A 250,815-nucleotide genomic window follows, 5' to 3' on the forward strand; every position below is an offset into this window, starting at 1 on the left:
CCACCTAGAGGTAAGAAAGGCTATAAACCAACTTGAAGACAGGGGTTACCTCTGAGGAGGGAGAGGAGACAGGGGATGGACGGGACACACAGAAGTATCTACACAGTCTCTACAGGATTTTTAGTCCTTTAGGCAAAATATTCACATTTGTTGGATGTTATTGGTTGAGCACAAGGAGATATTTTACAGTACTTGCTGTTCTCTGTGTTTGAAATGTTTCATTTCAGCTTGTACATTTGAGGAAAAGGGGGAAAAATGGAAAGTTCTGAGCGAAGCATCGCTTTCTCTCCGCTTCATTGTGAAGTCTGACACCGAGAAGAATGTTTTTCTGATCTCTGAGTGAGTCCAGGCAACTTCTTCGACGAGAGTATATCAAAGCACGGAGGGGCCTAATGAGACACCAAGCGTGTCGGGTCAACCCTAAGTCTCATTTTCCCGAAACTTTGGCAACATTCTAAAGCACTGTGATTTCACACTCCTCGAACTTCAATATATAGATCGTAGCTTCAAAGCCTAAACATGATTTCAGCCCCCAAAATATCTAACCTGAAGATCATGAAGAAATATCTGCACACAGCTAATAAAATTCCTTCAGCAGATATGGGTTTTGAAAGTACAAATTTCATATATGCTAATAGAGTCACACATTTCCGTTTCCACCAATGCTTGAAAATGTATGTAGAGACTTTAAAACACCATGTAAGGTCAAGCTACTAAGGGAGACTCTTCCTACTTTCTTTCTTCCTTTCCTTCCTTCTTCCTTCCTTCTTTTTATTTTTAAATAATTGTAACATCTTCGAGCGAAGCACAAAACCTCTTTTTTTCCCCTCTGAACTGAGAGTAAATTGTTGACATGATGCCCTCTCACCCCCTAAATACTCAGTGTGTGTTGCTCACAAACAGGCATATTCTCTTTCTTTACCCAAATGCAGCCACCAAAATCAGAAAGCTAACGCTGAGACATTCCTACCTCCAAGCCACAGATCCCATTCAAGTTTTGCCAATTATCCCAAGAACACCTTTTGCAGAGAAAGGATCCTCTGAATCGTGGGTTGCCTTGAGCTGCTGGGTCTCTTCCATTTCTTTCAGTCCGGCACGCTCCCTCGGCCTTTCCTTGACGTTTATGACCTGGCACTGTTTGAAAATAACAGGTTGGTTATCTTATAGATTGTCCTTCCATTTGAGTCTGTCTGATGGTTCCTTCTGATTAGACTCCAGTTATGTGTTTTTGGTGAGAATTTCCAGGAGTGAGGGTGTTTTTTCATTGCGACCCATCAGATGGTGAACAATGTCAGTCTGTTCCACAGGGTTCTCTCTGATCTCTTGATTAGGGACTGTCTGCCAGATTATTCCACTACAGTTACTCTTTTCTCCTATGTGATTTCGAGAGGAGATAGTTTGAATCTGTGCAAATATTTAATTCTCAAAAAAAAAAAATTTAGGGGCGCCTGGGTGGCGCAGTCGGTTAAGCGTCCGACTTCAGCCAGGTCACCATCTCGCGGTCCGCGAGTTCGAGCCCCGCGTCGGGCTCTGGGCTGATGGCTCGGAGCCTGGAGCCTGTTTCCGATTCTGTGTCTCCCTCTCTCTCTCTGCCCCTCCCCCGTTCATGCTCTGTCTCCCTCTGTCCCAAAAATAAATAAAAAACGTTGAAAAAAAAAATTAAAAAAAAAAATTTTAATTCTTCCTCAAACTTTCCGTTTCTTCATTTTTATAGCTGCCTGAACTTGTGGTTCCCTGTCTTATCTAGTGAGTTATAATCCCTTACTCTGAGTATTTATTTTGCAGCTCAGATTTCCCCTGATTTGGCCGGTGGTAGTTGGCTTTGGTATCCTTTTAAAACACCCTCATCATTTTTTGAAGCTTCCATTGTTTCCTGGCACAAGAATATGGTCCAGGCTCATCTCGTACTTCCTCTACCCCAGCTCAGAATCACCCTTCCAACGAGCATTACTAAACTGTGATATTTAGAAGCCAAGATCTTGGTGCAAAGTGTGCTCGCAGTTAATGTGTATTGCAACTCCGAGGCTCGCTCGGTGGTCAGAGCCAAGACGTGTATGCATGCACGTGCACACACGTATGTAACAGTGGGTTCACACCAGCACCTCTGATTCCAGTCCAAGAGACAGATTTCATCCACGTGTTCTCGCTTTCCATATTTGTAACTCTCTTCTCCTTAGTGACAATCTTAGCCTCCATTATCCTTATTATAGCAGTGTATTTGACCGTTCCTCTTAGCTTCCTGTTGCTGCTGTAACAAATAACCTTTTCTTACCTTTTTAGAGATCGTAAGTCTAAAAGCATTGTGCCAGCGGACGTAAGAATCCCCTTAGGAAGGCTTCAGGGGAGACATGTTCTTGCTTTTTTCCAGCTTCTAAGAGGACACCTGCAGGCCTTGACTTGGCCCCTTTCTCACGTGCTCCGTAATCGTGTTCTGTCCTCACATCTTCTACTCTTGGCTCTGATCCGCCCCCCATATAAGGACCTCGTGGTGACATTGGACCCACGTGGATAGTCCAGATAATCTCCCCATCTCAAGATCCTTACCTCAATCACATCTTGCCATAGAGGTAACCCTCCTAGGTTTGCAGCAACAAAAGATGTGTTTGGGGATCAAAGATGTGGACATCTTTGGGGCGCCTTGTTGTCCCTCTTCCCCCATGTGGATGTCGTCCTCGTTCTTTCTGGTCCCTGACACCCGCCACAGGACTGACCTGTGAGAATGCCCTCCTTATCCCAACCTGAGCCTCCCTGGCTTCCCACCGTGGGCCACACACAATTGCTTTAGGACTGAATTGCTCAGGAAGAAAAAGGACGAAGCAGGGAGCAGCAAGATCTTACTTCCGAAACACACGTTTTCTAAAACTCGCTAACAACAAATTCCCAAAGTGACCATTTCAAATTATATTCGCTTTCTACAGAAACCCTGTATCAAAGACGTGAGAGAATGGTACCCCTGCCTCTTTATTTTTCTCTTTTCATGTTGGGAAAGCTGGAGTTGGCGTTCTTTGTTGATGATCGCCAGAAACCCATCTTGAGCTAGTTTCAGCAAAGAAGATGCACTTATTGGCTTCTATAACCAAACCAAGGCAAAGAGGTACCAGGACTGGCCTCAGGGATGGTGGGCACCAGGGACTCCGATGGCATCAGGCGCTTTCTCTCTGCCGTCTCTGCGTCCGTCTCATCTTAGACCCCTTCTCTCTAGCTAGAGTCAGGGTCGCAGGCAGCCCTTTGCGTTCATAAGGTCTTAGCTTCTCTGTGAACAGAGACTTCTCTTTCCTGCCACCATTTTTGAAAAGTCCCATTTCTGACATTGATCAGGAGTCACCCCGTAGATCAATCACTGTGGCCAAGACAAGGTCAGTTACAAGCGCTCCTATTTTGCCCCATCGGAGCACACTTGGAACGTGTCTGGGGACAGATATTGCCAAGTCTTGCAAAGAGACCCACACACATGGACGTGCATTCATCGCCCTGCTTGGTAGAGTGAAAAGGCTCTGAGCTGTCAGAGAGGTCATCGGGTGTCTGGTTTACAAGAGACAGAAGCGTTGGGGGAAGAAGCAGAGCCGAAGGGCCGAGTTCGTGTATCTGAAGAGCTCCCCTCAAGACAGGTGGCGGGTGTAAGGTAGACGGAAGAGGGCTCGTCCTTCTGGCCGCCGCAGGTCGCGGCTCGCGCCCTGCTGCGGATGCCCCGCAAGTAGGACTAGGATGCAGCAGGGCTTTTAAAGTCCCTTCCGAACTCGACATTCAGCGAAACCCTGCTGTACGCTTACTGACATACTGCCTCTCAGCTACAAATTCACCCTTTTTTTACTGTCTTGTGACAAGGGGCGTGAGCCCCTGGCATGTTTTTACCGGGCCAGTTGGCGTGATGTTTAGTTGTGTCAGTGGAGGGGCCAGAGGGGCATGGCAGAAGGAAGCCTTTTGCTTCCCAGGTTGGCTGTGCCACTTACGGAGTTCCCTGTGTACGTGGAAGCCCACAGCAGCCACCAGCTTCCCCCCGGCCCCCTACCTGGTTTTGTGGCAGAAACTTGGGTGGTTTTTGCGCAAAATCCACATTGCCTCTGATGACACGTTTCACGAACACCTTTCCCCAGTGCTCTAGAGGACGGAGTTCCGGTTAAGTCCTGACCATGAGTCACCATAGCGACACCCCTGGCATCCAGGAAGCCGTGGCCATGCCCTCTGCCACGAGGCCTGGGTCTCGGCCTGGCGGTGATGTCTGCCTCTCTATCTCCCAATCCTCTCTTCCTTAGAGCCCCCTTACTTCTTGCTGGCCATTCCCTCCTTACTCTAACCCGTTGTTAGAGTTAATAATGTTTTACATTAGAACCTCCCTATTCAGGTTACTGTGTGGTTTCTCTCCTGTTAGCCCCTGATGGATGCATCTGCCTTGTTCCTCCCGGTGTCTTCTCTCTCCCTCCCATTCAGAGTGTATCAGACCCTCACGGATCCAGAGACCTTTTCTATAGATCTGTGGGCACAGATTGTAACTCACATTATTTATGTAAAACGCACAAAGGATTAATAACCCCTCAAGGGCAAGGGAAGGTTTCTTAATCACCTATTTTCCCAGAATGGAAGAGAGGAGAAGGGGCAGGTATCAGAATCACCTGGAAGCTTCTCCCAACTGCGCTTTCCTCCTGGAGCGTAAGAACCACTAAAGATTAAGTCCATCTCATGGGGTGCCTGGGTGGCTCGGTCGGTGGAGCGTCCGACTTCAGCTCAGGTTATGATCTCATGGCTTGTGGGTTCGAGCCCCATGTCGGGCTCTGGGCCGACAGCTCAGAGCCCGCTTTGGATTCTGTGTCTCTCTCTGCCCCTAAGCCACTCGTATGCTGCCTCTGTCTCTCTCAAAAAGAAATAAAAAATTTTTAAAAAACCACTCATTTAAAAAGAAAAAAAAAACATGAAGTCCGTCTCAGACCCCCAGCCGTGGCTCCGAGTTGCTCTTTTAGGGCATGGCGTCCTGCCCCTCAGAAACAAAGACACCTTGTGAGCCTCTGTCCTGGACCCTGTCTGGCAACGGGGCAGAGAGCGGGCATGAAGGAATTTTCTGACCAAAGACCTGCACAAATGGAATAGCGATGCAGGAGATTTTTTTGAGACCCTTCCCACCCCTGTGACCGTCACAGGTGCTTACAAACCCGCTGTGAACACAGGCCTCCCGGGGTCCCCACCGTGAGCGACCTGTCCCTCAGCCCTCCGACCATCGTGCCTCACGCACTGGCCACATAAGTACTCACAACCATGCGCACGGGTGAGGGGTCTCCCTATGTCTATCTGAGCCTTAGTTTACTGACCTTACAACTCTGTTCCCAGCAACTGAGCCATATGCCGGCTCAGCCAGTGTGGCCTCCTTGATGGAGACCCTCTGGAAACCATCTTCTCTGTTGTGGCTCATCTTCATCGGCGTCTCAAGGTCTTGGTCTTTTCCACCTCCACAGAGCTCTCTGTAAAGGATCGAAAGCATAAATACGCCCAAATGTCGTCAGCGGCTGTCTTTACGTTGGGGGGGGGGCAAGTGGGGTGCCAAAGACCTTCACCTGCCCTTTAGCTCCAGGCCCCGCCCTCCTCTACCTGCTCCCCACCCGGGAGGCCGAGCCACTGGACGCGTCCACAGGCTCTGGGCACTCTGGTTTCCGGTGGGATTTTGCAGCAAATAGGAGGGGAATGTCACCCTGTTCTCCACCCTCACCCCGGGGTGCCTCACAGAGCCATGAACTCCACGCAACTCTGTCTCCTCTGTAATGGTGGATCCAGGGGCTGTGGGGCTGACACAATTTTGGAGGGGGTCCCCTTTCAGAAAGAGAATACGAGGGGCACCTGCGGGGCTCAGTCGGTTGAGCGTCGGGCTCTCGATTTTGGCTCAGGTCATGATTTCATGGTCTGTGGGTTCAAGCCCCACATCAGTTCGGCACTGACAGCACGGAGGCTGCTTGGGATTCTCTCTCTCCCGCTCTCTGCCCCTCCCCTGCTCACACTCAAGCGCTCACTCTCTCTCTTTCTCAAAAGTAAATAAACATTTTCTTTAAATTTTTTTTTAATGTTTATTTCTGAGACAGAGAGAGAGTGTGAGTGGGGGAGGGGCAGAGAGAGAGGAAGACACAGAGTCCGAAGCAGGCTCCGGGCTCCGAGCTGTCAGCACAGAGCCCGACGCGGGGTTCGAACTCACAGACCGTGAGATCACGACCTGAGCCGAAGTCGGTCGCTCAACCGACTGAGCCCCCCAGGTACCCCTAAATAAACATTTTTTGAGAAGAAAAGGAATAGAACGTTATGAATAGGAAACACTGTGCCCCTGCATCACCCCGCGTGGGGTGGGGGATGGAACGTACCAAAGGGAACTTGAAATCGTAGTGGAAAGAGAAAAGTGTTAATCTGATGGTGCTTAAAATGTGTTACTTCTACAAACGTTCTAAGCAGTGGGGTGCTGTGACCACACCGTGAGAGCCTCTCCTCTCCCCTGGCCTGGGAACGGTCCATGCAGTCTCACTGACTTTATCGTGACCCCCTGCTTCGGGCTCTGGGGGCCACTCAGGCTGCCTGGCCCGTGTCACCCACTACCTTGCTATGTACCCCTTTGTGGGGACACATACTTCAGATCTCCCCGTTCTGATAGTGTCGTCACAGTATCCATCTTCTTCTTTTTTTTTTTCATGTTTATTTATTTTGAGGGAGCGTGAGCATGAGCAGGGGAGGGGCAGACGGAGAGGAAGCGAGAGAATCCCAGGCAGGCTCCCGGCCGTCAGCACAGAGCCCGATGCGGGGCTCGATCCCATGAACCGTGAGGTCATGACCTGAGCAGAAACCAAGAGTCGGTCACCTAACTGACTGAGCCACCCAGATGCCCCTCACAGTATACGTTTCCTTTTCTTTTCTTTTCTTTTTTTTTTTTTTTGACAAGAGCCGACATCTACAATTTTTTTCCAAATAAAATCACCCCTCCACCACCAGAACACAAGTCTTGGGTCACGGCAACTCCCAGCGGTCACCACTGTGTACAGAATAAAACAGAGGAGGAAAAGTCTGGGGAAACACCCCAAAACTCTCAAGGTGGTTTTCTTTGGGGGGGGGTGGGGCCAATGTTGATGTTCCCTTAGGTCTGATTTTACTAATTTCCCCAATTGTTCACCGTGTAAAACAGAAGCAATGTCAATGAACAAGATGGCCAACAGACAGGTGGAGACAGACCCTCCCTCTCCCTGCATTTGCCCCCGTCACCTCCCCCGCACACGCTCAAGGACACGGTCGGTGTCACCTACCAGGAAGCTGTCCCCCCTCCTCCCCCCTCCCCCCTCGGGGTTTCTCTTGCTCTGGGAAATCCCCCTGACTTCCCTACAAAAATGTAAATACTCTGAATCAGGGTATCGGCCAGGAAAACCAGCAGAAAGTCCCACCAGGGGAAAAGACCAGGTTCAGTTACTAACATGGGGACGGAAAGAGGTGCTTGATAACAAGAATCAAGGCCAGAGTCCAGATACTGGTACCCGAGTCCCAGGGCAGGCGGGACCCTCGGCCTCCCAGTTACCGGCCTGGGGGCCCTGCGATGTCGGGACAGGGCTGGCCCAGAGACAGGTGGGAGCCAGCCGGCCTTGGGGCCTCAGCTGCAAGAATCAGAGGGCCCGGGCCACAGGATCCAAGCAGACGGTCTTGAAGGTCTGTGCTCAAATACACTTCAGCGCTCGTGAACTCTGAAGATGAAGGGAAAATAATTTCCGACAGCCCAAAGCGCATTTTCTTGTTTGCAAATATCCCATTTTGCCTTTCAGAAGCCATCATTCTGTGGATTGGGGCCGGGGCGGGGGGGGGGGGGGGGTGGAGGGAGAGCAGGTGAACAGTCCCAATGCAACCTGTTTCGATGTTGGGGTCAGTTAGGACCTGAATCGGCGGGGGCCTGGATCCCGTTGTCCCACAGAGACAGTGCACTTCGGGAGGTAAGCTCACGGGACAGCCCCCTACGATCAGCTCACAACGGGGCACCCTGGCTCCGCGCGCCTCAGAGTTTCACGGGGAAATGCTTTCTGAGTTCCTCCTGGGGTTGGGACGGGTGCAGAAGCACACTTTCCATCCTGCAACCACGAGGCTGGCCTCAGGGGCAGCCAGCTTCAGCTCAAACGTCACCAGCAAGGTCCCCAGATACCTGAGCAAGGGACTTCACCTGGCCAGGCAGGAAGGGCACTAGGGCACTGGGGCACAAGGGGTCAGCATCCTGCCCGGGGCCCCAGGAGGAGGCCTGAGTGCCGGGAAGACGAAGGAGAAGCAGGGAGCTGGTCAGCAACTGTTAGGCGTCATTCAGGCCACAGCCTGGTTAGGGAGGCTGGGTCTCTTGTTGTGGGAGGACCGGCCTCTCCTGGAGCTGGTCTGGGGCTGCGGGCTCCCCCTCAGTCTCCCCCTTAGCAGGTTGCACTCGCCTGAGACATAGCAAAGCAGTCACACTGGCCCGGATTCCCTCAAAAGGTAATGCCATCAGGCAACGCATATTTCACTGCCCGATGACACAGAGAGTGTCGACTCGCCCCTGGAAACTGAGATGCTGTTAACCCGGCTCGGTCGGATGGCTCCCCGGCCGGGCAGGTGCAGGGGCGGCAGTGTGCCCACCCCCGACCCCACCCCCAACGTCTCCTGCCAGGAGCTTGTCTGGCAAAGATGCGTCCTGGCGTTCCGGGGCCACAAGGAGGATGTTATGGATATCTCCCCTCACCCCTCCATCGCTGGGGGAAGGCCAGCCCCTCCGTGACCATGGGGGTGAGAAAAAAACGGGGTATGAAGGAAGAATCCACACCGCTGCGGGTTGGCTCCCTACTGCAAAGCTGGGGCCCTCGTTAGCCACCTTCAAGGAGCACTTGTCGACAGGCCAGTAAGCATCCCCGGTAGCTAGCACTTGGCCTCCAACAGCCAGTCCCCGCCGGCATAGTCACACCTGCAGGAAGGCTAGAGAGGAGGGAGTGTCTCAGTCCCACTGGAGAAATCGGCGATTCACGAACACTACTGACCCACCGATCCTCTGGAAATAAGTGCGTTGAGACCTGCCCCACGGCCCATTTTCTTCGACCGAACACAAGACACGATGTCCATATTCCCGAAGGAAGTCCTGGGGACTATAGTAATTGTACCCGCCATTACATGAGGGCCCCTGAGAGGCGGCCCCCTTGCAGACACAGCAAACATCGGGGGACCACGAACCATGCACCGATCTCCCGGCCCCAGCTTCCACCCTGCTCCTGCTCTCACGTCCAGAAATGCCACCAAGCAGAAGAATGCTGCCATGTTGTACATATTCGTTCCGTTATAATCTAGCTAAACATTACGACACCTGTTGGGGCGCCTGGGTGGCCCAGTTGGTTAAGCATCCAACTTCGGCTCAGGTCACGATCTCACGGTTCGTGGGTTCAAACCCCGTGTCGGGCTCTGTGCTGACAGCTTGGAGCCTGGAGCCTGCTTCGGATTCTGTGCCTCCCTCTCTCTCTGCCCCTCCCTCGCTCATGCTCTGTCTCTCTCTCTCTCTCTCTGTCAAAAATAAATAAACATAAAAAAATTAAAAAAATAAAAGAACTTGGACCTTACACAATAGACGCAAGAAAGAGTACAGAGAACACCTGTATGTTCTGGACTCAGATCCACCTGTTTCTTGTTAGCATTGCTTCATCTGGGCCTCTCTCTGCCCTCCCCACCTCCCCTCTGTACTCATAATATTATTTTTGCCATGAATCATCTGAGACTTGTTGCCTGTATCACCGCCACGTTCCTCCTTCTCACTGAGGAGGAGCACAGGGTACCTGGAGTCATCACCCTCCTGACGAGCACAGGGGACACACTCAGAAGGGTGGCCGAGCGGGGACCCACAAAAAATCAAGGGCAGCCTTCCAGAGACCAAGCAGGGACCGCAAAGCAGGCTGGGGCCAGCAATCGTGGAAGCACCCCCTTTCGTGCAGCCCCTCGAGCCTGAAGAGTCAGGGCAGGGCTGAGAGGAGACCCCGAGCCCAGCAGAGCTAGACCCACAGGACAAACTTCCTCCATGGAAGCTGTGGGCTCAGACAAAGCCCCGTCAGACAGGGAGAGAAGGGGGGCAGAAACGCCTCACCCTCTGAAAACATCTCAGCTCAATCTTGCTGGAAAAGCAAAGAGCTTATCTCATTTTATAGAAACAAAATTTGTCAGTTTGCCGTGGGTTCCTAGTGACTCCCGACAGCAATCTCAAATTCCCCTCAAAGTAGAACTGAGACAACCAAGGCTCTATATTTAAACGACTCTAATTTTTCACCAAGAGATGTTCAACTTGAAGCTTTAAGAATGGCATAAATGTGTGTGCCCTGGTGGTTTGGAAATCTATTTCCAAGCTGCGCAATCGCTCCCGTCCAGAGGTTGGCAATGTCCACTCACATCTGTCCTCTCGCTGGGTTGGCTTGCTCGTGAAAGGTGGGACAAGGGCCAGAGCCGAGAGGTCAGAGCGGAGACCTCCACGCACGATGCCACAGCCTCCACGGGAAGGTGGAGAAGGATGGTGAAGGCTCTCGGTCCTGGTTAAAGGGAGAAAAAAATATTCCCTGACAGTTTATAATAACGGGCCAGACCTTATGCAGGTTTGGGGACTGATTTCGATCCACCTGTGCGGTCCAAAGACATCTTGGTGGAGAATTTGGTAGAAAGTAGACCTTCCTGCAGCAGGCCGACTGAAGCATGTACAAATGCCCGGAAGAATGCACTCCCGACCCAGGGGCTTCCTGAGATGAAGACCGCCATCATGAGTTCACTGTCAAAATAAACTTAGAAAAATCACCAAGCTCATGAGGAAACAAGGCATCGTGAACATTGAGTCAGCAGAAACAACCAATGGCAGATCCAAACCCACAAAGACACAGATATTGGAGCTATTGGATATGGACTAGAAAATCGGGGGTAGAAAACCCCAGACATGGAAAACAGAAATGACAGAGGCACCTGGGTGGCTCAGTCAGTTAAGCATCCAACTTTGGCTCAGGTTATGATCTCGTGGTTCATGAGTTCAAGCCCCGCGTCAGGCTGTGTGCTGACAGCTTGGAGCCTGGAGCCTGCTTCGAATTCTGTGTCTCCCTCTGTCTCTGTCCCTCCCCAACTCGTGCTCTCTCTCTCTCTCAAAAATTAAAAAAAAAACATTTAAAAATTAAAAAAAAAAAGAAAAGAAGAATGACAGATGAAAAAATAGGAGGGCCAGGGGAAGTGTCTGCCATCTAATGGAAAATCCAGGAGAGACAGAGGAAAATAGGGGTGACACGATAATGGAGGGAAACAGTACTGAATTTTCCAGAGCTGATGAAAGACACGAATCCTCAAGGTCAGGAAGCACAACGAACCTCAAGCAGAACACACATTACAAAGCTCAGCACCCGGGTACATTACAAAGAAATTTCAGAGCATGGAAGTCAAAAGTGAGCATGTTCAAGGCAGCCCCAGAGATAAGACAGGTTGCACAAAGAAATGGCAGTCAGACTGAAATCTGACTTTTCAGACGCCAGAAGAATGGCCTCCAGAAGTCAGGGGAATAATATCTTCAACATGATGAAAGAAAAGAGCTCTGAATCTGGAATTGTAAACTCCGGATAATTATCTATTAAGAACGCGTGCAAAATTGGGGCATCTGGGTGGCTCGGTTGGTTGAGCATCTGACTTCAGCTCAGGTCCTGATCTTGTGGTTCGTGAGTTCGAGCCCCGCATCAGGCTCACCACTGTTGGTACGGAGCCCACTCAGGATCCTCTGTCCCTCTCTCTCTTAGCCCTTTTCCCACTTGTGCTCTTTCTCTCAAAAATAAATAAAACATTAAAACATTTTTTTAAGAATGAGTATAAAATAAAGCTTTCTTGAATTACATAAAGTTCATCTATTTACGTATACGGTTCAGTGATCTCTAATGCATTTCTAAAGCTTCAAAACCATCACCAAAATCCAATTTCAGAACATTCCCATCATCCCAAAAGATGCATTGAATTTTAAAAATTGGTTTCAAGTACTCATTTTCCAAAGAGCACTTTGACAATAACATATCACATATACAAACCATCAGAAGAGTCTTTGGAGGGACGCCTGGGTAGCTCAGTCGGTTAAGCGACCAACTTCAGTTCAGGTCATGATCTCGCGCTTCGTGGGTTCAAGCCCCACGTTGGGCTCTGTGCTGTCAGCTCAGAGCCTGGAGCCTGTTTCCGATTCAATGTCTCCCTCTCTCTCTGCCCCTCCCCCACTTGCGCTCTGTCTCTCTCTGTCTCTCAAAAATAAATAAAAACTTCAAAAAAAAAAAAAGAGTCTTTGGAGCCATCAAAAACTGAGTTTCTTTTAAACCAACAAAGCCTTCTTAAAAGACAAAATAAAATTATCCCAGAAAAAAACAAAACAAAACAAAAAGATCTGACCTACAAGAAGAAAGGATGAGCAAAGAACATAATAAACCTGTGGGTAAATCTATTCAAATTCTGATCATGTATTTGTGGAACGTATTCTTCATGCATGAGGAATAGATATTCTTTTGTAGATAAACACAGGGACAAAATGGCTCTCTTCAGAGCACCAGTCATTGAAAGCCAAAACTTTAGTAACTGTGTTTATAGTTTGATAGCCTATGATTTGAAATGTAGTAGAGAGGGAAAAAAAAATAGTATATTGTTAAAGAGTCATTATCTCACTGTGGAGATGCTCTGAGCAATTTTTACTTCCTTATTTACACTTTAATAGTTTTCCCATGTTTTCTAGACTCATCATTGCTGGGGGGTGAAATGATGAAAGGAGACGTCCTTGTCAATGACAGCGCATGTCTGCAGCCGGGGGCAAGGGATTCTCCCCGAGGGAGGGACACCAACATGTCTCTACCAACCGCAGCTTTCAGGCTGCAGAAGCTGCACCCCCAGAACCACCGCAATGGTGGGGGGGGGGGCAGGCTTCTACCTGAAAAGCCAGGGAACTGATGTGGTATTAATTTACAGTGAGAATAACCATTTCCAGGGCCAGAGTGTTTTCTCTCCCTAGAAGCAACTCATGGAGAGAAGCCAAAACATAACGAGGAGGTCTCCTTACTTGGGGGGGGGGGGGATCCAAAACAAAGGGAGGTCAGGCGAGCACACTGCTTTCTTGCTGAAGGCCAACATAGCCTAGGAGTCCTGCTCGCCCCGGGACCAGGCGACCCACAGTGTCCCATCCCAGGCTCCCTATCCCCAGCACAGCGGCTGCACGGCCACTGCGGTTCTGCCCCTGGACCCCCACGCCCCCAGGCTGACCAATGCCTCCCCTCCCTTGAGTGTGGGTCATCCTGACTCAGGAGGGTGGCCGTGCTGGCGGGCCTGGGCGCCCTCTCCAGCGTCAAGGGCGTCTGCCCAACCTTGCCCGTTACAGCTTAGATCTCAAGACACCCTTACTCCCTTAAACCTAGGCTCTCACTGGGACCGCCCAGGACTGACCCATTTTATTACATTTGTAGTGGAAAAGTAGCTGTGTATTAAAGTCACACGTGGAATAGCCCCACCCGGGCGCACAGAGACTAAGAGACACAGAGGAGATCACTGGCCCCTGAAGCCAAGGGGCCTTGGCAGGTGGGCCCTGAGGGGCCATCCTTCCAGAATGAGCCACAGGTGGAGTCCCCTTGTGGGCATATGCCAGTTACCAAAGCGCCCACTTTACCTGCGGCTCAGCAGGAATCGGTCTGCACGTCACCAGTTACCCAGTGTCTCCTGAGACCAGCAAAAATTCTTCTGTGCCAACAAAACGTTTCTGTCGCCTGGAGCTTCACAATTCACAAAGGCCCGCCACCGAATTTTCTCGCGCTTCCTCCAGCCACACACGCAGTGCGCCTCTGAAAAGGAAGCAAAACTCTTGTGGTCAAAGTACAGCTCCCCGCTTTGTAGTCGGGCTGAAAAATAACCCAGAGAACAGCTGTTCCAGAACTTCATTTCCTTTCTCACATGCTCTCAACTTGGGGCTTTTCGGTTCTCCTCACACTGTGAGTTTTAAGGCATGTGAAATTCAACAATGAGAGACTACACCATGCAAATGGCTTCATAAATAAACATGACTTCTCTTTCTAGTAATCTAAAAGTATTTGGCTCGGAAAACACCGTGAACTTATAAAAATACATTCCCAGGGGTTTTAGTTTCCATCCCCCGAGAGAGAGGAGATCCCGGATTACATGCCGTGAAATCTCCCGGTTGTATAACCGAGTTGCAAAGCGGAGCATTAAAAGCTTGCCGTCCTGAGACGCGAGTCCATAGGGAATTTCCCCCCCGTCCCCTGCTCACCGGTGCAGACAAGCACCAAGGAGGAAAGGGAAGTAGGAGACCAGGCCCCGCCGAACTTCCTGACCTTGAATGGTGTTGAACCACACTCCGAAGAGAAATGGATTGTTTCGGTTGGCCAAGTTCTCTCTTATGGACGGACAGCTTGCACGGATTCCACACATTCTGTCCACCCTTACTACCGTATCTTGAACATCGTTCTCAAAGTACTTAGTATATGCCCACAGCACCCCGGCTTCATGATCGTGGGGGGTCAGATGTATTACGTAGCCTCTTCCTCTTTAATTACAGCACTGACGGAAGCTTCCAGGGAGCTACAGACATGCACGAATTGTTAAAGAAATACGACATAGAAACACGGAGTGTCGGCAGGACCTCGAGATGGTCTGTAAAGCGGAAAACGTGGTGGCTGTGTCTCCGGGCAGGGGGACGAAGCGGGGGGCCGTGAACAGCCAGCATGGTGGGCATTCCGGAGCTGGGCGTGATGCTACACAGGAATCCCCAGCATGTGGGGTGGGGGGCAGAGCCCCCGCAGATCAGGGTCTTTCTCTTACATCCTTCAGTTGCAAGAAATGAAGGTGCTCTCCGCCTCGCTTAAGCTCCCATCAATGAAGAACGTATGGAAAAGACCCAGGGCGTCCCGTGGAACTCACAGGAAGCAAAGACGCATCCTGAAGGACGGCAGCGAATAAGGAACGTGGCCCCCCGAGGTGCTGGGCTTCCCAGAGGTCACATGTGTCCCCTCCTCTCAGCTCTGGTGGCCTGCCACCATCTGCACGCCAGACTCCTCTTCTTTGGGGTGAAGACCAGTGGCCCCATTCCCCTGTAAATATGTCCAAATGTCTCCAATTAAAATAAAACAAGATCCACATTGTGTCTCGTAGATGTCTGCCTTGATTCCTAAGGGCCTTAAAACAATGGCCTACGCTCCATGTGCCTTTGCTTGCTCCCAAATCCAGCCCCGGTCTCTCTCTCTCCTGAGCATCGAGCCCACGTTTACCCCTTCCTTGATGTACCTCAGATGCCTGGGTTGAGACAATCATCCTCCACCTAAAATCTGCTCCTCCCCTCTGCTCCCCCCGCTCAGTCGTAAGCCCGTAATTCAGCTATCCTGGTGCACGACCCACATGCTGGGACCACCTTCATCCCGTCTTCTTCACATTCAACGTCTGCACTGACCCTCTTCCCATCCATCCAGCCTTCCCTACGTCTCTCTTATCTACCCTCAGGTCTACACCCCCAGTGGTAGGTCTTCCCCACTCGGGGGCCCTGAAGTTGCCTCCTCACTGGTCTGCCTGCCTCCAGACTTGGCATCCATCGGACAGCCGCCCTGGCAACAAAGGAAGCCATCGAAATGACAGAGCTCCCCTGTGATGGCCCATAGCACACCCGAGCGGCCTCCGTACCCACAGTGAAAACCTCTCTGAATCCTGGGCCCCTCCGTGTCTACATGACACTATAGACCTTTCCCCCAGGAGACCGAAAAATCACACGCAGTCTGTAACCACTGAGTCGAACAAGCACAATTCATGGATAGAGTCACACAGCAATTTTATTTTGGGTGCCACTGTCCCTTCAAATCTACCCTGCCCTTGGATGGAATTCAGGTCATAAAACTTTAGAACAATCACTATTCTGGTCACTTCCAACCAATGAACGTGGCCATACCAGTCTGTAATTAAAATGCCCAGTGCGGCGATCTAACCAAACGTGGGGTTTCGTTGAAAGTTACTCCTTGCCAACCTGCACCTACTACTGGCTGGGCACCTACCCCCCTGAGAGGCTGGGGGCTTCATCGCTTTTTCTACACAGCGTGTATTTACCCACGCAGCCCCCAGTGGTGCGGTTACGACACAACACGTGAATAACCCCAAAGTCGTCTCTCCGTCTCCAACTCCTTTGCTGTAACCTCAGTGCGGCTGAAGAGTTAAGAGAAGCAAGGCAGCTTTCGTCTTCACCCCCCCCCTGCACGCAGGCCTCAAACACCCCTCTCCAAATAAGCCACCCGGGTCATCGTTGAAACTGAAACAAAGTGGTTCCATCCGTCTCTGAGGGTCCGCACCGCAGGAGCCCTGTCTTCCAGATGGGCGCCTGCCCCTGCTCCACGTCTGGAGCCCTGGCAAGATCCCCGAAGGCACGAGGCTGTCCCTGCACACTTTCTCTCCCTCTACCAGAGCTATTCCCTTTCCCGTCTGCCAGGATAACTGCCACCCACCGTTTTGTACGCCCAACAGCAGCTCATGCAGAAAAACGTCCTTTCTCTGTTGCTTCGGTAAAGCATTGCTCACACTAGACTGTCTAATTTCTGTCTCTTCCCCAAAAGTCTTGGACACCAGAGGCCTAGAACCATCTTCTTTGTAGCCTCCACGGTCATCACCGGGTATTAGACAAGCGGGCCCTCGTGGATAACTCGGAAACAGAAACCGTGGCCAAGAGTGCGAAGCGTCACGGCCTGCTCTGAGTTTTTACAGGACTCTCTCAAGATGCGGGGGAAGAAATTCCACGCTGGATTCTCATCCACGAGTGCTGTCCCAGATCAATGCTGGCTTCCTCTCGGGTCTGCACTGTGTCCAGGAAACGTCGCGTACTTGCTCCCTTACGCCTAAACTTGACCCAAGCTGAATGCTACTTCTCTTAAACCACCGCAATGCTGCTCGGGATGGAACCCGGACCACTCCCTCCTGACCCAAACTCGTGTAAATAGGACGACAAGTCTCTCACCGTCGATTTGCTTCCATGGCATCGGAGACCCGAGGGATGGTCCAAACGCTGGGAGGTAATTATTGAGCTACAACAGGATGGGGAGTTTTCCAACACTTTTTTTACAGCGTGCCTCTGCGTAAACAGACTTCGTGATGTTGAAAGTAGGGGGTCCTTACCTTTTGCAATTGCTGGAGTAAATGAATGGTGTGAAGGCGGGCGTGGACGGCGACACACAGCCCGAGGGTGGCCCTGCTGGTCACGCCCACTGATTAGACACCATCTCCAGGGGAGCCCCCTCTGCAGACTGGCTCCAAGATTGTTCTGGGGCTAGTGTAAATTAACCCGGTGCACTCCACGAACACAGTGTGCGCGGGCGACTCTGTAAAGCAGGAAGATCCCCGTCCCTGAGACAACTGCCGGAGGCCATGCGCGCCTCCCCTCACCCCACACGACAGCACGTATGACAACTCAGTCGCTGCCTTGTCTCCCCACCAGCAGGAAGGTTGAACCCAACGATGTGCTCGTCAACGTTCAACAACGTTAGGAAAAGAGTCCTGATTTGTAGCGCTTGCCTGTTTCCAGGGTGCAAATGCCCCCGTCCCTTCCGGACCGCAAGCCGCCAACCCGAGGTCACCGACAGCCGAAAAAAAAAAAAAAAAAAAGGCTGAAAACTGCTGGGATTGACACATAACACCGGCATTTGTCTGTTGTGGTGATGTTTCTGCAGCAAAAGTTAGAGAAGACTGGAAGGTAGGAAGTTAAAAATGCCAAGTAAATTTTACTGGTAAGAACCTTCAACAACTTGTATTTTTGGATCATGTAAAGAGGAAAAGAAAAATTATTGCAGGGAGTAAGGGTAAAGAAGCAAGCATGCTGGAGCGACCCTCCTAAAGACGGACAAAGCCAGCGCTTGGTACGCTACCAGTCCAAGATAAACTCAGGAGACGATGCAGGTTTCGATAAAGGTGTAAACGAAACCACAGATAGACGCCAATAGAGCACTGGGCGAGAGGTTTCTTCCAACCGTCCCGCCTTGGCTTCCCCCAGAAGGCGGAGCCATCCGTGATCAGAACTCAGGCACCGGCGCTCCTAGGACTTACCGTAAAGCTACGGTAATCAGGACAGTGTGGCGTCTGCAAAGACGCAGAATGTGCTAGAAACACACACATGCTCAATTGATTTTCAACCAAGACACCAATGGGATCCACTGGGGAAAGGCAAGTCTTAGTAAAGCATTGGAGAAGAATGGATAATCACACAAGACAGAAGGAGGCTCCCCCCTTACGTTAGACCAGAACACAAAAATTAATTTGAAGCAGGGCATGGGCCTAAACATAAAACCTTTTATTTTATATTATATATTATATATTGTTTTATGTATGCCAAGTGTTACAAGAAAATAAGAAGAAAATTGTGTGACTCTGAATCAGGCACAGATTTCTGAGAACATAAAAACACCATACGTGAAAATAGTCGATAACGTGGACTTAATCGGAAATAGAGCCTCCTGTTTTTCCAGCGACGTCATTGAGGGAATGAAAAGGCGAGCCCTAGATGGGGAGCAAGTACCTGAAAAGGACTTGTGTCCGGAATGTATACATAACAAATAACGCAGTAAGAAGACAAATGTGGGCGAAAGACTCGGACAATTCTTTTAGAGACAGGAATGGCCGGTAAGCACCCGAGAAGATTCTCGACCAAATTATCATCAGAGAATTAGGCACCAGAACCACAATAAAATAGCATCTTACAATTACTAGAAAAACTGACGTTTTAAAAAGACAGTCCCGAGTGTTGGCAAGGATGTGCAACAGGTGCACTTTTCACACGCTGCTGGTGCTGTGGGCTGAGTGTTTGCGTCCACCCTGGGATTCATATGCTCAAGTCCTAACACCCCGCGTGACGGTGCTGGGAGGTGGGGCCTTTGGGAGGTGAGCAGGTCATGAGGGCACAGCCGATGGGGGGTGAGGGAGAGAGGAAAGTGGGTGATGGGCATTGAGGAGGGCACTTGTTGGGATGAGCACGGGGTGTTGTATGGAAACCAATTTGGCAATAAATTTCATATAACAAAGAAGAGTGCTCACAGGGGTGTCTGGGTGGCTCAGTCGGTTAAGCGTCTGACTCTTGATTTCAGCTCAGGTCATAATCTCACGGTCGTGAGATCCAGCCCTGTGTCAGACTCCACACTGGGCTTGGAGCCTCCTTAAGATTCTCTCCCTCTCAGAGGGGCACCTGGGTGGCTTAGTTGGTTAAGCTTCAGGTCATGATCTCACGGTTCATGGGTTCGAGGCCCGCGTCAGTCTCTGTGCTGACAGCTCAGAGCCTGGAGCCTGCTTGGGATCTTGTGTCTCCCTCTCTCTCTCCCCCTCCCCCACTCATTCTCTATTTCTCTCTCTCTCTCAAAAATAAATAAACATTTTTAAAAATTAAAGAAAAAGATTCTGGGGGGTGGGAGGGAAGAGTGGGTGGGTGACGGGCATTGAGGAAGGCACTTGTTGGGATGAGCACTGGGTGTTGTATGGAAACCAACTTGGCAAAAAATTTCATTTAAAAAAAAAAAAAAAAAAAGAGTGCTCACAGGGGCTCCCGGGTGGCTCAGTCTGTTAAGCGTCCAACCTCAGCTCGGGTCATGATCTCGCGGTCCATGAGTTCGAGCCCTGTGTCGGGTTCTGCTGACGGCTCGGAGCCTGGAGCCTGCTTTAGATTCTGTGTCTCCTCTCTCTGCCCCTCCCTCGCTCATTCTCACTCTCTCTCTCTCTCTAAAGTAAATAAGCATTTAAAAAATTGTTTTAACAAAAAATAATATAAATAAATAAATAAAGAGACTTCCCAGAGTTTGCTAGCCCTTTCTGTTCCTTGAGGACACAGAGAAGGACCCGGCTATGAACCGTTACGAGAACACTCGCCAGCATGGACCCATGTTGCTGCCTTCATCTTGGCCTCCCAGCCCCCAGAACTTGGGGGAGGGGAAAAAATCTGTTGTGTATCAACCACCCAGTCTTGAGATCTTGTTACAGAGGCTGAACGGACCAAGGCAGCTGGTCAGAGAATAAAATGGCGCAACCATTCTGGACAACGATTTGGCATCTTCTTACACAGTTAAACATACACTTCGCAGAAGGTCCAGCTTTTCTGCTCCCGGGGTTCTGCCCAAGAGAAATGAGAGTGTGTGTGTCCACAAAAAAAAAAATGTTGCACACCAAAACACACAGGAGCAGCTTTACTCATGATAGATGAAACATGGAAACAAGTCAAGGGTCCTTCTCTCGGAGGGAGAGAAGACATAAAAGAAGAAGTACCGCCCAATTCCATCTACGTGAGGTTCTAAAACCCGAAAGCTTGCTAAAGATTCTTAGAGGCTTGATCAGTCGGGAAAGCCGGCACAGCCTGTCTGGGCCTCCCTGGCCCTGAGCGAGGGTTGCCTGTTCAGCAAGTAAGAATACAGGCCTTAGTCAACCTTCAACTTCAGATAGACCGCAGATAATTGTTTTAGTATAAGTATGTCCCATGCACTGTGTGGGATATACATGGCACACACAGGCCCTGGACATACTTTTTCTAAAAAAGCATGCATTGTTCATCTGCAAAATCCAAATTAGCTAGACATCCTGTTTTATTTGGCAGCTCAACGCTGTCGTTTCCTGTGGCCTTTCTAAGGGCAAGGCCTCTGCTGACCGGAAGGTCCGCAAGGCCTGGTCTTACCCCCAGTCACTTCTCAGAGAAAGGGACAGAAAACGAGTCTGCCCCAGGCCCCTTCCGGCACGCAGGCCCCTGTCACGCTGTACGGGTTTTGACCTTCACTTCTCAAAGGTGCAGGAGTCCGAGCCTTGCAGGGGCTACAAGGTGGGGGGCCCACACCCCAGGGAGGGCACCAAGCTTCTCCCGCGGGGCGGGGCGGGGCCGAGCCCAATCTCCGGCTTGAATGACTCCTTCGGACCACATTTTCATTACTTCAGATTGTGCAAATGTGTCATTACTGTGTGGCCGTTTTATTTCGGTTCTTTGTGTCTTGCTTTTTCCTTTCCGGCCGTGTCTGCAGCTCCTGTTACCTTGCAGAACACGCTCCGTCGCAGCTAATCAAAGAGGGGATTACAGCACACGGGATTTTTAGCCCTTTTCCAAGAAGTCAAATACCAGATGTGACAGCCTGATATTAACAAGCAAAGGGAAGCCCGATCTGTTTACACTGCTTTTCACACCGGTTACAGAAAGAGCTTTTTGAAGGAGAACCTGTTAAGAGTTGTTCGGGGAATTATTTTTTTTAAAGAACCCCCCCCCCTTTTTTTTAGAAAGCCTACTTTGAACATAAACACTTTCTCGATAGGGATTTTTTTTTTTTTTCCTAGCCTGGCAACAAAAAAAGGGTATTAATCTGCAAGAGGTGATTCCCTAAAAGACGTACATTCACTTGCTTGAAAGAACATGAATATATACCAGCGAGAGAAAGTAAATTTGACAAGGAAATTACACCTTTTAGGGAAAGTGCAAAAAACAGTAAAGGTGGTGGAAGGGAACACTTTGATCGAAAAATTAATATGCATTTGCCCTCCTTGCACCTCTCTGTGAAAAATGGCTAACCCTGGCTCATAAATAGTAGCAGGCAAAAAAGAGGAAAACCTGGAATTTGAAAGTAGAACGCATATGCATTAAGAAAGCAAAAGGAGGAATTTAAACTGTCGTAAAGGACGGGTCGGACGAGCCTCGCCGCGTCCGGGGGTGCTCTGGGGGCCCCGGCACCTTCAGAATTTACATCGGGATGGTCCGGCTGAAGTGGTTTTAGGACGTTTGGGTCGTGGACCATTAAGATCCTCATAAAAATTACGAACCCGCTTCCTGCAACATGCACACACCCCCGTGTGCACACAGCTTTGCAGACCACTGCAAAGGGTTCAGACACCGCCCCCGGATTGCCTCGCAGAGCCCAGGTCAGGAGGCCTTGAGCGAAGCCCCACCAGCGTCCTTCACGCTGCCTGCCTCCTGGGACGGGCCTCTCCGGCCCCGCTCTTGGAGCCGAGGCGGGCTGCCGGCCCTGGACCACTGTCGCCTCTGGCCTCCCATGCAGCAGCCAGCAGCTTGGACAGCCCACGGGTTGCTTCTCGTCTGATCACGAACCCTAGGATGCTTGTCACGGTGTCCCATGACACCATGCGGTGAGAGACTGGGGGCAGGAGGCAGAGACTGGAGCGGGGAGGGCCTGGCTGTGCTCTCTGAGCTTCTGGGCCCTCACCCAGATAGTAGCCACGGCCTCAGGGGCTGCAGTGAGGACTCCATATCACCACGCCTACGAAGTGCCTGGCGTGCGGCAGGCACTCCGGAAAACGGAAGAACGTGTCTATTCCAACGGTCAGTCCAGACGCATTGACGCTGGCCGGTGACTCTCAGTGTTTTCTCACATGCGGACGGTGGTTTGTGAAGGGCAAAGCACCTCCACGGGAAACTCATTATTGCGAACTTAGTATTAGCCCACGACGCCCACGAGGTGGTTCGATCAAAGTTATGGTTCCCGTTTCACAGGTGAGAAAACTAAGTCTCAGGTTAAGAGGGCTGTTTTTCTTCATTCCCAAGGCTGGGACATGCCTCCAGAGCCAGACCAGCGAGCAAACACCCGGGACTGAAGGTCACCATGTTCCCCTAGATAAAAAGGCACAGGCCACTCACATGCTACCAATGAACTTCACAGCAGCCCAGGAGGCTTCTCTGTCCTGATAGCAAAGGCATGGCTTGGGGTCAGGCCCTGGAGCTGCATCAAAGGCCCCCCCTGGAGCCCTTCTCACATCCTCCTCACCCACCTTCTACTGGAGCCGTTCTGGCAACAACCGGCCTCCTGCAGGTGCTAGCCGTCAGCGCTTGGCCTCCACGGCCCCAGGCCGCCCTGTGCCGGTGACACCTGCCCGTCACCCATACATAAGGGCTGGAGCGTACAAGGCAGGGATGCCCACACAGTGGCCCCTGACAGTGGAGAACAGGAGCCCCCGGATAACTCCTCCTTCTCCCGTCCTCGGGCAGACCGTCCTTGAAGGCAGACTCTATGCGGCTCCCGAGAGGGTCCAGTGAATGGAATCCCACACCCCACGGTGGCGGCCAGCGTGAGCAAGCACCTTCCGTAACCTTGCCCCCCTTCCCCGTGTTGGTCCCCAGCCCCCAACACTGCCCTTGCTTCTGTTCTGTGCCCACCTCCTTCCGGCAGCCCGGCCTGGGGAGCGTCCTGGCCACCGAGCACACCTGCTCTCACAGAGGCTGCCGTGACTCAGGACTTAGAAGATTTCCCTCCAAAGGGCCTGGATTCCAACACGGAGACCCCAAGACCCCCGACTGCCGGAGATGGCACCCTCAGCCTCCCCTTCCCCCAGATGTCCCAGCTGAGGCCGGGCTTTCCTCGGCCATGGCCAATCCAACGCTGGGGGACAAAAGCACCGCCTCTCAGCCGCATCCCAAGAGCACGCAAGGAGGGGTGCCGGAGAAGCCAGCAGCCTCCGTCAGCTTCTACTGGTGTCCATCTTTCCGTGCCTTGACCATCGGTTGGTCCCCTGACGCTGGTTTGGACTCTGGTCCCCAGCCGGGACTGGAGTCGGGTCTGAGATGGCTGGGTCCTTGGCGACATTGGCATTGGCGACATGGTGCTTCTACGTGCATGGTCCCAGTCACTTTCCCACACCAAGGCTTGCCCGTCCCGGCCGACTGTCCTAACGCCTGGCCTGTCTCTGCACGGACACCTGCTTCACACCCTGTGCCACGTGTGGTCCATGGAACCCCAGCAGTGTGATGAATGAGAACTATGGCGGCCTGGCATAGCTCCCAACGTACTGTGTCACTTTTAACCTCCCCGTTCTGGACACCAACCCAAGTCCCTGCTGAGGCTCTCTTTCCAGCTCCTCCGAGAAGACGTCCAGTCATCAGGAGGACTCGGTGCCATGGAGACGAGGGGCAGGCAAAGGCAGCCATGTCCCTTAAGGTCGTAAGTTCCTGAATACCTTGTGTCTGCTCTGCCATGGTTAGGATGAGGCTCAGCATCACCTCCAAGTGCTCCGGGACTGGAAGAGCCTCCAGGCTTTCCCTGCCAGGTTTTCCGGGAAGGCAGTTTCTATGTGGAAGAAGCAGCTGACTGAGGAAAATGAATTAAGGAAACAGGATATTTTTTTCCAAATTTTTTAATGTTTATTTATTTTTGAGAGAGAGAGAGATAGAGAATGAGTGGGGGAAGGAGCAGAGAGACAGGAAGACACAGAATCCAAAGCAGGCTCCAAACTCCGAGCTGTCAGCACAGAGCCTGATGTGGGACTTGAACCCATGAATGGGGAGATCGTGACCCGAGCCGAAGTCCGACACTCAACCGACTGAACCATCCAGGTGCCCCTGGAAATGGAATCTTTCTGTGGATGAGGGTTGGGGCTCACAGCATGGTTGTCTGGTGAGTTGATAGGTGTAAGGGGCCCCGGGGGTGTCCCCAAGACATCCTGCCAAGAACCCTACTAGACTGGGTGAATGGGTCAATGCCCCAAACCTATAGGTGGCCTTACTTTGCTTTACCGAAGCCAAACCCCGACCTGCCCACAGTCTCCTCGTCTCCCTAGAGCAAGGTCAGCAAAGATGTGCTCAACCACCGATTCGTATACTCACTCACTGATGCAACCTGCTTTCACTGGGCTCCGCTGGGCACAGGTTAGGCACTCGTACACATGACAAGCGATGCCGTCATGAAGCTTACGTGATCTCAAGGAAGTAGACACTAAACCGGTTGAAAACTACACGTGACATCATTTCAGTGGGTGATAATGGCAAAAACGATGAGTTAGGGCAGGTTGGTGGGGATACAGGATAAGTGTCAGTCCTCGATTAGTTTTTAATGGCTCTTCACCTCTCCTGAAGAATACAGCAAAATAGTTCTAAGTATCTTCTCTACCCCAGACCGTTTACATGAGGCAAGAAGAGACATGCCCATGTTACTTTCGCTAAAGAGAATCACTTAAAAGTACACGTCGCCAACGCGTCTTTCAAATTTTATACGGATTTATACTCTGACCACCGAAGTATAACAGAGCTGGTTCTCGAGAATCCTCGCTAGTTCCTGAGTGTTATGTCCTTGCCCTTCACTGAGACTTTGCCGTTGAGAATATTTTTGAAAACAGTAACAGCGGTTTTAATTTGCCTTTCTTCAAAGATGTGCTCCTGCTGGCCCTTTCCCTTTGCAAAGGGGTCTACGCCTTTGTCTTTCACCTGAGATTCACGCTGGTGCTCAAGGAGGCACCCAGGGCTGGGATCATCTCCGAGGAGCCCAGGGGTGTCCCTACCACAGAGGCCTGTCCCCCCGCCCGAGAGATCTCTCTGGGCTCCCAGACTGGGGCAGGCAGTGCCTCGAAGCACGGCCACCGGGAAGAGTACTGGCTTCCCACCCCATGAGCAGGTGGCTCTGGGGTCTTCTGGTGCCCCTCAACCTTAGGGAGACCCCATCGCCACAGTGGAAACCGCTGGAAAATGCGCCTCTGTTGGTTTCTTTCTCTTCTCCATCTCACTTCCAGACGCCCTTATTGGCGCTTTCTGGGATCACCACCCAAATCATCTACTTGTCTCACAGTTGACTTCAGGAACCCAGGCTGAGGCAGAGCATACCAGGAACATCTACTAAATGGACCGTGGGCCCATGTTCCTTCCTAGCGGAGAGAGAAGGGGTAGCACAGAACAGGTGCAGCTCACATAGCACCCGTGGCTGGCCACGGAAGAGGAACGAATAGATTCATGTTCAAAGGGAACCTCAGCGATGGGCGGGTCGACCAGCAGACCCAATACATGGGCTCTGGTCACCTGGGCTGCGACCCCCTGCCCTGGGAGCTGCCTCGGGTCGGATCTGTCTTTGCACAGCCCTACCTATCGGCACAGCGGCGGACATCTGCTGACCTCAGATGCGATGCCTCTGGGGGCTCGGCCTGGGAGGGTGTCGAGTGGGGACGGTGCAAGGCAAGAGCATCGCAACACCCTCAGGAGATGATTTTCCACGTTATCATCTCCTCTGGTTCCAAGAGAACTGTAGCGGCTGCCACAGCCCCTGTCCACAGCTGGAGTCTGGACATCTGGATGAGGCTCTGTAGGGCTTCGGAAGGGGATGGGGAAGTGGGGGACAACTCTTTGACCTCCAAGCAGGGAGACAGCAGCCGTAAAGAAGTGGTTAAGAAGCCACATGTGATCTGGGAGTGGGGACAGGTGACTTGCGATCTCAGCCGGGGACAGCAGCTGTCCCTGCCTTTTGGCTAACGCTCCTCAAGCAGCCGGAGCTGAGGCACAGACACCTGGCCCGAGCAGACAAGAGAGGGGCACATCGGATTGCCCACAAAACCTTTGTTCCCGGCTCCACCCTTCTAAAATGTATGTGAAATTTAAAAAAAAAAAAAAAAAGGTTGGGGGATGCCTGGGTAGCCCAGTTGGTTGAGTGTCTGACTTCAGCTCAGGTCACCATCTCATGGTCTGTGAGTTCAAGCCCTGCGTGGGGCTCTGTGCTGACAGCTCAGAGCCTGGAGCCTGCTTCCGATTCCGTGCCTCCCTCTCTCTCTGCCCCTCCCCACACTTGTGCTCTGTCTCTCTGTCTCTCAAAAATGAACAAACGTTAAAAAAATATTTCTTAAGAAAAATTTTGAGTAACGCAGATGGCAATGTATAAATGCAATTTGGTATGAAGCACTATGTGAAAAATAATTTCGCCTTGTTGAAAAATGGTTAATAATTTCAACTTAACATATAATAATTTCCCTTCCATCAGGTAACGTCGTGTTTTTCTTTAGCGCACAATGTGTTAGAACGTGTACCGTATTTTATCTCGCGCGGATTCACTTGTGGAAAGACTCGAAGTGTGAGAAAAGAACAGAGGGAGGGACAGAACAGATCGGCAAAGGGAAGCATGTCCATGGAGAAACCGAGCTTGATGGGGAATCCAGCGGTCCTTGTTGCTGGCAGTTTTTCTGGAACTCTGGCCCTCGTAAGGCCCAGCTAACTTTGGATTCTGGGGACGTCCCTGAATCTTCTCGACAAATTCCTCTTTCTGTGTAACTCAATTTGAGTGGGATTCTTTTGCTTCTACCGTGGGAAGAAGTGGAAACTGTACAAGGCTTTCTTGACAGATTCAGTGTCTTGACAAAGTTACATGACTTTCATTTTCCTTATTTACACAATAGCAACAATAAAGCTTGCTTCATTATGAGGCCTAAAGTGCAAGTGTGTGTGCACGCGTATGAGTGTAGAGTGCTTACCAAGTATAAAATACTACCAATAGGGGCACCCGGGTGGCTCAGTTGGTTAAGCATCCGACTTCGGGTCATGATCTCGAGGTTCAGGGGTTCGAGGCCCGCGTCGGGTTCTGTGCCGACAGCTCGGACCCTGGAGCCTACTTCGGATTCCCTCTTTCTCTGCCCCTCCCCCACGTGTGCATTCACACGCGCGCTCTCTCTCTGTCTCTCTCAAAAATAAATAAACATTTAAAAAATTTTTAATAAAAAAATAAATAAAGTACTACAAATAGTGTTTTGATGTTATTTTGTCGTCAATACAACTCTGCATGTTTTGTAAGGGAAATACCCCCACAGCTTTTTCCTGGATGAGGACCCGAGTGTCGTGAAGGAGGGAGGCACAGAGCCCAGGCCTCGCTCAGAGCTTGGTCCGCTAAAGGGTGGCCGGGCCCAGGTGCAGGCTATTTCTACAAATACACCCTGGTGGCATTAGAAGGGAAATGGAGACAGTGAGGATGACTGAAGTCATTTGGGGCTTTCCTTTCTGGACAAAATACAAACACAACAGTCGTTCGTAGGCATGGCCCAGGGTCCCTCGTCAGACCCTTCCAGGCAGAGATTCAAGGCACTTCTAGCCTATCTCTGGCCGGGACGTTTAGAACGTTTGCGTCTAGTGCAATCATCAGTATGGTTGGGTTGGCGTCCGCCATCTTGTTCTGTGTTTTCTACGTTCTCCACTTTGTCTCTTTCCCCTTCTCTTCTTGGAGAAGCCTGAACACCAAAAGCAGAATCGCCTCCGATACAGAGGTGCCCCACGAAGAGTCCTCAGAACCTCAGGACTCAAACAAAACACAGAACGCCCACACTTTGCCCTTTGCCGCCCCAACGGAGTTTATCTGATAAAGCTGAAACGAGATACGTTTCACGTTAGTAACAAAGAAAGGTCTCAATTATTCGACTCGTGGCTGTCAGTTCTGTTTTTCTGGTTACATGGGAAACTTGTGATTTCGGCAAAGGCTCTGAACGCGTGTCAGCAAACTAAATATTTATAAAAAGTCAACAAAGTGAATTATTTCTTCCTTGTAAACTGGGAAAAGGCGGGCTGTCCTCACCACGGATCAGGGGCTATCCTGCAAATACGCGAAAACACCACACTTCGCAGGGTTTGAACGGACCCGGCGCCTGGGAATTTGAAAACTCCAGCCCAGCTCGTGTGTGCGCGTTTCAGAGGGTGTATCGTGGTGAGGTCGTCACACTCACGTGCGTTAAGGACACTGTGAGTGTGAACCGGCCGGGAAGGCTCACGGGCAAGAGGTACAAAGCACACGCACTCCCAGTGCGGTTGAGTCAGCTCAGTAAGAGGCTGGAGCCTCTCAACGAAACGCGACGGCACCTTTAAAGTACGGCATGTCCATTAGCCATAAGTTCTAAGCGAAACCAGGGTCACTGTCAGCCACAAGTCCCTGGCGCACGTCCCGGGGCCTGGAGAAACAGGAAAGATTCTCTGGCACCCACACCTTGCACTCACACGCGGGGCAAGATGGGTTCATTTGCGCACAGACCCAGACGAGCAAGAAGAAAGTGGTCCAAAGGAAAATAATGTGGGTCCTAGAGCCCTCTGAATTATCTGAGTTGGGCAGAAACGTGGCTAAGGAAGAGTCTTTCACTGCTCACCACCACGCAGGGACTGAGGACTCGGTCACAGAGGCTGAGGCACCGAGCACGTGGGACGAGAGCAGGAGCACAAACCTGGCGTTGCGTGGCTCTGCGTGAAGTCACCGCTGACCCTGACCTCTCCGGTGTGGGGGCCGATGCGCGTCCCTTTCCGCAAAGCCCATTTGAGTTGGTTTTCGGCCATTCACAACCAAAAACTAAATAAATAAACAGCAGCCCTGCAGGGGGTCAGATGAGGGAGGGGTGGCTGTGACGGGGGCCGGGCGGAGGGGAGGTCTGGGACACCTGTGGGATCCATAGGGTCCCCTATGGAGGAGGTGGATGGAGGGAGGGAGCAGGGAGGGGACAGCAGCTCTCAGCTGTGACGTTACCAGCCACCCAAATGTGCAGTTATAAAATAAGTAAGCCATGGGGATGATGAACTGCAAAGAGAAGATAGCAGCAACGTCACGATAACGTCAGATGGGGACAGAAGGGACCACGCTCACCCTGGGGAGCCCTGAGGAGTGTGCAGGGCACGGTCGAATCAACGCATTGTGCTCCCAGAACTAATCTAAGATTGTACGTCCACTATACTTCGATGAAAAATTTGAAAAGATAGTAAAATAAACCACGAGAAATCATTTAGGACGCTGGTCAGTCCTGTGTCCCTTAGGAAAAGGCAGTTTGCTGAAGAAGAGACAGAACAGGAAATTTTATTTTCTGGGAAGGAGGCGTCAGTGTTGAGAAAGAAAACGTGGTCGTCTTGGTGCATGCACTGGCTAAGCTTTCACGGAGGAGATTCCAGAAAGCCCCAGTCTGATAAACAGCTGGAGGTTCCAAGCCATCCTGCAGGAATTCGTGGTATAAATTGAGTCTTAATCGTTGCATCCAACAAGCCAACCAAGCGGGAATTTTGAGCCTCGGCTGAGACATGGTTGGCGATTGTTATTAGAAGTGCTCCTAGAATGTTTACATTTCAGTAAAAGGTGACTCTCTCTGAGCCTGGAGAATGAGGAAAGCTATCAATCACACCTCTTAACTTGTTACAAGTTCATACCAGGTCAACGTGCCACTAATAATTCCTTCTTCTCCTGATTTATGTTTGCTCCGCCATTCGTGTTTATCGTATGCCGCGAACCGCAAGCCTTCCCGCCACCTCGCTGGGCCAGGGGAGCGACCCCTGGCTCTGCTGATGGGTCTCTGTACCCCACGCCACTTGCTTCTGCCAAAGGATCATTGCACCCCTGGATTTACCGGCAAGCCAGACGCACCTCCGCTTGTGAAGTCAGCAGCTAAGGACCCGTGCGGCTCCCCCTAAAGGTCACTGGTTACTACTGTGAACTTTGAAAGTGTGTCTGATCTCAGCACCTTCCTTTCTTCCGGTAAAGCAAACGTAGTTCAAAGCGGTATTTTGTGCCATTATGAAAACCTCACACACTGCTGCTCAGCACACGTTTGTCTTGTTTTGTTTTAACACAGAAGTGTCTCTGGGAAGGCAGAAACCCCGGAGGGCAGCCCCACTTGAAGGACAGGTTTCCTGGTAGACTGCAGGCACTCAGTTGATGCTCGATCAGGGAATCTGGCCCCATCTGCTTAGGAGGGCTCCCGCCGCACAAAGGCCGCGCTCAGCCTTATGCTGGGTTGCGTTCGTGATGGGTCGTTTTCACTCTATTTTTTGGTGACCCGGAAGTTGAACGCAAAAGTGAGCAAAGGGCAAACAAACTGTCTAGCAGGACGGTTTCCCAACTGGCGGGGAGCCGCTCCAAAGCGCAAAAGAAATTGCGAGGCAGGCTGGAAGGCGTTAACTTCCTAAAAGAGGCAAAGGTGGAAGAATGATGGATTGATCTCTGAGCGAGGAAGAGGGAGGCATCCGATACGGGATATTTTACTGCACGCACGCGTTCACACACTAATTCTCTTGCACTCCCAGAGCAGTGTCAATTCTGCAGAAGCCTTACATGTGCGCGTAAGACTCACGTAACCAATCCTGCAGCAACCCCGGATACGACACAGATTTGGTATCATATCTCCATGTTTGGAGGCTGGGCATTAAGAGACCCACCTCTCAAGTAATGCCTATTGATTATTTCCTCTCTTAGCAGAAATGGGTTTTTTCCTAGCCACCTGACTTCATAACCTGTGGCAGGTAGAATTCTCTAAGAAGGCCCCAGAGATGCCCAACCCTTGGTAGATATGCCTGCATCATCCCCTCCCCTTGAGTGGGGGTGGATCCACACCCGAGATGGGCTAGCGGCTCCCTTGATCAGGTTACAAGCTATCGGCTCTCCCACTGCGGCCCACGAGCGAGTTCTCCGGCTGGCTTTGCAGAGGTGCACTGCAGCGGGCAACGGAGAAAGCCGCAGAGCTGGGCCCTCCGCCCTGCTTCTAGGATCTGAGTCCTGGGGGGCTCAGTCCCACGCCACAGGGAACTGAATTCTGTCAGCGGCCTGAATGAGCTTGCAGGAGGAGGCAGAGTTCCGGAAGGGAATGCGGTCCAGCCAGCATTCAGTTTCAGCTTTGCAAGCCCCTGAGCAGAGAACCCAGCAGCGTTGGGCTGGGATTTCTGACCAACAGAAACTGTGATACTGAGGGGACTGTGCGCTAAGTTTATGATGAGTTTATGATGAGTTACACAATAGAAAATTAATACAGACTCATCTTCTAGGATTTCAAAAAAAAATTTTTAATGTTTATTTATTTTTGAGACAGAGAGAGAGGGAGACACAGAATCCAAAGCAGGCTCCAGGCTCCGAGCTGTCAGCATAGAGCCCAATGAGGGGCTCAAACCCACAAATGGTGAGATCTCGACCTGAGCCGAGGTCGAACGCCACCCAGGCAGCAACTGAGACCCCTCAGTCAGCGCAGAGCCCAACGCGGGGCTCAAACTCATGAACTGGGAGATCGTGACTTGAGCCGAGGTTGGATGCCTAACCGACTGAGCCACCCAGGCACCCCATCATCTTCTAGGACTTTTATCTAATTCTCTTTTTTTGTTCTTTGTTTTTTGTTTTTGTTTCTGTTTCCTTTTCTTCACATCTGACCATTTCTTTTCTCCAGTTACCTCTGCCTGAATTCTGTACCCAGGATATCATTTAATGGTATTACAGCCTACAAGTCACAAAAAAAAAACAAAGAAAAAGGGGGGGGGGGTGAAGAGGACCTTAATTCAGCTTCTTGCCAATTCACCAGGCCTTGAAGCAAGCAGAAATAGAGGTAACCCCACCCCCACTGCTGGTTCTGTGGAAAATAGAACTTCCTCCTCACCAGAGATCCCTGCATTGTTCCGCAGATGAGAGAACGCGATTGGGTTTGGTAGGTGATCGTCCAGGCTGGCACACAGGCCAGCGTGAGAGTGAGGACAAGGCCTTTGTGCTAGACTCTGACCATGAGGGAACCAGAACCACTTTCAGAGTCCCAAGACATTCAGCAGAGAGAGCCGGGTGACAGGCAATTATTTATTAAAATAAAAATCACCCTAGTTCTGTCCAGCCCTGATGAATTAACTGGTACTGTGCCAGCCCTCCTGCCGTGAACAACTACGCAGTCGGGCAAAAGTTGTGTGTTAACATTTTGCAGGCATTTTCAAACAATGCGTGGTACAGCAACCAAGAGAAGACAGAAGCAAAAGTGATGCAATCATTTGCAAGATTAGGTCGAAGAAAGACTTTGGCTGCCGTCCTGCCTACACTCTCTCTCTTGCTCCCTCTGGTGGAGCCGACTTCTGTTCTGTGAGCCGCCCTACAGAGAGGCCCCTATGGGAAGGAGCTGAGGGAGACCTCCAGATGACAGCCAACCCAGAATGGAATTCTCCAGTCCAACAGCTCAGGACAAATTTGGTCCTGCATTTGGTCCTGCCAACAAAGTCCTAAGTAAGCTGGACGCCAACTCCCCCACGGCTGAGCCTTCAGATGAGACCACATCACAGCTTCCCCCGTGAGTATAGCCTGTGAGGAGCCTATGGCTAGAGGCACCACTGTGCTGTGAGCAGATTTTATATCCACACAGATGCTGAGACAACAAATGTATACTGTTCTAAGCCACTAGGTCAGGATAATCTGTTATGCAGCAATATAAAGCTAATATAGAAAACAAATAATAAAGATATATATATTATATTATATTATATTATATTATATTATATTATATTATATTATATTATATTTAGTATATAGATAATTATTAAAACCAAAGTTTGCTTCTTTGGCTGTATTAATAAAAATGATAACCCCTAGCAAGACTCATCAGGGAAAAAGAGAAAACATAAACTGAAACTATTATGAATGGCAAAAGAAATATCATCACCAATCACACAGGTATTAAAAGGATGGTAAAGGAATATCACAACCAACTTACTATCATAAGTTCCACAAGTTACATAAAATGATCAGGTAGCCTGAACCACACAGCTTCCAAAACTAAGAAGAAATGGAAAACCCAGATAGCACTATATCTATTAGAGACATTGAGTTCTTAATTTTAAAAACCTTCTCACAAAGACAACCTCGGGTCCAGATCATGTCCAGCAAACCTTTCAGAAAGAAATAACAACCACCCTATGCAAACTTTTTAAAAAATACAGGAAAAAAAGGGAACATTCCCCAACTTATTTTATGAAGCTAAGATTACCATGAGAGCAAAATCTCACACGGCTGTCAAAGAAAATCACAGACTCCTATCCTTCATGAATGCAGGTGCAAACCTCCTCAACAATATCTTATATATAAAGTGTAGCAGGTGCATGATAAGGACAACCCATCAGGTGGGGTTTCTCCCAGCTATGCATTCAAAACTCAAACAATGTACTTCCCTACATTAACAGAATAAAGGGGAAAATCATATGATCCTATCAAAGACTCCAAAAACATCAGCAAAGTTCAACACCCTTTCAGAAAGACACCCATGCTTATCCAGACACTGGATTCATGAGAAAGGTACCACAGAAGAGCAGGGGGAAAGGTGGTCTTCTTGTGAACAGGGCTGGTAGATTTGGAAGTTCCTACAGGAAAAAAAAAAACAAAAAACAAGATTTAATCTCTATTTCACACTTCATGGAAAAACTAATTCTTTTTTTAAATTTTTTAATGATATATTATATCATTTTTGAGACAGAGACAGAGATAGAGCATGAGTGTGGGAGGGGCAGAGAGAGGGAGACACAGAATCCGAAGCAGGCTCCAGGTTCCGGGCACAGATCCTGACACGGGGCTCAAACCCACGAACCGTGAGATCATGACCTGAGCTGCACTCGGATGCTTAATCAACCGACTGAGCTACCCAGGCGCCCCAAAACACTAATTCTACATAAATTATAGATCTAAATGTGAAAAGTAAGACAGTACAGCTTCGGGAAGACAACACAGAAACACAGAGGAATATTTCATCACCTTGAAGTAGGCAAAAACAAATTCTTAAACAGAACACAAAAAAATCACTAATCATAGAGAAACAGATGGATATGTTAGGCTTTATTAAAATTAGGAGATGCTATTCACCAGAAGACATCATTAAGAGAGAGAAAAAGCAAACCATGTGGTGACAGGAGCTATTCTCAATAAATATATTAAACGTGGGCTGATGTCAGAATGTGCAAATATCTTCTAAAAATGGGTAAGGAAAAGACAGGAATTCTAGTGAAAGTTTGCTCAGTGATTTCCACGGGTGCTTCATGAAAACACAACAGAGGATATCCAAAGGGCCAGACGGGCACGTGAGAAGGTTCTCGGCACCGTGACCCATCCGAGAAATGCCAATCACAAACACAAGGAGATGACAACACCACGATTTCAAAGAAAAAAGACAGGAAATTCCAAGTGTTGGTAAGTGTGTGGAACAACAAAAACTGCCACTCGGAAAACTGGAGATCTCGCTCTCGCTCTCCCTCTCCCTCTCCTCTCTCTCTCTCTTCCTCAGGAGAACTTTACAAAGTCTTCCTTTATAAGGGAGAAGTACTCATTGGGGTCAGTCGGGTAATGCTTGCCTGTGGGGAAACGACACAGGATGCGATTAGGAAGGGCACAGAGCACTTGGGGGATCCTGCTCGTCTGTGTCTCGGTCGATGTACTTATGAGTGTTTGCAGACTGGGAAAACTCCTCGAGCAGTAGGCTGGAGAGCTGCGTCCTCTTCTGCACTGACTGTAATAAAAGGTAATTTTATTTTAAGTTTATCTATTTATTTTGAGAGAGAGAGAGAACAAGCTCGTGAGCAGGCCAGGGGCAGAGAGAGAGGGAGAGAGGGGATCCCAAGCAGGCTCTGCGCTCTCAGCGCAGAGCCCGACGCCGGGCTCGAACCTCGGAACCGCGAGATCGTGACCTGAGCAGAAGTCGGACGCTTCACCGACGGAACCACCCGGGGGGCCCATCAACATAGCTCTTACTATGTTCATCTGCATTTCGTGTGTCAGACAACTAAAAAGTCTGCAATCGTATCCACAGCGTAGAAACGCAGAAGTCAGCAACCCGCTGGGAAGACAGGAGGCAGGCACGTGACCAGGATGGCTTTACCGCTTAAGGCTTAGCCCAGCATCAACAGGCTGCACTGGGTATTTGAACCAGGAAGACGCCCCGTGGGGTCTGCGACGAGCCCATGCCGAGTGCCGTGAGGTCCCTGGCACCCTGCCCTGCTACAGGGCAGCACCGCTTCTCAGAGGTGTGGCATTTGTAGGGAGCAGGGATAAACAAAGGAGCAGCAGAGAAACGGCTGGAAGACAGACGGGGTTCGAACGCGCCCGTGAACGTCTCACTAGGCTTCTGCCTGATTTCTTTAAACAGAGATTCTATTCCTATTAAGTCCGGCCATGGACTACGATAAATGAGCAGATTAAGTATTTTCTCTGCTGTTAAGCTGCATCTTACTGATGCATTCAGGGCCCCTGGCAATTTAAGTCTCGAAACACCTCTCATTAATGTTATCGCTTTTGTTTTATGCGCCATGCGGCTTTTAATTGCAATTAGCTTTCTACCCTGGGTATCAAGAGCTATTGTTTTGCTAGGAACATTGTGAAAATCACACAAGAGGAGGGAAACGGTTTGAGAGTCAAACAGAAACACAACAAAACAAAGCAAATTGGACGGGCACGTGCTAGTTATTCGGAAGTAGGATCAGTCATTTCTGAGGCAGTTTTAAGACTGAATTTATCAATGGCTTGTGGGAATCATGTTCATTTTAAAAGACAGCAGGTGTTAAAACAATGAGGAGTGACCTCCTTTGCACCTGGGTTACAAAAGCTGCCTCAATGTTTGTGGGAAAAAAAAACCCAGGATAATAACAATAATAATAATAAAAAACATCCTGTCTTTGGCTAGTTCCTTTTCATTTTTTTCTCACGCTGGACAGTTTTATTTATAGATAACACAGCAGCTTATAAGAAGCACACACACACACACACACACACACACACACACACACACTCATTTCCCAGGGGAAGTGATGCTTATTTGACGTAAAATAACTTTGCTGTTTGTATCATTAGTCTGAATTCCATCCAGACCATAACGCTCGGATTACTAACATCCATTTTAAATCTGTTTCCTAGCATATGCTCAACAAAATTCATCAAATAAGACTCATTTCCAGTCCGATATCCTTTGATATGTTATTGTGATAGACTGGAGAGAAGCCAAGTTTCACAACCAAATGCTCTGCTGTTCGGGCACGTAGATTTCAGCTGCAGGGTCGAGTGTGTACCTATCACTGGCATTAAGCCAATATCTCTGCGACGCGCACCCCACGGAAAAACCTGCATGCACCAGATCCTTGACATCTGGGATTCCTCCCACGATCACCGCAAACCCCCAAATCAGGAATGCTGCTAATTGAGATGTGGATTTTGAGCGGAAACCTTGGCAACCCCAGCAGCTTAAGGGATTAGCTGCCACGTAACAGCAGGTGGGTCCTAACGTGCGCCAAGTGCCCTGCATCCATTATTCATTGAATTCTTACAATAATCCTTTGAGGTAAGGAGAATTGCCCCTGTTGTAAGTTGTAACACGTCGCTGACATCGGACGTTGGTCAGGAGGAGTCAAGAGTGTAAATGGCGGGTCTTGGGACACCAGGGGTCTGCCAACATTTACTTTCAGAACCATGATCGGAAGAAATGAGTACTCTGTTCCCTTCCAGTTCTGTATGCAAACGTAAAAGGGTCCCTGTGCCACCCATTAGCTTTTGTGCAGACATAACATCAGATGTAAAAGGGGGCATGTCACGGCAGAGGGTTTGGCATCTGACAGGTTAAAATATGCCTCTTAGGAGGAATGACATTTTATGCTTAGAAGCCTAGAAAACGTGTCTTACATTTGAGAGAAGTCCTTCCAATGCACTTTGAACCCTACACCTTTCCATCCTCATCTGTCCTGCCTTCGCCGCCTGCGGACCCGCGGGTCTCCCCAGACACCTACGGGAGCTGACCCAGAGGCCGGCGCTTCCTGTCCCCCAGCCTTGAAGTCGCACCCCGCGTAAACGCATCGTTGGGGGACTCCTCTACCTGAGCCCGTGAGGAAACGACAGCTATCAGCACGCGGCAGCATAAAACCACTCAAGGAGCCACACCACGCTCTGAGGACGTGGGGGGTGTGATGAGCAGCATCCCCAGGCGGGGCGGCCGGGGGACTTTCAGGAAATCTGGAACTGGACCCAGGAGGGTCCCGGGACCCGGGACAACAAGCCTGCACGTCCCGGTGGCCCCTCTGGGGCTGCTGTCCTGCCTCGTCTTCCTCACTAAGCCGTGCCAGCAGTCACCCTTGGCTGCTGCAGCTCATGGTGTCTCGGTGCCCTCTGCTCCCGTCTCGCAGGTGCCCCCCCACGTGAAGCAGCCCAAAGCCGCCTCCCATTCTGCCAGCAGCCCGGCCTCCCTGCCCATCACCGGCACTGGGCCTTCAGGGTCATCTCTGATTTTCCCTCCACGCCACACCACGCCTCCTGTGAATGACACTTTCTCAGCACTTGGTCTCAGTACATGGTCTCCTCCGCTCTCGGCCACCTGCTCAAAACGCCCAGGTCCTAATTCGTGTACACGTGACATAAAACTTGCCGTTTTAAGCGTGCGGTTGGATGCCATGGACCATGTCCACAATGCCGCGGGGCCACCGGCACTATTTCCAAGATTTCCCATCACCCCCACCGGAAGCTCCACACCCATGAGGCACTGACACCCCCACGCCCTCCCTCCCCCGGCCCCTGCTCACCTCGAACCTACCTCTGTCTCTGTAAATTTGCCACAATAGGGATGTCATGCGAAGGGACGCCACGCAGGATCTGTCCTTTGGTACCCGGCCTGTCTCCCTTCGCCTGAGGTCTTCAGGGTTCCTCCACGTGGCTGCGGGTGTTGGCCACTCATGCCTTCGTGTGGCTGAGTGTTACTCCAGAGGACGGACACGCCGCCCAGTCTATTTCTTGGTCTTTCTAATTTGGTTTCTCTGGTGGGTGTTTCTGATTTTCATTTCGTTGCCTTAGCTGTAGAATCCTTCTCTTCTCATTGTGCCATTTCATCATTTCTTTCAGCCCTTATTCTCTTCAGCTAATGGTCATATTAATTTGTTCTAGAACCTGGGACACATGTGACGGATTTTCTTCTCTTTGCTTACATTTTCTTCCGGGCTAGGTTCTTCATCTGTCTCGCCCACACTGTAATTCTTTTTTTATTGCTTCCCCTGTTACGAAAGCCTTCAGCTTGGGTAGTGGACTTACTGCTTCCGTCTTGTTCATGTTAAAATGGATTGCTCTTTGTAAAACCTTCTATTTGTTCAAATATGTGAACGGATTTTCCTCGGCTGCTTTCTCACTGTACCTGAACAAGTTTGAGAGCTGGAAGATTGCATTTTTACCCATGTTTCCATGACCTGTATGTATATACAGTGAGGACTAGGGCTGGCCCCCTGGCTGTGTGCAAGAGTGCGATTCTGCTAAACTCCTGCCCCCACCCTTGTTAGAAGCCTACCCAGTGCCTGTGACAAAAATGTCCTTGGACTTTGAATCTCTGCCTCAACTCGGTGCAAAGGCCTAGAAAGTGGCAAGCCCTAGTGCTTTTTCCCAGCTCTGGTCGGGTCCTGGGGCAGCAGGGGCCGCTTTCTATTCACAATAGTTTTGTCTCCCCTGCGTTTCCCTGGTGGTTTGCTTCTGTGCTCACCCTCCCGCTCGGTGGAGTCACCAAAAATTCGTGGTATTTTGTCTACTTGGTTTCCTTCCCTGGTAGGGATTTGTGCGGAATGGGAATGAGATTCAGATGCCGTGATCGGCAGCGGGCTTCTAGTTCACTGAGTACCGTTTTTGACATTTGTAGCACAAAGCTGTACTTAAGTTTTTAGTTCTTTCTTTCTTTTGCTGATTTATGCGACTCTTTTGTTCACTTCATTAGCGATGGTGGGAGCCAGGTTCTGTGATCCAGACTCAGGCTGTTATTTTTTAGGTGGGTATCTTCTCCAGGCTCTCGGCGCCGCGTTGGTCCTGAATATATTCCTGCAGGGACTGCGGGTTCTAGAATTTGCAAATAAATCTCAATAGTTCCGAAAGAAGAAGGAAGAAGGGCAATGAACGCAGACCCTCATGGCGACTTGCTCTTAACTAACATCCACACAGCATTTTCCATTTACAACACACTAGCTCCTCGCCTCGTTTTCATCCCGTCCCAGAAGGACGGGACTGCTTGTCCTGTATCCCCAGAACCTAAGTCTGCGCTTGGCCCAGAGAAGCCCAGTAAAGGTTGGAACAAATGAACGGCTGTTATCCCATTTTACAGATGGGAGACTGAGGCTACAATCAAGGACCTGGTCCAAGGCCACATATCTGAAGGTGGATGAAAACGGGGCAAACAGGAAAGCGGGAAGACGACGCGGAGGACGACGAGCCGGTGGGAGGCACCCGGGGTGGCCCCCGGGGGCAGGTCCCCAGCGGTGCCCTCCGGGAGCCCCGCCTCCCTAGCGGGCGGCACCTCCCCTCCGCGGGACCAGCGTCCCTCGGCGCCCCTGCGCGGTTGCCACGGAAACCAGGCAGCAGCGCAGGCGCCTGGAGCTCAGGGGGCGGGGCGCGCGCCGGGCCGGAGTGAGCAGGCACTGCGCATGCGCAGCGTCTCGGTTGCTAGGTTCCGCCTCGCGTCGCGTCGAGTGGCTACGGTAAGGTCCCGGAGCCTCGGGGTGGCGACGGGAACGTTCGAATCCCCCTCGGTGCCTGCGCGTATCTGCAGGTTGTCGCCTTTTCCTGCCCAAAGTGAGAGGATCTCTCCGATCGCTGTCCCCCCTGCTCCGGAAGGACCTCTCCGTGGACGCCCCTGGCGGTGTCCCGACCCCTGCTAGCCGGCCGCCCCTCGGAGGGACAAGGAAGAGCTTCCAGGCGGGCGAGGGAAAGAGGGAAAGTAGCCAGCCATGTCGAACGCGTAAGTTATGGGCTGCCGGCTTAGAGGCATGGGGTGGGCTTCTTCAGACGGAAGGATAGCTTGTTCTGCTTCTTTTCTTTTTTTCTTTTCTTCTCTCTCCCACCCTCCTTCTTATATTGCACCAAACATGGGCCCAGTATAGAGTGTCCGCTTCTTGGGGACACGGAAGGCCATCCACTGAGGTGTCCCTCCTCCCGGGCCCACCACCCTCTCCGCCCATGAAGATGCGCCCCCGGAAGCCCGTTGCTCGTGTCTGCTAAGCCCTCGCCGCTGTATTTTCGAGGAAGCAGTACCTTCAGTAGGTTCGGTACTTGGCCTGCTTTTCCCTTGACCTTGCTCAGTAGTAAATGGATTGCTTTGTGAAAACACGCGGGGCCCATATTAAGTCAGGAAAGGAGTTACGGAAGCTTTGTGGTACCACATTGTTCACCACACCCCTACCATGTAGGACTTGTTACTGTTGTTGGTTTTTTGTTTTTTGTTTTTTTCCCGTTTTACAGCTGAAGAAGCAGGCACAAATAGACAAGTAGTTCATACACAGCGCGTCCACGACGCCAGGCCGGGGTCCGTCGCTCAAGCGTGCATGCTTGCTATTTCTTTTTTTTTTTTTTTTAATGTTTATTTTTGAGACAGAGAGAGACAGAGCATGAATGGGGGAGGGTCAGAGAGAGAGGGAGACACAGAATCTGAAACAGGCTCCAGGCTCCGAGCTGTCAGCACAGAGCCCGACGCGGGGCTCGAACTCACGGACCGCGAGATCATAACCTGAGCCGAAGTCGGACGCCCAACCGACTGAGCCACCCAGGCGCCCCAATGCTTGCTATTTCTAACCCTGTTTTTAGGTGAGAAAACCAGAGCAGAGAGGCCAAGGGCCTGCTGAGATGTTGCGGGTGGGGAAGGTCAGGGGCTCTGTCGTGCAGGTGTTGAGTTTGAAGAGCCAGTTGGACACACACAGAGGTCAAGTAGGCCATTGGAGGGTCAAGCCTCGAGTTCAGGAGAGAGGTCTGCGTGTGAAATAGAAGCTCGACAGGTGTTGGTATGTACATGGGCTTTATTAACACGGAATGAGGGTAGACAAAGAGAGAGAGGGGTCTGAGGACGAAGCCTTGAGCTTTGAATCATCGGTGGCAAGAGACTGGGGACCAGATACCAGCAAAGGGATCGAAGGTGTGATCAGTGAGGAAGAAGCAAACTCGCGGGGCCCCGGAAGCCAGGTGAACGAGAAGTAATGTTTCTCCCAGAGCCGGGAGTGACAGACTCAGACACTGCTGAGGACAGTCAGAGGAGAACCGAAAAGGACCATCCATTTAGCAGCGGGGGGTCAGGTGGTACCCTTGACCCTCAGTGGGGATGCGGCAGGGAGGTGGCCGGGAGTGGGAGGGGGAGACATTGTAGACAGTGAGCACCGCCAACTTTTTGAAGGAGTTTTGCTTTAAGGGGCGGCGGGGTGGTTGAGCGTCTGACTTGGGCTCAGGGCATGATCTCGCGGTTCGTGTGTTCGAGCCCTGCGTCGGGCTCTGTGCTGGTAGCTGGGAGCCTGGAGCCTGCATCAGGTTCTGTGTCTCCCTCTCTCTCTCTCTGCCCTTCCCCTGCTCATTCTCTGCCTCTCTCTCTCTCTCTCTTTCTCTCTCTCTCTCTCTCTCTCAAAAACAAATAAACATTTAAAAAAATGTTTTGCTATAAGCTGGTGAAAGGCTGTGGGGCCTGGAGAAGGGAGAAGTGGGGTGATGTTAGTGGGGGGGCATGAGCCCCAGCGGGTGGCCTAAGGTCCTGGCCTCCAGGGACGCGTTGTTACTTATCCCAGGGAAGTGAGGAGGGTAGAGTCTGTCCGCAAATGCTGTTCTCGGGGCAGGCGTCTTGTGGGGGCCTGGAAAAATGGTGTAGGTGGCAGACAGACGATGGAGACACTGAGGGGCCGTGGTAATACCACCTGATGAAATGAGGTTCAAAGCTAGGGAGTGGGGTGGTGGGAGCAACGGGGCGAATGGCCCAGACGTGGCAGTGAGGAGCAGGGACCTTGACCCTGTGTCCCCACTGTGGTTAGAGGAGCCTCTCTTTGTGAAGGCTGCAGGGGAGGACAGCTGAGCCCCCCTTAAGCAAGAAAGCCGAGGGAATGTCCTGGAAAGAGGACAAACAGCTAGAAGAACTTGAAGACTCACCCTGAATAAAATATTTGGGGGAGAACGGCCAATTTTACAAGCTTTAGATTTTCCATGGAAGTACGCGGTAGGTCTGAATGGTCAAGTCTTCCCCTCCCCCACCCACCCAGTCACAGAAAAACTGCCAAAATCTAGAAATAACAATCTGCTCGTTATCAACTGGCGTATCGTGTTCTCCACCCACGATCCTCCTGACCTCAAGATCTGTAATATTTCTTGGTCATACGCTCAACCCTGAAACCAGTCATGTACTTAAAATTCTACGCAGTCTCACGGATAAAATGCCACCTTCTCTTTACAAGGCGCGTGTTAGGCTTTCAAGAACGCTTTCACATCTGTTATCCTGTCCCACAGCAATCCCTGGGGGCATCCAGAGAGGAAGCATTGTTACCCAGATTTGCCACTTGGGAGGTTCAGTGACCAGCCCCAGACCAGCTACCCCAGGAGAAAGATTCTGATTCTAAACATGGGGCGCTTTTACCTTTAAAACCCCCCTTGCCATGACCAAGGAAACTAAAAACACAGGTCCACACAAACACGGGTGCAGGAATGCCCTTAGCGGCATCATCCGCAATAATGAAAAGACAGAAACAGCCCCTGTGTCCCTCCCCTGCAGAATGGGCCAGCAGAGTGGGGTGTGTGTATGCCTGGAACGTATTTGGCAAACAGGAAGGAGGTCTTGATACCACGTGAAAGCACCTGTGAACTTGGCAAACGTTGTGCTGAGTGAAAGGACCCAGTCGGCAAGGGCCCCCTCCTGTGTGGGTCCTTACCTGAAGTGCCCACCGCCATAGGCGAATAGAGACCAAAGCTAGATTAATGGTTGCCCGGGGCTAGGAGGAGGCGGGCTGGGGGTGACAGCGAGTGGGTACGGGGTTCCTCTCGGAGATGCAAATGTTCTCAGGGCACCTGGGTCGCTCTGTCGCTTAAGTGTCTGACTCTTGGTTTCCGCTCAGGTCATGATCTCACGGCTTCGTGGGTTCGAGCCCCATGTTGGGCTCTGTGCTGACGGTGCAGAGCCTGCTCGGGATTCTCCCTCCCCCCTTTCTCTCTCTGCCCCTCCCCTGCTCGCGCTGTCTCTGTCTCTCTCAAAATAAATAAATAGACTTAAAAAAAATGCTCTCAAATTAGAGGTGTTGGTTGTGAATACACAAAAACCACTGATGTGTGCACTTTTAAGGGATAAATTCACAGCACATGAATTGTAGTTCGCTGATGTTGTAATTTAAAAACTCATCTTGGGGCGCCTGGGTGGCTCAGTCGGTTGAGCATCCGACTTTGGCTCAGGTCATGATCTCACGGTCCGTGAGTTCAAGCCCCGCATCGGGCTCTGTGCTGACAGCTCGGAGCCTGGAGCCTGCTTCGGATTCTGTGTCTCCCTCTCTCTCTGCCCCACCCCTGCTCATGCTCTGTCTCTCACTCTCAAAAATAAACATTAAAAAAAGAATTAAAAAACAAAATCATCTTGCCACATCCCTTGTCTCACACGATGTTGCCCGGGCACTGGTTCAGCGGAAGGATGCGGGGACTGGGGCGGCGAGGCGGCATAGGTCTCCAGGGGACGTGGGGGGTCTCCAGGCTGGCCTGGCCAAGGCACCGTGGCCGGGCTGCTGGCAGTCCAGAGAGTGGCCGGGCTGTGACCAGTGGGCACACGTCGAGGAACATCAGGACAGCAGGGAGACTGGAGGGCAGTGAAGCGAAGGTCGGTCTCCAGAGAAAAGGCTGACAGTGCGGAGGTTGGCCTGCTCACACGGCTACTTAATGTTTGCCATCAACCAATGACCTCTGCCTGGTCTTTCTAGCCAAGATCACGCAGCAGGTGAGGGAGGAAGAGGCTGCCGCCCAAAAGGCAGGACTTGAAAGGCTGAAGCCACAAGGAGAATCTGCGGCCCAGAGCTCCAGTGATGGGTCCGCCCAGCCATGGCCTTGGAGGCGTTTCTGCTTCCTTGACCCTGGATGGAAGCCAGTGAGTGAGCTAGGGCAGCGAGGCCTCCCCGGGCTGGGTCTGTCCCAAAGCAGGGTCCAGGCTTTCTTAAATTCTAGTTGTGTTCTGCCATTAATCTGGGCGTCTTACCCCAGTGGAAGTCCCCCCTTCACGTCCCTTGCTCACGACGGGTTGGGTCTTCGTGGGATCCAGGTCACCCCACCTGCACCCCACGGAGGCAGCCTCCCCGGAGCGTTGCACAACCTTGGTGCTGACTGGTGTGGTAAGCGCTTTGAAGTCTGATAAGCGCCCCTTATCTTTTATTGATGACCCCGCCCCCCCCCCCCCCCCCCATTTAGAAATCTCAACTGGCTTCATTTGTAGAGCCTCCAGGATCTTATCCCCAAATTCTTGGTAATATTAAATCTGCTTGTCAGTCTCAGGAGTCTGCTTTCTTTTCGTCCGGTCTCTCCTGCCTTCTGCCCCTTCTGATCCTCTGCAGCTAGCGTTCCAGAATTTTCTTCAGTGACATTGTGGGGCTCCCACCATATTCATTTTTAGATGTTTCATCAGTACTGGGAGCGAGGTCTCGTTTTTCCTGCTTTTCTCCGCATTTAGTTTTTGTGGCTTTCGCCAAAAAGCTTTGCTGTACCAGTTGACTTCTTATATTTGTTACCAACCTCCTTGCATTTTGCAGCTGTGTCATTTACAAGCAGTTTCTTAAATCTTTTGTATTAATTAATCCCTTTTCATTCCGCTTCGTCCTTTTTGACTCCTGCCTTCCAGATTTCTAGTATGTCTCCTGAAAATACTTTTGGTCTCTGGTGTTCAGCGTCTTGAGGGGCTGACAGCATCTGTTCTCTGGGTATGTGGACAGTATTCTGCATCAGGCGTATGCCGTAAATTAAATTTATTGAGCATTTTCTTGGCATCTGTGGAAACAATCTTCGGTCTGTAGTGTTCTGTTGCTGTATTTAGCTCTGCTTCTCTTTATGTGAAATTCTCGCAGATTCCTGGGATGACCCCTCCCTGGTCAGAGGGAACCACTCTTTTGATCTGGCGCTGGCTACATCCTGTTTGCTAACTGGGACTTTAGATCCAGGTTCTAAACAAAATTAGCCTGTAATTGTCTTCTGTATCGTCCTGACAGGTGTAGGCCACAAAACAAACCACGCGGTTTTCTGTTTTATGTGGACACTTTCTCTGCAGCCGGCGTCACCCATCAGGTCAGGGGACGCCGGGGTCTGCCGTCCCCCCTCAGGGTGTCCGAGTCTGGGCTCTGGCGAACTGAGAACGTGCTCGGCCCCCCGACACCCTGCACAGCCCCCCCACCCCCACCCCGGCTCCCCCGGGCACGTACGTGACAAGCTGGCCTGGACGGCTCCACAGCAGCCCCCTTGGTTTCTCCTCCGCCTCCCCTGTCCCGTTTGCCTGTCGTTTAAAGGCCCGGCAGGCAGAGTGGCCCCATGCGCCACGCTGGGACCGGGCAGAAGGTGCTGCTGCTGCCATTACGGGGCAGAGTGTCCAACAAACAGCCGTTTCTTCTGCAAGGAGCGGCAGGTCCTGTGCTGAGCGGAATCTAACTTTCCCCAAAACGTTCTCTCTTCATCGAGTCGTCTGGCAGAGACTTTTCCACTGGCAATGGTTTTTAAAGATGGCCACGTTTGGAGACATGGGACGTTGGCGCCCGCGGATGGCACGCCCGAGGCAGCCTTCAGTATGAACCTCGCTGGAGTGCTGGGGTGGGGCCGTGTGTTTTCAACCGTGAATCTGTGTTTTCTCGTGGCGCCCATCAGAGCTATGCCCTGCGAGGCATCACCCTCGTCTGCTTTCACCCCGAAGACCGGGGAGCCACAAAGCGCTCAGAGTATGGGCGCTGGGGCCAGCCTGCCTGGGCGAGGGCCCTGCGTGCAGATCGCTCTGCTTTGGGCAACTTTGCCGTGTCTCCGTCCGCCCGTCTGCAAACCGCAGCGACGATAGCACCTGCCCCATGGGCTTGTCGGGTTTACAGGAGCACTGAGGACGGTGACCGACGTGACGTCCTGGTGAGCTGTTAACCCTCATCATCACCATCGTCATTGTCATCACCATCATCTGAACCTGAAAGACTTGGCACCAAGGAAAGCTTGTGACTTGTGGCCAGGAAGATGAACGTCTCTTATCTCTGTCCCAGGAACAAACACATAATGGATTAATGGGGTGCCCGGGTGGCGGTTGAGCCTCCGACTTCAGCTCAGGTCATCATCTCACGGTCCGTGGGTTCGAGCCCTGCATCGGGCTCTGTGCTCACAGCTCAGAGCCTGGAGCCTGCTTCGGATTCTGTGTCTCCTGCTCTTTCGCTGTCCCTCCCGGGCTCATGCTCTGTCTCTCTTGCTTTTAAAAATAAACAAAACATTTTCAAAAATTGATTAAAAAATGTTTTGGGGCACCCGGGTGGCTCAGTCAGTTGAGCATCTGACTTCAGATCAGGTCATGATCTTGTGGTCTGTGGGTTCGAGCCCCACATCGGGCTCTGTGCTCACAGCTGGGAGCCTGGAGTCTATTTTGGATTCTGTATCTCCCTCTCTCTCTGCCCCTCCCCCACTTGTGCACGCACTCTCGCTCTCTTTCTCTCTCTCTCTCTCTCTCTCTCTGTCTCATAAATAAACTTTAAAAGTGACCACTTGCCCATATTCTCCCTTTTAAAAAATAAGAAAATAAAAAGTAAAAAATGTTTAATTTTTTTAATGTTTTATTTTTTAAATGTTTATTTTTAAAAATGTTTTCAGTTGTTAAGTTTATACGAACCGATAACATACTGACACGTATTTATTATGCTTAATAGTGTAATATCACATTTTAAAATAAAATGAAAATATTTTAACTTGAAAAATCCAAGAATTGGAATTTTTTAATGCAAGGTGAAAACGTCCGCACCAGGAGCAGAGTGGGAGCGCACAGCAGTGTCTGGGCCCTGGCACAGGGACGGGCTCTGTGCCCTGGGACTGCTGCCCCCATGGGGCCTGGCTGCAAACCGGCCTGCAGGGCTACGGTTGGACCCCCGTGAATCCGGGTGGGATCGCCCTTCCCGGCAGTGCCCTTGCTGGGCTGTGCATGGTGAGACACCAGCTTCTCGGCTGGGAGGCAAGCTGAGGAAGGGGTAGACACTCAGAATGTATAAAGAACCCCCAGAAATTAGTAGAAAAACAATCCGACATAAAAACAAGCAAAGCAGGGGCACCTGGGTGTTTCAGTCAGTTGAGCCTCCGACTTCGGCTCAGGTCATGATCTCATGGCTCGTGGGTTCGAGCCCCACGTCGGGCTCTGTGCTGACAGCTCGGAGCCTGGAGCCTGCTGCCGATTCTGTGTCTTCCTCTCTCTCTGACCTTCCCCCGTTCATGCTCTGTCTCTCTCTGTCTCAAAAATAAATAAACATTAAAAAAAAATTAAAAAAAAAACAAAGCAAAGCAAATGGATAAACAACCTCCAACGACCAGAGTGCGTGGAGATACTCAGTCTCATTTGTCATCAAGTGAACGGACGTTAAAAGGGGGAGGTCCAGTTTGTCACCCACCCCCCTTGGCAAGAGTTAGGAGTGTACTTTTTGGCGGTGGTGGTTCTGTTTTTGGTCAAGGTAGAGGTGGCGGTACCATGTTGAATTGTGGTCTGGAGCTCAGACTCACGCGCACTGGGCTCAGACACCCACCTCCCTGTCAGGAGCAGGCCACCTCCCCCTCCCACCGCACAGAGAGGCACAGGAGCCCTGCTCAGGGAGCGTCCCCTGCAACATCACACATAACACAGGTCACGGCCCGTGGTCACTTCCGGGACCTGATGTTTACGGTTCTCAGAGGACAGGGCTGATGCAAGGAGGAGCAGAGAGTGGGGCCAGAGCAGAAGACCCAGAGGGCGTGCCTGGGAATGACCTTGGGAAGGTCGATGGGGGACTCCCAGGTAAACAAGGTGGACCAAATGAGCATTTCGATCTCCCACTCTTCCTGAATCGCCTCCAAAATGGCAATAGAGGACTTCAAAGGCCATACACGCATGAGGGCCAAGGGAACATTCGAGCATTTGACAGGAGATATCACAAAAACCCAGAAGGAGGGACAACAGATGAGACAAGAGGGAAGAGGCAGGCTAGGGAACGCCAGCAGGGGGGCGGCGAGGGAAAGCCCACCTTCCGGCAGAGCCCTGGGAAGAGAGAGCACAAGGCCTGGTCCTTCTGAGTGCTAGTTGTTCATTCTTGATGACGATTTACAAGAGTCTCTCTGGGGTGTAATTGTTCATTCATAGCATCTGCTCACGTTCAACTTTATAAAATAGTATGGAATGACTTTCCAATGTCATTGTTCCAGTTTATACCCCACCAGCTGTGTATCTGGACAGATCGGTTGAATATTCTCGTTATCAACTTCTTCGTCTATTAAATGAGTATAATGATGCAGGTTTTATGGGCCTAGTGAGGAATCGCTTGATATCATTTAGGTGAAAAGTCTTTTAATCTACGTATTTGATGATAACAGCGTGGTCACATCCAAAAATCACATGCACCTCAAAATGAGACACAAATGGTCTAAAGGGCCTCGTAATTACATGCCGTGTTCTTAGCTCTCATTCGATGCCGCGTTACTGTTTGTTATACCAGATGCCCATTTTGTGTGGCTTATGAAGGAATTTTTGCTTATTCTCTGTCTTCCCTCAGAATGTATAATAAGATATGGCATCAGACCCAAGAAGCCCTCAATTCTCTGCTTGATAAAGAGTCTGAGACTATGATGGAATCACAAAGAAATCAAGGTTTCATCTTCCAAATGTTAGCCACCTTCTACATAAAATATGTGCAGATCTTTAGAAACCTGGAGAATGTCTACGACCAGATTGTCCACCCACAGAAGCGACTGCTGATCCGAAAAATACTGGACGGGGTGATGGGTCGCATCCTGGAGCTGAAGAATGAGATGGTTGAATTGGAATTAACCGAGTTTCATTATTTCGATGATATCCTACAGGACCTAAAGTTGGCTCCTGTAAGTACTCAGCCTCTTTTCTCATCAGTGTCTTGTTTTAAATCGGATATGTAGGTCCGTAACCAATACTCTAGGCTTCCTAGGCACATTTACTGGTTGTTGTATGAAAAGGTGAAGCTTTGCCCTTCGGTTGGGCCATACTGCTATGGACAAGGATTGGGTTCCTGTAGTTGTGGGCACAGACAAATCTTTTCACAGTCCTTGGGTCCAATGTTGTGGTCTTACTTGGTCACCATGGTGTCTGCCCAGGTCTGTTGGATGGAGGAGGCCAACCCTTTCGCAAATATCCTGTGGCACAAACCCTCCCAATTTCCAGTAGCAGTGCCCCTACTTTTGTTGCCCAGGGAGATCTCCTTCTGGCCTTTGTTTACCCCCATTTTCTTCGGGCTGATTGGCTGCTGGTTCCTTATTACCAGGTGGATGTGTCTCCTCCTCTCCTTTGGGTCTTTGGTGACTTGGGGATTTATGGCGATAGGCCTCTGAGGCTCAGACAAGAAAGAAGGGCCTCCTCTCTCTCTCTCTGATGCCCTGGAGCTGAGGACCTTCTGTCTCCCCACCACCGCCCTCCCGACCCCCACTGCCAGACGCCCAGAGTCTCTTCTGACGCTCTGTCTGGCCGAGTCAGCCAGAGGCCAGCGGACAGCTCCTTGCAGTGTCACGGTCCTGTGAGCTCAGTCTTCGTTTCAAAAGGAACATTTCCCTAAAATAAAATTAAAAGGAGACAGTGTTCAATTTTCCACCTGGTGTGTAATGCTCCTTCCTTTCGAAAACATGCGAGATTCTATAAAGGTTGTTTCTTTCCGGAATAGGTTTTTCTAGCATTGTTATTGCACTTTGTTAGAAAGGACTATAAGGGTAACTAAAATGATGGAAAGTGTTGAAGGTCACTCCGAAACTTTCATGTTTGTCGCGTTCACTTACAAGAGCATGGCTTAAAGCCCTGGATTTTTTCGGTCAGGTGTACTTTACTCCACCCGTGTGAAAAGATCAAGAACCCCTGAGGATAAGCGTGAAATCAACAGCCATTAAATCATATCCCTAAATCGAATTAGTGAAGTAGTATTAAATGTATTAATTTAATCCCGAGAATATTAAATAGCCTGCTCAAAGTTGAAGAGTAAGACATCTATGAAATCTGTGTGGCGGGCTCCTTCAGATTTTCCCCTGCTTTTCCTCCTGCTTCAGTCGTCACCCCTCTGGTTGAGCTGGTTCATCTTTTCAAAGTTCATGAGCACTAAAAGGGGCGATGAACGAGTGACATTGTCCAGGAAGCCTTCCCGGTAGGAGACTGTCAACTGTGTGGTCCAGCACTTCTGGGGTGGGCACACTGAGCCACATGACGACACTGGGGTCCAGGCGGGACCAGCAGCGGCACGGACCCCGGGAGCGCTGCCGGGCCAGGGACACGCACACGTACCAGCTCTGGGAAGTCCTGTGGGGCTCAGCCCTGCAGTTCCCAGTGGAAGCCTGACCAGCCAGCACCCCTGAGTCTGGGCCCCTGTGGCCGCCACCCACATGGCACACGGCTCCGCTATTCCATCGGGCCAGCACCCAGCTATCTGTGTGCGGTGTGACCCACACCCCGGCCACAGCTGATCAGACCAGGGATGGGTGCTGGTGGCTGCCCCAGGCGATCCTTCCCCGAGAGATTCTGAAACTGAGACCGAGAGACTGGTTTCTGTCTTCGAGTCAGAACTGTGCTGCCCCAAATTCGCGAGTTCATCAGATGCTCAGAAGAATGGAGAAAGCCGCTCTCCAGAGAACACGAGAGAGGTCCCTTAGAGAATGGGAAACCCCAAAGCATCTGGGTTGGACATAAAGTGGTTTGCGGATGGAGGTCTAGCCGCGAACCCGAGCAACTGTCTTCGGCTTCCCTCCTCTTTCTTCCTCCGCTGCTCCGTTCCCTCACCCTCAGACTCTTCGTTCTCGGACCCTGCGGAGCCGTGTCAATAACACGTTGTCGTCACAGTTGGAAAAGCACAATGCTTTAACACACCTACTAATAAATACAATCTCCACATTAAATAAAAGCGTAATCACTCTCTTCTGACTTTGCTCCATCCCCCAGGCCACAGTCACTCACTGCATCCTGGAAACCCACTTTCAGTTCACCCCAAAATTCCATCCGTCTAAGAAAAGTTTGGCTGTCAAAAGCAGTTGCCGTCTGGTATTGGTACAATCTCACCAAGTCCTAAAAAAGGACACCCCTTTCTGTTACAATGCTTCTTTAAGGGAAGGCCTGTTCAGCAGAATTCCCCGGGTAGGGGAGAGGGTGTGGAGAGTCATGCCAGAATAGGGAAAAGGGGAACTGACCCCGAGGACCAAACCCTTAGCTTTGCCCAGCCGACTGGTCTACCAGGGGGCAGCCAGGAGGGTCTGAAAGAGTGTCTAGCACAGTGTTCCTCATGGGGGTGGCCAAGGGCCACCCCGCACCCCCAGATAGCACTTCTACCCTTCTGATGGTTGAACTTGGGCTCGTAAATATTCGCGTGACCTCCAGCAACTGAACTAGTTGGTAATATGCACAAGTGAAAAACAGAAGTTTATATTTATTGCATAAAAAACAAGTTTCCTAATAAAGCAAATGAACTTTGCCAATAACTTTTGTAATTTGGGGTCGTTTAGGGAAAAGTCCAACCAAAGTATTAGGGGAAAAAAAACCTGTGATCATTTACAGGCAAATAGTTAACGATGCTGATGATAAATCATTAGGTTTATTTCAAAGATCTCTCGGTCGCAATACTTTGCTATCTTAATTTGCATTATTGTTTGAGGTAGGCTGAGATGATACTCTATTTCCTTACAGAAATTCATGAAGTTATCATGAGTTAATTGTGAATTAATTGATGTGAGTTCTTACGTTTTACATAACGATTAAAATAAGGGCCACGGCGATGACTTTTCCTTATGACTTTATTTGCGTTTCCTTAGCGGTAATGAATTGTTTTTATGCCACTGGTGTCATCACCTCTTGAATAAGGATGGGAGGTAAAATGCATCTCTTTGATATACGGTCCTTACTGTATGTTTTAGATGGGTTTGAACTGTGTCCTTAAGTTGTGACAAATGTGCCCTTTTGCTTATTTTTTCTCTTCTCTAGCAACAATTAGATATTCCCATCCCCAAGTATTTTTTGAAGGAGAAGTTGGAAGTAATCAAAGGAAGAGAGAAAATCCTGGCTCAGATATTAGCTGACACTGGATTAGATATGGCTGAAAAGGTTTGTAAACCATTTTAACCACCATCATTCCATAATCTATAAAACCTCCTTTCCCCGTGGCTCCTGACTGTGTGAGAGACAGATTGTCTCCAGGGCGAGGAAAGGAGCACTCGTCCCCCGTGCTGTTCGGTATGTAAGAAGTTGCTTACCTTCAGGATGTGTCTTTGACGATTCATAAGCATTATTTTCAAGAACTTAGAAACAGAGATCAGAACGTAATGCTTTGTTGGCGAATCTCAGTGTCTCTGAGATTAGGCAGATCATTGACTCTGTAATTCTTCAACTCAGGTTCACCTAACCTAAAGTCAGAAGCTGAGTGTTTCACGGGAAATAATTGCTAAGATAACCTACTGGGCAGTCTTTTCATTTCAGACATTTCCACATGGCACTGCCATATCCGCCTTCTGGCCAGTCACGCATTTCGGTGACCCTCGCTGCCTCCCGAATCAGTGCCTCGTGCCCCTGGCCGGTCACGGCCCAAGCAGGGAGGCGGCAGTCGTGTGTCCAAACTGGGACAATTCAGGGTGAAAGGGGCGCTCTCGGTAACTACGCGAGGGGAAACCAGCACGTGCGGGCTTCCCGCAGATAGGCCCCACTGGGTGTTGGGTCACGGCACCGTGGAAAATTCCGAGCACAACCAGAATGGCAGCAGGGAGAGAGAAGGATGCGGCCTGTCTGCCTGCCTGGAGAAGCAGGTGGGCAACACGCACCGTCTGAGGCGTCTCTGCTCTCTGGCATTCATGGCCGTGCTTCAAGCTGTAGGGAGGGCTCGCTCTTTCCCCTACACCTCGGCCTGTCGAAACGGTGCTCGTTCAGCAGAGCCCAGCCTGATGCAGCAACCCTCCGGCACCTGTCCTGACCCCGCTAACTCGAGGCTGTCCCTCCTTCCTCCACCTTGCCCTTAGATGCCCGGCCCTTCCTCTGCACTGCACACTCCCGGAGGCCAGTCCCAGGGCCTTTTAGAGTGGGGGCCATCGAGCCGTCCTTGCACCTGTCCCTGCCTTCAGCCCATGCGTCATTCAGAGGGAAGCCCTCAGCACCATCTGGCGCCCCCCAGAGGAATCCCCAGGCACAGAGCACTGACCAGCAGTGCAGACTTCACTGAGGGCTTTTTACAGGGGACACGAGAAGGGAGGTGACATCACAGATGCTACAGTAGAGCCCTAAAGATCCCTCTCTGCTCCTTGTCCTGCTTACCCTCTCTGCTGTCCCTCTTCACTTGTGCGGGGTCGACGGCAGGGAACTTTCTTTCCCAGCAGCCAGCCCCACTGGATCTGCTACGTAGTCCCGGCCATCTCTGTCCCAGCCCCATCCGAAGACGGGCTGAACGTCCGCGAAACACCGGGCTCCGGGCAGCAGCACGCGACACCTGTGTGACTTTCCCTTGGCCTTCGGTGCCTCACGAGACCCCATTTGCACCTTAAGCTGCCTCTTTCCTAAAGATATACGTACATGCAATATAGATCCCAAGAAGAATTCTGGGAGACAGATGTCACCGTCCGGTCCTCCATTTCTCATGCTTCGTATTTAGTCTTGGGCCCTCCATAAATGTTCAGATATCTTTGTCGTCCTGCATAGACCACGCCAACCCTCAGAAGTATTCAGTAAGGGCTGCAACGATTTTCAGAGTGATGATGTCTGAAGGAAATAAGTACAATGATAGCTCATGTTTGCAGGACACCTGCTCTCTGCTCCAGTGATTGAACAGGCCTCATCCAATTCGGTACCAAAACGGCCTCCGTTCTACTCTGGCGTGCCAAGTGCGTTATTGAAAACGTGTGCTCCCTGCACATCTGAGATGATGAGGTGTCACTGAAAACAAAACTTGGAGGGATTGGTATGTGGAAGAGCTTCCTCAAGGGGAGCCGAGGCTGAGGCACAGTGGGGGCTTGGTCAGGAAGATGGCCAGTCGTGGCTCAAATTGGCTCCACCCGTACTAACCGCGGGGGCTCGTGTGAATTATTTTTCTTCTATCGGGCTCCGTCTTCTTAACTCTTGAGCGGTCACAGCAATACCTGTCTTGGAGGTTGCTTTGTGAACTTGCTGAGGATATCTAAGAAAAGCATCTGGCCTCTCCGGGGTCTGAGTGAATGCCCCTCCCCACCCCTTGCTCCTTCCTGGGCACCGCGGCCCCCGACACACACAGTCATTACGCAGAGAAGAGGCCATCGCGGGAAACAGTGGCCCCGGGGATGAATTGGAGCCCACACTTGGGACCTCAGCGTCTGGCACCGTGTCCTGATAAGGTGGCCACGCTGCCCTCTGAGACCTGAGCAAGGGCTCAGCCCACGACTGGGTGTTTCTCAGATTCAAAAGGCCTCTCCCTTCTGCTTCTGTCCCTGCATGAGGCTCCACCCAAGCCAGGCCACGTGCCCAGCTTCTCCCTCGCCCCAAGGAGAGCAGAGAGCCTCACCCCTGCATCCACTCAGAGCTGACCCGGGGCTCTGGACGCCCCAGCAGCCTTGCCCTGGACCCTCCTCAGGAAATGGCTCAGCCCCTCACCCGGCGGTGCCTCCACAACCCCCACCTGACGTCTCCAAAGGCAGCATTTTCCTGCACGAGCTCTGATTTTTCTCCAGACATAATCTTCCCGTCCCATTTGGATGTTCTGAAATGCAAACACGTAGGTACTAGAAGACATTTCATACATAAATTGAATACTCCTGAAATGATTTTAGCCTTACTCGTATTCACTACATCATCCCGTAATTGATTTTGAAGCCAGCATTTTACTGCCTGTGTATTTTACGTTTCAAGGTCTCGTATTAAAGATGTGTTTTTAATTTATATGTTTCCACTATTAAGTTAATCAAACGCTGATAGCGATTTTGAGTTTTATTGAATCCATTTTATTGGCATTCCTGGTATAATTTTCTGCCAACCTAAAATATTGTGGGACTCATTAGGATTTTGTTCGGAATGATAGAGGAAAGCTTACGGGATCCTTAAATATGGGACCAGAGCACCAGCGTGGCATGTTATCAAAATCCACATAATTAAAGAGTAGGATGATGGAACGAGACAACTCTCAGACTCTTTATCGAACTTTCAGCAAAGTTGTGTTCGAAGTCAGCTTGTGAGGCTCCCAGGATCAACTGATGTAGTAAACATGTTTAAACACTGATTTACCTTGAATGTTTTTGCAGAAATACTCTGTGAAGAGTATCCCCCTAGAAGAGGCCGTGAAACTAATCCAGATCGCTGAGAGGGCGCGGCAGGGTCGTCTAAGAGCCATGTTCATGAAGCAGATCTTTCTTCAAGAGTACAGAGCGAAACAAGCCAAGTTCCTTAGCGAGAAAGTAGCGGATCTGGAGGCCGCAGCGCTGCAGATTCAGAAGGTGCGGGCAGGGTGCCGGTGGAGCGGGGGCAGGTGCCTTGACACAGCTAGAAATGCACACCAGGGTCAGGGTGAGCTCTGGAACCCAAAATTCCAAAATTCTGCCTTTAAGGGAACTGGATTTTAAATGCTGGAAAGATTTATTATCTTACCCTGGGGACAACCCTTAAGTAAGCTTGGTCACGTGTTGTTTTATTTTGTTTTTAATTGTATTATAAATAGGTGTAACATGCAGGGCATTTTATTCAAATATTTTCAAAGATCATTGATAATCGTTGGAAAGAGTGTTGTGAAACATTCAGTGAGGATGTCAATCCCTAGTGAATTTTTAAAAGCGCGTTCAGGGGTGCCTGGGTGGCTCGGTCGGTTGAGCGTCCGACTTCAGCTCAGGTCACGATCTTGCGGTCTGTGAGTTCGAGCCCCGCGTCGGGCTCTGGGCTGATGGCTCAGAGCCTGGAGCCTGCTTCCGATTCTGTGTCCCTCTCTCTCTGCCCTTCCCCCGTTCATGCTCTGTCTCTCTCTGTCTCAAAAATAAATAAACGTTAAAAAAAAATGATAAATTTAAAAAAATAAAAAATAAAAGCGCATTCACACACAGACGTAATCACAGAAGGGGAGCAAAGGTCAACCCCTCTGGCCGGTGACCGGGACATCCTCGTTCCTTTAAATGTTTATTTATTTGTTGTGAGAGAGAGAGAGAGGGAGAGCAGGAGAGGGGCAGAGAGAGGGGGAGAGAATCCCAAGCAGGCTCTGTGCTGTGAGCGCAGAGCCCGATGCAGGACTCAATCCCATGAACCGTGAGACCGTGACCTGAGCTGAAATCAAGAGTCAGACGCTTAACCAACTGAGCCACCCGGGCACCCCAGTGTTCCTTTCTGAAGCGGGCCTGAGGTCCCCCCGCTTTGTTGGATGAGCACCGGGGGTCTGCTCCACACCTTTTTCCAAATGGAGGCCAAGGCTGCTTACGGGAAATTCAGGAGATGGAAACATGAGGCAAATTGGAACCAGATAAGAGAGAAAGAGAGCATGAGGACACAGACCCCAGCGGGAGGGTCAGGACCCCCTCCCTCTGGGTTCTTGATGGGGGCGGGCAGAAGGGTGCAGGGGGACCGCTAACAGACCGTGTTCTTTATGTTCCTGTGATGAAGTTCTAGACAAGCATCTGAGTTCAGAGCTTGAGTCGTATCAATCTTGGACGTGACCGTGTTATATCTCCCCACATTGCGGTGGAAATTTTTCTTTTAAAACTATGAAGTGCCACCCTTAGATCTAGCCCCACGCTTCTGCAATCTGGAAGTTTCTTTTGAAGAAACCTGGGTAGGGGACTCTCACTAATGAGAATTAGAAGCCACTTCTCCTCTCCCACCCCCGGCTTTATTGCGATGCATTTGACATAAAACATTGTGTACGTTTAAGATGTATGATGTCGTGATGTGATATACGTATATATGGCAAAGTGATTGTCACTGTAAGGGTAATTAAAACGTCCATCACCTCACATAACTACCAGTTTTCGATAGTGAGCACCCTTCAGATCAACTCTTTTAAGCAGCTTTCAAGAACACAGCACAGTGTTGTTGAATGAGGCGAACTCATTCATCTGACAACTGGAAGTTGGTGCCTTCTGGCCACTTTCCCCCATTTTCTTCAACTCCCAGCCCCTAGCGATCCCAAACCTACTCAGATACCCAAACTACTAGACATCTATTTCTACAGGGTCAGGGTTTTTAGATTCCACATGCAAGTGAGATCTTAATAGTAGTTGTCCTTCTCTATGTGGCCTTCTTTCGCTTAGCATGCTGCCCTCAAAATTCATGCATGTTGACACAAATATCAGGATTTCCTTTTTTTAAAATTTTTTATATGTTTATTTATCTTGAGAGAGAGAGACAGAGCATGAACAGGGGAGGGGCAGAGAGAGGGGGAGACACAGAATCCGAAGCAGGCTCCAGGCTCCAAGCTGTCAGCACAGAGCCCAACATGGGGCTCGAACTCACAGACCTTGAGACCATGACCTGAGCCAAAGTCGGATGCTCAACCGACTGAGCCACTCAGGTGCTCAGATTTCCTTTCTTTTTTTTTTTTTAGCTGGATAATATTCCATTGTGTGTATATAGTATATACCACCTTTTTTATCCATTCACCCATCCACTGACAGGTGGTTTCCATCGTCGTATCAATCGTAAATAATGCTGCGATGAACATGCATTGAAATAACGTGTACATCTCTCTTCAAGTCAGTGACTTCATTTCCCTCAAATATGTACCCAGACGTGGGATTGCTGGAGTGTAGGGTAGTTCTATTTTTAATTTTTTGAGGAACCCCCATACGGTGTCCCCAGTGGCTGCCCCGGTTCGCACGCCCACCGGCAGTGCGGGAGGTTCCTTTTCCCCTCACCCTCGCCAGCACCTGTTGTTGCTCGTCTTGTGGATGACGGCCGTTCTGGCAGCCGGGAGGATGTCTGGGCCAGCAGGTGGGCTGTGTGGTTGGCAGATTTGCTTCCAGGGTGTTGGGCGAGTGTGGATCCTGTCCAGCCCGTGGGTGAACAGGACGGCGCCCCGCCCCCCTTGTTCAGTAGGGTGGCTCTGGGTCCACAGTTGGGTGCTCAGGCAGCGAATAGGCCATTTGTTCTCTCTTTAAATTTTTTGCCTGTGATCACAGAGGAAAAAATATTCCATGAACACACACACGCGCACAGCCTTGACTGCATAGTCATTGTATCATTTGAAACGGGAGAAAGGGTAGGACAGGGTTTTTGTTTTTGTTTTAATGTATTAGACAAATAACCATTTATTTCTTTTTAGGTCTGGCGAGGTTTCCATCAACATAAGAAAACCGAAAAACTGAGGCAGGAGGAGATGATATTCCTGGGTATGGTAAGTTCTCTTACAGGCAGGACGCGCATGTGGCTTTCTTGGGACTTGTGTCTTAGAGAGTTTTTGTGGGAAGAGAGGAAAGAAAAATAGGTAACCTGTGACTGAAGAGAATGGAGCGGCCCGCACTGCACGGGAGTGTGCCCGGGGGATCTGGACAGAGCAGTCACGTGTCCGTGTACACATCTCCCTTGGAATACGCAGAGCGTTCCGGGCGTGGGAATAAGCTCTGAATTGCTCACAAACCGCCATTCCTGCGTGAGGTCTGCCCTGCCCTCCGTCAGTATTTGTGGTCAAGAGAATGGGTTTGCACTGAGCTAGCTGGCTTTTGGGGGCAGATCTCCGTGGGGATGACTGAATCAGAGCTGAATGGGTGCGTATTAGTTACCTGTTGCCGCGTAACAATATGACCACAACCTAGCAGCTTAAACACACACTCATCAGCTCAGTTTCTGTGGGTCAGGAGTCTGGGCTTAGCTAAGTCTCCTGCTCAGGGTCTCACAAGGCTGCAGGCAGCTGTCATCTGAGGCCCACGTGGGTAAAATCCACTCCCAAACTTGTGCGGTTGGGAGCAGGATGTAGTTCAGTGCCCCATATTTAATGCCGGGATAAAAACATTGATAGATACTGTGGCTGAGGCTTTGAAAATGCTAATCATGTACCAAGCTCGAGTGGGGCTAAAAGAAGAAAAGAAACACAGATAACCACAAATACCAATAAGCTTTAAAAAAAAAAAAAACAAACAAACTATTAAATAGTATCCTGAGTGACTAAGGTAATAAGTTAGAAAATACTGAACAGAGAAGGTGATCTAGGGAAGTACAAAGATCGAAACAGACCAAAGAGGTAAAAAAACAAATACCCAAACAAACTAATCACTGCAGCGAATGCCAAGTGATTTTCCGCATCCCGGCTTTCACTTGGGGCCTGTGAGAAGCAGGTGCCAGGGTGGAGTTGGATGGTCAGAGCATTTACCGGGAGGAGCGGAGGGAGGGAGGGCGGGGAGGCTGGGGGAGCCCCACAGGGAGGCCGGAATGACGGGGCGGTGGGGGGGGGGCGGTGGCAGGAGAGGGGTGGAGAGGAAGAGCCAGCCCGGCAGTGCTCTCGCGCCATGTTTTTTAAATCTCTGCTAAGAAAGGAAAAGAAAGCCAGTAATGGTGATGCCCGGACTGGGCGAGGACCCAGGGGCAGGTGCAGCCCGGGGACAATAACCAGGGTTTAAGTGTGCGCCCACCCTTCTGAGGACAGTTTGTCTCCTTATAAACATTAAAGCACAAGGGAGACCGGGGGGCTCAGTCGGTTAAGCATCTGACTTTGGCTCAGGTCATGATTAGCAATTCGTGAGGTCGAGCCCTGCGTCGGGCTCTGTGCTGACGGCTAGGAGCCTGGAGCCCGCTTCGGATTCTGTGTCTCCTCTCTCTCTGCCCCTCCCATGTTCATGCTCTGTCTCTCTGTCTCTCTCTCAAAAAATAAATAAACATCAAACACATTTAAAAAAAAAAAACACTTAGGCCTGTTTGCTCAGTAATCCTGACCCTTGCAATCTCCATGCTAAAAAAAAAAAATGTGAGCAACATTTACGATATATAATTATTTGTATCAGAGCAGTTTTATACTTGGTAGACAGGTGCCCAGAAACAGTTCACACAGTTAAAACGTGCCATTGTGTGGCTTTAGAAGTGTGTTTAGAGTTTCTGTGTAACGTGCCAAGTGTAAAATGTGAACCCCGTGATCCTATTTTTAATGCTTTCGCTTATTTTTACACTTCTCTACAATAAACGTGTTTTTTATGTCTAAAAAATCACAGATAAAGTACATGTTCAAAATTTTATCCCAGGAGAAAATGGTAGGAATCATGGTTTAGACAATCTGTAGCTTTCTTTTTAACTGAACCTTTAAAACTTTTTTTAACGTTTATTTATTTTTGAGAGAGACAGAGCATGAGCGGGGGAGGGGCAGAGAGAGAGGGAGACACAGAATCCAAAGCCAGCTCCAGGGTCTGAGTTGTCAGCACAGAGCCTGATGTGGGGCTCAAACTCACAAGCCTTGAGCTCATGACCTGAGCTGAAGTCAGGCGCTTAACCGACTACTGAGCCACCCAGGTGCCCCGAAACTTTAAATAATACCGATTCACAATACATTTTCCCACGTCTGTGTACTTCTTACCAAATGTATATCTCAATAGGACAAAAATCAGGATTTATGATTTTTCTTGCTTTCTATTTTTAACAATTAATATACTCAGAGAGGTTATGCATCCAACTTCGGCTCAGGTCGTGATCTCATAGATCGTGGGTTCAAGCCCCACATCGGGTTCTGTGCTGACAGCTCAGAGCCTGGAGCCTGCTTTGCATTCTGTGTCTCTGCCTCTGTCTGCCCCTCCCCCGCTTGCACTCTGTCTCTCTCTCTCTTTCAAAAAATAAACAAACATTAAAAAATTTAAATATATATATATATATATGAACTCAAAGAATAACGTGAGAAGTAAAAAAATAACAAATGTTATTTATACTTTTGTAACCAGTGTAGGAAAGTGGGTTTCATTATATTACTCTTTCCTTTTTGTATTTAAGTTATATTTTCTAAGACTGCATTCCACCTTCTCACTTTTAGAGAAATCAGGTGGTGACCAGTGTGTGGGTGATACGAGCACAGTGAGGCACAATAGCTCTCTCAGTTCTGTGATCCACCTTCGACGTGTTCCTTTCACCCATATTTCTATCAGGTCTTCTCCTATAAAAATATTAGTTTCTTTTTGGGACTTGAGGATTTAAATAAATTATGAGATCGTATCAGCGATATTATTAAATATAGAAAAGCTGTAATTGAGCCCCACATTCGGGCTACTGCTGTATAATTTTCATCCGTGTTATGATGGCACGTTCTAAGTAACCAACGGCGGGGTAAATACACTTGATGTTGGAATATCTTGTATCTCCCTTCGGCCCCGTGTCCTGGACCAACCACTCCACCCTGCCACTATGACCCCTGTGCACCACCTCCGTTATCAGCACAGAATTGAAAATACGAATTATTTTGCTTGTGGAAAGAATTCAGGCCCATCTTCCAGACACTTGGAAGGGTGTAGTCAGCCGGTGGAGGGGTCTGATGCCACTGCACGTGTTTATAAAGCCTAAATGGTGACATCCAGCCTTTATTGTCTTAAAGAATACGATCAGTCATACAGTATGTATGTACGATTTAAGAAATACCTCAATCTTCATCACCTATTTTCTTGATTTCCCTTTGATCTCTGAGTTTAAAAAAAAATGAGTCAACATTTCTCTTTGGTATCGAGACACCTGGGACCCCAGCCCATCTCTTGCTGTGCACCTGCTTGGGTGTGCTGAAAGAGCCACGTGGGTGAGTGGCTCTTTACTATTCCTTCCGTAAAAAGGAAGCCTGTCGCATGCTATAGCACAGGCGAACTTTGAAGACATCGTGTGACGTGAAATAAGCAGTCACGAAAAGATAAAAATACTGCCCGATCCCACTTGTATGAGGCACCCAGAGTCATCAGAAACAGAGACACAGAGAGCAGAATCATGACTGCCAAAGGCTCGGGGGGCGGGGGAGGGGGGCCGGCAGTCATTGCCCAGTGGGTGTGGGGTTGCAGTTTTGCAAAATCAAAAAGTTCTACAGATCTGTTTCACAGCAGTGTGAAGACGCAGAACACTGCTGAGCTGTATCCCTAGAAAGTGCCTCTTATGGGTTTGTTTGTTTGTTTAGCCACAATTAAAAAACCTGTTTTTCAATTCACTGGGACATTGCAGCGTATACTGAAATGATTCTATGAGAATCATGACTATTTGCTAGTGGTCAAAAAACACAAATCAAAAATTAAATGAGATACTGCGTTTCCTTGAATCTGAGATGTCACCAATTATAAGACGCATCGTGGTCTTTACATGCTCTTAAAGAGAATACTGTCAGATAAAACAAAACACCACCTTGATTGTAATCCACATCCATCCCTAATTTTGGACACGTTAACTATGAAAACCATGCATCTTAGAATTAGTGACATATGGGACACCTGGGCGCCTCAGTCGGTTAAATGACCGACTCTCGGTTTCGGCTCAGGTCACGATCTCACAGTTTGTGAGATCGAGCCCCACATTGGGCTCTGTGTTGACAGCGTGGAGCCTGCTTGGGATTCTCTCTCTCTCTCCCTCTCTCTCCCCCCTGCCCCCCTCAAAATAAATAAGTAAACATTAAAAAAAAAGAATTAGTGAAATAAGCTAAGTTGTTTCTATCTTATAAGCAAAAGAAAAAAATTTTTTTCAAGTTGTAATTATTGGCAAGGGTGGGAGGCGACGCCATGAGTTACGTGGACTCTGCCTTTCTAAAAGACGATGAGCAAAGTGCACGATGGTTAAGATGTTTACATCCTGTCCCCACAACGTTCTATCTCTGTCTTGAGGAAACCATCCGAAATAGAGATTTATGCCCGTGGAAGTCTCCTCCAGGGTTCTTTTTGATAATGACAAATCGGGGATAAAGCCGGTTCAGAGTAAGGACGTAGTTAAATAACTTCTAGTGGACCCACATTAATGCAGTCGTATGTCACCTTTGAGAACTATGTTTATGATTAGTTTTTGATGGCATGAAAACGCTCAAAGTAAAAATTCAAGGTTTGGAATTACACATATAATTTGATATGATTTCAACTAAATATATACACACATCTATGCACTTGCAAAAGAAAGAAAAGATACCGTGTACAATAGCATTCATTTTTTTTAATGTGGGGACTTTGGAAGATTGTTTCTCTGTCTGTCATTGTATTTTTCAACATGCTTAAACTTTACTTCATTAACTGGGAAAAAGTACACATTTAAAATGAAAGCAAGTGGGCGTAGAATCATACCAATTTTTTTTCCCCTAAGACCTCCACATCATTTGGTGCATATGGATGGGGAGACAGACAAAGATATAAATCTGTTTCTCTCTCCAGCCCTGAAGAGGCAGACACATGTACGATATCGTGAAAAAAACAATGGTTCACTCCAACTTTGTACTTTCCAAACTTAACTAGCAGTCAAAACATTCAGTCTAAGATCATCTAAGTTTGACATGAAATTTTACATTAGCAGTTTGGTTCAACAATTTCCTTTTAATTTAACTCAGCATGCATGTCCTGGATGTCTATTACGTGTAACACGTAGCCAGAAACTCAGGAAGAGCCTAGCACTCTTTTTCATCCGAGAATCTTAATTGCTTACACTGATAGCACACAAAGACAGAATTACGTGTTTGTTACTGTATTTTTTCTGTTTTACTTTGGAGTTTATATCTTTTCAGCTCAAATCAAAGAAGTCTGTGTTAATTTTTCAGCAGTTCAGGGTTTGGATAACATAAAGAGAGCAACTTGTCTGTTTTGCGTTAAATGTGACTTTCTCTGGTTTGCCTTTTTTTTTTTTTCTTCCAAGTACGTCTCCTGCTGGTAGTGTGTATTCTATTGAAATTTTACACCATCGAGAAATGTATGGATTCAATTTTTAAGAGAATGGTATCTCCTGTCCTCTGGCTGATAACCATAAAAAGCCATTACCCCAAATCCAAGAAATGTTTTCAATTGAATATATTTTCCACTATATCACTAATGAAGATATTGTCCACTCGTTTTAAAATTTCATTTTTCCATAACTTCATTTCGTTCCATCACGCCAGCGAATAAGCCGTTGACTTATCTGATCAAAATAGTATTTGTATGTTTTGGGAAGCTTGGCCTATTTCCAGGTATTTAGTAACTGAAACCAGAATTAGAGCAACAGACATCATTATGCCTTCCTTTCCTGACCAAATGTTTCCTTTACCATTGTCATATAAATTATTTTTTTGATATTGCCATTTTAAATATTTATATTCTAAAATCTACAAAAGAAAATAAATAGCACTCTAAAAATTCATGTGCAGTTACTTTAATTGGCAGAGCCAATGGGGTGAATCGAGCGGAAGGAAAATTAATGAATGTAATATATTTCATTCTGTGGATCCCTTTGAAATAATTTGTCCTATGGTCGTGCCCATCGTATATTTTATGTTACCCTGGAGCTAGCAATGTTTTCATTATAATAACGCTGGGGGACAGTTATTAAAGAGGAAGAGCCGTCGCTTGGAAATGAGTCAACTAAGTCTTCAAAGCACCATAAAACCCTGCTCACCTTCAGATTCTAACATCAAACAAGCTGTATTATAAATTATCTGTTGGTCAATCTGGTCTTCCTTATTAACAAATAACCCCAGGGCACCTGGCTGGCTCAGTCGGTTAAGCGTCTGACTCTTGGTTTTAGCTCTGGTCATGAACTCGCAGTTGGTGAGATCGAGCCCCATGTTGGGCTCTGCGCTGACAGTGCGGAGTCTGCTTGGGATTCTCTGTCTCCCTCTCTCTCTGCCCCTCCCCTGCTCGCTCTCTATGTCTCTCTCTCTCAAAATAAATAAATAAATGATAATAAGAATAATAACCCAAAGTTGGAGCTTGGGCCCCCAGTGAGCTCCTGAAACGCAGCCCCCTCAGAAGCCCCACTTGGGAAGCCTGTATGTATGTCAGGAGCCATCGGTGGTCATGGGCTCTTCCTTGGGAACTGTTCTCAGAGCCAAAAGGAGAGAAGGACCAAGAGGACGTGCTCTTTGTGGTCACGACTTTAGTTCCAACCAAAACCGACATCATCCAGCTTGGTCATATATATTATTCATTACAGTTCAAATGATGTTTGTTTCTGGAAATTTATTCTCAGAAAAAAAAAAAAAACAGATTTGTCATGATTCGTGGGGGTTTTGTGTAGTTTTAGTTTTAGTTTACTTTTTGAAGGCAAAAGAACTGTTTCCTAAGCGTCCCTGGGGGAGGCAGCATCTTCGAAATGAGCGCATGTCTCCAGGCACCAGCTTAAAGAGTCTATTCCGCCATGTTGATGAAGACAGGTTTCTGGGTGGCCCGCTTGTGCACCCACTTCTACACGGGGACCTGTGGGAGGTCTTTGGGTGGCATACCCTCCCTCCCTTGAGCCTCAGTTTCTTCTTCCGTAAGAGCAGGATGCTGCCACCTATTTCGCAGAGAGATTCCAGGTAAAGGGCCTGACCTACAGCTTGGGGTAGGATAGGCCTTCAAGGAGCAGTGGCCAACATGAATCATCTTGGAAAAGCATAGTACGTTGTCGCGATAACTGAATCATGAAGAAGTGTGATAACTTGTCTACGTAATGAAACACAGTATATTCCAAAATAAGTTGTTGCAGAAAATACCCATGCCACTAATTTCAAAATACACACTCTCCTGGCCTTTGTTATTTGCTACTCAGATTAATGAACTTGAAATTAGCCTGTTGAAAGTAGGATCTCAGAAAGTAATGGAGTTGGAGCAGCGCACGTGGTCTGACTCTGATCTGCAACCACCCCATGTAGCTGCGGGGGGAGAATTGTGACAGTCCCCTAAGGCAGCGAGCGCTGCCCCCACAAGCCACACGCACTGTGTGTGATGCACCAGAAAAAAGTTCGCAACCCAGGAAAAGCAGTGACCCTGGGTCAGGTGTACGCGAAAGGCTCTTAGGCTGGGCAGAGAGATCAGAGCTTGAGGGAGGGCACCATTTTCTGTTAAATGGGATTTACAGCCTACCTACTCAGAAACTTTCGTTTGATATTAAGTTATTACTATTTTAATTCTGCTGTATTCTTGTTCCGCGTCCCCAGACCATCAGAAATTACATGACAAAAAGAATTCTCTTCCTTATCCTTCCTTTGTAGCCTGTTCCCAGGATTTTTTTTTTTTTTAACGTTTATTTATTTTTGAGAGAGAGGGGGACACAGCATGAGCGAGGCAGGACAGAGAGAGAGAGAGAGAGAGAGAGAGAGAAAGCACGAGCAGGGGAGGGGCAGAGAGAGGGGGAGACACAGAATCCGAAGCAGGCTCCAGGCTATGAGCTGTCAACACAGAGCCCCACCTGGGGCTTGAACTCACAAACCATGAGATCATGACCTGAGCCGAAGTCAGACACTTAATCAACTGAGCTGCCCAGGCGCCCCTGATCCCAGAATTTCTTAGCCTACATCCAAGGGCAGAACGTTCATCCTCAACTACCTTAGATTTGGGCTTGTTACACAGTCTGTTAATGTAGCAGGTAGAGTGGTGAAGGCCATGAATTCAGGAGCCCGCCCATCCGCGTTCAGATCTGGTTCTACCGTTTCCCAGCTGTGGGGACTTCCGGGAGTGACATGACTTCTGGGTGCCACGATTTCCACATAGGCGGGATGGAGATGGCCATGGCACCGCACTCGTAGATTTCGTGTTAATTTCTAAGGAAACTGCTCTCTGGAAAGCATTTAAGATAGTGTCTCACCTAGAGCACACAGTAAGCACTATGTGAGCACCAGCTGTTCCTTTTCTTCAAATGATTTAATATCGTGGGTTTAGATGTTCACATCCTTCGTGATTCTAAATTGCCTACTAAACTGCCCAACTTTTTTAATCTATTTAAGTATGGAAAGATGGGCTTTGTTGTACACTGTTGTGCGAAGAGTAAATCTTGCAACGTCTTTGCGGGAAAGCATCGGCAGTATCTACCAAAATTACAAATGAACATTTTTTAAAGTATGATCTATCGTACCCATTTAAAAAAATTTTTTTTCAGGGGCACCTGGGTGGCTCAGTCGGTTAAGTGTCTGACTTCGGCTCAGGTCACGATCTTGCAATTTGCGGGTTCGAGCCCCGCGTCAGGCTCTGTGCTGACAGCTCAGAGCCTGGAGCCTGCTTCGGATTCTGTGTCTCCCCCTCTCTCTGCCCCTCCCCTGCTCGTGCTTTCTCTCTCTCTCTCTCTCTCTCTCTCTCTCTCTCTCTCTCTCCGTCTCTCAATAATAAGTAAATGTTAAAAAAAAATTTTTTTTTTAACATTTTCAGACAAAATGGGTTAAGCTGGAAGAAACCTGTCACTGGAGAGACACAGCTGAGCATAGAGGGTGGGAGCAGAGATGCCGGAAATAGACGCCTTGGGCCAAAGCCCCAGACTGCCGCTTCATGGCTGTGTGACCCTGGTCAAGTTCTTGACCTTTCAGTGCCTCAGTTTCCTCCTGTATAAAATGAAGATAATAATGCCACCTACTCATAAGGTTATTAGGAGGAATAAATTAGTATTTGTAAACCACTTACACTAGTGCCTCACAGCCTACAAGTGGCATCGAAGTGTTTATTTTAAAAATATTTAAAGAGGGGCACCTGGGTGGTTCGGTCAGTTGAGCGTCTGACTCTTGATTTCTGCTCAGGTCATGATCCCAGGGTCGTGGGATTGAGCCCTGAGTCGGGCTCTATGCTGAGCATGAAGCCTACTTGAGATTCCCTCTCTTTCTCTCTCTCTGCTCCTCTCCCCAACCTGAGCGTGCGCGCTCTCTCTCTCTCTCTCTCTCAAGAAAAATATATATATATTTCAAAGAAAGTAGGACACAAATGTGGCTGAGTAAGCTTCTATCACTTATCAGTTGTAAACTCAACGTGACTGTCCTAGCCCAGCTCCTAAGGAAGCAAATCTTAAATCTACGAAACAATTTTTAGAAGTTAGGCTTAACGAGCTAGAAAATGTTTTATTATCTAATAGTTTTGCACGCACTAAAATTGCGGCATCCTAAAATAAGGCCTTACCATAACTACTCTGGGCGGAGGGCAGGAGACTACCGTCGGCTATGGGTCTGCTTACAATTTTATTCCACTTCTTCTGCTGGGTTCCTCTTTTTTAAGTAGGTGTATTTGTATAAACACACACATATAAATATAGGTCTGTTACTCTGGAACGAAATGACGGAACAAAATGGCTTGTTTTCATAAACTAAGGAGCATACGCGCACGCGCCCACACCATCTTGAAATGGATCCACCGAAGAGCTGTTTCCTCCACAGCGTGAGGCGGGAGCAGGGAGCCCACTGAGCCCGCCTCTAGATGCTTCCTAATGAAACACCAGCACACGCTGCGATCAGAAGGCTCTGGAGCTAATTAATCTCTGCACTGATGACAGCAAGAGATTTCACGGGATGGTCATTTGCTCAGAGTGGACTCTTTCCCTCCCCCAGACCCGTTTCGGCTTTGCCTTCAGTGACAACAAAGCACCATAAAGACGCAACCCCCCCAAGACAATGAGCTTCTGGAGAAAGTTGCCAGCATTAAATCACTTATCTGCAAGTGTATTTGTGACTGACAAATTGAACAGATTTTCATGTGGACAAATGTCCATTTTATCTGACTAATTTGAACAAGGATTTTTAAAGACAAAGCCCATCAAACATTAGATAAGCATTTTAAGTTAATGGACCGTGGAGTCCTATTTCCCCGCAAACCCGGGAAGCATCATCAGATGTCCTATGTTTACGGCAACATCAATTATTAATATGTATATTTTTGCTGACAGAGGACCTTGCTATAAACGTAGGTTTCGCTATGTGGTTCCGGGTCATTAACTGTGGAAAGCTTGTAAATATAATGGTTTATTCACATGGGAAGCCTTCATTAAGATGCATTATTCTACAGCTGATGTATTTCAATATATACTATATTATCATGTTCTCTATTTTCCCTTTAATATTTGTAATTTATTTTTAAATGAGTTGCTGTTTATGCGGTGAGTTAACAAATTTGAATTCCATATGACCAAAGTTGCTAACGAGGAAAAGATATCTTAGCCCAAAGGAAAAGCTGCTCATTAACATAGGACCTAAATATATTATGACCTTTAAATTCAAAAGCAACTAGAGAAAGAAGCTGCAAATGACCCCAAATGTATTTTTCGTCAGAGAAAGTCTATATCAAGAAACATGCATGAATACACACGTATTAACGGCACAGCATGGTGTCACGGGAGGAACACAGAACGGAAGGAATCGGGAAACCCTACTACCAGCTTCTTCCTTAATGTAGAACGACTTGGGAGAGCCACTTAGGTATGATCCCCAGGGTCCTCGTCTGTTCAGTGGGATAGTCACATCCTCGTATCTGCCTCCAAAATGGACGTGGACGCCAGTCAGGGAACGTAGAGGAAGAACGCTCAGGACAGAGTGCATACCACTGGGGTTGTTGCAAAACTCCAGTGAGAGCTGAGAAATTTCTCTGCTTTGCTCAAAGATCATGCAAGTGTAAGGAAGTTGGCTGAACGCTTCGCAGAGTTCTGGAGCTATTGCCAAGACCCAAATCAGAGTCACCTCCTCAATGTTTCATTTTTAGAGACAAAAGGGAAAAAGACGAGCTAAAAATATATTTTGCATGCGTACATCTATGAAAGAAATCTGCTGCAAATTACCATAAGAACAATGTAAGGGAGGGTAAAGCAAGATCCTATGATTGGCTGATAGAGAATCAGAAAATTAATGCAAGACTTCAAAACGATTTTACACATTCATCGCAGACAAAAAAAATTGGGGTACAGATCTATTTTAACCTCTTCACGGACACAGTGAACTTAAAATAGTCGTTGAAGTGGGGCACCTGGGTGGCTCAGTCGGTTGAGCGTCTGACTTCGGCTCAGCTCATGATCTCACAGCTTGTGAGTTCAAGCCCCACGTCCGGCTCTGTGCTGACAGCTGGAAGCCTGGAGCCTGCTTCGGATTCTGTGTCTCCCTCTCTCTCTGCCCCTAACCCACTCGCATTCTGTCTCTGTCTCTCTCAGAAATAAATAAACATTAAAAAAAATTTTTTTAATAGTCATTGAAGAGATCAGGTAAAAATATGTGAATTGTAAGATTCTACTTCATACGTTGAAAATGTACATACTAGGAATAAAAAATATCACCTGGAAAATACAAGAATTGGGTACTTTTTAAAATGATTAAATAAAGGAAATTTCTATCTGTTTTGGCACAAGATACGGAATATAGAGTGAGGCATTTGAGCACACGCGTAGCAAGGAAACTTAGATCATTTGTTTTTAACGTTGTTCTTTAAAGTGATCCTATGATTTTCATTCCAGATTCACTTATAAAGTGGTTTTGGGTTTGTTTTTTTCCTACCATAAAAGTATGTTTTCATTATACTTAACTCAGACAATTGGATTATTTCCTTAGACTTTTCAATGCATATTTTTAAAGTGTTATATGTGTAATTTTTTTCATCTTTTTTTCACTGACTTTGTGTTGTTGAGTGGGTGCTGTATTCTAACAGCATCTTGATTGTATTTCTAGTTGACAAATCACTCCCAGAGGTTCACAGGTATTTCTCAGAGATTGTGTGTGTGTGTGTGTGTGTGTGTGTGTGTGTGTGCGCGCACACTTATGTGCATACGTGTTACAATTAACTATTTCACCCATTTGGAGCTTATTTTAGTATACAGCATCAATTGAGTGTTTAAGATTATGTTTTTCCAACTAATTAATTTAAGTTTGTAATGTTGTTAATGTCTTTTGTAAACAAGGCAAAATTTTGTTCCATGTTTGAATTTTATCCTGTATTTGTTTTGAAGCTTTTGAAATGAACTTCAATGTTTTTCTCTTACCCCTGAAATTTTCTTTATATGGTAGCCCCCTAGCACTCCTGGGTTTCACACACTTAGACGTCGGTGCACCTGCTGATATGGCGGCGGCCACAGTAAATGCACCGAGGGCTCACGTGATGCCAGGCTCTGTAACAGGATCTCACATAGGGCGCTTCACTCAGTCTTCGCAGTGTGATACTACGCAGTTCCCATTAAAGAGGAGGAAACTAAACCGTAACAGTGTCAATGCCTTTTACAAACTCCTAGAGGTAGCAAATGGCTGAGCCGTAACTTACATCCAGGCTTCTGTCCCAAACCCCATACCATGGCTTTGGGTCAGATAAGCCAGGGATTGATTGTTTCCTACCTCTCCCATTTGCCAGCTGTGTGAATTTGGGAACGTTAATTAGCCTCTGTGGTTCATTTCTCATATGATAAAAATACCCGCCTGGCCGGATTATTGTAAGAGTTGAGGGATTACTTCTGTAGAGTGAGGGTGTACTCATTCGGGAAATGATACGTGCATCATCTTCTGTGATGCTTCTTTTAAACAGCCCTTCCTCCTCCTTCCCCTCCCGGTCCTCCTCCTCCCCCTCCTCCTTCTCTGTCATCATTTTAGGCTTTGCAGGCCAGACAGTCTCTGGCACAAACCATCCAACATTGTCCTTGTAGTACGAAAGCAGCCACAGACAATATGTAAATAAATGGGCTCGGCTGTGATCCAGGATAACTTTACTCACAAAAACATGCATTTGAGCCAGGTTTGACCTGCGGGCTACAGGTTACCAAACCCTGGCCTGGATAGTTATCAGAATCACCTGAGGATTTTCCAAAACTGCTAGTTTCTTGATTCTTCCTCACTCCCAGGATTAAACTGGGAATCTGGTTTTTTTTAAGCTCTCCAGAATTTTGAGGAAAAAAAGAAAATGTGGATAAATAAGTCACCAGTAGATTTGAGGATACGTTGCCTCTAAAAGAACCTCCCCAGGGGCATCTGGGTGGCTCCACCGGTTAAGCATCCAACTTTGGCTAAGGTCATGATCTCAGGGTTCGTGCGTTCAAGCCCCACGTCAGGCTCTGTGCTGACAGCCTGGAGCCTGCTTGGGTTTCTCTCTCTCTCTCTCTCTCTCTCTCTCTCTCTCTCTCTCTCTCCCCCTCCCTCCCTCCCAGGATGCTCTCTCTCTCTAAGTAAACTTTTAAAAAAATTATAAATAAATGCAAATTAATCAATGGACATAACTGAAAATCAAATTAGTTCTGGAAGATAATGTTCAGGAAACCTCCGATAACACAGCGCAAATAGATAAAGGAGAAATGGAACATAGAGGAGAAAAGTTCAGCCTAGCAGAAGATAGATCTGGTGGCCTGGCAATTTTATCTAACATTTATTGCAGAGAGAGAAATGGGGGAAGAGGCAATAATAGCAGGGAAGTGTTCAGAGTCGGAGACGCAATTTTTTATAGTGAATAGACCCACCAAATGGAGAGTGTGATGAATGAGTAAGTGTCCCCGCCTGGACGCATTTTGATAAACGTTCAGAGCTCCAAGGGTAAAGCAGGAGGGAGAAGAACTTATGTACGAGGAACATCCGTGTCCGACAAGCCAGTCACGGGCGGCTCTGCCTGCTGGAAGTTTCCTCCAAGGTCGCTGCCAAAGGTGGGAGGGACGCCAGGAAACACCTCCAAAGTGCAAGTACTTAGCAGATTCACGGCTGCACGTTTCCAGTCTGCAAGTTACGCTCATGGGCGTGTTTCGGCAAAATGAAAACTGAACACAAGAAAAAAGAGTAAACAAAAATCAGAGCAACTTCCGCTTCAACTTCGGGAGCATTTGCTCATTTCCACAGTGTAAATATCCCCATCGCCCATTCGAGCCGCTAACCGATACAGCGCAGTTGGGCAGGTCGGTGCCGTGGCACACTTTATGTGGTATTTTCACCGTGGCGCTAGGGCAGACATGCACAATGCCGAGAGCGCAGATGATACAGTAACACCCAGTCAGACCATTAGGAAGTGATGAGTTTTGAGTATTGAGGGCTTTGTAACGCAATTTTCTTAATTGTAAGTTTATAGAAATTAGCATTCTAAAATGCTCACAATGAACAATGCAGGTAACAGCCAGCTTGCAAACTTCTGGAAAATGGGTCAATTGGCTCTCATGAGCCGTCGCGGGCTGGCTCCCGCAGACCACTGAGTGTGCCCTTTCTCTGCTCTCTGGCCTGGGCTGACTCTCTGAGCTGCTTAGAGCTCAGATCCTCTACCTGTGAAGGAAGCAGAGCTTCAGGGATGTAATTGCAGGTATCACTGCCCTGTGGCGTCTTCCTTCTCCAAGTCCCTTTTTGGTCCGAAACTTCCATCCAAACCCATGTTGCAAAGCGTCGTTAGGGCGGCTGGCGTTGTTCCCTACCATGGCATCCATTACTCCTGTCTTGCCAATTCCGTTTTAGAGGACCCTAAAGAGCAGGGATTATGTCTCAAAATGATTTGGTTTTTTTTTTTACGTAAGTGCTGCACCCAACGGGGAGCTTGAACTCACGACCCTGAGATCAGGAGTCACATCCCCTATGGACTGAGCCAGCCAGGCTCCCCTCAAGGTGATTGTGTATTTTCTCTCACCACCACCCCATAGATGTTGGAGCAGTGCTGAGCATCTGATTGGCACTCCCTAGCCAGACTTCTGTTGACTTGCTAACCAGCAGATTTTAAGGCAGAACATTGTAGCAACAAGATGTACTATCAGGGTGAATGTCCGGAGTCAGCGGAGAACTTCCTCCCTGGGAGGTCTTTAACCACGGAAGGGATGTTTGCAGAGTTGGTTTGGGGGTAGTTTTTCTTGCAATCGGAGCACCCAAACTTTCCACTTGCTTCAAATACTTTCTTCCTCTATAATCTTTGCTGTCCCATTAACCAAGATTTGGAAACATGTGACTTTCCATAGTGTGAACAGTTTTTTGTCGTATTTATTGAATATGCTTTTTTTCCAGCTAACCGCCCCCCAGCTGGCAGATGGTACGGAGTGATCCCCATCTTTCCTCCCCACGGTGGTGAATCACTTCTTAAGACCCGCCCGCCAGCCGTGATTCTTTCGTTCTATGTGCATGTCTTGTATGCCTTGATAAGACGCCACCAGAGACATTGACATATTTCACGAGTGTCTGGTGTTCTTTGGCATGAGAACCTTTATGATCTTGTGTTTTCAGAATCCACCTCCCCTGTTTAATGAAGTCAGTGCCACCATAATCCAGGCTGAAAAGGTGACCTCCCTGAGGAATGAGGTGCAGATGAAGCATGAAGAGAAATACAGAGAAGCCTTGGTCACAATCAAGGATGATCTGAAATTAATAGAAGGTCCAGATATCAAGGAGAACCTTCAAGACCAGATTCGGCATTGGTTCATCGAATGCAGGTAAGCGCGAGCGGCCCGGTGATGTGTCCCGATGGTCTCTTCTGTAGGGGTTGAGGTTCTTGTATGTTTGTAAGCACAGAAGCATGTCCTTGTAGATAGACTCATGGGGTTTTTTTTTAAGTTTATTTATTTTGAGAGACAGAGCAGAGAAGGGGCAGAGAGAGAGGGAGAGAGAAAAATCCCACGCAGGCACTATGCTGTCAGCATGCGGGGCTCGAACCCACAAACCCTGAGATCACGACCTGAGCTGAAACCAACAGTTGGACAGCTTCACCGACTGAGCCTCCCAGGCCCCCCCTGATTCATGGAGTTTTAAGCTTCATTTTAGAAAGCGGAATGTCAGGGCTAAGAATTCAGGAACGAACTTTTTTTTCTTTTAACGAGATTGCTTTTTGTGCTGGTGTTTTGGGTTTTTTTTTTTTTTTAATAAGGTCCATATGGTACTTTTGTGACCACATGGAATTGAACGTCATGGGTAGATGACACAGCCCCACGCTGTGGGGCTTCCTGGGCCACGTGTGGCTGGAAGCCGAGGGATCCAGTCACAAGCAGGTCCTGGGATCTGGCCAGCCCGTCTCCTTGTATGAGCTTGGGATTCTCAGTCACAGCCCTTCTCTGTCAGAATTCTGTGAGGCAACTGCCACATCGGTGACCTGACACCGGGGCCCTGGGCCTCCTTGAAATGCTGGGTGGGTAGCAGCTCTGGGGACCAGGCCCCAGGGTCTGCGTGAAGGGTCCTCTTTAATGCCCTTGCGTGAAACGTTAACTGACTTAAAGCTTGCTTTACGAAAGAGGGTTTTTGAAACGTCTTCGTTTTTAGAGAATCACACGTGGTTAGGACAGACACTTGTGGAGCACAGAAGTTTCCACACAGCGGAACAAACACTTTGCAGGCAGCCTAATTCGAGCAGTTTTAAAATCTGCTTTATTTCAAGGCGGGGGGTGGGGGTGGAGAAAAAGAGGGCAGATTGTAGTGCTCCGTCCCAGGAGCCGCGGAGGCCAGACTTGGCCATCTGTTTCCTTTACGGGGAGCTGTGCCGCATCGTACCGGGTTCAGAGACGCTCAGACACCGACTTTGGTTGGCTTCTCAGAACCGGAGACTTTAACTGTTGACAACAGGGAATCCCGTTAAAAGGTATTTATGTCTCAGCCTCTGAGATGACCTCCAGCGACTTCACCTCTTGTTGCCGTCATGTCCTTCCCTTGACTGTGACGTAGACCTGTAACTCGCTTCTGAAGGAAGAACAGAGCCACAGTGATGGGGTGTCACTGCCTTCCTGCCTGCCTCTCCTGCCCTCTCTCTGGCTCTCTCCCTCGCTGCTCTGAGAGAAGTCAGCGGCCACGTTGTGGGCTAGTCCCACACGGGGAGGAACGGAGGGCCTCGATCCGGCAGTCGGGGAAGAACCAACCTCCATCACAGCCACGTGATGACCTTGCACGTGGATTCTCCCCCAGAGAGCCTTCAGATGAGACCACACCCCTGGTCTGCAGCCTGGTGGCAGACCTGGAGGCAGAGGCACCCAGGGCAGCCACGTCTGGTCCCCTCCCCACAGAAACAGTGGCGACACACACGTGCATCTAAGTTCTGATGTAACGTGTTCTACAGCACCAGATATCACATGTACATCAAGGTTTAGAGGTACGCGGCCGTCGTAAACTACCCGTGTTAAATTTGTATGGCATTCCGATAGTTTCCTCCACACTTAAATTTCATAACAAACTTTCTTCAAAGAAAGCAATTCAGGGGCGCCTGAATGGCTCAGCCAGTTAAGCGTCGGACTCTTGACTTTGGCCCAGGTAACGATCTCCTGATTTGTGAGTTCGAGCCCCGTGTCGAGGTCTGTGCTGACAGTGCGGAGCCTGCTTGGGATCCTCTCCCTCTCCTATCTCTCTGTGCCTCTCTCTCTCTCTCTCGCTCTCGCTCTCTCTCCCTCTCTCTCTCTCAAAATAAATTAAAAAACTTTAAAAAAATTATTTTAAAGAAAGCAATTCAGTGGGGTGCCCGGATGGCTCAGTCACTTAAGCATCTGACTCTTAACTTCAGCTCAGGTCATGATCTCCTGTTTCGTGAGTTCGAGCCCCTCATTGGGCTCTGCACTGACAGCACGGAGCCTGCTTGAGATTCTCCCTCCCTCTCTCTCTCTCTCTCTCTGCCCCTCCCTCCTTCTCTCCCTCCCTAACTCTCTATCTCCCTCGAAATAAATAAATAATTCTTAAAACTATTTTAATGCTCGAGGCGCCTGGGTGGCTCAGTCAGCTGAGTGTCCAACTTCGGCTCAGATCATGGTTGTGCAGTTTGTAAGTTTGAGCCCCACGTCGGGCTCATTGACCTCGGCACGGAGCCCACTTCAGATCCTCTGCCCCTCCCCCACTCGCACTCTGTCCCTCAAAAATAAATAAAGCATTTTTTTATTTTTTATATATTTTTTAAAGTTTATTTATTTTTGACAGAGAGAGAGAGAGAGAGAGAGAGAGACAGAGCATGAGTGGAGGAGGGGCAGAGAGAGAGGGAGACATAGAATCCGAAGCAGGCTCCAGGCTCCGAGCTGTCTGCACAGAGCCTGACCGGGGCTCGAACTCGTGAACCATGAGATCATGACCTGAGCCGAAGTTGGACACTTAACCGACTGAGCCACCCAGGCGCCCCAAGCATTTTTTAAAACAAAGGAAGCAATCAATTGCTTTTGATTGGGAAGCTCTGTCCTTTATTATAGAAATACAATTTGGGGCGCCTGGGTGTCTCAGTCAGTTAAGCAGCCGACTTCAGCTCAGGCCATGATCTCACAGTTCGTGGGTTCGAGCCCCGCGTCAGGCTCTGTGCTGACAGCCCGGAGCCTGGAGCCGGCTTCGGATTCTGTGTCTCCCTCTCTCTCTCTCTCTCTGCCCCTCCCCTGCTCACACTCTGTCTCTCTCTCTCTCTCAAAAATGAAAAGAAATACAATTTGAAAATGCTGATGATTTTTAAAAATTCAAAATTGAATAAATTTGTGAACTTGTCCTTTTATACCTTATTGACCAAGGCTACGTTATAGCAAACTGGGGCGTTTTCAGTGAAAGCATATTTAAAGTGCGGAGTTTGAGGCTGTGTTAATTCTGTGCCGGTAATGATCATAAAGAAGTGAATACCGCTGTTAACAGAGGGTGGTACGTATGTGCACATATGCTCTCCTTTCTTTATCGGGCTCCCTCCTTACGCTCCATTCTGGTGATGGTTCCATGGGCATATATAGAGCCCAGACCTCCCAAACTGTACACATAAGGGACAGTTTGTCATGTATCAATTATACGTCAGTAAAGCTGTTAAAAATGTAACGGCATTCCATCAGCAGAGATACCAGTGTTTTCAGTCCTTAAAAAAGGCACGTTTTTCTGTTCTCCAGATAGCAAAGCCCAGTACTCCTGCCTCTAACCTCGCCCTCGGACCGCCCCGTCTCCTGCACACAGTCTAAGAAAAGCTTAAATTTGCCGGGTGTGGGTGACTCCGAGCCTTCCGGTTTAACAGAGCGTCTTTCGGGCTGTTTTGAGTACATTTGGAGCCCGTCCACATGCCTATCAAGAATGCTTTCCCACTTCTCTTCCCCTTAGGGCACCCGACCACGAAGGGAAGCTCAACCCTCATGCTGACAGTTAGGGGCCGGACGAGTGTGACAGCGTCTGGGCACATGCTGTGGTCAGCGCTGTCACCTGTCCCATAGGCTCACAGCATAGTCACCTGGTCCAACGAGGAATGACCACCCGCTTGGTCCCCGGGACTTCCTTCCGCAGCCTGTGGTTTCCGCCACACGCCCCCGATCGCTGGCCACCTGCAATCCTGGCCTCTCATTTCTGAGCGTGGCCTCTCTGGGATGCCGCTTCTCTTGGGAACTCCGTGTCCCCCCGGAGCACGAGTGGTGTCCTGCCCAAGCCTCAGGGCCCGGGCAGGCTCCTTCGGACCCTCACCCACCGAGGCCCCTCCTCCTCACTGCCCTCCAACCCCCTCCAACCCCCTCCAACCAAGCTGCACGGGAAGGAAGACAGGCACCACGCAGATGTTCCCAGATTCTCTTCAGCCACCTGCTGGGATCTCCACGTGGGCCCCCCTCCTTCATGGAGACCCTTAAAGGGTGAGCCTCAAGGCCTCAGGCGGTGTCCCCACTCACGCACCTTCTCCTGCTTCCTCCCGCCCTTCCCCTCTGCCTCACTAACTTCTCCTTCGGGCCGAGACTCCACGAAACCCTCCCTGAGGGGTCTCCCTTCAAAGTTCCTCCTTGTCTCCCGCTTGAGCTCTGCCCAGCCCCACACCCACCATCCCTGCCCCTGACGGCTGGCAGGACGATTAAGAACACAGACTGGAGATGGCTGTGCAGCCTTGAGTCCTCGTCTCCGTGGGTCAGTTTCCTCATCTGTGATATGAGGACAAGACTCACACCTACCTCGCGGGGCTGTTTAGAGACGCGGGGCGCCGAGACCTGGACGTCAGGTCATTACTGCTTCTCCCGTCCTGTGACCACCTGCTCGCTCACATGCCCCTCCGCCAACCACCGGGCGAGCCCCGTCAGGACCTGCCTGGCGCTGAGAAGGGAGCGGTGTATGAATTCCACGTGGAAGAGGTGAATTGTGCAGGTGATGGGATCGCCGGGTTCCGTGCTTGGCCAATTACACAATTGTGCCCGGAGCGACTACACTTGGGATGATTTTGTGCCGTTGTGCACATTTGGGTAGAAAGGCATAACTTCAAAAGAATTGAGTCTTTGGGTGATATCATGCTGGTTTATATTTAGAATCCTTTTGGGGCACCTGGGTGGCTCAGTCGGTTAAGCTTCCGACTTCGGCTCAGGTCATGATCTCGCGGTCCGTGAGTTCGAGCCCCGCGTCGGGCTCTGTGCTGACAGCTCGGAGCCTGGAGCCTGTTTCAGATTCTGTGTCTCCCTCTCTCTCTGACCCTCCGCCGTTCATGCTCTGTCTCTCTCTGTCTCAAAAATAGATAAACGTTAAAAAAAAATTTAATTAGAATCCTTTTTTTTTTTTTAATAAATAAAGGGGGGAAGGGCCCCTTCCATTGTTCCCGGGGACGTGGCTCCTCTGGAGACCCAGCCCTCGCTGGCCAGTCCTTGAGAGCAGTTCACCCGGGTGTCACTGGCCTGACAGTTTGGAGACCGAGTTAGGGTCCCACGGGTATGGGGAGCATCACTCCCAAAGACATAAAGACCCCTCTTTTTGAAGTAACGTAAGGTCAAGGGCAAATTTATTTTCCTAATTGGATTACATTTAACTGATTGACTTTGATAAAAATCCTTTTCCTTGCTTTTTTAAATCAAAGACAAATAAAAAGCAAATATTGTCTTTTGAAGCATGAAACATGACCCATCCTCAAGCAAAATTCCAACAGGACACAAAATGACAACTTGAAAAATTACCAGAAGTTACAGTTTATATATACGCCCACGATTTGGAATATGTATTCGGAGCTCATTTCATCAATACTTACAGCTGCCAAGTTATACTAGGATCTGTTTTTTCACTCAGTTTTCACATTACTTTAAAGGAATCCTGTTTTTCCAACGTTAAAAGTGACACATGCTCGTGTAGAAAATGTGCGAGGTGGGGAGGGGCTTAAAGAGGAAGATTTAGATTGTTCCTGATCCCGGCTCGCCAAGGTCGCCACTGTAAAAGTTCTCCCTAAATCTCCTTGCGTCTTTTTCCCTCACACGTGTACTTAATTTCAACTTTACGAATCTTTTTAAATTTTTTAAAAGGTAACATTGGGTTTTCCCACGTCCTTAAGATATTTGCCAGACGATGTTTTCAGCGCTTGGTTAGCCTTCTATGAGGTGGGCACACTAGTGAATACATAGATTATTACCTTTTTTAATCTTTTGTCAAATTGAGGAAAGAAAAGTGCTCTTGGTAATCTTTCCATTTGCACCTATGTCATTAATGGGGGTGGGGGGGTGGGGTTGAAAACTGGGGTTTTCTCAGCAGCATCCTCTCTGTGAACCCCCCTGACTTGTATCCGCTTCTCTCTGTGACATCATCTTTTTAAGTGATTTTCTAAAATGTAGTCATGTGTGTTACTGATACTAAAGCTGTTTTGGATACATTATTGCAATAATGACTTCTGAGTTACCATTTGCCTTTGATTTTTTGTAGCTGGCCTGTAAGAAAGCTAGAAAGAGAGGGGAGGAAAGACAGGGAAGGAGAGAAATGATAAATAATGCAGCGTTAAGAACCCACTGCTCATAGGGGCGCCTGAGTGGCTCAGTCGGGGAAGCGTCCGACTTCGGCTCAGGTCATGATCTCGTGGTTCGTGGGTTCGAGTCCCGCGTCGGGCTTTGTGCTGACAGCTCAGAGCCTGGAGCCTGCTTCGGATTCTGCATCTCCCTCTGTCTCTCTGCCCCTCCCCTGCTCGTGTTCTGTCTGTCTCTCAACAAAAAATAAATGTTAAAAAAAAGAAAGAAAAAGAAAAGAAAGAAAGATCCCACTGCTCACTTTCTGTGTCCCGGGTGCCCCTGAGCCCCACCCTGGCCACCTGTACGAGGCGGTCACCACCCCTGCTGCCTGGGGTTGTGGGGGTTAATGAGGCAGCACAGAGGCAATACCGGGGCCCCAGAGTTACGGATTTTTTTTGGTGTTTTTGTATTTCATAAGATTTTCTCCAAGTAGTATTTTCTACTGTTATTAGTTGTATATTTTGCTTACTGATTTATTGTTTTATTACTGAAGTACGGTGGACATAGAACGCTACGTTAGTTTGGTGTGCAACACAGCGATGCCACAAGTCTGTACATTATACAGCCCTCGCCACAGGTGTGGTCCCCATCTGTCACCACCCAGCGTTGTTACAATATTACTCACTGTGTTCTCCGTGCTGTTAGTCGTATATTTTATATAATTTGCGCCATTAGCCGAGTGAACTCTCAGGTTATTTGCAGCAGCCCTTTACTTGACTCTCTTGGATTTTCTCGGATACGGAGTCGTGGGAACAATGTGGCTGCTACTGTCTCCCCCTCCCCCACTTACTCTTCGGGCTCCTTCCCCGACCCGTGAAGCAGGGGGGAGGGTTCACCTTGCCGCCCCCTCCTGTGCTGTGTTTCCCGTCGCTTCACACTTGGGCTCCAGGAGCCGAGAATCTTCTGGAAACTGAGCCACTTGTGTTTATAGTCCTCTGTGCAGGCCGAACCATTCGAAATAGCAGTTTTTGGCAAATACCGCAATCTTGGAAACACGGGCTCAGCTGGCGGGTGCTTTGGTTGTTCATCCAGGGAACACGGCTTCCTCCACCTAACCCTCAGCCCTGCCCCCAGAGCCCTTGCCCTTGCGAGCGCTCCTTGCCCTAACTCACCACTGGCCTCCCTTGCAATTAGAACCGTTTGGTGACTGGGTACCTGAGGTGTGTTATTCATCTGAAATGATAACAACAACAAGCAGAGGCTCCCAGTTATTGAGCGTCCGTTCAGTGCCGGGAATTCTCAGTACTCTACACACTAACGCATGTAACCCTTGCATTAACCTGCCATTGCCTCTGTGGCAAATGATCACAAACACGGTGGCTTAAACCGGTACGAGTTTATTTTCTCCCGCTTCTGGAAATCGGACGTGTGAAATCAAGGGGTCCGCGGTGCGCCATCCGGAAGCCCCAGGGAGAGTCTGTTTCTCAGCCTCTCTTGCTGCCTCTGGAGGCGGCTGGCATTTCTTGGCTTGTGGCTCTGTCCCTTCTCCGCTGTGACCTCTCACCGCCCCCACCTCTCCCCCGGGTGCTTAATCTCCCCGCGCTCCTCTGTCCTGAGAACACCTTTGATTGCGTAACCCGGGATCATCTCCCTGTCTCACATCCTTGATTCAGTGACACTTACGGAGCCCCTTTTTCCCTGTAAGGTAACATTCACAGGCTCCAGGGATCAGGACCCAGTATCTTTGGGAACCGTGACTCAGCCGACCACAGCCCTCAACGGCTGTGAGATAAGCACTCTGCTTTGCGTTCACCGGTGACTTTCGTGATGAAGGACAGAGTGCACCTTGGGTCCCTCGAGACCAGCGCTGTCCCGTCGGCCTTCCTGCAGTGCTGGAGACGGCCTGGATCCGCGCGGTCCCGGGCGGTGGCCGCAAGCCGCATATGAGCTCTCGAGCACGTGCAGGGTCGTGAATTTTCTCATTCTAATAATTTTATTTATTCTAATGCATTCAGATTTGGGGTTTGGCGCTCCACATGTCACGATTATGACAATAATAGGGAATCTAGAAGAGTATAAATTAGGTAGCCTTACCCCACCATTCAAGCCAACACACAATCAGAAGGGATGAGTCAGCGAAGAGGTCTTGGGGGCTTGGGATGATCCCCATCCTCAGCAGGGTGAGCCAGGCCGGGAATGTGGCAGACACAGCCACTACCTTTTGACCTTATTATGTGGCGTTATCGATGATGTACGTTCACATTACCCACGTATGCAGGAGTAGAGGTTAGAGAGCCAAGCAGCATCGGTGCAAATCCCAGCTATGGCACTTACGTGCTGCGTGACCTTGAGCCACTTACTTAACCTCTCTGTGCTTCCGTTTCCTCATCTTAAAATGCTATTCATAGCCCTACCTCACAGGCAGGATAACACGGATGAATACATATGGAATCCTGGCAACATTGTGTGGCACACGCTACCCCCGCCAGAATTACTTCAAGCACAGAGGTAGGCCATCACTTTCCAGACACAGAATTTGCAGCTTTCATCCCGGGGTGTGGGACCTTTGTCGTCACAGCGGGAGGCGTCTTTTCAAGAGTGCTGCATTGGGAAGCTCTAGAAAGAGAGCCTGGCCAGCGGCGGAGCAGGGAGAGGCAGGGCTGCGAGGGCTGGAGTGGGGACGAGGCTAAGAGGGTCATGACAGGGCAGGCAAACACAAGTTAGACCGCGTGGGATGCGTGTCAAGCCTCCAGGGCGCGGGGGTGACATGCCTGCAGAGCCCCAGCAAGTGCGCATTCTTTCTGGAAGAGGTCTTGGGATGCTTCGTTCTGGGGATTGTTTTATTTGTTTGCTTGTTTCCTTTTTAAAATGAAGATACGATTGAAATGCGGTAAAATCCTCCCTTTCGTGTACAGCTCCGCGAGTTAAGCCTGGTCGTTTGAAGGTATGTGGACCCAGAGACACTCTTCTCTCGCCGCCGCCCCCCCCCACCCTGGTTTACGCCAGTCGAGGCTCCGGGAACCCACCCTGGAGGGGACTCTAGGACTGGTGTGACCATACCCTCTGCCCAGCAGAGCCCGAGGCCACGAGCAGAAATTGGGAAAGTGAGTGTCCTGCCCACCCGGAGAGGGCAGTGCGGGTCTCTCCCACTCTGGCCTCCGGTGCCCCCCCACCCCCCCAGATATCCTAAGCTCCTGGGCCCACACCGTCTTCCACCAGGATTGACTCCTTCAGAAGCAGGTCCTCTCTGCTCAGCCCATGTGCCTCTCCACTGTCCCTACAAGAGACACCACACCGGCTGCTTCCCACGGGTGCCCTTCTGAGATCCCAAGCCCTGGAAAGGCAGCAACAGTGGCTCCCTCGGGACCCATGGCTCATGGCGGGAGGAGGGGGGGGTGCTGGAATTCATTCTCAGGTCTCCGAATTCCCAAAGCCATGATGCTCCCACAACACCAAGCACGTCTCCTTGTTCTGAGCATTCCAGAAGCAGAAACCTTGCTCTGTGTCTTGACTGCATCGTGCAGCTAAGTGTCATTTTTGTAGGAAACGACGGAGGTTGTCCGAGGCCGTGTGGCTCATTAGGTCCCACCCGGAAACCCCAGGGCTTTCCTTATTTCTGATTCCTTCTCTTTCTTCTCCTCCGATTCACCTGCACGGTGAGCGCAGTGATGGTTCTGTGTAGGGAGGGGGGAGAAAGAGAGACAGGAACCGTGGGACCCGAGAGCCGTGGCGTCAGAGGGGGCTCAGAGAAGTAGGCTAAAACCTGGGTGTTTGCTGGCAGAACTGAAACCCGGCTGTGTGAAACTTGCAGAAGCGTGAAGACCTTGTAAAAGCAGAGCTGGTTTCAGGGCAGGGGTTCGGAATTGGCGCCTCTGAGGACTTTTAAAGGCGTCCAAAGAGAAACCACGAGAGTGGGCACGGCAGATACGTCTGGGTAGTGGGACCACAGCTTGTTTTTTTCCCTTCACACTCCCAAGTGTCCAACCTGGAGCACACACGCCCTTCAGATTGGAAGAAGTTTCCGGAGGACGGCGAAAGGACGGGTCACACACAGGGGGGTGCGTCAGGGGCTCTTTGTTTGGAATTCTCTCTTCAGCAAATCCTCAGGGGCAGCCGTGGTCCCGAGAGGAGCTGTGAACACGTGTAGGTTACTCATAGCAGGAGGCGAATGACTTTCCTGCCACCTGTTTTGGTGGAAAATATGTTAGGTCGAGCACAGGGCGTGAGAAGAGGTGGGATGAGAAATTGAGCTCCTGGCATTGCCCACCGAGGCCTCGGGGACAGGTGCGCCCCCCATGTGACATCGTGTGTAATATGCCCGTCGTCACGCTAAATCAAGTTAAGGGCACCCAGCAGCCAAGGGCACCCGCGGTCTGTCCAGGTGCTGGGTCATGTTGAAAGACGGGCCCTGAGGCTCTTTGGTGAAGGCGCGGCGGACAGAGTCCCTTTCCGTGGACCACGGACACTCCAGCTTATATTCCCGGCCCCCACTGTGCCTGCCACTGTGCTGTCCTTCTCCGTCTGTCCCGCTAGACCGCAAGCTTTCGGCGGACACGGCCGTGATGTCTTCCTTTGGTCCTCTCCCGACCAAGCACAGGGCCCGGCATTCAGCAGGTGCAATACACCTGCGGAGCTGAGCTGAGCTAATAGGCAGAGAGTGCCTGAAGGTCCAGCTAACTGTCACAATTAAGATCGGGCCGGACCGCACTGCCTCGCAAGCTGGAGCCTGCATCACCACCAGTGGCGAAGTGGAACTGATGGTCTGCATTTTTTTTTTATTTTAGTTACCTCCCACTCTTGCTACTAAATCATTTTGTACGTGTGATAAAACCACTTAAGATGGGATCTACCCCCGTAGCAAATGTTCAAGGATACAATGCAGCGTTTGCAACCACAAGCTGCGGGCTGAACGGCAGGTCTCTGGGGCTTGCTCATCTGCAGAACCGAACTCTGTGCCCTTTGCCCAACCCCACCCCGTTTCTCCCTTACCCCCCGCCCATCCCTGACAACCTCCATTCTTCTCTCTGCTTCTATGAGCTTGACTATCTTAGGTCGCGCATGTAGGTGGAATTGTGTGCTCTTTGACCGTCTGTGCATGGCTCATTTCACTCGGCAGACTGTCTTCCAGGTCCTTCCATGTTGTTGCAAATGGTAGCACTTCCTTCTTCCTTCTGGCCGAATAATATTCTGTTGTATGTATATACCACCAATTCTTTTCTTAAGTTTATTTATTTACTTTTGAGAGAGAGAGAGAGGGAGGGAGCAAGCAGGGGAGGGGGCAGAGAGAGAGGGAGAGAGAGAGGGAGGGAGGGAGCAAACGGGAGGGGGCAGAGAGAGAGGGAGAGAGAGAGGGAGGGAGGGAGCAAGCAGGGGAGGGGGCAGAGAGAGGGAGGGAGGCAGCAAGCAGGGGAGGGGGCAGAGAGAGAGGGAGAGAGAGAATCCTTAGCAGGCTCTGCGCTGTCAGCCCAGAGCCCGAGGTGGGGCTCAAACTCACGAACCGTGAGATCCGGACCGCAGCCGAAATCAAGACTCGGGTGCTCAACCGACTGAGCCGCCCAGGCGCCCCGCCCCCCCTTCTTCATCCACATATCCCTTAACGGATATTTAGTCGGTTTCCGTATCTTGACCTCCGTGAATAATGCTGCAGTGAACACGGGGGTGGGGAAGAAAAAAAAACTCACTTCCTCCTGTGTGCTTCTCCCCTACCACACACTACTATCACCCCCACGAGCATTCGTTCACTGCTGACACCAGGGCTGTGGGTTTTCCACATGTGGAGGAATTTCCTCAGCACCCGCTGGGCGCCCCACGGTTCAGCGCAGTCCCCCGGTCACGGTGCCAGAGCCCGCAGGTTGGGGGCTCAGTCCCACAAGGCTCTTCCCCTGCAGGTGCCAGTCACAGGTCTCTGGTTCTCACCTCTATGTACTTCTGACTGATCAGCTGTAAATTGGGGTTCCGAGGACTCCCCACTGGGTTCCATAATTTGCTAAAATGGCTCACAGAACTCCGGGGAACCCTGAGGTCTACTGGTCTATTGTGAAAGGAGACAGATGAACGTCCAGATGGAAGAGACGTATGGGACAAGGGACCGGGGAAGGGACACCACCGCCCCCAGGACCTCCATGTGTTCACCGGAGGACCTCCAAACCCTGTGCTTTGAGGACTTCTGTGGAGGTTTCATCACACAGGCACGATTGATCATTAACTCAATTTCCATCCTTCTCTGCTTTCTGGAGAATAGACAGCGGGACTGAAAGTCCCGAGCCTCAAATCATGGCTCGGTCTTCCTCCTGACGAGCCCCCATTCAGCAGCCCCCCCCAGACATTGTTTCAGCAGAACAAAAGGCACTCCTGTCACCCAGAGATTTACGAGCCCTGTGCGAGGAACTGGGGTCAAAGACCAAATATTAGAACAAAGGATTCTCTTAGTGCTCTGATCAATTAGGAAATTACGAGGGTTTTACGAGTCCATGCCGGGAACTGAGGGCAGAGAGCAATGCATATACTTTCTATTATTTTCGTGTGCGTATAACCGTGCCGTCCTCAGCTCGTTTCCCAAAAGTGGGAACGTGTTTTCACAATGGCCACGCCAATTTACACTCCCACCAACAATGCACAAGGCCTCCTTTTTCTTGGTATTTTTCATCTCTGAGTCCAGCCGTTCTGACAGGTGCGGGGTGCTATCTCATTGTGGTTCTGATTTGCATTTCCCTGATGATGAGTGATGTTGAGCATTTCTTCATGTACCTATCGCCCATCTGTAGGTCTCTGCTTGAGAAATGTCTGTTCGGTTCCTTCACCCATTTTTTTAAATCAGGGTACATATTTTTTAATATATATTGAGTTGTAGGAACGCCTCATATATTTTAGGTGTTAACCCTTTGTCAGATAGATGACTTGCAAACGTTTTCTCCCATTTTGTTAGGTTGGCTTTCACTCTGTTGATTGTTTCCTTTGCTGCACAAAAGCCTCTTAGCTTAATGTCACCCCCCTTGTCTATTTTTGCTTTTGTTGCCTGCGTTTTTGGTGTAGAGTTTTGAGTTTCTAACAAGCTCCAAACGGATGCTGATGCTTCTGCTCCTGGGACGGTACTTTGAGTGGCTCTGGGCCAAAGTTACTGCCACCCTCTGCCTAGGGAAGGGGGACGTGTAGGGAGCCCCCGTAAGGAGTGGCAGAGCACCACTGAAAAAATTAAAACCAAAATTATCCTGGGAATGTGAAAGCCCTCAGGTCTACTGAGTCTCTATTACCCGGGAAAGTCAGACGACTTTGGGCCGTCTGCTTTATGGTGCGTGTAATACGTCATGACAGAGGACTGACTGTTCTTGGGATACCGAGCCTTTAGGTTTGTTGTAGCCAGCCCTTCATTTCTGTGTCTTACGGTGACATATGTCACCATGTATGTGTTGCTCCGGACAGAAATTATCCTGCCTTCATGCTTCATAAATTTATATTTTCCGTTTGATCCAATAAGGTCAGAGAACCCGCAGAATTAACCTTTGTGCCCTAAAGCTACCCTTTTCTGTAATGCATTCCATTGCTGTGTGTACGTGGTTATTTCTTTTTAAAAGTAACGCATAAGAAATGAGTTTAAACCATGCATTTCTGTTCTGCTAACGTACACTCTTCCTCTTATGACTACTTTCCCAGGCTTTCTGGATTCTTGAAATAGATAAGGGAATGTGGATGAACCATGGTCGGGGTTTTGAACCAGGAGCGTGTGAACAGAAACCGAGGGCTGCCTATCTGAATGCGACATCTCTCCATTCCTTCCTCAAGCGGTCTGCTCTTGCCCAGGTGTTTGTAAATATCCCTTCGCAAATATTTAAGACAGAAAGGTGCAAGGACGCCACGTGGGGTCATTTCCCCAACGGGAGAGTGACCGAAATCAGACTGATCCATCACGTGACCACTAACATGTTGCTTCTTTCGATAAAATACAAATGGGCAGGGGGTTGGGCAGGGAGGCTCCTATAGGATTCAAGCACGAGCGAAGGGATTACTTCCGAACCGGGAAGGAAACTTCCGTCTTGAGTGATAACTGCTTGTAATATCCCACTAACAAGGAGAAACACCAGTGAATAAATCAGATTTCGCGATGTGCCACTGTGCAATTGCACACCACTTTTTTCCCCCTCTCGTTTGAGAAATGGTGAGCCCCTCAGTTTCCCAAGGAGGACCGTGGTAATTAGGCCCATGTGCAGCCAATTGCCTTTATTGAGTGTAAGTGAATTTATAGACAGCGAGTGACATTTTGGAGGCTTCTGTGCAGGGGTACAAGCTGCTTTCTTTAGAACACAGGAGAAATTTATGAGCCTGCTGACATTAATGGAGGCAACTGGATGACTGGGGGGGGGGGGGGAGTACCAGCCGGAAACCCCTCCACCCATATATTTTTCATACTTGATGAAACACAGATAAATCTCTGTCCTGGGAGTCTGAAACGGTGGGACCCATTGAAGCACAGTGTCAGACCTCAAGGGAAATATTTATCATTTTCGTAGTTCTCCTTTCTAAATCACTGCAAACTGTAGCACTGGTCGTTTTCCCGTTCGTGCAAGAATTGTTGACAATATGCATAAATTTTTAATAGGCCCTAACTTTACCAAAGGTTCTGCAAACCCCATTTGCTAGGCACGGGTGTTTTTCTCCTCAAGCTTCCTCAATAAAAGCACATAAAGTCAGATCGCTACGTCAAGTATCTTTTTATAAGAAAGTAACATTAATCACGGAATAGATTCTGTAGGAAACTAGCGTTGCCTTTCGCGGCCAACTCCTGTCACGTATAAATCATAGAGCTTCTAGAGCTGAGACGAACTTTAGAAATGGTCTAAGAGGTGCACCATGCTTGTTTTTAACAACCGAGTGGACAAACCCAGTTCAGCTACACCGTGGGGCAGAGCGAGCGAAACAGGTCCCCATAGTGATGGAGGTTTTGTCTCACGCCACACAGCTAATTAGCGGCTGTGGCCCCGACTTTCGTCACTTCCAGGAAAATACTGTTTTCACGATACATCCAGCCACCAGATGCCTCTTTACTGGGTCCAAAGCTTTATTTTATGTTTTTCTTACTGGGACCTAAACCAACAGTTGCTTCCCGTGACCTCCCAGCTCCGCGTGGCTCGCGCGTGGCTCCCTCAGTGGAGCTGAGCCCGTAGGCTCTGGACCGGATCTGCGTGGACAAGTCACCGAAAGCCTGGGTTTTCTCGTCCGAAAACCACTGACAATAACAGTACCTACCTCGTAAGACTGTTGGATGCGTTAGAAGAGGCAATGATATCAAGTTCTGAGCCCATGAGTGTTAATAGTTCCTTTGGGGCACCTGGATGGTTCAGTCGGTTAAGCATCCAACTCTTGGTTTCAGCTCAGGTCACGATCTCGCGGTCCGTGAGTTCGAGCCCCGCGTCGGGCTCTGTGCTGACAGCTCGGAGCCTGGAGCCTGCTTCGGCTTCTGTGTCTCCCTCTCTCTCTCTGCCCCTCCCCTGCTCATGCTCTGTCTCCCTCTCTCTCTTTTTCTCTCTCTCCCAAAAGTAAATAAACGTTAAAAATTTTAAAAAGAATAATAGTAATTCCACTAGTATGGAAGGTCCATTGCAAATCATCTCGGTACGTTGACTGGATCGGGTTATCCAGAAATTACACTGCATTTTCAGCCACCCTAGTTCGTCACATTCAAGGCGTTCAGGGTACGGGCGAGAAGCAGCAGCCGACGTAGGGAACACACCCGCCTGCCGAGGGCCGGGCAGTCCATCTTTTCCAGCTGGAAAGTCTGTCTGACTTGAAGTCTTCTCTGCTGGTTCCGTGAAATCATCCGCTTTGTCCAACAATCCCCCCTCCCCCCTCTGTGGAGGCTCACTTTGGTCAGGATGAGGTTACATCATACAAGTGGCCGTGCCATCATCTGATAAGAGAGGGAGGGTCCAGGGCTCGAACAGCTGCTAGGAGCCCCCCACGAGCTGCTCTCCCTCCTGTTCTCTCGCACCTCCTCACAAGCGGAGGCCCAGGGCCCAGGCCTGCGTTCCCGTCCCCTCCCTGTGTCCCTGGAACTCTCATCCGGCGTGTGGCTTTCCGTCCCATCCGAGCTGCGTGGACTCCCAAGCGTGAGTCCGCCGCCCGGAGAGACGTGGAGGTCCGGCCCGGTATCAGCTGGCTGGGGGACCTCTCAGGTCCGTGTGCCCAGAGCCTCATCCCCTCAGAGCTGTCCCCACACGGCCTTTCGCACCCCAGCGGATGGAGAACCCCCCCTGCCGGTCCCTGAGGCATAACCCTGACTCCTCTCCTTCTCTGAGCCCATATTCGAGTCCGTCAGAAGATTCCATTGGCTTCACCTTCACAATATGTCCCAAACCCACCACGTCTAGGCCTCCGTCTTTGCTGCCACCGGGCCTGGTCTGAGCCGCGTCAGCCCTAACCTAGACTGCGTGGCCCCCTGACTCATTCCTGCGACCACCCTTGCTCTCCGAATCTGTCTCAACGTGATGACAGTGCATTCGCTCTTTATCGCTGCAGAACCGTATCAGTCTGGCTTACGGGCTTGGTGGCTGGAAACCACAACCACTGAGCGTCTCGCGGCTGCTGTGGATCCGGAGTCTGGGCTTAGCTGCGTCCTCTGCCCTGGGTCCCCTAGGGCTGCAGACGGGGTCACCTCGGCTTCCAAGCTCCAGTGGCAGCTTGCGGCGTGCAGTTCCTGGGGGGCTGCCAGACCGAGGGCCCCAGGGCTTGCTGGCTGTTGGCCAGAGTCGCCCCCCGCTCTGTGGGAGGTGGGCCCCTCGGTCTGGCAACTTGCCTCATCAAAGCCAGCGAGGGAGGGAGTCTACAGACACGTGGGGCACTCACAGAAGTGACATCCCGCCGTCTTGCTTGCTGTGTCCCGTGGGTTACGAGCCAGCGGCCGGTCCGACCCACACTCAAGGGGAGGGAAACACACAAAGGTGTGAACACCGGGAGACAGCGAACACAGGGACTGCATACAGTCTGTCCACCACACAGAGGAAGGGTCGTCCTTTAAAATCTGAAGGCGGAGGGGCGCCTGGGTGGCGCAGTCGGTTAAGCGTCCGACTTCAGCCAGGTCACGATCTCGCGGTCCGTGAGTTCGAGCCCCGCGTCAGGCTCTGGGCTGATGGCTCGGAGCCTGGAGCCTGTTTCCGATTCTGTGTCTCCCTCTCTCTCTGCCCCTCCCCTGTTCATGCTCTGTCTCTCTCTGTCCCAAAAATAAATAAAAAACGTTGAAAAAAAAAATTAAAAAAAAATAAAATCTGAAGGCGGGTCATGACCCTGCAGTGGCTCCTTTGTCACTCTGGGGCTCCCTGGCCCAGGGACCTGTTCCTCCCCAGGGCAGGTGCTGTGACCTCGTGGCAGGAGCCCCCTCCCTGGGAATTTTAGCTCCCAGACCTGCCCCAGGTGTGTGCTCTGTGGGGGCTTCCAGCAGGATCTGGGGGAAGGGAAATTAGGGGCATGCGATTTGGGTGCTGGACCCTTATTCTGGAGGACTTTGGAAAAATTACATGTCGTGGGACGCCTGGGTGGCTCAGTCGGTGAAGCATCTGGTTAAGCTCAGGTCATGATCTCACATCTCCTGAGTTCAAGCCCCACGTCCGGCTCTGTGCTGACAGCTCAGAGCCTGGAGCCTGCTTTGGATTCTGGGTCTCCCTCTCTCTCTGTCCCTCCCCTGCTCACACTCTGTATTGCTGTCTCTCTCTCTCTCTCTCTCTCTCTCTCTCTCTCTCTGAAAAATAAATATTTAAAAAAATTTTTTTGAATTACACGTCGTGATTTTCTTGTCCATCTCCAACCCGTTTGCGTTTTGATTTTTGTCTCTGACTCAGTTGTCATTTCAGACAGTACTTTTTAGATTTCCAAGTGGCTCGAAATCAGACCGCCAGTGTCTAGTCCCAAAAACGTAAATAGTTAAGTGCTAAGAAAATTCAGTGTTGGGTAATACCAATAAAAGCAATGTGATCGTCTCAGCTCATGCAGAAAAATCATTTCATAAAATCAAATACCCCCTTCTTATTTTAAAATTTAAAAATGGAGGGGCACCTGGGTGGCACAGTGGGTTAAGCGTCCGATTTCGGCTCAGGTTATAATCTCATAGTTTGTGGGTTCGAGCCCCACATCAGGCTCTGTGCTGACAGCTCAGAGCCTGGAGCCTGCTTCAGATTCTGTGTCTTAATTAATTCTTAGCATAATAAAATGTAAGCTGAATAAAAGCAAAGACTTTCATATGTTCTGTTTACTGCTTTTTCCCAGTGCCTCAAAGTGTCTGTGGCACATTGTAGATAACTCACTTGAGTAAGTTCTAAATGAGTGCGTGAATGAGTGAAACATCCAGGATTTTTTAAACCAAAAGAAGGCCACGCACTTGAAGAAACGCTGCAGGCCTTCTCAGGAAAGGACAGTATGGATGGCTTTTGCCCCTAATATTACTTAGTTCCATGAGATAAATTATTTTCAGTATGACATTAAAAGGAAATAAGTATTTTAAAGAAAGTGGCACAGCATAGTTTTTAAATCAGCGATAGACTAAATATGAAAGAAAAATATGTGAAAGTCTAAGAAGGCTGTAAATGTTAAAAGGAAGGAATACAAAAAGGCTTGTATAAGCGGGCAGACTCACCATGCTCCTGGTCCAACGGAAAGACGACGTGTCTGCTCCACGTAATTGATAGACTGCAAATTCCAATTAAAATCCCAACAGGATTATTTATTGAACTTGGAAACATAATTATTAAAGTCATTAGGATTAAAACAAGAAGGGAACACCAACAGGGCAGGACAAATGGCACTCTGTTTTCAAGTATATTATTATAAAGAAAAATAAGGTGAATGCATTCTACAAATATAAGAGCAGAAACGTGGATCAACAGAGCAAACTGGAGAGCCCAGGAAGCGACAGACAGAGATGGAAATAGTGTATGATAAATTAAGTGACCAGAAGTAATAAGACTGCAAACGACATAGTTACAAGAACTAGATTGACCTAATTATTAAGGCCAACAGGAAGTAGAAAGCAGAATGGAGAACTTAACTCTCTGAGACACAGGTCACAATTTTCTGACTTCTAGGAACAAAAATATTGTCAAAGAAAATTGGACTGATTCCACGGTAAAATTTACGAAATGTGTATCCTAGTCAAATCCAAAAATAAGACAGAAAGGGAAACCGACCAGGGGTGCCTGGGTGGTTCAGTCGGTTAAGCGCCCGCCTCTTGATTTTGGCTCAGGTGATGATCTCACGGTTTGTGAGTTCAAGCCCCACGTAGGGCTCTGCGCTGACAGCACGGAGCCTGCTTGCTCTCTCTGGTGCTCTCTCTCTCTCTCTCTCTCTCTTTCAAAATAAATAAATAATAGAAAAAAACTTGAAGAAAAAAAAAGGAAACCAGCCAAATACGACCTGTATGTTTAATGTAATTTATTTTACTTTGTTGTTTTATTTAATTACCAACGTAATTCCTATACGCTGTGGCACGGAAAGCAATACTCAAGTGCATACAGAATTTACTGGTCTTCCCCCATCCATTCCCACAGCTGTGCGTGAACCTAGGTGCACACAGGGACACAGCCTGTGTCACTGCTCGCCAGTCTCCACGCACCTGCGGACCGAAACACCCACACCTGAGGCTGTCTGCCTACCCCCTTTTCTTTCTAGAACGCATATCACTTCCCAGCCTGGTCTTCCCCCTTAATATTCTACCATTAACATCTCCGCCATTCCCATAGAGCAGCTGGTCTTTGCGAGAGCTCTGAGTGTGTATAAGGTGCCCGTGGCAAACAGGCAAAGTCGGGCCCAGAAGCAGAGTTCTACCTTGAGGCTTCACCATAATTATATAGCCAATCCCCAGGGGTGCTTATTTGCAGGGTTTGATCGTAGCTTTTGTTATTTACAGTTTTTACTAGTACAGACAGTGCATAGCAGAGTATCTCTGCCTTCACTTCTGCGAGGATTCCTAACAGCGGAACCGTTGGGGGCAGGAGGGTATCCAGGGCAACCGTGGAAGTCTTAGGAATCCATTGTCTAAGGATTCACACAAACACAGCAAGTGGCTGTGATGAGTGGGGACGCCCTGCGCATCCAGACACAGGTTCGAGTTCAAGTCGGAATCCGGGCTCCGGAACCACTTGCCTTAGGCTAAATCGCTTGAACTCTCGCATTTTCAAATTTCCTCCTTCGCCAAGTGGAGGGAAATGCGTATCTCACAGAATTTCTGTAGGGACGAAATGAGAAAGTACTTTGTGAAAGGCAGGTGTGAAAACGCGGTGTAAACCTCCGTGCGACACGCGTCTTGTGAGCTGTTGTCATTTCTGCCACTTACGTGGATCCGAGAAAGGACGAGACGCAGATGCACGGGGCACATGGCAAAGTGTCAGCCTCAGTAGCAGCTGAAGAAATTCAAGTCCACATCTGGCTTCCACTCCTCACCTAAACTGGTCAAAACCCGTAAAGGCAAAATGGTGAAGGCATCGGAGGAAGAGGAGAGCTGACGTGTGGGCGCCACGGGTGAGCGGGTCTCCAGTGCCTCCCACGGGCGGAGCGGCCAGCGTCGGGCTGAGTCTCCTTTCTCGGCTCTTGGCCCAGGGCTTCCTGTCGGCAGTAGGTCTCTGGAGATCTTCCGGAGAACCAGCACATGTCCAGGAGCAGAGTCCTCGCACTGATAAAATACAGCGTGAGGAAATATTTAAAAGAATATTTGTAAGACCTGTAAGTACACACCCTGCAGTTATTTTAAGTCTGGAAAAACCACATCTTCTCAGCAAACAGGGCTCCCGGCTGACAAAAGATCTTTTTCCATTTCCTGCTTCGGGAAAACAGACTGCGAAGGGAAACCGGCACCGCCTGGCGTGTCCGAGCGTGAATTCTCTTCTTTTCGGGAAACGACCGGGTGCTTTTCCCAGCGTGCTGCCATGACCCTGCCTCCCCGGGGGAACAACCGGTTGGGGACACGGGGTCACGGTTGTCACAGATTATAATCCTTCCCGTTGAAGATCAGGAGACACGGGCATCCTGTGTGGAGCCTCTCATTTTCCAGAACGGGTTGGGGCTGTTAGCGGGAGACGCCTGTGAGGTGCGCACTGAGGTGGCCCGAGCTGAGTTGGGTCACAGTGCGTGGCAGCTCTGGACAGGCCACGTCGGGGCCTGGGCGTCCGGGCAAGTTCTCCACCCCAGTTCTGGCCCTGCCGCCACGCCACGGAGCCCAGGTGGGCAAGTATTTCAGGAGCAAGGAGGAAATGGCTGGGACGCCTGGCGGCTCAGTCGGTTGAATGTCCGACTCTTGATTTTGGCTCGGGTCACAATCTCACAGTTCGAGGGTTCAAGCCCCGCGTCGGGCTCTGTGCTGATAGCATGGAGCCTGCTTGAGATTCTCTCTCTCCCTCTAGTCTGCCTCTCACTCTCTCTCCCTCCCCCCCCCTCCCCCTCCCTCTCTTCCTCTCTCAAATAAAGAAGCTTAAAAAAAAAAAAAAAAGGACACGGCAACGCCATTGCCTCAGCCACCCTCATACCAGGCAAACACTATCTGTAGAAAAGAAAATACAGGATACTTCCCACTTGCCCTTGTGGAGGTCAAGAGTGGGCAGGAGCAGCCCCTGACCTCGGGCCAGGCTGGGGGCTTGGGGTCCATGTGTCTCAGGCAGGAGCCTCTGTCTTAGGCTAAGAGAAGCTTGGGCACAGCGTCGGGCCAAAGACAGGATTGTGAGCGAGGATCGTGGACCAAGGATTTGGATGGGGGTGGGGCAGAGTGAGAATTAAGTGTTGGGCCAGGACGAAACAGCGCGATGGCTTTACACATGTGAAGCCCACGTGGGAGCTCGGTTAGGGGAGAGCAGGTGTGATGGGTGCAGGCCTCATCCCCTTAAATAATCCTGATTGTGCAGACAGAGTCAAGAGCAGGACTGGTAGAAGAAGCTGGAAGAAATGTCCAACGACTGCAGATGTCCAACCCCAGAACAACTACAAGACAACATCACGGAGATTAATTCTCTGGCAGGGACGGGGACTTGGTGGCCCCTCCCGCTTCTTTCTTTTGTAATAGTCCAAGAGTAATCGGACTTAGTGATACGCAAGTGTCTCTGGGGCTTGGGACACATCTAGCGATCGCATTCAGATCTTTCTGAATATTTTTAGGCAAAGGGTTAGATGAATAACTTTAAATTCTATCTTTTGGAAATTGTACTTAATTTCATACAAATTATACTTTGTTCCCCAAAGCTGAATTCTTACCTTAAAATGAACGTAGGGGCACCTTGGTGGCTCAGTCGGTTGAGCGTCTGACTTGGGCTCAGGTCATGATCTCACGGTTCGTGGGTTCGAGCCCCGTGTCGGGCTCTGAGCTGACAGCTCGGAGCCTGGAGCCTGCTTCGGCTTCTGTGTCTCCCTCTCTCTCTCTGCCCCTTCCCCGCTCATGCTCTGTCTCTCTCTCAAAAATGAATAAACGTTAAAAAAAATCTTTTTTAAGTGAACATAACCCCCATGGGATATGCCAGCATTTGTTTGCAGGTGACTGAATGGTAAGAGCTCAGAAATACCTGATGAATCCAGTCTCATCAAGCTCCATGTGCCTTTCTCATGCATCGTGTCCTTGGACGGTTTTCTCCTTTCTTGGTGTTCCTTTTCCGTCATGTTCTGTAGACTTGGGCGAAATGAGAGGGCCCTCATCTGTGCGGTTCAGGTGATTTTCCATGCGGCCCCGTGCCATTTTGTACGTCACTCGCCCCATTAGGTGGTCTGACTGCCCAGCTGAGCCACCTGTTCTGGGCTTGCCTGCTGCCCCCATTCGGGGGACAAATAGAAAGTCGGAGGGGGTCCGCGAATGGCGCCGAAGCATGTGCAGCACGGTAACTTTGCAAATCAGCAAAACGATGAAAGATCATCAAATGTCTTTGGAATCAAGATTCAAAGTCTAATTGAGGGAACGCTGTGATCTCAATCATCACGCACAGAGGCAGCGTGTTGAACACGATAACGTTGCAGGGGTGTTTTGTGTGCTACAATCTAAGTGGAGAAGATCCCCGCATCTGTGAAAGGGTTTTCCAAACTGTAAAGAGAAACTGAAGTAATGATCCAAAAATAACTTTCCATCCTGTTCTTCCCTACCCCACCCGTACCTACCTGGGCGGGACCTTCGGCTGTCAGATGAGAGGGAATGTATTTATTTGGCTGAAAAACTTATTTTATACAAGGTGGTCGGGGAAGACCTCTCTGATGCGATGCTGTTTGAGCATGTGCGTTATCTCTGTGGGAGAACCTGTCTCTGAGGAGGGAGAACCCCCAGTAGACGGGGAGCAGCTGGAAGCAGGTGAGCAGGGGGAAGGTGGTGAGGGCCAAGCCAGGGAGGTAGCAGGTGAGTGTCACGAAGGCCACTGCAGGTGGAGGAACCATATAATTAAATGTCCACACCGGGACACTTAAGAGTGAAAGGGGGTGCCGTTATGAATTGCACGTGACAGAACCTGTAAGGAGGGACCTAAGTTAACCTGATCCGAAGGCCATTGGTTTTCACTTTGAGTGAGAGAGTTGGCAAACTTTGAGCAGAGAAGGGGCGTGATGCGATGCGATGCGGCTTCTCTTTTAAAAGGTTCGCTCTGGCTGCTGCAAGGAATGTAGTCAAAGCAGGAGTGGTCGGGGGTGGTGGGGGGGACAGCAGGGCATCCTGTGCCTTGTAGTAACGCACACAGAGTTGACGGTGGCCGGGACCAGCACAGGCAATGACGGGGGGTCGGATGCAGGGTTTGCGGGCGGATTGAACAGAGGCACGAAGGAGGAACGTGCTGGAGGGCGATTCTAGGTTTTTGCCCCTGGAGGCAACTACGAGTGCTTCCATTTTCTGAAATGGGGAAATGCAGGCGGAGGAGGGGGTTTGGGGGACGAGGTGAGGACCGAGGCTGAGTTTGCGACATCTGGGCTTGAGGAACTCGCTGCACTTCGGACGGAGGTGGTGGGCAGGCGTCGAACGTAGGTCTGCAGCCCGGGGGACAGACGAGCCGGAGACACGGCGCTGGGAGGGGTGAAGTGCGCGGTGCTATTTGAAGCCAAGAAACCAGATGAGACCCTGATGCACATGCACAGAGAAGAGCCCAAGAGCAGAGCCCTGGGTCCCCAGCACCTACAGTCCGGGAGCCGAAGAGACCCTGACCCGGAAGGCTGAGCAGGTGGCCATCAGGGGCAGCAGAGCCTAGACGGAACCTTCCTCCTGAAATGAAGGGACAGTCAAGAGCTCAAACGCCGATGATAAGCCTCGCCATCTGAGCTCCTTCTGAGTGAGACAGAGGAGGGCGGCCTAAAAAGATGGAGGAGGGGGGAGAGAGACGAGAGGAAGCCAAGAGAGAGAACCTTCCAGAAAAGAGGACTCGGCCATCTGACAGATCCAGAGAGAGTGGAGGGGAGCGGTAGAACGACCGCGGAAGTCGCCAGCAGCAAACTTGTTGCCAGGCTCGTGGATTAGCTTCCTACGGTGACCGTAACATGTGCCACAGCTGGGTGGCCGAAACAGCCGGAGTTCACTCCCTCACTGTCTGGGGCTCCAGTCCAAGACCACCGTGGCGTCAGCCAGGTTGGTTCCTTGCACAGGCTGTGAGGGAGAAGCTGTTCCAGGCCCCTCCTTGGCGTGTGGATGGCCACCTTCTCCCTGTGTCTTCACATAGTCCGTGTGTGTCTGTCCTGGGGTCCTGGTTGCCCCCTGTTTGTAAGGACACCAGTCACATTAGATCCGGGCCCACCCTGCCCCCTCCAGTATAACCTCCTCTCAACGGCCCTATTTCCAAATGAGGCCACGTTCTCAGGTCCTGGTGGTTAGGATCAGGCCGGCCCGTCTGGGGAGTGGTGGTCCCTTCCACCAGTCAGAAAGGGGACCAGCTGTCTCTGCAGCTCCCCACTCCCCTCCCCGGACACATTCAGGCAACGAGTAGCAAAGTCCCCGGGAGGGATGGGGAGGAGAATCTTCCATGTCGAGACCCCACCATCTTGTAATTCCAGTTATTTGACTACTGCCAGTGTCCACAGCATGTGTCAGCCCTAAGCACAGTGGCGGGTTTTCGGGACAGGAGGCCTGGATAAGGCACCCGTGGTGTTCAGACACCATGGGTGGTGACCAGACAGCACGTCTGTACCCAAGTGAGAGGACAGTGCCTGCCCCTCGGTGATCCTGGGACTGTGGAGAAGGGGCACAGTCCCAGGAAGACAGGAATGAGGTGCCCGTGGGGGGAGCAGAGTCCAGCAGAAACCAGGCGTGTTGTTTCCACCTGTAATCCTTCCTGACACTGTGTCATTGGAATCACTCCCCCAGAAGTCCCCAGATGGGCTTTCACCTGCAGCCGATGCTGTCAGCCCCAGCTGTTTCTGCCAGGAGCACAGTGGGAGCCAAAATCGTATTCTCTTTACTCGTCCCCAAGTCAAGGCCAACGGTCCCTGCAGTTTTCACACCTTGCAGTGTGCTGAGCCCAGAGCGACACCTTACAGCTCGTCACCTTACAGCTTCCTTATGATTAGCGGCAGGAGAGATCAGGTGTGTCCCAGCTTTGAGCACCCTGACTCGGGAGAGGGGAGGCCATGGCCCCACAGCTGAAAATGTGAGGGTGAAACCCAGCAACCAAGGAAACAGAGTAAAATTCAGTATCTGTCAGCATGCTCTAAGTGACTGAGTCACAGGACACACAGGACAGGGCGACAGGGACAGGGAGAATCCCAATCAGTGCACACCCAGGGCGCACTTAGAATATCCCAAAGCTGGTGGGCGCCTGGGTGGCTCAGTCGGCTAAGCGTCCGACTTCGGCTCAGGTCATGATCTCATGGTTTGTGACTTCGAGCCCCACTTCGGGCTCTGTGCTGACAGCTCGGAGCCTGGAGCCTGCTTTGGATTCTGTGTCTCTGTCTCTCTCTCTGACTCTCCCCCATTCATGCTCTGTCTCATTCTGTCTCAAAAATAAATAAACGATAAAAAAAAATTAAAAAGAATATCCCAAAGCTGGGAAACAACCACTCTGGGGCCAGAGGACTCCTTATGAGGGAGGAAGAACGTGGGGATGGTGTGAGCACAGCGTGTGTGTGCGTGTGTGCGTGTGTGCACGATGCAAGTGTGTGCACGTGTGTGCATGGAGGTGAGAAAGAGCTATCAGGCTATGCTGTCACGTCTAGATAAGAATTTTAAAATCTATCTTTTAAATGTGTGCCCTACAACAGTTTGTGCAGTCTCTAAGGCCAAGACATCCAATTTCAGTTTATGGTTAATTACTTAAACTAACGTGACTTAAAAAAAACGAAGTATGTCCTTTTATCTGTTAAAAATAGATATATTCGATCCTGTTTTTGCAAAAAGAACTATGAAAACTATCATACATGCGTTATTAAATCTTACTATGACAATTGATGTGTAACATAATTATGAATTCTATTTTAGAAATGGCACATGTAAATCCTGTTTGTGTTCAGTTTATGTCAGTTTCTAGGTTTGTTCTGAGTCCCCCAAAACAAGTTTTAAAGTGTGGGATTAAAATTAGACAATGGAGCTGCCTATAAAGTGGCCGTCGGAGGGATGGGTGGGTGGGTGCACAGAGCAAGAGTGCTCGAGCTTTTAATCAAAATGTATTCATAGTTTTTTGTTGTTTGGGTTTTTTTTGTTGTTTTTTTTTTATTTTTTTTAACGTTTATTTATTTTTGAGACAGAGAGAGACAGAGCATGAACGGGGGAGGGTCAGAGAGAGAGGGAGACACAGAATCTGAAACAGGCTCCAGGCTCTGAGCAGTCAGCACAGAGCCCGACGCGGGGCTCGAACTCACATACCGCGAGATCGTGACCTGAGCCGAAGTCGGACGCTTAACCGACTGAGCCACCCAGGCGCCCCTAATTTTTTTAATGTTTATTTATTTTTGAGAGAGAGAGAGAGAGAGAGAGACATAGTGTGAGCTGGGAAGGGGCAAAGAGAGGAAACACAGAATCTGCAGCAGGCTCCAGGCTCTGAGCTGTCAGCCCAGAGCCCGACGTGGGGCTTGAACCCACGAAACGTGAGATCATGACCTCAGCTGAAGTCGGACGACTGAGCCACCCAGGTGCCCCAAATGTATTCATACTTTTTAACCTGTCAAGGCCAAGTGAAGCACAGAACAAGATAGAGTGTGGTCAGGCAGTTTAATAAGATTTGAGATTTGAGTCTTGTGAACAAGCAGTGTCTGAAGTCAAATACATCCATCAGCCATGTGATTGTGGAAGGTGAGAGCATCAGGGCAATGGCTGACATTTTAATCTTCGGATCACTGTCTCCCATCACTACATCCAGAATCTCATTGGTACTAATCAGGTGTGTGTTGATTGACCATATGAATAGATGGATGGTTGGATAGATTGGATGGATGGATGGAGGGATGGAGGGATGATGGAGGGATGGATGGATGATGGATAGATGTATGGATGGATGGATGGACGGAGGGACGGATAGATAGATGGGTGGGTGGATGGATGGATGATGGAGGGATGGTGGATAGATGGATGGATGGGTGAATGGATGGATGATGTATGGGTGGAGGGATGGATGGGTGGATGGATGGATGGATGGATGGGTGGATGGATAGATTAGATGGATGGATGGATAGATGGACGGATGGATGGATGGATGGATGGATGGATGGATGGATGGGTAAATGAGTACATGAGTCCACCAAGGTAGCTACAATGACAGAATGTCACTTAGCATGTGACATAGTCTAGTCTATGTCTAGACTAGACGTAGTCTAGTCTAGTGACAATGTCACTAAGCAATGTGACTTAGTGTCAATGTCACTTAGCATATGATCTCCTATCATCATCCTGCCCTTTCATTTGGCCACATATGCCCCATCGTGTTCAGTGCTTTTTAAAGCAAAGCTAAGGAGCTGAGTCATATTCCTATTAAATGAGCCCAAAGAAAAGGCTCAGGAGACCTGAGATATTTTGTGCAGACAATGATGTGACTGCTTTAAATGCTTTAAGAGTAATCCTGTGGAAACACTGGGGCAACAGCCAGCAGGGATGTTGACTCCTAAGCATGAACCAAGCAGCAGCCCCAACTCAGAGTCAGCCCTCACCACCACGCGTGTGCCTTTCAAAAAAAGGTTTCATTTAACAGTATCCTTGAGGACACAGTAAAAAGTAATCGTATTAAGAAGACTTGGCAATTGGGGCGCCTGGGTGGCTCAGTCAGTTAAGTGTCCCACTTCGGCTCAGGGTCATGATCCTGCGGTTTGTGGGTTCGAGACCCACATCGGGCTCTGTGCTGACAGCTCGGAGCCTGGAGCCTTCTTCGGATCCTGTGTCTCCCTCTCTCTGCCCCTCCCCCGCTCACACCGTCTCTCTGTCAAAAATAAATGAATAAACATTAAAAAAAAAAGACTTAACCCTTGACTACACAGCTTTTTAATATTCTGCATGATGAAATCAAAGTGCGCTGAATGCTTTTGGCCGCACGCCGAGTGTGCTGGCTATCTGGACGCACACCTGTGGAGCCGTCTGCTTTCAGCCGAACCAGCCACTTTTCATGGAACATCATTCTTAATTGAGCAAACAACTGCCAGATTCTCAAAAAAGTGAACCAAATGAGCCTGAAGGGAAACCTCTGACATGGCAGAAATTAAATTTTTGGAACTCTTGTGATCACCCCCGTGAGCCTGAGAGCTTCCCATTACTCAGGCTTTTGGTTTTGAGATCGGTGGAATTGTTAATGAATGACGAAATGTGGCGAACGTGAGGACAGGTTTTCTTCCCAAACTTCAACCGAAACAGCGTGTTGCAGCAGAACGAATACGGAAGCAGATAGGAGCGGCCAGCGAACCCCCAAGCCAGGCATTAAAAAGGCTTGAAAGATGCAGAACAGTAACACTCTTCTATTTTTGTTTGTTTGTTTTCGGACATGTACTAAAGATGTTATTTACGTGAACATATAAGGGGTTTGTCAGTGTTGTTATTAAGTGAATTTAAAATGCAAGTTTTAGAAATTTCTCCGTTTTAGTATCTAACACAGTAAATACTTGTAGCTAGAACTCACATAAACAAGAGCTCTTTGAGATGCTCAAAAGTTCTAAGAGTAAAAAGGGCTCCAAAGGGCAAATGTTTGAGAACCACTGTTGTAGACTCATCTTTTGCACGGCTGTCTCCTCTAACCCTTAGTGTCTCTGCCTCAGTAGACCCCCAGGCACATAGAAATAGTAACCACACACACCCCTCGCAAAATTCCTCAATATTCAATTGCAGAGTCTGCGGGGCGCCTGAGTGGCTCAGTCGGTTGAGCGGCCGACTTCGGCTCAGGTCATGATTTTGCGGTCTGTGGGTTCAAGCCCCCCACCGGTCTCTGTGCTGACGGCTCAGAGCCTGGAGCCTGCTTCGGATTCTGTGTCTGCCTCTCTCTCTCTCTCTCTCTTTCTCTCTCTCTCTCTGCTCCTCCCCACTCATGCCCTGTCTCTCTCCGTCTCTCAAAAATGAATAAACGTTAAAAAAAAATTTTTTAATAAATTGCAAACTCTGCTTTTTGAAAGGTAAAAATTACACGGTGACACAAAAAACTATTTGGAGCCCGTACAAAATGGAGCCTTAGCCTTATGGAAACTTAAGAGCTTGTCCACGTATCTCGTGCACTGTTAGTAAATTTGTCATCCGAACAGCTCCATCCTTCTGTTTAGTTTCAAAACCCTGTGTTTATTCTAAATTTTAAACAGGAAGAAATGATTTGTGCTTCTGTCTTCATTCCGAACTTAAGCACAGAGTGTCTCAATCATTTTAAAAATCTGTTTTCAAGAGAGGGGTGTCTGTCTCCAAGTAACAATTACCTGGAGGAAGCAAACCTCTAGGAACGTCTCCCAGGTCTCTCCATGCCTCGGAGGCAGCGTGTCCGGCCGCAACGGGCGGGGAGCTTCCACGCTGACAACCATCACTCATTTATTTTTTTTTTTTAATTTTTTTTTTAACCTTCGTTTGTTTTTGAGAGACAGAGAGAGGCAGAACGTGGGCAGGGAGGGACAGAGAGAGAGGGGGAGACACAGAATCCGAAGCAGGCTCCGGGCTCCGAGCTGTTTGTTAACGCAGAGCCCGACGCGGGGCTCGAACTCACGAACTGCCAGACCATGGCCTGATCTGAAGTCGGACGTTCAACCGACCGAGCCACCCAGGCTCCCCAACCGTCACTCATTTAAATGAGCGTAAGCAGGGGTGCCTGGGTGGCGCAGTCGGTTGAGCGTCCGACTTCAGCCAGGTCACGATCTCGCGGTCCGTGAGTTCGAGCCCCGCGTCAGGCTCTGGGCTGATGGCTCGGAGCCTGGAGCCTGTTTCCGATTCTGTGTCTCCCTCTCTCTCTGCCCCTCCCCCATTCATGCTCTGTCTCTCTCTGTCCCAAAAATAAATAAAAAAAAAAAGTTGAAAAAAAAAAAATAAATAAATACATAAATAAATGAGCATAAGCAGAGCCAGCTAGTGGGAAATATTACAGAGACGAGTTCTGGATTACGTTCTGAATTACGGAGTTCATTTCTACTTAATCTCCCTCTTTTGCTTCCTCAGGAACTTAACAGGCACGTTTCCTGACTACCCTCACGTAGAAGAAGGAGGGTCAGCTATTATCTTCTCCAACAAGACCCCACAACAGGTACGAACACGCTTGAGAAATGAAACATAAATATACTGCAACCGCGTTTCTATTGAAGCATAAGCTGGATGGGTTCGTGGTGTTACTAGGTTTGGGTTATTTCCCTACACGTGTTCACAGGGAACTACTTTTGGGGTTTCACCAACGACGTACTTTTAAATTTATTTCAAAATGAATTCCTCCTTTCTCCCATCTCGCCTTTCAAAGAGACGTGACAACGCGGGGGGCTCACTTCCTTGGTAAATTCTGAGCAGTTTGACGTCAAGCGCCCCTTTATGCTCTGGCCCCTGCTCGCCTCTCAGGGTCGTCTCCCGCCCCCATCTTCCTGCCACGGACTCCGGTGGCCACTCGCCCACCCTCCTCATGCCTCGCGTCACGGCATCCGTGGTGCCTTTGTGTGGGTCGTGCCCTCCTCTCGTCCCAGGGTGGCCTTCTGCCCCTCTTCCCCCACTTAGTTTCTGCTCATCCGTCCGGACTCAGCGCTTTGCATACTGACACTCTTTCAGAGAAACATCTCTATAGATACTCCAGTGCAATTGACTGCTAAAGCTATTTTTATTAATTTATTTATTTTTAAAGTTTATTTCATGCATCGGCCGGGGAGGGGCAGAGAGAGAGAATCCCAAGCAGGCTCCGCGCTGTCAGCACAGAGCACGGCATGGGGCTCAAACTCACGAACTGCAAGATCATGACCTGAGCCAAAAACCAAGGGTCCGATGCTTAACCAGCTGAGCCACCCAGGCACCCTTAGAGCTATTTTTAGAGATGTCTCAATAAACTATAAATAGGAAAAACACTCTTTTCTTTTATATTTATTTATTTTTGAGAGACAGAGGGAGACAGAGCACAAGTGGGGGAGGGGTAAAGAGAGAGAGGGAGACACAGAATCCGAAGCAGGCTCCAGGCTCTGAGCTGTCAGCACAGAGCCCGACACGGGGCTCGAACTCACAGACCGCGAGGTCATGACCTGAGCCGAAGTTAGACGCTTAACCGACTGAGCCACCCAGGCGCCCCAATAGGAAAACCATTCTTAACCTCAGCGTATTTATCATAGATACCAAGAGAAGATTTGCATCATACCCAACAGTAGAGTACTATGAGCATTGCCATTAAAAGTGAAACTCATACTGATACACTCAAGCTGGTTTACTTGACTACATAAAGCTCAAATGGCAAACAAATATATAGCATAATTCAAATTAAAATCATATGATGAACTGGAGAAAATATTTGCGACGTAGGTGACAGTAGCTATCTTTCATACATAAAGAGTTCTTAGAAAATACTAAGAAAAATCTAAACAGCCCAGTAGAAAAGAAGGGGGAACAATGTTACCTTAATTTAAAAAAATTTTAAAACTCACTAGCATCGAGACTTAAATGTAAAATAATGTCACTACATCTCTTTTCACCTATAGGGTTGGTAAAAATTTTAAGTCATGGTAATCACTGGAGTTGGTGAGCATGTAGAGAAAAGCCGCTCTCATCCACTGTGGCTGGATACATAAATGCGTGAATTAGCATGACATGCTTGAGGGACGTGGACCAAGTAAATATGAAATGTTTAATGAGTATACTCTTTGACCCATAAACGCTATTCAAGGAATTTATTCCAAGCACGTGATAAGACAAGTTGCCGTAGATCGGAGCCAACGAGCTTTTTCCATAAGGGGCCAAGTGGTCAGTATTTGAGGCTATGGAACAGCATTCTCTGCCACAGCTGCTCAACTCTGCCATTGTAGCATGAAAGTGAACAGGTAGGTAATGAATGGGCGTGGCTGTGTTCCAATGAAACTTTATTTACCAACTGGGCAGCAGGCCGGATTTGGCCCCTGCGGTGTGATTTGCTGCCCCCTGCCATACACGTGGTTGAACCAGCTGCCCGTGTCTGCCCCATTTGTGGCACTGACGAAGAAAACAGACTAATACTCCTTAGGAGGGACCCAGTTAAGGAACACGAAGCACTACGCAGAGGTAAAAGCCATGCTACAGGTCAGGGTTTCTCACCCTCAGCACTACTGACTTCCCACCCCCCTGTGCTCCCCTGAGTGAGCCCTCGGGGTCAAAGGGAAGCGCTCTTCCCCCACCCCCCGTCAGAAGCTGACCTCAGCTCCCCAGCCTTCGCTCCGCCCTCCGGCAGACTCCTGTCCTCCTCGGAACCCAGCGACCACATAACCTCCCCAGCCCATCAAACCCTGCCTTGAGTGGCTGGCATTTCGACTTGGTGCCATTTCTCGTTTTTACACGGTTAGGTCTTGTCTCTGCAGCTACGTTGTCAGGCACACGCTGTGTCCTGAAAGCCCACGGCCAGGCCCCAAATGCATTTCGTGTTAGTTTAGAAAGGGAGTGATCTCAGGATGAAGAAAGTTGGTGCCGTGTCTAAATCGTGTACAAGAGACGTTCACAAGTAGGGCTGATGTCTACTAAAAACGAAAGAAACTGAGGATCTCCAGTTAATACATTAAAATAAAGCAAAGGAGGCCAGCCGCAAGGCAGCAGGACTTTCTTTTAATGTTTATTTATTTTTGAGAGAGAGCACGAGCATGAGCCCCGGAGGGGCAGAGAGCGCGGGAGAGAGAGAATCCCAAGCAGGCTCCGCGCTGTCAGCACAGAGCCCGACTCAGGGCTCGATCTCATGAACCACGAGATCGTGACCTGAGCTGAAACCAAGAGTCAGATGCTTAACGGACTGAGCCACCCAGGCGCCCCGAGGCAGCGTGACTTTTAAACGTAGGTGAGTGAAGACTGGGGACAGCGTAGTGTTGATGAACCAGAGTCCCAGCACTCGCTACGTCCGCAGACTCCCCTCGCGCCTCATTTTTCTCCTCCGCAAACGGACATCCCAGCGGTGCCTCCTTCCCGGGGCTGATGTGATGGTTAGCTGAGGTGACGTGCATCGTGTACCTCAGGTGGCGCACGTGGAGATCTTGCAGGAGGTCGTAACAGTTGTCGCTAATGGAAGGAGGAGGATGAAGAGACAGGCCAAGCACAAACATGGTAGCATGTACGTGAAGAGTCAACTTTACGTTTGTAAAAAACCGTGCGAACACTTGCTACGAAGTGAGCATAATCCCGTTGCTACCAGCTCCCCAGAAAGACTGAGGACAAATAGAACCGCAGACCAGTCTTCGTTACGAGTTTCAATGCAAAAATTCAAACCGAAATATCAGCACGCCAGAACCACTGACAGCCCAGAGCCTGGAACCCGCTTTCAGATTCTGTGTGTCTTTCTCTCTCTTCCCCTCCCGTGTTCGTGCTGTTTCTCTCTCTCAAAAATAAATAAATGTTAAAATAAATAAATATTAAAAAAAAACAAATTCAACGGCCATTTGTGATATTATGAAACAAAACAAAAAAAATCAGAATATAGGGATACTTCTTTAACGTGACAAAGTATTTCTTGGTTCAAGATCTGATATTGCGCTTAATGAAATTCACAAGCGACAATTCCACCAATGTCATAAAAAATACAAGGGTGGCCGTTGTCACCACTGTTCCCTAGGATCTATCAAGCACGATGGGACACGAGAAAGAACGTAGAGATAGAGAAATTAGAACGGAAGAGGCGAAGCGAACACTTTTTGCAGGTTTGCTCTACACGTAGAAAAGCAATGAGAATAAACTGAACAGCCCCTTCACACACTACGAGAAGGAAGACGGGGAGTTACAGAGAGCAAAAGCGTTCATGTGTGCAAACAGCGGCTGGAAAGAAAGCAGACCAAAACGGCCCGTTTTCAGCAGCAACAGCAATAAAACAATAAAGCATCCAGGAACAAACTTAATAATAAATGTGTGTTCTATGTGAAGAAAAGTTCAAAACACTGTGAGGGATGCAGAGGACAAGAGATAAAAGCACCCTGTGTTCTTAGGCAGGGATACACAGCACCGTGAATACGTCAGCTCTCCCAAACTTCATCTGTACGTGTACTATGATCCAAACAAAAATACCAGTGGCATTATGGTGGAGGTGGGGTGGGCAGGCCTCACAGAATGTGACCAACCTGATTTTCCTGTTTTTTAATTTATATTTATTTTATTTATTTTTGAGAAAAACAGAGAGAGAGAGAGAACAGGCAGGGGAGGGGAAGAAAGAGAGGGAGACACAGAATCCAAAGCAGCCTCCAGGCTCTGAGCTGTCAGCACAGAGCCAGATGTGGGGCTCGAACCCACAAACTGTGAGATCATGACCTAAGCCAAAGTCAGACATTCAACCAACGGAGCCACCCAGATGCCCCATGACCAACCTGATTTTAAACTTTAAATAGAAAGTCAATACCCAAGAATAACCAATAAAATTCCAAAAGCACAAGGTAATGAGAAGAAACTAGCCCTACCCAGTATTGAACCGTGTCATTGAGAGCCCATTGCGGGGGCCTCGGTGGCTCAGTCAGTTAAGCGTCTAACTTCGGCTCAGGTCATGATCTCGCGGTTCGTGAGTTCGAGCCCTGTGTCGGGCTCTGTGCTGACAGCTCTGAGCCTGGAGCCTGCTTCAGATTCTGTGTCTCCCTCTCTCTCTACCCCTCCCCCACTTGTGCTCTGTCTCTCTCTGTCTCTCAAAAATAAGTAAATGTAAAAAAAAAAATTTTTTTTAATTTCTTTTCCTAAGGGCGCCTGGGTGGCTCAGTCGGTTGAAAAGAATTTTTTTTTTTAATTTTTTTTTAACATTTATTTATTTTTGAGACAGAGAGAGAGACAGAGCATGAACGGGGGAGGGGCAGAGAGAGAGGGAGACACAGAATCAGAAGCAGGCTCCAGGCTCTGAGCCATCAGCCCAGAGCCCGACGCGGGGCTCGAACCCACAGACCGCGAGATCGTGACCCGAGCTGAAGTCGGCCGCTCAACCGACTGAGCCACCCAGGCGCCCCGAAAAGAATTTTTTTAAAGAGCCCATTGAAAGAGGCAAATAACTAAAAAGACGCGTCAATGGAAACGAATAGGAAATCAAGAAATATACCCAAATTTACGCAAATTTCGTCCATAATGAAGATGGCATCTCACCTTTCTTGGGTAAGGGGGAGAAAAGACCACTTAATAAATAGTATTAGAATAAGCAGGTCATCATCTGAAAAAAAGAAGAAAATTAAATCCCTGTTTCTTTATAGCTTCTACCAGAATGCCTCCAGATGGATCAAAGATGTAAACGTCAAACAAAACAAAAACACAAAAGAACTAGAAGAAGCCAGAGAAGAAATGTCATAAGCTCAGAGTGAGAAAGACATTTCTACCTCTGCTGCACAACCCAGGAGTCATAGAAGAAAAAAATGAAATTTTAAATGACACACACACAGTTTCTAACCCACGTGGCAAAACCAACCCCAAGTGAAGTCCAATGACCAATGACACAGTAGGATAATTACTTGTAATGAGCATCACACACAGGAGGTCATTGTTTTCATATATAAAGAGCTCCTGCAGGTCTGTAAAAAAAAGATCAGTAACCTGATGTTTTAAAAAGCCAAAGGATATGAACCGGCAGTTCTCAGAAAAGAAAATGTAAATGGGTTTGAAACATAATAAAAGATGTTCAGAATATGAAAAGATTATCAAGCCCATGCCTATAACAGAAACGCAAGCTAGAACTAAACTAACAGACAACATTGCTCAATTGAACCTCATCAAAATTCAAAAATTTTACATCTCAAAAGATGCCATCAAAAAAATGCAAAGACAAAAACAGACTGGGGGAAGATATGTCTTCAGGCATATACCTGGAAAGGGATTTATATCCAGGATAAACAAAGAACTCTAACGTCTCAATAAGAAGCCTATTCAGTCAAAGAACGGGCAAAAGACTTGAAGACAACGCACAATGGATCGTATATGAATAGCTAATTAGCGCAGGAAAAGATGCTTGACACCATTAGTCACTAGGGAGATAAAATTTAAAACTGCTATGAACCCACAATTGTATGGCCAACATACAGTTGCTTCAACAAAGCAGGAAAGAATATCCAGTGGAAAAAAGACAGTCTCTTCAACAAATGGTGCTGGGAAAACTGGACAACAACGTGCAGAATAAAACTGGGCCACTTTCTTATGCCATACACAAAAATAAATTCAAAATGGATGAAAGACCTAAATGTGAGGCAGGAAAAAATCCTAGAAGAGAGCACAGGCAGCAACCTCTTTGACCTCGGCCATAGCAACTTCTTACTAGACATGTCGTCTAAAGTAAGGGAAACAAAAGCAAACATGAACCATTGGGACTTCATCCAGATAAAAAGCTTTTGAAAAGTGAAGGAAACAATCAACAAAACGAAAAGGCAGCCTACGGAATGGGAGAAAATATTTGCAACTGTCATATCTGATAAAGAGTTAGTGTCCAAAATCTATAAAGAACTTATCAGACTCAACACCCAAAAAACAAACAACCCAGCGAAGAAATGAGCAGAAGACACGAATAGACACTTTTGCAAAGAAGACATCCAGATGGCCGACAGACACGTGAAAAGATCCTCAGCATCACTCATCATCAGGGAAACACAAATCAAAACCATGACGAGATACCACCTCACACCTGTCCAAATGCCTAAAATTAACAACGTAAGAAACAACAAGTGTTGGCAAGGATACAGAGAAAGGGGGGCCCTCTTGCACTGCTGGTGGAAATGCAAACTGGTACAGCCACTCTGGAGAACTGTGTGGAGGGTTCTCAGAAAAACTGAAAATAGAACTACCTTATGATCCAGCAATTGCACTATTAGATATTTACCCAAAAGTTACAAAAATACAGATTTGAAGGGATACATGCGCCCCAATGTTTTAGAGCAGCACTATCAACAATAGGCAAACTATGGAGACCGCCCAAATGCCCATCAACTGATGAATGGATAAAGAAGATGTGGCATATAGATATATGCAATGGAATATTACTCAGCCAACAAAAAGAATGAAATCTTGCCATTTGCAGTGACATGGATGGAGCTAGAATGTATTATGCTAAGTGAAATAGGTCAGTCAGAAGTCAGATAAAGACAAGTACCGTATGATTTCACTCATGTGTGGAACTTAAGAAGTAAAACAGATGAGGGGCGCCTGGGTGGTTCAGTCGGTTAAGCGTCCGACTTCGGCTCAGGTCACGATCTCACGGTTCGTGAGTTTGAGCCTTGCATCGGGCTCTGTGCTGACGGCTCGGTGCCTGCAGCCTGCTTCGGATTCTGTGTCTCCCTCTCTCTCTGCCCCTCTCCTGCTCACACTGTGTGTGTCTCTCTCTCTCAAAAATAAATAAACATTAAAAAAAAAAGAGAGAAAGAAAACAGATGAACATATGGGGGGGGGGGAAGAAAAGAGAGGGAAACAAACCACAGAAGACTCAATGATAGAGAACAAACTGAGGATTGATGGACGGAAGTGGGTGGGGGATGGGCTAAATCAGCGATGGGCATTAAGGAAGGCACTTGTAATGACGAGCACTGGGTGTTGTATGTAAGTGATGAGTCACTGAATTCCACTCCTGAAACCAATATTGCCCTGGATGTTAACTAAACTTTAAATAAATAACTAATTAATAAATGAATGAATGAATAAATCCTGCAGTGAGACCGTTTCCTACCCACTAGGATGGTGACAATCAAGAGGACAGACAATAACAAATGTTGCGGGTGCAGAGAAAAGGGAACCCTCCTGTGGTGCTGGTAGGAACAGAAAATGGTGGAGCCACTTTGAGAAAAGTTTGTCAGTTTCTTTAAGGTTAGATATAGGAGCGCTTGGGTGGCTCAGTCTGTTAAGTGTCCAACTCTCGATCTCAGCTCAGATCTTGATCTCAGGATCCTGAGTTCAAGCCCCTCATTGGGCTCCACACTGGGTATGAGGCCTACTTCACTAGTTTTTTTTAAAGGTTTTTTTTTTTTTTATTTATTATTTTTGAGAGAGAGACAGACAGAGCCTGAGCTGGGGAGGAGCAGAGAGAGGGAGACACAGAATCTGAAGGAGGCTCCAGGCTCTGAGCTGTCGGCACAGAGCCCGACACGGGGCTCGAACTCATGAACTGTGAGATCATGACCTGAGCCAAAGTCATACACTTAACTGACTGAGCTGCCCAGGCACCCCTGAAGCCTACTTTAAAAAAAAAAGTTAAATATAAACATGCCAAATGACCCAGCAGCCCACTCTCGGGCCTCTATCCAAGAGAAATGAAAATATGTCCACACAAAAAAGTTTATGTATGAACATTCATGAGACTATTATTCATAATAGCCAAAACTTTGGAACAACTTAAATATCCATCATGCGGTAACTGGATAGGGCAGATGTGGTGCATCCATGCCAAGGAATATTATTTGGCGATAAAAAAGGAAAAATCAATTGAGATACACCCAACATGGGTAGACCTCGAAAACATGATGCAAACGCAAAAGAACCAGACATAAGAGACCACACATTATATGATTCCATTTACAGGAAACATCCAGATAAAGTGACTGTATGGAGGCAGGGAGGAGATTAGCATTTGCCTGTCAAGGGGTGAAGGAAAAGCAAAGGGACTGACCACAGACATGAGGGGCTCACACTGGGGTGACGGAAATGTTCTAAATCAGATTCATGGTGATGGTTGCACAACTTGGTGTATCCACTAAAAACAATTGAATTGTACCCTTGGAATGTGTGAATACATGCTATGTGAAACAGGCCTCAAAAAAATTACATTATGATATATTATATTATTGTGAAAGAAACCAGGTGGTGGGGCCAGATTTGGCCCTCGGGCCCCACAGTTTCCTGAAAACATGGCGGCTGCCTTAGCAAAGGAACAAAGGGTCCTTCTGACTTCGGGAGGTTTTGCTAAAGTTGAAGAGCGTGAGCAAGATAAATTCAGCACTGCTATCGAGAACAACTCGAGTGACATACCATTTTCTCAGCCGTTCGGGTAGCAAACATAAATACACGGGGCCACACCATGTCAGAGCATATAAGGAAAGAAGCACCCCCTTGCACTGCTGGCAGAGTAGAAGCTGGCAGCCCGATGGGGGCAGTGGGACTGCATTACAAATGGACATACCCTTGACCCAGCCTACTAGGAACTCATCCTGCAGATAGGCCCACACACCTGCCAAATGATAGGTGCATGCACTTACTCGTGCAGCGTTGCTAGTGAAAGCAAACAATGGGGAGCAACCTAACTCCATCGGTGGGAGAACAGCCAGATAATCGACACTACACCTATAAAAAACAGAACAAGGAAGCCCTTTATGCACTACGAAGGAAAGACGGCCAGGACATTATCAGGAGAGAAGCTCACAAGGACACTGGGTACGATACACTGACGTTTGTATAGAATGACCAGTCTATGTTTATATTATGTGTTTGTGTGTATACCTGTGTACACATTTGTGTACTTTGGAAGATTTTGCTAGGGTCGAAACTCAAGAGGAGGGGCACCTGGGTGGCTTAGTTGGTTGAGCGCCCAACTCTTGATTCTGGCTCAGGTCATGATCCCAGGCTCAGGGGATCAAGCCTCACGTCGGGCTCTAGGCTGAGCAGGGGGCCTGCTTAAGATTCTCTCTCTCTCTTCTCTCTCTCTCTCTTCTTTCTCTCGCTCTACCCTCTCCCCCTACTCTCAAGCACATACACTGTCTCTCTCACTCAAAAAAAAAAAAAAAAATCTTAAAAAAAAAAAAGAAAAAACCAAGAACAAAATAAATCCAACATTGGCTTAAAAAAAAGACAAACTCCAATCACACACCATTTCACACCATTGGCAAACATAACACAGCAATGTGTGTGTGTGTGCACATATATTTGCATACAGCTATATAAAATGTCTCCAGAAGTATCTCCAAGGAATTGAGGCTGGCTTTAGAAAGCTGACTGGCTCACAGCATGGGAATGGAACATTTCACTACATGCTCTTCTGTCGTTCTTGAATTGTGGGCCATGTGAATGTATTTATTCATCAAATTAATAACTAAGGATATGGAGGAAATAAATAATACAATGGAAAAGGCTTTCAAAGATACACTGAATTGTATGTTCCACAAATAAGGATTTCACCATTTTGTATAGCCGCTCACATTTTATACGTCGGGCTATTTTTTGAAAACTGTCTTTACGTTTCTGAAAGCTTCCAGACTTCCAAGGACCAAAAAAATATTCATGCTCCATAAGTGCTCCAAACGTAAAAGTCCTGAGCGGCCATGATTTGGGTCTCTGAGTTGAGGCGAGCCTGATCCCCAAGGAAAACATTGCTACTTGGACAAGAGACTTTTAATTCCATCCAAAGACACCCTTTTTATTACCATATAATGTGTGCAACACATACGTCACCTCTCACCCTCCCCAGCACCCTTTCTGTGAGCCTCATCCCACCGAGAGCTTCACTAGAGCCTAGGGGACGGGCAGACCTCTGGATAGAGGGAAGTAGGGCACATGACTAATGACCATGGTGGTGGTGTTGTTTTTAAGTCCAGATGGGACCAGAATATCCTGCTTGGTTCACAATAAAGCTGTATCGTTTATATTTTTAAAGGTTTGAACTAAGCTCCTAAAAGCCACGTAGGTATAAATAACAAAAATATAATACTAGAAAGTAAACGTCAGCAGTGTCGTAAATCACTAATAAGGCGTAACAAGCAGCCCTGGTCCCAGGAGGATGATTTAGTACAACGTAGTAGAGGTGAAATGCTACTAGCCTTTTGGTTTAATTGCATACCCTGCCGTCCAGAAGAAACCACTGTCCTCAATTTGGCATTGGGAGTTCCCTCATATGTCTTTTTTGCTTGGACGACATATGTATGGATCCTGAAACTGGAGAGTATTATTTTTTTTTTTTTTATTGAACTATATGCGTTTTGTATGATAGGATAAATCGACATACGCTGGGCACACCTTGCCTCGTTCCTTTCTATGTTGTGAAATTCATCCCGGTTAGTGCCTCTTTGGATCCCAGATCTGCACCCCCCAGCTGTGTGTCCTTGGCCACATGACTGAACTCTTTGTGCCCTGTTCTCTTACCGATAAAACAGGTTGGCGACAGCTCCCATGCCTGGGCTGCATTTAGCAGTAAATGAGTTCGTCTTTGTGCCGCTCTTAGGACCATGCCTGGTTTATCATACATGCAAGGGACGCGAGTACCGACTTCACTTCAGAAAATGAAACTCGGAAACTAGGTCCCAGGGATGTCATGCCACTTGTCTCGGTCACATGACCAGTGATGGGCGGAGCCCCAGGGTCTAACAGGAAATGGGTCCTATCACCGGCACCCTCACATCTCCCAGAATTCATGGCTCTCGGCCACAGCAAATGGGAGCTCAGCAAACATCTGTTGTACAGAAGGGATTGTGTGATTTTTCACAAACCTTTACTAATTCTCCGATGAAGCTAATCTGATGTGAACCAGGTACTTCTTAAAAGATATTGAAAATTTGGGAAGAATAAATGGGGTTTTGTCACTGTAGGAAATAGAAATGAAGTCACAGGTGAAAGAAACCAATCATGAGGGGCGCCTGGGTGGCTCAGCCGGTTAAGTGTCCAACGTTGGTTCAGGTCATGATCTCGTGTTTCGTGAGCTCAAGCCCCCGGTCGGGTTGTATGCTGACAGCTCAGCGCCTGGAGCCTGTCTCACGGTGCATGGGATCAAGCCCTTCATCAGGCTGTGTGCTGATAGTGTAGAGCCTGCTTGGGATTCTCTCTCTCCCTGTCTCTCTGCCCCTCCCCTGCTCGCGCTCTCTCTCCCTCTCTCTCTCTCTCTCTCTCAAAATATTTTTTTTCAAAATTTTTCATAAAAAATTAAAGAAAAAAAAGAAAAGAAAAGTTATTGGAAGGGCGCCTGTCCCATGGAGTCCAGGCAGGAAACCAAGGTAGCCTCAGCTCCACTGGGGAAAGTGTGAGCAGGTCTGGCACTAGGAAGCCGTGAGCTCCCCTGCGTCGGGACTGGGTTCAGAAATGTCCAGCCTCCCTTTCAACCGCCCGCAAGATCCGACGGCTGCCCGATAAATCCAGCCAGAGGCAGCCAGCAGCCAGCGATGTCCCCACGAGGGTCTGCCTTGGACCCCAGAGCAAGGCAGGGAGGGAGGGGTTACTGATCAGCACACATACCTCCTCCAGACGGGAAAACCAGTCCTCATCCCGATGGGGCTCCATTAAAGCACGATGCTCATTTTGTGTTCCTTACCAGGTTACTGAAGATATTCTTGCAAGCCAAGAAGAGGAGGAGAAAAACAAAAAGAATAAAAAGAAGGCAAAGAAACCCAAGAAACCTAAGGAAGATAAGGAAAAGAAAAGCACAAGGGAAAAAAGCAAGGTAAGGAATTTGGAATTTTAGAAATTTTCTTTTAAGTGACTTTTTTTGCTTTGAATCCGCGGCTTGGTCCCCTCCGGAGATGGCAGACATTCGTTTCCTAGGCAACCGTTCTTTCCTACCAACTGTTTTTCCGTATTTTTTCTATGCTTGCTCCATCACCCGTCACCACCCTCTCTGTGACTTGTAGTAAATAAATATTAGGATAAAGAGTGGTTTCAGGGACTCGGACCCTGTACGTATTTATTCGTGCATGGGATACCTTTGAATTTTTTACTCCTCAAACTCAGTGATCCCTCCGGTCTTTCCTCAAAGGTAGGCATCAGGAAAGATGCTGGCGAACCAGATGACCACTGCAAAGTCAAAATAATCTTAACTGCTTTAACCGAAGTGTGTTCGTTCAAATTTATCCCTTCACGTTGACGTGGTGGCTACATTTTAATGGGAGTTTTGCCTTCTTACTATCCAAAGGAAATCAGAGTTCAAACAGTGTCACTTTGGGCCAGGCCTCCCTCCCCTCGTGCAAGGGGGAAGGTGGTGGCCGTGCCTGGATTCACCAGGTGCTGCTATCTTGGGGGGGTAACTGGCGGGGTCTTCACCTTCAAGCACATGGAGAGGTGGGCGCCCAGGGCAGTGTTCTCCCAGCAGAAACTCCTTCTATGGGGGGCGGAGCTCAGGCTGGAAGCTGGCATCATCCTGAAGCGTGATTATGTTCAAAGAAGCATTTCTGTATAGACAGTTCCTTCTTCACAGCTGACCAAAACCCTGATCTCAGTCGACTCAAGAGAACGGATCCTCAAGGGTGATGGTCCGTCTGTGACCCTGTCCAGGGGCAGAGACCCAGCTGTTGCTCAGGTAGCAGCGGCCACACTCCTCCTGTTCCAAAAGGTGGATTCAGGAGAGACACGGGGCAGGCTGCATAGTCCAGGACAAGTGATGGGACCAAGGAGTCAGAAACTATGAGCAGGGGAGAAAGGAGACTGTTGGTGGATGTACAATGACAATACCCAGACTCCACGTAAATGCAAGGCCTGGGTGGTGGTGATGAAGGCCAACCTCTTGTTAAAAATCCCTTGCACGGGGCGCCTGTGTGGCTCAGTCTGTTAAGCATCTGACTCTCGATTTCAGCTCAGGTCACGATCTCATGGTGTGTGGGTTCGAGCCTCACATCGGGCTTTGCGCGGAGGGCACGGAGACTGCTTGGGATTCCCTCTCCCTTTCTCTCTGCCCCTCCCCCACTCAAATAAATAAATAAACTTAAAAAAAATCTCCCTTGCACGATTGCAGCCACCCGGCTGGAGACAATTGCCCCTTCTGCCAGGTTCTTCTCCCCTTCTCCGGCACCGTGGCTGACAGAACCTGCCCCCATCTGTCTTTGTCCCTCTCCTTCACCACGTTGCATTGTGTGCTCTTCTTTTGAAGAGAAGAGAGACCTCTTACAGCTCGCTCTGGGCACAACCCGCTCCACCGCAACCCCAGCTCAGTCCCCAGCTACCCAGCATGTTGTGCTGACCCCTCATCTGATTCCGCCCCAGGAATTGCTGCTGCAAGGCCACGCCACCCAGGGACAGCCAGCCCCCTCCGTGGGGCCATTCTGAAGGGTTGTCCCAGCTCCCAGGCTCCCTGTGGGGTCAGCTGACCGCTCACGTCCAGAGGTAGCACGGCTCAGCTACATCCGGTTCTCTTCCCAGGGCTGCTCCCCTCCCGGTGGGTGGTGTTCCCAGTAGATCACCCCCTCAGCCTCCATCTAAGAGTTTCCAGGGAACCCAACCCACGAGGCCACCTGTTGTCCCTTACTCCTCTGCTTGGGTCCCAAAGCTTCTAACGTGTTGCAGAAGAAAAATTTAAAAAATAAATAAAATGAGAAGAAGAGAGCTTACTTGCTACAGTTAATTTTTAAAGCCCCCCCCTCACACGCTGCAAGATACTTTTCAAGCGGTGCCTGAGAATAAGGACAATTGGAAGGATTCCAATTTTATTCTAAGCATTCTCTTGCTCTAAATATGCATTAGGGAGTTTGACACTTGCAAATTAAAAATTCACTGTTAATGAAGCGTGTTCCATAAAAGAAAAAATCTGAAATTATCAGCTATACAATCTGGTCTTTGTTGAGCGAAGGTATTTTATTAACTGGCAATTAAAGAGTCACTTCATGATGAACAGTTTGGGCCAGGAAGCAAACTCTGAATCCATCAGCATTTATGAAGTGGCTGGAAATGAAGGGAAAAATCCTTCAGAGCTACTTAGAACTGAATCTATTCATGAAAAGTACAGGTCTACCCGGTGACCTTTTGTATTGACTTTTAAGAGTCTTAATTTAGAATCAACCCCGAAGCATCTAAAAGCATTCCTGTGTGTGAGAACTGGCATGTTGACCTGTAGAAACAGACATCTCGCATTCATCCTGGTCCAAGAGTAAGGCAGGGGAGAGGGGAAACTGGTTTGACTTCGCTTGCGTTTGTGCTGACTCACCCCTAACTCTTTCATGGTGGCACAGCTGTGGGCTTATCCCTCAGGTATTTTTGTAAACCTGGTCGTTTCTCTATTGCCAATACATATATATGGTCAGAAAACTTGAGAAAGACCGCATATTAAAAAGAGAAAAACCTGAGGATTATCTGAATATTTCCACTCACCTCTACAAATGGAAAATAGACTCTTGTCAACATATCACACAAGTACAAGCTTCGTCAGTCCATAGAAAGGCTACAAATGAGCATATGTGGCCACAGAGGAGCTGTTGACAAAGGTCTGGAGGTGAGTGAATCAGAAGGCTGCATGGGGGTCAGGGCCTCCAGGCAGGATTCCAGGCCAACGCTGAGCCAAAGAACCAGAGGACAACTTCAGAGCAAGGAAGACAGAGGCCAGGGAGGGTGTGGGGTGTGGGGCTGGGGAAGCCTGGAGCGTGGCCTCCAGGTGCTTGGCGGAACCTTCTGGAGAAGATGAGAGTCACCCCTGGGGTAGTGACTTGAGCAGACCTAAGCTGTGCAAGCTGTGGTCTAAGGTCTGTGGCTCATGACCGTGGTTGGGATGGCCTGTGGGTGGGGAAGTGATCGAGGCAGGGAGGCTGTTAGGTCCAGGCAGGGACTCCCAGGAGACAGGAAGCAGGGTCCGTGCAAGCCCAGGCTCCACCCAAGGGCAAGTGTGGGCCAGGGGCCAGAGCTCCTCTGAAGTTTGCGTCCATCTCCATTGGAGAACCCATTTAAAGTCAGACATCATCCACAAGGCTGTGAGTGAAGTGAGTTCTGTTTGTCTTGTTGATTTTTTGTAAAAATGATGAGGAAGGAAAGGCACATCCAGCTGGTGGTACAAAGATCTGGGCTCATAGTGAGCAGAACGGTGACACCCTGGCCTGGCTCACAAATACCCATGGTCATCCTTTCATGACTGCCTCCCCTCCCTCCTCAGCCCCTTCCTGGGGTCCCCTCCATCTGCATAAGAGTGTCTCAGAGTGCCCTGCCCAAAACACCTCTCCCGCAACCCTAGCGCAGCGGGGCAGAGCTCCCCTTAGACACTCTGTCATTCAGGACTCTGAAGATTAGTGAGTGTCCCTGTGGTATATTGAGATGTTTGAACCTGGAGATGACCGGAAGGAAGTTTAAGGGGTTTGGGTGTCCCTGCTTGGATTTCCAATTTCCTGGAGGGCTGATGGCATGAGAAGAGAGAGTGCCATCAGGGTGGACCTCCATAAATCGTGCACAGCATTTTAGAACAATTGTGGCGGGTGGTCCTACATTCACTTGATCATTTCATCAAGAAACGTCACAGACAAGTTAACACTTAAAGCATGAAAGTTTTCCATTTCTTACCTGGATCCATCTGGAGACCCTCTCTGCTGAGATGCTGAAGGACAGAAGCAAGGAGATTGATTCATGGCTCGTTCACCTTCACCAGTGCGAGTAAAGGGAAAACATAAAAGCACCATAGACACCTTCAAAAATGAGCTTCCAAAAATTAGTCGTTTCATCCCCTAGAGAAGAAAACGAACTTCTATCTTGTACCTTTTCTTATACAAAAATTAACTCAACACGGTTCATGTATTTACATGTAAAACTAAAACCTTTAGGTAAAAAGAGGGAAAACAGATCTTCAGGATCTAGCGCTGGGCAAACAGTTTTTACATTTGACGCCAAAAATATCCACAAAGGGAAAGATTGATAAATTGGACTTTATCAAAATAAAAAATTTGTTTTTAAATATAGGGGCACCTGGGTGGCTGAGGTGGTTAAGCGTCTGACTCTTGATTTCAGCTCGGGTCATGATCTCCCAGTTCATGGCGTCAGGTTCTGCATTGACAGCACAGAGCCTGCTTGGGATTCTCTCCCCCTCTTCTCTCTCTGCCCCTCTCCCACTTGTGCTCGCTCTCTCTCAAAATAAATAAACATTTAAAAAATAGCAATAAAAAAATAAAAAAACTTTTGCTCTGGGAAGAAGACAAGAAACAAGGAGAAAATGGTTGCAGGCTATAGATCTGACAAAAAACTAGCATCTAGAATACATAAAGAATTCTCAAAATTTCAACAGTAAAAAAAAAATTAGTCTTCCTTTCTATCTTTGGTTTGAAAATCATCTCTAAAAGCGTTAAGGATCGCAGACGAGGACATCCCCTGTTAAGAATATGTAATAGAGGACAATGCTAGTCTGGTCGGGAGAACATTCTCTGCAAGCCAACAGCAAGCTTTGCAAACGTGCTTTCGACGTCAGAATCACGCCATTCGCTTGACAGTCGTCCGTGTGGACTTCACGTTGGCTTTAGAAACAAAAACCCAGAGAAGGACCACCATGCGATCCATCCTTACAACCCTTTTCTCTTTGTTATCTTTCAAGCCATATGTTAAGCCATTTGGAACTATCTTAAATGGATTTTACCTGCCCAGACCACACGGTCATGTGATACTAAAGAGTCTTCTCTGCATTCATGTAACTTCGTGCTAAATCCTGGGAAGAGCCTGGTACCCACATGCAGCACCATTAGCTTGAGAAGCTTCTGCTTGTCTGCAGGGCCGCCCAGCCTTTCCGTGACCACAGCGCCTCTTCTCCAACCGCTTGGCCCAAGGAGGTGCTCCACAGTGAACCATGGAGCCAACCACCCTCTTCTATTATGTTACGGTATTTCAAACTAAATTTTGTACTCCTTCACAAGGATGTAAAAGTGAGTGAATTTCCAGAGGCTGGTATCAGGAATAAAGGTGTCATCGTGGAAATGTCTGTATCGAGCATCCTCTGTGTCCACTGAAGGACAGCGAGAGAGGAAGATAAGAAGCCTCAAGCTGTGGGGACAGGAGCCGTAACCCAGGAAACGGAGACCCCAAGGATAGACTCCCTGCAATTGTACGTAAACTTTTACATGAAAGCGTATCACTCCAAGAAGGAGGTGTGTGAGTTTTTTTCATGTTTCCTCCTATCTAAAAAGCTCAAAAATCACCACTTCCAGAAAAGACATCATTGGTTATGCAGAAGGGCCAAGGAAAGCGCCGCTGGTTCAGAAAAGAGCAGGGGTCCACCAGCCCTGGAGACAACGGAGGAGGCTTCCCCGAGAACATGGCCTGTCAGCAGCCTTTCAGGAGCTCACGCTCATAGCCCAGGTCTGCCTGGGTCTCCCCATCCCTGGGGTGGGGGAACCACAACAGCCTCGTGGCCGCCACTGCCTCCTCCCGTCCTGCCGTTCTGCCACCTGTCACCCACCCGAGCAGCCAGCGACCTGATGAAACCAGGACTCCGATCAGCACCCAAACAGTGCTTGGGGCTCAAGAGCTGGGCGGTGGTTCTTTCCAAAGGAATGCTGGATGTTCACCTGAAGGTGCTGGAAGGAGGCAGTGGGGTACAAAGAGGCACCAGATGCTAGAGACATCAAGAAGGGCGACTGGCCTGGGCTCGGTGTTGGAGGACGAGAGGGAGGTCAGGAGTCGAGGTGGACGCCAAGTGTCTTCGCTGAGATGCCACAGAGGATGAGGTACGGAAAGCCAGGAGCTGGCTTCAGAATGACACAGATTGGAGGGTGGGACACCCGCGCGGATGCATCACATGGTTCGTGGAAATTCCAGGCAAACTCTGGCAAGATTCAAGAGGCCCCCCTGCGCAGAAAGCCCCCATCGAGGACAGGAGAATGGATGGGCTGTGGGAAGACCAGCGTGGGGTTAAGCTGGAGAATCTGGATGGCGTCCACAGAGGAGGGCAGGAGGAAGAGGGGAAACCAGTGAGAGAAGGCAGCAGCCTGGGAGGAGGGAGACATTCGGCACTCTGGAGACAGTGAGGCTGCCGTTTCCTTTTCCAACCGTGTGAGTTTCTGGAAGGACGAAAGGAAGGTTCTCCTTCTGTCCCCTCCGCCCGGCTACCGTGAGAAGTGAGAACTAATAATATGACGGAGACAAGTCAGGAGGTTCTTTGAAGGGTGGGAACCACTGTGTGGAATGTTCCAGAAAAGCCAAGGAGGATGCTTGAGGAAAAGGTGCGTTGATGGACGCAGAGCTCCTTCGGCTACAGAGGAGCGCGGGCCAGCAGGTGCAGAAGGCAGATCACCAGCAGCGGACGGACTCGGGCTGAGACCTGAGGGCAGCTCATATACATACTTCTTAAGGAAATTGCCAAATGATCAATAAAGTCGAGAAAGGATTTTACGAAGGGATAGAGCTAAGTGTTCAGGGATGGGGGAAATGCACCCATGGTGTGGGCTGGGGGAGGTCCCAGGGCGGCAGGCAGGGAAGAGATGTTGCCCGATAGAGTAAGGCCAGGGTTCTCTGCAGCAACGAATGCTGGGAGAGAAGCCAGGAGAAGCAAAAGGTTTCAGGGGTGAGGAGAGTGTGAAGGGGAGGAAAACCATTTCACCCAAATGGCCTCCATCAAGAAGGCTTAAAACCCACGTGACTCTGCTCAGCCGGCAGAAGGACAGACAGCCACACAGGGACCGGTGCAGGGTTCGATGGTTACCGCTACCCGCTGAACCAGAAGACGGGACCAGACTGATGCTTGATTGACTGATTGATTGATTGATTGATTGAATCAACCAGAATAATTCAGGTTGAGCATTTTCACTGGACCCTGATTTCCCATAATGCGAGTTTCCAGAAAGATAACGGAGATTCCTTCCATTCAGTGTCAGAAATAAAGACAGGAGAATCCCTGGATAGTCCTTTGCTGGCCCTAGGACTTGGTTTTCCCAGACCCATCCCCCTGAATGCTCATCTAATTACCCCCATCAAGCAATATATAACAATTATCACTCAAGCACCACAAGTTCAGGGTAGAGGAGGAGAAATCGGGTTATTGATTTAAAGAAAAAAAGAGAGAGAAACAAGCAAAGGTCGCGTGGAACCCATCACCCATCATCATTAACATGGTGGTGTACATCCTTCCAGACACTTCTTTAGGCATCGATGTATACTAATTGTTCCTTACGCTGCATGTTTCTAGTGACCATTAATTGTGGCATCCTGAAATGGGATGCTGAAGTCAGGATAAAGGTTAGGGACAAAGAGGAGTATTTAAGTTAACCCTCTGGAGGCTGAGAAAGCTGGGCTTTTCCCTGAGTTAAGTCTTCCTAAAAGGCAAGGAGCTGAGCCGGGTGCACAGAGGTAAGAAGGGCTTCCCGGCAAAGAGGACCCCCGCTGGGAAAGCATCTCTTGTAGGTGTGGAGCCCGGACGGTGGTCAGGGGCCTCGGGGGAGGACATCAGCTGGCGGTTTGGAGGGTCGTTGTGAGAAACGTGGCATATTTCTTACCACCATCATAATGGCCAGGACAATTTTTCTGACAAAAATTAAGCATAGGTGCCACCAGAGAAAATCAGGACCGATGTACTTAGAACACAGCTACCCATTTTTTGACTTCACATTGTGGGTTATCTCAGATGGGCTGAATACCTTCTATGTAAGAAGGAACAGCAGTCTGAAGCCTGAAAAGGCAGGAGTCATTTTGATTCTGAATCTCCATGGAATTGAGAGAACAGTGCGAGCAGAAAAGTAAAATGGCATCCTCAGTTACCTTCAAGCTTGAAAACAGTTATGAGATGCTGAATTTTTTTGCAAAGAGCTCTCATATTATTTTGGTGCCTTTTTATTTTAAAATACGGTTAGTAGCAATGAGAGCTCTTGGGCTGATTTTCAGTTGTGGGTCTAAAATCCGTTGAGTGGGAAATAATCAGTCCAAATGCATACCCCCATTTTTTTAGAGGTGGGGGGAGAGAGGGCATGCATGAGCAGGGTAGAGGGGCAGAGGGAGAGGGAGAGAGAATCCCAAGCAGGCTCCACACTCAGCATGGAGCCCAACACAAGACTCCATCCAATGACCCTGGGATCATGGAACCCAACACAAGGCTCCATCCAATGACCCTGGGATGGGCTCAGTTTCTAGAATCATCCACACCCAGTTCGTGGACATAGCACTGCCTGCTCAGACGGGCCAGCTGGAACACTGCCCAGGTGGGTGGGCAAGGGGCTGGACCTTTGCTCATAACCTAGGAAGGAGCCTGTGTGCCTTATCGTAGCCCAGTCACCAGGATGTGTGCACTTGTATTTCTAGTCTCAACAGATAAAGTGGGGCTGTAATTAACCAAAATACCATTCTTCTTTAACAGGAAGAAGATGAGGGGTGGAAAATGTCACCGAGTGTCTTTCTTCCTACGATGGAGGAAGGAAATAACGTATACAAAGGTTGGTTTAGGAGAATATACGTGTCACCCTGTCCACCCAGCATGACCCCCAGCCCTAGCACCCTGCCTGGGTGGGGAAGAATGAGGTGCTCAGTCATGAGAGGCTGGAAACATGCGGCTCATAGCCCAGATCTTCTGTCTGTCTCTACTGCAAAATTCCTTTGAGTCGCTTAAAAGGCATCGAATCAGTAAAAGAGCCAGATATGAATACCACGAGAACATAATCTCTAAACCTCCATGCTGGTTTTGAACCCCTGGGACTTCAGCTGAACGTCCTCTTGCTGGGAATGAAAGGGATTTGTCCTGGACCGTTTCAATGAAGAAAATCAATACCGTATGTCCAGTAAAATGTTTTAATCCTGTTAGACCAAGACAGGTGCTCCAGAAACCCACACATAATTCTTCTGTCCACTGTTCAGCCTAATTAGCCCAGCGATAATCTGACTAGACCTGCACCTGTATGAATTCGTCTTTCAAGCATTTCTGGTACAATCTACAAGAACAATTACCCAATTCCTTTGGTTCCCCTCCGCCCTCAGGATGAATCCCCAACACAGAATGACCCGTCAGCATGACCCCGGTCATTGGTGCCCTTCGGTAATTCCTGAAAAATGCAGTAAGCTTGTGAAGTCGAGTTTTTGCGAGCATCGGCCATGCCCGTGGTTCCTTCCCACTTCTGGTCTTGTCCGGACAGCACTGGTCCTATTATTTACTTACCATCTTTTTTTCATTGACTTGGGGTTTTTACCCTGCGATAAATTGAGCCTCATCCTGGCCAGCAACCCGAATGTCATTTCGGGTTGGAGATGCTAGTCACATGAAATAAAAACGTCCATGCGCCACCCGAAATTCTCTCACTTACCGCCAGTGGCGAGGGTCCCACGCCGCGTGGGATGCTGAACAAAGGCGGAAGCTTGGGGGGAAAGGTGGCGTCCACAGGATTTGGCATTCACTTTAATCGGGGAGGAAGGAGGTCAAGGCAGTAGCCCATGTTATTAGGTGCCCAAGACACGCGAGGCTTTGTGTTTTCTGTGCCCTTCTCATCTTCTCTTCCCGACAACCAGGGGGAGCAAACAAATCCATCCCCCTGTGAGAAGGAGCCTCTGCCCCTCCCCCCCCAGTTTGAGAAGTCATCAAGTCCTTTACAAACCGCAGTGCAGAGCAATCACCATCAGAAACACCGGGCGTGGTGGAGGTGGATGGGTGGGGACAGTGGCCTAGAGCGAGCGGCTTCCGCAACTTAGGCCAGCAGCAGCAGCATCCAAGGCCTCCCTGGGGACCTAGGAAGCGCGCGCGTCACACTGCTGGGTCACGGGCCAGCTGTGGGTGCCACCAGAACTCGGTGTGTCTGCAACAGCAGCTGCTACTTGGGGACGTTTCTTTTGGCCTTTATGCCACCCCCGCTGGTCCTACTCTGCATGTCTATCCCCAGCCTCCGAGAGCACTGTTCGCAACTTCCAACGCATCAGATAATTTGCCCCCTCGTGTTCTGCTGAAGTCCCCCCTCTTGGAGCCCTGTCACCTGTCATCCTGGGCCTCCCTTCACCTTTCAGGATTGTCACTCTCTCATTTTGGTGGAGCCCGCCCTTCAGGGTGTCTGGAGAAGAAGCTACCGCAGGGCGGCTCTAGGGGCCAATACATCTAAATACGGTCTTACACTTAGGCTCAGCGGGACCATTTCCCTCGGCATTTGGGAGGGCTGGTTCCCTTCTCCTCCGAAATTAACTATCAGGAGAAAATAAGGGGGAAGGAAAGGAAGGTGAGAGATAGCCAACCCCTCATCTGCCATAACAGGAGGTCAGGAGCTCAAGTCTGAAACTAATAAACCAAAAAACAGCAGTATGTGCACATTACAGACACAGAACAACAGAGAAGCAGCTAGATGGTCTCGCACCCTCCTCTCGTGGGCCCTGTGCTCTGCCACCAGCAGGCCAGTCCCTCCCTCCCCAGAGACCTTGTGCTGGGGGTTCCCCTTGCCAGGAATGCTGGTCCCTGCAGGCCTTACTTGAGCCCCATGTCGGGTAACAGTCTCCAGCCTCACCCTGTCCCCAACCTGCTTTCCCTACCTCCATCTGACGTGGATGTGGGTGTTCCTTGTCTCCCCACAGGAGGACGCGGGTCCCAGAAGGCAGGGCCTTCCACCGTCTGCCTAGTCTGATAGCAGAGCCTGCCCCATAATCAGGCTCAGTCAAGTTCTGAATTAAATAACCTACGAGTAAATCACATTTGTGGATAAATCTGAATCTGTTCAACGCATTTTTTATTTTTTATTTTTTTATTTTTTTTTATTTTTTTTTTTTCAACGTTTTTTATTTATTTTTGGGACAGAGAGAGACACAGCATGAGCGGGGGAGGGGCAGAGAGAGAGGGAGACACAGAATTGGAAACAGGCTCCAGGCTCCGAACCATCAGCCCAGAGCCTGACGCGGGGCTCGAACTCACGGACTCACGGACCGCAAGATCGTGACCTGGCTGAAGTCGGACGCTTAACCAACTGCACCACCCAGGCGCCCCTCAATGCATTTTTTAAATGAAGGAATGAATGCCATTGGGCAGTGTCACCGGAAGGCAGGGTCAGACAGCTTTTTGTTTATAATCCTTTCCCTATTCTCCGACTTTGTCTAAAACGATGTGGGCGTATGATTTTGATATAAGCAAACGTTAATATGGGGGAAATCGAACACTGCCGTGGGAAGCCAAGTCTTGGTACCTGCCGACCCACTCAGGAAAGCTCTTGAGACTTTCCACGCCGTTTGTGTGATATCTGTTTCCATGACGCTGTTTGTATAATATCTGTTTCCTCTAAGGCTGGGGGAAAAAAAAAAAAGCCCAAGCCGCGGTCACTTGGGAGAGGAACCGTGAAGTCCCATTTTCCTCTCTGGATTTGTGGCGTTTCCTGTGTCATCTGCCAGGTCTCTGGTAACTGAAAGAAATTCAATGTCTTCATCTTAGAATTCTTTTCTCAAAAATCAAAGGTTTTCCTTTTCAAATAAAACATTAGCATTTTAATCACTGCCCACCCCCATGTGAGAAACTGTACCCGACTGCTTTTCACATTCCCAGGATGAAAGCTCTTGGGGCAGTTGTTGTGCTTTGAGGGCCCTGAATAGCTTCCTGCATTTGTAAATGTCCATGAAATTCTTGAAGGGATTGAGAGTGCCCTGTGCAAAAGTGTCATGAGAAAAGCAAAGTTTCTGCGCAAAACCAGGACCATTCGAATGGCGGTGGAGGTGAACTCGGCACTAAGCGCCCGTTTACTTGCGAACCACGGTGACAAGCCCAGAATGAGAATTTGTTACGAGGTGCCATTGCTTTTCCATAAATAATCACCTCGTGTTCCTCTCTGTTCAATGTTCTGTGTCTCTTTCTTTAGTTAACGCTGCTGCTCCCAGAGTTTAGTAAGCCTGTCTAGTGAAAAACAGCACAGTAGCTTCCTGGCGATAACAAAGCTATTTCGCTTTAAAATGTCTTAATGAAACAGGTGAGTTTTGTTGTTGGAGATTTAATGATCGTGCGAGGGGGACACCCGTGAGACAAGAGTTATCAGTGGTTGGCACGTTTTGACACATTTAAGCCTCTTCTAGGACTTTCAAGGGGGAAAGTTTGCAATTTCAAACACTTAAGAAGAAGCATTTATATATTCTTACATTTTGAAGCTTTAAGCTCATGAACATTTCAGAAAATGCACTGAGAAGGAACAGTTACCTTCAGATGAAGAAGTAGATGTGCCTTGGGCACACACACACACACACACACACACACACACACACGCCAGCCACAAAACCCACCTTGTAGGGAGGTCGGGGGCTAAGAATAAACTTCCAAATTAGGACTGACTGAAAACAACAAAACACGTCAATGGGCTGATTTAGATCACGTATGCAATGCGTATTTTTCATTCCCTAACTGTGAAACGCAGGATGGGCCTCTTGGGCTGGCACTCAGTCACAGGATTGATTATTTAAAACAATAAAAGCTCAGCTCCTAGCTTTCCAGCAACTTCCTGTGTGCCCACTGCTGCCACAAGTGGCCTCCGTCAGTCTGTTTTGGGTCTTCTCCCTCTTGGTCTTCAAAGGAGTGTGAACTCCTGGTCACCTGCCCCGCCCGGGTGATGACATCCCACGATGTCCTCACCTCTGGGGTCACCCTCTGCCGGGCAGGCATCCGGGAGACACATGCCAAACCCATCCCGGACCCATCATTCCTTGCCATCATCTCTGCTCTAAAAGCAGGGCCACCTGTCACACGGCCACCCTGATGGGGAAAGACACCGAGGTGACTCAGCTCTGTGAAAACTGCTCCATCTGTGTGACTTAGTTCTTGTCTATCTCCTGTACGTCTACAGTAGCCACCCCAGAAGAAATTGGGGTCTTATCGTCACCCTCGTTTTCCAAAGTCTGTCCCCCCAAATTTGCAGAACGCGTGGCAGAGACCCTGGCCAGCCAGCGACCGGCAGAGTCGTGCCTGTGCACTCCCCTCGATTCCCAGGTGGGAAGCTGGGAAGGCTAAGAGCCCTCGCTGGACCCGGATTCCAGACAGGCTCTGCTCTGGCCCATGCTCTGTACTCCCACGGTACGGCCAGGGATTGTGGTGGGCCTGCCCAACCTGCTCATGACAACATCTTGCGGTGACCATTTCTGCCTCCAGAAGTGCCCACGCCAACCGCTGGGAGCACCGCAAGGTCTCCAGCCTGGGGCTAACACACTTAGAAAACTGGAGCTGCATTTCCCTGTCCCATCTTCCTGTACACTTTTCCCGTCCGCGGGGTCCCGACTGATCGCTTTGGGAACGTGTTGGAACGTGTTGACGTTCACTGGCCCTCAGGCCTCCATCGCTCCCGCTTAGCTCTGGGCACAGTTGTCCTGCAAGGTCCGTCTCCCCTCAGGAAGTAGGACTTGTCGATAAGGCGGATGAAGAGCCAATGAGTGGTCACGTGGGGGTTCCACTTGACCCGCCACGAGGGCCAGACAGGCACGGGACGGACAAAGCCCTCGGGCAATTTTTTTGCCCCTTGGCCAGATTTGAGTCACGGGCCAATGTGTTCTGGCCCTGCTGTCCTTCTCTTCGGGATCTGCAGCTTTTCCTGGGTCCCACCGCCGTGTCCTTCCTTCGTCTCACCTCTTTGGCCGACCTCAGGCCCCTGTGATTCATTTGACTCCCTTCTCGTTGGTTTGCCCAGGTGTCTCTCCAGGCACCTGCTCTGCCCTCTGTCTTCGAGGTTGACACCTCTTGGTCTTCGCAGCACCCAGACATATGTTCCTGTCTGTGACTGTGACTGTGACTGTCCCTCCCTTCTCAGGCAGCTGCGTCAGGGGGACACCCCCCAGGCAGGCTCAGGATCCCCAGTCTGTGCCCATAGGGGAGACGGAGGTTGGGAAGGTTTCTCAGCCTCTGCCCATTCATTCACACCCTCACCCGCCCACACGGACGCCTTTCTCCCCACATGGAGCCATCACCTGACCCGTGTGGGGAAGCCTCCGTCTGGCCCCCGGGGCCCTCAGCTGACTCCCCAAGTTGAAGGGCATCTCAGGACGAGGTCCTGGCGAAGTGGCCTTGCTGGGTGGTGTTTGCAGGCCGGGTTCTGGCAAGTTTCCATCACATTCTGAACACAGATCCTGGGACGAGACCTCACTTCCCAGACTGACCGTCTCAGCTCCCATGGGGGGAGCCCCCCCCCCACTACCCCAGTGCCAGGATCCAGCTGACCTGCACACCTCCGCACACATCTGGAACTCCCCCTCTGAGAAGTGGGCTTCAGCTCAGCTTATGCCGGTGATACTAAATTATCCTTCTTTCCTCTAAGGTCACATTTCTCCAGTTATCCTTTTGACTCTCAGAACAAGGCAAAAAGGAAACATAAAACACGTATGATTTCCAACACATCCAAAAAGTAATTCAAAATTATAACCCTTCAGGGGACAGTCATGGGTGTTTGTACGTTCAGTGTTGTCTTTTAACAAGGGGCTGGGGTAAATCACTCACGAGTTCAGCTAGCAATAAAATCTTTCGTGTTTTAGGGAATTGTTTGAATAATGAAAGTAATCTAAAACATATTGCAAAAACAGCCATCCCACATTTGCATAATTGTATAATCCCACAATTAATATATTGTTTATTACATGGTTATAATCATTAGGAGAATACCATTTCATCGTACTTTTTTATTTTTTATGTTTTCACATTAGCAGTTTTCTTCTTCCTCTTTTAGGCATCATACGAGCACGTTTTTCCCATTTGGGAAGTGGAAGAAAAGAACACAGAGCCACATCACTCTCCCATCAATAATCTCTTGATTCTTCTATTCGAATTTGTGTTCCACGCAAGAGGATAGAGAATTAAACCTGTGTTTTATATTGCTTTAGCCATTTGTCACCCATCCTCATGTTGAAAAAAAACAAATTCCTTTTCTTTTTCTTTATCCTTCTGGATTGCAGACATGTGGAGGAACAGAGACGAGTCGTGGAATTTCCCCCAGGACCATGACCCGGAACTGATCAAACAGGAGAAACGGAAGGAGCTGGAGTCAGAGATCAGAATACAGGTAACACGGCACTTACGTTGCCAGAAGACAAGTCAGCAGAAGAAAAGCCACAGGGCTTTTTCACAGTTTCCTGTCAATGACCGACCCAGATTTGACGCTATTTTTAAACTACACAAGGCACACAGTCGCTCGAAAGTGGCGTATTCTGTCCTCACCCAGGTGGACGAGCTGATGAGGCAGGAACTGAAAAACTTGAAACTGGCCGTGAACAGAGAAAAGGAGCAACCAGTCAAAGCAGGGAAGAAGAAAGGAGGCAAAAAGGTGAGTAGTAGCGAGCACGGGAGGGCTGAGGCGCATACAGATTCAAACCAGGCCCAGGACGGCTGTCCAGGCGCCCGGTGCTGAGTCCCGGGTGCCACCTGGCACACCGGCCGGGCCCGGGGTTGCCGTGCATGGAAACGCCTTCCTTGGGTGGCTTTGCCTCATTCCACCACGCGGCCCTCGGGGATACGGGCTCTTAAATGGGATAAATCCAACAGTCTGAGAGTGACCCACCCTGCCCCTCCCCGCTGCAGATTCACGTTCCCCAAACCCCACAGATATAATGAGGACGATCAGGGGAGCCAGCGATGGGCCCAGATCTAGGGGAGGCCAGCGGCAATGACCAAGCGCTTTGGGAGCAGGGGGATCGGGTGAATTCAGTGTTAAAGTGCCAGCAGTCCATCTCACAGAGTTTTGTTGGAGTAGCCAGTTAGATCCCTATATTCGACGTTCATTTCCTAGGGCCCTGTGAGATCATAGAAAACATATATATGGGTCCCTACCTCCGGCTCCTGGCACAGAGTTCCTGAAGCCATTGTAAACTCTGAAGTCATGAGAGCACTTAGAACATCTTTTGTTCTATTGAGACAACTCTGGGTGGGCTCCTGGGTGGCCCCTCTCTGGGGGCTGGTCACCGGGAAGACCAAAGCAGGATGAGAAGCTTAGAATTTGCAGCCCCAACCCCCCATCCTCCAGAGAGGGCAGCAGTGCTGGCAGTGGAGTTAATAATGAATCATGCCTGTGTGAGGAAGGCTCCGTGAAATCCCAGTAATGTCAGGAGGGTAAGCACGGGCCCGTACCAGGGGGTTGATGCACCCCGACTCGCTCCTGCACTCAGGACCCTCCCCGACCTCACCCTACGTACCACTTCATCTGGCTGTTGGTCTGTACCCTTTCTCACATCCTCGAATAAGCCGATAAACGTCAAGTGTTTCCCTCAGTGCTTCGAGCCGCTGTAATAAATTAATCAAACCTGAGGAGGGGTCACGGGAACCTCAGATTTATAACCAGTGGGTCGGAAGCACAGGGGACAACCCAGACTTGAGGCCGGCGTCTGCTGCGGGGGTGGGGGAGTGGTCGTGTGAAACCGAAGCCATTTCTCGGTAGATAGTGTCAGACCTGACTCAAATTGTAGGACACCCGGCTGGCGTTGCTTGGTGGGGGAACCCCACACACATGCATCTGGTGTCGGAAGTGTTGTGCATGTGGCAGTCACATGAGAACGAAGGAGACACACAGGAGGGAAGAACTGGCCTTTTCCTCACCTAGACCCCTACTTTGACTTTCATCCCAGATCCAGCCCTGCCACCGGGGCCAGAACCCTCCAGGGGCAGGCCACACTTGGCCTCCCTGGCCATGTCCGCAGGTGCGTAGGCAACCTTTGCCCCCGCGATGGCTTTCTCAGGGTTCTCCGGCTCCTCGGCCCTTCTTGTGATTCACAAACTGTCCTGGAGCTTTTCACACATCCGGCTACACGAGTGGCTACTTCCTCCAGCCCCTTGAGGATGACGCTCTCCTGATCTGTCTTCTGTTGACTTTACAGTTTCACAGTTTAACCTTGACTTTTCGGTGCGACGCCTGAATGTCCTTCGTGGCCCTCTTTGAGGATACATCCCTGAAGCCGGAGAGGTCACTGTCTATAGGTCATGGTCTCATCAGTAGGTGAGGGCACTGACTGAGGAGACCACGGACTCTAGTAATGCCTTGCATACCTGCATGAAAAAGTGATGTTTTAGGGGTGCCTGGGTGGCTCAGTCAGTTAAGCCTCCAACTTTGGCTCAGGTCACGATCTCATGGTTCATGAGTTCAAACCCCACACAGGGCTGTCTGTTGTCAACACAGAGCCCACTTTGGCAACTCTGTCCCCCTCTCTCACTGCCCCTCCCCCGCTGGTTGTTAATTAATTAATTAATTAATTAACTTTGTTAAAAAAAAGAAAAAATTTGATGTTTTAGTGACTGAACGTGGAATTCAAGCCAGACAAAATGGGAAATGAAGACAGGAGGTAGCTGTACACCCTCTGGCTGAAAATAGGTTTTCTCGTTTTACCCAACAAGTACCATTGGCCAAGCCCAAGGCCAATGGGCTTCCTCACCCTCCCGCACGACTGCCCTGTCTCACTGCCTGCAGTCTGGTGGCTGCCCTGTCCATGGAATGACTCACAGTATGTCACAAGGAGGGGCTGCTGCGAATTTCCCTTTTGGGGTTAAATGGGTTGTGTTCAGGGTACCCCAATAGCTTGATGGTAAATCTGTAACTATCGAGTTTTGCATGCCTCAAACTCCAATTCAATGACCTAGGCGTAAACCTCGGAGACATAAATTGAATGTGTGTTTCTTTTCCCATTACATCAAAAAACTTATTGCATCGTGGTTTCAATTTGCTTTTCCCTGATAACTAATGCTGTTGAGCATATTTTTTAATATAATTTATTGTCAGATTCGTTTCCATACAACACCCAGTGCTCATTCCAACAAGTGCCCTCCTCCCTTCCCATCACCCACTATCCCCTCTCCCCCACCCACCATCTACCCCTTAGTTTGTTCCTTAAAAAGGGTTAGTATCAAAAATATGTAAAGAGCTTATCAAACTCAACACCAGAAAAACAAATAATCCAGTGAATAAATGGGCAGAAGACATGAATAGACACTTTTCCAGAGAAGACATCCAGATGGCCAACAGACACATGAAAAGATGTTCAACGTCACTCATCATCAGGGAAACACAAATCAAAGCCACACTGAGATACCACCTCACACCTATCAGAGTGGCTAAATTGAATGTGGTTTTAATTTTGAAAGCTGAAGCTTAATTAACTCTACCAAATCCCATCCTTCAGAAGACCATTAGCAGAAGGGAAATAGTCCACCTCAACCATAGAAAAGAAGGAGGAAAAGGACTCAGAGGGATAGAATTGGGCAGTATTAATCCATCATCATCCAGAGAAAGTGACTTGATCAGAGATCGTACAGCAGCCTGAACAGTCCTTTCAGAATACAAATCTGATGTTATCACTCCATGCTAAAACCCTTCAATGGTATCTTAATCCCCCAAGGATAAAGATGACGATCTTCAGCCAGGCTTACAAGGCCATGTCTGACCTGGCCAGTGCCCTCTTCATGATCTTCAGCATTCTGACCTTCCTCTCTGTCCCCCAAACATACTATGCTCCTTCCCAACACAGGGCCTTTGCACATGCTATTCCCTCTCAAGAACTATCTTCACTCCCTTTCCCCTAATTCCTCGCATAGTTAACCCTACTCATCCCTATGGTCTCAGTGCAAGCCTTTCTTTCTCAAGGAAGCCTTCTGGGCCATCCATAGTAAGTCGTCTTTCTCTGCATACACATAGCACTGTGTACTATATCTTCCTGGTACTCTGTCAGAGTTTTAATATTATATTTACTAGTGAGATCATTTTGTTGGTATCTGCCTTTCTGAATCTATGGAAGAGCTGTGAGTGCAGAAACTGTGTGATTGTCTTTTTTGATTGCTCACCATTGTAACCCTTTCTGGCACAAAGCAAGTCCTCAGCACATATTATCCAATAAATTAATTTGTCAGATCTAGACCCCATGCAGATTGATCCCTGTAAGCTAAATATGTGCTTCAGGATGTCACAGGATAGCATCAGGAGCGATTCACAGCATCCAGCCACCTCCCGTAGTAATGCCATAATCACCAAGCAACCTTCCGATGAGTTATTATAGTTTCATATTGATTTTCCTTAAGTTGGAAGTCTACAGGGTCTGTTTCTCTTGGCAAGTGTGTGTGTCATTCTAAATTAATCTACTTACATTACAGTCTGTTCCACCTTCTCCTGTTATTTGCAGATCCAAAATTAGGCTTGAGGAACAGATTGTCTTTATTAACTGTTTCATTCAATAAGTATTTACGGAGCACTGTATGCCAGGAACATTTCAAGGCATTCGGGGTACAGAAGAGAACAACACACACAAGGCATCTGTGCCGGCAACAGCAGGTTTCTAGGTCTGCAGGACTGGGTCTCTCTGGATGTGCTGTCATCCCCATGATGACACCACTGGGTGAGGTCCTGCCTCTCAGGGGCCCTTTCTCTCCTGAGTTCCTCTCCTGTTGTAATCACAGAAATATTAAGGACATAGGAGTTCCTGGAGAAGCTAAGAAACTCCTTGACAGTAAAATCCTTGGTTGACTCTCTTGCATTTCCCAGAGTGCCAGCGTATATAAGTGGGGGAGGGAGGAATGTCATATACAAAAATAAATTGAGAACCTACTTTTAAAAGAAACAAATGAGGGGTGCCTGGGTGGCTCAGTCGGTTAAGCGGCCGACTTCGGCTCAGGTCACGATCTCACGATCCGTGAGTTCGAGCCCCGCGTCGGGCTCTGTGCTGACAGCTCAGAGCCTGGAGCCCGTTTCAGATTCTGTGTCTCCCTCTCTCTCTGCCCCTCCCCTGTTCATGCTCTGTCTCTCTCTGTCTCAAAAATAAATAAATGTTAAAAAAAAAATTTAAAAGAAACAAATGAACATTCCACACCTGAAAAATGCAGTATCGGAGATTAAAAACTCCTGGAACTGGTCTGACAACAGCATGGACATAGCAGAAGACAGATTGAGCTTTTACCGGACGGTAGGAAATGTAAACTGAAGCACAGAAAGAACAAGAATGTAAAGAACAGAACAGAGAATAAGAGACACTTGAGACACGGTCGAAAGTGGTACCGCATGTGTAACTGGAATCCCCCAAAAAGGAAGGAGAATGGGAAAGAAGCAATACATGAAAAAGTACTGTCCATGAATTTTCCCAACCGGATGAAAGACACGTAGCCGCAAGTTCAGCGACATCACTGAGGTCTGACTGGGATGAAGCAAAGAAAACTACATCTCGACACATAGGAGTCAGAATGCTGAAAGTCGAAGGTAAAAGGCAAAATCTTACTGGATTTTTTTTTAAGATATATTTCCTCCATGGAAACAAGAATAAGGATGCTGACTTTCCCAACAGAAACTATGGAGCCAGAAAGCAATGAATGGCATCTTTAGAGATTCGAAAGAACTAACTGCCAACCTAGAACTCCAGACCCAGTGAAAACATCCTTCAAAAGTGGAAGGAAATAGAGGTGTCCCCAGGCAAACAAAATTTTGGAGATCTTAGCAGCAGCAGACCCACAACGTGAAATACTTTAAAGGATAGTTCTCAGGCGAAAGGGAAAGACTCCCAGTTAGAAACAAAGACACGTAAGAAGAAAAGATCCGCTGTTGAAAATGGAAATATTTTGGTAAATATAAAAGGCCACTTTTAGAATATTTGCTTTTGAAGGCAAGAATCATAACAAAGTCATATGTGTCTATACCACACGGAAATGAAATATATGACAGCCACAACCAATAAGGTAGGCAGGGGTAAGTAGACTTGTAAGGTTATTGCATTGTTCAGGGCACTGTAAAATGCCGGTCTACTGTAATAAGTTAATAATATATTTTGCAATTCTCTAATTGATATTAAAATGTATAACAAGCAATAGTGAAAATAAAGTGGAAAGATGAAAAATACATGATTGATTAGAAAGAATACAGGAAAGGGAAAGGAAAAAAAGAACAGATTGCATAATTAGAAGACAAATATAAAGATAATAGAGTTAAATTTAATTACTGGTAGGGAGTTAGATGCACAGATCAACAGAACAGAATGTGTACTCCCAAAATAGGCCCACAGGAATACTCCAGAGTGATTTTTGACAAAGGTGCAAAAATTCAAGGAATAATAACTTTTACAATATGCGGTGCTGAAACAATTAGATGTCCACAGACAGAAAAAGCGAACCTGGACCTAGGTCTCACACATTGTACAAAAATTAACTCCGACTAGATCATGGGCTTAAATGGAAAATGTACAACTGTAGAACTTTTATTAAAAGAGAGAACATCTTTGGGATCTAAGGCTAGGCAGAGTTCTTAGAATAAACGCCAAAGCAGAATTCATGAAAGGAAAATTTTGGCTTTGTCAAAATGAAGAACGTTTCCTGTGTGAAAGATTTCTATTAACAGCGTGAGAAGACAAAGTACAGACTAGGAGAAAATAACTTGCAAGCCACATATCTGAGGAAAAACTGGTGCATACAGCATACAGAGAACTCTTAAAACTCAACAGTTAAAAACCAAACAACCTAGGGGCACCTGGGTGGCCCAGCTGGTGGAGCGTCCAACTCTTGATTTGGGCTCAGGTCATGATCCCAAGGTCGTTGGATCGAGCCCGTGTCAGGTCCCGTGCTGAAGGTGGAGCCTCCTGAAGATTCTTTCTCTCTCTCCTGCCCCTCTCCCGCTCTCTCTCACACTCTCTTGAAAAGAAGATTTTAAAAAAATTAAAAAAAAAAACCATCAGAAAAAATGGGCCAAAGACGAGAGGCATTTGGCCGATGGGGAGGAAGAAGCATAGGAAAAGACATTCGGTGCCATGAGTCATTAGGGAAATGCAAATTTAAATCACAATGAGAGGTCACCACCCACCCATGGGGTTGGCTCAAATAAAAAATAATGGCAACACCAGTTGCTGGAAAGAATGGGAAGAAACTGGATCACTAATACATAATTGGTGGGAATGTGAAATGGTATAGGCACCCTGAAAGGGAGTTTGCACTTTCTTTGCAAACCAGACTACTCTACAACCCAGCAGTTGCACTCATGGGCATTTATCCCAGAGAAACAAAGACACACACACACACACACACACACGCACACACATTTATGGCATCTTGATTCATAATAACTCAAAACTGAAAGCAGCAATAAAAAAGAATAATCATCGATACGTACAATGACCTGGCCAAATTTCCTGAGAATTATAATGAATGAAAAGCAAAATGATACCCAAAAAAAAAAAAAAAAAAAGTCCAGTCTGTGATTTTGCTGATCCAACATTCTCAAAAGGACAAGATTACAGAAATGGAGGGAGACTCTTGTGGTTTCTAGGGGTTAAGGATGGGGTGCTCGTGGGAGGAAAGTGAGTGGGTCTGGGAGAGGCCATCTGAGGACCCTGGTGGAGACAGAAATGTTCTGTATCTTGACTGTGCCAATGTCAATACCAGCATCTTAGTTGTGACCTTGTAAGATAGTTCTATAAGATGTTACCATTGAGAGAAACCTGGTGAAGAGGACGCAGGACCTCTGTAGTATTTCTTATGACTGCGTGTGAATCCACTGTTTTCTCAAAATAAAAATTCTAATTTAAAAAAACCTGAGAAACATCAAGTGTAACCACATAAGTGAATCTTGCAATCACAGTATTGAATGACATTCAGTTCTCTCTTTGAGAGAAAAAGAACATGAGCAGGAGAGGGGCAGAGAGAGAGAGAGGGAGACACAGAACGCGAAGCGGGCTCCAGGCTCCGAGCAGTCAGCACAGAGCCCGATACGGGGCTCGAACCCACGAGCCGTGAGATCGTGACCTGAGCCGAAGTCGGACGCTTAACCGACCGAGCCACCCGGGCGCCCCTAGACATACAGTTTGTATTGTATGATTACCTGTAGAGGAATAGGCAACATGAGTCCACAGTGACGTCAGAGGAGCGGCTTCCCACAGCAGCTTGAGAGACAGGTCAAGGATAAGAAGATGTTGTAGATGTTGAACGAGGCGGGGTTTGTATGGTTATATGCAAACTTTAAATGCAAAGGTTAGTCAGCCTGGATGTGGGTGATGCTTCACTGCACATAAGTTATATGTGACAAAAATAATGAACGAGTGAATGAGGACGTGGACGTGGAAGAGTGAGATGCTGGGACAGTAAGTGCCCGACGTTCAGTCTGCGTGACAAGGAGTACGGGTGGCCCGAGGAGGCCTGAGATGATAAGGGGAAGGAAGAGAGAGCCAGGCTGGGAGAACGTCATCCGCCGTGCTGGCGAACTTGAACTTCATCCTGTGGGCAAATGGGGCGATACCGATGGATGCTGTAGACAGAGGAGTGAAGCGATCGGCGCTGTTTTGAAAGATCACGTCCCAAGCCCTTCCCTCCAGCTGTCCCAGTGATCAGAACGCAGAGCCCTCTGGGAACCAGATCTTGGGCCGGACGCTAACAGAGCGCGACACCGGGCATTAAGGACGAGCACAACGTGATGGCCTGGGCACGCGGCGCTCTCCTCCTCTGTAGATGAGAGCCAGAGTGTTGGGCGCCTGCTGGGAATCAGGCCCCACGCAAGCTTCACAGTGGTGACCTCACTGTCCACCCGGCCAGGGACATGCCCACACAAGCAAGCTGGGGGTCCCCGGGCCAAACCCTATGTCCAGGAAAATGCTACACCCACACGCTCGGCACGCCACAATTGACACTCTCGTCCCGTTCCCCACCACCACTACCAAAACAACTTCCCTTGCTAACTGCTAGAGATAATTTGCTCGCTTGTCTGTATTAAATTGTTGGCTCTTTTCATTTTTTTTTCCAGAAAAAGAAAGGGAAGACAGGCAAAAAAGGGAAGAAGGATACAGATCTGACAGCTGACAGGTGAGATGTGCACAAGTGTTGCTGTTCTGCACGGCTAGGGGGCCCCCCCAGAGCAGCGCGCCGGTCTCAGCTGAAGTCGGCGGCCCCCGTCCCGGAAAGGCACCCCTCCCTGTACCCCACACCTCCTTCATCCTCCAGGCGCTGGGACCGCTCCTGGCCTCCTACACTGGAAAGATGTCTGCCAAGGTCAGGCCCCATCGCTTCTGAGATCATACGACTTAAGCTTTTAAGATTCGTGGGGTTCTTAGGGCGCCTGGGTGGCTCAGTCGGTTGAGCGTCCGACTTCGGCTCAGGTCATGATCTCACAGTTCGTGAGTTCAGGCCCCGCACCAGGCTCTGTGCTGATACCTTGGAGCTTGGAGCCCGCTTCAGATTCTGTCTCCCTCTCTCTGCCCCTTCCCCGCTCATGCTGTCTCTCTCTGTCTCTCAAAACGGAATAAATGTTAGGGGCACCTGGATGGCTCAGTCGGTTGGGCGTCCGACTTCACCTCAGGTCATGATCTCGCAGTTGGGAGTTCGAGCCCCGCGTCAGGCTCTGTGCTGACAGAGCCTGGAGCCTGCTTTGGATTCTGTGCCTCCTTCTCACTCTACCCCTCCCCGACTTGTGCTCTGTCTCTGTCAAAAATAAATAAATGTAAAAAAAAAAAAAAAGGAATAAATGTTAAAATAAAATAAAACAAAACAAAATAAAATAAAAATTAAAATCGTGAGGTTCTTAAGAATTTGTTTAAGAAATAGCATCCTGATCCAACTTTTGAGGGAATACTTAGACCCCTTCAGGGCAGAGTTCCTGTGACCTGCCCTGTCCTGGGCCCCACCCACTGAGGCACTTCCTAAACGCTCATTGAAGGAAAGGAAGAGGATTTGTCTCATCAAGGGATATTTCCATTTCCTTGAGCTCCACTGGCCAAATGTTGATACTCATGAATCATTTTATTTTTTAAGCTTATTTATTAATTTATTTTGACGGGGGGTGAGAGAATCTGAAGCAGGCGCCGCACCATCAGGGCAGAGCCCAACAGGGGGCTCGATCCCACAAACCGTGAATCATGACCTGAGCTGAAACCCACTGAGCCACCCAGACGCCCCTTCATGATTCATTTTAAATGCTCGTTTTTAAGCTGAAATGGCCCTTCAGTGCTTTAACATTGGAAATAAATAGGACTTAGATTTTCAGATATTTCCAAGGAATGTCGTGGAATCTAAGGAACAAAATAAACAAAACAAATGCAACAGAACAGAAACAGACTATCGATACAGGAAGCAAGCTAGTGGTCACCGGATGGGGGAGGGTTGGGGGTCAGGTAAAATAGGTAACATGGATCCAGAGGTACAAACTTCCAGTTATACATAAGCCACGGGGATGTAACATACAACACAGGGAGTACAGTCAATGATATTGTACTAACTTCGTATGGTGATGGATGGTACCTAGACTTATCATGGCGATCATCTTGTATGTAAATATTCAATCACTATGAAATGCATATGAAACTAGTAGGATATTATATATGTCAATTATACTTCAGTTAAATAAACAAATAAAAGTAAAATTGAATTAAATTAAATACCTAATAACTGAATGTCAGAAATCATTTTGAGGGGCTCCTGGGTGGCTCAGTCGGTTGAGTGTTCGACTACGGCTCAGGTCATGATCTCAAGGTTCGTGAGTTTGAGCCCTACATCAGGCTCTGGGCTGACAGCACGGAGCCTGCTTGGGATCCTCAGTCTCCCTCTCTTTCTGCCCACCCCCCCTCAAAAATAAATAAACATTAAAAGAAAAAGAAATCATTTTGAAGGAAGACCTTTCTTCCCGTGGGTTTAGTCAACGGATACTACGTGTTGCTCCCTGTTTGGGGTGTTTCCTAGTCCTCCCCTGGGTAGCAGGGATACCTTCCCAAACTCTGTTTGAGAGAAGACCCATGAGAAAGGAAGCCCTGAGAACCATCCAGAAGGAAGTGGAGGCCAGAGCTGGTGCACGTGCCTGGAGCCCTGACACGAAAGCACAGAAGGAGCTGGTCGTCTCATTCCTGGAAGATTTTTCACTTCAATTTTGGACAACCCTGTGTCTCTAGACTAGGGCTAATTCTGCCAAGACACAGGAAGACAACTTCTGTTTCTCTCATGAAGTTAATGTAAACCCAAAACCAGTGTTTTTACCATATTTAAGGTAGGTTTAAAGTTGAAAATGTTTTTTTATTCCATAACAGAATTCGTTTCACTGGAAAGATCGAAATACGGGTTTGTGTCCCGGGCTTCTTAATATATTTTGTTCTGATTGTTTTGGAGAATCTTCAATGTTACGTTAAACATTTTATGCATATATTATATGTTTATATCAAATAAGTATTCTAGTTGGAAAACTACAGTTAGTGCCTCCTTGATACAGGTCAGATACTGTTATCCCAAGTACCATTACAACTTAAGCCTTAATTCACAGCAGAATTTTAAACACTTTTCATTTAAACACTATTGTAAATATATTTGAAAGAACAAAATTGCAGTCAGTCAAAGATTGGGGTCATTGAATTAACATGTATCCGAATGGTATTTGGCTTAAATATAACTGAGAATTCTTTATCACCCTAACCTGGATCGTAGAACAAAGAACTGGTTAAATATAGTTATATTTACAATTCCTCATTCTAAAGAAAGACTAGGGTAGAACTAAAGAATAAAGCTTCTAGAAACGAAAAGGGATTAGATGAGACATCTCAAAGGACTGTACTCAATATTTGAGCTTGACCTACCTGAATTCCTATAAGCCAAACCCCAGTTAATTTCACTGGGACGTTCACTTACTAAGTGGGATACTGTCTTGATTTTTTTCTTCAATTAGTCTAAATTACCAGTGCACTGGCTGTATGCCCAAGGCCCTGTTAGAGGAGTGGGTTGACATCTGTAAACACTGTGGAAAAGTATAATATCCTCCTAAAAAAATCATCACCCCCACTGCGTTAGACATTTCATCTTTCGGAATAGAATTAGTTCCCCTCTGAGCCTTTGTTCTTTATAGGTATTTCTTTTGAAGTCTTATGCTATTGGGTTAAAAGGAAACATCAGTTGCACAAAGGATTAATGATCTGCTGTGGCTTGCAGATGCTAACTGAATATATAATCGTGGGCCCATTGCACTGCTATTATAGGGCAATTTCTAATTCATATTTGTGCCGTCCCAAGGATTCATGAAAGGGCAGACTGCAGAAGCTGTAGCTGGTCTCAGATGCCCACAGATATAATTCTTATTAATGGGAAACGTCCGACGTGCATGTGGATGAGCAAAAGTATTGTTTTCGAAGCCTGATGTGTCCCTCAATTGTAGCAATGTTTCCAAACGCCAGCTTAGTTGCATAGACACAAATGTGCATAGGAATAGGTCTGGTGAAAGTTCTCTGCATATGTGATGATTAACAGAAATGCTGACTTTATGTGTCTGCTCATGGAATAGCTCCTCTGCTTTGTCACCAGGACCATTGAGTCTCTGTACAAGGAGCTGGTGGAAGAAGGGTTGCTGATCCGGGCTCTGAACGTTAACCTCTCCGATTACATCGGTAAGGTACACCAAGAATTACGCACGTCTGGGTCGCATGTGTCGCCCCTCGGGTTTTGAGGTCCCAACAGCTGGAATTAGGTTTCCTTGGTGGTTTTTGCCCAAACCAAAACCTGGCCCAAGGCTCGGAGTAGATTTTTGTCTAATGGAATGGATTTGAATTCATTCCGTGCCGTGAGCTGATAGGTCCAGCTCTCCCCCCTCATGTGGTGGAGGGAGGTTTTTGAACCTACTCGCAAAGTTCCTTGCGGCATTCTGTCTGGAATAAGCTATATTGAGGAAATGAAGACTTGTTCGTATTTTCATGTTGAAACAAAATGCCCCAGGGGGCAGCACCTGGAACTTGAACACACAATTCTTACGGGAGGAATTCCTTCCAGAAGGGGCCGCCACACAGGTCACTGGAAGGAAGGAGGAGGGACATTTGCTGACACCATCTTCAACTAAGTTTTCTCTTAATTTTTAAAAAACAACACGATGACCTGAAAACACACTTAAAGCTTAAAACTATTTGAAATGCCAGCACCCTAACGCAGGTATGATTTTCACTTTCTCGCACATGCCATGAACTAGGACATTCTCCCACATAACCACAAAAGGATAATCACACTCAGACAACTTGGCATCACTGAGATGTGATGCCTTCATAAGTTTTCGTCTTTCTGAATCCAACATCCGGTCAAGGACTGTGGATGCGGTGTTCATATCTTTGCCCCTTTAATTTGGAACACCTTCCAACCTGACGTCTTTCACGCCGCTGACCCTGTCAGAGTCTGGGCTGTTTTACAGACTGTTTTTCAACAGAGGTGGTTTGATGGGTTTCCTCATGACTTGATTCGGGGGAGACTGTTTTTGGTAGGAAGGCTTCATAGGTGATATTGTGTCCTCAGAGTTGCACGATGAGGGCCCGTCGTGTCCCATCTCTGGGGGCGTTACATTTCATCACTGGCCAAAGTGCTGTTGCCCAGATTTCTCCACTGTCAAGCTTCATGTTCCCCCTGGTAGTTAATGAACAGCCTGTAGGGGGGAGTCTTTGAGGCTCTGGAGATTCTGTCCCCAACTGGTTTAAAGGTTTTATCAACCACTGATGAGTTTTGCCTACGTCGATAGCTGCAGCTATCGATAGGGTAGCTGTAAAATGGGGATGTTCTATTTCTGTCTTCTGCTCTATGTTTAGAAGGTGCCATTCCTCTAGGAAGAAATTTCCTTCCTACCCCTTTTTGAAATTGTTGTGCTGTCAGTGTAGAAACGTGGATTCTCTCTTTTTTATTGTATTATAATCAATTTCCATCTTATTCATTCTGATGTTATACACTGACCTACGTTTGGCCCGTAGGAACAAGGAGATTGATATTTCCCTCTGATCAAAAAGTGATTAATGTGATCCCTTTGAAATAAAGCCACATGGGGCCCCTAGGTGGCTTAGTCGGCTAAGCATCCGACTCTTGATTTTTACTCCAGTCATGATCTCACACTTGGTGGGTTTGAGCCCTGCATTGGTCTCTACACTGACAATGCAGACCCTGCTTGGGATTCTCTCTCTATCTTCCTCCCGCCCCCCCCCCCCCCCCGCCCCACTCTCTACCCCTCAGTGCACTCTCTTTCTCAAGATAAATAGAAAGAAAGAAAGAAAGAAAGAAAGAAAGAAAGAAAGAAAGAAAGAAAAAGAAAGAAAGAAGAAAGAAAGAAAAAGAAAGACAGAAAGAAGGAAGGAAGACAGAAAGGAGGAAGGAAGGAAGGAAGGAAGGAAGGAGAAAGAAAGAAAGAAAGAAAGAAAGAAAGAAAGAAAGAAAGAAAGAAAAAGAAAGGAGGAAGGAAGGAAGGAAGACAGAAAGGAGGAAGGAAGGAAGGAAGACAGAAAGGAGGAAGTAAGAAAGGAAGGAATGAAGGAAGGAAAAGAAAAGAAAGAAAGAAAGAAAGAAAGAAAGAAAGAAAGAAAGAAAGAAAGAAACAGAAAGGAGGAAGGAAGGAAGGAAGGCAGAAAGGAGGAGGAAAGAAAGAAAAAGAAAGAAAGAAAGAAAGAAAGAAAGAAAGAAAGAAAGAAAAAAAAAAGAAAGGGAAGGAGGGAGGGAGGGAGAAGGAAGGAAAGGAAGGAAAGAAAAGAAAGAGGGCTTGGGGGGGGGGCATTTGTATTTCCTAATAGTATAAGAATTTTACCAGAATATATACTGAAATGTGTATTGGGTTTCTGTTTATTTTGTGTATTTCTTGTTCGATTACCAAAGGGTCTTCTCCTAGATTCCCTTGATTGTGTTCTGTTAATTCCATTAATACAAAAAAATGACGTTTTTAACATAACCCTGCCTCTTTACTTATTGTTGAGATCTCTGACTTCTTGTCTGCTTTCTCCTGTGACATTGTGTCTTTCTGTTCAGCACTGAATTTCCAGAGTTTAGACAGTGGCACAAGGCAGAGTCTCCAAGAATAAATTAAGGGAAATATTTCTCCTCTTCTTGATGATTTCCTATCCGTCTTTACAATGATCTCTCTGTCAGTTTCCGGGCAGCATCTTTATGACGCCTAAGGCCAAAGTGAATGCAGTCAGACACTTAAGAGTGACCTCAAATGACGGTGACACAGTCTAACAAAATCAGTCAAATGCCACAAGGGCTTTTTCCATGTTTTCCTTATTTTTTCCCAGTTGCGATCTTTAGCTTGAAAGATGGCAGCGGATGGTCCCAAATCCCCACATAAAAATAGCAGCCAGGGAGCAAAAACAAAAACCCACAGACATTTACATCAAAACTAAGTGATGAGGTCTCCCCTCCACCCCCAAAGTACAAGCCGCCGGGGACACAGAAGAGACGAATGCCAAAATAAGCCGCGGGCACTCACGGGGATGCACAGGGGGCCAAGCCGGCAACCACAGCCGGAGCCAGTTTGCCAACCTCAAAACAAGCACACCATGTCACAGAGGGGGCTCTGTGACATTTCAAAAGCTATCCTGAGCCAAACTTGCCTCTAAAAGTATGGAAATGTTTACTCACATAAATGTCAGGAATGGAAACGTCCAAGGTGAAAGCCCATGCAAAGTTTCTAGCAAAAAGAAAGAATAAGGAACAAATGAACATCACAAAAAGACATGCCTGGGCTTGTGAGTGGCTCCATTGGTTGAGCGTCCGACTTCGGCTCAGGTCATGATCTCACAGTTCGTGGGTTCGAGCCTCGCATCAGGCTCTGTATTGACAGCCTAGAGCCTGGAGCCTGCTTTGGATTCTGTGTCTCCCTCTCTCTGTATCTCTCCCCTACTTGCACTCTGTCTCTCTCTGTCCCTCAAAAATGAATAAACGTTAAAAAAAAATTTTGTTAAAAAATAATTTTTTTTTGTTTAAAGACATGCCCCGTAAAGCAGGCGTAAATGGAGCCCACTCTTTCAAGCAAGCTAATGTACATTAAGAACTTGGGATGAGCACTGGGTGTTGTATGGAAACCAATTTGACAATAAATTATATTTTTTATTAAAAAAAAAAAATTACAGACGAAATGTAAGAATACATAACATGGAATTAGAAAAACTCAGAAACGAGATGACAAAACTCAAGGAATAGTAGAAATAAAAAAAATCATTTTAGAAAATAAATTATAATGATGCAAGAATGAATAAAGTCAACACAGAAGGGGCGCCTGGGTGGCTCAGTCGGTTGAGTGTCCAACTCTTAATATCAGCTCAGGTCATGATCTTGGAGTCGTGGGATCAAGGGAATCTGCTTGGGATCCTCCCTCTCCCTCTCTCTCTGGCCCTCCCCCGTAGCCGCACGTGTAGGCATGCCCTTTCTCACTCTGTCTCTCAAAATAAGTAAATAACATTTTTAAAACAGCACATGTGGCTTTAAGAGAAAAAAAATGTGAAAGACAGAAACATCTCCTCCCCCACCCCTCACCTTCTGAAGGATACGTGTCCTTTCTGTAATCTTTCTGTGCCTCAGTTTCCACAATTGTGGGAACATTAACAGCTCCAACCCCATCAAATCACTGTGAGTGTTTAAGGAATTGGGTGATGGCATTTGGGGCCATGCTTGGCACAGAGTGAGAGTGTCCTGCTGTTGGTGGTGGTGGCATTCTCGCCCCGTCTCTGGCACGCTCGGGGGTTGCCATTCGGAGGGCTGATGACTTCATGGTGTCTTTGTGGCCCTCCCCCCACCAGTGCACGTCACAGAAGCACAGAGCACCGAAAGGGTGGCCACTGCTTAAGGGCCAAATACAGGAAGAACAAATGCAAATTAATGTTCCCCTAAGTTAAGTTTTCCTGTCCCGTCCTGGTTCGATAACTGCATTTGGGGAAAACATTGACCCAGAGTCAGAGTTAGTGTTTCTTAAACTCTCCTTGGAGTTCAGAGCCTGCCCTACAGATGAGAACGCCCAGCAGGCTCTCCACGTCCCATCTTGGAAGGTATGACTTAAATATTTACATATGAAACGCCGCCCCCCCCCAAAGCTTCAGGCAGGTGATAACCCAGCAGGTGCACCGTCTTGGCCGGCCTGTCGCAACACAAAGTCAACCTGGAGCAGTCTGTCTGCTGACCTCGTTCCGGAAGCTGGGTGGCCCGCGCCCAACGTAACGTTCATAAACAAGTCAGCACCGCTGAATTTTAACCGCGTAGCCCGTGTCCCCATCCTTGTCGTTGGGAGACGGTGCCGTGTGCGGCCCTGACAGAGTCGGGGTGGGGGTGGCAGGATGTCCTTGTGCTCGGGGCTTGGGGGGAGCCCCAAACACCGGCCAGCAGCGTCTGTTCCAGGCCTCCACTCCTTGTCCCTGAGGAACACATTTAGGAAGCTAGTACTTGCTATAAATTGCTCTGTTCTTGTTCTTCCTACTCTTTTTTTTTTAGTTTATTTACTTATTTTGAGAGGGAGAGAGAGAGCACGTGCTCGAGAACAGGGGAGGGACACAGAGAGAGCAAGGATCCCAAGCAGGCTCCACACTGTCAGCACAGAGCCCAATACGGGGCTCGAACTCAAAAACCATGAGATCACGACCCGAGCCCAAACCAAGAGTCGGACACTTAACCGACTGAGCCACCCAGACGCCCCTTTCATACTCTTTTTAATGCTGTGTGGGGTAAAGTGGAAATTTTAGAGGCCGATCCACCGTAAATATTTTCTTGTTTCTCATGATTTTCTTTTACCGCTATTATGCCCATTTTCTCTCCCATTATTTTGCTCCTTCCACACTGGTTTGCTGCGGCTGCTATAACAGCTGTCACAAGCCGAGGGGCTCAACAGCAGACACGTATCCGCTCCAGTCTGGAGGCCACAAGTGCCAGATCAGGATGTCATAGGGGCTGTCTCCTCCCGAGGACGCGAGAAGCTGGCGCTCTGCTGGGGCCTCCGCGCGCCCACCCCTCCCCAGCCCCGCGTCGGCCCTGCTCCTGACTGCCAGCCCTCCCGCCTGGCTGCCACACTGCCGTCCCGTCCCCGCGACCATCTTCACGCGCCCTGAGTGTGCGTCCGCGTGCGCATTTCCCCAGTTTATAAAGGACACCCGCCATATGGGCCTGGGATCCGCCCTACGACCTCCCCTTCGCTCGTTCTCTCTGCATCGGCCCTATTTCCAAACGGGGTCACATTCGGAGATGTTGGAGATCTGGATTTCAACATAGGAATTTTAAGGACACCCTTTCCCTGTGTCTTCTCCATCCACTGGTGTAGGTTTTTTGCCCTCGTGCATGCCTTGTACCTAACACACCTTTTCATCCACCATTTCCTTCCTCCCTCTCTGGCAGAAGACCTGCTATCTGTGCAGGGAAATCCTGAAGTTTCCAAGTTCTGCCTGAATAGATGGGGAGCGTTTATGGCTTCCACACTGGGCAACAGCAAAACTCAGCGACACACTTTCGAGCTGAGTCTCAACACCTGGCAGGCAGCCGGGGCTAGTGTGTCCTTCTCTCCATCAGAACCAACACTCACTAATTCAATTCAAAATTCTTTTTAATGTTTATTTATTTGTGAGACAGAGACAGAGCACGAGTGGGGGGGGGGGGGGGGGGACACAGACTCCAAAGCAGGCTCCGGGCTCCGAGCTGTCAGCACAGAGCCCGACGCGGGGCTCGAACTCACGAACCGTGAGATCATGACCTGAGCCGAAGTCGGTCGCTCAACCGACTGAGCCGCCCAGGCGCCCCTCACTAATTCAATTTAATATGATGTGTCTGAATAAAGTCTGTGAGGTTCTAGAAAATGTGGTGCATCTGGATATTAATGTGGATTTATTTAAGCAGGAAAATTGGGGTCACTTTCAGATCACCTCTGATGTCATGTTTATAGCAATAAGCACTGGGTTTAATGGTGGCTACAGGATCTCTTCCTGCTCTAGTGAAGGCGAAATTAACCACTCTTCTATTTATTACCTGCTCATTAAAAAGCATGGGGATCGGACGCCGCAGTAGAAGCTTTCATTATCGCTCACTCTCTCCACCAATACCCACTGTCCTTGCCAAGGACTTTTTGTCACATGGAAGCTTTGAAAGCCTGCCCTCCACAACAAAACAGCCATCATTAGCTGGGTTTTAATTCTAATTTTCTTAGCATTCGAAAATGCTTGTCTAAAGCTTCTCTTCCTTCACACACATGAAAACGCATTATATTTGACACACGCATATCACATGCAGAGCTCTGCAAGATCCTTACTTCTTATCGAAAGCAAATATCAGAGACAAAAACGATCGAGACACTGTGACTCATGCACTGAAAATTTTTCCTTCAGACTCTGGTACACATCAAGAGAGAACCGCACAAGCATGTAAAGGTCCCTCCTCATGACAAATGGAGACGGGCAAACTAATTTTCTTGGTGACCTTATCCAAATTAGTTAGAAGATAACACTTCAGATTTACGACGAGTTACAATTAAGACCTTTGATGCCTTCTAATTAAACCTGTAAAGATTTATTTCTATTATTATTCCTTTGGTAATCCTTTGCAAATGATAAAAATGTAAATGAATATTACCCTCCAAAGGAGATGTTTCTATTTGTCCTAAATTAGACTCCTTCCTTTCCAAGGATTGCGTTTCAGTTCAGATGCACACCTGCTCCAGTACAAATTCCACGTTGACCTTCAATAATTTACTTTTAAAGTTTGTGCAAGTGTTAGACACAGTCGCTCCGCCTAGAAACCGAATAAAAAGCCACCACATTCTTGCGCACTTTGTATGTCCTGCATCTTGGACCTCTGTGCCACCTCACGTGTCCAACATGCAAAGGTAATCTTTAGAAATGCGAGGGGGCTGGCGTCAGACTCGAGAGACTCCCTGGTCACTGCAGCCGGGAGGCCTGGCTTTTCTCAAGCCTCCGTCCGAGAAAAGAGGTGTTCTTCATCACGACTCTCCGTAACACCATCGTATTTGCCCCGACATGTTGAGCGTGTATTCTGCGTTAGTTCCACCAGGGCCAAACTGATGCGGCTCAGAGCAGTACAGCCTCCCAGGTCCTTATCCTCTGTCTCTTTCCCCCCCAGGAGAGTACAGTTACTTGGGGACCACTCTTCGCTGGGTATCCATAGAGCCCATGCCTTCCCTCCTGGATGTGAGACAGCTCATCGCCCTGTACGGGATCTTGCCTCTAGGTAAAGACTCTGCACGCCCCGTTATGCTTCTCTTAGAAGCAGGGACGCCCTGCTTGGTGACTTGGGTAGCATCTTCCTGGCTGAACTCTTCCTACTGAGGATTTTGACCGAGGGTCTCTCTGTTGCGAGAGCGCGCCCCGGAGAGCACACGCCGGCACCGCTTTGGGGTGCCTGCTTGACATTCTGGGCTGAAGGTCCTGTCGGCAGTCATCCGGAGAGATAAAAGCCGAAGCCGGCACCTGCCATTAAAATTAATCAAATTAGACGAAGGGCTAACATCAGGCTTGCCTTCTAGACATAGGCTTCCGTTACGAGGTCCTTAACAAAGCCGGCCTTTGTTGAGTCAGTGAAAAGTGTATTTCGTGGATCCGAAGGATCAAGGCTCCGCCGGTTTCCACTGATGGCCGCTGTAACGGCTAAGTAAGATTCGATCGTGATTGTTCGGACCGGCGGACCAGAGTCCTGCGGTGTGCCGACAGGTGCAGGCGAGTCAACAGAGAAACCTGCTGCTCTCATTAACTGTTGTTATTTTATGACTTTTTTTATGTGCACGACCTGAGTCATCCGGGGCAGAGGTCGGAGCCCCAGCCAGGCTTTGCTCTGATGACAATTCCGAAATAGAAACCATGTTTCATTTAACTGGCTTTCGAATGGTATGGGAGGGGCGCCTGGGTGGCTCAGTCACTTCGCCTCTTGATTTCGGCTCAGGTCATGACCTCACGGTTCAGGAGATGGAGCCCTGAGTTGGGGTCCAAGCTCAGCTTGGAGCCTGCTTAGGATTCTCTCTCTCTCTCTCTCTCTCTCTTTCTCCCTCTGCCCCTCCCCCACTCATTTTGTCTCTAAATTTTTTTTTTAATAAATAAATAAATAAATGGTATGGGGGTGGTTTAGGCACTTATCATATTGTTGCACCTTGACTTAAATGTACTGGGAAGAAATAGCTCGTTCCTCTGTCAGAAGTAGTAAATGGGATTGGGGGAGTCAACATAAATTTCACACATAAAATTTACGTCCTAAATAAGCATGTATACTTGGAGGGTCAGCCTGATGTGGGGCCAAACAAGATGAACACGCCATACTTACGAGGCCCCTGCAAATAACGTCTCGAGCCCTCCGGCTTCATCGTGCTGTGATCCAAGAACAGGACAGCGGGGAGCAGCGCGTTGTTTTCACGGGTCTCCTAACAAATGAGGGGAGGTATGTTCGACCCGTGGCTCGAGGATACACGGGGACAGATGTCGCCTGCAAGCTGGCGATGAAGCATCGGAAGAAGGGGGCTCGGGAAGCGTCCCACCGAACCCCCTTTTGTCAACGAGGAGCCTGACGTCCCCATGGGCTGCCGACCTCCCCGGGCCCCAGAACGGGCAGGGGTTTGTCCTCGTGACCCGTGTGTGTGTGTGTGTGTGTGTGTGTGTGTGTGTGTGTGTGTGTGCAAGGCACACACAGGCCAGACAGGCAAGTACGCTCACAGATCTGCCTTCGAGAGCTTCATTTAAATGTCATGGATCTGAAATAGTAGCCAGTCACAAGAGGGAGTGTGTTCTTTGGGCCCGTTGTTCAGGTCACCACCGGACCTGGCCAATAGGGCCACTGCAGAGTCCCTGAGGACCCACCGTGAGGCCTCTCTGCACCCAGAGCCTCCGCCAGGGATCCCGGGGTGAGGCGTGAGCTTTCCAAGCCCCTTGGGCAGATAAGGGAGTTCCCAGGACGCATCTGGTCACATTCCACCACTCACCCTCCCAGAAATATTACTGTCCCTCAGAACACAGAGGGAGAAAAGGAAGGGGGGCGGCACTCCCGGAGCAGAAACGTCATGCTGACGAGTTTTACACACGTCGTTTCGGTCCCCGCTTTTGCAGCTGAGTGAGCCTTTCCAGGATGCTGAGGAACCTTCTCAGGGTCCAGGGGTAGGGAGTGACAGAGCTGCGTTTAGGAAGGGCACGGAACACTGGCCTCCTTGTGATTCTCGCATCCTCCGAGAGTTGGAAAGGGTGAATGCACAGGAGCCTGGACGTCTCTGTCTCTTGGGAATTCTGCGTATTTTTAAAAAACTGCCACTGAAAGGCGATAAGCAGGAAGGGCCGTGAACACCGTGGCAGGCGTGCCCGCCCATCGGATGGGCTGTCCAGGGACCAGCCCCGGCTGCAGAGGCCTCCCCAAACCACCGCCTTCCCCTCCCTGAGTGACCTTGGTGACCACCCTCTTCCTCTAGCAGGTTGCTTCCCTAGAGTAAGCAGCACATGTTCTCCTGGGTCTCCCCCATCCTTGCGGCTTCCTTCCTGCTGCCCCCTCCTCAGAGTCTGCCCTCAGCACCGCTCTGTCCTCCCTCCACCCCTTCCAAGACCTCTCCCTGCTCCCTGGCTTCAGCCAGCAACCTTAGCAAACCTGCAGCCGCCAGCCACCTTCCAGGGACCCCTAGGGCTGGCCACAGTCTCCCTCCCCAGCCCCTTGCTGTCCCCTGCCCCATTGCTATTAAGAACTACCTGCCCGAGTCCCACTCCAGGCCTGCAGTTACGGGGCCCCCCCCTCGCCTGGCTTCGCCTCACATGTCCCCGTCTCTACACGGTCCAGCTCGGCCCCTTCCGAGGCCACCCTCTCCCAGAAGTCAGGCCTGAGCCCCCCATCCCCCAAGGTGGGATTAAGTTCTTCTCTGAACCCTCCGTGGCTCACACGGATCTCAGCACTATTTGCCTCCCATCCTGGTTACATCCACTGAGGTTTAGCTCCCTTCCTGGCCATAACCCTCTGCAGCAATCCCTGACTCTTCCACATGGGAACCCCACCAGCCCCCAGCCAGCAGCCCCCAATACCAGGTGCTGAACGGACCACCCCGGGAATGGTGTCCCTCTCCTAGCATGACAAACAGCATCTCCTTTATCATATTATGTTACCGTACCCCTCACTGACCACCAATAACACGTGCTTATTTAAAAATATTTATTTATTTTTTTGGAAGAGGGAGAGCATGAGCTGGGGAGGGGCAGAGAGAAAGGGGACAGAGGACGTGAAGGGGGCTCTATGCTGACAGCAGTGAGCTCGACGTGGGGCTCACACTTAGGAACCGTGAGATCATGACCTGAGCCGAAGTCAGACGGTCACCCGACTGAGCCCCCCAGGGGCCCCTGTAATTGCATTTTGAACAGAACTTGCTCAAAACTGGTTTCCAAGTTTATGTTAGGTAACCATAAAACAATGTTTCTGGTTACTCGGTAAATTCCCTGTATCTTTTCAATGACACAAGGGGCAAAAAAAAAAAAAAAAAAAAAGGCACAATAATAATTGCAATATGGGTCTATTTACGGCTGATCGAAAAGTGCCCAGAGGTTGACCGAAGCAAAGTCACGTGATAGGAGATGGTTTGATCACATTCATTCCGTTCGTAGTCTAATCACTTAGTGCCAGCGTGCTCTCTACGCGTGTTCAGAACCACAGCAGGTGGTCAAACCGAGTCCCGCTCCGGCCCGGGGGAGACGGACAGTGTGGGGGCCCCTGATGCCTGCATGGAACTCGGGTCACTGCAACAAGTGTCGGGCTGCCCCTGCTACAGGCTAGAACCTCAGGCAGAACGAGGAAGCTTCCCCCTTTCCCTTCTGAGGATCACTCATGAACATTCTCAGCCCTCCTTAGCGGCTGTGTGTCCACATTCTTTTTCCCAAGCGTTCAAAGAATGCAGCGCCACTGCTGACAAGCAGAGAAATCCACACCCGCCCCCCCCTAAAAAAATGCCAGAGGTGAGTTATTGCAGGAATGTCCTTTAAAATGATGAGCTGGGGCCGGGGCGGGGGCGGGGGGGAGGTATTCTAGGGTGAGGGGCAGCAGGGAAGCCATGTACCGAGACCCTCTGGCCCCTCCTCGAGCCCTGACATACAAATCGAAGGTGTCACAGCCCAACTAAGACAGAAGGTGGGCCTCCGGGTAGAAATGCTCTGGACACGCACTTCCCTGTTGCAGAAACCGGGGGTCACGCAGTGGAGGGGCGGCCTCGAGGGGCTAAGAACCGCCGAAGCGGGATTTTAGAGCCCGTGCCTCTGACTTTTTTAGGTTCCGCAACAGTGCACGAGAACGCTCCTTTGGTGAAATCCCTGCTGCTGGCAGGGCCATCTGGGGTAGGGAAGAAGATGCTGGTCCATGCCATCTGCACCGAAACGGGAGCCAACCTCTTCGACTTGTCCGCAGCCAACATCGCCGGGAAATACCCCGGCAAAGATGGCCTCCAAATGATGCTGCATATGGTCTCCAAGGTATTTACCGCAGTTCTTGGCTCCTAATTAATACTCCTCCCTTGTGCAAACCACGGTGTCAAATCCTGCAGCTCGTTTCCGTAAGCCGGCGAGCGCGGACCCTCGCAGATGACTTCCTCAGGCTGACACGCACATCTCTCTTCAACTGCCCCGTCGTGCCCTCCTATAAACTAGTTCGTCGTTGCCTCTGGCCGAGCCTCCGACAGGTAGAAACAGCTGCTCTCTCTGCATAAACACCCTCGGTGTCATCCAGACCGGCCTCCTCCTGCCGCAGGAGTCCTTCCTGAAATGCCTGCGTGCGTCGTTGAAATTGAAAGCCACAACTTCTATTTCCGGCCCACCTCCCTTCGATAATGGCATCAGTCATTCGCGTTTCGGGGGGATATTCTTCCACACGTGGCGTGAACTGCCAAGGCCCGGTTCCTTGGGCACATCCGCTTCTCACACAGGTAACAAGGAGGAACCTGCAGGAGCATTTACCCCACACACACGTTTACCTCCCCCCCCCCCCCGCCACACACACACACACACACACACACACACACACACTGTTATAAGGTTGGGGGCGGCAGCAAATGCTTCATGATATCTGGCTGGAGGATAGGGTTTCCTAAAAGATGCATATACCACCCAGCTCTGTGATCTTAGATAAGTTCCCCACTTCCCCCAGTCTCTGTCTTGCATCACCAAAATGAACCAGTCAAACCAAATGGTACTGAAGTGTTCTGTCAGCCCTAAAAGCGATGAGTCTCGGATATAATTTAGATATGAGTGATGGTGGTAATAGATGTTGATAGGTAGGTAGGTAGGTGATAGATGGATGGATAGATAGATAGATAGATAGATAGAAAACATGCATATATACAGACAAGGATTAGCAAGTTTTCAAACATTTTGGTACCGAATATTTCTATTGAGTTTTAAAACTTCACACAGGGTTTTGTTTTTATTTCGTGGACTACCTCGAGGTCGTCTTTATGCTGCTCGATTCACTCGTAGTTGTGAGCATCCCAGATAAGCCAGGTTTAACTATGGGAAGATGTCCATGCAGCACGGCGACCCCATACCTGGGGTGAGGTATGAGCTGTGCCTCAGCCCTCGGGGGCTCAGAGGCACGGTTACCCATAAAGTTGCCCAAGGGGATGGTGCCTTTTCCGCATCACGCTGGCAGCCATAGGGAGGACGTGATCGTGGTGGGATTTTGTTCTCTCGGCCTCGTGGTCCCCAGCGGTAGGTCGGGTCAGAACATTTCCCATTCTCCCTTTCTCCCCCGCTTGTCCTGCAGAAATTCACAGAGAGAATTGTCCAGAGCTGGGAGACGGGAGAGGAAGAAGGTGGGTGGGGAGGAAAGACCACTAAGGGACTTAACAGGGCACCTCGTTCGGACCAGCTGTCTCGCCTCTTTGTGTCGTACGTTGGACCTTCACAGTGGCCCCGCGAGGAGGCCATCCCCTCCCCGATAAAGAAACTGGGGCCCTGAGAGGGGTAGCAACTTGCCCAAGGCCACCGAGTCACGTGGCTTGGCCGGGGTCACCTGGGTCCTTCTCTTCTTGGCCCTCCTGCACCATTATTATCAAGGTCAAAATTGTATACGGTGAAATGCACAGACCTTAATACATTTTAAGTGCAAGCTTTGGAAACTGTGCACAACTTTACAGCCGCCATTTTCTGGTGACCGTCTGGTCCTTGTATAACTTCTTTTTTGAAATATCTGTCCAAGGCATTTGCCTACTTTTCACTACACGTTTGGTCTTGCGATTTGCAAGAGTTCTTTATACGTTCCGGACACAAGTTCTTTGTCAGTCATACGTATTGCAAATATTTTCTCTTGTTCTGTGATCTGCGTGCTCATTTTTAAATTTTTTTGTTGTTCACACGTCCCATCAGTTACTGACCTAGCGTGTTACAACCTCCCACCGTGGTCATGGAACTCTGTATTTCTCCCTTCCGTTCTGTCGGCTTGTGCTGCGTGGACGTTGAAGCGCTGTTAGGAGATGCGCCCACATTTGGGATTGGTGTGACCAGCTGTTTAGTTATCATTGAAATGCCTCTTTTTGTCCCGGAAGTGCTCCTTGTCCTGAAGGCTCCCTGGCCTGATACTAATAGAGTCACATCAGCTTTCTTGAAAATGTCTTTATAGTTAAAGCGCATTTCTTGTGCAGAGCCCATGGTTGAGTCTTGCTTTCTTATTCAATCTGACAACATATGCCATTTCATTGGAGCCTCTCCTCCGTTTACATTAAATGCGTCATTCAGACAGTTGTGTTAGGTCCGCCATTTTGCTCTTTGCTCCCCATCGCCCCGTTTCTTCTTTTATTCTTCTGTTTGTCCTTTCCTGCCTTCCTTTGGGTTAACTCAATACTTTTTGTTACTTTAGTTAGATTCCTGTATTGTCTTTTTAACGATTCCTCTGTCTTAATCTATGGATTACAATAGTATTTTCAACTTAGCACCGTGGACACAGAGCTCATATTGTACTATTTTACCTAAAATGTGAGAAAAATAGAATCCATTTATTATCCTTTGTCCTTTATGTTCTTCTCATGGATTTTACATCTCATGGATTTTACATTTTTCTCATGGATTTTACATTTCTGTGGTGTTATAAACACCACAAAAAAGTGGTATTATTTTTGTATTAAATAGTCATTTGTCTTTTAAAGAAACTAGGTGGGGGGAATTAAGTACTTTATACCCATCCAGTATGTCCCTCTCGCCAATCCAAGCTCCCACCTGCTGTCATTTCCCCTTCAGCTGAAGGACTTCATTAGCATGTTTTTCAGTGCAGGTCTGCTGGCAACAAATATTTTTTAGCTTTCATTTGATTGATTTTTTAAAATGTGTATTTATTTTTGAGAGAGAGAGAGCAGGGGGAGGTCAGAGAGACAGAGAGAGGGAGAGAGAGAATCCCAAGCAGGCTCTGAGCTATCAGCACAGAGCCTGACATGGGGCTCAAATCCACGAACCGTGAGATCATGACCCGAGCCAAAATCAAGAGGCAGGCGTTTAACCAACTGAGCCACCCAGGCGCCCCTCCTTTGATTGATTTTTAAATGTCTGTTCAGCACCTCCATTTTTGAAGGCGCATTTTGCTGGATACAGAACTCTGGATTATATTTTTGCTTTCAGCACTTTAAAGATGTTATTCTGTCATCTTCTTACATCCATATTTCTCATTAACAGTTATCAGAAATTCAAATTGTTGATCTCCTGGGTGTGATGTGTCATATTCTCTGAATGCTTTTAAATATTTCTCTTTACTCTGGTTTTCCTCAGTTTCACCCTAATGGGTCTGGGTGTTTTTCGGTTTTTCTTTGTACTTAAACTGTTGTGTGGCTCACTGTGATCACCGAATCCACAGATAATATGTTTTAAACCAAATTTCAGAAATTTGGGTTACAATTTCCTCAAATATTTTTCCTGCCTCATTCTCCCTCCTCTCCTTTGGATGCTCCAAGTACATATATATTATGTTCTACAAGTCACCCAGGTCTTGTTCTCTCTAGTTTCCACATTGGATAATTACAATTAGTCAGTAATCAAGTTTACCTACCTTTCCTTCCACTGGTGCCAATCTGCTCTTAAGTCTATCGTGTGGGTGTATTTTTTTGTATTTGATATTTTGTTTTTCAGTTATAGAATCTAATGTTTATTTATTTTTGAGACAGAGAGAGAGAGACAGAGCACAAGCAGGGGAGGGGCAGAGAGAGGGGGAGGACACAGAATCCGAAGCAGGCTCCAGGCTCCGAGCTGTCAGCACAGAGCCCGACGCGGGGCTCGAACTCAAACCGTGAGGTCATGACCGGAGCCGAAGTCGGACGCTTATCCAACTGAGCCACCCAGGTGCCCTTTCAGTTGTAGAATTTAAATTTGCTTATTTTTACAGCCTTTTATTTCTCTCTTGCAATTCTCCATCTGTTCATTCAAGATGACAATCCTTTCCTTTAAGTCTTCAAGCTTAACGGTTGGCTTACATTTCTTGTCTACCAATTCCAATACGAAGGCACCTTGGAGTTTCTTTCTATCTGACTTTTTTCCCTGACCATGTGTCACATATTCCTGTTCCTTCATATCATTAGTAATTTTTCTTTGCATGTTAGACATTGTGGATGGTATGCTGTTGATGCGCCGGCTCTGTTCCGACCGGCAGTTAAATTACTGGCTGATCAGCTTGAGCTTGCAGAGGTTTTGTTTTCCATTTTGTGATTGTGGGTCTATTTTGATTTTTGCCCTTAGCCTAAGGTGAACCTCTGAGTCCTAGAACATCATCTTCACTTGAACGAACCTTAAATGGAAAGCCTGACGTGTTTAACAAGCGCCTTCATTGTGGCAAAGGCTAAGGTATATGCTTAGTAATTTTCCAGCTGTTGCTCTCCACTGAGCCCGGAATCTTCCAGCATGCAGGCACCTTTCTGAGGTTAGCTAAGGCTCTGAACATGGGTTGGAACTTAAAGCCCAGCAGCCTGGCTTGTGGCCTCCTGTACTTACCCACGAAGCTCTACACACCAAGTGCTTCCGTGGAAAAGTAAAAGAAACCTACACTCTTGCCCAGCCCCCCAAAAACACCTAAATACATCCATCCTCAACACCTAACTGCGTTGACATTGTAAGTAACAGGCAGAAGCACATAAATATTAAACTATCGCCATTTCACCAGCATCTTGTTTCGTATTAACTCGTGCGGTCCTCACAACAACCTTGTGAGGTAGACACTATCATCATCCCCGTTTCGCTGATGCGAAAACTGAGGCGCAAGCATTTAAGTAATTTTCCTGGCTTGCCGTGCTGCGACGTGAGCCTCCAGATATGATGACTGCATCATCTGCCTCTGACGGAGGTAGGGCTGACGTAAGCCTCTTCTCCCTCCTGCCGCATGGCTCCCCTGCTCCTGGCATGACCCTAGGACAGAGCCAATGACAGGATCATGATGTTCTCTCGCTCAAGACATTATTTCTTCTGCTACTGAGAGGTTGTCTTGATAGCGGGTAAGCTGTCTTCGCATTTATTAAAACCATCGCGTACTGACATTGTGTAGGCCACAAAAGGCCGAACGTCAAACTATCAGAATGTGGAAAACAGTGTATTTAGCCACCTAGGGCACTCTGTGCCTGACACACACCTCGTTAAGCCTCACCTTTACTGTGTGTATCGCTGATCCCTGAGAGACACGAAGGTCTCGGGAGTGGGAGTCACTCAATGAAAACTCCTGTGTGGTGAGGCCACCGTGTCCTGGCATGACTGACAGAGGGGCTATCTGCATTGCAAAGAGGTATGTGGCTTTAATTAACCAAAGAGGCGGGAAATCATACCTGTGCCAGAAGCTCTAGGCCAGGAAGCCATAATGCATGCCTGTGGTCCGCGAGCCGTAGAATGGGCTGTGGCTTGCACACAGCAGAATCTGGCTCTTCGGCATTTGCTGCAGAAGGTGAAATAACAAAAGCCCTGTTACTTATCATGCCTCCTTCTAAAGAATTCCCATCCCTGAATTAACCTCTAGAAAGCCAAGCATGCAACTCGCAGGAAGCCGCTCATAACTGCACTTCTGGCTGTTGTTGGGTTCCTCCCACCACACTCTACATGCGTGCAAACTCTGCAGAAATGCGTCTCTGGTTTGTTGCACGGGCACAGATTCCAATCCGTGCTGTTAGCATTATTTTTGGAGGGTTCCTTTGTTTTACACAGTTTTTCTAGGGGCGTCTGGGCGGCTCAGTCAGTTAAGCGTCCAACTTCAGCTCGGGTCATGGTCTCGCGGTTCGTGAGTTCGAGCCCCGCGTCGGGCTCTGTGCTGACGGCTCGGAGCCTGGAGCCTGCTTCGGATTCTGTCTCCCTCTCTCTGCCCCTCCCCTGCTTATGCTCTGTCTCTCTCAAATGTAAAATATACAGTCTTTCTCATGGATTAACAGCTTGGATAAGCGAATTCCTTGAAGAACTGAGTTGGTTGTATGAGTAAGCAACTTAGCTAAAATTCCCTCTTATGCTAAAGTTATATGCAGGAAAGAATACACATCTATTTATCAGGGAAATATTAGAAATGTATCTAACAATTAAGAAATGTGATAAGTGGGGGCATCTGGGTGGCTCAGTCGGTTAAGCATCCGACTCTTGGTTTGGGCTCAGGTCATGACCCCAGGGTCACGGGATCAAGCCCTGTGTCGGGCTCCACACCGAGTATGGGATCCGCTTAAAATTCTCCCTCCCTCTCCCTCCGTCCCTCTCCCCTGCTTGCACTCTCTCTTTCTCCCTCGAGAAGAAAGAAGGACAGAAATGTGATAAACGATTACTATTTCATACGTATTTCGCGGACGAAAGAAGTCACCACGGCAAGGCACCGGCCTCCTCGGGTCTTTATAATCAGGGGACAGAGGAACAGCAAAGACTCCACGGGACTGGAGCCTGCCACGTGCTAAGGAGTGTAACACACACTTGCATTTTTAACTGCACCAATCCCTGATGAGACAGGAACTAAAGTCTCCATTCTACAGACAAAAAAAAACACAAAACAAAAAACAACGAAGCTCAGAGTGCTTCATTTGACCCAAAATACAAAAGAACAAAGAGGCTGGCATCTGGATTTATGCCCACGTCCGACTCCAGCTCTGTCACGCGGCTCCCGACTGGCCTCTGGGGGAGGGAAGCCTCCGTCGTGCCCGGCCTGTGGCAGCCATGCCCGCCCAGTGACCCAAGGGCAGGGACATTCCCGGGGCAGAGTGTCAGCTGGGGACGTTGCAGCGTGAGAAGGTGAAGAACCGGAAACTATTGCGTGCTGTTGGCACCCCGGCAGGATTCCACGTCTTCCGGATCCCCCTTCTCCTGAGCCTCCGGGCCTCCCACGAGAAGGCCGAGCAGAGGCCAGCAGAGCTTGGAAGGTCCAGGCAGAGGACTGCTTGTCTTGTGCTCTGGGTCTGGGGAGAGATGGCTTCTCTTCCCCGTGGTCTTTGAGCCCTCCCTGTCCTCCAGTGAGGGCCGGACTCAGAGCGAGGCCGCCTCCCACACTCCGCATCCGGTCCAGGCCACGTGGCCCACACCGGCCTGCGTGTCTGGACAAAAAGAAGCCGTGATGCTGTTCGTGCCTTGGCACCACTCGCCAGGAGCTCCTCGTTGGGCTCACAGCCAACAGCCTGTGGCCGCCTGCCAAGGGATCTCGCCCAGATGTGCTGGTACAAACAGCTGGTCCAGGAGTCAGGCCACGGAGACCCCAGCCAGTTATGTTTCTGTAGCTCATGGAAGCTCAGATTCCTCCTGGTGAATAACGCAAACAAAGACACAGTTGCTATTCGTGGATGATTTTTTTTTTCCCAACACACGGATATATAATAAATGTAATAAATGTGGGAGTGTCACCGTCGTCAGGTGAAATTCAATACGGATAAAGCAAACATGACACCTGACCCCAAAACGCAGAGTTGCTCACGGGAGAGAAGGGGAGGAGGGGGAGAGGGCAGGGGAGGAGAGTGGGAGAGAGAATCAGAATCTAGGAGCTCCGGTGGAGCACCGGGTATGAAAATGAAGGAAGGGAGGGGCTGGTGACCTTGATCCTGAATGGGTCACCTTACACTTGTTGTGGAGACAGTTTAGGCTGAGAAGGGAGTCCACGTGCACGTCACAACCTTTTTTTTTTTTTTTCCAGCGCGAACTTTGTATTTCAGAGCAGTTTTAAGTTCACAGCAAGGTTGAGCAGAGGCCCCAGAGCGTCCCCACATCCCCATGGAAGGGGGGCCCCAGACCGCGGATGCCCCAAGCGTCGTCGTCTATCAGTAAGGGACGTGCAGGCATTCTGTGGGCTGCAAATCACCGTAAATCTAGGGTCCGTCTGCTCTTGACCAGGGTCCACCCACAGGCGTGAAAGAATCGTTAGCCAATTTGGAAACACGCAAAGCAAGGAAGGCCTTGAATGTGGCTAAAACGTGCCACATGTTAGTGGAGACTGTAGATGGCCTTGCGCGTAGGCATTAACCCTTGTGCTGCCCAAGGCTGGCTCGGTCAGTGCAGCCTGGCGTGAAGCCGTTAGCCCCGGCGTGGCTGGGAGTGAGCTGAGGAGGAGAAGGGGATCCAGACAGAATTCCAGAGGGCTTGAAAGCCTGACGCCTGTCACCATGCAGACACCTTCCCCTTGACTACAGCCTGATAATCGGCCGAGCATCAACATGTTGGTGTTGCCAGCACTGACCTGACTCGCCCAACGGCACCCACCTGTCACAGTCTATCAACCGTGCCTGTATCCCAGCTCCTCCTGGTCCTCTCTCCTGCCTCAGTTTCCCTTCCTTTTCATACAGGGCCAGCCCAGCCAGTCTCCTGACTCTTTAGTACAACTCGGCTCGTCCTTTGAGTATCAATTTACGGTTTAGCCCAGCTCATACCCAGTGAGGACTTGAAGTAGTTTCCGCCATCTTGTAAAAGACTATAATTCAAGGAAATCAAAAATTTAAACACTATTTTTAAATAGTGGGATGCAGAACGAAACACCTTCACGTTTTAAGTGTTTAAACAGAAGCCAAGTGACCACAGTCTCAGAACGTGAGCCTCCCCTCTCCCTGAGTAACTCACAACTCTCCACTCCTCCCCAGCATGACAGCTCCCTGGTGGTTGCCTGCCTGTGCCCAGCAACTCTCATTCAGACACAGAAACTATACACTCTCCACCATGTCTCTCCTGCCTCCCCCCACTGAGCTTGGAATATCACAGATGCTTGGCAAATAGGTATGGGGTGGGTAGTTTGATGGATGGATGGAGGGAGGGATGCATGGATGGATGGGTGGATGGGGGGATGGATGGATGGAAGAAAGGAAGGGCGGGTGGGTGAGTAGATGGATGGATGGTACATGGGTGGATAGATGGATAGACAGATAGATAAAAGAAAGGACGGAAGGGTAAATAGTTGGATGGTGGGTGGGTGGGTGGATGGATAGTGGGTGGGTGGGTGGGTAGACAGGTGGGAGAATAGGTGGTAGGAAGGAAGGCAGGGGGTGGGTAGGTGACTGAATAGACGGATGATGGGTGCATACATGGATGGTGACGAAATGGACGGCTAGATGAATGCATGGTAGGCTGTAGATGGATGGTGGTGGGAAAATGGATGGATCGATAGAAAAAAGGAAGAAAGGGTGAGTGGGTGGATGGATGGATGGACGCGGGGTGTTTTCAGTTTGGTAAACTGAGACTCAACCACTGAAAAAAGTAACCTGGTTTTTCATCAGTTTCTCTAAGGCAAGCAAAATAGGACACTTTCGGAGAGAACTTCCAAAGCTTCCAGGAGTCATTTGGGCAAATCATATTAGTAATTTAAGTGTGCCAAACACAAACAAGTTTTCACCGTGGAGTCATTATATCCTGACCCAAGAGAATCTAATTTTGATGGAGAATGTTGATAGCGTTTCTTTTGGGATTAAAAAAGATCAAAGCCATAAAAAGCACATGGAAGAAGTCTTTAATTGTTTGATAGAGCTTCCCAGAATTTGAAAAAGCACATGGTGGAAATTCGTTTTGATTCCAGATTTGACATGTAACTGAAAACCTGTAGTTATATTTGATGGGACTGAAGAGCCCTCTACTGGCAGCTGAAGTCAACTAGCCCGTGCAACTTCTGGAAAGTTCAATTATGAATTAATTACATCTAATTGCCCATGACCTCAAACTCTCTGTGAGTAATTTAAATGAAGGCTTATCATTGCTAAATGAAAATTAAAAGAGCAAAGGATACCATTTTTCATTAACAAATTGGCAAAGAGTTTTTTATTGTTAATACTCATTAAGGAGGGGGTGTGGAAAAACAGATTCGCTTATCCACAGCTGAAGAGAGTGTAAGCAGAGAACCTCTGGGAGGGCAGGTTGCCAACGTGGGCGAAAACAAGAATAACATAAGCCCTGAGGTCCAGCAGCTGTGGGTCTGGCCCCGTTCTAAGGGAATGACCTCGTCGTGGGCCCCCAAAGCTCATCGAAGCACTGTTTGATTTCGTTAGAAGGCAGAAACCTTCCAAATGTTCAAAATCAGAAGGTTAGATCAATAAATTATGGGACATCATGTTAAAATGATGTTGGAGAAATAAATTTCATATGGGGTAAACCAGAATGCAAAACAGTGTATGAGGAACGATCTCATTTTGGCAAATACGGGTGTCGAAGACGGTCTACAAAGGTGGGAAATACATGACAATTCGCTCATACAGAGGAGGCAAAGAGTGTTGTTTATGTGTCTGAATACGTATCCTGAAAACTTTGCTGATGAATACTGCTTTGGCAGTAACAATAAGGAAGGGCCAAATTTCCACGAATTTCCATGTTTTCAAAGCTTGGCCTGTCCACCCTTTGTATCTGCGAACATCCCTCGTGTCACAGATGCCCAGCCTGGGCCAGCAACCGTCCTTACCTCCTGCTCCCTGGGGAAGGAGGACAGCCCTTCTCCCTCCGAGGTCGTCCTCTGCTGGCTGCCCTCCCATCCCACACCACCTCCGGGCTCCGGGCTCCCCATCCTTCTAAAAGAATGCTCCCTGCCTCAGCCTCTGACCCTTTCACCCCTCAGCCCCCGTCACCTGGCTTCTCTCCCCTCCACGCCCCACCAAGGCCACCAGTGACCTCCAGATTACCAGCCCTGGCTGCCGTTGCCCACTCCCTTCCTGCACCACTGACCTCCCTGGGCGGTGGCGACGGCCCCCTCTTCTGTGCCCTTTGCTGTCCCCAACGCAGCACTCCTGCCCCGTCAGGCTCTTCACCCACAGCCGTCACCGGGCCTCACCCACTCTCCCCCTCCACTGGTGAGCTCCCACCCTCCACTCCCACATGCCCACCAACCAACTTCCCAATTCCCCAGGAACAGCCCCCCAGCACGCCATGCTTCACACACCCACCAGAGGGATGTTTCCATACTGCAACTGGGATCCAAGTTCTTGATTAAAGTCCCTTACAGACTCTCCACAGCTTCCAGGATAAAAGCAAACTCCGCAGCCCGGCCACAGCCTTTGTGACGCCTTTGTGGCCCCGAGCAGCCCCACGAGGGCACACGTAGCCCTGTGCCCTGGCTCCCGTCCCTGGCATGGCCGACGCATCCCCATCTTCAGGCTCTGTGATCTTCTAGAGACCACTAGAAGCTCTGTGTGCTTTAACACTTTGTCTGCAGTCTCCATTCCTGGTCACCTGCTTGACCCACTTCTCGCTCTTTCTGTCATTGGTGGCCCTCGCCGACACCCCATTTTCCTAGGGCCACCCTCACAAGCTGCCCTCCCTTCCCCTGGGCAGGTCCTTGAGGGCAGCGACCCCAGCACCGAGCACAGCGCCTGGCACATCCTCGGGAAGCACTAACGAATGAAGAAATGTGAGAACAGCTCTCAGTCTACATAAAGCCAGTCTTTCTGGCCCACGAGAGCCTTTCGACTATTTGAAAACAGCTAGCTTACCCCCTTGAGTCTTCTTTTCTCCCAAGACAAGTCTCATCCCTTCGATCCTCCCTGGTGGGAGACACTGTCCGCGTGGGGGTCCCGGATTCCATGCCTCTCTCATCTGTCCGGAACTGAGCCTGGCCACCAGATGTCCTCTGGCCAGCTCCCCACTGAGGAGGACAAGGCAGTGACGGCTTTAGAGTTCTCCCTGCTGGAATAAAAAGGGGTAGAGGAGGAAACAGGTCAAAGGTAGTGAGATGCTTTGGAACGGGCATCTTGTCTCCCATGGAGACAGGGCAGACATTAATGCCTGGTTAATAAAGGCAGACCCAGGTCTGACTCCGGGCAGACTGACTCCAACATTTCTCCAGTGCTGGGGGGCATATTACCCCTTCTCTGCCTCAGTGACCTCACATGTAAAGGGGAGATGCTGGGACGAGCAGGGCACAGTACGCACTCAGCGAGCGAAGGAGAAGTGGTGCCATGAGATCAAGGCGCCTTGCAAGTGATCATTCCTTGTATTGTTATTGTCAGAGAAATCGCTGGGGAAACATTTTCTGCTTCATTTGATAAGAACCGAGCCCTCAGAAACCACGTCACCACCAAGGTCCCCCACACAGCCCCGTGTGCCCCGCAGCAGGTGAACGGTCCCGGCAAAGCCATTCCTTCACAGGTGCGGGTGACAAACACAGGAAGCTTGGAATTTCCCCACCAGCCCCGAACGCACACAAGTTCGGGAACAGTTGTTAGACTTTCGCATTGAATGGAATGGTACGACCAGAGACCGTTGGTCTCAAATTATCCCAAGCTAACAAGACTCCTGCCTTTCAAGACGGCTGGAGCAGCTTACTTCGTTAGAAGCAGAAGGCTCCGGAAGGGCTTGTGCTCACATCTGCGATTGCCATTGAGAAGAGTGGATCGGCGGAACGGAGACACGCAAAGACTGGAAAGGCTGTCGCTTGCCAAGTGGACACAGGAGGGGAGAGGCCGGCTCCTTCGGCAAGCTCACCATTAGCCAGAGACGGGAGACAACGGCTTCTGTGCGGTGTTCTTCCAACAGCTTTCTGTTCTAAAGCTACGATTTTTAAGGAGTGAAAAAGAATAAGATTTTGCCTTTGTCATTATAAAGTGTGTCTTTTCTAAGAAGCTGGAAACCCAGGATCTCATTTTCTTATTTTCTTTAGGGGCTGGAAGCAGCGAAGCTTTGGACTTAAAATAGCTTTCAGCAGAACAATGCTTCCTTGGAGCCCGCCCTCGGTCTGCAGCGAGGGAGGGGGCGGGCCACGTTGTAAAGTCGGGGGGCGTACGGCAAGGAACCCAGAGAACCGACAACTGGCGACGGGGCCCGAGAGCCTGGCAGACTTTGCCGCCAGCAGCCCGGTCTTACATCCTGCTTCTGCCATTTTCGAGCTGCGTGACCTTGGACAGCTCACTTAGCGCCTTTCAGCCTTGGTTTCCCCGTCTGCAAACCTGGGTGAGCATCGCGGCACCTGCTTCGCAGGGCTGTGGCGTGAACCACGTATTAAGCGAGGACGTGCTGGGTTAGTGTTGGCCCTGACCGCGAGTGTCCTGCCGTGTGCGACGCGTGTGGCCCTGGCCGGGCACACGGCTGCTCACGAACTGCTGGCACTCGCTGCGGTTATCACACCCCGCCGCCCCGCCTAGGAATTGGGGCTACAATTTGCAGTTCTTAAAGTCTGTGGCTCTGGGTCTAAAAACTAATGCGTACCGAACAGTGGTTGGCAAGACGTGCTTCCCCGCTGAAGGTGCTGGCAAGTGGGGACCGTGAATGCACACAGCCCAGGTGTCACGCTGGCACCAGGATCAAGTTCCATCGGCTTTTGTCTTAGAGCGTGCATAATCTGCCTCACTAGGTACATAACACTGGGGAAACGGCCGCAGCGAGCCTAGTGACTTTTCCATCATTTGTTAGATGCTTGTCTTGGTTAAAAATCATGCCCGCTGCCTTAATGAGGTTTGAAGAAATACAAAAATAGGAGTAGATAACACTACATTCGCTGCGGCCGGAGGCCGGCTTCCATCTGTCGCAATTTTGCACAAAGCACAGGTTGTTGCAAAAAAACCCGAACTTTGCTGTCATGGGGGCGCTTTGAAGAGATCCTTAGGTGTGTGGCCGTGATTCGCGGTCCCAGCGCTGTCGCGAAGCCCCGCCCACCGTGGAGGGGCTCAGAGCCACTTCCCAGACAGAACCCGGGCCACAAAGGCACAGCCACACCAAGGAGAACAAAAGGCATTCTGTGGGCCCTTGTGCTGAAACAGCTTTTCTCACGAGGAGCAGGTCTGAATAAACCTGGGAGCTGCAGGCAGGCTGTAATTACAGCTTGAGACCCAAACACCCCTTGATTTTGTTGCAGCAGAAAACTGTCATTTTATTTCAAGCCAGACTGATTCAAGGCTCCGGGTCCTAGAGCCAAATGCACAGACCTCAAGGGTGTCCTGCCCGTAAGGTGGGAGAGGAGGCCGCGGTGGGGGCCCCGCCCTGTCGTGCAGGAGGGCCAGGGTCGGGCAGTGGAGCCCCTCCGGGCCCCGCTCCCCCGTGAGAGCCGTCTTGGGGGCCCTGCTGTTCGTGGTCGGGGACCAAGAAAGACAAGCATGTACGTTTCCCCCTGCAGGTGGCCCGGCAGCTCCAGCCCTCCGTGGTCTGGATCGGAGACACAGAAAAAACCTTCTACAAGAAAGTTCCCAGCGCAGAAAGGATGGTAAGGGCTTCTCGAGCATTTCTTCCTTTGGCCTTTTCTTTCCTCCAAGGGGACTCTTACCAGGATCTGTCTCCATTTTTCAAGGTCTTTTTTACGGGAGGAAGGAAATGAAAGGGCAGTCTCTCTCTGCCCTATACATGTCTGCATTTGAAAAAATTCAGTGGTCTGCTTTGATGAGGAATAATTTGGGGAAAAAAAAAAGAAGAAGAAGAAGGAAAGTGTGGAAAGAGGGGGGAGGGAGAGCTTTGGACCCAAACATGTGACGCAGAGGTAAGAAACAATTCAGAGAATTTTGCTCAGTTAAAGCAAATGGCACACAGAGGAGTTATTATTAGGATTTCCTATTGTTCATAATAATAAATAGCAAGGGCCTGAAATTTATGAACAAAGGCCTTCTATAGAACTGCTAAGTGCCTGCATTTGGGGCCTCCAGGGAGCCGGCTTTCAACTGCTTCCTTCCTCCTTTTCTCTCCTTTAAACGGCCCCCCCTCCCCCGAACTTCCCCCCACAAATCACCAGCAAATTTCCCACAAGTTAAAAAAAATTTGCAGATACACATGATTGTTATTCGACATCAATTTGCAACAAAGCAAATAGTGGTTAACTGTGAATTTCTGATTAAATTCATAAGGATTTTAATCACTTTCGATCCTTATGCATTATACATCATTTTTAGCAGGTAGAGCTGATTTGGAAAAAGAATGAAAGCTCAATCTTTTCTTCCCCCAAATGAGCCTTGATTGCCCTGTCATTTTAGAAACTCTTAAGAGGACTCATTCATGATTTACCGGAATCTGGGAGCTAGCTCCCTCTGCTGGCCACTCTGCTGCAGTGAAGAAAGTCCCCACCTACGATCGCGTCGAGACAGGAGTTAACTACGGGCCAGATCAGAGATCTAAAGACACACGCAGGGCGCGTGTGACCCAAGGTGTCACACACCCGACGTCATCAGAAACTCTGTCCTGAGAGAGCAAGGGCTTCTCACGCTCCCGCTGGACATCGGCCTGGAGACTAGGAGACGTGGGCTCTGGGCTCACCACGCCGTTCATCGTAGCTGGCTGTGTGGCCGTGAGCAAGTCACTTAACCTCTCTGGGCATCCACTTCCGTGCCTACTTAATTACAGGGCTCCAGCGAGCACAGCCTCCGGGTTCATGAGGCGCCCCTTGCATTCTCTGCCATGACCCCCTCGGGCTGTGGCTCCCCTCTGAGTGCTTACAGCCATGGGCTCACCTGCACACCTGAGTCTGTGGGGAACAGGGCGACAGTGAAATGCTCACCTGTAAGAGAGCCAGAGGAGCACTGGGGGAAGGGCTGATGGCGGGGAACGAAATACGGGCTCAGCAGACACATCCCGTGGGCGAGGCAGGCAGCCGGCAGAGGGGAGAGACCAGAAGCCCGTCTCCAGACCTCTCTCCTGAACAGGCCCTACTGTCGCGGATTCCCAGGGACACAGCACGACCTCCGGTTCCCACAAACACAGCCGCGGACTGATTTGATTCCAGTGGGAAATGAAGACCTTTGGCAGCAGAGTCTGCGATGGATAAATCAGACCTTAATTCTGTCTAGCTCTGCATTAGAAGAGTCTGTCATCTGTCCGGGGAATTAACTGCACTGGAGAAAATGGACCAGGCCCTCAGATAACTCCCGGGACACCTGACGGACAAGAGGCAGAATGTCCCCATGGCTGGCCGGGTGGCCCGGGCCATCCCAGGCCCAGACAGAGCCGCGGGGGGCGTGCACACCCCACCCAGCAGGAGACCACAGGGGTGGGGGGGAATCGCTGTGTGATCCCCCAGACGTACGTGGGAATGTGTGTCCCCCCACGTCCTGGGCCTGCCCCTCGTGCTGCCTCCACTGTGTTCCTGGAAATCTGGGGCCAAGGCTGGTCCAGCTGCACTCTCTCTCCCCCACACCCGGCCCCTGACTTGCATTCTCAAGTCCCTCGGCCACCAGGGCCCGGAGCTGCCTCGAGCGTTGGCCGCCTACCTTCTGAAGGTGACCACTGAAAGCTAAGGGCAGCAGCTGCATCCACAGAGGACAGGAACCTGGGAGGCATCACAGCCAGCTTCTCATCAGTCTTATTGGTCACTCGGCCATGCCAGGGAAACCCAGCAGCCTTCCTTCCGCCGTGGTCCAGCTTCTGTCCCAAAGGCTCCACAGTCCCAAAGGCACTGAGGCTCAGAGAGGAAAGTCCACCTGCAAAGAAAGCAGGAGGCTGCCTTGTCCACCACCCTCAGCTACAGCACAAACGGCACTCCAGTGGCTGCTTCTTGGACCCGAGGGATCCCAGAATCTCCCCCTGAAAAAAAGTCTCACCCACGGTGACTTACTCCCCCGCTAGACGCCTCAGCCTTTAGGGTAAGGCCTCCCAAGGTGGTAAAATACATGAGGATCACCCCGTCATCAGCAGCAAAGCAAGGAAGAAGTCCAGGCAGGCCGCGATGGCTACGGAGCCTGGCTCTGCCCAGGGAAGCCAGGCTCCCTGGTGCAGGGACCCCAGGCCTCACACATACGACCGCCGTGCACAAGAAGAAGAGGTTCCCGGGGGCACGACGCCTCTGTCGGGGAAGCTCCCGGCAACCCTAGGAAGGAGGCAGCCTTGCCCTGTTTGGCACAAGAGGACAAAGGCTCCAAGAGAGCCACAGCAGATTGGGGATAGTGCTGGGACCCAGAAGAAGGTGTGTCCGAAAGTCCTGCTCCCCGTCTGGATGGTGCTCCCAGCTGGGACGCCACGGAGTGCCAGCCATGCTGCCCGCCCCCCCAACCCCCCACCGTGCGGCCTTCAGCTACACCCGCATCCACCCGCCACACCTCCCCTACCCCTGGCCGCTCCAGATCACATCCTGAAAACTGCCCGTGGGGCCCTCTGGCCTTAGAGCCCAAAGTGCCCTGCTCCAGAATTCCCCCACCCCTGTCCCTTCCCATCATCCCCAACACCCCAAGAAGCCCTTTCTCCTCTAGACCTTCAGAAATGGCCCAGCTCCAAGTATGCACCAGCCCTGCCACCTTCACAAACCCCCAGCCAGGCGGACGCCTGGGCCGAGCCCCCTTCCCCTCTCCTCCTCCTGGGAGCAGACCCATCATCTCCACCGTCTGCGGCCCAACACAGCCAGTCGGGTGTCTGTGGACGCGGCGAAGGCGTTAGGAATGAGGCAGGACAGGCTGCGGCTGCATTTTCTGCACCATTAGCCTTCGTTACTTCGTCTAGCAGCCTTCCCGACGTCGCAAGAGGCCTCCATGAGGGAATCTCTTGCTTTGTTGGAGCTGGCGGCCGTGTGGCTTTGTGGAGCTGACTGCAGAAAAGCAAATGGGAATTGCTGTGCGGATGCTAAGCACTGATTCGAAATTGCCCACAATAACACAGTTGTGTGGGGGCTGGCGGGACCGGCCGTAGAGGCGGTGGCTGCGGAGGTTGCCAGGTGACCGTGGGGATGTTGGCTGGCGTGATGGATGAGCGCCAGGGTCTCGTGCATAATGGACAGGCCTCTGAACTGGAACAGGGGTGGCCCGAGTGCAAGGGAGTGCTGATTGAACGGACTTGCCTTTCATTTTCATCCGCTCCTAATGGGACGACACCTCACCATCAGCGAGGATGTCACTCTGGATGCGGCCCAGGAACAACATTTGTTATCCAAACAGGCTAATTAAGTTCAGGTGTCCCTGCCATTTCGGGACACGCAGGTAGCAATATCATCTGCCTCAGAACAGGCGGACGGCACTGCCATCACCATGGCAACTAGGCTGCTGGGGATGGGCTCAGACCACACAAGCACGCCTCTTCCCCACAGGGTGGCAGTCTCCAGCGTCACTGGGGCCCTGGGATCAGTCCTCCTTCCACCAGCCTTTGGGCAGCTCCCACATGCACCACCTACATCCCAGTCACCCCCTGCCACCCACTTTATTCTCCATCAAGCTTCTCAAAAGACCGGTCTATTCTCACCATCCCCACTTACTCCTCAACCCGCCTTCGTCTGTTTGCTGCCTTCCAATTCCGCAGAAACTGCTCTCAAAAAGTTCTTCTTTGACGTCCATTTTGCCAACACACACTTTGGTCCCCTTGCTCTCCCTTTATGCCATGTCCAAGATGGCTACATTCCACCATTTTGTAAAACTCTCTCTTCCCTTGGCTTCCATAGCCCTGGCCTCCTCATACCCCACCAACACCTTTTTCTGTATCTCCTCCTCCTGTGCCTTCTGTGTCTCCTTGAGTTTCTACCCCAGGCCCATGGCCCATTTCTCTCTACTGGCCCTCCTTGGGCACCGTCTCATGGCTTGAAAAACCACACCCAAACCAATGACGGTCTCCCCAGCCCATGGTCTCCCCAGTGCTCAGATGCAAACATCCATGGGAAACCTCCACAGGGCTGCAAAGCCTGTCCAAACTCTCCTCCCCCCTACCCGTTCCCAAACTGCTGCTCCTGTATTTTCAAAAAGTTGGTTTTATTTAATCTAACCACTCTTCATAAGAGGGCTTTGGATTCATTCTGGTAAAATGAACCCCGTATATCACCAAACTCTCCAAGCCTCATCTAAGCGCTTTGGATTATTTCCTGGCACGGGTGTAGATATTCCTATGAGGTCTCTCCTTCCAGAATCTCAGCAGAGAGCTTTCTTCAGTGGCATGGGGCCCAGAAGGCAGTTTCTCAGGGCTGAGCAGAGGAAGACTTATCATCTAATATAATGGAAACTGATGGGAGCTTTTTACACAGTCATTTTGAGCTCTATTGGCAAATTGCTAGGCTCCTCCAAATTGCAAAGGCCCCAGTTTTTCTGTCTCTTCCCTTTAAAAACCTTGCTCCTCAACAGAGTGGACACGGCATTGTCTCCCACCAGCACTTGGATTTCAGAAGAAAACACAAATCATCCCTTAACAAGCACTTTGTCAGACAGACGCATTATGCCATGCAATCTTCACAGCATCCCAGTAAGTTAGGCTCTCTGATTTCCCCCATTTCTCAGACGTAGGGACTAAAGCTCAGAGAAACTGAGCAACCTGCTCAAGGACACACGACTGTCAAGAGCAGAGCCAAAACTGCAATCAAATATGTCGAACCAAAATCTGTGCACTTAACCATTTGCTATATTATCTGCCTGTTATTATGGAGTTTCTTCCTTGGGCTTTTGTGGGGGGTGGGGGGATTGGGGGGTTGGTGCACAGCCTGGTTCAGTATCAAAGTAAAGGCCCAACAAACACCCCTCCCTGTCCCAGGCCAGCCCGGAGGCTGGGTCTGAGAGATGACACGTTTCTGCAAAGACCTGGGGTGGGGATTAAGGAGCAGCCCCTTTATGAGCGGATCTTCATCCTCATGGTCAGAGCGCCATTTCTACGATTCCAGGAAGTCTCATTCCATCATGCCTGTCTTGTGCTTTCCCCTCTTTTAAGCTCCTCTGTTCTCCTGGGTGGAATCACGCAGGGCCATTGCTTCCTCCTGGTCGAGGCTCTGGATTCCTGTGGGCGCAGGAGGAAATGACAGGAAGATGCCTGGTGGTCTGGCCTCAGGCCCAGCCTACGGGATTCATTTTGCCATAAAAATTCCATCTCCTCTTCTGCTGTGAATTACTTTACAAAAAGTCCCCTCTAAACTGAATCCAACAACATAGAAAAAGGATTACACGCCATGACCGAGTGGGATTTACCCTGGGTTTAACATCCAAAAATCAGTTTGTGTAATATGCCGCATCATTGGAAGAAAAGACAAAAATCACATCATCCCAATACGTTCAGAAGAAGCATCTGACAAAACCCAGCACCCCTTCGTGATAAAAGACTCAGCGACATAGAAAGTGAAGGGAACTTCCTCACATGATAAAGGGCACATACTAACCTCCACAGGTCATGTCGTACTTTTGGCTTTTCGCTTAATGTCACCTCTTCTCTCCAGCATTTTACTGGAGGTTCTCGCCAGGGCAGTTGGGGGGGGGGGGGGGGGGAATGAAATAAAAGGCATTCATATTGGAAAAGAAGAAGTAAACCTATCTCTATTTGCTGATGGCATGCTCTTATATAGAGAAAATTCTAAGGAATCCACAAAGAAAGCATTAGAGCTAATAAACATGTCCAACAAGCTTGCAAGATACAAGATCAACATACAAAAAGCAACTTACTTCCATACACGTGCAATGAAATTAAGAAACAACCATTTATAGTAGCATCCAAAACAATGTTTGGGAATACATTTAGCAAAGGAAGTACAAGATTTCTACTCTGAAAACTCCAAAAGCATTGTTGAAAAAAGTTAAAGGAGACCTAGATAAAAGGAAAGATACATCAGCCTCATGGGCTGAAAAACTTAATATTGTTGAGATGGCAAGAATTCCCAAACTACCTGCAGATTCAACACAATTCCCATCCAGATGCCATCGGGCTTATTGGCAGAAATTGAAAAGCTAACCCTAAAATCCAGAAGGAAATTCGAGGGACCTTAAACAGCCAAAACAATCTTGAAAAAGAACAGAGTTGGAGTATTCAACACTTCCCAGTTTCAATGTGACAAAGGTACCAAAACAATTCAATGGAGAAAGTATAATATTTTCAAACCATGGCACTGGGACAATTGGATAACCACCTGCAAAAGAATAAAGCTGGACCTCCTACCTTACACAGGATTCAAAAATCAACCCATAATGCATCAAAGACCTACAGGTAAAAACTAAAGCTCTAAAACCCTTAGAAGAAAATAGAAGCACAAATCTGTGTGACCTTAAATAAAGCAATGATATCTTAGCTATGACACCAAAAGCACAAACAACAAAAGGAAAAATAAGCTGCCCCTCATCGAAACTAAAAACCTTTTTGCTGTAAAGGACATCATCAGGAAAGACGACCCACGGAATGGAAGAAAGTACTTGCAAATCATGAATCTATCTGATAAGGGACTTGTACCCGCAACATATAAAGAACTCTTACAACTCAATAATAAAAAGACAAATAATCCAATGTAAAAAGTGGGCAAAAGATCCGAATAGGCATTTTTCCAAAGAAGATAAACACACGAAGAGATGCTGAACATCATCAGCCATCAGGAAAATACAAATCAAAACCACAATGGGATACCCTTTCACATCCATTAGGATACCTAATTTAAAAAAAAAAAAAGGAAAAAGAGGGGCACCTGGGTGGCTCAGTTGGTTAAGTGTCCGACTCTCAGTTTCGGCTCAGGTCATGATCTCGTGATTTCATGAGTTCAGGCCCCGCATGGGGCTCTGCGCTGACGGTGCGGAGCCTGCTTGAGATTCTCTCTCTCCCTCTCTCTCTGCCCCTCCCCCGCTGGCACTGTCTCTGCGTCTCTCAAAATAAATAAATAAAACTTAAAAACTATTTTTTAAAAAAATTAAAAAAGGAAAAAGAAAGCGAAAAGAAAAATACATAACAACAAGTGTTCACAAGGGCATATAGGGAATTGGAAACCTTACACTCTGCTTCTGGGACTATAAAATGGCACAGCCACTTTGGAAAGTAGTCTGACATTTCTTCAAAACGTTACACATAGAGTAACTATATGATCTAGCAACTCAGTTCCTGTGTGTGCCCAAGAGAAATGTTCACGGTGGCACTGTTCACAGTAGTCAAAAAGTGGAAACAACCCAAATACCCATCAACTGATGAATGGATAAATAAAATCTGGCCTTTCCGGACAATGGCTATCGTTCAGTAATCAAAATGAAGTATTAACACATGCCACAACGTGGGGGAACCCCCAAAATAGGCAGAATGAAAGAAGCCACGGACACACACACACACACACACACACACACACATATTGTATGAGTCTATTTATGTAGAATATCCGGAATATACAAATCTGTAGAGACAGAAAGTAGATATCCTCTTGCCTAATCCTGGGTACAGTCTTTTGGGCCTGATGAAAATGTTCTAAAATTGACGGGGACAATATTTGCGCAACTCTATGAATGTACTAAAAACCACTAAATTATACAGTTTAAATAGATAAATTGTAGAGTATGTGAATTGTACCTTAATAAAGCTCATGTGGATATATCATAATAATGATCTAAACCTAACAATACAATATAATACAATATAATAATAATAAACATATATTTTAGGTCTCCTTTGCAGCCCTCAAGTGGGATAGGCCCTTTCCCCAGGAAGCAGACTTGGGGGACACCCCAGCCCCCAGCACGTCCCCTCTGGGAGGAAGGGGACCCCAGCAGAGCAGAGGGAGGAGTGCCAGTCTGGAAGTCGGGGTCCTACTCATCAACTCCAGGACTCAGGAGGTCACACAGCCTCTCTGGGCCCAGGGTCTCGAGGACTGTCCCCTCCTGGGGAGGTTGTGAGGACCAGGTGGAGAAGTCCATGCTGAGCAGAGAGAAGTACCTAGAACACAGTAAGCTCTCACGAGCTGCTCCTTCCTGGGATTACTCAGCTGGAAGACACGTAACCAGCCTGGACGTAGAAGTGCTGAGTCCAGGGTCAATGCTGGAGAAGACCAGCTCCCTGCCTTGTCCTTGGACGCCAACGGAGGCCTCGAGTCTCAAGCCTGGTTGGGACCAGAGCTCCCCAAGTTCATGCAACTTCCTACCAGTCTTTCCTCCTAATGGCCCCGTGGCCTCTAGGCTCCTGCCTTTTCCCACTGTCTCCCTCCTGCACCTTGTCAGTCCAGACATGGAACCTGGCCTTCTCACTACCAAAAGCAACCACCGCTGTGGGCACTGCACAGCCAACAGCCCCACGACGCACAGAGGACACCCCTGGGCTTCAGAAGAACCCTGTGCAGCTCCCCCAGGGAGCCCCTTGCCCTTGCCCGGAAGGACTCCTCTCCCACCCCTCTCCTCTGGGCACCCCTGCCCTCCACAGCACTCGGTCGCACCTGACTCCCCCTCCCCTGTGCACAGCAGATGGTGGGCCCGTCCCTGACTCCCAGCTCTGCCGGGCCCACCAAGAGCCTCCTGGGGAGCAGGAGTGTCCCTGTCCCAGAGGCCCCGCAAACCATACCCAACGCTATCAGCCAGCTGTGGCTCCAATACCCTGCCGTTCACTTTCATTCCTGAGAGCGGGATTTATCAGACACCTGCTCTCCCCCAGGTGTTACCGGCCCTCCCTGTCTGCAGGGCTGTCTCTGGGCTGGGCTGCACAGGGACACGCAGGGCCGCACAGGACCGCTCTCTGCTGGGTGTTCCCAGTGAGAGCTGGGGTCTGCTCTGCTCCAGAAAAGCCACGTGGAGGCTTCTTTCGCTCCCACTCAGCTTTCAGGGTCTCATTGGCTCCGTCACCCCTCACCAAGGGAGAGCGAAAGTGGCCGAGACCGTGCCCGGGGCTCCCCCATGGACACTGTCTCCATCACCCCAAGCGTCGTCGTCCTCCTCCCTCCTCGTGTGGCTGTGCGGTGGGAGCTGATTGAAAGCTGGTGCATTGCCATGGCGACGTGGCCAAATATGACCCCCACAGCTGAAGTCCTCCTCCCTGGGGTACCTCACGTCCTGCTCCTCTCCCTCATTAGTGCTGGGCCTTTACTAAAATGATACAGGTTCAAACCCTTTCCAAACTGCTTCAGAGAAGTTTCACACTCTTCTGTAACCAGGTGTCTTTCAGACGTGAGATCCAGACCTGTGGTGGCTCGCCGTGAGGGCCGCCGGTGAAGGCGGCCTCGGGTTCACCCTCAGAACCGCTCGGAGGGACGCGCGTCACCGCCGGGAGTCCAGGCACCAGCCAGCTTCCTTCCGTTTGCACATCGGCCCTGCGTCCCATTCTGGGGGTCAAGGGGCTAGAAAGATCGGTCAGGTGCTTCCTTCCTGCCCCCTTTCCAAGTCCCGATGCCAGATGTGGAGGAAAGGAAGGGTCTGGATTCAAACCACCCGGGCCAGGAAAAACATCATGGCCTGGGCTCAGGACCAACTGGGAGCATCGTGTAATCGGGGCCTTGAGGCTGCTGTGACCCACGCTTGCCACGGTGCTTCCGAGAGTGAGTGTCCTCCCGTCCTGGATTCTGTCTCTGCGCGTGGCCTCATTTCCCCCTCTCTCCCCTTCTCCCAGATGGAACCTAAACGCCTGAAAAAACAGCTTCCGAAAATCCTGAGACTCCTGAAACCGGATGACAGGATTCTGATCGTGGGGACCACACAGCGGCCTTTCGATGCCGAACTTCAATCCTTCTGCAAAGTTTACCAAAAAATTATTTTGGTTCCCAGACCAGACTATGCTTCCAGATTCGGCAAGTACCTCCAGCCCCTTCCCGGGCACCGTGACTGGGGTGGGGCCAGGGTGGGGGCCTGACCGGAAGGTGGGTGACCCTTGAGGGGCCCTGGGATGCCCACAGAGCCTGGGCCGTAGATACAAACCGCCCGGTCACAAGGACAAGACGTGCATGTCTCTTCTGTTGTTAACTTCGTCCTTTTTACCCAAGACAAAAGGAAACTGGACAGGGATACCTATTTTGGGCCCCGAAGGGGACAGAAGTCCTTGCAGGTGCTAACTTTTCTTTCAACAGGTAGATGAACACCGGTTGTCTTGGACCCACAGTGATGGCGTCTTTCTCAGAGAGCATTATTTTTTCCACAGATTGATTTTTGTTAAGTTTTCCAGGCTCAAAGTATTAGTCCAAGAGCCTGTTGACTTACTTGTAATAACCATTGAAGTTAACAAGAGCTTTTTCAGTTTTTTCCTCTTGAATAGACAAATTCAAGACCTACTTGTATTGAGATATATTTCTAAATAGGAATAACACGAAACAAGTGCCCCCGGAGACAGTGCAGGGAAACCGTAGAGGGCCACGGGACACGAGTTCTGAGGAGACCCGGTTCTGGGTCCCAGCTCTGCCACCGGATGGCCCGGTGACCTTGACGGCTCAGTTGACCTCCTGAGCCCCCACTGTTTCGTCTATGAAGAGGACTGTTTAGTCTCCAGGACCGCCGTGACCCTTATCTGAGGGGACGGCAGAACACACAGCACCGTCCCAGCTCCCGCGAGAGCATGGGTGGTGCCGGGCACGAAGGGAACAAAGATGGTGGCCGTGGTTATGAAGAAGGAGTACAGGACCAGGCAGCAAGTGGCCATGGTGGGGTGCTGGTGTTTTCTGTTATCTACTGCTGTGTAACAAACCGCCCTAGTGGCTTAAGACAACAGATCATTCCATCCCATGGTTCAGAGGGTTCACGGGCTCAGCCATAAGGTTCTCCTTCAAGTATGTTGGGATGTTGCAGTCAGGTGTCAGTTTGGACTTCATCTGAAGACTCAACTGGGCTGGACAGCTATGGCCATTCACTCCTGTGGTTGGGGCCGATGCTGGCTGTTGACCGGGAGCTCAGCGGGGCTGCCAACCAGATAGGGTATACACCTGGCCTTTCTGTGTGGCTTTGCACAGCACAGTGGCTGGGTCCCAAGAGAGAGCGTCCTGAGAGCAAACGTTTCCAGAGGTTCTGACAGAAGCCGGAAGGATTCTCGTGACTCAGCCTCAGAAGTCGCACACGATCGCTTTCACCAGACTCTACCGGTCAAGAGGAAGTCCCAGGCCAGCCCAGATTCAAGGGCAGTGGACTATACAAGGGTGTGAATAATGCGGTGTGGCCCGTTGAGGGGTCATCTTTACCCCTCATGGTGGTGGCAGTGATGGGCACGGTAGTAGATTTGGAATAGAGGTGGTGGTGGTGATGGAATGGACAAGAATGTGGGCACATGGCACGTTCGGTGGTGATGGTGATGGTGATGGAATGTGCAGGAAATTGCTCCCAGTGGAGTAGTAGTGGGGATGAGGCAGCGGCTATATGGTAACAGTTAAACGTCAAGAGAAGTCATGAAAAGGACCAGGTCAAACCTGGTTTCCATCCGTCCTTCCCCAGTCACAATAGCATCCCCAAAACACAGGGGCTCTGCGGGCCTTTCCGGTTGGTCTTAAGCTCCCGGCCCATGTTACCTGCTAAAGGACGACCTTCTAGCCCCCACACAGAATAAACTTCTAGCTTCTCAGCCACTCCATGTGCCCTTTGCGCTCATTTCTATCTTGATAAACTGGGATCCTGGCTTCACACATCAATGTTATCCACAAAGTACAGGAGGACTTTGGTCTCGGTTGTTTCTTCATCATCTTAGTGGCATCTCCATCTTCTAGAGCCACCAGGCCCTCCACGGGGACCTTTGCGTTCAGCTAGCACAAAAGGAAAATAGAGAAGACACTAGAGAGTATCTCACAGGAGATTTTAGGGACGGGGCCCAGAAGGGCCAGCTGTCGTTTCACTCGTGTCGCATCGGCCAGGATGACTCCCATGGCCCCAGTGAAGTTCAAGCACACAGGGACGCGTGGCCCTGCCTGGAAAGACTCACACAACGGGGTGGGTGCCAGCAGCGCGTGAGTCAGCGCAGAGCGTCCCATCCTCCTGGCCTTCTCGGAACTTTCCCGCTCTCATTCTGGTTGGTCAGATCTCCTCTCCCAATTCCACAGACTTTTGGATGGTAGGTATAGATCTTAAGCCATTTGAATGGAATAAGGTAGGGTGTTATTAATTTTAAGGCACCAGAGCGTTATTCTTGACTTCGGATTGAATAGTTTCTACTGTTTGACAAAACCATAGGCCCTTTAAAAATGAAGCTGTCGGTGTTATAACAAGGACAGTTGTGGGGGGGTTTTTTTGATGGAACGCCGGGCATGTGTTAGGACACAGATCACACTGCAGTTTCCAATCTGAATCTCCCCGTGGCGGCATCACAGGGGAGGAAGGAGAAAGCATCCCCTCACCTGTGGGCAGATGAGAACCTTGTGTGCAGGACTTTTCTCAGGCCCGGGGCTCTGTCCACTAAACCACGTGCTTCTCATATATTTCTCCCATGGTGGGTGATTTGTTCAGGCCGCCATTCTTGCTGACATCATCAATGCCGTCTGGCATTTCCTCTGGTGACCTTGAAGTTTTCATAGCCCCAGTGGCTGGGGCATCCATCTTAAAGAAAGACTGTTCCTGTCTTTGCAGTGATCAAAAAGTGGTCTCTTCCAGCCCATAAAGCGTGGACTGCAAATCTATAACTTGGGCCTCTGTTTGGCCGTCTCTCTACCAGCAGCAGAGCGTGGAAGGTGTTCGGGAACATTCATGATCCTGCTTCTCAGATCCCTCTAGGCAGGGTTGGGGAGGGAAGGGTGGGTCAGCTTGAGGAAACACAGTCCTTAATGTTTACCAAGTAGAATTCAGTATCTACCTTCTTTCTCCAAATCAAGCTGTTTCCTTCTAAATGTCTGTAAAGAAAATCCACCAGCAAGGTTGATTAATGCCTTGACTAGTCCCCAGAATTCCCTCTGGGCCTCCTCTCCCCACGTCCCTAATGCCTTCCTCTCTGGCCTCTCTTCCCAGGGATCTGTTTCACTAATATCCCAATTCATCACAGGCCCCCACCCCAGACCCAGTGTCTAGTCAGATGAGTCCAGTCCACGTCTTCCGATTTTCAGAAGCTCATCCAAACCATATTATCCCTTCCTGTGCTTTTGTAAAACCACAAATTAAACAATGAATTTTAAGACACTACATCATCCCAGGCACGCAGTTGGGAGCCAGGGTAGAATCCGTGTGGAACGTCAGAAAAAGAGGAGGGGATTCAGAGACCAGATTCTTTTCAGCCTAAAGAAGGGAGAGAGAATGTTGATTCATCTGAAGAAGCGAGGAGCCTTTCACATCCAGGAGAAGGAAGGCAAATATGGGACTTGGTCTGGGGAGCACCTCGGCGGCCCTCAGTGAGCTCCTCCACTGGTCTGGCCCCCCCATCACCACACCCACCGCCAGCCCCGTGTCTGTTGTGTTCTTGTCCTCTCCTCCTGCACCTGCTGGGCCAGATGCTCGGCAGCTGTGGCTGCAGTGCTCCCTGTGGGGTTCCCATCTCAGTGAGCCCCTCAGGTTGTGACTTACTCTGCATCTGACTCCCCTCTTAGCCCCACAGCTGGTGGCTCTGTAACAGCAGTGGAAGCCGTTCTTTTAAAGGCAAGTCTAGTCCATCCAATATGAGAAGTCAAACTGATCCTCTTTCCTTCCCGTTCTCTGGCTCCTGTGAAGGCTGTGGCTATGTCCTGCCGTAGCTGTGACTGCTTCCCGAGTCCCCTTACTGTGCCTCCATTAACAAATGGTGAGCATCGGGGGGAAATCAACGATCTGTGAATTTGGGAGTACCTTGACCAAAACGCTACATAAATATCAAGTATCATACATTTTAAAGAGTCAATCGTGTGTTCACATGTACTTAATGGACCAGAGTAATTGTAGTTGTTTGCTCCATTTGTGAAGAATCTTTACTTGGAGAGGCCCCTCGTGTTGATAGGCTGTGACCGTCATAGCCTAGCAGGGTGGCAGGGATGAGAGCTGGGTTTGGTTTCTGGGATCCTAGACCCTCTGTGTTTACCGACTGCTTACTGACTGGTCCACTCCGTGCCACGGGTAAGAAGTTTGCCCGGGTGCACAAGTCTGAAGCTGTCTGAGTTTCCAGTCTGGGGTACCTACTGGGTCCTCAGCTTTAGGGGCTATATCCTGTGACTCCGCATAAAGCATGCCCTCTCCTCAGCTTCCAGAGTCACCGTCCCGACCTGTTCGCACCTTTTTTCGATGTTCTAATAAATCTTGACAGGGGACACACTAGATCCCAAGGGATGATGCCGTCTGGTCATTGTTCTTATTTTTCCTATGGGTTGTATCTTCTGATTTCTAACATTTCCTCAGTTATATCTAGCTAAGGGTAATCCTCACCTGCTTGATCTGTTTTACATAAACATTCTTTGACATGTTCTGTATTTATTTCATGCTATCTTTTATAATTGACGTTTTAATGAGCATTAGGAAACTTTGGTACAAAATGGAATGACAAATAATAATTATAGTTATAATTACAACAACAACAGCAATACAGCTACAGAAAATAAAGTGCCCGCCATATATTACAACAGTGCTTTGTCTAAATTCTTGTATGTATTTTTCACAGCAGCCTGAGAAGTAAATCAACTCCCATTTTACAGGCGAGCAAAGATGGATTAGAGCCCAAACAAACCCACCACGGAGGCAGGAGAGTAGATCCAGAGGGTTGGATGTTGCTTTAGGTCAACCTGGTGGTCCGTATGGTCCATGACACCCAACCTGGCACAGTTGGGAGACACTGCAGACCCCAGGGGGACATGCACCCCTTCCAACAACTCAGCTGACATCAAGGCCAAAGACGACCCCCCCGCCTCGCCACCAAAGAGGACGGTGGAGTTGGATTGTTAAAAAGACTCATGACCCAAAGTCCGACTCTATGATGTGACTCATAGATACGCTGAAGGTCATTCTATTCCTGGACAGTAATTAGACTTTTTCATTTTATCAAGTGTTTTTGGATCAATGTATTTGGATGAGCTAGTCATTTACCAGACCTGACAGTGCTCAGATTATATAATAATGGTCATTTTTTTCCATTTTTTAATGTTTATCTTAGAGAGACAGAGAGAGACAGAGCGTGAGTAGGGGAGGGGCAGAGAGAGAGGGAGACACAGAATCCCAAGCAGGCCCCAGGGTCTGAGCTGTCCGCACAGAGCCTGACACAGGGCTCAAACCAATGAACCATGAGATCATGACCTGAGCCAAAGTTGGACACTTAACCGACTGAGCCACCCGGGGACCCAATATTGGTCATTTTTTAAAAAAACTGTTTCGAATATTCCTCAAAGAAGGTCACAATGCTCAGGAGGCATTTGACCAGATCTTTCCAGCACTGAGAGTCTTTCTGAGACACATGGTCTTAGCAATGCGTCACCTTTCCTCACTGGGCACAGCTAATGTGGAAAGGATGTAGTACTCTAAGTGTTACAATATTTGAAATGCTGTGTGGGAGTCCAGTCTATATCTAAAGTTGAGTAATTTCATAACTCATTTTCACACCCTCCCTATGTTCTAAGTGAAATCTATTTCCCCAGGTTACACTAACCCGGGGAACAACCGGGCACCCAACCGGGGGGATTTCAGTCAACCTCTGCCCATTTACAGCTGTTGGGGTTGGGGGAGAGAATACAGGTCAAACTGCACCCTGAGGGAACTGAACCCACTGGTGACGAATGGAGATTGGAATCTGCGTTCCAATTCCACATATAAAAATAATGTACAAAGCCTTCGTAACTAAAAAAAAATTTAAAAAGGTCAAGCTCCTACTCATTCAAACACTTTGGAAAATGTAATATTCTGATGAGCAGAGATCTCATATATACCCTTATCTGAATTTCCAATTCTGGAAGATCTTGAACATCTTGGAAGATACCACACTAAAACTATACTGAATGTGGTTTAATTTTTTCCTTGTCTTGCGGATCTAGGACTTCAGGGCCATCAATATGTATGTTTTATGGTTGCAAATCACTCAGAGGGAAAAAAAGTATTTAGCTATTATGGCTTCCTGCTCATTTGAATTACAAATAAAATGAAGTGTTCCTCCTGTGCATCCCTTTCTTGGTGAGATGCCACTTTGTACCAAGAACTAGAAAATCCTTCTTTCTCTGTGGTGACCCTGGTTCTCTGTGTCTTTTCCGCCATCTTGGACGCCACAGTTCTGTGGAAACAGATCATTCAACGCAATGGAGGCATCATTACTAATGCCTTGAATATTAGTTGCCTGGCGAAGGTCACCGATGGCTTCACCCAAGGACACATAGTCCAGGTGGTTAAAGGCGTGCTCACGGACCGCAGAATCCACCGGCAAAATTACAAACCACTTGTGGCGGCGGAGTTCGTGGCAGCGCTAACCAGGATGAGCCCGGTGTACCAGGAGGAAGAAGAGAGCTTTAAGGTAAATGGAACGCCCGTGTGGCCCTGTCTCAGCCACAAACACCTGTCACATGACCCCCTCCCTCTGGTTCCTGAGTTTCATGAATGTGTCATACACAATGAAATTTGGAAACTCGAAATGTTTCGATCGCACATTCTTTCCAGTCTTGCCCGTGAACATGTGTCTTCCCGATTTTAGGAAAAAATGTGGTCTGTGATCTTATAAACTAACAGCCGAATTGCAGAATTGAATAGCAGCTTCAAAACCACTGGATTTAAACATACACACACACACTCGCACACATGCACACACACTCTCAGGCATGCACACACATCCATGCGTACATGTGTCGCGCCCTTTGTATTTCATGTAACGGAACAAGTTGTGCATAGAGAATACTATTCCCTAAATGGTGCATCTCAAGCCCATGCTGGTTTTAGCCCATATTTTATCCCATTCTGTGACGTTCATAGAATTTTTTAGATCTGGAGGAAACTGAGAACCAGCTCTTCCAAATCCCCGCTTTACAGGAGGAAAGGAAGTTGTGGAGAGCTCTGTGCCTTATGCAAGCAAGTCAACATTAGAGTCCTGGGTGCCCAGGCCAGCGGACACACCTCACACTCCTAATCAAAGTGAATATAGTTGTGTCCACTTTCGGGACCGGGAGGCAGTCTCCTTGGCCAACTGGGAAAACAAGGGAGGGAAATTATATCCGTGTGATTATACCCACCGCAACATTGGCCCTGCAATCATCGGAAAAAGAATCAGAATTCTCGCCTAAGCCTTATTGTGTCTGGAAGCCTGCTTGAGATTAGGAAAACTTCCCTTGGCAATATAATAGTTGTCCACCAACTCTGAAAACCATGATTCCCTCCTGCTTTTGCCACTAACGTTTCAGTCCAAGGTAGAAAATAGTCACAATACTGATCGCCAAAATAATGATCCAGCGCAGGGATCGGTAAATGTTTCTATAAAGGGCCAGATAGCAAATATTTTAAGCTTTGAGAGCCCTGCGGTGTCTGTCACAAGTATTCAATCCTGTATCACAGTACAAAAGCGTTCACACACAGTACGTAAATGAATGGGCATGGCTGCGTTCTAATAAAACTTTATTCCAAAATCATGCAGCAGGCCAGATTTGGCAGCTATAGTTTGCAAAACTGAAAAGAAATATTTCCAACTCCAAGCTGGAATTCCTGCCAAGGATTTGAGCCAAGGCTCTTGTTAACAGTTTTCACCTTGTTAGAATTAATTGCAAATATTTATCCTCTGCACGTGATACGTCGCGTTCTCTTCTGAAATCCCCAATTTCTATTTGCCCTTCTGAAACAATCACCTTCCTCCTTGTTCTGAGGAGCTGGGTTTAGGGTAGCAGAACCTATGCTTTCTCTTAGCCGGCTTTTTAACTGTCCGAAGTGATTTGTAGACGTTTTTCTGTCACAGGTGCCTGAGGTCCAGTAACTGTAAGTGATCACACTTATTCCAGAGAAGGGCACGCCACCATTGTATAACCTGGATGAGAACATACATGCTTTTCACTTCCATTCTTGGCATATCTGATCACTTTATTCATTTTTTTTGAGGAAACGAAATCATTTTTTACCACCATTTACTACTAGCCCCCTCGCCCCTTCAATTTCTGCCTCTTATCAATAGCTCGAGAGCTTGAGACAGTGCCAGGCCCCGACTAGAGGCCCAATGAAATCGTTTAGTGGCAAATTTATTGAACAGATGGACAGGCGCCGTCACAGTGGTGAATAACGTGATGCTGTGGCTGTAGCTGCTGGTGATCAAGTCAATCACTTCTGCCCTGAGAAATCTGACCTAACCGTGCTTCTGACGTGTCAGACTAGGGTCCTGGCGATGCTCCAAACACATCATACCCTACCCCGTGGACACGATGGAGAAAATATTTAAGGATCATAATGGTACTAATCCTAATAACGTTAGGGGTACCTGGGTGGCTCGGTCGGTTAAGCATCTGGCTCTTGATTTCGGTTCAGGTCATGATCTCACGGCTTGTGGGTTCAAGTCCTGCATTGGGCTCTGTGCTGACAGTGCAGAGCCTGCTTGGGAGTCTCTCTCTTTCCCTCTCGCTCTGCCCCTCCCCCACTCGCACTATCTCTGTCTCTCTCAAAATAAACAATCTTTAAAAACATATTAGTAATAATCCTAATAATGTTAGCTAATACTTGTGACTACTTATGTACCAGGCCCTCTGTTAACTCATTTAGACCTCATAATCCCTCCAGTTTTCAAATGAGGAAATTGAGTCATAGAGACTCATAGAGTCACAGAGTCATTCTGTGGTAGCAGAATAGTGCCCCCGGCAATGACGTCTACATCTGAGTCCCTAGAACCTGTCAGTAGGTTACACGGCAAAGGGGAGCTAAGGTTGCAGATGGAGTAAAGTTGTTAATCTGCTGAACCTAAAACAGATTATCCTGACTTCTACTGGTGAGTCCAGTGTAATCATAAAAAGCGGAAGAAGCAATCAGAAGAGAGAACAAGAAAGTCAGCAGCCTGGGAAGGATCCGTGGGAACTCCAAGTAGCCCCGCGGTGCCAGTTTGAAGATGAAGGAGGGGCCACGAGCCAAGACAGCAGGTGGTCTTGGGAAAGGGAATAGATTCCCCCTCGTGTTCCAGAAAGGAACGCAGCCTGCAGACACCTAGATTTTAGCCCAGTGAGACCCATTTTGGACTTCTGACCTTTAAGACTGAAAGATAATAAATGGTTTGTTTTACATCACTAAGTTTGTGGTAATTTGCTACAGCAGAAAAAAAAAAGAGCCAAAATGATTTGCTTCTAGTCACATAGCTAAAAAGGAGCAGAGCTGAAATTCAAACTGTAGGCCAAAGACAAAGACCATATTCTTTTTTATAAAGTTTATTTATTTATTCTGAGAGAGAGAGAGAGCACACAAGCAAGGGTGGGGGAAGAGAGAGAGGGAGAGAGAGATCAAGCTGGGGAGGGGCAGAGGGAGAGAGAGAGAATCCCAAGCAGGTTCCACACTGTCAGCACAGAGCCCGACGCCAGGCTTCATCTCATGAACCCTGACCGGAAATCAAGAGTCAGATTCTTAACCGACTGAACCACCCAGATGCCCCAATACTGTATGTAAATAAATTAGTAGGAGTTCATCACCTGAAATACGTGGCCACCTCACCTTACATGGAAAACAGAGCCAAAGCTAAAAGAAAGATGAGAAAAATCCCCAAGTGCCAGACAGAAACAAAGATAAATCTCAAACACACAGACAAGGCAAGCAGCATAGAGAAAAATCAGGGCTAGGAAACGAAAAGAGACTATACCTGCTGCTCCTTCCTCCAGGTCTGTGGTATGTCGACGTCACCGAGGAGCGTCATTATAAGACGTGCTTCCGGATTTTGGCTTCACAGAATTGTGTAGAAGCACTGTGAGAGAGGGAGAAATAAGGGAGATACAACGAATACAACCAAAACAGAGCCTCCTACTCAAAATGAACCTGAAAATAAAAATTCCAAAACATTTGAGGAAATCTAGTGCAACCTGACAAAGAGTTTAAATTAATATAATTCAGGTGTTCAAAATAATAAATGAAGGCCTCATTTCCATTAGATATGTACACAAAGTTTTGAAACAGAGACAGGCAGAAATGGAATAAGAGATAATAATGGGGGGAAAATCACAAAAAGAAAGCTTAGATATAAAAAATATAGGGCTGCCTGTCTGGCTCAGTCAGTGGAGCGTGTGAGTCTTAATCTTGGGGTTGTGGGTTTAAGCCCCAAATTGGGTGTAGAGATTACTTAAAAATAAAAGTCTTTGAAAAAAATTAAAAATATATAACTTAAATGGCCAAAAAAAAGTAAGAGAGGTATGAACTCTAGACTAGACATGGTCAAAGAGCACATTCATGGATTGGAGGATGCTCCCTCTGGAAGCGGCACAGGAAAACATAAAGATAAAAATCTATAAACTGCAATAAGAACCTTGAAGATATTGACACCCAAGCTAACAGAAGTTCTAGAGGAAGAGAATAAAAGAAATATCAGAGGAATAATGATTTAAAGAAATGCTTGCTGAAAATTTTCTTGAATTAAAGACATGAATTCTTAGGTTGAAAACAAACTCCAAGTGACCGGCAGGACAAATAAAAATAAATCCACACTCACATACATTATTGTGAACCTAAAAACAAGACAATAGGCCAGTCTTCAAAGATGCCGGGTTGCCTATAAAAAGCCAACAATGGAGAGGCCAGGCGTCTCTTTAACAGCAATCCCTACCAGAAGACAGGACGATCATTTCTGCAAAGTGCTGAGGAACAGTAACTGTAGGCCCAACATTTATCCCCAACTAAACTAGCACCCAGGAGACAGGACGGAATAAAGACACGTTAAGACTTACAAAGACTGAGCTATCTTCCCCCTCACAGCCACTCCAGGGAACAATTTAGAAATATTCAGTAAAATTGAAGATGCTCGTGCCCTACCATCCCAGGAAGCCTACTTCTCTGGATATTCTCCAGAGTTTTCTCATAAGTTTACAAGGAGATATGTAAAAATTGTGCATGTCAACATGATTCCTCACAAAAAGTTGGAAACCACTTATGTGCCCATTAATAGGAGAATTGAGAAACCACTTGTAGGATAGTCACTCAGTGAAATACTATTACTACCATAAAGTTTATGAACTAAAATGTTTCTTAGCTTTCAAATGAAAAGTGAAGGTTGAGAAAATGCATTCTCAGGACCAGTTGTAACCACAAGGCGCTTAGTTGGCATGTTGGCTCCAGTATTTCTGCCATGTTTTCAACAGTCCCCCTTGGCGTGTCTACGTGGCCTCCCCGTGGCCCCCGCGTAGCCAGCAGTCTAGCTTCTGGTGGCCATGTGTGAACCATGGAGGGCCATTCACATGACCAAGAAAGCCCATGCCCTCAGGATAGGGTAAGATTCCCCAGAAAGATAGGAGACTAATTGGGAAGGGCTGCTAGTCAGATTTGGTCTGTGATTCTCTGAAACCGTTAACTCCTTGAGGTGGAAGTTAAAAGACAGGTTGGAAAACCCACTGAGAAAGAATTTGTATTAAATATACATTAAATGCCCAAAGTTTAACGGCTGCTTGCCCCTTCCTTCTTAGCAAGTTTTTCTCTGTTTTTAAGAATATTCCCTTGGGAGGCACCTGGGTGGGTGGGGGAGTCAGTCATTTGAGCACCCAACTCTTGGGTTCGGCTCAGGTCCTGATCTCACAGTTTGTGGGTTCGAGCCCCGCGTGGGGCTTTGCTCTGACAGCTCGGAGCCCGCTTGGGATTCTCTCACTCCCTCTCTCTCTGCCCCTCCCTCATTCACACTCTCTCTCAAAATGAATAAACTTTAAAAAAAAAGAATTATTTTGGTGCATGAGTGTCATTTTGATATTTTCCTATAAATCTGTTTTATTTCAGGACTGGTATGCCAAAACCCCTATGGGTAAAAAGCGAGCCTTGGCACTAACAGGAGGGACCACTGAAAAGGGGAAAGGAGAAAAGAAGGAAAAGAAAGGAAAAAAGGAGAAGACGAAAAAGTAATGCCTTTCTGAGGAACCATCCTCGAGTGTCTCAGGGATGGAGGCGGTCCTGGCTTGCCAGGGAAAAGGTTCACCATCGCCTGTCTGAAGAAGACCCAGGCCAACGCCGCGAGTTCGTCCGCCCCTGCGTTCACTCCAATCTTTGCAGGCTGTACACCAAGTTCAACGTCCATAGCAATTGTTTCTAGAGCTTGTAACTGTCTCTTAATCTACGTAAAGCTTCTATATAACCGAAATCCACTCATTACACACTCCACAATCTTTCCAGCTCATCAATACCAGTCACCAAAACTAAAATGTGATATTTAGAAAATCCACTGATTTGACAAACTAGTAGGTACCTTGAGTCTGTCACCAGCACTCCAGCTTTTTATTAATCCGTATATACCGCATATTATCTTGCACATAGTTTGATATATTAAGTCTTTGCTCTATTAATGTATTTTAAATAATTGAATAAAAACCATTTTCTTTGAACTGACTCAGTAATTTGGTGGCTGAAGCTAAAAAAGACAAAAAAACAATGTTTAAAATTCACAAGTTTCATCTTCTGACTTTGAAGGTGGGGAAACTAGGGCCCAGGGTCACACAGCGGACATCTGGGACAACGGGACCAAAGTTCTCCTCACTCCCAGCCTGCTGCTCTTGGGAAGCATGGGAACTTGGGCAGGCCAATGGCGGCAGAAAAGCACTGTGGGAACATTGGGTCAACGTGGAGAAAAGGAAACCTGAATGAAGAAGGAAGAAATGCTAAACGAGAACAAGACTAAGGCCACCCGAGTGGCTCAGTCGGTTAAGCATCTGACTTTTGGCTCTGGGTCAGGTCATGATTTCATGGTTTGTGAGTTCGGCCCCACATCCAGCTCTGCCTCCATGCTGACAGTGTGGAGTCTGCTTGGGATTCTCTCTCCCTCCCTCTCTGCCCTTCCCCTGCTTGCACATGTACTCACTCTCTCTCTCTCTTTCTCTCTCTCTTTCTAACTATGAAAAAAATAGAAAAATAAGGATCAAGATATAAATTTAAATTTTGTTTGAATATGAAAGGTGATTTGGTGGAAGACAGTAAGTAACTCACCTCAGAGTTGTGGTGAGAATGCCATCAGAGGAAGCAGACTTGAAAGGAATTTAATCTGAAACTTCAGAATATCCTATCCGATGGTTCTGGTCCCGCCAGAGAAAGTTGTAGAATCTCCCTCCCTATAGACCAAGCTGGCTCTCTGGGTTTTCCCGGATTCCTGGTAAGTTAGCTTTTCAATGCCTAAGACCACGTGTGCTTTCTGGGTGTCTTCCGGCCCCCAGCACAACCCCCTCAGCCTGTGTCTGCACAGGAGACAGGCACAAAGTAGGACAGAGAGAGGTGGCCATGGGCCCGTGTGCTGGGGATGTCCCCTGCACACACCGAAAGGCAGCTTCCCGGTCTGTGCGCATCAACAACCCCAGCTGTCCAACTGGCCTGCCACAGACTTGCCTCCTCTTCCTGAAGGAACCCCAGTTTCCACAGACTGTGGGCCTGCCCCTCACTACCCGCATCAGCCTGTGTCTGGCCAAAGCCCAAAGTGGCCGGAGAGTTGGGCAGTGGCCACCCAACCTCACTTCCACATGTCCTGAGTGGTTGCACCAAGACCCTTCCTATCACGTCACATGGGAAACTGACCCTTGGCTGTGACTCAAGAAGAGACTTCAAGGCTCTAGAACTTGATGCTCATTACCAAAGAATGGGTTCGGGATTGTAAAGAAATGAAAATCACGAGGGCTGTAAAGAAATAAACATTATTGAAATGTTACAAGTAGACAGTACCATGGAACTTGGTCTTCTCTTCATGACCAGCACACTTGGTCATAACTCATAAAATCTGTGTTGGTAAAGCTTAATAAACAACAATTTGGGGGCACCTGGGTGGCACAGTCAGTTAAGCATCTGACTCTCGATCTTGCCTCAGGTCATGATCTCAGGGTTCTTGAGTTTGAGCTCGGGTTGGGCTCTGCACTGACAGCGTAGAGCCTGCTTGGGATTCTCTCTCTCCTCTCTCAGCTCCTCCTGCACATCCTCTATGTCTCTCTCTCTCTCTCTCAAAATAAATAAATAAACTTTAAAAAAAAAACAAAACAATAATTGAACGGCAGAAGCCCCCATCCAATAGAACTTCCCGCAGCGATCAAAATGGTGGTTGAGGTCTGTGCTCACCTCCAGGAGTGGCCGATAGTCACACATGGCTATTAAGCGCTTGAAACGTGGCTGGTCCAATTGAGGAACTGGATTTTTTACCCCACTGTTAATTTAAATGGCTTCGTGTAGCCAGTGTGACTAATGCATTGAACAGCCCAGCTTTAGAGTGATTGGTAAGGATGACCTAACTTCCGTCCTCGGTGTCTCCTGCTCTTTCCCAAAGCACGTTCACATGGAGACGTGATCTCTCCTGGTCACATCATCTTCTCCCAAACTATGGCCTCCCATCTTTCAAGGTGCTAGATTTTCACTTGAGTTCCCCGTGGCTTGACTCAACCAGCTCTACCTCCTGGTTCCTTGAGAGCTACGACGCTTCCTCCCCTTCACCCCCAGCGAGCTTTGCCCCACTCACAGATGCCCTCTGCTCTGCACGAGCAGACCCCTTGTATGTCCCTGCCAATTCCACAGGAGCCCTCCTGCTTTGGGTGTGTGGCAGGAAATGCATGGAGACAGGCACGTATACTCACACATAGATATTTTTTACACAATTTTACACACTTTTGTTACACAAATGATTACATATCAGACATATATTTTTCTCATTGCTCTTTTCAATACCTGGGGTATTGTTTTATATCAGCACACATAGATTGGCCTCATTTTATATCAGCTACATAATGCCCCACTTTTATGGATATAGTGTAATCCAGATAGATAGATAGATAGATAGACAGATGATAGGTAGATAGATAGATAGATAGATAGATAAGGGCACCTGGGTGGCTCAGTCTGTTAAGCGTCTGACTTCAGCTCAGGTCATGATCTCGCAGTTCGTGAGTTCGAGCCCCGCGTCATGTTCTATGCTGACAGCTCAGAGCCTGGAGCCTGCTTTGGATTCTGTGTCTCACTCGCTCTCTGCCCCTCCCCCACTCGTGCTCTGTCTCTCAAAAATAAATTTAAAAAACGTTAAAAAAAATTGATGAGATAGATAGATAGCATAATTATCTATTTTACAGCATACCCAGTCTTTGACACATATTTAGATTACGTCCAGTCTTTTGTGTTCCATCAATGCCTCAATGAATACCTTCATACATCCATCTTGGTGGGCCTGTATGGGGGGAAAATTCTGTGAGATAAAACTTTAGAAGGGACATCAGCAGGTCAAATTACCTGCGCATTTTCATCTGAGTAGCTCTTGCTGGGTTCCCCTCAGAAGAGGTGCCCAGCACACCTGTCCTGCAGGAGAACGCCCATTTGCGTCCTCATCCACCAGGCAGGTTCTGGAACTCTGAGCCCATCGGGGGTAGGTGTGTGAAATCCCAAATCCCCTGGAAAGGTGATGTAACATCGCGTGCTTCCGACACGGACACGGGAGGAATGAGGTGAGGAAGGGAAAATAAGGAGATGTGTGGGATGGAGGGCAGAGGGGGCTGGCGGAAAGAAGGGCAGTAGATTCTTCTCGGGAGTTCTGCTGGGGCCTGAGCTATTCCTGGGCCATTATGTGGCATTTAGCTCCTCTTGAGCATGTTCCTAAGTGAAGGGGACAGTAATTAATGTCATTAACCCTCATTAAGAGAGTGTTCTATGGAATGGAATCTGATTAAAGTGGAATTAAAGCTCTTGGTGGCTCTGCACTTGGCCTGCCCTGAGGAATGAGAAGGTTTCGGGTTCAGAACCCGTGCGTGATGACACGGCGTTTTTTAAAAGGTGTTCCCGAGACCACCGGGGCTTACGCAGGCACCTCCATTTAAAACGACAGGTTTAGAACACCCTAACGCCATGTGAAATCTCTTCCTAAGCATAGGTCCACACGTAACAAAAAGGCAATACTTGTGGTAGGTGTCACAGGGCTGTTTCACAAGAGCGACACTTCGTTTCAGCCACTAATGAGACTAGGGGACACAAATGTCTGAGAGAAGGGGCTTCCTATGTCCTTGAAAGTCAAGACTTCCGGAGATGCACGGGGTGATGTTAACGACGGCAGAGGAAAATAAGAGGCAGTGGGCTTGAGCCGAGCTAGCAGCGACCTAAGCAGTGGATTTGGAAAACCTTAAGGCCCTTGGCCCAAAACGGTGTCTCCAAGCCCCCGAAACCCCTCCATTAGAATCATTCCTTAGTGCACGGTCCTGGAACGATTCCATCTCATTAGAATTCACAGCCGCGGCAGCACAGGGTTTCTTTGCTCATCTTCCAAGTCTTGTATCGAGCGCCTTCTGGGTACGACACAGGGGTACAGAGCGAGCTGCTCCGCAGCCGGGTCGGGGAGGAGACATTCATAAAATGGTCACAGGACGAATGTGCGAAGCCAGATCGCGCAGCGGGTGTGTGTAACCGAGAACCTGGGCTAAGTCCCTGGGACCAGGCTGGCCTCTGCCTGGCTTCACCCCTGCGGGGACCCTTCTCAGATGGAGACTCCCTGAAGTGGCAGGACTGTCGGATTCTGTGGCTCTTCTGAACGGCTGCGCTTGGGGCCCGTGTCATTACCGAAGACAGTGTGTTGAGGGGCCTTGGCACAGGGGCTCTCGGTAAGGGTTTATGGCCTCGTAGCTACTCCGGAATACACGTCTCCCAGTGGGCTTTGGGGAGGGAAAGGGAGCCCAGGAGTCGGGGGTTGGGGGCCGGCGGGGGGGGGGGAGGCACTGTGGCCTCCTCCACGCTCCAGTTTGCTGTCAAATCACTGTCTTCTGGCCCCAAACAACTAACCCAGTTCCTCCGCCTGCCGGGAGCAGTACCCCACTCTTTCTTTTGGCCGGAGGAGTAAGATCTTAGAAATCAAGTCCCTGTAGTCAAGTCTAACGATGGTTTAGGGCAAAGGCTTCGGCAGGCCCAAGCGCAGAGTCTCTCGCAGCTCTTGCCCTTGTTGGCTCTGCACGCTCCGAGAACCCAGAGGGCACGCATTTAGTCTTTGCCTCTCTGTGCCGCCGCGAGGAGGAGACCCAGCTATGACCAGTGCACCTGTCACGGTGCCCGGCACCACCTGTGTTCTCGGTGAACGTGGCTTGCTGCTCGATTACTCCTGATGCCCAAAGCAGACCCGCAGAGCCGGCGTGTACCATCGTCAGCACGTGGTGCTGAGACAGAGGAGGGGGAGGGGAGAGCGGTCGGGGAGCCCCTGCCTCCTTGGGGCCAGGGTGCAAGGGTCTTGTGGGAAACCCAGGACTCTCTGCAGGGTCCCCCCACCAGCCTCCGCCTCCAGTGCCGTTTCCCTTTCCCTCGACGCTGTTTCCCTCGCTGGGGGTCAGTTTGGGGGGGTCTGGCAGACCTGGGCGCCTTGCCTCTTGGCCCTACCTGAGCTCCGCCACTGGAGTCCTTGGCTGGCCTCGCTCCAACCCTCCCCAGGCCTCGCCCCAGCCTGCCTGGGAAGGAAGACCAGCCAGCGGCACCGTGAAGGGGTGTGGCCTCTCTGGGGGCAGGTGGGGCCAGATGGGCGGGGCCCAAATCCACGGGCCAGCTGAGTGACCTTGGGCGGGTCCAGCCACGCGCACACAGGCGCACACACACACACACGCACACGTGCACATGCGTGCACATACACGCAGCACATGTACACACACACACACACACAGCTCACCACACACACACCACACCTACAGACCTGCAAACACACATACACGTGCCCCACACGCACACACCCACACGCACGCACACGTGCACACACACACCTCCCAAAGCCCCCATTTCCGCCGAAAGGCGGACGGCAGATGCCTGGGGCCCTCACCTCCCTGAGTCTCAGACTTCGCCCGGAGCTGCGGGGGGGGGGGGGGGGGGGGGGGGGGCGGGGACCGGAAGCGGCAAATGGGGGAGACGACCAGGCAGGTGCGCCCGGCCCCGGAGGGAAAACATCCGCTTCCTGCCCCTCACCACAGGAAAGGCTGACGCAGACCCCACGGCTCCCACATGCAGCAGGGAGGGGTCAGGAAGGGCCCGCTGCTGCAGGCCAGGGGGACACCGGGGACGGTCACCTGCCGGAAGTGCACCTCCGCCGAAAACCAGGAGCGTTCACCCCACTTTCCAGGCAGGGCGCAGACAGGTTCACGGTCTTCCCAAAGTCACAGGGCTGCCCCCCAACACCACGTGACCACGCGAGATGAAGACCGAGCAGGGGCGATCTGGGGCCCGCCGGGTGAGCCCCATGTGTGTTTCCCCGTCCATTGAAGCCCTGGGCGAACTCCGTAAACATCCTTCCAGCTCTGAGTTCCCAGTGGCCTCAGGAAGGAAGCATTCCAGAGAGGAGGGATTTGTAAACCCTTAAGCTGTGACAGTCATCAGGGACACGCGTGACAAGAGGACCACGGCCCGGTTCACCCTGCCTCCCAAACCGGGGAGTTCCAGAGGCAGCCTTGAGAAGGCACCCAGGATATCACAGCGCCCCGTCCTTCAGGTGCCACCGAAGGCTCAGCATCCGCCCAGCACATGGCTCCAGGGCACCAAGGCTTTTATCCTAAGGGATGTGAGACTCGGTGTTTATGAAAAGGTAAACAGCTGGAGCTCAGAGCTGCCCACCCCAGAGCACCCTCAAGTGTGGAAGGCAGTGCCAGTTTCCCCCAACGCGGCGCTGCCGGCCCTCGGGGTGGTCGCCGCTCTGGAGCGGGTGTCCAGACGTCAGACTGTGGCTTTAACTTCCTTCTCCCCGCCCACTGCCAAGGTTCTTCACCTTTTCATATGCTTAGGGACCATTTGGAGCCACTCTTGTCAAATGCCTGGTGAGTGTCTTGCCCGTTTCTCTGCCACGTTCTGTCTTCTCATTACCAGCTTTAGCGTTCTTTCTGTGTTCTAGAAGGAAGCTGTTTACAGGTGCGTGGGCTGCAAATACTGCCTCCCACTCTCCAGCTTATGCTTTCACTGCCTTCGTGGTGTCCTGATGAACAGCTCTTTTTTTTCTTAATTGATTTTTATTTTTGAGAGACTGAGAGGGACAGAGTACAATCGGGGGAGGGGGCAGAGAGAGAGGGAGACACAGAATCCGAAGCAGGCTCCGGGCTCCGAGCTGTCAGCACAGAGCCCGATACGGGGCTCGAACCCACCAACCGCAAGATCATGACCTGAGCCGAAGTCGGATGCTTAACCAGCTGAGCCGCCCAGGTGCCCCCGATGAACAGTTCTTAATGTGAATGTAACAGAGCTTATCAATTTTTTCTTTGTGGTTACACCTTTTTGCGTCCCATTTAACAGCTAGTTTGTTCTTTGTGTCCTTTGCTATAATTTTGCGGTCACATTTGTGCCCTGTTATCAGGCGTTAATTTACTTGTTCTGAACTATGTGTAGTAATTGATGTTTTGAGTGTTAAACCAGCCTTCCATGTTCAAATAAAAGGTTGCATTTGAGGTGTCTTTTTTCTTTAATATTTATTTTTGAGAGAGAGGAGACAGAGTGTGAGCTGGGGAGGGACAGAGAGAGGGAGACACAGAAGCCAAAGCAGGCTCCAGGCTCTGAGCTGTCAGCACAGGTCCCCATGCAGGGCTTGAACTCACAACCCGGGAGATCGTGACCTGAGCCGAAGTCAGCCGCTCAACCGACTGAGCCACCCAGGCGGCCCCGAGGTGTCTTTTTGATAAGTATATTATCTTTGGTAATATTTTGCATAGAACATTTCCATCTCTGCTCTTAAGTAAAACTCCTCTATAATTTTCTTCTCTTGCAACGTTCTTGTTGGCTTTTCATGTGAAGACCTCATTGAATCAGTAGGAAAGAATTCTTTCTTTTTCTAGCCTGTCCAAGAATTTTTGCAAGATCAGCATTGCGTCTTCTTTCAAGTTTTGGTAGCATTCCGGGCGAGTTGAGTTTTCTTTGTGGAAAGGAGTTCAGTTTCCAATTTAACTTCTTAAAGCGTTAGAAAACGATTCAAAATCTATTTCTTCTTGTATCAGTTGGGGAAGTTGTGTATTTTGAGGATTGCATTTAATTCATCCAAAGGTTCACACTGACTGACATAAGGTTGCTCCCAATATCCTCTTCCAATCGTTAAGGTCTGGAAGGTCTGACAAGGAATCCCATCTTAACCCCTGATGTCGGTTATATATGCCTTTTCTTCTTTTCCTTCGCCAGCCCCTTCAGGGCTTCGTCATTTTCAAAGAATCAGCTCTTGCAAGGTCTTCCTTGTGTTAATTTTTATCTCTACCGTTTCCTCCGTTCCACACTTCCGAGGGGTTAATTTGCTACTCTTTTTCTAACTTTTTGACGACAACTATCTCATTGATTCTTAGCCTTTTTTTTTTCTTTTAAATATACACTTTTAGAGCTACAAATTTCCCTCTGAAAATCTCCCTTGGTATTTACCATGTTTAAAAGAACAGCACCAAGGATGAACTGTGACCAGGGTGATGCATTTTAGGGTGGGAGTGCGGACAGGTGGCATGAGAAAAGTGGGCCCCCCCCGGGAAGTGGGATTACAACAGTGGCTCTGCCCTTGACATTCTCCCGTTTTCCCAGGCTTCTCTCATTCAGTGCACACCACGATTAATTAACTAATGTGTTTGCGATTAGAATAAAGTATTTTTTTAATTTTTTTTAACATTTGTTCATTTTAGAGAGAGTGTGAGTGGGGGAGGGGCAGAGAAAGAGGGAGACACAGAATCGTAAGCAGGCTCCCGGCTCTGCTCTGACAGCACAGAGCCTGCTTGGGATTCTCTCTCTGTCTCTGTCTCCCTCTCTCTCTCTCTCTCTCCTTCTGCCCTTCCCCAGCTCTTGCTCTCTTTTTCTCTCTGTGTCTCTAAAACAAAAGAAGAGTAAGGGGCATAATCACCCGAAAAGATCCACAGAGCAGAAATTCTAGAGAAGAAATGGGGACAGCGGGGCTGCATAGCTTCCTGGAAGCCCCCACCTGCACCCCCAGGTAACAGCCACTGTCCCCTCCGGGTCCCGCCTTTGGCATTGTGTCGCTCTCCAAGGCCTGTGGTTGGCCGTCCAAGCGTGAACTGGTCCCAAAGAAGAGACCCCGTGGGCCAAAGGGGAGCCCCAGTAACCCGCACCCCCAGCCTCCCCAGATGCCAACCCCACGGTCCAGGTGGCCCTGTTCATTCCTTTTGTTCTCTGCGCTCCCTTGGCTTGGAGCCCAGTAGCCACAGACCAGCTAAACTGTCACCTCCGTCAGCTGCACGGCAGCCCCCGGGCCTCCGGGACCCCTGGGAAAGTGGAAATACTGGGTGCCAAGCAAAGCCGGTTGACCTGTGGCCTGGAGAAATGGGAACGATGGGGGGGGGGGGGTGGGGACATGGAGGGCAAGCCCATCCTTGACGAGAAGGCTGGGAGGGAGAGCCAGCCAGGAGACAGGTGCGAGGCACCCACTCTGAGCCCTCTGACCCGGGACGGGGAGGCACCGTGCCGCAACATTTCTATCCTTGGTAGCCAACCACCCGCCGTGAGACGAGGGGCTTCACCCCGCCAGCCAGGTGCCACCGTTGGTGAGGGTCAGAGACAGAGGACCCGCACAGAAGCTGATACCAGCCGGACGCCCAGGGCTCCCCGCAGCACACCCGGAGGGGCCGTGCTCAGCAGCCCAGACCCGCGGGGGTCCTGGGAGCCCCCAGGACCCACTGAACACACTACATCATCCCCACAGGTGAGTCGGGGCTTGATTTCAAACGGCCGGAGAAAGGATGACATCCTCCCTCTTGAAAGATAGATTTCACTCCGCCTGGAAATTAACTGATCCTGCCTGAATTCTCCAACGAGCAGCTCAGCTGATGGGGAATGTTGCCTTTATGGGAAACAGTTAGCCTCCCACTTCAAAGCGTTCTCGAAGGGAAACGTAATTACATCCTCCCCAACGAGACATCCGAAATACCCGCGCTCAGCTTTTGTGTGTGTATTTATTCTAAGCACAATGCCCACGTCCTGTGACATTAGTATTTCCCTTCGCGGCATTGAAAATATGAGTACTTTGGAAGTACTTGCAGCAAATTATAATGCACCCAGCCAGGCCCTTTTTGTTACGCAGCCCTTCAAAGGGGGGGCTGGCGTGGACCTCTAAGGGCGGCTTGAGAACGCGCGAACCCAAATGAGCCTTGCAAATTATTTCTGCCCTATGCAGAGTTTTTATTTTCCTCGTGGCATCGAGCGACCACATATGCACACACACACACACACACACACACACACAAGGGAAAGATTGCGGAGCCGTCGGATTAAATAACGCTTATGGTAATGAGCTGATGGAAAATGGGTTTTGTGTTCGTCCCTGGAGCGTGGTGGTGCCATGTTCGGTGGGGAGAGAGCATCAGGGCTGCGGGGCCTGCGTTTGCTCCTACAGAGGTGGGCCTGTGCCGTCCTCCAAATGCCCCAAATCTGGATCGGGGTTGCATTTGGCCTTGGTGAGGCCCATTCCGGGTCTTTCTCCTCTCTCCGGAAAAGGAAGGAGCAATCGGTCTTCCAGAGCTCCACTGATGCTGAGTTGACCCCAGACCACACGGGATCCCACTGTCACTTTGGGCCTGGCTTCCTGGGCTGGGCGCCCCACCCGGGGCCCTCGGCCTCATGGGGAAGGTGGATCCAGCCTGTCTCCCACCAGTAAGAGATCGACCTGGGGTAGCCACCCCTGAGGCAGCAGCACCGGACAACTGGCCACCCCTGCAGAGACTGGGCCACGTCTGCCCACTCACGTGGCCCCCCGTGGCCGAGGACCCCCAGTGCTGTCTCTGTGCGGGGACAGCAGTCGTGGCGGTCACTTGCCTCAGGGACTCCACCCTTGAGGAAAATGGAACCTCCTTTCATTTCTCAACCAGCACGTTGAGAGTTTGATGAAGAGCGGACCAGCGGGTCACCGGGCCAGGGGCCCCAGTTGAAGGAGACACCGGAACAACACGGGGATCACAGTGCCCTCGAGTGGAGACTTGTAAGCACTGCTCTAGTTCAAGGGGCAGAGCCTGCACTAACCAAGCTCCACCCTTACCCCTCCCCCTCCCTGGATGGGGCCCCACCTTCCCACGCACAGGTACGGCTGTGCTCCATCGACAGAGACGGGGTGCGGGAGATGATGATACAGACACTCTTCCTGTGCTAGATGCTGAAGAGGCAAATCCTTAGCACCAAGAATCCATAGATGAATAGATGAATAGATGAATCCATACTAATGTCTCCCCTTGAGCCGGAACACCGTTGGGGACCAGGGGCTTCGGGTCAGCAGGACCGTAGGCACCAGGTGGCAGGAAGACAAGACTCACCTCTGAGAACAAACGCTTCTGATAGGTGAAGACCCCATTGCAAGCTCAGTCCCCACCCTTCATAAAGATGCCCCACTTTATTCCAGGGGCATGCGTGTTAGTGGTGGAGAGAACAGGGTGCTGGACGGGAGGGGAAATTCAGTGAGGAAGGGGATATAACCTATTTTAACGTCAATGATAACTTACACATAGAGTAATTAAGGTTGCAAAGACCTGATATTTCAAGAGATGTAATATTAGCCAGACAGGCTTTTTTTTTAATTAATTAATTTATTTGGAGAGAGACAGAGACAGCATGAGCAGGGGAGGGGCAGAGAGAGAGAGGGAGAGAGAGAGAGAGAGAGAGAGGATTCCAAGCAGGCTCTGCACTGACAGTGGGGCTCAAACTCGTGAAACTGTGAGATCATGACCTGACCCAAAACCAAGAGCAGGAAGCTTAACCATGGAGCCACCCTGGCGCCCCTAACCGGACGGGCTTACTATTCAAACAGATTTTGAGGATATGCAGAAGAGTAGAAGACTTGACATCTGCCGGCTTCTTCTCTTCTTCTGGGAGCTAGGATTGGACGGGTCTTCTCCAAAGCTAAATAACTGTGTTGACACACGATTGTCTTTTTGTCTTGGCCACTTGTACTGGAGTATGACAGCCGCCCTTATCTGATAACACCACCGTCCCTGCCCTACGCAGACGCCTGTGCACAAGTGTGTGCACACGCACACGCGCGTACGTCTCAGCCGGCGTACGTAACTGGGGAGTGTTAAAGCCTAACGACTTCCCTCACGCGTGGAGGGAAGAGCTGAGTCCCCTGGAACAGGACGCATTTTTCAAAGCCTTCCTCTGGTTGCCTTGATGAATCCCTACAAAATGGAGGTTGTCTTGGTGGTAAGAAAGGAGCCAAGCCAGGTCAGTGGGGGGACTTGTTGGTGAATTGGGGCCAAGAAGATCTTCCTGAAAGTTGGCCCCTTGAAGACATGTAGGGGACCCCACAGTGCTTTCATACGGGTGTCACGCTAGCATTGTTAGGTCAATAAACTCTCGTAAGCTTTCTTACTGAACATCATCCCTGAAGACCAGGGCCTGACTTCTATGAACGGGGGCCTGGGAGTGCTGGCAGCTGAAACTAGGTGCTGGTGTCACGTGACTGCCTCCAGGGTGCCTTAGGGTGGCTAGAGGTCAACAAAATGTCTTCAGTCCCTGCCCACCTGCCCCCGTCTCTGCCTGACGTCCCTGGGATTTTAGGAAACACAGATAGTAAGGGGGAAAATAAGGCCCACTGCACAAAACAGATGCCCGTTGAGTAGGAAGAGTGCCTCGTGGACCACAGCAGAGTCAGAAAGTGTTTATGCAATAGGATACAGACCACCAGGGAGGGGTGGTGGATCATCAAAGTCACCTGAAAGGGAAAAGGATGAAGGGTCCAGACTGGTCTTGAGGAACTGGCAAGGGCACCAGTGCATCTCGAGAGGGCTCCCCAGAGCCCAACGCAGTTGCTGTCTGTACATGGTCACCTGCAGCCTAGGTGTCCTGCCGTGGCCTATGCTGCTGTGTCCCTGAGCAGTGCCTCTGCATGTTGGCTGTGCCCTTGAATCGCCTATGAATCTTGTGAATATGCAGATAATTCACCAGCAGGTCAGGATCGGGGCCCAAGATTCTGCATTCATGACAAGCTCTCAGACGATACTGATGCAGCTGGTTCCCAAAAACATTATTAGAAATACATCATCTTGGGCTCCACCCCAGACCTACTAAATCAGAACCTGTAGTTTATGACATCCCAGGCGACTCAAATGCACGTGAAACTTCAGAAGTTCTGTTCTGGGCACCACTTATGCATGAGAATCAGAAAGGGGGCAAATCAGAGAAGGCTGTGGGTATTGTTGCCGTTAGTTAAATAGCCAAATGACCACATGAGCGGGCCACACCCAGGAGAACCTGAGACAAAGTACGTTACCACATGCCCTGTCTCCCAAAGTGCCTATCCACGTCTAATTAGACAGCCATCTGCCGGGTGGCATCTGGGGATGATAGGCTCACTCCCTGACAGAAGAAATTCCAAGATGATGACTCCATATGGTCCCACAGTTTGCTTGTTTCAAGATGACCAAGTCACGGGTGCTAAGGCATTTGCCAGACCGAAGACAAACTGGAACCCAATGGAAATGGATCAGTGGCCAAGAAGAAGTGGGTTCTGCCAACCTTGCTACCACGTGACATTTAAGACCAGTTTCCCAGGCGACGGGACCTCCAGGAAACTGACGTTCTGCTCAGAAAGATTCTGGCTTGCAAAACACCACCAGCAACTTTGGAATGCTCAGATCTTCCCAAAGATCACCACTGCGGGGGACACAACAGGTGGGGCACTGTTGCAGGCTGGGACAGGTGACAAGCTGCTAGAGGCCACTGGCCTGGGTGGCAGTTGGAGACCAACGGCTCAAAGGAGACTCGGTGGCTCTGCCTGGTGGACCTAAGAGCTAACGATTATTTTCATGATTGGAAGATGTTACTGAATGGGTGCAAGAAGTGGGGGGGACGGGCGATGAGGATCAAAACAGACAAACTTCCAGATGTAAATAAGTAAGTCCTGGGGACATAGTGCACAGCAAGGTGACTCTAGTTAACAAGACTGTGCTGCATATTTGAACGTTGCTAAGAGAGCAGATCTTAGAAGTTCTCATCAAAAGAAAAAGATTTTCCAACGAGGTAGAGTGATCAGTGTTTACTAGTCTTGTGATGGTGACCATTTTGCAAATATCAAATCATTATGTTACACGCCTGAATGTAATGCTCTATGTCACTTACATCTCATGAAGGAGAAGGAGGAGGGAGCAGGAGGAGGAAGGAATCTCAGGGGACAGCTCTTCTTGGCCTCCACCTCGGCACAAGAGCTGCAGGGCCGGCAAAATGCCCTGTCCCCTGAGCCCTGCACTACAGGCCCAAGGTCACCTGTCTCCACTCCCATGCGCGATATGCCCCACGGTATCTTTCCCTCCTTTGTCTTTCTCCCAGCTGGGAATACACGAGGTCAGAGGTTCGAAAACAACCTCTTGGCTCCTGGTTGCATCTCAATAACACATTTTTTATCATTCAATATTCAAACCAAGTGCACAGTCTTAACTTGAGTATGGCTAGTGGCCTGTAAGTAACATGCAAAAATATGGACAATTTTACTGGGAATAGGTATAATTTATAAATCTCTTTTTATACACTTCACTCAAAGATCAAGTAATAGTTATAGCTGGAAACTGTGCAAATACAAACCTATTAGGTTGAACCCTAATGTATGGGCTATCCTCAATCACTTTGACCTACAAAAACACTGACTTCATAGGACGGGACTGAACAGGTTCTGTAAGCCGCAGAAGCATCCTTCCCCTTCCCCCGTCCTCACCAAAGAGGTAAAGTGTCGGGAAAAGGCCAGACTTCCATAACACCGCCAATTAAAACATTACGTTAAACAAGATGTAACAATGCACGGTCAAAGGTAATCACCAGTATATTGCGGTGCATTTTTTCCCCAATGTTTTCATAATATACTATCATTTATCTATTTGTACTAATAAACATATCTCAATAAAGCCATTTATAAATGAACCAATGGTGCCCCTATATTTTATTTTCTGAACTTCGATATTGACACGTAACACATAATGAACAAGAAAGGAGCCATATGGTGAACGGACAGCTCAGTGAGTTTTCACAAACTGAAGCTCCCTGTGTAGGCAATACCCAGAAGCCCCCTCTTGTCCCTTTCCAGCTCCCCCCTTCCCAAGGCCCCTCTTGTCCCTTTCTAGTCCCCCTCCCCTCCAAGCGTAATTGCTGGCATGATTTCTAACACTTCCTTTCGCTTTGTTTTGAACCTAATATAAAAAAGAATCACAGTCTATGTACTCTTGGCCCTGGCTTCTTGCACTCGAATTTTCTGCCGGGCTCATCCGTTCTATGCACGGAGCTATAGAATCGTTCATTCCCGCTGCTCCATACTACCCCGTTGTGTGCACACGCCGCTGCTCGTGTATCTATGCTACCATTAGTGTGTCCGTGTGCTTCCCAGTCCCTTCTTCATGTCACAAAGAGCGTTCTTTTTGTTGTTACTTGTTGCAAGGATGTTAGCTAACATGCAGTGTGATATCAGTTACAGGAGTAGAATTCAGTTATTCGTCCAACAAGCGCCCTCCTTGATGCCCATCACCCATCTACCCCATCTACCTCCATCAACCCTCCATTTGTTATTTTTTTGTTAAGAGTCTCTTATGGTTTGAGGCACCTGGGCGGTTCCGTTGGTGAAGTGTTCGACTTCAGTTTAAGTCACGATGTCACAGTTCATGAGTTCGAGCCCTGCATCAGGCTCGCTGCTGTCAGCACAGAGCCCGCTTAACATCCTCTGTCCCCCTCTCTCTCTGCCCCTCCCGTGCTTGCACTCTCTCTCTATCGCTCTCTCAAAAATAAATTTTAAAAAACCAAACTTAGAAAAAAGAGTCTCTTAAAATGAACAAATCAGGAGACTATAGATGCTGGCGAGGATGTGGAGAAAGGGGAACCCTCTCGCACTGTTGGTGGGAATGCAAACAGGTGCAGCCGCTCTGGAAAAAAGTGTGGAGGTTCCTCAAAAAATTAAAAATAGATCTACCTTATGACCCAGCAGTGACACTGCTAGGAATTTCCCCAAGGGATACAGGAGTGCTGATGCATAGGGGCACTTGTACCCCAATGTTTACAGCAGCACTTTCAACAATAGCCAAATTATGGAAAGAGCCTAAATGTCCATCAGCTGATAAATGGATAAAGAAGATGTGGTTTATCTATACAATGGAATACTACTTGGCAATGAGAAAGAATGAAATCTGGCCATTTGTAGCAACGTGGATGGAACTGGAGAGTGTTATGCTAAGTGAAATAAGTCAGAGAAGGACAGATATCATATGTTTTCACTCATATGTGGATCTTGAGAAACTTAACAGAAGACCATGGGGGAGGGGAAAGGGGGGAAAAAGTTACAGAGAGGGAGAGAGGCAAACCACAAGAGACTCTTAAATACAGAGAACAAACTGAGGGTGGATAGGGGGTGGGGGAGAGGGGAAAGTGGGTGATGGGCATTGAGTAGGGCATGTGTTGGGATGAGCACTGGGTGTTGTATGTAAGCCAATTTGACAATAAATTATATTTAATATTTTAAAAAAGAAAAAAAGAGTCTCTTGTGGTTTGCTTCCCTCTATTTTTTCCTTTCCTTATGTTCATCTGGGTTTTTTTTCCTTAAATTCCACATATGAGTGAAACCATATAATATTTGTTTCCTCTGACTGGCTTATTTTGCTTGGCATTATACCGTCTAGTTCCATCCACGTCATTGCAAATGGCAAAATTTCATTCCTTTTCCGTGGCTGAGTAATATCCCATTGTATATATAAGCCACACCTTCTTTATCCATTCATCAGTCGATGGACATTGGGCTCTTTCCGTAACTTGGCTATTGCTGATAGTGCTGCTATAAACATTGGGGTGCATGTGCCCCTTCAAATCGGTATTTTTGTATCCTTTGGCTAAATATGTCATGGTGCAATTGCTAGGTCATAAGGTAGTTCTATTTTTAACTTTCTGAGGAGCCTCCATTCCGTTTTCCGGAGTGGCTGCACCGGTTTGCATTCTCACAACAGCGTAAGATGGTTCCCTTTCTCCAGAACCTCGCCAACATCCGTTGTTTCCTGTGTTGTTCATTTCAGCCATCCTGGCAGGTGTGAGACGATATCTCATTGTGGCTTTGATTTGTATTCCCCTGACAATGAAAGAATGTTCTTGTAGAAGACTTTTGGTTAAAGCATGTGTGTGTAGAAGAAGGACACACACCCAGGAGTAGAATTGCTGGATGTATGTTTTATTATATGTTTTCAGTGTTCATAGATGTTACCTAATGGTCTTCTAAAGTGGTTATTCCAATTGCATTTGACCAGCAAAGTACCTAAGTTTCACGTGCCCCATACTCTCACCTACACTTGGATTTTGTGTGTGTGTGTGTGTGTGTGTGTGTGTGTGTGGTTTGTTGTTGTTTTGAGCCTTTCTGGTGGCTTACTATTTGCCATATTCTTTTTTTTTTAATGTTTATTTATTTTGAGAGAAAGAGAGAGAGAGAGAGCACAGATGCACACGCAGGGGAGAGGAAGAGAGAGAGGGAGAGACAGAATCCCAAGCAAGCTCCACGCTCAGCACAGAGCCCCACATGGGGGTCCGTCTCACAACCTGAGCTGAAATCAAGAGTCAGACACTTAACCAACTGAGCCCCCCAGGCGCCCCTGCCATATTCTTTTTTTTTTAACACTGCATTCACCCATTTGGGCTATTATAACAAAGATATCACAGATTCAGGGGCTTATAAACAGTACCCTTATGAACTAACCACCTCCCAAAGGTCCCACTCCCAACACCGTCACATTGGGGGGTAGATTTCAACATAGGGATGCTGAAGGGACACGAACCTGCAGTCTATGGCCAACCCCAACTGGTAGAGGAATAAAAACAACTTCACCAAGAACATGAAATGATCCCCAAGGTTCTCCAAGATCCTCCTCTGCATTAATCGAGGTCATCAAAAGGCTAAAGAAATGGACCAAAGGGCTCCAGTCCCTGCAGAAGTGATAAATCCACAACCCTTATAAACCCCTGCTCTTGTCACATGTCTGTGTTTGGAGAGTTTACCTGTTTTGCATAAAACAGCAGTGAAGACAACACCCACACTACTGTCTCATGTGCTTTCCCTGATGTCTTTTCGCCTATCCTTATGTGTCCTACTTCTCTAACCTAAGCATTTGCTTAGGCAACCAGACTCATGCTGGAGCTTTGACCGCAAATAAAGTCACATGGCTTCACTTTCAAATTATAATACATTCAAGACCCTACATGCCACGCTTGCGGGTGGATGGGTTTACATGTCCCTTTCTCCCTAAACATCTGCAAATCCCAGAGACGAAAGACCCCATTCCTGGAAGTTTTACCCATTGGTGTAATCCACCCATGAGCATTTCCTTGTCTACTGAGTCAAATGCTGACACTGACCAGGCTGGTCCCGATAACTTGGTGATTTTACAGGCACTAAGAGCATCGGAATAGGTGGAGGCCAACTTGGAATTCCAGAATTCCAGGCTACAGAGTGACAGAAGCATCTCCACCGGTGTAGAGAGACAGCTTGGCAGGACAGAGGTGTGTGTGTGCAAATTGGGAAAGGTAAAAAGGGCGGCATAGGCATAGGCACAGAGGGGAGGGGAACCCCTTAGGTGGAGAGACAAAAGGAAGAGAAAGAGAGGCTGTGGAAGCGTGGGGTGTGTTTGGACAAGAGAAAAACCTCTCCAGACCATGGGCCAAACAATGAAAAATACAGAGAGAGCCAGTTTCTACCTTGCAAACAGCCTTAGGAGAGAATATTGGAGTTTTCAGGATTCCACAACTTTCTCCGGGCCGGGGCCACTGGTGTGCACCCCTTAGGGGGAAGGAGCCAGCGCTGGAGCACAGTAGCAATCTCGGGGGTGCACTGGGAGAAAGCAGTCCCCTCCCTCCAATACTGTGGGAAGAGAGTATGTTGTCCCCCCAAGGACAAAAGATCCTGCAGGTGCCAGCCAGAGGCCCTTTGTCAGCGGGGTGAGTGGTGCTACCCCAGAACCAGGTCTGTGCAGAGCAGGATCCTTTAAGACATCAGGGTTTGAATCCCAGAAAAGCGCCTGGGAGGCTCGACAGACTGTGGAGCAGGACAAGCCAGTCACCCGCACTGCTCTGTGAGGGCCACCTGAACAGGGCGGTTTGAGACACCCAGTCTGGAAAGGAGAGATTGGCTGTCGCAAATTTTCCCCCCACCAACCATACAATGGGGCTTCAGGGAACAGGGTAGCAGGCCTCAGTGGAGGCAGGACCCCCTTACACCAAACCCCACCCCTCCATGCATGGTAACTGCTTATATACTGGAATGAGACTGGCACTGACCGAACCAGACAGCTTCTCCTCCAGGCCAGCACAGCCACCAGTCCCAGAATCCAACAGACAACTGTCCTGCAGTTTAGCATTTTCTGATTTGATTTTTTGTCAACTGTTATTATATATTTTTCTCTCCTCTTTTATCTTTCTTCCTCTACTCTGGTTGTTTGTTTAATCAGGCATTTTTACTCTACTCTTTTTACACCTTTTCTGTATCTACCTCTTCTTTGTTTTCCTCTCTATCTTTCTGGATTAAGCCTTCTTATAGTTTCTTTGATTCTCTAGTTGGTCTTTTTTTTTTTCTGTTCCTGTCCTTTCTCTATTTCTATGGGATAAGGCTTCCTCCGCCCTCCTCCTTTTCCATTTTTCCAAGGTTACTTCAATGAACAAATCAAAGCACACCTAGTGGAAGGTCTGAACCACCACTATGAGTAGTGGATAGAGAAAGCAACCATAGATGCGACAACAGAGTGAACACAACACACTCCAAAAACACTTCCTGAGGTGCCAAGACATGGACGGTGTATTACGCCTTTTTAATATCATAGTACTCACAGGTACAGGACACATAACAACCTATTAAAACATGTAAAAGACAGAAAAGTAGCCAAAATGACAAAACAGAAGAATTCTCCTCCAAAGAAATTCCAGGGAGAAAAGACAGGTAGAGAATTGCTCAAAACAGGAATAAATAATATATCTGAACGAGAATTTAGAATAGTCATAAGACTGATAGCTGGGCTTGAAAAAAAGCCTAGAAGACAGCAGAAAATCTATTGCTGCAGAAAGCAAGGACCTAAGAAATAGTCACCATGAATTAAGAAATGTTGTAAATGAGATGAGAAATGAACTAGATGCAGTTACAGCGAGGATGGAAGAAGCAGAGGGGAGAATAAGTGAAATAGAAGATAAAATTATGGACAATGATGAAGCCAAGAACAAGAGGAACAGGAAATTGCTAGACCACAAGGGGAGAATTAGAGACCGAAGTGATTCAATGAAATGTAATCATATCCATATCATAGGAGTTCCAGAAGAAGAGAGAAAAAAAAGGACAGAAGGCTTATTTGAACAAATTATAGCTGAGACCTTCCCTCATCTGGGGAAGGAAGCAGACATCCAAGTCCAGGAGGCACAGAGAACCCCATTCAAAATCAACAAAAACAGGTCAACACCGCAATATATCACAGTGAAACTGGCAAAATACAAAGATAAAGAGAGAATTCTGAAAACAGCTAGGGACAAATGAGACTTAACCTACAAGGGTAGACACATAAGGGTAGTAGCAGACCTGTCCACTGAAACTTGGCAGGCCAAAAGGGACTGGCAGGAAATAGTCAATGTGCTGAAGAGAAAACATATGCAGCCAAGAATCCTTTATCCAGCAAGGCTGTCATTCAGAATAGAAGGAGAGATAAAGGATTTCCCAGACAAACAAAAATTAAAGGAGTTCATAACACTAGACCAGCCTGCAGGAGATCCTAAGGGGGACTCTGTAAGTGGAAAGCATAAAAGACTACAAAGGACCAGAGACACCACCACCAGCATGAAACCTACAGATAACACAATGACACCAAATCCGTATCTTTCAATAATCACTCTGAATGTAAATGGACTAAATGCCCAAAAGACATAGGGTATCAGAATGGATAAAAAACCAAAATCCATCTATATGCTGCCTACAAGAGATTCATTTTAAACCTGAGGACACCTGTACATTGAAAGTGAGGGGATGGAGAACCACCTATCGTGCCACAGAATATCAAAAGAAAGCTGGAGTAGCCATACCTATATCAGACAAACTAGATTTTAAACCAAAGACTGTTTAAACTAAGAGATGAAGAAGGGCATTATATCATAATTAAGGGGTCTATCCATCAAGAAGAGCTAACAATTGTAAATGTTTATGCCCCAAACATGAAACGCCCAAATATATATAAATCAATTAATCACAAACATAAGCAAACCTGTTAATAGTAATACTGTAATTGTAGGTGACTTTAATACTCCACTTAGGACGATGGACAGATCATCTAGGCAGTCAATAGGGAAACAATGGCCTTGAATGATATACTGGACCAGATGGACTTAACAGATACATTCAGAACTTTTCATCCAAAAGCAGCAGAATACACATTCTTCTCAAGTGCACATGAAACATTCTCCAAAACAGATCACATACAGGGTCACAAAACAGCCCTCAACAAATATAAAAAATTGGGATCGTACCATACATATTTTCAGATCGCAATGCTATGAAACTTGAAATCAACCACAAGAAAAAATTGGAAACCTCCAAATACATGGAGGTTAAAGAACATTGTACTAGGGGCACCTGGGTGGCTCAGATGGTTAAGCGTCCGGCTTCAGCTCAGGTCATGACCTCACAGTCCGTGAGTTCGAGCCCCGCATCGGGCTCTGTGCTGACAGCTCAGAGCCCGGAGCCTGCTTCAGATTCTGTGTCTCCCTCTCTCTCTGCCCCTCCCCTGCTCATGCTCTGTCTCTCTCTGTCTCAAAAATAAATAAAAACATTTTTTAAAAATGTACATCGTACTAAAGAATGAATGGGTCAACCAGGAATTAAAGTAGAAATTAAAAAATATATAGAAGCAAATGAAAATGAAAACACAACAGTCCAAACCCCTTGGGATGCAGCGAAGGCCATCCTGAGAGGAAAATACAGTGCAAGCCAGGCCTATCTCAAGAAGTAAGAAAGATCCCAAACACAGAACCTAATCTCATACCTAAAGGAACTAGAAACAGCAAAGAAAGCTCAAAGCCAGGAGAAGAAGATAAATAATAAAGATTGGAGCAGAAATAAACAATATAGAGTCAAAAAAACACAATAGAACAGATCAATGAATCTGAGAGATGGTTTTTTGAAAGAATAAACAAAATTGATAAACCCCTAGCCAAAATTCTCAAAAAGAAAAGAGAAAGGACCCAAATAGATAAAATTATGAATGAAAGGGGAGAGATCACAACCAACACCACAGAAATACAAACAATTATTAGAGAATATTATGAAAAATTATATTCCAGCAAACTGGACAACCTGGAAGAAATGAACAAATTCCTAGACACCCACATACTACCAAAACTCAAATGGGAAGAAATAGAAAATTTGAACAGACCCATAAACAGTGAAGAAATGGAATCAGTCACCAAAAATCTCCCAACAAATAAGAGCCCTGGGCCAAATGGCTTCCCAGAGGAATTCTACCAGACATTTAAAGCAGAGTTAATACCTATTCTTCTCGAACTGTTCCAAAAAATAGAAACGGGAGGAAAGCTCCGGACTCATTCTATGAAGCCAGTATTACCTTGATTCCCAAACCAGAAAAAGACCCCACTAAAAAGGAGAATTACAGGCCAATATCCCTGATGAATATGGATGCAAAACTTCTCAACAAGATAGTAGCAAATCGAATTCAACAGTATATTAAAGGAATTATTCACCATGATCAAGTGAGATTCATTCCTGGGCTGCAGGGCTGGTTCAATATTTGCAAATCAATCAACGTGATACATCACATTGACAGAAGAAAGGATAAGAACCATATGATCCTGTCAATAGATGCAGAAAGAGCATTTGACAAAATACAGCATCCTTTCTTAATAAAAACCCTCAAGAAAGTCAGGAAGGAAAGAACATACCTTAACATCACAAAAGCCATAGATGAGAGCCCCACAGCTAATATCATCCTCAGTGGGGAAAAACTGAGAGCTTTCCGCCTGGTATCAGGAGCACGACAGGGATGTCCACTCTCACCGCTGTTGTTTAACATAGTGTTGGAAGTCCTAGCCTCAGCAATCAGACAACAATATGAAATCAAAGGCAGCCAAATTGACAAAGAAGAAGTCAAACTTCCACTTTTTACAGATGACATGAGACTCTACATGGAACACCTGAAAGACCCCCCCCCAAAAAAGCTGCTAGAACTGATACATGAATTCAGCAAATTCACAGGATATAAAATCAATGTACAGAAATCGGTTGCATTTCTATACACCAATAATGAAGCAACAGAAAGAGATACCAAGGAATTGATCCCATTTACAATTGCACCGAGAAACATAAAATACCTGGAAATAAACCTAACAAAAGAAATAAAAGATCTGTATTCTGAAAACTATAGGAAGCTTATGAAGGAAATTGAAGAAGACACAAAGAAATGGAAAAACATTCCATGCTCATGGATAGGAAGAGTAAATACTGTTAAAATGTCGATACTACCCAAAGCAATCTACACAGTCAATGCAATCCCAATCAAATAGCTCCAGAGCTCTTCTCAGAGCTAGAACAAACAATCCTAAAATTTGTATGAAACCACAAAAGATCCCAAATAGCCAAAGTAATGTTGAAAAAGAAAACCAAACCTGGAGGCATCACAATCCCGGACTTTAGCCTGTACTACAAAGCTGTAATCACCAAGACAGTATGGTCTTGGCACAAAAACATAGACTAATAGAATATAATAGAGAACCTAGAAATGGACCCACAAATGTATGGCCAACTAATCTTTGATGAAGCAGGAAAGAGTATCCAATGGAAAAAGGACAGTCTCTTTAGCAAATCGTGCTGGGAGAACTGGACAGCAACACACAGAAGAATGAAACTGGACCACTTTCTTACACCAGACACAAAAATAAATTCAAAATGGATAAAAGATCTAAATGTGAGACAGAAAACCATCGGTATCCTAGAGGAGAAAACAGGCAACAACCTCTTTGACCTCAGCTGCGGTAACTTCTTATTTGACACGTCTCCAAAGATAAGGGAAATAAAAGCAAAACTGAACTGTTAGGACCTTGTAAGATAAAAAGCTTCTGCACCACAAAGGAAACAATCAACAAAACTAAAAGGCAAGTGACAGAATGGGAGAAGATATTTGCAAATGACATATCAGATAAAGGGTTAGTATCAAAAATCTATAAAAAAGTTACCAAACTCAACACCCGAAAAACAAATAATCCAGTGAAGAAATGGGCAGAAGACATGAATAGACACTTTTCCAAAGAAGATATCCAGATGGCTAACAGACACATGAAAAGATGCCAAACATCGTCATCATCAGGGAAATACAAATCAAAACCATATTGAGATGCCACCTCACATGGGTCAGAATGGCTAAAATTAACTCAAGAAACAGCAGATGTTGGCGAGGATGTGGAGAAAGGGGAAGCCCTTGCATTGTTGGTGGGAATGCAAACTGGTGCAGCCACTCTGGAAAACAGTGTGGAGGTTCCTCAAAAAATTAAAACTAGAATTACCCTACGACCCAGCAATAGCGCTACTAGGAATTTATCCAAAGGATTCAGGAGTGCTGAACCACAGGGGCACATGCACCCCAATGTTTACAGCAGCACTTTCAACAATAGCCCACTTATGGAAAGAGCCCAAATGTCCATCAACTGACAAATGGATAAAGAAGATGTGGTTTATATATACAGTAGAATACTACCTGGTGATGAAAAAGAATGAAATCTTGCCATTTGCAACAGTTTGGATGGAACTGGAGGGTATTATGCTAAGTGAAATGAGTCAGTCAGACAAAGACAGATACCATATATTTTCACTCATATGTGGATCTTGAGAAACTTAACAGAAGACCATGGGGGAAGGGAAGGAAAAATAAGTTACAAACACAGAGGGAGACAAACCACAGGAGACTCTTAAATACAGAGAACAAACTGAGGGTTGATGGGGGGGGGGGGTGGAGGGTGCTGAGAAAACGGGAGATGGGCATTGAGGAGGGCACTTGTCCGGATGAGCGCTGGATGTTTTATGTAAGTGATGAATCACGGGAATCTACTCCCGAAGCCAAGAGCACACTGTATGTTAGCTAACGTGACCAGTTATTCCAAAAAATTTTAAAAAGGGAATGCGTGGGGACCGCCCTCTGATGGAGCGAATGTCCATCTTAAACGGAGGGCACAAGTCTGACAGCTCAGCCCCCTCGTGTTAGTATTGACCATTTTATGTTGAGATAAGTGTCGATTCCCATGCAGTTGTAATAAATCATGCCGAGAGATCCTGTGTTCCGTTCACCCGGTCTCCCCCGATGGTAGCACCTTGCAAAAGTATAGGACAATATACAGTGTCCCAACCAGAACATGGGTAAAGCCACACTCCACTGGCCCTGTTCAAATGTCGCATTTCACTTGGTGTCGTGTACGTGTGTGTGCAGTTTTTTCACATCTGTGTTCCTGCATCCACCGCCACGCTCAGGACCCAGCGTATCTCCACCACGGCCATCCGTGGGGTTGCCCTTTTGTAACCCCGACCACCTCCCCGCTGCCCTCCTCCATGCTAACCCCAGGCAACAACAAATCAACAACTACGTTACCGCCTGTATCGACAGACCTTTCCTTTTTATAGTTGAGAAGTGCTCCGTGGTGTGGATGGCCACAGCTTGCTTACCACCTACCTGTTAAAAGGACACTTGGGTTATTCTATTTGGGGTTATTATCCAAAAGCAAAAAAGCTGCTATGGATATGTCTGTAAAGGTTTTTGCGTGAACCTAAGTTTTCACTTCTCTGGGATAAACACCCAGGAGTGAAATCTCTGGGTCTGTGAAAATTTCATGGTTAGTTTCATAAGAAATTGTTGGGGCGACTGGGTGGCTCAGTCAGTTAAGCATCCGAGTTCTGCTCGGGTCATGATCTCACGGTTCTTGAGTTTGAGCCCTGCATTGGGCTCTGTGCTGACAGCTTAGAGCCTGGAGCCTGCTTTGAATTCTGTGTCTCCCTCTCTCTCTTCTCCCCTGCTCAGTGCTCTCTCTCGCTCTCTCTCTCTCTCTCTCTCTCTCTGTCTCTCTCTCTCTCTCAGTGAATAAACATTTAAAACAATTTTTTTAAAGAAAGAAAGAAATCGTCATACTGGGGCACCTCGGTGGCTCAGTCAGTAGAGCATCTGAGTTCTGCTCAGGTCATGATCTCACAGTCCGTGGGTCCGACCCCTGCATTGGGCTCTGTGCTGACAGCTCGGAACCTGGAGCCTGCTTTGGATTCTGTGTCTCCCTCTCTCTCTCTGCCCCTCCCTCGCTTGTGCTCTCCTCTCTCTCTCTCTGTCTCTCTCTCTCTCACTCTCTCTCTTTCAAAAATAAATAAACATTTTAAAAAAAGAAATTGTTGGGGAGCCTGGATGACTCAGTTGGTTAAACATCCAACTCTTGATTTTGGCTCAGGTCATGATCTTGTGGTTTGTGAGATCGAGCCCCACGTTGGGCTCTGAGCTGACAGTGTGGAGCCTGCTTGGGATTCTCTCTCTCTCTCTCTCTCTCTCTCTCTCTCTGCCCCTCCCCTCCCTGCTCTCTATCTCTCTCTCTCAAAATAAATAAAAACAAACTTAAAAAAAATTGTCATACGGTTTTCCAGAGTGGTGGCATCATTTTAAATTCTCAGAGGCGATGGCAGAATGGCCCGGCTTCTCTGCATCCTCATCAGCATCTGGTGTCGTCCCCGTTCCTTACGTTAGCCACTCTGATAGGTGCCCAGCGATCCTTCACTGTGATTTTAATGTGCGTTTCCCTGACGGCTAATGATGTCGAACCTCTTTTCGCATGCTTATTTGCCATCCATATCTCCCTTCCGGTGAAATGTCTGTTCGTGTCCTTTGCCCACTTTCCCTCCTTCTAACTAACTGAATTAACTAAACACACTCAGTGCTGCTTTCAGAGGCATAGGAAGCATGCATCCTCGCCAAAAAAAAAAACATTGTCAGGAGACGTGTACCCTCAAACATTTACAGAAAGACCTACAGAAACAGCCTTTAGAACGAGCCGCACTTACGGAACTATTGTCAAGAAAAGCGTCCAAACACATAAGCCAAAAGCTCAGTTGTTTCTGCCAGATTTCTGAAGGTTCTGGAAGAATATTTCTATACAACGCTCTTTAACAGATTAATGTCTGTACTTACGCGGGGGGGGGGGGGGGGGGGTTCACAACGCGGCTCACGGGTCCTGGAGGCTCCATTAGGATGCGGTCCTAATCCTAATACCCAGTGCCGACGCTAACACACGGTGCTATCAGCAGCATATAAGATTCTATTTTGGTAGAAAAGGACACTAAGGAATTCCTGGCTTCGCACTTTCCCGGACCACAATCATTTCTTCTCTGCTCCGCGTTGCAGCATTTTGGAAGACACCTGGGTATTCGAGAAAGTAAACAGATTGGAGCTGCTTGGTCGGAGAGAAGCCCCAGCTCCGGGGATGGGAACTTCCTCGGGCCCTCTGGGCAGGGGGGCGGGCCCACGATGGAAGCAAGGCACAAAACGGGCTCTTGGCACGTCCACACCCGTGTTCACAGCGGGATTATTCAGGATAGTTGAGACGTGGAAGAAGCCGATTGCCCGTCAACAGATGAAGGTGCTCTATCCACACAACGGAATACTATTAAGCCTTAAAAAGGGAGGAGATTCCGTTCCTTTTTTCTGTTCCGTGCTACAATATGGATGAGCCTTGAAGACATTACGCCCAGCGACATAAGCCAGTCACAAAAAGGCAAATACTGTATGATCCCATTCACATGAGACCCCCCCGGAACAAAGTCACAGAGACAGAACGCGGAAAGGTGGTCACCAAGAACCGGGGGACAAAGGAACGGGGAGCTAGAGTTTGCTGGCCACAGAGTTCCAGTCTGGGAAGATGAAAGAAATTCCGGGGAGGATAGCGGCAACGTGGCTCAACACTGTGAATGTGCTGGAACCCACTGAGCCACACGCCGAAAGATGGTCAACGTGACAAATTTTGCGTTATGTCCGTCTTACCGTAATGTTTGAATGTGCTGTTGACTTTCAGACGCACTTCGATCTGTTCTTCCTGGTTACAGCCTTGTTTGGATTCCCCAAACCTCCAGGAAAGAGCGAAGCATAACAACCTGGCATCCGCTTCTCATTACCTTTTGGAGCAAAGACTGTCGTCCTCTCTGCCAGCCGTTGGGTCCAGCTTGATTAGGTCTGGCAACACTCCTCTGGCCTTGGGAGCAGCAGGAAAGGCTGTGTCTGGAGCAGGGGTTTAACGGGAATTCAGGTCTTGTTGGCAGAGGAGATATTTGCTGATTTTTTTTCTTTTCTTTTCTTTTCTTTTTTTTTTTTTTTTTTTTTGTCTTCACCATACCTGGCGGACGCTGCCTTGGGGGATGCAAAGCTGGTTCAGGTATCAGGGGCTACTGAACTGCGATGAGCCCTAGGGATCATTTAATCCAAGGCCACTTGGGGATACAGACCACACATCACAGCAGGAAGGGACAGACCCAGGCCACCACCCTTTGCCCCACAACCGGCCTTCAATATTTTGTGCTTTGTTTGCTAACACCGTTCCCTGGAGAGGTTGTCACTGCGTGGAAAAGCCCTGGGAGGACGATGGCTGGACTTCTTACCTGCGGCCACCCAGGGTAAGGGCCGAGCTATGACATGCACACGAGCTATTAGCTACAGATCCACTGTCCCCTGCAAGGAAGGAGAGACACTCCCGTGCTCTCAAAGGTCCCCGAAATGCCCTCTGTACGCACAGGGTGCCGTGCTCACTCCTGAACAACGTTCACAAAATCATAAAGGAACGTTCACTGAGCCCTTCCCACAGACCAGCACTGCTCATGGATCAATGCACCAGAAGCATGACATTCCTCCCATTTTCTGGATGAGACAACTAAGGCCCAGAAAAATCAGGTAACTGCCCAAGGCACGTGGCTGGTAAAACGTTAACCTAGACTGGCTCCAAAGGCTAAATTGGCAAAGGCCTCCGCCCCATCTCCAATTGACTGATTTAAATCCCACATCCTTGTAATTCCAACTCTTACGGCAAGCCCCACTCCTCCTTCAGACGGACAGACAGCATCTTGCTGGGGGTGCCCTGTCACCACCTCTTCTCCCAGGCCTTTGTGCCCAGTGTCCCCGGCCTGGGTGTGAGTGAACAATGCGGGCCAGTTAGAGGATTGACCGCTGGCCGCTGCTGCCCCCTGCTGGACGGCCTGGGCTCAGCAACTCCCTTCACGGGGCCCCCAACCCCAGGCAGCTGCCGTGGGCAGGTCTGCGCGCAGCCAGCGATGAGGGGTCACCCCTCCCCACTGCTGGTCCGTGGCCTGCCAGGGCATGGGTGAGGGAGCTATGAGTGGCTTTCGCAGCCCCCTGAAGACACCCACCCCCCACCCAGCCCCTGAGGGAGCCCTGGACGGGAGCTCTCCTTCAACCCGGGGGAGGGTTTCCACGCACATCTCCTCTGTCTTCCAGATATGTCCAGATTCCAAATCCCTGCCATCATGTCCCCCGCCGATGCCCTGGCCCGAGCCATCGGCTTTCTCCTGAATTGTTACAGCAGCTTCCTACGCGTCTCCCTGGTTCTGTCCTCATCCCTACAGCCCACCCTGAGCTCACCTCTCTGCTCCACACCCTCCAGTAACATCCCATCTCCCCCAGCAGAGTGTCCAGCGTCCTTCCAGTGACCATTAAGCCCCTTCATGACATAGTCCCCATTCGCTCTGTCTCACTGCACTGCAGCCCGCCCCTCCCCCCCACACACGAACTAGTTGGTCCTCACACACCTGGCACGTTCCTTGTTCAGGGACCTGCGCACCTGCACTTCCGCTGGCCTGGGATGCCCTTCTCTCCGCTGTGCGCATGGCTGTCTCCTCTCTCTGTGTCGCTCAATGTCACCTCATCAAAGGAGCTCTCCCGATCGTCCCGCAGCAAACGGAAACGGCCGCCGAGCACTTACCGTCCTCCTGTTTTCCTTCGGAAAACACTGCACCCTCGGATAGCGTCGTCGGCTCCCTGTCTCCCCGTGCCACGTACATTCACCCCGAGTGTGGAGACCTTGCCTCTTTGGTTCGCTGCCGGGCCCCCACCACCAGGGCCTGCACCAGACGGTCACCGGGTGAGTTCATGAATTGATCAGTCCTCATCACTCCTTTACTCTCCCCCTGGGGAGGCTTGCTGCCCAAGCATCCCTGCTAGGAGGCCCGCCCCTCTGTCTCTCCAAATCATGCGTTGCTCCAAGGCCAGGTTCACTCTCACCTCCTCCAGGAAGTCCTCAGAATAAATCCCAAACCGCATTGATCTTCCTTCCCATGAACTCCTTCACCTGCCTTCCATTTCTACTACCTCTCCCTCTGGCGTAGTCCAGGAAAAATACTCTCCCGATTCATGACGAGCGGTCTAGTTGTCTTGTCGACACATCATAAAACCTAGGGAGGAGAGACTGTGTGGTTGTACTCTCTCCATGCTCTTAAGCGGTTGGGAACACATCGCTTCTCGGCCTTTTGGCCAAGATCAAGTGTCAAAGGTTGGGAACACAGAAGGCATTGAGCGCACACTCGTTAAAGGTGATAACTCTTTATTTTGTCCTGCCCTCCACACGTGGAAAGTCCCAAACCCAGAAGGGGTGGACTCCCACTCAGGGCGAGTCCTCCTTAGCAATGAGTGGCCCGGATCCCTGCAACCCCGGGCCGTCTGGCAAGGCTCCGGGGAGAGCGAGCCCCCTCTTCTTTCCCATTTCTCCCCACAGTGGCAGAACCGCCGAGGCAACGGGATTCCCACCGCGTGATGGACTAGCCCCGTGGCCCATCGTTCTGCAGGGAAGGAACAGATCAGCAGAACTACAAGCTCCCAAGTGCACCGGCTACTCTTACACTTTTGTATGAAACCAGTGTCCCCTCCTTTCTGTGTCCCCTCTTTGATCCCACCCAACTTTCCCCTCGGGGAGTCTGAACCACCCACAGAGGCTCCGCGGCGCTGCTCTCTCCCTGCCCAGCTGGGTGTGGACATCCACCTCCCTGACCAAAAGATGTCCTCGGTGACCTTGGTTGGTGCCTGGAAATTCTGGCTTTCTAATTGCCTCCAGACGAGGAGGCCCCGGACCTCTCATACTGCACTCCAGCTGGAGCCCCCCCAATCCTCTCCTCCAGCAGACATGGGGGTGCAGCTGAGGACACAGCCCATACCCAAGAATGGCAGCCTCTCAGAGAAGGTGCGAATCAGTGAGGACGGCAAATGGTGAGCCGATTTAGAAGATAGGCTACGTGGGGAACGGCTGCTCGCCTCAGGGGTCTATGGTAGAAAGTACAGATAATTCTGATTGTTGACTTGCTCTCACTTCCCCTCCGCCCTCCTCCCCTCGCGCCCCCAACGGAGAGGGGGGCTGTGAGCCAGAATACATTTGAATGGCAAAATAATTTATGCTTAATTAAGGTGCTGGATTTAAAATTAGAAGTTTAAATGCATAATCACATGGATTGTTTAATCTCATTGTTTTGCCACGCATGAGCCACAACCCTTTTAGATGTCTGTGACACGGGGACTTGCCCCCTCTTCCTCTCCTTTCTATAAACCAGGCCAAATTAATCTTCCTAAAACCCCACTCTGGTCATTTCACACACGTCCTCTCAATAATTGAATAGTTGTTCCTAATAGCCAATCGCTGGCACTTAGGACCCTGCATGGGGACCCAAGCCCTTTTCTCGTAGCACCACATCCCCGCACACCTATCCCCATCCGCCATCCCCCGGCCTGTCTACACACCTAGTGGCCCGTCCACATCCCTCTGCTCCCTCTCCTCCTCCCTCCGGGAGGGAGCCCTGCTACCTACCCAAATCCTGCCCGTTCCATAAGAATCTTTTTAATGAAAAAAAGCCACCTGCCTGTGAATCCTCTGATAATTACAACAAGAAGTCATCTGCCCCTGCCCCACCACCACCCCTGCTTGGGCTGATCAAGTTCTATGTTATGCGTTCTACCTAGCTGGCCCCGGAACCAGGAGCCTTGCTCTCCAAGCCTTTCCATGGCCTACAGTAGGGGCTCCCTGACGATGCTTTTGGAGCAAGGATTTCTGAAAAAGAAGCCATGTCCCTCCTTACTCCTTCCTGATAGACCAGAGGAGAGTAAGATGTGATGGGCTCCAAGCGGGATGTTTCCTCCACCGTAGCTGCCACAAAAACCCACGGGCTCGCGGTGTCTTCTACCAATTTTCTCTTTGCTCCTAATCAACCTCTCCCATTGGCCACAACAGATATTTCTAACATTCATGCTATGTTCACACTCCCTCCCCAGCCTCCTCTCCCCTCTCTCAGCCACAGGTTCTCACTGTTATCTCACCCAGGGACAAGACACCGTTAGAGCTCTGCCCCCATGCATTCGGACTCTGGGGACAAGCTTACCTCATCTTTGGGGCATCTCTCCAATCTTCTCTCACCAGCCCCTCACCAGCCCCTCTGCTCTGTCACCAGCCCTATGTCCGTCACGTATGTCCCCTTTCTGGAGTATTTTCAATATTTCTCTCTATATAAGGCTTTACCTCCTAGAATATAAAATGCTCACATGTTTGCATTTCACAATTACAGGTCCATCCTTGTGAAGGTTAATTTTATGTGCCAACTTGATTGGCCCCAGATATCTGGTTCAACATTACTCCCGTGTGTGTCTCTGATGGTGTTTTCAGACAAGATTCGCATTTGAACCCAGAAGCTGGGTAAAGGCTGCCCTCCTCAGTGTGGACGGGCTTCCTCCGCTCTGCTGAGGACGTGAATAAAGCACAGCGGCCCAGGAAGGGAGAAGTTATTTTCTCTGCCCGAGTGGCCGAGCTGGGACATTGGTCACCCCGCCTACCCCCCACCTGTCAGTCTGGAACTTGCCCCAGTGGTTATCAGGACTTTAGACTCAGACTAGAAACACAGCACCAAGTTTCCTGGGTCTCCAGCTGGCCAACCACGGATTATAGGGCTCTTCAGCCTTCATAATCACATGAGCCAATTCCTTGCAATAACTCTAGAGTGCTAGTTGGGTGATTGGAATGTGCCATGGCACTGGGCAAGGGCACCATCAAGGTTCCGTCTCGCCAAGTAGACGGTATGGCCTGTGGGTCTTTACTATTTGGAATCCGGAGACCAGAAGTCCTCTCCCCGGGGCAGGCTTTGGCGTTAGCATTTTGTCTCTTGTCTTTCGCTGATCAACCCCCTTCTGTCTCCTTCTGGGATGTATTCCTCCATCCAGCCATCTTAGAGCTTAATCTTGCTGACCGGAAAACCATTTTTATGGAAACTATAGCTATTGTGTATTCTCTTCTGAAAGAAATAGGTGTTTGTACCAAAACATGCAACAAAGTGAGCAGAATAAAATAAAATGCATCCTTCAAGTCTTTAAATAAATGCATATTTTTATAAATATCGGTTCACCACATGCGTTGCATTGAAACAAGATTTTCACTAACAATAAACTGTAAATGAATTTCCATGCCATTAAATGCTCTACCGTCACAGCATTTTTATGGCTTCGTACAACTCTACGAATCAATGTACCATAATTTATTTGGCCAATTCCCTATTGTTGGCTATTTGGGCTATTTCCAATGACCCTCCCAAAGAGAAATCTCACTACAGAAATGGCTTGCAATTTCCAAGTGACCCTATTTCAGCTTCAACAATTTTAAGGTCTAATATCCACTGAGGACTATTTCTTCGCCATCTCCCCTGTTCCCTTGGTCTTAACTCCCACACAGCATCGCATTTCTAATTACGCTGTCCCTTTGTACCTTCTGGGGAAGCTCTTGTTTCTTACGCTTCCCTCGAAGTCTTCTAAACTAGCTCATCCCTGTATTCTTTTTTTTTAAAAAAAATAGCTTTTTCAGGGGCGGCTGGGTGGCTCAGTTGGTTAAGCGTCCAACTTTTCATCTCTGCTCGGATCATGATCTCGTGGTTTGTGAGATCGAGCCCCATACCAGGTTCTGTGCCTGCTTGGGATTCTGTCTCTCCCTCTCTCTGCCCCTCCCCGCTTGTAGTCTCTCTGTCTCTCTCAAAATAAATAAATAAATAAACTTTAAAAAATTAGTTTTTCAGCATGATTGCAAAAGCAATCATCTCACTATGGAAAACAGAAAATACAGATAAAAATCTAAAACATCTCATTTAGAGATAACCACTGTGAATGCTTGAATTCCGCCTTCCCAATCTTTCTCTAAGGATAATATCATACATACTTTATCAAAAATAAATTCACACTAGACATCCTGACCTCCAGAAGTTTTTTTACCCACTGGAAGTGTTTGTAAATGCCCCTTTTCTTATAGTCACTTCAACACACAAACACGCAAGTTTTTGAAGGTTTGCCAATCTAATATCATGTTTTAATTTGCATTGTTTGGAATACTCATGAAGTTTAACATCACTTTAAGTGATTTATTGGCATTTTAACTAATTTTTTGTGAAATGTCCATAAATATTCTTGGCTCTTTTTGCATTGGAGATTGGATTGTGCTTATTGACTCTTAAGAAGCCCTTTACATATGAAGGTTTGTTCGTTTTTCATATTTCCCACAGGTGTTTTTCCCATTTGTTTTTAGGGCTTTTTGATATTTAGAAATTTAATGCTACTTGTTTGGGCAAATCTATCTTCTTCCAGATTCTACCTTCGTTTTAATATTTAGGGAGACCTTCTTCATCTCAAGGTAATAAAAATATGTATCTATAATCTCCTTTAATGGTCACATGGTTTTATTTTCCTTATTTATTTTTTAATATAATTCATTGCCAAATTGGCTAACATACAGTGTGTACAAGGTGCTCTTGGTTTGGGGGGTAGATTCCCGGGATTCATCGCTTACTCTTTTTAATTTTTTTTAATGTTTATTTATTTTTGAGACAGAGCATGAATTGGGGAGGGTCAGAGAGAGAGGGAGACACAGAATTGGAAGCAGGCTCCAGGATCTGAGCTGTCAGCACAGGGCCCGACGCAGGGCTTGAACTCACCGACTGTGAGATCATGACCTGAGCCAAAGTCAGACACTCAACCGACTGAACCACCCAGGCGCCCCCATCGCTTACTCTTAAATACAGAGAACAAACTGAGGGTTGATAGAGGGGACGGGGGAGAAGGGAAAATGGGTGATGGGCATTGAGAATAGCACTTGTTGGGATGAGCACTGGGTGTCATTTTCCTTATTCGAACTTTTAAATCATCTGGAGTTTCTTTTGGTGTATCAGAGTACAGACTTGATGTTTTGCTTTTCTAATTATCTCAATTCTATTTATTGAAATCCTTCTTTTCCTGATGCCTTAAGTGCCTGTATTTCATATTCTAAACCCACTTATTGGTTCTGCCTCCGAACTTTGTATTCTCTTCCATTGATCTTCTGTAGAATCTTCTGCCAATACCACATTTCAAGAATTACCGTAGCTTCCTGGACATTCTAATGAATTTATTTTTCCAGGATTCTCTCCTCCATACCCTGCCCAATTTTCTAACTTTGCTGGAATATAAATAAGCTTTTTTTTTTTTTTTTCATTTTTGGAAGGGCAATAGACCAGCTTACTGAACATTTCCAGCAGTTCAAGTGAATATTTTTTCAGTTGACTCTCTTGGGTTTTCCAAATAACTGCATCATCTGCAGATAATAATTGGTCATTCTGATCTATTGAAAGGTATTTATTGTTCTTATTTCTTTTTCTGCTCATCGCACTGGCTAAAACCTCTCGAGGAATGTAGAATACTGTCAGAGGTCTTCTCGGCCACGTGCTTCCATATACAAAACTTGAACTCGTGCGATGCTTCTGGCCTCCCTCTCATCTCACATCTTTTTTCCTTGGGAGTATTTTATTGGTATCTTCGGGAAGAAGAACTCGCTTCCATAGCTCAGCCCTTTCTGGATTCTCTTTGGGTCTGCCTATCTGAGAGGGTGCTCTTTGACCTCTCTGCTTCCTGGGAAGGTCAGTGCCACCTGGGTGTGGGTGGAGAAAGGAAGGTCCGAGTGGCCAGTGACTGTGCATCTTGCCTAATTCGGGGATCGCCAGCCAGCTTCTCTGGCTTCAGATCTGAAGCCACCTTCTTCAGTTGGCTTTATCATCATGAAGCTGACATTTTGAGCCGTATCTCTTTGATGTCGCCACTCAACTGATTCCAAACTGAGACAGGGAAGAGGTGATGAAACAAGCTTGCCTGTTTTGTTCTTGACCATGGTAAAAATATCTCTGTTCCAGAATCACGCATGAGGCTGCTTGTTACTTTTAGAAGAATAACCCCTACCACGTAGGAAAATGTTCTTTAATTCTAGCTTACTAAAAGTTTTAGTAAGTAATGGGTGTTAGATGCCATAAAACTTTATTTTAGCATCTATTGAGATCATTATATCGCTTCTCTTTTGACATATTATGAAGTAAAGTGTATTAGTAGATTTTTTTAAGTGAAACAAATTTTGCAGTCCACGATACACCCCACTTGGTCTTATGTATTATTCTTTCAATACATTGGTGGATTTGATCTGTGGACATTTTACTTGGATTTTTTACAATTATATTTGTAATTGATGTTTGTCTACCTTTGTCTGTTGTTCCTGTTATGATTGCTATCATGTTTGTGGTGCTTTATCTCGGCCTTTTGTGAGCACTTCTTTAACAGAATATTTTTAGTTTCACCAACAAAATTGACGTGCTTTGGTTCTCTACCCTCTCCTTATTTCGTTTTTATTTCCTTTCATTTTCCCCCAAAAATCACTCATTGCATTAAGACTCTCAGATGAGTTAAAACATATTCTTCCTGAAGATATAAAACTATGTTCTATATCTGGATATAGCCTCTTTCTCCCTAAGATTATGTATTTGCACTTGTCCTCTTGGCATTTTATTGCCAAGAGGTACTTTTTAATACTGTCTCTTCAAAATAATGTTGAGTTTTTAAATTATCTTCATTACTCTTCTATTTATTTTGCGTCATGCTCTTCTAAATCTATTAGTCTGCTTTTCAGGGTTTATTTTTATATTGGTGTTGAAGTGAATGTTTAGTCCGATTTCCCTTCTTTCTTGTTTGATAATAAAAGCATTGAAAGCTAGAAATTTTCTTCTGAGGATGGCTTTGGCCACCTCCAGTATACTGCTATACCTTGCTCTTGTCATCCATCTGAAACAATTTCTCATCACTGACTTATAACCTGTGAGCTACTCATTAACAAATGTTTTCGTTTGTTTCTAATACCCAAGTGCTACAACCATCTTTGCTTGTCCTAAAGATATTGTCATATATTCATTTTATCCACTTTCGTGGTCGGAGAATATAAACACACGTCTCTGGAAATCTATTAATGTTTTCTGTATGGCCTTCCGTGGATGTGAACAAATGTCTGCACAACACATGTTGCAGGGACATTTGAAAAGACCACGTGTTGTCGATTTACATACTGCAGAGTGCAACATGGACCTACTATGTCTATTTATTTACTAAATAATAATGGACTGCCTGGAACATTGGGAAGTTTCCTACTGATTACTGTCCAGTCTCGTCCTGGTTGAGAAGTGTTTATCTTCACACCGCGATTCCATCACAAAGTCTCGTGTCCGCTTTTCCACTAGGCTGCCTACCTTTTGCTAATTGGTTTGCAGGGTCTCCCTTTGTGGTGGGATTTTGAGATTTCAGACCACTACAAATGAGTTTCCCACAAGTTACGAGCCAATGAGAGAGAAAGGAGAAAACTGGACAATCTTGGAAACACCAAATATCACCCAAAGCAGATGCTGGTTGGCTGACAGGTGGGCCTTTGAAACATGGGGTCTACAAGATGACCTAAGGGACCCCTCAGCCCTGAATCCGTCCCCATGGAGATTCCTGGTATTCATAATGGAAAGCCCAGTGTTCTTTATCTGTCTCGGGTGGACAATACTGTCATCCATATTCCAACTCTCCCAGCCCATCGTTTTTTGGTTTCAAAGTATGAATAAACTCTCAACAAAAGCTCTTGGGAATATTTCTGCCTTGTGTGTGTTTCAGTTGCTTTTTTCTTTGAAACAGTCCATTTCTTTTTTATATTGTGAGGTACAAGATGCATATGGAAAAGTTACATACACATACACATACACATACACAACATAACAGCTCAATGAATTACCACAAACACCCTTGTAACCACCAAGCAGTTCAAGAAGGAGAACATTGCCTGAAGTCTCTCTATGCCCCTTCCCAAGCACTGCCTCCTCTTTCTCTTGAAAAGGCAATCACTGGGGAGCCTGGGTGACTCAGTTGGTTAAGCGTCCGACTTCGGCTCAGGTCCTGATCTTGTGGTTCATGAGTCTGAACCCTGCATCAGACTCTGTGGTGACAGCTCAGAGCCTGGAGCCTGCTTCAGATTCTGTCTCCCTCTCTCTGTCCCTCTCCTGCTTGCAATCTGTCTGTCTCTCTCTCTCTCTCCAAAATAAATAATAAACACTAAAAAAATTTTTTTAAGAAAAAGCAATCACTGTCTTAATTTCCATCTGTATAGATTACCTTTGCCTATTTACAAATTTTATGTAAATGGTGTCCCATGGTATTTGTTCTTTTATATCTGGCAACTTTCATTCACTCAACATTATGGTTGTGAGAGTCAAGCAGTTGTCCCAAATAACTGTGGAGTATCTTCCCTCGTTACTCTACATGTCCCTTTCAGGAATACACCACATGTTATCTGTTCTACTGTGGATGACATCTGCATTGTTCCTAGTTTGAAATGGCTGATGTGGGAAGCGTTTCTGAAGCAGGCATGACTGTCCTCCTGAGAAGCCACTCTGCCCACAGGTGCCGGGCATCAGGAACAGAGGGTGACGTGAGACACTGGTGTTCTGGGTGCACTCTTGTTCTCAGGGCCCCTCTCCGAACATGCTGAGGCAGGATCACCCCAGGGCTCCTTCTCTGCGTTCCCTTCCACTCACGCCCACCATGAGCTGGCCAGCCCGTCCTCAATCTTGCCTGCTCGACTTGTCGCAGGAATCGCTCAAACTTTTGGCCCTCGTGATGCATTCTGCCCTAAGTGGAACCATTGACAGATCTTCTCCATTTTTCTCCTTTTTCCTTCATGTCTAAGATTATCTGAGATGGGAGGAGTTAAAATTTGAAAGCAGATTACTGTCTCAAACTGCCCTTCCGCGCCCTCAAAGTGACTTTACGCTGTCCGCTTTCCATCAGGTTGATTTTCACACTTACTTCTCGGAGGGCAAACTTTTCACTTGCCATCATTATGCTTGACAGATGCATCACTGTCACCCGGCCAATGACACTGATGCACATAATTAGCTGTGAGACTTAATAAGCTGTGATCCTGGTGGTCCAGTCTCTTGCTTAGGGGAACACCATCCGGCAACCAAAGATTTTGCCTTTTTTTCTTTTTTCTTTAAATGATGCCTCTCTTCATCCCCTTCTCACATACATGATACTTGCTCCTAGACCTTCTTCTCCCAAAGTTCCCCCAATACTCCTGGTCCCTGCCTTGCCCTTGTGTATTTCTGCTTCCCTCCCGCTGTTTCCTCATTTTTTCTCCCAAGACTCCATCTGGAAAAAAGACCAAAGAACAGAAAGGAAAGATGAGGGAGAAACAGACTACAAGAGAGCAGAATGGGGTCTGCAGGGAGGGGGTCAGACAGCCAAGATGCTCGACCAGGGAGTTTTAAGAAACACACCTAGACGGGGCGCCTGGGTGGTTCAGTCAGTGAAGCGTCCGACTCTTGCTTTCAGCTCAGGTCATGATCTCATGGTTCATGAGTTCAAGCCCCACACCCTGCTGTCAGCATGGAGCCTGCCTGGGATTCTCTCTCTCCCTCTCTCTCTCTCTCTCTCTCTCTCTACCCCTCCTCCACTCTGTCTCTCAAAATAAATAAACCTCAAAAAAATTTTTAAAAAAAGAAGAAGCACCCGTAGACCGCACATATTTGCACCTTAGCTTTGCCACTTAGCCACAACAGGACTCCAAGAAAATTGTCTCACTACTCGGTTTCCTCCTCTGCCGGGTGGTGATAATGGTAGCCCCTGCCGTGCAAGACTGTTGCAAAGGGAAAACGAGTTTATACATGCAACACCTTTAGACGAGTGCCTGGTGTATGTCACGAACAATATCATCAGTGTGGAGTATATAGTCCCCTAGACTCCCAGCACATCGAGAAGTGCCTGGCAGACGCCAGGGCTCAAAAAGTGTTTATTGAATGAAACTCGTTTGTTTGTTATTTTGTCTTTGAGAGTTACATTAATGGAAACGTCTGCATCTCCAATTGTATAGCCCCATTTTTGTGCCATCATAAATCATGCCCCAACAGGAAAAAAAAAAAAAAAAAACCCTCGCAAAAGTTGTAAATGGCTTTCATCACATCTCGTTTGTGCCCATATCCCATTGCGTTGTTTCAAGCCTTCGAAAACACAAAGGAAATGAAAGAGCCCTCTGTTTTCCCCTTGCACAAAGAGCTGCCCATAAAGACCACATAACAATGCCACTTTACAAAGTGGCTCCCCGTGGCCCAGTAGGTTGATGGGCAAGCCAGTCCCGCCACACCACGGTAAATACATTCACACAAATGTCCTGGTTGAAACCATCGAGCCCGAAAAGCTATGAAAAACCCATTAGAAAGGGATACAGAGGAAACTTCAGCCAAATTAAAAGGCTTCTGACCACAGGGAGAAGCATCTGCGTTGCCGGAGACCGTGGAGTCAGGCTGCAGGCACCTGAGAGAGAACAGAACGGAATGGGAGACGGACGGTGGCATGGCCTGGAGGGGGTCCCAGGGCAACCCCGAGCTGGGAGCATCCACAGCTGGATTGAAAGGTGAGGTATGAACCAGGGGAGGTGGGGACCTAATGTGGGGAACACGCATGTCAGAGGAGCGGCTCTCTAGAACTTCAGGAAATAGCGGGGGCATTTCAGGCTCAAAGGAGAAATCAGTCTCAGAAGCGCATCCGTGTCAGGGTCACTTTGAATGCATCTGGATATGCCCAGTGCCTGTCGCTTACCCTGAGTTCGCAAGGAGGTCTGAGTATTTGGGGCCCAACGTTTCTCCCAGACCGTGACCCTCCACTGGCAACCTAGTCTCGCTGACGTTCAACCCTCACACGGTGCTGAGACCAAATGGCACCCAAACTGCATCCATTTACTTATTAAGCATTGTTATTTTGCTGCAAAAGAATTACAAACCAAACCAAAACCAAAACCCGATTTTTTTTGTTTCAAGTTCTATGGCTGGCGGTCTCTGAAGTCATGCCAGGGGGGCTCTGCACCGTCCAACTTCTGCACGAGCCTGACCTCATTTGGATGCAGACCCGCATGACGTGGAAATCTCCAGATAATGTTTGGGCTTTTCTGTGAGGACCTGTGTTATTAGTTCCCAACCAAACACATTTGTAAACAAACTGACGTAAGTCACATACAGTATATCACTGAAAATACGTGAATTGTGGTGCCCTCTGATGCTTATTTAAACATTAAACTAGAACAACGGAGCGACCTTTATCTGATTCAGAGAAAGCCAGGATCTGTCTACCACTGATTCCTTAAACACATTCTGCACCTTTCAAGGACAATCACTGAAAGAGGTAGTCACGTATAAGGTTTCCAAGAAGTGAAGGGGGAAGTATTGGTTCTGGGCTCCTTCCTCCTCAAATAACGTCAGGCTGTGGGGCACTGAGGCAGGGTGGGCAGTGGAGGGGGTGGGCCACGTGGGCTAATCAAAAAAGGAGAGATAAAGCGAGATTAGAAGAGTTCACACTGAAATAAAGAAATTCGTGTTGCCTTAAATACAATTTGTGTTAGTTACATTTCAATTCCTAATTTATACATGGCGGGGTTGATAAAGAATTGCATTATAACAAAATTAGCCCGAATAATTAGCATAGTGTATGTGCTACTGATTAAACACCCAGCAGACAGCGTGGTAATTAAGATCAGAGAGTGCCGTATTTTGAGCTTTGTCATCGTATTATCTGCCTAACGAGTGCTTCATTTTTACCTCCCTTCTGATTTGAAGTTTGATAGCAATCTCTAATAATTCTCGGGTTTTTTTCTTTAAATCGCCTCACCCAAATTCCAGTAATTTCTCTCTGGCCGCTACCCTCTGTCACTTTGTATTAACACAAACGGCCCTGGTGTTAAATTTTTTTCTAAATGTAAGGTGTTTGAGGCTGCCAAGCATCCGTGCTTGGAGATTCAGGTTCAAAAGTCTCTTTCAAAAACCCACAATTCTTGGGCTGAAGAAGGAGCCAGGGGCCAACCACACTCTCTGCGACTTGGGTCAGACATCTGAACCCGAGGCTGATCTGCTGAGTGAAGATCTCACTTCTGGGCAAAGTCCATTGCCAGGGATTCCCAAGATGTCTCCATCAGGGCCCATTTTTTCAGTCCCTGTGACACTGGATTGCAGTCCCTTGACTGGCCGTGGCTCCTTGCTCATTGAGGACCCCAGCCCACAATGCCACTGCTCCATGGTTGAGCTGGTCACTCAACATACAGTGAGATTTTATCGTGGAAGGCAAGAGTTCAATTGCCAAAGACCAGAAGGCTCAGGGGGTTCATCCACAGTCTTTATTACAGGCTGAGCCACCTCTGTCCCATCTGTTTAGACTATCGGGACATGTCCGTGACTTTAAAGGTAGAGAGAACACACTACCTACGCTTTCAGCCGCAAGCCACTCATGAAGAGCGCGTAAGGAATCAAGACAGAAAGTCTGGTGGTTGGCGGCCCAGAGCTGAGGCAAAGGTTCAGAAATGTCATCGAGAAGCCATCTCTTTCCCTCCTGTTCCCTTCCCCTCAGGGGTTCCTTCGTCTCATGACTGCCCCCTGGCTGTTAAGATGGCGGCCACGTCTCCACACATCATATCCATGTTCAAGGGAAGAAGGAAAGCAGAGCGCCCGCTACCGCTTCTCCTTTCAACCAGTTTCAGGACAGAATCTCACTCCTGCTAAAAGAAGACGCTGTTCAACAGCACCTACGAGAGCTCTCTTTTAAAATAGTGTCCCTTTGCACTTGTCAGGATGAGCACTGGGCATTGCATGTAAGCAATGAATCATGGGAATCTACCCCAAAACCAAGAGCGCGCTGTATACACTGTATGTTAGCCAACTTGACGGTAAATTATATTTAGAAATAAAAATAAAATAAAATAACGTCCCTTTTCCCTCTTCCCCCACTTACCAACAAGTCTACTGCCCCACCTCTAGAATAACCCTTAACTGAGGCCCTCAGGGAAGACGGATTCCCAGCACCCCGTGAAGGAAGAGGCTGCCAGCCACTGGCCCTCCCCAGCAGCTGCAATGGAGCCAGGTTTGTTCTATTTATAGCAACGCCCACAGTCCTCTGCGAAAACAGCTGTTACCGTTGGACTCAGTTGAGAAGAAGAGAAGTCTGGTCAATACGCAAACCGCACGACAACGTCCAACCCTGATGGCCTTCCCGATCACCCGCTCAACTCAGATTTAGTGACGAGATTAAAGTCTGCCCTGGACGCCAGGGATGAGGAGAGAGAGAGTGAGCCACTTGGTCTGTGCTGAAGTGAGGCACGTGGACGCGGTGATAGAACTGGACGAAAGACCCCTCGGCCCAGCCGCCCCCCACCCCACCGTGTGCTCGTAGGTAACCTCAATGCATCTGAAACTAAACTCCGCCTCTTGAGCGCGTGGGAGGGCTGGGCTTGAAAAAGGCACATGAGCGGTGCTTGGTCGCCTGGTTCCTGTTTATACACACACGCTGCACACACTGTGCGTATCTGTGTGTGTTGCTGTGCATCCGTTAGCACACGATTCAAAGGACTTAGAAAGAGGAAAAGTAATCCATGGCACCCCCCCGTGCTCACAAGGCACCTGTTTTCAGTTTTGCCCTGACTTTGCATGTGTAAATTTCCCCCACTTATGACCACACCGGTAGGCATGACTACCTTCTGCTCTGTTGAGTTACCATATCTAAAGTATTTGCCACGGCGCTGCATAGCCTTCTGAATTTCGATCACCTATTGAGGTGATGAATCCCAAAATGCTTAAACCAAATGCCTACAAGAGGGGAATATTTGTTTCCGTTTTCACTACTGTCAATAATGCTGTAACTGGCATCTTCAGTAGCCTCCGGATGGCTTTTTTCTTATTCAGGGTATATCCTTAAAATAAATTCCTGGGAGCGGTATTACTGGAAGAAGGACAGAAAAATCACCGAAGTATTTCCTGAAGGGGTGTCTATTCCCCCTGCCGGTGAGGGTGTCCCGCTGCACCCTGAGCATTGCTGGTGACGAATATCTATCCTTAAGCCACCAACACAAGTGTGCCCTGGTCACGTCCACAGCCCGCCTGCCTATCCTTTCTTTACCGCTCAGGACAAAGTCTTATCCGTAGGGTTTTGTCTTTCTTCGTAGACCCCTTCCCACGTGACTTGTCTATTCAGGACCTTGGGCGCACTCTCCCCGTTTCTTTGTATTTTTTTCCGTCATTTCATGGAACTTCCGTGTATAACGCATGAGAATATTTTCCCTCATGCAAGATTTACTCTAATTGCATCGTGCTGTGTTCTAACTTGTCACATGCACTTGGCCCCTGCGAGGTGTACGAGGCTTTTCTCCACGCACTAGACAGAGTCGCTCCCAACACACGCGTGTGCCTGCACGCGCATGTACCTGTGCACGTGCTCACATCCACGGGCACACACGCCCGCACAGACACATGCTCGCACATGCAGGAGGTATGCCGAAAGGGAGCATGTGTGGGACATTGGTGCCAGCCAGTGGGGCTGTCATGAGGTGAAGAAGGAGATCCGTTTTGGAACGCGAGGCGGTGACCACCCATCCACTCCCTCGTGACATGGGTGCCGTGTACTTCTGGTGCTGCGTCTCACTGGAGACTTGAGCAAGCTGCTTTGGGCTTTAAGGAGAAACTATCTCCTACGTCCTCTTTTCCCTGGTTTTCCTGCTATCTAAGGCCATGATCAGGGCCAGAGCGAGGCCCAGGAGCCACGAGCCCAAAGAACAACACACTTTTGCTCCGACCTTAGCGTTGCATAGACAGGTCCTGCAGCCTCAGCAAGCCAGCGCCCATTACACTCACCAGTGCAGGAGACTGCCCTGGGTTGCAGGGAGGGGACCTTGTGGTCACCACCTGCTGTTCGGGTCCGGGAGCTTTGAGCTCTGTGTTTTGCATTTGCCCTCAGAGCTGCCCTGCACTCGACCTGCCCCGAGGCTGACCTTATGAACCACATCATCTGCCGCTTGCTCTCTGACTCCTCTTGGGCGCAGCTAATGGAAGGTGCTAGAAGCACAGGGAAGGCTGGGTACCTGCTCCCAGGCGTCCCCTCCTTGCCAGATCTCTGCTATAATCTGGCTTCATCTTTACGCCGAAGGCTCAGCTCCCGGGGACGGGGAGTCCCACTTTGACCGTGGCCGCCTCTATTTGGTCTCCCTGAACCCTGCCTACCTTTGTTACACCGATGGTCACACCGTTTTCTGCCATGCTTAAAGGCAAGTGCCCCCTTTCCACATCCGCCTTCCCAAGCCATCCCAGCTGCTTGGGGAGCTGTGTATTCGCAATCCCCAGTTTCAAAGAGCATTCCTTTCACATTACTAACTGCCCTGCACAGTCTTCACTGTCCCCTCCCCACCCCGACTTGGCTGAACACTTGAAAGCAATGAAATTTGCGTCAGACGAGTGTCATTCTTTCCCACGATGAACCCCCTCCATTCTATACCATATACGTATATACTTCCCTCCACCAAACGGCACCATTCAAAGGGGCAAGAACAGTCCGTTGCTCGTGACACGTTTTAAGGACTTGGGTGAGTTCCGGGCTGTTTTCATTTCAAGACGATCACACACTGAATGATTCAGCGTGTGACCCCAAGGCACATCTTGCTGCCAGTGACTCTATCATAGGGAAGGCAGGCTGGCCTTGAACCTGAGGGCAGAGAGTGCAACATGCTCAGACCTGTGTTCCGTGTATCACTCCGGACACGATGTAAAAGCAGCTTTTGAAGGAAACAAGGGGAGGCGAGCCTACTTAAGAGGTGACTGAAGGCAGTTTCCAGGTGGCGGATTACAAGGGTCTAAACCAAGAGAGCAGGATAAACGCAAAGATAGATGACAAACAGGAGAACTGCATGGTGGGTCCATGGGTAGGTCTTGGTGACAAGTAGAAGCTAGTGTCACCGACCGAGACCGAAAACAGAGGGACCTGATTGTCATGAGATGCTGAGCCTGTGCTGCGTGCCTGGCAGTGTGGAGAGTGGAGAATGTAAACAGAAGTAACGCGCGTGACCGCCTCCCAGGCTGGAAGCCATCTCCACGGGGTGCTTATCAGGAGTCTGGAGAAGCTCCCGCCATGGGGTGGGACGCTCCAGAGGGAAGCTTGGGCTCTGCCACCAACGAGCTGTGTGACCGTAGGAAAGTAGCTTTCCCTTTCTGGGCCAGTGCCTTTACTTATGAGCTAGTACATGAGATGCGATGAAGGCTTCCCAAACAGAAGTCCACGGTGGAATGAGCTTGAGAGATGATCCTTGTTGAGTCACAAGCTCGGGGATTGGCCCAACGGTATGTGAAAAGCTCTGTGTGGTTTTGCCACTAGGGAAATTGGTAGTTTGTAGACGCTTTTTGGGAAACGCCAGCTTGGAGCTGCGTTGAGGTCCCGGCCATCTCCATGCTTCTCTGAGGCCGCGATCCCAAAGATTCATGGTCACAGCCTAAAATGGCGCACGGGTTCCTTTTTGCTGAGCACAGGAGCAATTGGGCTCTTTCTCCAGGTAACTGTGAGTCCTTGGGGGCCATCCTTGGTGGGAATGAGAGCTGTTTGGATTCAAATATACAGGTGTTTAGGATGCTTGAAGAGTGGCCAGAACCTATGGCAATACCTTGAAATGCAACCCATACCGGGAATGAATACTGTGAAAATTTTAGATCCTCGAGAGAAGGAAGAAAACGGAAGACAGGGCTGAAACCAGCAGGGGTGGGCCAGGAATGCCCACCCAGGCCCCAGAGACACAGGAGCCATGCAGCATGCTGGCCAGAGCATCTGAGGAAGATGGGGAAACTTTCCACCCCAAGGACAACCTTGGTTGGCAGGTTTTTGAGCATCGTTCCAAGACGACAATTGGCAAAACTAAGAAAAAGTAATCATTGTTCTCTGCTTGTCAGTATGAACACGCCAGGACCTTGTAGCTGTCAGTGAAATCCCCATGTTTGTGGCTCTGTGAACCTGTTATTCCACCAAATGGAACAGAAAAATAATAATAATAATTTATTTTGACGCCTCTACGTCTGTCACAATAAACGCATGGGGACTAAGAGACACCAGCTGAGAAAATGGTGGGTACAGCTTTTTCTCAGAAGTCTCCCCAGGTGTACGTGTCCCCTCTTGAGAAGGACAAAAATCAGGGGAACGGAACAGCTTAGCCCCGGCCAATCGTGGGGCAAAGTGCAGAATGGATCCTCCCCGCACGGCCCGCAGAGAGGCAGGGGAATGATCATCAACTGGGATCCCCCTGAACACAATGCACCTGTGTCCTCACATAGCCACCTGCTCCCCTGATTAGCTACACAGGACCGAACACACAGCTCCCCCATAATCAGCTCCCCTATCTGTGCCATCTGCCCCATTCCAAAAGGAAGCATGCCACCAGGGCTGCACCCAAATTCTGAGCCACATGAGGACCTCCTCTGCTCCCCTAGGCCACCCCTTCCTTCCAGACCCTACATAGGGGACAGCCTTCGCTGGAAGGCCACCCCTGCTCACCTGGCCCACAGCCTCTCCATCGCTCCACGACGGCATAATGCCCTCAGTCTCCTTTAGTTATTGAAACCCCTGGCCTTGCTGGGCTAATTGTTATACGCCCCAAATATTTCAGACTTCAAAGCAACTCCTTAGGAGTGAGAACCTTGCCTGACACTTGGTATCCAGAGCCTAGTACAAGGTCCTTGCACTGAGAAGGAGCCCAAATTTTGAGTGTCGTGCCTGGCACCACCAGGGACAGGCCGAGCTCCTTTGCTGACATTAAGGTGGGCGGGCACAGACTGCTTTCCCACAGATACTATTGGGGTTAGTCTTCCCCCAAAGAAATATTTAATTCTACTTTCTGCTAAAACCAAGTCTTTACTGTTTAATATTAGTGACGGTCGTGCTATCTACCCTTGCATTTTTTCAATGCCTATGAGCTCCCTAACCACGGAGAACACGGGAAGGAAGAAAGACTGGCTGGGGGGCGGGGTGGCGAGACCCTTCTTGCCCCCAAATGCATCAACTGTACAATTTGGTAACTGGCGTAATCAAACTACTTAAGAAACAACTGATTACTAATTGCTATTATTAAGGATGTCAGCATTCCATGATTTTGCTGCTGATACATTATATACAAGTCAAGATGCTACTTGAATTCTTGATTGAAATAGAAAACTGGAGGCATTATGTTGTGTTTGGGGTAATGGTATTTAAGCATCTGGAGGCAAGTTAAAGAAATACTAATTGGGTGTTTATTAAGAGATCGCGCCCAGCAGCATGTATAGGTGGGGAATGAGGGTGGGGAACGTGTGTTAGGCATGTGCATACACATCAAGGTGGGGTCTGTTTGGGGAATTCAACCTCTCATCCAACCAGCACCCCCGACGGGTTTGACACTGAGTCTGTCATCACATGAGGGCCACATCCACCGCTCCTTCCCTATGCGTGGAGGAGGATGTCACCCAGGGCAAACCGAATGGCCACATGTCTGGTAAATGAGCACAGCCCCTCCCTTATAGGAGTCATATTCGAACTAATGACAGGAGCATGCACACGGCTGGGGGCCCTGAGACACGATGTTGGGAGCGGCAAGAGACTAACACTGAGGTGACCCGGGCTCTTGCCTTGCTCCACCACTGCTCGTGTGATCTTGAACTTGTCAGTCCATCTCTCTGAACCTTAATATGCTCATTTTTTTTAAGTTCATTTATTTATGTTGAGAGACGGAGAGCACGGGAGAGGGGGAGAGAGAGAGAGGGAGAGAGAGAATCCCGAGCAGGCTTGCGCTGTCAGCACAGAGCCTGACGAGGGGCCCGAACCCACAAGCTGTGAGGTCATGACCTGAGTCAAAATCAAGAGTCAGATCCTTAACGGACTGAGCCACCCAGGTGCCCCTTAATATCGTCATTTAAAAAAACAATGGGATTGGTCAGGCCATCTCTTAGGTCTTTATAAGTTGGGCTAACCAAGGTTTCCAGAGCAATGACCTGTGCTTCTGGAGGAGATTAACAACACTCCATTGCCTTCGAAGTGTGGTGCGTCCTAACCGAGGCCTGTGCAGACCAGGCCCTGCTTTCAAAGGGATGGCTCACTCCACGCCGACCGGCGAGGGAAGGGATCTCCTGGAAGGCTGGTGGGAGACTGGTTTATGAACTTGAATGCACCAAATAAGCAGCGAGCTGGAATAGAGCCCGTCTTGTTCTAACTGTTAGAGAGAATACGTTCCCAAACCAGAACATGTTACAACTGGAACCAGACCTAAGTGGAGGCAGAGAGAGAGGAATCACAGATAATGAGGACCTTCATGAGGTATGTATTTCCCAAGGGCTGGTCTTTCCCACTTACCCCACTGAGGGAAACGAGACTCTAGGAAGTTGAATTTCATCCCTGGGGTCCCCCAGCTTGTAGAAAGTGTGAATCTAATGCTCTTCCTGGTCCTTCTTGATGCCTGTAGTTCGTGCCATAGCTGCATTTTACAGATGGGGACACCGAGGCTCACATTTGTTCTTTGACTGGTCAATAGCCAGTTAGCCTCAGTGTGTAAACCAGGATGTTTCCTGACTTTTAATCAAGGGCTGTTGATTGTTGATGCCTCCCCCCCGCCAGACACATTTTGCAGGGAGATCCATGAAAAAATTTCCCCACTGAAGTTGTGTACAACCCTTTGACTTTACCTTCCACACACACACACACACACACACACACACACACACACATCAATAGCATGGAGTCCCTGGCTTCAAATAATGCAAATAAGAGCATTAAGAAAAAACATGGATGAATGAGTGGGGTGCTCGCCTGCAGAAGAAAAAAAGAAATGAGAAGCAGGAGGTCAGCAGTGACAGGGAAGGATAGGGACGAAAGCGTTCAGCCATCTCGGCTGCACACCCTGAGCAGAGAAGGTGGGGGCAGGGAGACCCTGCTCGAAGCAAAATGAAATTAAACCTTTCTAAGTACTTATAAATCAGCACCTAATGACACTATCCCACCACCAGCCGGAGCACTGCTCTTATTACTTTGATTCACAAGCCAGGGAAAGATCCGGAATTATGCACAAATTATTGTCCCATCTTCTTAATTAACACTGATTGCAAAATTCTTGCTAAAGTCCTTGCTAACAGACTCAATTATGTGCTGCCTGAATTGATTCACCCAGATCAAGTGGAATTTATTAGAAATACACTTTCCTACAATAACATCGGATTATCTTTGAATATAGTTAAATTATTTAGGAATGAAATGGCTCCAGCATCAGCCTTTGCTTCAGATACAGAAAAATATCTCCCACCACCCAGAATAAAGATATTTATTTGCTTTCAACCAGATACACACCCGAGGCTCTTTTCTTTCCCAGAAGCAGGTCGAATCACTACGAGATGAGATGCATGTCTTAGAGCTAATGGTCCAGCTTCACAGCAGACGGGGCAGGGAGAAAAATCCTACAGGGTCATGTCTCAGCTGCCCCCCTCCCCCAGTATGAATTGTCACTGCCTGTGGAACACGGTGAAATTGCAATTAGGCTAAATCAGGATATTTTCAGAATCAAAATTGAGAAACAGGCTAATAAGGAAATAATGTATGCTGATGACATAGTTCTATTAGCATCACTCCCAAGCACACTGGAGAGTTTCAAAAGAACAAAAAGGGAATGAGGACGAGAGCGAAGAGGCTTTTCTCCTTCCCAGGATGATGATGGTTCCTGCAATGGTGTGCTCTGCTCAGGAAAAATCACCCTAAGGCACTCGTTGGAAGTGGCAACTGTAGCCTGGTTCTACTTCCCCGTCCTATCGTCCATCATCTTCTGATACCAGATTCAGCAACTGGGTATGAACCTGGACTGGGTTTGTCCTAGATACCAGATCCTGGCACACAGTAGGCACATAACATTAACAGACCAAATAGCATATGGAGGACACTAAAATCCTCTTGGGTTGGCCCTTGATAGATGAACATGTTCCTACCAGGCTGTGACTGAAAGGAAGGCAATCAAAATAAAGACAGTTTGCTCAACATGGAGCCACCTTGTCCTATGCCACCTTGTGCAAGGAAGAGGGACCCATCTAAATATGAGAGTGTGTATACCAGAGCAGAGGGAGGGACTCCAGGTGAGTAGGCTGATAGTATTGTGTGAGGTCACAAATCCTAGACATAGGTGTTTACACTTATCCAGAAAGGCAGTGGGGATGCAGTCAGCAAGGGAAGGAGATCCTCTAATTTGAAAAACAAAACAAAAACTCTTTTACATAAGAAAGATGGAGGTGAAGAGACCGGTCCCAAGAAGGTGCCTCCTTCTTTACTAATTGGGTCCCTGAGGCAATACGATGTTCCCACCTCCCTTGAAGCTAGAGTTGGCCTTGTTCTAGTCAACAATGGACTTCACAGTAGATCCAAGATGACTGAAGAAAGTCCATCGATCAGAAAATAGATCAATAGAAAGCATCCGATTTGAAGAACAGAAAGCAAATGGTAAAAAATAAAAAGAACGGGGGCAATTTAGAAGGACTCACATATCCAACTGGAGTCCAAGAAAGAAAGAAGGAAGGAAGACAGTGAAGCTAAGAGCACTACTCAGAGCACGGTGGCAGGCAGGTAGTGGTCTGCCAAGTGTCTGCCAGAAAAAAAATATTTAGAGAAATAGTTACCAAACAGTTCCCAAATTTGATGAAAGACATAAGTTTACAGATTCAAAAGTTCAGCAAACCAGAAGCAGGATGTAGGTAAGAGAAATAAATCAACTGTGTGCCTGGGAACCTGCCTGCTCCGCTGACTTTTGTTGAGTCAAGTTTGCCTTAAGAGTAAAGAGCAGGTTCACTGGAGTGAGAGCTGGCACGGCACACAGAGAAAAGGATGCAATGACAGTTTCCTATTCAGAGGTGCACGTCTCTCCCCTTCCTCTAAACCTGCAGTGGCTCCCTACTTCTACCACAAAGGTCAGCAAACTAGAGCCTGAGGGCTGGCTGCCTGTTTCGTTATAGTATTATTGGAACACGGCCGTGCTCATTCATTTACATATCATCAATGACGATTTTCACGCTATCAGGGCAGAGCGGAGTCGTTGCCACAAAGACCCACAAAAGCTACGATATTTATTATCTGGCACTTTACAGAAAAAGTCTGATGATCCCCGCCGAACAGCTTCCAGTTCAAATTGTATAGCATGTGCTCAAGGGCCTGAAAGTTGTGCCATGAGCTAACTTACCCTGCCTCTTCTCCCGGCATCCTTTTATCCACCTTGTACTCCGGTGAGTGATAGATAACAGCTAACAGCACTACTCAGAGCACGGTGGGAGGCAGGTGATGGTCTGCCAAGTGTTTGCCATGGAAATTGACAGTTAGCTTTCAAAAACTTTGACAGCAACTTGACAATGAATGCAACAGTGTGTGATTACTGGGCTTTTTTCCCATTGTATTTTTTTCTTGTAATTAATTTTAATTGTGTCTTTACAAAGACTCAGTCCATGGCAAATTGAAACAAACAAACAAAAATCCCCAGTCCTTCACCTCAAGGTGTTTGAGAAACTCTGGTCCAAACCACACCCCAATGACACCATCAATCCCTCATACCCTTCTTGGCTCTTGGGCAGGCCATCTCTCTGCTCTCCTGTCCTATCCTGCTCTGACGACACATCGACTCATCTTTCCTGGTGGCCCAGGAGCCTCGGGGGCTCACAGTGTGACGCTGAGTAGAGTTGGCCTCACAGGATGTCTGCTGGGCATGAACCCCTGTGAAGAGAGAAAGAATATCAGACTGGCAGAGGGGAAGCCAATCTGTGACACAGGCCCCACAGTGCCATGCATGGCCAGCCCTAGGGGAGCTCTAGAGCTGAGACCCTCTCCCAGTTTTCCCACACTGGGTCAAGATGGCAGGACCTCTCCCCACACCTGATGGATCTTGGGATCTGGCAGCCTCAGGAGATGTATTTTGGGATGAGGCAGCTCTCTGCAGCTGAGGCAAACCCTGAAGGAGTTGGTTGCCATCTGGGGCGACAAGTCCTCCCTCACAGTGGGGTCTGGGCAACCCATCTCTATGTCTACCAAAGGTCTCGTCCCTGCCACTTACCTCAGCTCCAACCCGTAGGCCCCTTTCCTACCCACATGCCCCTCTTGCCAGGCCCTCCCTTCCCGGTTACACCCACGGCCCTATCTAACACAGTCCTGAGGCTACACCTTGGCTCTGGTTCAGCCAAAAATAATAGGGTACAGCTCCTCACCCCCACCAGAGGTCAAGGGAAGGAAAGAGACACCCTCCAGGGGACATGAGCCATCCTGGTCCCTCAACAACCTCTGTGCTTTGCTCCGATGCCACCTGTGGAGCCAGCCTCTTCCATCCCTACTTCCTGTCACTCTAATGCTCTGCGTGATGCATTCTCCCCATCGGACCTGTGCCTCTAGCAGTGATCTCGTCCCCCTCACTAGTTGCTGGTTGTCTCACCTGTCTCTCCCACCAAGCACAACACTTCCCAGAGGCAAGGACTTCTACTCTTTGCCTCCGTAGAATATTTCCAAATTGTACAGAAGTGTATCTTTCCACCTGTAAATGAAGAAGCATTGGATTCACCAAACTTCTCCAAAATCTGTCGTTTTAAAAATCTTGTTATTTTAACTTGCTTTGAAATTAATAAAAGTGTATATTGCATATGTTTTTAATAGTCCTTTACATTTCTGATAACGTCTTTTCCCCCATCTTTCTGTTGGAAGCCCAAAGTTCTCATTTCTCACCAACAGAAAAATAAGTAAAGCCAACTTTAAACCATCAGACAAAACTGGCCCTGCTCTGCTCCACGCAGGGCTGCAAAGCACCCACGTGAGCTCACCAGCAGCCCTCCCTCCACAACTGCAGGACCAGTAAAGTCCTCGTTTCTAGAAGGGATATGAAGGGTGACAGGACATAACGAGCAGATCAAAGCAACTTCAAGAGAGAAGTATCTTGCTCCCTGTGTGAGGTTCATAAAAAACAATCAGTCTTAACATGCAATTTGTCTCAAGAGGCAGGAGCTGCTATTTTATCATGTAATTAAATCCCCATGACAGTCATAAAGAAACTTCGTCACCTTTATCAGGGAAAGCTTCGATAATATGCTTTCCAGCAACGTCCCGAGAGTCTATAAACGTCCTTCCAGGGCTATTTACTCGTGGTTGTGCATGCCAAGGATCTGGCTGCTCTGTTCCACAGTGGGTATGCCCCACTCAAGGGCACCTTTGTTTCTGAGCTTCCAAAAAAAAGCCCTCCTGGGCTATGGATGAAAGCAGCACTTGACCTTTGGATGAGATCGCATTCATAATGAGAAGCGACTTTGTTGTTTTGCACGATCCACGTTGGGTAGCAATGTCAGGAAAATAGGTTAGCGGGGTGTTCCCCCCACCACCATATTGTGTGCTTCCACAGGATGAGAATGAGATTTCTTAATAATGTGAAATCAGTACAGACAATTTAAGTCATTATTAATAGATACACTTGATCTGAAGAAGTAAGATGTTTTAATGTTTTGTTAAATGAGGTGTGCTGTGCTAACATTGTTATTCAGAGAAAAGGTTGAGGTATTTTAACATTTTTTATATTAATGTCTGTGTGACGAACTCTGGTAGATGGGTGAATGTGCTCTTAGAAGCAGAGTCATACACACCCGCCCAGCTTATTATTCTAAAAACTTTTTTTTTTATTTGAAAAAGCTACAGGGAGTGGGGATGAAGGAGGAGTGGCCTTTAAAATTAAATGGAGAGAGTGAGGACCAAAACAAGATAAAAATGATTTACAGCGAGAGAAAGACCTTAGCTATTGGCCAAGCGGTAGTAAATGTGAGTATCCTAGGGTCTGATCGGATTTAGTACGTGGCCATTTATAGAAACAACTCATGTAGGAAGTATGAAATTGACCAGGCTAACAATATACATTGGCATATTTGAGAGAGTGCTCAGAATCCCACGATGGCCACATGGGAAATTACTTGCTGCCCTAGCTTGCCCATTTATTTGGACACTTGACCTCAGAAGGAAGCAGACATTTGCCCAATGGCCCAGGAAAGAATCTACACATTTGGGTCTCTCCAGGAACATGAGGAAATGGCAGGGTATCTTGCAGCCTGGGAAACTCTACCCTGGGGCCTGAATACATGGAAAGTCGCTGTCCTGGAGAAACAGCCTGACCCTGTAATGAAACCCACATTTCAGGCTCAGCTAGATTCTTCCACCGAGTACCAGCAGGGCTCATCCTCAGACACTTCTGAAGAAAAGAAGATCCTTCATCAATTCAATGGCAGGATGCAAAGATCCTGATGTTACTTGAAAATAATAATTACCATTCATTCAAGCACTACCATATGTATATCTCATTATAATTTCAAGGTGGATTTCACTTCTTCAGCTCATGTGATCCTGAGGCAAAAAACTCCCTCTCATTGCTATCTACACGTCAAGACTCTATATAGAGAGCCAGTTTTTGTGTCTTCTATGGACAAAATTTTACATTTATAATTTAAGTCCCAGAAAATATTCTTTGCAAAATCATATTCAAATCCAGTTGACTACCTGGATAGTTGTTAGAGAGATTTGGTCCATTCACTGAGTCATTGAGATAGAAGTTGGGTATCCACTCCTATTTGGATTTTTGTCCTTCTTTTCCCAAGTTTTCTCCACCGTATGCAATAAAAGTCCACCACAATTAAATTTGCTTAGTTCTCTGAAATGGTCCACAGATACAAGTGAAGTTTGCCAGTTCTTCTGAAGGACTGAAACTGGTAAGTACACCGATTTGGCGAAAGTTATTTTCACCAGAATCCCTCTCTTTCAAGAAGGGCGCCATATTTGTTCAGAAGAATTTCCTGGACCAGGTCCCTGGAGTAGAAGCTGAAACCGCAGGGCCTGAGAATGGGTGGAGCCACAGTGAAGGGGGCACGTGGGGGACTTTAGTGGTTGTGCCAGAGACAGAAGAAATGGAGACAGAGGAGAGAGGTGGGGTAAGATTGTGCACGTGGTGATGGACACTTCGTATCTTCAGGAGAGTCGCCAATCTCACCATGTGATGCTGTTAGTGGGATGGCAAACAAACCAACAAAAAAAATAATAATTCAGGAGCAAATTTTATGCCCCAGTATGGGGGCAGGACAGACCATATACAGTCTGAGCAAACAGAGAGGTCAAGAAAGCACAGGTTCCCACCCCCCAGGGTTCCAGGGGGGGAGTCCAGGTCCTACAAAGCCCAGGGTCTCAAGGAGGAAGGAAACTCAACCTGACACCTGACCGACACAAGGTACTCTGCACCAAGATGCTCTGAATGGTTTAAAATAATGTCAAATATTTGCTGCATTTATGTCGCCTAAATTTGCGTACAAACATCGACAACAGCACCACTAACCTCTGGCCTTAAAAACAAGAAAAAGCACCCTCTAGTGCCACAAACAGGAGCCCCCAAGGGTGTGCGGCAGTCTCAGCCACTTGACCCACAAGGACAACAGGATCCTATGTGCCTGGGGTTTTAATGTTGCCATGCGGCACCGATTGAATAGGGCCCATTGTTCTGGCCTGTTGAGATCTTTTGGAATTGTGATTACATCAGGCTGCATGTCACCCAACACTATGAAATCCACCCTCCTGAATGTTCACCCAAATCATCCATAAGCGTGTATTGTACAGGATCAGACTGAAAACCTTGGCTGCACATTGGAAGCACCTGTGGGGTGAGGGTGGGCGGGTCTAACAGACAGACCTGATTTCCAGGCTGCATCCCCCAACCCCTGACACCAGAGTCTCTCAGGAAGGGATCCAGGCATCCACATCTTTTTAACGCTTCCCAGGTGGTTCCATTTTACAGTCAAGACTGGAACCACTGCTCTGAAGGCAGTGTATTACTTCTCCAGCTGGAGTTTTTAGCAGGACTTTCCTAAAAGAAGACCCACATTTTGTCCACCTCCTCTAAATGGTTTTCAGGAAACCTTCCATGGCAGGTTGAAACATGACCCATGCCGATGTGCCCTCTACATATTAATGAAATAACCATGTCACCAAGGAAAATGATTTTATCCAACCTGACTTGTTCCTAGTGACCCACAGAGTTCCAAGTACCCCCACTCCCTTTTCTAAATGCACCCAAACCATTTTCATCTTTAGAGATCTTGCCCAACACTGATGTCAATTCAGACTTTGGAAAATCAAATTCTTTACTTATTTGAAAACTAAAACTCTGGTCTTTCTGGTCCTTCTGTTGTACCACAATTCCTCCAGGATTTCGATACTTGCTCAGCAACATCATACACAAAGTCATTCTTAGAAGAAGCTGAGTTTTTCATATGGACTGAAACAGGCAGAGGAGGTAAGGTTTGAGTGGCATCTTCAAGCCCATGCTTGATTAAGCTGAGTAGGGCGAAGACAACGAAAATGAAATTAGAATGGCCTGACCCAAGCGAGGTGTGGATGGACAGAACTACAGTGAGCAAGAAGGAGC

The 250,815-nt window shown here is 48.6% G+C and overlaps 1 protein-coding gene across 1 annotated transcript; it reads left to right on the plus strand.

Moving 5' to 3' along the window:
* The first annotated feature begins 39,267 nt into the window (after window positions 1-39,267).
* On the plus strand, window positions 39,268-193,628 carry IQCA1 (IQ motif containing with AAA domain 1). The gene is made up of 19 exons (XM_053903354.1): window positions 39,268-40,185; window positions 48,953-49,277; window positions 52,378-52,497; window positions 55,644-55,835; window positions 58,640-58,711; window positions 74,348-74,553; window positions 105,212-105,296; window positions 117,408-117,533; window positions 126,102-126,177; window positions 132,611-132,717; window positions 132,877-132,978; window positions 141,394-141,452; window positions 144,921-145,003; window positions 152,457-152,564; window positions 156,606-156,805; window positions 170,808-170,894; window positions 180,890-181,067; window positions 187,389-187,627; window positions 193,030-193,628. The coding sequence occupies exons 1-19, from the start codon at window positions 40,175-40,177 to the stop codon at window positions 193,150-193,152; spliced, it is 2,499 nt and encodes an 832-aa protein (XP_053759329.1). The 5' UTR covers window positions 39,268-40,174; the 3' UTR covers window positions 193,153-193,628.
* Window positions 193,629-250,815: the final 57,187 nt, after the last annotated feature.

This window comes from Panthera pardus, unplaced genomic scaffold (assembly GCF_024362965.1).
Source record: "Panthera pardus isolate Hobbes unplaced genomic scaffold, ASM2436296v1 HiC_scaffold_10, whole genome shotgun sequence".
Classification (NCBI taxonomy): Eukaryota; Metazoa; Chordata; class Mammalia; order Carnivora; family Felidae; genus Panthera; species Panthera pardus.

Bases quoted from the DNA above. Each gene is read 5' to 3' on its own strand.
- IQCA1 (XM_053903354.1), top strand. The intron at 117,534-126,101 runs GTAAGGAATTTG...CTTCTTTAACAG, and splicing joins GCACAAGGGAAAAAAGCAAG to GAAGAAGATGAGGGGTGGAA. The intron at 187,628-193,029 runs GTAAATGGAACG...GTTTTATTTCAG, and splicing joins AGGAAGAAGAGAGCTTTAAG to GACTGGTATGCCAAAACCCC.